Source organism: Panthera leo, chromosome B4 (genome assembly GCF_018350215.1).
Source record: "Panthera leo isolate Ple1 chromosome B4, P.leo_Ple1_pat1.1, whole genome shotgun sequence".
Classification (NCBI taxonomy): domain Eukaryota; kingdom Metazoa; phylum Chordata; class Mammalia; order Carnivora; family Felidae; genus Panthera; species Panthera leo.
The window spans coordinates 70,145,468-70,407,804 of NC_056685.1; the positions used below are offsets into that span (position 1 = coordinate 70,145,468).

The window sequence follows — 262,337 nt, forward strand, 5'->3', positions numbered from 1 at the left end:
AGATCTATCTGTATCAAAATTTAAAATGTTTTTGTTAGATAAATGGTCTCGTGACATGGGGAATAGGTGAAGAGTTTTCCGCTAAAGAAACTGCTTTTTTCAGATGAATGGAATATTTCATTTCATTTAAAACAAATTTTCAATACTTACTATGTTTCAGGAATTGGGATTTTGCTGGGATCACAGAAATGAACCTGATAGATGTACCATCAGTGACTTGAACTCCTATTCCAATGAAGGTAAGAAACTAAAAATAAGTGGACAAATATTTATGAATTGTAACATCAAGGGAGGAAGTTTTTTTAAAGTAACCCAGGTAGAAAAAGTCTGTTTGGAGTCAGGGTATTGGGGGGGGGGGGGGGGGGGGGGGGGGGGGCGCTGCTTTCAGACAGTGGAACACCGTGGGATAAAGCCCTGAGGTGGTGAAGGGTTTATTTTAAAAAACTGGGAGTGGAAAAAAATAAAAAAATAAAAAACTGGGAGTGGGGAGGGGGACCCTCAGATAATGAGCAGAGGGTAAATGGCATGAGATGAGATTGAAGCGATAGCATGAGATTGAGGGACTGGATAATGTTGGACTTGTCAGCTGGGATTAGTAATGTGTGCTTTGTTCTGGGTGTAATGTGAAGCCTTTGCATGATTAATCAATGTAGTCACATTGCCCAACTTCCATATTAATTTCACACAGTGTAGAAGATGGATTGGGGGAAGGGGAAAACAACGGCAAAGGAAACCATGTTGGAGTCAGTTGCACCTGTCCAGGTCAGACATGTTGGCATTGTGGAGTGGAGTGATAACAAACAGAAAATGGAGAAGAGTGTACAAAACAAGATGTGTCCTTCGGGTAGAAACAATGGCATATGGTGATATTTGGGATGTCAGGAGTAAAAGAAAGGAGAAATCGAGAATGATTAAATATCTGACTTAAGCTACCATGTCACTGGTGGTGATGTCTACTGAGATGTGGGAAATGTGTGGGTTGGAGGGGTGGGTAGCTGGGGTGGTGTTGAGTAGTCGCCTATGGGGAATCTGGGGCTCGGCGGAAGGGCCTGGCTGGAGAGGCTGGTTGACTCGTTTGGTGATGGGGGAAGGCCCCATATCTAAGGCCCTCTGGCAATGTATTTGTCTTCATCTTAACTATGCCTTTAAACCTCAGGAAATGCATAAAATTATTTAGGGAGAGAGATGAGGGAAAGAAGAAAAGTCCTCTTGAGAGCAAGTTTGGGAACACCAACATTTAAAGGGTGCAGGGAGTTGGAGAAACTGGTGTCAGAGATTTGACAGGTGAAAGCCTGGCTGTACCTCTAATGTTTTGTCCCTAAAAAGTCCTGGGAAAAAAATGCATTGATAAGTCTGAATGATAGGTACATAGATGTCTGTTCTATTCTGCAGTTTAAAAAAGATGCTTAAAATACTACTTAATTTAAAACATTTAAACTTAAATTATGAAATGCTTTGCCAAAGTCATTCATAACATGGTAACATTAGATAGTAGAAACCTCACAAACTTATTTATTACTTAATGACATAGTAAACCACCGCTATAAATGTTGGAACTGACTAGAACATTGAGGTTCTTGTAATGATAAATGATGTAGACAATAAAGCATAATATATAGGGTCACCTACTAGAGAAGTTTTCAAGTGACCTTAAAGGCCGGTCTCGGAAATGCATCTATCTTTAATTCACATTCACTCTATCCTCTGTGAACCATAGGTTCCAAAGCAGGAAGGGATCGTAAAGCTATCTAACTTGTCACATCATTTTCTGAAGAAGAAATGGATTCTTTAGAGATGCTGGTGGTCTTGCTCAGTCTCACACAAGACTGCACATGGTTCCATGTAAAGACCCATTGGGGTGACGTGCATCCAGCGACGGCTTTATGCTGTATTAGAAATGTTCATGTTAAGACCATAGGTTTAGCTTACATGAAGTTTGGAAAGGCTCAGTTGGGTTGTTCTATAACATAAGCTTTGATTTTAACACATCTCTGTGCTTATTGTTACTACTGTAGGCTGTGAGAAACTTTTCTACACAACGAATAATAAAAGGCTGTGAGCAAGCTGATTAAGTAACAAAGTACAGTAAAACCTTGGATTGCAAGTAACTTATTCTGAGAGTATTCTGCAAGACAAGCATTCTAGTTTTTTAACTTGATAAACAAGTGAAGTCTTGCAATATGAGTAGTACGTGATACCAAACGTCACATGATCACACCTGAGCCAACGGTTCTTCTCTCTCTCTCTCCCTCCCTCCCTCTTTCTCTTTCTCTCTCTCGCTGCGGGATTGTGGGTGATTGTCTCCAATGCTCAGATGCTCCGTCTCAGGCTGTGGTGCGGTGTTTGGCAGAAATCAGTGGTTTTTCAGAATGTTGGAAGGTGCGCACAACTGGCACTAGGGTAGTTTTTGTCACTTCAAGGCACCTGTGGACAGCCCTTGGCTTTTCCCTACAAGAGTAAGCCTAGGTAAGCTTTGCTTCATTCTAGGTCAGGCTGCCTGCAGATATAGAACATTTCCTCTGCTGTCTTATTGTGAGTTCCATTAAATACAGTATATGACAAGAGTTTATTAATCCTGTACTGTAGTCAACATCTGTGAGAGCATATGCAATGGCCCCCTTGCAGAAAAAGATCCCATTGAGCCAATAGGTAGCAGTAATTCCATTAGTGATAGTGAAAATCATCTTATGCAATAATCTTCCTCCCTCTTGTCTCCCTCACACCAGCCAGGAAGTTTTTCAAAGGTAAGTGCAGGTTAATTTGTTCATTTTTCTTTATATTTTGTCTTTTCTTTATTATTTTGTATTATATTACAGTATTGTGATCATTTTTATATGAATAGTTTGGGGCTGTGGAATGAATTGTCTGAGTTTCCATTATTTCTTATGGGAAAATTTGCTTTGATATACAGATGCTTTGGATTATAGGTCTGTTTCCAGAACGAATTATGCTCATAAACTGAGGTTTTACCTAAAACCTTGTATACCTAAAAAACAAGGATGATTAAATATATTACAAGGGATTATTTTGCTTTTATACAAGAATTCCTTATACCGTTTTCTTAAATAGAAGGTCTGCTAATATAGAAATGGCAAACAGATTTAATTAGGTGTGTCATCTCTAATTGCTACCTAGAGCAAGTTTTGAGCAAAGACCAAGCCTGGACTCACTAGGAATATATAGTCAGAGTTCTCCAGGACCAATAGGATATTATTTTTAATATACATAGAAATTCATTTTAAGGGATGAACTCAAGTGATTGTGGGGGCTGGCTAAGTGAGGAATCTGTAGGAAAGGCCAGCAGATTGGAAATTCAGGTAAGAATTAATGTTGCAGTCTTGAAGCAGAACTGCTGCTTCCAGAAAGCTCAGTCTTTGCTCTTACTGTCTTCACCTCATTGAATGGTCCACCCATATTGAAGAGGCTAATCTGCTTCACTCAAAGTCTATTGATTATAAATGTTAATCACACTTAAATACTATCTTCACAGCAGCATCCAGACTGTTGTTCGACCCAACACCTGGGTATCATAGCTTAGCCAAGTTGACACTTAAAAGTACCCATCACACTAGGAAAGAGGGCAATGAACATGAACGCCTGCAGTGTTTTAAGGAGGGATGAGAGGCATCATTCCTGCCATGTGTTTGCCACCCTTATCCTGGTTGTATTTAGATGTTCCTTTAGCGTAAGAAAATCCATTTTATTGACAAAACTTCAAAAATATTATTGCATGAAATGAAAAAAAAATTAAGTCCTAAAGATTTTTAAATTTGGGAAGCAGGAAGATAAAGACTTTTTATCTCATAAAGAGAGTTTGCAATAGATGTACATTTTACTTTATTGTTGCATTATTTCTAAAGATGTTTTAAATCCTTCCCATCCCATTCCACCCCATTATGTAATCCAGAATTTCAGCCCACATTGATTGTGGATTTCTCACTCACCTGAGTATGCTGTAAAGAGGTCTACAGTAGTAATACTTTTAGAGAAATTACTGTCTGGAATTTTCAGAAACTAACCACTACTTACAGTCCCAAGATTAAAATGCAAACTGTCAAAAAATACTTAATAATCACTTGATGGATTCAGTCTACTATGTTGGCTTTAATCTTTTTAAGTGATATGACACATCATAAACTTCTGGTAACTTCATCAGTGTCTCATCTAATCTAAAGTGATGTGCTACAGCCCAAACAATTGTACTATTGTATCTAATAATGCCCACAGTTTGGGAAAATGGTGGGGGGAAAGTCTCATTTGAAAAGTGGCTTCAGTTAGAGAAGATTTGAAATAGGACTTAAAATAGTAACCTTTGTTATCAAAGCATCTTAATATAAGAGCATTAAAAAATCTCGGGGAAAAATAAATCCTTAGAAGTAAAACAACAGTTACCGAAGGAATGATACTTGGACAATATTTGAGCAAAACCAAATCCAATAAGGATTTTCATTAGAGAGTTCCTTTTGTTCCCCTTGAAAATGTTTTACATTATTGAATATCACATGTCTCCCTGAATTTCTGTTTTCAGGCACGTTTCCTGCTAGGAACATATGGAAAGGGTAAATGTCTGGAGTAAAATTTAAATGATATTATAAACTATGAGAGAGGATCTTGAAGGATTAATGCAGTCGAAAGAGCTAAAACTATGTCTGCAGTTAGATTTAGACAACCATTTTGCTTATCCTATACTTTTTTTTATGTAGAATATGGAAAAGAAAATGTAAAAAGCAGACCTTATAAAATGCCATTACTTTATGTGTTTACGTTTTGATGTAGGTATCAATTTACTCTCCTGCAGATGCTTAGTATTATGTTTTGAACACAGAAATTTCATGTGTATAAAACTGTAGAAAATTCTACTGGTGGACATTTATGAATAGGAAAATGATTTCCATGGAGAACTTTCACTCAGAACCTCAGTGCTGATTTGTGACACCCCCTACACCTGGGACTTATATCTCAGGAACAAACCGAAGCATATGATTCTTAGACGTTAGAGGTGAATTTAAGAGTCAGGCCCAAAGTCAGGGTAGATGTGGGCAATTACCTCAGTCAATCAGGCGTAAAATGTGCTGTTAGTGTTTGGCTCATTTAGTCTTCAATTCTGTACTTCGCTGTGGTTGTGAAGACATGGCCTTTCTTTCCCTTCATGATGTAAAACTTAGACCTCCAGAGAACCAAAGGCACTAACCCGTTGCCTTCCTGTGCCTACTCTTGGTTCAGAATCATCACTGAGGCACAAGGAAGCAGCCAGTGTAGGACTTGGAGGCCAGGACAGATTGCATACTGGGGTGTGGCTGGCCAACCGGGGAGATGCTGATAATGACTCTGCATTTCGTCCCATGCCACACTGTAGGATACACAGGCTTTCAGCAGACCTCCCAAGAAACCTGGAAGATAGGCGTATGAATCCTATTTTACAAATAAGACAGCTCGTTTGAGTTACTTGCTGGGGATTTCAGGAGTTTAGACCTAGGCTTGGAATTCAGCCATGTCTCCAAGCCCTGCTTTGTTTTCCTTATACTTTTGTTATTATTTTCTTTACTGAACCCAGTCTTACACATTTTGAGTTTATTTACCCAACTTGATAGTGACTTGCTCCATTAAAAAAAATATGACAAATTATATCCATCAGTGCTAGGAGACATTTAATATATCTCTGGCTTTCAAAACAAGTCATCAAAACATTAGAATTCTTGTCATAGCATCAGCTCACAAAGCTGAAACAGACAGGGTATGCTTGACAGTGGAGATGAGGGTCCTTTAAGTGAGAACCTGGAATACTCGGGATTGATTTGGTTGTACCACAGGCCTGAAATTGGTAGTCATTCAAAATTCAGGGCATATGGTCTGTAGGGCTTTTGCATACTCCTGGGTATTTATCAATTAGGATTCAGTGGCATTTTGCCTGTTCTCATTATGTAATTACATAAAAAATATTCCTTATCACAGGAAAGAAAAACCTAATTACTAAATCTTGATTAAACCTTGTGCTAGAGACTAACCTCTTGACCAGTGACATGTGACCATAACAAAAGAAAGGCAAGCCGGAAAATTCATCAAGGGGGCTGACAATGACCAGCAAGCACTCAGCAACTGATCTTGGAAAAGTGTTTGTTCTCTCAGTGTTTTATTCTTTTCTAGCAAAAATGATTACAAATAATATTAGCACCGAAACCACATACATTGTTGACAACCACAATGTCTTTTCCTACATGTATATCTTGATTTTGCTATAAATCCAAAGCTCCTCAAAACATATTCTTGAAGAAAAGCTTTGGTGGCCAACAAATGGGTACCAACACTTTTCCTTTCCTTTTGCTTCCTCTCTGTAGGGAGAAAGCGTAAGATTGCATTGGTATACAATTAGAGCATAAAGCACATTTCCATTCTTATTGAATCATATGTAACAATAAGCTAAAACTTGTTTTTGGATACTTTTATATTTAATCAAGCTAATATCACCAGACTAGATATCTCACAAAATAGTTTAAAAGTTTATTAGACATTTTTGCTGATATGCCATGGTTATATTTATAATGAAAACTTCAGGTCTTGATGTGGTAGATATTTTTTATTGTCTTTATTACTTTTAGAAGGATTTGAGGCCCAGAAAGGTAAAGGGAATTTTCCAATTTTTTAACCAAGCAGTATTGAAAACTGTCCCTTTTCACCATTTGGAATGTATACTTTCAGCAATCAAGTTTGCGAACTCATAATTTTCTTAACGATTTGTTACCTTTTTTGCATATTCAAATAAATCCAGGAACAAGTTGATTACAAGAAACTGTGATCCCCATGCTTCTAAAATATTTTATTTCTACATGAAGGTGTGTACTTTACTTTCCTGTGGTTGTACTAAAGTGGAAAGTTTCTTTGTAGTTTCAGCTCTTCTAAAGGTATGTAGGATTAAGACTTTCCTGAAAGAGTTTTTTCTTGACCATCTTATGGAAATTAGTCTTTCCCCTCCCTGCTCTGGCAATTATTTTGTTTATTCTGACTTCTGGTTCACTGCACAAGAATGAAAGCTCCACAAAGAGGGATCGTGTCTGCTTTACTAACTATGGTTTCCTCAGTGATTGTGGTTCAATACTTGGCACATAGTGGGTGCTTAAGAAATACCTGGAGATGGAATGAATGCATAAGTGAGTGGATGTATACAGGCATCCCAGGATCTTGAACGTGGAATTCTGTTCCCATTGGCAGCTGGAGGCTGAGTGACAAATAACAAATAACAACAGAAATCCAACAGGCAGTTGCTATTATTATAGCCACTTTCATTTATTAAACTTGTACTATATGCCAGATCCTGTACTATATGTTTTACTTTTCATTCCTCTCTATAGTACTAAGGAGATGATGTCTGAGTAGGAGAGAAGGCAGAGAGGAAAGAGAGGAACAGAGCTATTAGGTAGGTATTTCAGGCATAAATTATGCTATTGGCATTTGGTATATTTAGACTTTCATTGTGTTTCTTTGATGATGGAGAAATAGTCTTCTTTATCTTTTTTAGTATTTGAAAAAAATTTTAATGTTTATTTTTGAGAGAAAGAGAGCGAACGTGATTGTTGGGGGTGGGGGTTCAGAGAGAGAGGGAGACACAGAATCCAAAGCAGGATCCAGGCTCTGAGCTGTCAGCATAGAGCCTGACACAGGACTTGAACTCATGAACCATGAGATCATGACCTGAGCTGCAGTCGGATGCTTAACCGACTGAGCAACCCAGGTGCCCCATCTTTTTTACTATTTTAAATTTGGGCCCTAAGAGAATGAAAGTCACAAACTCATTGTCCTATGGACTATCTTTCCACAGAGCTAACTGGGTGCCAATCGCCCATGTCAGTAGTATTGGGTAATTATACCCAAGCTCATAGTTCAGTTGGCAGAGGGAAGAGGCAGGTCAATGACAGCCCATGTGTGTCTACCAGATGGGCCATGCAAATTGCAACTTCTGCTAATCAGCCGGCAGTCCTGTGTGGTGTATAGAATTAGCGTGATAAGAATCTTTGCTCAGAGAGGCCGTATAAGAGGGTGAAATGTATGCAACTTACAACCAAAAGCCATTACAGAGTCATGCCAGAGAGAGCTTTGCCACTCCCTTCCCCATTCTACCCCCAGTCCCCACTCTGGCATATAGGGGCAGGAGAAAATTCAGAGACAAATTGCTTGTGATGAGAAGTGACTGCACATAGATGGGATTTGAATGTCAGGATGACTCTATCCTTTTGATCATATAAGGAACCATAAAACCAGTTGGGCCTTAGCATGGAATTCTGACACTTGAAGTACATTAATACTTTTATTTTTTAATCAAGCAATCTAAAGACCAGACACATATATACATTGTACTGTGTTTCTTGGCTAGTCCCCTTTGTCTTAAATCAGAAGATTAACAGTCACTTTCTGTATACTGAACTAACTTACCTATAATTCTCTGCACTTGTTAGTTTGAAAAAAGGTAGATAATAAGATCAAGGCTAAGAGACACATAATATTTCATCTTACTGTCAAAATCTATTATTTAAATAATTGGAAACTTCTGAAACATTGAAATAAAAGTAGTCCCCAGGGGAATAGAAAGGATTTTTTTTTACAGGAAGAAAAGATAGAAAAAGAAGGAAATTGGATTTTGTGTGATAATGACGTGTCACCGTACATTCATCTCATGTAACAAATGTAGCACTGTGGGGAATGGTAATAGCAGAGGGTATATGGGTGTACTTTCTCCTTACTTTTGCCATAAATCTAAAACTGTTCTAAAAGATATAGTCTATTTAAAAATATAAATGGATAAGTTTAAAAGAAAATCTGTACATGCAGCTAGGATATTGCAATGTTTAGGTTTTGGGTATTCATATCGATTACCACATCCATATTAATAACCACACAGAGTGGGGAAACCTGACTATTCAGGCTACAGCTACTCCTTCCATGTATGCCCCTTCCTCACAAGGCACTTACCTTACCACTTCTCTGAGCTACACTCCCATATCAAAATTTCATTTTGCTCTTATATATGAAAATATACTTTTGAGAGGAGTCCAACGGGATTATGCTTGAGAGTTCTGAAAGAATTTCTTTCTGTTTTAAAAAAAATTCACTATGAAGATGAAAAGGTCTAAAGATAATGGTGAATCTAAAACGAATCAAGCTGAGTCTCCATACACAGGGAACCCCAGTAGAAGCCTTGGGAAGTTCAGTTCCCAAGTTCCCATAATTGGTGGGATATTCTCATCAATTATGGTGGTTCTGTCTGTACAACCCAGAAGAGACTTTCAAGGCCTGATTAACCTGGTTCCATGGAATTTGTAGATTAGAGCTATGTTTGTTGTGTTAACTTGTGAACTTCTTGCATTGCCTGACGTTTCTCCAAATAAGAGTGGATTTGGTAAGGTGAGAAAATGTATGGTCTCTTTTTCAACTGATTTTAATGCTGGTTTTCAACTCTATGTCTTACAAATAGTGATCCCTTTCCCTGTAAATTCTTCATTCCAAATTGATTGTTACCATAAGAAACCCTCATGTTCATTGGGCAGAGTTTGGAATGAGGTTCATGGGCTGTTAAAGTTGTAAATCAGGAAGTACAATATTTTACCCTTTTAAATTGGCCAACGTTCTGGGAAAGGACATACCAAATGGCTAGGGCACATTACAACTGAAACAGGAGATTTGGAACACAGGCAGACCTCATTTTATTGAACTTGCTTTGTTGTGTTTCACAAATATTGTGTGTGTGTGTGTGTGTGTGTGTGTGTGTGTGTGTGCGTGTGTGTGTGTTGTTTTGACAAATGGAAGGTTTGTGGCAACCTTGCATTGAGTCTATCAGTGCCATTTTTTAACAGTACTTCCTCACTTTGTGTCTCTAGCATATTTTAATAACTCTAGCAATGTTTCAGTATTTTTCATTACTATATTTGTTATGGTGATCTGTGATCAGTGACCTTTGATGTTACTATTGTCGTTGTTTCGGGGCACATAAATTGTGTCCATATAAGATGGTAACCACCACTTTGATCATTCAGCAGCCATCAACATCGAGGCAAGACGCTCCACCAGCAACAAGATTATGAATTGCTGAAAGCTCAGATGGTGGTTAGCATTTGTTAGCAATAAAGTATTTTTAAATTAAGTTATATACATGTTTTAAGACAATGCAAAATTAATAGCCTATAGTATGGTGCTAACGTAACTTTTATATGCACTGGGAATCCAAAAAAATTCATTTGACACACTTTTTTGTGGTGGTCTGGAACTGAACCCACGGTATCTCCCAGGTATGCCTATATTACCAACAGAAGGAAAGGTGAATACTACCCTTTGGAAACTCTATATTTTTTTCTTTGTGAATTATGATGTGCAGCTCTTGAGGTGAATTCAGAAATCCAAGTTATTGTACATATTGTTAAATAATTTTATTCCTTGTGTATTAAGAACGCTAAACATTTAACAATGAATAGTTTCAGACATATTAGAATGTCTTTCTCAATTATCTGTTCTAAAATAAATGTCCACTTTCCCTTTAAGAATTTCAAAAGCACACTTTAGCCTATTGACTACATATATAACCATTTGTGAGATACATTAAAATTGCTTTGGGAACACTTTGAAACATCAGTGCCATAATAAAAACTCAACTCTGTATAAAAGGCACTGATTAATATAGCTTTTCCCCCCTTAGCTACTGAATGATTTATCAACTATTTATTGGGCCTCAGAAAGAAGTACATAAAAATGGAAAATAATAATTACCCCCCACTGAGGGTTATTAGTTACCAGCTGACTTTCTTGAACCCATTACCTTACATAATAAAAATTATTCCTACACCGTGTGTCTCTCTATAATCTGTTTGAAAGCATATACTTACACAGTTATCTTTTCTAAGTAATGGTCTCATGTTTTTACTGTTATTCTCAAAAATAGAGCATAGAGCAGGAAATTTGTATTTCTGAATGTTATTACATAAAACCATTTTTTAAATTTTATTTTTTTTAAAAAAATTTAAATCCAAGTTAGTTAATGTATAGTGTAATAACAGTTTCAGGAGTAGACCATTTATAAACCTCTTTCAGTTGATGCTGTTTTTATTTAATCGTTACTAAGAAAACATTTCATCTAAGATCAGGAACAAGACAAGAAAGCCCACTCTCATCACTCCTATTCAATATAGTACTGGAAGGCCTAGCTAGAGAAATTAGGCAAGACAAATAAAAGGCATCCAAACTGGAAAAGAAAAAATGTTTCTATTTGCTGATGACATGACTTTACATAAAGAAAATTTCAAAGAGTCAATAAGAAAAACTATTGGGATTAATCAATGATCTCAGTGAAGTGGCAGGTTAGAAAATCAACAGAGAAGTCAATTTCATTCCCTTTCAACTAATGATAAAACATTGGAAAAAGAAATAAAGAAAACTATCCCATTCACAATAGCACCAAAAATAACAAAATACTTAGGAATAAATTTAACCAAGGAATGAAAAATCTGTTCAATGAAAACAATAAGACTTTGCTGAGAGAAATCAAAGACACAAATAAAGGGGAAGACTTCCTGTGTTCATGGATCAACAGAATAAATTCTGTTAAAATGACCATACTACCCAAAGCCATCGACAGAGTCAATGTAATCTCCATCAAAATACCAAAGACATTCCTCACAGAAACAACACCAAAAAATTCTAAAACTTCTGTGGTACCACAAAAGATCTTAAATAGACAAAGAAGTCCTGAGGGAAAAAAATAACAAAGCCAGATATATCACACTCTCTGATTCCAAACTATATTACAAAGCTGGAGTAATGATGACAGTATGTTAATGGCACAGAAGTAGACACATAGACAAATGGAACAAAATAGAGAGCCCAGAATTAAATTCTGGCATATATAGTCAACTAATATTTGACAAGGGAGCCAAGAGCAGCCAATAGGGAAAGAATAGTCTCTTCAACAAATGGTTCAGGGAAAACTTCAACAACTGGTGCTACAGAACAATAAAATTGGACCCCTGTCTCACACCACTCCTAAAAATTAACTTGAAGTGGACCAAAGACTTAAACACCTAATACCATATAAAACTTCCAGAAGAAAACAGAAGACTTGTAGAAGAAAGGAAGCTCATTGATATTGGTCTTGGCAATGAGTTTTTGGATATGATGCCAAAAGCACAAACAACAAAAGCAAAAATCAACAAATGGGACTACATGAAACCCAAAAGCTTCTGCACAGGAAAAGAAACAATTAACAAAATGAGAAGATAGCCTACAGAATGGCAGAAAAATTTTGCAAAGCATATAGTAGATAAGGAGCTAATATCCAAAATACCAAAGAACTTATACAACTTAATAACAAAAAACAATTGATTAAAAAATAGGCAGGGGCGCCTGGGTGGTGCAGTCGGTTGAGTGTCCGACTTCAGCCAGGTCACGATCTCGCGGTCCGTGAGTTCGAGCCCCGCATCAGGCTCTGGGCTGATGGCTCAGAGCCTGGAGCCTGTTTCCGATTCTGTGTCTCCCTCTCTCTCTGCCCCTCCCCGGTTCATGCTCTGTCTCTCTCTGTCCCAAAAATAAATAAAAAACGTTGAAAAAAAAAAAAATAGGCAAAAGAACTAAATGAACATTTTTCCAAAGAAGACATCAAAATGGCCAATGGGGACATGAAAAGATGTTCAACATCACTAATCATCAGGGAAATGCAAATCAAAAAGCACTGAGATATAATTTCACACCTGTTAGAATGGCTATCATCAGGAAGACAAGGGACACAAGTGCTGGTGATGATGTGGTAAAAAGGGAACCCTTATATACTATTGGAAATATAAATAAGCCCAACCACTATAGAAAAAATGTGGCAGTTCCTTAAAAATCTATGATCTATTCAGCATTATTTCTAGTGGGAAATATAGGAAAGATGAACTTTTGTAAACTTCCTGGAAAAGGTGGGAGTTGAGTTAGGCACTGATAGATGGGTCATGTTTTAGTCAGGGGAGCTATAGATCTAGCTTCTGCTTTACAACTAGGGAGTTATTATGGCAAATTTAATCTCAGGTCTTGGATTCAGTCTAGAAGTTAGTGCTGTATTATATTTTAATTTACAACTATTAGTAACTAGGCAAGATTAGGTTTAGAGAGTACACTGAACTTAGGAACTTAGATGTAAATGGCTTTCAAAGGGGTTCCTGTTCATGAGTAAAATTTATTTAAAGTTAACAATTTAGGAAAGTAAAAAGTTCTAAAAAAAATTGAAAATGCTATCAAGGCAAAGGCAAGCAGCAAACCATTAGGGAAGCCATTAAAAATTTAACAAAAGGGAAATAGGGATTTCACCCACTAAAGAGAATAAAGTATCACAGATATGACTGACATGTTATGAAGCTATCCCAGCAAAGGAGGTTGGAAGGCTCCATAGAGCTATTTCTGATTCTTTAATCCTATTACATTAATCACAAATAATGTGTGTTTATAAAGTAGTTCATGTTGCATTTTATTATACTTATGGTGGCCATGTCTACGGTGTACTCGTACAAGGGAGAAAACTGAATGAGAATACAGAAAAAAATAGGGGAGAAAATTATGGAGCACAAAAAAGTTTGGTTGGCATAAACGCCATCAACCATCTTTTGAGGAAACAACCATCACTTCAGTAAATAATCTTGGGCTGAGAAGATTTGTTATAACATTTATGCAGAAAAACATTTCTAACCATCTATTGTATATACAGAAGGTAAGCACTTTAGCATTCCAAAGACCCTTTGTAGATGCCAATATAAATTCGACCTAGACTCTGCCTCAAGAATCTTATGGTCTACTAGGGGAAATTTGTCAAGAATATGGGTACTTATGCCATCATCATGATCCAGTTAAATACCACGGGGTTTCAGAGGAGGGAAGTTAAATTCTTAATAGCTGGTTTTATATTGGCATGACATAGTGTTCTTTTAATCGTGGTTAAATGTCTTCCATCTCAAAATACAATGTTATTTTGCAACAAAAACTTAAGTCTTTTTGTAATAAAACTTTTTACAACAGACCCCAAAATAAACCCCTTCCTTTAACCTTGTGTCACCTTCTAGGTATTTTTCTAGATTTCTTTTCTTCTGCTAACAAAGTTCTTGAAAGGAACAGTGTTTAGTTCCTTTTTCCACAAACTTATCTAAAACCAGTCCACTCCACATCATCTATAAATGGACTTCCACATCCACCGCTTTATCTGTGATCAGCGTCAAATACGTCAAACTATTTTGAGTCCCTTTATTACCTTCCATGTCTTCTGCATTTAGTTCCTGATTTCTTTTTCCTTGAAACTGTTTCCTCCCCTAGGATACTAGATTTTTCATTCTGGTTAACGATTTCTTTTAAGTCTTCATCCCACGTTTCTTTTCCTCAGCCAGTCCCTTAAATGTTGATGTGCTCTACAGATTAATCTTTGGATCTTTCAATTCTTTCTCTCATCACATTCCTCCTGGCTGAAATCCATTCTTAGAGCTTTTTTTTCTACAGATAACTATGTCTCCTACAAATTGTTCATGTTCTCCCTTCCAACAATGTAGAAAGACTTCCTGACAAAGGACTATATTTTTCAGACCAAGCCCCCTTGAATCCAAGAGAGAGCACAAGACCAGTGTGTGACAATAGAATATGAGGAGAAAGGATAAGTCATTTCTGGGCCATGGAATTAAAAAAAAAGACAACTCTTCTGACTTTTCCCATTTTTTCCTGGGAGAAATGGACCTAGACAGTGAAAGTAATGGAACCCATAATAAGCATGTGACTAACTACCTGCCAGGAACATTTACGATTAACATTTATGTGAATCAAAAAAAGTTCTATTGTATTAAGCCACTGAAATTTGGGGATTTATTTATTGCAGTAGCTAACATTAATATAGAAATTGGTGACTTGAAGTGTGATGCTATGATTTGAAAACTCGAAATATGTGAAATTGGATGAGTATTTAGGTAGTGGGCAATAAGGAAACCAATATAAGAGTATGGAAAGATGATGGTAAAGTCCCACAGTAGTAAAATATTTGGTAAAACTGTTGCCTGTAATAATTGGGAAAACATCTAAGACCCCTATCTATAGTTGTAGGAGAAAAGATTGGGAAACAGAATATTAGTACTGTTTGTTGATTGTCACTGGTTGAGTTTAATAAAGTCTGAGAAGAAAAAAATTAGGTCAGACAAATAAGAATCATACGATCAATAAATAAAAGAAGTAGGGAGAGTTCTGAAATATGGAACATCTCAAAGTGATAAACCATTACTACATTTAGACCCAAATAAAAAAGAAATAAAACTTTGAAATGTTTTGAGAAGATACAACACTGAACACAAATCCATGAAAGAAATTGATAAATCTGGACTTCATTAAAGTTAAAAACTTATGCTCTTTGGAAGACATGGTCAAGAGAATGAGAAGACAAACTGCAGACGGGGAGAAAACATTGGCAAAAGATATACCTGATGACAGACTATTGTCCAAAATATATAAAGAACTCCTAAAAATTCAACAATAAGAAAGTGAACAACCCAATTAAACAGTGGGCAAAATATTTGAACATACATCTCACCAAAGAAAATATACAGATGGAAAATAAGCACATGAAAGGTGCTCAACATCATACATCATTAGGGAATTCTAATTAAAATGGTGAGATACCACCTCATACCTATTAAAATGTTGAAAATCCATAGTACTAACAAAACCAAATGCAGGTGAGGATGTGGAGAAATAGGAACTCTCATTGATTGCTGATGGAAATGAAAAATGGTATAGACACTTTGGAAAAGAGTTTGGCAGTCTCTTACAAAACTAAACATATTTCTACCACAAAATCCAGTAGTATTGCTCCTTAGTATTTACCAAAATGAATTGAAAATTGACATCCATAAAAATTCCTGCACATGGATGTTTATAGCAGTTTTATTTATACATACCAAAAATTGGAAACAACCAAGATGGATTTCATTAGATGGATGGGTAAATAAATGGTGGTGTGGATGGTGGAACATTATTCAATGCTAAAAAGGAATGAGCTATGTAACCTTAAAAAGGTATGGAAGTGAAAGTGTAGATATTACAACTGATACCACAGAAATACAAAGAATCAAACAGACTATCAACAATTGTATGCTAACAAATTGGAGAGTCTAGAAGTAATCGGTACATTCCTAAAAACATACAACCTACTAAGACTGAATCACAAAGATATAGAAAATATGAACAGACTATTAACAAGGAGACTGAAGTATTAATAAAAAAAACTCTCAAAAAATATATACCCAATGCCAGATGGCTTCATTGGTGAATTCTGCCAAATTTCAAGAAGCATTAACACTAATCCTTTTCAAACTCTTTCAAAAAATTGAAAAGGAGGGCACACTTCCAAACTTATTTTATAAGTCCAATATTATCTTCATACCAAGGCCAGATAAAGGCACTACAAGAAAAGAAAATTACAAGCTACATCCCCAATGAACATAGATGCCAAAATCCTCAACAAAACATTAGCAAACTGAATTCAATAACACATCAGAAGGATTATATACACTTGTGAGCATAGCAAAATGTAAAGACTGGTCAAATCGCTATGTTGCACAGCTGAAACTAACATAACTTTGTGTGTCAATGATACTTTAGTATAAAAAAGGGGTCATTTACCATGGTTAAGTGGGATCTATCCCTGCAATTTGGTGCAGGCTAAAAAATTAATATACAAAAGTAAGTTATGTTTCTATACACTAAAAACAAGCTATCTGAGAAAGAAACTAAAGAGAACAATATCATTTATGAAAGAATGAAAGGAGTAAAATATTTAAAATTCAATCTAACAAAGGACGTAAAAAAGCAGTACACTGAAAATTATAAGACCTTGATAAACTGAAGACACAAATAAATGGAAAGATATGTCACATTTATGATTGCAAGATTTAATCTTTGTTAAAAATGTCCATATACCCAAAGTGGTATACAATTTCAGTGCAGTCTATCAAAATTCCAGTGACATTTTTCAGAGGAATAGAAAAACACAGTCCTAAGATTCATATGGAACCACAAAAGACCCTGAATATCCAAAGCAATCTTGAGAAGAACGAACAAAGCCGGTGGCATCACAGTTTCTAACTTTGGGCTATATTGCAAAGCTATAGTAATCAAAACTGGATGGTACAGGCATGAAAAAGACATATCAAGCAAAGGAACAAAATCAAGAGCCCAGAAATAAAATCATACATACATGATCAACTATCTTTGGCAAGGGTGCCAAGAATACATAATGGTGGAAAAGATAGTCTCTTCAATAAATGGTGTTGGGAAAACTAGATATCCACATGCAAAAAATGAAATTGGACCCTTATGTTACACCATACATAAAAATTAACTCTAAATGAATTAAAAACTTAATGTAAGACCTGAAACCACAAAACTCTTAGAAGAAAACATAGAAAAAGCTACTTGACATTTTTCTTGGAAATGACTTTTTGGATAGGACCCCAAAAGCACAGGCAACAAAAATAAAATAAACAAGTGGGACTGTATGAAACCAAAAGCTTCTGTACAGCAAGACAAACAAGAAAATTAAAAGACGACCTACAGAATGGGAGAAAATATTTGCAAACCATGTATCTGATATGGGGGTAATATCCAAAATATATAGGGACCTCCTGCAACTCAATAGCAACAAACAAAAACTCTGAAATAACCCAATTAAAAAGATAGGCAAATTACCTGACTAGACATTTTCCAAAGAAGACAAACAAATGGCCAACAGATACATGAAAGGTGCTCAATATCACTAATCAGGGAAATGCAAATCAAAACCATTGTGAGATGTTACCTCACACCTGTTAGAATGGCTATTATTAAAAGACAGAGATGACAAGTGTGGAGAAAAAGGAACCCTTGTGCACTGTTAGTGGGAATGTAAATTGGTGCGTATGCTAAACAGAAGGAAGGCTCCTCAAAACAACCCTATTTTGGGGTATATATTTAAAGGAAATAAAATCAATATCTCAAAGATATCTGCATTTCTGTTCATTGCAGCATTATTCACGTTAGCCAAGATTGGAAACAACCTATGTGTCCATTGACAGATGAGTACATAAAATGTGGTATGTATTCTGCAATTTTATTCAATATACTGCAGTATTATTCAGTCATAAAAAGGAAGAAGATTTGCCACTTATGACAACAAAGAGGGCATTATGCTAGGCAGAGTACATTAAACACAGAAAGACAAAATACTGTATGCTCTTACTTATATGTGGAATCTGAAAAAGTCAAACTCTTAAAACCAGAGAGAAAAATGGTAGTTGCCAGGGGGGCTGGGTTATGGGAGATATGGGGAGAAGTTGTTTAAGGGTATAGACTTTCAGTTATAAGACGAATAAGTTCTGGAGAGCTAATGTATAGCATGGTGATTATAATTAATAATACTGTACTGTACACTTGAAATTTTCTTATGTTCTCACCACACACACACACACACACACACGTAATTATGTGAGGTGATGGATGTGTTAATTAACTTGATTGTGGTAATCACTTCACAATATATACATATCTTAAGTCATTACATTTTACACCTTAACAGTCATGTTGTACAACCTAAATGTATACAATTTTCTACTTATCAGTCATACCTCAGCAAAGCCGTGGAAAAAAAAGAAAAGATAGGGAAGAAATTTATGTGCATATTGCTAAGTGAAAGAAGCCAATCTGAAGAAGCTCATACTGTATGATTCCAATTATAAGACATCCTTAAAAAGGCAAAACTATGGAAACAGTAAAAAGTTCAGTGGTTCCCAGGGGTTAGGGATGAGGGAGGAATGAATAAATGGTCAGAGTACAGAGGATCCTTAGGGCAATGAAACTATTCTGTATGATAATATGATGGTGGATACATGTCCTTATACCTTTGTCAAAACTCACAGAATTTACAACACCAAGAAAGAACTATGGACTTGTAGTGATAATAATGTGCCAATGTATATTCACCCATTATTACGTTGGTGCCACTCTGTTGGGGATGTTGATAGTGGATGAGGTTGTATGAGTGTGGGACAGGGATATATAGGAATTCTCTGTACTTTCAGTTTTGCCATGAACACTGCCCCAAAAGAATAAAGTCTATTAAAAATGATAATAAATAAAAAAATTGAGTCATAATTTGTTAAAGAGAGGCTATCACGATAATAGTCCCATTAAAATTTCTTGTAAAACGAAAGAGCCCATGATGGTGGTCATTGTCCTATCCATGACTATTGCTTTAGGTGGCCTCAAAGTACCTGTGTCTAAGTTGAGGGAAAGGAAGGATGGTAATAAAAAGGCTGAGTAGGATATACCTAGGAAAAAATCTTTGGGTATTTTTGCTTCCATGATTAAACTGACTACCTAAATATGGGGAAGTCTTAGTATCATGACAAACATAATATTTAAATGGATGGTACTTGCTGGAACCACACTAACATCTCTGCTAATACCTCAGTTTCTTCCAACTTACTCTTCCCCTACATCCTACATCCTTTTCCTAGCCTTTTGTCTAGAGTATACAACCTAAAATAAAAATGTTGGTATCTCCAAAAAAGAGAGGACTTGAAACGGATAAGTAAGATGCATATTTAGTTTGGGCAGGCAAATTTAGTTTGGCCAAAATAATCAAATCCTGTGACTCTAAAACTACCATTGCATTCTCAAAAAGAAACCAGCAGGAAGGAGCTGTAAAAGCTGTGCAGGCACTAAAAGGCCCCAAAATCCATTTCAAATGTGACCATGGGGGACAAAGGGCAAAAAAACAATCTCCCAGAGATGGAGCCAGGAAATCATTGCTATAGAGTGATGAATGCTGTGTGTCTCTGATCCGTTTTTGTTTGTTTTTTGTTTTTTCCTGAGTGGAAGCGTTCATTATAGTCTTTCTGTCCCTGTGCCAACATTATCTATTGGGTTAGGGCAAGGGAGAAGGGAGATAACTTGTCTTCAAGTACATTAGTTGCTGGATGATAAGGGATGATATTTGAACTTGCTGGAGAAGACTATGTGTCACTCAGAGATCCTGAAACTGGAGCTCGAGGAAGTGACAATATTGGGCCATGTGGTGTCTTCTTTGGAGACAGAAAGTGTGTTTGTAGTATGCTCATGAATTTGGTGGCTGGAAATTTGGGCTTTGGCTCTCTATCAAAGATTCATGCTCCACTTCCATAATTGTATTAGGGCTTTCCAGAGAAACAGAATCAATAGGAGGGTGTGCATGTGTTTGTGTATAAAATAGATTTATTATGAGGAACTGGCTCATGCAACTATGGAGTCCTATTTACCTCAGATACCATGACCTAATATGATAGATCATCTCCCTCTGACTATCCTCATAGTTTCCTAACTGGTATGCTTGCTCCTGTTCTCGTTTTGTTTGTTTTAAATACTTCCTCCACAAAGTTGCTGTAATGATTCATTGAAAACATGGGTCAGACCACAGCACTCTACTGCCTAACAACTTTTAATGTTCATCAACGATTTCATGATTAAATCCAAACTCCTTAACATGCATACAATGCTCCCTCTAATGTGCTCCCTTTAAAACAATTCAGCTTTTCCTACAGTCACTTCTTACCTAAAACATGACATTGAATCAATAGTTCCACTGCTCGCCGTTCTGCGTTTCACCTTAGATCTTCTTTGACTTTGCCCTCTTTCTCCTTCCTTCAAATAATCAGCTCAGTAAATTATTATTATTGCTTAGCTTAGGTAATGCTTTTTCTCAGTCTACTATCCTCCCCACTTTCCCCCTCCACTCACCTGTATTAGGTATCTTTTTCTTTGGCCTGGTAGCATCCCAAATCTACCTCTATCACTGCACACAATTTATGGTTTTATGAGTATCTGTTGCTGTGTCCGTCTGCCCTCATTAAGTACAGTGTCTAGAGGTAAGGGACTACATTTATGTTCAATATTTTTTACCTACCTTTTGTGGCACACAAAAACTGATTTAAGTGCTAGAGTCTCTGACTGACATGATTCCTTCCATCAAGGAGTTTACCCTATAGAAACGAGATTTTAAAATAAGAAACATAAATAAAGAAGGTATTTTAGAGATTAATAAAGACTGAAGAAATTAAAGCAATATGATAAATGACAGGGAGGGGTATGCTTTAGATAGAATGGTCAGCAAGGGCATTTGTGAAGAATGAAGTTTGAGCTAAGCCTAAAAGTATGAGGATTGTGACGTGTTAAGAAGTGGGTGAAAGTTCTAGGCAAGACAGAGATTGCTACAAGTTGGTTTTAGAGAAGAGATTGAAACTTTTTCTAACTGAAGGATCTGAAATCCTTTATACTGAGTTGTAAATGACAAATATTCAGCTTCAAAAATTATTGCTCTTAAGTAAAACTAAAATACTTGCTCCTCTTTTTGTAAATATTTCATTATCCTCCCCTGCACAGTTAGATCCCCTCATGCTGAGGACTTGGGAAGGAATATGGCACTTCACTGTGTCTTGAGGAGCCCTAAAGTCAATGGTTGTGTGGTCATTTCTCCAGAGGGAGGCGGCAGAATAGACAAGAGAGGGATAGGATGAGAGAAGATACTGTGGTTGGCTGAGCACTAGGCTGTAATGGCCAAAGAGATGTTTAATAGTCAATTTTGATTTGACTGCACTTCTGCAAGGCAAAGGCCCTCTGTCACCAAGGTCATTAAAAACTTCCATTCTGCTCACAAGAAGTTCTCATGGAAGTGTCTCCTGTTGATTTGCGAACTTATATGTGTGTCCCGTTTTGGTAAAAATCAAGTAAAGGGGCTGAGTTTTGGGAATGTCTGCAAGTCATAGAACAGGAAATAAGAATTCATTGGAAGCCACCAGAGTCAGCTGGAAGGTATGAGATTCCTCAGTCCATGACTAGAATTTACAGAAATGTAGAGAGAGACTTGAGACAAGTCTCAAACTTTGAGGAAAGTTTGGAGCTTGAGCTTATCTTATTTGGATCTTAAAGAAGTGAGCGATTCTGTGTGATGTCTTAATTACATAAAGCGTGTGTTTTCTAACACAAATTAAAATGTTAAGGGATGGCATTCCTTGTTTGAAATTTGAAGCACACAGTTGAGCCAGACATAATGTAGGGTGCATTTCAAAGGACTGAGAGAAAGAATACGAAAAAAACTAAAAGGAATGTCTAGATAGAAGGTCACTGGAAGGAAATGGGGAGAAAAAAAAAGTCAAAAACCTATTTCCCCAAGATGCCCTTAAAACTTTCCCCTTCCTTGTTCCTTTGCTCTCTTCTTTCTCTCTTTGGCTGTGCCAAGCCTGCCCAGCCCTGGTGGAGACTGTCACTGCTTACTGGTATCCACTCCTCTTTTCCTTTCTGGGCATACAGCTGCACCACCTTTCCTAGTGCCCTTGCACTAGGTCAGATCATGGTATTCAAACTAGTGGAATGTGGGTAGTCTTGGCCTGGCCATACACTATGTCCTCTCTCTTCTTCCAACTTCATGGCTAGAAAAGAAAGTTGAGGGGATACTGTCTTGCAGAGCTACTGATTGGGGACATCTGCCTTAGATTTTATGTGAATGATGAGCTTTTGTGTCAAGCCACTGATACCTTGTTTTTGCTTTTACAGTAGCAATTGCTGCTCTGACTTGATGTAACAGCCAGTGCTGACTCTCTCCACCTCCTTCTCCCTCTCCCTCTTTATTTTCCATCTGGTTGAAATATCCATTTGGCTCATATGACTTTTGGGGGAGGTGGAAGGGGACAGGAAAAGGGGCTGAGTTTAGAGAATGGCTGTATGTAGAAGAGAAAAGAATTCAGTGGATACTGGAAGAGGCATCTGGAAGTTACCACGAGACTCCCCAGTCTCTCTGTTGCACTTGATAAATCTGAGTTCCGTGCTATTGCTGCTACCACCATTCATTACCTTTTAGCTATGTGCAAAGTTGCATCATCACCATCACGGCGCTTGAAGATTTGGAAGGTTTGATTTTAAGCTAATTGAGGGCAGGGACTACAGGTCTTTGCAGCTTTATATTTAATTAAAAGTTTTTTCAAAAGAAGATATAACTTGACAGGCTTAATGAAATTTAGGAAAGCATTAGATCTGCCTCCAAGATACTGATAAAAAATATTTAATTTGAATCATTGAATAAAACCTAATAAATTTTTATCCTATTATGAGTACACTGTTAAAATATGCTTATATTTTGCAAGGTCAAAACCACCCATTTTCTGCAAAGGTCCTGATGTCAGCAGTCCCTGCCAAGGTCACAGATGCATTGCCTCAAAGAACTTATGTACTGTCTCTGTTATTACACACTGTGGGCTGCTTACAACATATTTTAAGTTCTGTAGTTATTTTTCAGGGCATCCATATAGACAAGATTCATTTGAAATCCTTTAACACATTTTCCTCATACGGATGTTACTGTTACAGTCCCTTGTGAGAACATGTGTTGGTTATGTTAGAATGAGACTTCAAGTAACAAATTGACTTCCTTTCAAATGCTTTAGAAAATTTTAACCCTCAGGAATAAAGCCCTAATTAGGTGGTTAAGTCTCAGCGATTAAGTGAAAATAGACGAGGGGAAATTTTCCAGCAGAGGTCTCCCCTTCTGGAGACCATCCTGGGGGAGTTGTCAGGAAACCACTATACTCCCCTTACAGTCCTCCCAGATCCCTGCCACTGTCTGGTGGTAGTGTTAGGTAAAGCGATCCTTAGACTCCTTAGATGGGGAATGAAGGGAAGTGGGCAGTGGGCCAGTAATTCTGGGAAGCAAAGTATGGGAATGAATGTAGGATTGGCTGTTTACTAAAGGGAGAGATTTAGAGGAGATAAACTCAATGGCTATTGTGACCAAGGGCAAAGAATTAGCTCGTTCACAGTAAATGTTCTATTTTAGACCCAAAAGATCACATTAAATCAGATGACATCTTTTGTTTTGTCCCTCTGTAAACTGGTCTCTCTGACCTACCCCAGCGCATGCTTCTATGTTCATAATATCCTTTTATATCTGTAATTCCTCACACAGTATCTCATTTTATCTTTATAATAGCCACCTGAAATGGTGGGACAGAATCGGTATCAACAGTTTATAAATCAGCAAAGTAAATCTCAGAAAGCTTACGGGTATATTTTGGAAGGTATAAGACTAGGAAGTCTCAAGTTTGGGTCATTTGCTTCTAAACCTCATGATTAATTCATAATATGCTCTTCATAGCCTACAAATCTCTTCATGATCTTGTTCTTTCCTTCTCAGGTGTTGTATTTTATCACTTTCTCATTTTGTAATCTGTAATTCAGTCATGCTGAACATCTTTCAGTTCCTCCCTTTTGCCACAGTCTCTCTCACCTACTTTTTAAATGTCTATTTTGAGAGAGAGAGAGAGCGAGAGAGCGAGCGCTGATCACTCCGTTCTCTGCTTCTGCCTTTAACATACTGGCCATCATTTTGTCCAATTAACTCTTAGTCAACCTTCACATTTCACCATGTATGTCATCACTTCCTGGGAACCTTTACTGACCAGTCCCCTCCATAACAGCCCCCACAGTGCCTTGTTTGCCCTCCATCTTCATATGTGTCATGCTTAATGTATTGTAATTTTATCACCCACTGGCCTATGAACTATGTGAGAACAGTGGACCACATCTGTTTTATTTAGTGTCTGGCTTACGGTATAGTAAGTGCTCAATATTTATTCTTTGACTGACTGAAAAGGTGAATGAGTGAATGAATGGGTGCGTGTTCCCTGTTCCTTACTCAAATGTACCTTTTCTTCCAGCTAGTTTCCAAGTCTCCCTTATTATTTTCTCAAATGTTTTAGCAAGCTAAGAATAACAGTTAATATGAGTTAAGGGTGTGTTGTACATTTATAAATACAAAGTCTGTCTAGTCACTCTGTGGCCTTCTGAAAGTAGATCTTCTGGGAAGACCAGACGTCACTTTGAGTGAGGAGAAAGAATACAAAGATCCCACTTTGCTACTTTTCTGGGTTTATTTTTTTCTCACCACCTATTTTTCAGCCTTGGATTCCAGTCACTTCCATTTTTAGCCCATTCATCAAGATTTGCAAAGATTTTCTGTGAACCATTTGTTACCTATACAGAACTAACTCATAGGTCAAAATAACAATAAAAATGCAAATTTATAGGAGTATCACATTATGCAGAAAAGGTTATTTGAATTCTTGGTCTGAACATAATATAATTTTAGGCTTTGCTGAAATCAATTCCCTTGAGATTTTTCCATCCAAAAGTTCTAGAAATTCTTTGTTAGATTTCTCAGTCCTGATGTGCAACTTTGAAAGCTTGGGCATACTCTGGCAGGGATTTTTTAATCCAAAGGAATAAAAGCTTCTTAAAGGTTATCTATTTTGAAATATGTCCAAGTTTTCCATGAACGAGCTACATAAAATCTTGCCATATGCTCCTCTTCATACTGGTACATCTGAATAGAGTAAGATATTTATAAAATAATCTAGGTTATTCACAGATTGATGAAAGTCATTAGTTTCTGAATATTTGGATAACTCAATATCTAGAATTGTTTGATTTACTTAGAAAAGCGAAATGTGGTTAAAACAAACCTATATGGTCTTATATCATGGGGCCTTTTTTTTTTTTTTTTTGGCTTGGAAAAGGTCTGGAGAGCAGCTGGCTACCAGCTGGAGCCTCATACTGTTTTATTGAAGTGGAATTGGGGCTTTAACAAGCTTAATTATAACAAGACTTCACCTGCATCACAGAACCCGTTAACCACCACCCCCCCCCACCCTTTTTAACACATTGCTGGTTGTTTTGAAGGCTGTTTTCAATATTTCCATGCAGACCATATTTGATCTGAAAGCTTTATAGTGATACTCTTGATTTAGTTACAATGGCATAAAAGGGTAAATTAAATCTAGCTACTTTTGTGTAGGTAAGATCAGGACTTGGAGATAATGGTGTTATCTATAAACTTTATTTAAGTGATAGATTTGGTTTGGTTAGATCTTCTGTTTCAATGAGTTGATGAGGGAACCATGTGTTCGTATCATTGGTCCATGTGTCCTGAGGGTTTACCTTTCTTTCACTTCATGATTCTCTTAAGCATATTATACAGTGTGAGCCTCACATTGGATTGTAAGCACTTCTAAGTACTTCCTAATGTAGCTGATATAGATCCCAGCATGAAACTGACACTTAGGAAATACCATTGATAGCTTAATTTACTGGAAGTTGATACAGATTTGCAAAAAAGATTACTAGTCACATATTTAAATGTTATATTCTGAAGTCATGGGGTTTTTTTTTTAGCATGGACTGCTAAATGATGATTAACCACTGCTACTTCCTTTGTGTTGTGTTTTTAGTGTATAAGCAAATGATATTTATAACCTCTTTAAGATGATGACCTAGGGGAGAGTTTAGACAGAGATTTAAATTACCTTTGAAACATTAAGAGAAAAAAGTGATGAAAATCTTTGGTTGGTGACAATAGTAATAATATAATGTGAAAATGTTGGTAAAAAGTAATAATCCCCTGTTGCTTTTTGTGCTAAAAGATTTCAGGATCCTAGGTAGCCTGGAAAGGCACAAGGCTACTGGATAAATTAGATGTTAGCATAAAATCAGCGGGTTGACCTTTTTAGATTTATGTTTATAGCTTTCTTGTCAATAAGATAATTGTATTTCTATTTTTGAGCAACACTTGGGATTAGAGATACTTATGCCTTGGAAAAGGAATTGGGGACAGTTGGCTTAGTCCAATAGCAATATTGCAATAACAAGGTTTTCTAAACTGACAATTGGATGAAAGATTCATCTCTGATATTTATTTTGTACCTTATTTTGGGAGGGTTAGCTGCCAAGCGACATTCAGTGAGAGACAGGGAAATGTCATATTGCTTTGGACAGTCTTATGAGGGAAGGATCATCGTCTGTAATAGAAGAAAGGAAACTCTGTTTCTTTTAATTATTATATGTTTTAGTTAGTCTTTTTTTTCAAATATTTTAGTCTGTAAATTCAGTTTCTCTCAAGCTCTAAGATTCAGGGTCACACGTCTTTTCTTTGTAGCTCTCTCTGACCTTCCTTTTTGCCCAGCCCTTTGCTCCCCCTCCGACAGGATTACCATCTCCTTCATCTCTGCTAACATCTCTGCTGACAGTGCATTCCTTTTCTCTTATAGCTCTTCTCAAATTGCATTGTAATTATTTGTTTACATGTCTGTCTCCCTCACCAGACTGCGAGTTCTTCAAGGACTGAGACAAGATTTTACTTAATTCATTCGGTATACCCACAGCCTGTCAGTGTCTCGCACATGATAGGCACATAATAAATGCTGCAAGATAAAAAGGGGGGCATTAATGAACAAACGTAAGTTATTGTCATCTCTGATTTATTTGGCAATCATAGCGTGCAAAAAAGAAACACCCATTTTATTATTCTTTCACTGTCATGTAGTCTTTTCTAGAAAACTGCAGAGTGCTTAACAGTCTTCTGAGCTTATATTGCATCATTCCACAATAGTGATAAAAGCACTGTAACTAAAACGTAAGCACTGCCAAATCATTGTAAATCATACTGAGTTGCAATCCTGGAATCTATGAGTGTAGTTTTTGTTTTAATTATTTTTTTTAAATGAGATGATGTCTCATTGGGTATATAAAACTTGATAACTAATAATTAGACTTCAAAACTTCATTTGCATTTACAAATAGTTGAAGTTAGAATTTATTCGTAGCAAGAAAAAATAGAGGGTTAAGTAGAGTCATCAAAGTGATCGAGTAAGCTTGTTGGTAAATGGTTCACTTGCTCAAAGACCAAGATTAACCCTCAAAGTTGGTGAGTAAGTGAGGTGGCAGCTGAAAAGCCTGATGGGTATTAAGTTTATCTTTTGAATAAGTGTTTTGGTTTCATTAAAAATGAAAATGCATTCCACCCAGATTTTCCTATTATTATGTAAATTTATGTGTATTTAAGAGACATTTAATTATTCTATTTCACTCATTTACACTTGAGTCATTAAAAAGATATTTGGTAATGGATAAGAGGGGCCTCTTTCTTGGCTTTACTCTTTATTATTACAAACCCCCAAGACATTTTTTTTTTCCCTGACAGCCAACAAACTTAACCAATTAGATGGTCTGACAGTGGCACAATCACCTCCAATACCAATTTTGGCATCGTTAGTAAATGATGTCTGATAGGTTATGTTGTTTTTATAAATAAATATGTGAAATTAAAGACATAAAATTACAACAGGAACATTTATAGGTCTTTAAGAATGGGGCCATGATTTCTTATTCATGATTATATTATCAGGTTCTAGCAGAATGCCTAGAACAAAACAGAAGCTCAATAAATATTGAATATGGATTAATTGATGAATGCACCAACAAATGTCATAGGATAATATAAAATTTTTTGTTTAGTGATTAAATCAGCAGAGGGGAATGCAAAGGTCATTTTTGTATTTGAGGCATGTCAGGAATTTCAATTACAGTGAGAGGCCTGCAGAGAGAGAAACCTTGATTTATATGCAATGCATATTTTGTACCCTGGAGAGAAAATAGGAGGGTTGGTCTTAAACAAAACAAAGCAAAGATTTAATTCAAATGACAGAATTTCTGATTAGCCAATACTGGGACTAGGAAAAGGTTGGGATGGAACCAGAAATGCCTGTTGTTTTCCCATTCCCCATATTCTTAAATTGACCAAATTAATTGTGGTCTCCAGGCATGGGCAACAGCCAGTTTCTCTACTCCCTGAATATGCATTTCTCCCTTCCCCCGCTGGACTAGACTTTTTGAACTCTCCAGAACTATTGTCTGGGAGGAAATCTGTTCTACTCAGTATGCTCTGGCTCCAGAATAGTGGTGTCCAAAAGGTTGTGCATGTTCCAGGATAACTCACTGAATCATTGAGTAGGGTGTGAAAAGAAACAATTAAAACTGTCACTTATTTTTATTTTTATCTTATTCATCTTATTTATTTTATTATAAATTATTTTATATATTACTTATATATAATATACACATTATTTATATATTATAAAATTATTTTGTTATAAAATTATATTTCTTATTTTCTTAAAAAATTAAGAAAATGAATTAAGCTTTACTCATTGTGTTTTTTTAAATTTGTTAAGTATAACATACATAAAGAAAAGTAAATGATAAAACACATACATTTAGATTAGCTTTCATAAAGTGAACACACCCGTGTAACCAACATGATCAAGAAACAGGCCTTATCAGTACCACAGAAGACCCCTCCCACACCCGGCAATATCTCCTTCCTATGACTACCCCTCAGAGAAAATCAGTATCTTGACTTCTAATATCATATACTAGTTTTTCCTTTTTAAAAATTTTATATAAATGGAATTTTTGTGTATTTTTAATCTGGCATTTTTCTACTCATCAGTATGTTTATGAGATTTACTTTTATTGTTACATATAATTGTCGTTCATTCATTTTCAGTGTTGTATATGACTCCATTGTACAGATGTACTATGATTTATCCATTCTACTGTTGATGAGCATTTGGGTTGTTTCCTTGTTGCCAGTTTTTGGCTTAGTAATGAAATGAATACTATTATCTATCAATATTTTTGTTGGATGAATACCTAGGAGTGGAATTCCTGGATTTTAGGGTATGCAAATATTAAGCTTCAGTAGATAGTGCTAAGCAGTTTTTCAAAGTGGTTGTACCAACTGATACTCCCAACAGCCATTTTATGAGAGTTCTAGTACGCCATATCTTCACCAACACATGATATAGTTAATTTTTTATAGCAAATCTTTTGTGTGTGTAGTGACATTGCACTCTAGTTTTAAGTTCTATCTCTCTCATGATTAAAGACTTAGAATTTTTCTTTTTCTTTTTTTTAATGTTTATTATTTATTTATTTTTTTTTTTAACATTTATTCATTTATGAGAAACAGAGAGCACAAGCAGGGTAGGGACAGAGAGAGAGAGGGAGGCACAGAATTGAAGCAGGCTCCAGGCTCCAAGCGGCCAGCACAGAGCCTGATGCGGGGCTCAACCCCACAAGCTGTGAGATCATGACCTGAGCCGAAGTCAGACGCTCAATCAACTGAGCCACCCAGGCGCCCCTAATGTTTATTTTTGAAAGACAGATAGAGTGTGAGTGAGGGAGGGGCAGAGAGAGAGGGACACACAGAATCCCAAGCAAGCTCCAGGCTCTGAGCTGTCAGCATAGAGCCCAATGCAGAGCTTGAACCCACCAACTGTGAGATCATGACCTGAGCAGAAGTCTGACACTCAACTGACTGAGCCACCCGCGCATTCTGACTTAGCATTTTTTCTAATGCTTAGTGACCATTTGGATATTCTTTTCTTGTTCATGTCTTTGCCCATTTTTTTTTTGGTAGGTTGTTGGCCTCTCTCCTTACTGATTTGTAAAAATTCTTTACACCAATCTTTTGATGATATATGCATTACAAATATCCTCTCCACCTCTGTGACCTTTCTTTTCACCATCTTCATAAGGAAACATTACTAATTTGCTTTATGGAATGACATTGGCATCCCCACTGCACATAAATGTAAGATGGTCACCACATACGGAATGCCCATATGGAGCAAGGTTGGGAGGGGAAGCTGGATGGTGAGCTTAACTGTGGTGCCCTCACTTGAACCTTTTTTTTTTCCTCAAGATATTATTATGTACTGTAGTTTAATATGTGCATAATTTTGCATTAAATGACTTGCATCCAGTTTTTACTAGACTAACCTTTACAAAATGGATAAATGGCTTTAAAATATTCCTGCAAAGCAAACTTAAATTGAAGACAATGTTAATAGAGCAAGCATTTAGGCACTACAAGAAAATGGTTGTTCTGATACCTTTTCCCCAAATAAGAGCTGTTCTTGGGGTAAATAAAGAAAATGACAACCTGATAATATCTGGAAAACTAGTCAAAAAATAAATTTACCAGAAAAGCTATTTAAAATGAAGGTATGTCTACTCTAGTTCACAATGAGCCTTGTCCTAATATAGTTTCCCTTGATACCTTAAAGTATAAAGCCACCACGGTTAACAAAACATTAAATATGTTTAGTTCATCTTTATCTCATCCTTTAAAATGTTCTAGTTTTTTTTATTACATGTATAATTTATAAACACACTAATATACATCTATTAGGGTCATAATCAAAATAGTCTGGAGCACTGCTCTAGAAAATCTAAAACTCTTGAGGTACCGTCTCAAGGAAACTTGAAATGGAAAGGTACAAAGCACCTTTTCCATTTTAGTTTATACCTGGCTATTTGAAAAGCATGGCAGAGCGTTAAATAGTGCATGTGGGGGAGTGGAGGCAGCTGGAAAAGAATTCTGATAGGTTTACAAATAATAGAAGCGACTGTTCTCCATTTTTCTAAATCAAAGCTGTCCTGAATATCCCCATATTCTCAGGAAAGGACTGATTCCTGAGAATGGAATATGCCTACCAAGGATGGTAGATTTCACTTTGGAATGTAGGATTCAGAGCCTGAGCCTGGATGCCTGGGAGTATCTAACTGTGTCTTTAACTATGGCAACAAATCAACTAGTAGAGGCAGTTGGCTACATGGTGGCAGGTGGCGCATTTTGAGGAGAAGCCAGCTTGAATGTCACCTTAACGGCTTCAGTAAGCTTAAATAGATAAGTATTTCGTTCCTACTAAAGAGTCTAAATCTAAATCTAAATAACGTAAAGAGGAAAAGACAATGGACACGCATATTTTTTCTTCGTATTCAAGAGATTTTGTAAGATTTGGTGACACTATTTGGCAGTTTGTTTGTTGGGTATTCGTTACAAATGCCTCCTTCCATCTGATGAATTAAAATGGCCTCAGGGGTCACCTAATACATCCTGTGTGTTGCTGGCAGACCCCAGAGGCCACCCTGGGTGGATGAGTCTTCAGGCTCTCCAGGAGAGGAGTTTCCAGATCCTGTCAACAACCCGTTGCAGTTGTTTTTGGCTGCACACTTAGTGGACACTTTTCTTTCGGCCGAACCTCACATCATTCACTTGGAATGATCTGCCCTCCCCTCACTCCCATCCCAAATGCTGTGAACACTTGGAAGAAAATGCCGTGGAAATGTGAGGCATTATTTTAAGAACTAAATCTCTGTAGCCGCAAAGCTTTTGCAAAGCACTGCGTCTATAAGCGACGTATCTGCCACATCTGTTTTTGTGTGTGGGAGGCACACTATATTTATCATCCAAGATGAGTCACCTCATAAAGGAGCATAATCTACTTGAGCTTTTGTGTTTAAACTGCTCTCTGGTAGAGTGAGCTGTAGTATTTAAGCTTTAAGTGGTACATATCTAGGCCTCCTGGTAGCACCCTGCCAAGAGCAACAATAGCTACAGAGGAGAAAATCTCCTTCCTTCCATTTCCTCTAAGTCTGTCCTTTTAATGATATTACTGCTGAGACAAAGGCAGTGAGGATCCTCAAGGGGCATCGCCCTGAAAGACCAAGCCATCCCACACCTGTTCTGGAATTAGAGCAGCTGAATTTGGCGATGCAAAAAGACACAGAAACAAAAGATAGAAAGAAATATTATAAAACACCAGTTAAATATCTGTAACCAATCATTAAGCATCTATAGAGGTTTATACCAGATCATCTGAAGTGTGGTTTCTCAGACAGGGTCTTTAGTATGCAACCCTTGGTCTCTCTGATCCATTCTCTAAAGATTTTTCTTTAGTTTCTCGAAGTCTAAACAAAAAGAGTGGCTTTAACCTTCTTTGCAATTCTGTCTTGGGGGATCTAAAAAAAACTTTTTCATTATAGGTCATTCATTTGTAGAGAGAACATTATTTTCTTTGACTCCAAAATGTTTGTAAGGTATTTCGGTTAACTACTGGTAAGTGGTATCCATGAAGTAAGCATGCCTTTCAAAACAAAATGTGTAGCTTGGCAACTTTATGAAGTGGAAATTAACATCCACTAGTTCTCCTTCTATCGAGTGGGTCTTAGGTTTGTCTTCTATACCCCAATACTTGAATAAGAATCCTCACTTGGACCAACATAGCTCTATGACTTAAGTCATGAATCAAGTAGTGCTGGGTCTGTGAGTGAAACACAGCCCATAATATTGTCCCACATATTAACTCATTGTTTTCCCCTCGCTCCTACCCGCATATCCTGTTCAAAAAGAGAAGGCGATAACAATCCAATTGATAATCATGTATGCTTCTCTACAGAGTTATGCAGTCTATCGAGTTATAGAGTTATATAGACATAGGATTTAGCTGACACCTCGCTATCGTTATTTTGATCATTAAAATTGAGTGCTAAAGAAGTCTGGGTCATAAGTTCAGTCCCCACTGATATCTAGTTACCTTTAACAATGTGGAGCCTAACTGGCTCTCTGATCAAGTAATTGTGTGACACTGGTTCATTCCTCAATAGAGGAATGTTCTCTCTGTTCGATCCTAAGAAATACATAAGCAACATTTCTTTATTCTTGTTCCTGTCAGTCTCATCTTACTCTTTCCTATGAATTTAAATAACACAGTTTTTCTTGAACATAAACATAGTTTGGGGTGCCTGAGTGACTCACTTGGTTAAGTGTCTGAATCTTGATTTTGGCTCAGGTCGTGATCTCACAGTTTGTGAAATGGAGCCCCACATCCAGCTCTGCACGGATAGTGCAGAGCCTGTTTGGGATTCTCTCTCTCCCTCTCTCTCTGCCCCTTCTTCCCTTGTGTTCTCTCTTTTCATCAAAATAAATAAATAAACATTTTTTAAAAAAACATAAACATAGTTTGGAAGGGATCACATATTAGGGTACCACCAACCCTCAAATTTTTCTACAGGGTTTTTCCGTCCGTCATACAGAAATGTTGAGGAATGTGACTGCGGTCGTGGTAATGGGAGAAGATGAGAAGCAGAGAAATAGAGTACAGCCTCCAAGGAGAGAAACAGTGATTGTTCTAGGAGGCCCAGGGAAGCAAGTGGGAAATTGGTCTGTGTTTGCAGGGGTGTACAAATAATGAAAGAGCACAGAAGTGTGCTAGGGAGAACGATGTCTATTTCCCTATTTGCTCACCCTTCCTTCTGTTTGATATTCTTGTGAATGAGTGAACGAGTGGCACTGATTGTAAAGAGGCTGGTGAGGAAATTATGGATGCCTCAAAGAATAGCACCACTCATGGAAAAAGGCTGGAAGAAATCTGACTATGGGTGAAGAAATGATAGAAGTGTTCAGAGCGTCATATACATTTTTCAATTATATAATGCACTCAGCATTGTTCCTAGAGCATAATAAACATTCAGTCCATGTAAATTCTACTCCTCCTCCTCTGCCTCCTTCTTGTTTTAATTGCTGTTTTGGTTACTTATTCTCATTACTTCCTCCTGCCTTTACTTGCCATCCCAACTATACATGTGTTACCCAAGCATTAAGATCATATCTCTAGTATTTAAGTTCTATCTTTTTCATTAAGCTTTCTCCAACTCTAACCTACACTGACCTTCCATTTTGGAATTAATGCTTTAGTTGCACACTATCTTAAACTGTTCCTTGTTATTTCAAGTATTATTAAATCTTGTTAGCTGAACAAGATACTAAATACTTTGAAGGCTGAAGCCATATCCTATTTATTTCTCTGTATTTGTCACAATAATTAAAGCAATGTTGAGCATATAGAATGTCCTATGTAACTGTGTATCAAATAAATTATAGGTATTTAAGAATCATTGTTTAATTGATGGACTTCCCTCTGCATGCTTAGAAAAGTATACACGTTACTGTACTGTGAAGAAAAGAGTGAACAAAATCTATTAGTGTTTGTGATTTACTTGGCATACTCATATTTCCATCTTGCCAGGTTAAAAAACTCAATTCGTGACTCACTACTCTGTCCAAAGCAAACAAAAACAAATGAACAAAGAGAAGCCCCCAAAGGAAAAAAGGTTAAACAACAACAAAAAACAAAGCCAAAAACCCCACAACAAAAACCACAAAAAACAAAAAAATCCAAACAGTCGTGAAATGAACAAAAATAATACATTTATAAGGTCAACACAGATAATCAGTATACAGATTATAACTGGGAAAGAATTACTCAGTCAAGGTTATGTTTATTATCCTGGAATTGAAGCAAATATTTGAAATGAATTAATAGTGGGTAGAGCAGCATCTGATTTTTTCCACATAGATCAAGAGTATTTTGTAAAAAGAACATGAAATCAGTTGAGACCAGCTGACCTTTGCAGAGAATTGTGGCTGGTTAACTTCATAGTTCATTTTGTATTATACTTGCAACATGAAAGAAAAATCTCCCAGTCGCCATCTGCTGAATTATCCCCCTCCCCTCTTTCAAAGCCCAAACAGGAAACTACCAAAACTACCTCTCCCACAAAACCTTCACATGGAAACTGCATGTGAATATCCTGCTCTGTCATATTAGAACAGTAAACCAGCCATTTTCACTCTTAATTCAAGCAAACAAGAAGACAATTCAGTTAAATATGATTAAATATGCAGCAGGATTTTTATTTTCTTTTTTCTTTTTTTTTTCTTTATTTCTTTTCCCCTTGTTTTTGTTTTTGTTTTTTGTTTTTGTTTTTTGCTTTTTGTTTTTGTTTTTGTTTTTTGCTGTGATTGCTCTTAGGGTTTGTCAAATCAGCTTGGAAGTAAGTATATGACAAAGAGAGACTGATTTTTTTGGTCCTATTTAATTTTCTGGGTAAAGGACCTAAACTCCACACAGTGTCTGCTAAGAGTACAGCAAATCTAGCCAGTGTCTTTTGTAGTTATTTAGCTTCTCTTTGGCTAAAACTAACACTTTTTCTAAATGCTTGATAACAGAATGCTTCCAAGCACTGTTATAGCCATAACTCTTGTGCAAGTTGAGTAGTACAGACTTCTCCAGAGCTGAAAAAAAGTGCTGTTAAGAGAGTCATTTCTGTCTCCACCAGGTCCTATTTCTTGATGCTTCCCAGGCAGGCCACAGCTGGATGAACACCAACCCTAGTATACTCCAAATACTAGACTAAATGAGATCGTTTGTGGAAACTCCACCATGAAGACATTCCATTCTCATGGTGGAGTCTGGGGTTGGCAGTGTGCTTTCCTGGCTGTGTTCCTATCTACTTCTTTGCATCTGTGAATATGAGTTGTTCTTTCTGTAACTGTTCTGCTCCATTGTACCTAGTGGAATACTACCTCCTCTCTAAGAAAAATCATGTCTCTCTTTTTTAGAAACTATTTCTCATCTAATGGAAATGTTGCTCTCTCACTAAGAATCCAAATTCCCATTATCTTTTTCATGGAAGTCTCACTTCCCGCTGGCCCTGATTAAGTGGGGTTGTAGTGAGAATTGGGTTTTTTTTGTATGTGATTTCTTGATCAGTGAACCAGCTGTGTGAGCAAGTATGGTATAAAACAAAGAGAGGGACATTATTTTATTTTACTTTAGGTTCACATGATAACAGTTGGAGTGCAGGAACCCTGCCTTCTGAAGAACCTCTCATTTTTATCACCTCAGGGCTATTACTTTCCTCTGTGTGGCCTTTCTTAAAACACCATTGCTATTTGCTACCACACCCTGGAATTTATTTCAGGTTATATAAATTATTTGGTGCAAAACTTTCCTTTCTGAGTGTTCCCTGCAACCTTCCTTAATAACTTCAATACTTATACTTTTGACCCTGAAGATTCCTTGATCTGATTCCTTTCCACTCCTGACCCTATGGACCTGTAGCACATTGCTTTCTGAGCCACACAGAATGAAATTTGTCATCATAAGTCAATATTTTTCTTTCTGAAATCTTTAATTCAGCACTTCCCTGCCTCACTCACATTTTTTTTTTTACCTTCGTCTTTCCCCATTCAACTCAGCATTTATTCTCCATTCTCTTTGGAACCTTTACATGCTCAAATAGCATCTCTCCTTTCTGACCCAGGCTTGTACACATGGCCAACTTCTCAGTTCATCTTTCTGATCCTTCTCCCTACCTAATTCATCAAATCTCTACCCTGGATAACCTCCACCAGTTGCTTTCCTGCCACTTTTTTTTTTTTTCCTTTGAGATGACAGAATGTTTGGAGAAGGAGGAAACAAAATCTGAAGGCTCTCCTGACGACTGAAGACACTCTGTTTTCACTGTCAGTTCTCCCTAACATGGAAAATTCATGTCTCCATTCAGCTTTCGCATCAAATTTAGTAATGTTGTTTTCTTTCATCTCTCAACACCATCAGGTTACCCCACTATTTTAGGGAGAAAAGAGCACGGGGTTTGCCCCCCTTTTGCATACTCTAATCTTCATTCCCCTGTGTTCCTTTCTCTCTGACTCTTCCCTAGTTGAGACTTCACTCCTCTCTCAATATTCTGGACTCCAAACATTACCAGAGTTTTCAGGATATTGTTACCACAAGTATCCACTTTTTCTCTAACATCTTCACTGGATCCCAATCTGTGGACACGCACATTTTAAATAAAAACAAAAGCAAAACCAGAGCTCACTCATTCAACAAATATCGGTTGAACCTGCTCTGTATAGGCGCTTTGAGAGATATACAGGATGCGAGGAAGTAAGACTCCATAAACACAGACTTCTGGGTCCTTTGCTACCTTTTCTGTTTACCAACTGAATTCTTTACCTTCTTCAAAACCCTTCCAAATGTGGTCCAAAATTTACTTCCTCTACTTTTCCCCTATTATCTTCAGAATTTCTTAAAGTCTGGCTTTGCCTCTGTTGAAGCTGTTCCCTCAAAGATGAGGATAAAATGGTGGCTTAGATCTTTTCTGTGTCCTTATTCTCTTTGCTCACTTCACTTTGGCTTATATTCTGTTTTCCATTTTCCAGGTCTCATATGTCTCAGACTTCTTCTTTATCTCATCTCACACCTTCAGTCTGGTTGTCTTTTAAAATGTTATCATAAACCCAGGGCACCTGGGTGGTTCAGTCAGTTGAGCATCTGACTTCAGCTTAGGTCATGATCTCATGGCTAGTGAGACCCTGTGTCAGGCTCTGTGCTGACAGCTCAGAGCCTAGAACCTGTTTTGGATTCTGTGTCTCCCTCTCTCTCTCTGCCCCTCCCCCAATCATTCTCTGTCTCTCAAAAATAAATAAACATTAAAAAAATTAACAATAACATTATCATAAACCTGATTACATCTTCTCTTTAATCACTCTATCAAGAAGCAATTGAATTAATTTTTTTTTTCTTGTTTGTTTATTTTTGAGAGAGTGAGAGAAACCATGAGTGGGGAAGGGGCAGAGAGGGAGACACAGAATTCGAAGCAGGCTCCAGGCTCCAAGCTGTCAGCACAGAGCCAGACACGGGGCTTGAACTCATGAACCATGAGATCATGACCTGAGCTGAAGTTTGACGCTTAACCAACTGAGCCACCCAGGTGCCCCAAGAAGCAATCGTATTTTAAATTTCTCACTATCAGCCTTAGGTCCCTCTCTCAAAATTATATATCAACTCTGGCCTCCTCTGCAGCCCATATTTCAAATGGCCTATCCAGTACCTCTATTTCAATACCCTGCCACACCTCAAATTCAACATGATCATAGCTATGAGACAGGTCTGTCACATGTTAAGTTATACAAGGACAGGAGTCCTAACTGGGATGAGGGCATACAGAGAGTTAATTCCTCCATAGAGTCAGCCCCAGCAACATCAACTGGAAATGTTCCAAGACGTGAGTCCGATGGATATGGTCATTTTACGTACATTTCAGGGAATGCCAAACCAGTAGATCCAAAACATAATTAGGGACACAGTGCTGGGGATTTCAGGAAAAGGGTAGAAATGTAAGAAGCTGTTTATATTTAGCAAGTTCTCAATTCACGGTTGTATAAATGGAAAATATAAAACAAATTTAGAGGAATGGATGAGCAAGAGGCATGGAAGGCATTTTAGGTGCAGTTATTAGGTGAAATTCATGACGGTGACCTAGAATGGTAAACAAAGTTATAGAACAGATTGCATATAGTTGATCAAGGCAAAAGCCTAGTTATATGGATGGTGGCAATCAGAGTATATGGTGCTGGGAAGACAGATAAGGCATCTGTGGAAAGTATCTTTCAGCTAAATGACAACATGGCCTGCCAGGATATCTATATGGTAAGGGCCAAAATATCTATATGGTAAGAGCTGATAAATTTTCTTTGCTATTTCAATTCCTATCTTATTGGACATCTCTTCAATACTGACACTATCAGGCATTGGACTTTGAAAATCTCTATTGTGCTAACATCTATGAGGTTATTCTTTTTTTGACTCTTATTTTCTTGAATATTTCTTCTTAATCTTCCTTATGTGCTCTACGTCTTCTTTCAAATATTGGTGGTTCCCTTGGATTCTGTCTTTGGCTCTTGGCCATTCTATCTTCATTTTCTTTGAGCAAACACATTCACTTTCTTGATTTTAACTACCACCATGTCCTGTTGCTTTGGAATCCAAGTCTACAGTTCTGGTATCTCCCTGGAGATAACCTTCTAGTTAAATCCATTTAAATGTCTTACTCTCATGTTGAAATATAACATGTTCAAAGCAGACCTAAAATTTCTCTCTCTCCAAACCCACTCTTCCTTCTTATGTTTCCTATGTTGGTTAATTGCAACATTATTCACATAGTTACTCCAGCCAGAAATTGGGAGTCCTCCTAAGCCACTTCCTCTTTTCCATTCCCCACATACAATCAACCAGCCAATCCTACAAATTGTACTTTATGATTATTTCTCAATCTCTTAAACTTTTCTGGTTTGGTCCGTCAACATTGCACACCTGAAATGCTTCACTAACCCAGTCCTTGCTCTCCCTTCATTGTTGACTGGCTTCTCCATGTTACCTTACCCTCCAGACAGTCTGGGTGCTGTATTTGAAATACATATCTGGCAGTGTGTCACTTTCCTGCTTTTCACCTTGTCATGGTTTGTTTATTGAATCAACCTAAGCTGCTTAGTCCAACTTAAAGACCCTTCATGATCCGTATGCTCTAGCATCATCTATCATACCTTACCTTAAACTTCTTGCCTAAAACTGAAGTCATGATTTATTTTATTTTATTTTTTAAAAAATTTTTTTTAACGTTTTTATTTTTGAGACAGAGACAGAGCATGAATGGGGGAGGGGCAGAGAGAGAGGGAGACACAGAATTGGAAGCAGGTTCCAGGCTCTGAGCCATCAGCCCAGGGCCCCACGTGGGGCTCGAACTCACAGACTGCGAGATCGTGACCTGAGCTGAAGTCCGCCGCTCAACCGACTGAGCCACCCAGACGCCCCAGTCATGATTTATTTTTATCTGCTTCTCATCCCCTAAATACATACTTCCTTCTATATATGTATCCATTTTTTTCCAATCTTCTAAACTAGAAAAGAAGTAAACAAGTACTCCTTTACATCTCTCACCAATCGTAGCTCAAAACAATTTCTCACCAGATTTGATTAATTTTACCCCAGAGAGTAGGTCTCAAATCAGGATCCTTCATTCTATTAGTCTTTTAATATTTCCTACCTGAACAACAAAAGCATCCTGATGCTACAAAATTTAGCTTTCTTAGCATTTGATGGCCCCATTCTGTGTTACAGCTTTTGGTGTTCCCAAAAGCGCTCCTAAAATTATTGAACGTTTCTGGAGGAAAAGCACATATTATAGATATTTATTACTACTAAGTCCAAAGTAGATACTTAATATAAAGTTTGGAAAAAAATGCATGGATTGATAGATAGAAATACATTAAATATGTGGTCAAAATTACTCAGCCATTACTCATGGATATAAGTTAGTATTTATTTCCCAGTGTTTTTGTAGCATAAGGGACTAGTGTATTTTTTTCCCTACTAACAGCGAACCATGGTGAATTTATTAAAAACTGAAGGGACATTACAAAATATTCATCACCTAAATAATCTCAGTGTTGGGGTGCCTGGGTGGGTCAGTTGGTTGAGTGGCCAGCTTTGGTTCAGGTCATGATCTTGTGGTTCATGAGTTCAAGCCCCATGTTGGGCTTTATGCTGACAACTCAGATTCGGATTCTGTGTCTCCTCTCTTTTGGTCCCTCCCCCAGTCATGCTCTGTCTCTCTGGCTCTCTGTCTCAAAAATAAGTAAACATTAAAAATTAAAAAAAATCTCAGTGTCACCCCTACTTGCCTTCTTGCCCATACAGTGGTGTGCATAGACACAAAATGTTTTGAAATTATCTAGGCTTTTTTGAAAAATATAAGCAGCCACCTCCAAAAACTTGAGAGAAAATGTTTTCAAGAGAATTTTCCTTTCTGGAGATTTGGTACTCCCTATTTTTGATTTGACCAAAACTGCTGTTCAAAACGAGACTTCTGGGAAGTAACGTCCATGAGAGGTCTCTAACTTGCATTTTTCCTCCTGCCAATTCAGATAAACAGCTCCAAATTCAAGCCTTAAATTAAGGCCCAATGAAAAACTATGTGCTTTTAATAATTCAATAGCTTCAGAAAGGTCCTTCAACACATGAACCTAACAGCAGTATATACTGCTAATGAGAACGGGAAACTTGAAAAGAGAGTGGAGAAGTGAATCTGTTTAGGAAGTAAGATGGTGTAAAGTTAGCCCTGTTTCATATTTTAAGTAGCAATTATAAAAAGGGACTGCTGAAAATGCTCAGAAGAAATGTTTGGTTGTTTTTTTTGGAAGGTGCAAATAATTCACCATCCACCAGTTCATTTGGCTGGGGGTGGGGGGGTGGGGAATCCTGCTTTTCTGGACATTCAATCATGAAGACTCACCTTTCACTTTTCACCAACCATAGCTACTAATTTTGGCGGCTTCCCCTTATAGCTGACAGCACCCCCATGATTGGGATGGAGTAGGAGACCAGGCAGGTCTGGCCTTGAAGTAATCTTCTTGAAGTTGCATTTGCATCAAACATTGTGTCTAAAAGTGAGGACTGCCTTTAATGTTGGGAAGTTGATGACTAGGAAGAAAAAAGTGTCTGAGTTCCCTGAGAGGTTAACCTTATCTTGAGTGTGAGTTTGTTTGGAATATCAGCAGCCAGTCTGAAACAAAGACTTCCTTGTATGGTGAAGATGTCTTTTGAGTTTATTTTTCCATTGGAGAACTGAGTTGAAGACAATAGTCTCTGGGGGAGAAAACAGAGTACAGTATACTTTGGGTCACCGGCATTTACAATTAATATGATTTTTCTTTTTTCCCGGCGACCCAAAGTGGCAGGTATATGCCATTTTGATGCAATTATCTACTTTCCACATGTCCCCCATACCGTCAATTTAGGCAGTCTAGACGTTACGGTTGCTCTCTGGTAAGTGGACTTCTTTCTGGGAATCGCTTCTTCTGGATCATTGAGGATGTCTCAGCAGACCTGGATAACTCTTCCCACACATTTCTTTTGCCAATATATTTCAATATCTGTGACTCCATAATAAATTAATACATCTGTATCATATTAATACTACATTAGAGCAATGCAATAGTAACATGATACAATAGAAACATTGCTCACCCCCTAAGACTTTCACATGGGTCTGCTGGATGAAAACCATTACTGTCAATTCCAGCTCACAGACCTTATATCTGTGAAAAGGCAAAATAGACAGTGTCCTGGGTGTCTCTGAGTAGTATAAACTGTCTTGTTATCAACACCAACACTGCTGTCCAAAGATAAGGAAAGCAGACACTCCGACTGGCTATTCTGTAAGCTCTGCATTTTTTATAACCCTCGGCACTTTTGTCTTTAGCATTATTGGTTTGTCATTCTCTAGATAATTGTTCACAAATCATTGCTTAAATTGCTCATGACTCCATAATGTTTCTTGCCAAAAAGGATTTAATTGAATATTTAATAGATTTTCCAAAATAATTTATTCATAAGATACTTGGATTTCAAATTTTCAAAATGATAGGGAAAAAAAAAAAACCAGAAAAAAATTAAGACTTTTCCTAAAAGCCAAACTTGCTGGATATAATTTTTATTTCCAAAGTGAGCAATACAGATGCATGAATCTTAGCTAGACCTTTTCTAACCACATTACCAAATATCTCTTCTTTCTAGCTGGATCTGGGCACAGTGCATTGCTTTTCTAGGGAAGTTGACTCCATGAAAGTTTTCAAAGAAATAAATATCATAACCTTTTGGGTTAATTGAGTCTATTGTTTTGTAAGGACTTTATAAGGACTGACCTAAACCTTTATGGCGCATTCGAAGTCACTGTCCTGTGCTTGCCTTTACCATTATAAATAAAAATTAAAAACAGCTGCTTACCTCTGCCTATTCCTTTTCACATCCTTGAAATATATTGGGAGGTTTTCCCCTTCATATTTCTACACTAAATAGGCCTAGTTCCCGTGACCTTTCCTTAGAGAGACAATTTTCCAACCATTTAATCATTTTCATTGCTCTTCTTTGGACATACTCCAAAGTCTCTATCCCTGGGTGGGCCCCCAGTGGTCATCGTGTTGGGGGATAGACCCCTAAGCAATGCTGACTAACTTGGAAGTTACTTCATTAGAGGCACATAGCATGAGCCTGATGTCATTCTACCCATGTGGCTATACCTCATTTTATGTAACTTCACTATGTAAAAATTCAGAGATAGCTTAAAAATATACTCTGCAAGATGATTCATCAGAGAACTTCTAGAAAAATAATATGTCTAAAATGGGATTTGTTTTTCAAAATCTATGTATTATGTACAACTTCTCAGAGAATATTTATCATGTGAGATGAAATACACAATAGCCATCTATTCATTCACTCATTCCCTCTTCTGATTATTCAAGAATGTTTGTCAAATGTCCAGTGATTTCTGATAACCACTGGGAATATAAAAATGAATACCTCACTTACCGTGGCTCCTTAGCTTGAGGAGTATGCAGCCCAGAGAGACAACATGTAAATTGTTTGACTTTTGTGGGTTTTTTTTGATGTTTATTTATTTATTATTTTTTATATTTTAACTTTATTTTTTATTTTTAAAATTTACATCCAAATTAGTATATAGTGAAGCAATGATTTCAGGAGTAGATTCCTTAATGCCCCTTACCTATTTAGCCCATCCCCTCCTCCCACAACCCCTCCAGCAACCCTCAGTTTGTTCTCCATAATTATGTCTCTTTTGTTTTGTCCCCCTCCCTGTTTTTTATATTTTTTTTTGTTTCCCTTCCCTTATGTTCATCTGTTTTGTCTCTTAAAGTCCTCATATGAGTGAAGTCATATGATTTTTGTCTTTCTCTGACTAATTTCACTTAGCATAATACCCTCCACTTCCATCCATGTAGTTGCAAATGGCAAGATTTCATTCTTTTTGATTGCTGAGTAATACTCCATTGTATATATATACCACACCTTCTTTATCCATTCCTCCGTCGATGGACATTTGGGCTCTTTCCATACTTTGGCTATTGTTGATAGTGCTGCTATAAACATGGGGGGGTGTGTGTCCCTTCGAAACAGCACACTTGTCCCTGTGGATAAATGCCTAGTAGTGCAATTGCTGGGTCATAGGATAGTTCTATTTTTAGTTTTTTGAGAAACCTCCTTACTGCTTTCCAGAGTGGCTGCACCAGCTTGCATTCCCACCAACAATGCAAAAGAGATCCTCTTTCTCCGCATCCTCGCCAACATCTGTTGTTGCCTGAGTTGTTCATGTTAGCCATTCTGACAGGTGTGAGGTGGTATCTCATCGTGGTTTTGATTTGTATTTCCCTGATGATGAGTGATGTTGAGCATTTTTTCATGTGTCAGTTGGCCATCTGAATGTCTTCTTTGGAGAAGTGTCTATTCATGTCTTTTGCCCATTTCTTCACTGGATTATTTGTTTTTTGGGTGTTGAGTTTGATAAATTCTTTATAGATTTTGGATACTAACCCTTTATCTGATATGTCATTTGCAAATATCTTCTCCCATTTGTCGGTTGCCTTTTAGTTTTGCTGATTTTTTCCTTCACTGTGCAAAAGCTTTTTATTTTGATGAGATCCCAGTAGTTCATTTTTGCTTTTGTTTCCCTTGCCTCCAGGGACGTGTTGAGTAAGAAACTGCTGCGGGCAAGATCAAAGAGGTTTTTGCCTCCTTTCTCCTCGAGGATTTTGATGACTTCCTGTGTTACATTGAGGTCTTTCATCCATTTTGAGTTTATTTTGGTGTATGGTGTAAGAAAGTGGTCCAGGTTCATTCTTCTGCATGTTGCTGTCCAGTTTTCCCAGCACGACTTGCTGAAGAGACTATCTTTATTCCATTGGATATTCTTTCCTGCTTTGTCAAAGATTAGTTGCCCATACGTTTGTGGGTCCATTTCTGGGTTCTCTATTCTGTTCCATTGATCTGAGTATCTGTTCTTGTGCCAGTACCATACTGTCTTGATGATTACAACTTTGTAGTACAGCTTGAAGTCTGGGATTGTGATGCCTCCTGCTTTCGTTTTCTTTCTCCAGATCACTTTGGCTATTCGGGGTCTTTTCTGGTTCCATACAAATTTTAAGATTACTTGTTCTAGCTCTGTGAAGAATGCTGGTGTTACTTTGATAGGGATCACATTGAATATGTAGATTGCTTTGGGTAGTATTGACATTTTAATAATATTTGCTCTTCCTATCCAGGAGCATGGAATCTTTTTCCATTTCTTTGTGTCTTCTTCAATTTCTTTCATCAGCTTTCAATAGTTTTCAGTGTATAGATTTTTCACCTCTTTGGTTAGATTTATTCCTAGGTATTTTATGGTTTTTTTTGTGCAACTGTAAATGGGATCAATTCCTTGATTTCTCTTTCTGTTGCTTCATTGTTGGTGTATAGGAATGCAACCAATTTCTGTGCATTGATTTTATATCCTGAAACTTTGCTGAATTTATGAATCAATTCTAGCAGTTTTTTGGTGGAATCTTTTGGGTTTTCCATATAGAGTATCATGTCATCTGCAAAGAGTGAAAGTTTGATCTCCTCCTGGCTGATTTGGATGCCTTTTATTTCTTTGTGTTGTCTGATTGCAGAGGCTAAGACTTTCAGTACTGTGTTGAGTAACAGTGGTGAGAGTGGACATCCCTGTCTCGTTCCTGACCTTAGGCGGAAAGCTCTCAGTTTTTCCCCATTGAGGATGATATTAGCGTCGGGTCGCTCATATATGGCTTTTATCATCTCGAGGTATGATCCTTCTATCCCTACTTTCTTGAGCGTTTTTATAAAGAAAGGATGCTGTATTTTGTCAAATGTATTCTCTGCATCTATTGAGAGGATCATATGGTTCTTGTCATTTCTTTGATTGATGTGATGAATCACGTTGATTGTTTTGTGGATATTGAACCAGCCCTGCATCCCAGGTATAAATCCTGCTTGGTCGTGGTGAATAATTTTTTTAATGTATTGTTGGAGCCAGTTGGCTAATATCTTGTTGAGTATTATTGCATCCATGTTCATCAGGGAAATTAGTCTGTAGTTCTTCTTTTTAGTGGGGCCTCTGTCTGGTTTTGGAATCAGGGTAATGCTGGCTTCATAGAAAGAGTTTGGAAGTTTTCCTTCCATTTCCATTTTTTGGAACAGTTTCAAGAGAATAGGTGTTAACTCTTCCTTAAATGTTTGGTAGAATTCCCCTGGAAAGCCATCTGGCCCTGGAGTCTTGTTTTTTTGGCAGATTTTTTATTACTAATTCGATTCTTTACTGTTATGGGTCTGTTCAAATTTTCTATTTCTTCCTGTTTCAGTTTTGGTAGTGTATATGTTTCTAGGGATTTGTCCATTTCTTCCAGATTGCTTATTTTGTTGGCATATAATTGCTCATAATATTCTCTTATTATTGTTTTTATTTCTGTTGTGTTGGTTGTGATCTCTTTCATGCTTGATTTTACTTATTTGGGTCCTTTCCTTTTTCTTCTTGATCAAACTGGCTTATCAATTTTGTTAATTCTTTCCAAGAACCAGCTTCTGGTTTCATTGATCTGTTCTACTGTTTTTTTGTTGTTGTTGTTTTTATAGCATTAATTTCTGCTCTAATCTTTATTATTTCCTGTCTTCTGCTGTTTTTGGGTTTTATTTTCTGTTCTTTTTCCAGTTCCTTAAGGCCTAAGGTTAGGTTGTATATCTGAGATCTTTCTTCCTTCTTTAGGAAGGCCTGGATTGCTATATACTTTCCTCTTATGACTGTCTTTGCTGCATCCCAGAGGTTTTGGGTTGTGGTGCTATCATTTTCATTAACTTCAAATTTCCTCATTTTAAAAATGAATTTATACAATGACAATTTCTGTTTCGTAGAACATTAAATAAGAGATGCATGTGGATAGTATGACAGAACATCTTATTCTCTTTCAGAGCCTTCCCTATAGCAGACAATTATATTGGCTGAATTAAGAAACATGAGTAAATAAGTGAAACATGCAGGAAAACTGATTTTTACAATAGATTATAATAGGCAATATAATGAGATTATGAACAAAGTCTTATGGAGGAACAGAAGAGCAAAACACTAAGCCTATATGTGGAGATTCTAGGAAACATGTAGAAAGTAATATGTAACTGTGTAATTAAGGACAAGGAAATGTATACTAGGTGAAAAATGTGAGGGAGGGCATTCCAGACAGAAGGGAGAACAGGTGTAAAGGCATTGAAATACAAGTAGGTATAGCAAGTTAAGAAACTATGAGAGGTTATGGGACTCCTGGGTGGCTCAGTTCGGTTGAATTTCTGACTTGGGCTCAGGTCATGATCTTGTGGTTCTTGAGTACAAACCCTGCATCAGGCTCTGTGCTGACAGCTCAGAGCTGGAGCCTGCTTCCAGATTCTGTGTTTCCTTCTGTCTCAGCACCTCCCCCACTTGCCCTCTGTCTCAGTCTCTGTCTCTCTCTCAAAAATAAATAAACATTAAGAAATTGTGAGAAGTGAGGTGCATTTTAAATAGGGGGGCTGGATGGAGGAGAATTATGAGTGATAGGGCTGGAGAATTAGGCTGGGGTCGAGTTGAAGGGTCACAGGAGCAGTCTTAGAATTTATCCTTCATGCAATGGAGAGAAGGTGAGATTTTAAGCAAGAGGATGAGGTTCCAAAAGAAATTGGGAAAAAAATTAGTAGTATAATTGACAAAAATAAAATAGGATGAAATGGGAAGAAAAGAGAGTGGTGGCATAGAGCAGTTATGATATGATATGAAGCCTACTGAGGTGATCCAGGGAGAAGATGAGGAAGATCTGAACTAATACTGGCAGTGGAAATAGAGCGGAGAGCTCAGATTTGGGAGAGATTTTCATGAGTGAAATTAATCGAATTTGGTGCACAGTTGTTTAGGGCTTCAGATGAGGGAGGTAGAGGAGTATATGTTGACCTGTTTAGAAGATTGCATACAATAGAAACAATTATAGGAGGATGAGAAGTGGATGAAAATAAATTATGAGTTCAGCTTTGGTCAAGTAGTTTAAGTCTTGCTCTACAGAGTTGGAAATTAGAATCTGTGGCTTGGAAGAGAGATTTGGAACAGAAATGTGGACTTGGGAATCGTTAATCTAGACAGTCATTGAAGGCTGAGAATAGAAGTCTCACATGGAGTTTGAGATCCTTTTTGGTGCCTATCTATTGACCATTTTGTATCATACTTACAAAAAGTGTTCTTCTTTCAAATATAGATCACCTTAGAATAGTTTCTTTGGTATAATTTAGTCAAATTTCTTTGTGCATCTGTCATTAATTTATTTAAAGCTTCATTCTGTTTGTAAGAGACTAGACCTTTTACCCAAAATGCATCTCTGTCTCCAAAATCATTTGCCAAAAGGGATCTGGCCCAAAAGCATGGGACCGCATCAAGTGCACTTCTTCTCTTGAAGCCCAAATGACAGGAATATGCAGGAATACTGGGTTGCATTACATAAACAGGGGACTTTACTAAAGTGGGAAGAAATGATAGCTGCTTGTGATGCCACTGTAAAGAAAAACATTGATCAAAGATCCATTTGGAACGATTTAGAGCAAACTATCCCTCCATCAGTTCTGCTGTTCCTGAAATCCAGATCTCTTGCACACATGCCTTCTCTGTCTTCCAAGCCACAGTAAAGTTCTCATATCTGACTTGTGACTATTGGGTTGCTTTGTGAACATTGCCCCACTCAACATCAAATACTTTTGTTAAGCAGTTATATGACTGAGCAGCCAAATAAATCCTGAGCCATTATAAGCTGTTGGCTTCTGTTAACTAGCTAAAATTATGCATAAGATTCTTTCAAATGACATCACTTCTAAATTATCAATACTGACATCACTTCTAAATTATCAATACAGAATGTTTGAGAGTGTTAATTTTAAAAATTTATAAATGCTCTTGCCTTTCTCTAAATAAACCTATGTTCTAAGACCTTCTGGAATTAAAAAAAGCATTTCAATTGTGATTAGAATCGTTGTGTAAAATAAGAGACTCTCTTGTGCATGTCTCATTTTTATTTTTTCTAGCCCTGGGGTAGAGAACAAGGGAAAGAATTCTACTGCATTTAAAAGATAGAGCTCTCAGGATGTGTCTAAAAATTATCATTAAAAAAATAAATGCTAAAGAGGTGGTCTGATCGGAGGAGACTCTGAAGAAGGAATGTTTTTACACTGTTAAACTGTTTCTTCACGATGTCATGTTACCCCCATGCTCTAAACATTCACAGTACTCTCACAGCAAGGGATGGGCATTTGTTTGTACCTTTTTCTAATTAGAAACAAACCCCTGATCTCTATAATGATAATCCATTTCAGAGCTAATAGTCTGTGAGTTGTTCACTTCGTGAATGAAACTTGTTTGGAAATCATTTTGCATTACAAAATATATTTCGCTGGATTTTCATTTTCGAACTGCCCTGTGACTCATTTCTCCTAGCCCTATTAATAGCAGGTAAGAACCAGCTAAAATTATAAACAAATTCATGTGGATGTGTGTATGGATGCCAGTGCACATGCATCGGAAAGAAAATGGCTTCACACAAAAGAGGGATTTAAAAGGTGAGAGTTTTAGGCCCTTTGGATAATTTTCAAAAAGCTAATTCATGAGGTGAAGGATCACTGACTACGTCTTTAATCAGACCACAGTGGTATGCACTGATAGAATTGTTTATAGAGCAATGCTACGTGCCTGTAACAAAAGCATACTGGGGCTTCCAGACTTTTCTCTCTCTCTTTTTAAATGTTGGTTTGTTTTTGGGAGAGAGAGAGAGACAGAATGCAAGTGAGGGAGGGCCAGAGAGAGAGGGAGAAACAAAATCCGAAGCAGGCTCCAGGCTCTGAGCTGTCAGCGCAGAGACTGATGTGGGGCTTCAACTCACAGACCACAAGATCATGACCTCAGCTAAAATTGGACGCTTAACCAACTAAGCCACCAGGCAACCCGCTTCTAGTCTTCTCTCTTAACTGCCTTTCAGTTTATGCTTCTCTACCTTTTTTTTTTTTCTATAGTAAGTCAATTTAGGCAGTTTTTATGGAAGGATACTTTTTGTATGATATTTTGAGACATACGTGTATAATAACCAATAAAATTTAGAAACCCCCCAATTTTTTTCTACCACAGGTAAGAGGCTGTCATTTCTCTTTTACTATATTAATCTTCATTACAAAAAACAAATTCTATGACAATTTAGATATTCCAAATAAAGCTACAGACATGTTAAGGTTTTAAATAAACCTTACTATATAAAAAAGATTCCATCATTTTTAGTAACTACACATTTATTTCTCATTGCAAGTCTTCTTCAATCCCTAACAAAAATCTTTGCATAATTATTTGTTTTTTTTTAACTTTACGTTCTTTGTGGGGAACGGAGACGCCACGTAGTCATTTAAATTTTATGTTTGCAATTTCTTACTTTTTCTCTAAGAACTTTAGTAACCAAATGATTTAGCTCATGATGCTTCCGTGGATTAACCCACATCTGTTCCATAAATCTAGAAAGATTTCTGACAATTGCCAGTATTTTTTTATGGGAATGATAGACTAAGATCAAGCCTTTTCTTGTATTTATGTGTCTGATTTATATATATTCCTTCCTGGAGGGATCTGCTGTACCCAGCAAAATGGTTATAATGTGGAATCTAAAAAGGGTTATCAGAGAAATCAACAGTTAAATTTTTATTAATACCCTATTCAGGCCTGCATCCGTGTCATATTTGGAAAGAAAATTAGGGATCTTAAGTTAAAAGATTTGGGTTAAATATTCCAGATATGATAATGCCTTTATTCATTCATCCACTAACAGATATTTATTGAACATTTATTATGTTTTAGGCACTGTATTAAATCATGATGTAGGCTTACTCTATGTGTCTTTGAGCAAGTTACTTAACTAAGACCTTCAGCATTTGAATCTGCAAAAGAGTGAAAATTAGGCCTTCGTAACTGAGTAGATGCTGTAATACAAACCCTGCCATAGAGTGCTTATACGTATCCCCGCTGGTTCCCAATTCAGGAGCCTGGGTGATCTTCTGAAGTAGGGAATGTTCTATGAAAATGTTCTAGGCCAGACATAAAGGGAAAGTAGTTGATATTACACTTTGGCATCACGGTCATCTGTATTTTCACAATAAAGAAAAAGAAGGTGGCATGAGGAACGATGGGAACCCAGCAGGATTGTCCCAAGGAACTTTGGACAGATCTGTCTTCAAATCCTAGACCCACCTAATTGTTATGTGAGTGACTGTGCTAGTTACTGGGCCTCTGTGAGACTGTTACCTCATCTGTTAAATGGGATAACAATATTGCGCCCGCAAGATTGTTGAGTTAAATGTGATAATCCTTGCAAGAAACCTAGCACAGTAGATGGCGGTAATTATTGTTGTTGTTAGTGTTGCTATAATCAAGGATCCCTTGGAAACTCTACTGATTTGTCAGTTATGTTGCTATCTGTCCTTTTAAACATGCTTTTCCTGAGTTAACAGTACAATGACAAGTGGAGTCATAAAATTCCATGGCAATTTGAGAAGTCCATCTGTACTTTTAAAGGAAAAACGACTGTGAGAACAATCCCTGAATGGAACTACTATTCATTTGGACAGATATGCAGGTGAGGTCATACATAGACTTAATGTTGGGCCTCTAGGTAGAAAAATAACCAGCTCTTTTCTACTTAAAATTTCATAGGCTTTCTTTGAACAAATCCATGGCATCTCATAAACTAAGGAAAACGTTATTTCCTCTGAGTTAAAGAAAACCCCAATATGTTCTTCAGTATTATCTTCGTAATTGTTACTTGTTCATCTATTCATATTGTAAACAGTTTAGAAATGGTCTATTTATTTCCCTATGTCAGCATTCTGCTCTTTCTCATGTGTGCATTGCTTATCCATAGAAAATGATAGAAAATCCTCCATGTGAAAGGTTTAGTGAAAGTAACAGCACCAACATTCTTTTATCTGTGATGATGGAAAGATAATCCACATGTGAAAGCACTTGGTGCTTCAGCTTATTTTGAGTGACGGAAGCATAATAGAATCTCCTAAGCATTAACATTCTACAATAACACAGCATTGTCATCCTTTGTGTGATCCTGGCTCATACAAATCTCACTCAGTGTTTCAAATTCCTAACAAAAACTAGAGAAATACACCTCAAAGCTATTATGTAAAAATGGTTTAGAGATAGCTCTAAATCTTTAAACAAACCCTTCATGATATAAAAGTCCTATTTATATACTTCTCAAGGGATGTTTACGAACAGGATGAAAATTATGAATCTGGATCTCACAAGCATTTTGCATGCCTAAATCCTGAATACATTTTTTTTTTTCTGAAAGTATTAGCCTTTTATGTTCTTTCTCTGCATTTGATAATTTGGCTTGCTGTTATGCAAACAGCTTTAAGAATGCTGTGAGAAAAATTCTATATCTATTTCAATTTAGAATTAAGGACATCATATAACCTTCCATTATCTCCTGACTTTTAATTTTAAAGAACAAAAGCTATTACCTTTTGTTACTATCAGGTATGGTGAATCTTTGGCAATTCTGGAAATGGGAAGAATTTGTCAGCCATTTCCTCCCACATCTCTTTCGGTGCTCACCTTCTAGGAGGTGAGCTCTTCTGTGTTGCTCCCTGGCTGTCCTGAACTCTTGTCATATGCACTAAATCCAGACCTTCCTTTCCAGGCAGTGCTCTTGCTTCCAGTTATCCTTTCTTTGCACCCACTGGACCTTAACCGTCTTTGTTCTCATGCTCTTAGCTTTCTACTCCTAACCAGTGTTCAGGGAGGCAGCATGGTAGGGGTAGAAAGAGAATTAAGCTGGAAATACAGACTTGAGTCAAAGTTCTGGTCAATACTTGTGGTATGGTCACCTATACATGGCCCTGCTTTAAGTGCCTGCTATGTGATAACTCATTCATTTATCAAAAACAGTCATGAAAGCAGGTACCATTAGGTTAAATCACTTGCTTAAAGTCACACAGCTAGCAAGGGGGGGGAAAGATTATAGTCCAAGTGGTCTAGCTCCAGAGTCTGTGTGTTTAATTGTCTACCCTACTGCCAATAATTCATCCTGTGGACTTCTCTTGGCCTCAGTTTCTTCTATCAAATGCGAGAGTTGACCTAAAATCTCAAGGATCACTTGCCATCATAAAAGTACAGGTCTAAGTACTAGCTCAACAGAATCAACCAAGTTACATTTAAAGCTAGACCTACAGCAGCACCTGGGGGGCCCAGTCAGTCAAGCATCCGACTTCAGCTCAGGTCATGATCTCACAGTTCATGAGTTTGAGCCCTGCATTGGGCTCCGTGCTGACAGCTCAGAGCCTGGAGTCTGTTTCAGATTCTGCGTCTCCCTCTCTATCTCTTCCCCTTCCCCCTTGATCTCTGTCTCTCTGTCTCTGTCTCTCTCTCTCTTTCAAGAGTAAATAAATATTAAAAAATAAATAAATAAAAGCTAGACCTACAATTGCTTTTTGACTAGAGATAGAAGACACCAAATAAAATTTTGTTTGCTTAACATCAAATACTGGTGATATTGGGAATGGTCTTCTCTTATGTCACCATAAGTGGGGATGCAATTGACAGCTGATGTCTGGGTATATAAATAAATATCTACACACCTGTGATTATGCAATGTAACTTAACATGTTGTATCAGTTAGAATTTGATTTTTCTATATATAAAGAAAACACAAAATATCAATGGCTTTCTCAAGACAGAAGTTTATTTCTCCATGTAGAAGAAGTCAGGAGATAAGAGTTCCAGAACCTGAGGTAAATTAATCATCTTGATTCTTTCTCTAGTCCCACTCTACCCTCTTAGCTCATGTCTTCCACCCTTCAGATCAGCTCATGGTCTAAAATGGCTGTATTCTATACAGAAGGAAATAGAAGGGAGCAAGGACCAAACGCCTTCCTCCCATATGAGTCAGCCATCTTTAAACACATTTCACTGAAGACTCATCAAGCACTTCTACTCAACATTTCCACTTATATATCTCTGGCCAGAATTTAAAGTTAATCTTATCCTCAAAGTAGGCTGGAACATGTTCTCTCTTAGCTGGGTGCTTTAAAGAAGAAAATCGCCATTCAATGATGAATAAAGAAGAAAAGAATGAGTATTGAGTGACAAAAGGGAATTTTGATAACCATTGATGAGATAGCTATAGAAATCTACAAAAGAATAATAGCAGTGATATGAAGAAGTCCCATTTAGGAGGTATTTAAGGTAGAGTCAATAGGACTTAATGATTAATTGGATGTGAGGGATTAAAAAAAAACCATGGAAGAGTCAAAGTCAGTGACTAAATTGAAGTGACAAAGTAGATGGAAGCACCATTCTCAGATAAAGAACATGAGGATAAACTGATTACATGCAGAAGATGACCCAATAAATTTTACCTTTGTTAAAATTCAGGTATGTAGAGAGGAATCAAAAAGGAAATTCAGAAGGAAGTTGAACATTAAGGACTGAAGCTCAGTAAATTAATCTGGGCTAGAAATATGTAGATGTGTGAGCAGCTGGCATTATAGAGAGTAACTGAAATAATTGGAATTGGCAAGTTCACCTGGGAAGAGTTTGAAGAATAAGAAGAGAATATAGACTAGGACTCTGCTCCTGAGAAACAACTACCGTTAAAGATGGGGAGAGAGGGACACCTGAGTGGCTCAGTTACATGTCTGACTTTGGCTAAGGTCATGATCTCGCGGTTGGTGAGTTCAAACCCCACATTGGGCTAGCTGCTGTCACCAAAGAGCCCGCTTCAGACCCTCTGTCCCACTCTTTCTGCCCCTCTCCAGCTTGTGCACTCTCAAAAATAATAAATAAATAGATGTTTTAGAAAAAAGTTGGGGAGAGAAAGAAGAGTGAATACAAATACAGGGAGATAGGAGGAAAGCCCGGAGAGCTTGGGATCATTCAAGCCAGAATAAGAGTTTCAAGTTGAAAAGAACACCTAATGGTATTAGATGCTACAGAAGAGCTGAGCGAAATAAGAACTAAAAAGATATTTTAAAGATCATTTAATCCCAATGAAGTTCTCAATGGCTTTGAATGGAAGTTTTGTGGACTCAGTGAAGAAACAAGAAAACAGTGAAATAAGAAGTACACAAAAGGTGAGGAATGGAGATAATATGTGCAGACCACTTTTTTAAAAGGTTTGTTGTGAAGAGAGTAAAAGAGGATGATAATTGGGGAAAGATATGGAATCAAGGGAGAAGAAAATCAATACAGTGAGTTTTGCCAAGGCTATTGCAAAGTTAGATTACTTTTAGGTAGGAGTAAAGATATTTAATTCACTGTGATAGGAAGGAAGAAGAGAAGATTTAGAACCAGCTCCACCTATTTGTTGAAAATAAGAATTTAAAAGAGTTTCAGTATGATGCCTTTCTTTTCTCTGCAAAGTAACGGTCAAGTCCTCAGCTGAGAGAAAGGGTGGAGGGTTAAAAATTGTAGAGCAGTTTGAAATGACTCTGGACAATGAGAATGTGGACCAACAAATTTTAAGGGATGCTGGTAATGGTCAAGGACATGATTAAGGTCAAAGACTTCAGAAGGCTTGTAATCCTCTTCCTCTTCTCCTCCTCCTCCTTTTGTTTCTTAACTTATACACATTTCCATATTTCTTGTTAGTTTTTTCCTAGGTACTCTATTTCATATTTTGATTTCTATTAGGATATTTTCCATAATATTTTCTAACTAGTTATTGCCACATAAATCTATTTCAACTTACTGTATTAGTGTCTGGCCTCCATGATAAAATTTGTTATCCAGAGTTGTTTTATCAGATACAAAATATATCTGATATATATTTTATCAGATATATATATATCTATATATATATCTATATCTATCTATATATATAGATAGATATAGATATAGATATATCAGATATATCCGATATAAAATACCTATGCAACTAATAACCATTTCATCCCTCATTGCTAAAATATATTTCCCAGTCTTGTCCCTCTTCTATTTAGTGACTACAACTTCTGAATAATTATGAATAACAAAGGTTACAGAAATAATCCTTTTCTTTTTCTGGACTTTAATAGGAATGTCTTCGGTGTTTCACCACTTATTAAGATTCATTTATCTCATAAATATTTATTGAGTACCTATCATGTGTTGTGATTGTATTAGGTGCTGGTTATACTGTGGTAAACTAATTTGACACTCTTTTTTTTTTTTAATTTTTTTTTTTTAACGTTTATTTTATTTTTGAGACAGAGAGAGCAAAGCATGAATGGGGGAGGGTCAGAGAGAGGGAGACACAGAATCGGAAACAGGCTCCAGGCTCTGAGCTGTCAGCACAGAGACGGATGCGGGGCTCGAACTCACGGACCGCGAGATCATGACCTGGGCCGAAGTCGGCCGCTTAACCGACTGAGCCACCCAGGCGCCCCGACACCCTTTTCAATGTTACATAATTTAAAGTCTGGTAGAGAAAAAAATTTTAAGGTTATAAAGATATGGTCTCATAATTTGTGATAAGGGTTATGAATGAAGAAAGGGGAGACTCTATGAGACAAAAAACATGTGAGCCCTAATTTAGAATGGAGGATCAAGTAATTCCTCTCTGAAGAAGTGACATTTAAGTTAAAACATAAAAATGGAGTCTGAATTATTAAAAAAAATCAGGTCAAGGTGCCAAGGTAGGGATAAGTAAGAGGAATTGGGGGTTTAATTAATGCAAGAACATTAGTGGGATCACAGATTGAGATTACTGTTTAGTTTGGAAGGCATATGAGAGCATATACTGAGTGCTTAATGAATGTTGACACTATATATAATTTTAGATGATAACTTGAATCCTTTCTTATACCAAGAAAGTTAAATTTTAGACTTTGCTAAGATGAGTGTTTAAAAATAGGAACAATTTAAAATGTTATTAATAGGCCCTACAGTTGTATCCTGAGAGATGATCGATCATATGGTTTTTCTTCTTTTACCTATGAGTATGATAAATTATGTGAACTCTCCTTTCATTCCAAGAATCTCACTGGGCCATGATATGTTTTTTAAATATAATTTTTCATTTCATTGGCCTGTAACTTAGAGATTTTATAAATATATCAACAAATAAGTTTTTGAGAGAGTTTTTGGTTATTATTTATTTGTTTGGGCTTCTTTGATATAAGTAACTGTCAAACATATAGTTACCAAATTTATTTTAACTTTATGAAATCAAGTGGAATTTTTCTAGTTTTCTGTTTAATGTTTGAAAACAGGTTTAGCAGCATAGGAACTTTCAAATAACACTGCTGTGAAACCATTTGACTTTTGTGATTGTGAGGAGCACACATTTCTTTGACAATTTTATCAATTATTTCTGGTTACATATCTACTAAGGTTTTATGTCTCTTTTTAAGTCAGTTTTGGTAATTTATATTTTCCTACTTTCAGTGACTCCTGAAGCTGGACTGTTTACACTGTTTACACTGATTTCTAACTGGTCTCACTCAATTCCAGTTCATTCTTTTCATTGTACAGTCTGTGTGATCTCTCAAAATTGTCATTCTAATTAATTTATTTCTCCTCTGAAAACCCTTCAACAACTCTCTATTTCCCTCAAGATAAAATACAAACTCCTGACACAAGATAGGAGTTGTGAGTCTCTTCATTACTCTAAGACGACATCAATTATCTTGCTCTCCTTTCACTTCGATTCCCAGAATATTCTAGGTTCACCTTTCCCCTGGGCATTCACTTCTGTTATTTCTGCTAGTTGAAATTCCTTTTTCCTCCTACTTCCCAAACACTGGGTAACTTTTCATATCCTTCAGGTTTCTGCTCAGATGTAACTTTCTCCAGAAGTCTTCCTTAACTTCCAAAACTGTATACTATGTGTCCTCCCATATGGGACCTGTACCTATAGAAGGACAATAAGAGAGTGTTTGGTCACCTGTCTCTGTCTCACACAAGGGACTATAAAAGCAAGTTGAGAGGAGAAACATTGTGTTATTCATCTTTGTATTTTCAATATTTGGAATAAAGGCTGGCACTTAGAAAGTACTCAATAAATATTCATTGAGTGTTGAATGAATGACAGGTTTGAATGACTTCCAATTACACTGAAATTTTTAGCAACTCACATTTCTTTCCAAAGAATATTGATTATTTTCCAAAATATTCAACTTAGTTATCAGAGAAATAACATATTTTTCCCATTCACATATCATCAGGCTATATAATATTTAATTTAATTATGCAATTATAAAAACAAGCACAACTTGCATAGGGAAGCTTAGGACTAAAACCTTGACTCTTGCAAGGCACATAGCTAAACCCAAGAGAACAGAAAAAATTTGCTAGCTAGAAGCACAGAAATGGGCAGCATGTGTTCATTTGTCAGTTGGTTAAGTGAAAGTTTCTTAGAGTTTTCACTAGGTACAGAGAGAGCTCACAATCTAGAAATAGTTGTTGAAGTTTATTGGTGAATTTGATTAGTTGGTTTCAAAAAACATATTTTGTCATGCAAGATAAGAAATGGTTAAGGCTAAAAGATTGCGCAAAATGTCCTCATTAACATGGAAGTTTAACTAAGACTACATCATTACAGTCTGATATTTAGGTCCAAGGAGCTGGAGACTGAACAGTACAGAAGGGAGGAGAATAAATCATATAAAGAGAACTTTTCTTTTTCTTGGTACTAGAAATACTCTGGGAAAAATTCCATAGTACATAAAAGAAAATTTTATATGTGAGCCCCGATGCTTCTGTACATTTCTCCTATCTCCTATTCAATTTCTGCCTCAGGTATTCCAAAATATTCTATTTTCTAAAATTTTTTGGAACGTCTTGATTTTTAGACTTGATTTTTTTTTGTTTCTTATTAGCAAAGCACCACTTAACCATTCCACTGATATATGTCAAACAAACAAATATTTATACCTAAGCTGGATATAAGTATAAAACTTCTGCTTTGAAAAACATTTAGCCTACGCTATTTCGGATGTATCTTTTGAATCATTTATCCTATTGCTGCCACTGGGGTAGTGTGCATTTTATTTGGAGGACTCAGAACTCAAGTCACCTGCCGAAGGAGTGAAGAAACTCGGCTGGAGCTGATTTACATGGTTTTATTAGTCCCCTTTTGTCCATCTATCCCTGCAATATTAATTTATTAGAAATGTCTAGTCAATGTCTCCATTCTCACGTAGCACTAAGAAAATTTATCTTCCACTAAATGTCTGCTGAAAATCTTAACCCTGGAATGCAGATATCTGCTAGGGAACTCAGTGCTGGCCAGCTGTAGGATAGAGGTAGAAACCTCATTCAAGTTGGGGTATTTCTTTCTCCCCCTCCATCTCCCTCTCTCCCCTAGGAATTGGCAATTAGCGTACTGAGTCAGTTCATTGAGCATATTGTACTAGACAATTACCTAGAGCTGGACTTTGAGTTGGTGCCAAAGCCAATAAAAGGTACATTTATGGAAGAGCCAAAACTAAAGAGGCTTTTAAGAAAACAGGTTAAAAACAAAACAGATGTACAGAGAAAAGCAGAGAAGGGATGTGGCTACAGAGACAGAGAGGCAAAGTGGCTGCCTGATGACTTTTAGATCTACTGAAATCCAGCTAAACCTCAAGCACTTTATTTCCTTGAGTTTTTCTAATATCTCTTCAATAAACTTGCTAATTTTCATAGTTTAAGTGGGTGTATGTGTCTTGGAACCAAATGATTCCTGGCTCGTTCTTTGTACCATATTGAGAATTTGAAAACAAGTAAACTTTCAGATGGAAAATGTGACTCATTGAAGAGTCAGGGTGAAGCTCAAGGAAAACATCGCCCCCTCCACCCCCACTCATGCTTTTGATATCTTTTTCCTTATAAATTGTAATGCCCAAGCTCCATACTGGTAGATATCAAAGTCAGAAACTTGCCTTTGATGCTCACATTCTCTTCTTTAATCCATTTGCTAGCTTATAGTTGTACTACCTTCTCTTTTTGGTACCTAGGGACTCATGCTTTCATCATTCTCCCTCTTACGACCAATTTCAGAAAAGTATCTGATACATTTACTTACACAAAGGGAAAATAATTTTAATGCTCTCTCTCTCTCTCTCTCTCTCTCTCTCTCTCTCTCCATGCACATGTGTCAGAGAGTTTCCCTTTTAACAGTATTACACGTGTTGAGATGCAAAATAACTCTTGAACTGGGAAATTCCAGCTGGAAATGGGACTTGTGTTTCAGGGGCAACCTGAACATGTTTGAAATAACTGCAGAGATGGTTGTCTCCTGTGTTTCCTCCATGTGAAGGCTTGTTCTGATTTGCGTTTGTCTGTGACAGTGTGTGGAATGTGAATATTTGAGAAGAGACCACCCTGCCTGTTTGGATTAGTGTCTGTATCTATTTTAACAAGTATGGTGCCTGGGAGTTCAGTTATTATGAGTTCAACTCTAGTTTGGGGTTCTGCATACATTTCAAGGGTAAAGGGCAAAGTACTTGTAGTCTTTTCTCTATGCTTCATAAGACTCTTTGAAATATAATATTTTCTTGTAAGTGGACGTGTCTTCAAAATGAGCCAGCTAGTTGACAGATAGCTTGCATATGCTTATGGATAAGTACATTCATAACATACAACTATTCAAAAATGCCAGAATTGTTTTCTCAAAATTCAATTTTGCATAGTTCTGGTAATTAACTCACTGTCAAACTCTGCATAAATTTGAATTGCTTCAGTCTGCAATTTCCAAGCTTCTAAGAAGCTTGAATGGAGATCAAACAAAAACTCTCAACCTCACTAATGCCAGTGACAATATAAAACCAACTCCAAATTTTTTCCATCATGTAATCAATAAAATCATATGAATTTGTAAACAGTCCTGTCAAATCTCTGGAAGTATATATCCCCAGACTTGAGGTAGCCTGCAAGTTCACCGAAAAAAGCCTGAGGAAATTGGTTTTCTGTTAAACTCATCCAGGCTCAACTTAAACCTGATGTACTTAGATTCGTTTACTTTAAGGTATCATATCACAATTTCCTGCTACTGAATAATGATGCTGAAGAAGTTTTATTAGAGTCTTTATTAGGGAAGAGAGTACACAGCAGAATCACAGAAACCCAAGTGGGATAATTAGAGACGTGGACTTTATCTCAAGCCAGGTTCTTGATTCATGATAGAATTGGACATTTTATACCTAAATCTTTCCATTTCAGGATAATGCATTAGCTCTGTCTCCAACTCTCCAAGGAATTGCAATGTTAGGTGATTGGATGTGCACAGATTTTAACCCAAAGTTAGGGACCTTGTTTTTGTCCCTAATGCTACTTGGTTTTTTATGGCTGCTGTAACAAAATGTCATAGACTGACTGGCTTATAAACAACAGAAATTTATTGTTCATAGTTTGAAGCCCGGGAAAGCCAAGATCACAGTGCCAGCTGATTCAGTGTCTGGTAAAGACGTGCTTTCTGCTTCATAGATGGTCATCTTTTCTCTGTATCCACACATGGTAGAAGGGGTGAGAGATCTCTCTGGGGCCTCTTTTATAGGGACTAATTTCATTCATGACAGGTCTATTCTTATGACCTAATCACCTCCCAAAGGTCTCAACCCAAACACCCTCACATTGATGATTAAGTTTCAACACATGAAACTTGGGGAAACACACTCAATATATGGCAACGATTATTAAATTTTCTAACATGAGGTCATTGATCCATTCATTCATCCCACTAATCTTTTTTGAGTTTCTATTAGATAACAGGCTCTATGTGAGGAGGAAGAAATGCAGACATAAATAAGTTACAGTTTAAAGAGTTTATGGTTGCCAAATAATGTAGAATTACAGGAATAGGTATGTGCACATGTATTATGTGACCCGAAAGAGTGGCACTTAGCCCATTTTAGTGTGAGTAGGAGATCATGGGATGGGAGGGGAGGAAAAGAGAAGATGAACCAAGGAGGGTAATGATGCTTGGATTGAATCTTCAAGGATATCTAGGTGGAAACCAGATTAAGAAGACTGCTTGAGCAGAGGAACCCATAAAAACAAATAGCAGAGAACATGCTCTGGTGTGTGAGTTAACGGTAAGGCAAGAGCACTGAGGGGTTGGTGAGGCTGGAGAGAGAGGTAGGGGCCTGATGATGGAGGACTGGAGGTGCCATCAAGGCCCATAAAATTCCGAATCCAAATATCTTGGATTATGGGAAAATGAACCATTTCCTAATTATCTGTGTAGCACCCAGATACAGCACATGTCTACCACTGAGTAAATGCTTAATAAATATTACCTGATTTGATTCTCCACCTCTGGCTCTTTGTATTTACTTATTTTTTTTTTGTTTGTTCTCAAAAAGAGAGGCATTTTTACTTTTTAGATGATATTACAGGTTTTAATTAATCAGGTAAAACTGGCTGAACATGTTGAGTATATAAAATAATGTCAAACATAGCTTCATCCATTGTTTGATGTCTTACAGAGTACAAAATGGTTAGGACAACACAAATTGATTAACAAAAAATGAAGCACTCCCGTTTGATTGAGCAGTATCTAGGTGCTAAGCCTTGTGCTACCACTTGACATGTGAATTATTAACGTATACAACAACTTCACCCACTAGGTTCTACTATCCTCACTTTACATATGGGAAAGTGAGTGTCAGAGATGTGAAATGGGTTGCCCACACTCAGTTGATATGTACAGAGGCACAGTTAGCACCTCAGTTTGCTGGATCGAAACTTCTGGCACCACGGCACTTGCAACACTAGGTACACAAAATACACAGGAAGAACCTCTGTTTAGATTAATGCAAAAAGTTCACACACAGAAAAAGTTGACTTTTTTTCTGCATTTGCTGATAGTTGAGTTTATATTGCTAAATCATTTTATGAGATGTTTGACCAAAGCATTTAATAAACTCTGTGTTTTATATCACATTAATAGATCAGGTCCTTCTGACTTGGGATTGCTGAAAAAACCTCAAAACATCACTCCAAAATCTTTTGAAAATACCTCTTGGCTGAAGCTGCTTTAAATTGAGTTGAGAGAGGGAACCTTGTTTTTCCTCCTGTAGTTCTTGGAAGCCTTCTACTCTCTTTGTGGTTAGACATGCCCTTGGCATTTTTTCCTTCCAGGGAGACTGTCTGAATAGCAGCATTCAGGTTTTCAGAACTTCCCCCCTGCCTGGGACTGTAAAGTGAGGGCTTATAATGTACAGTTTGTTATTGGGCTCAAGTGATACAGCAACACACCCAATGCCCATTCTAAACAAAAATGAATGGAAGAATAAATGCAGGACATCCCATCAAGACAGGAAAATAATGGTAGCCAGACAAGATTTATATTTGGAGGAAAAAGTATGTAGGGCAATTATATTCACACCTTGAGTTGTTTATAATGTCTGCTTTGTTTTTGCTAAAAAAGATAAAAACATCTCTAACCTCGTTGCATGGGGCTCAGTATATTTCCAATTTTAAAAAATCCTTCCATTAAAGTATGTGAATAAACGGAGTAAAGAAAATATTTTTTAACTGCCAGTTAAAACCTTTCTTTCTCTTTAAGTGATTTTCCCTGGTATTTTAGCTAAAGAATAATTTATTCCCAATTACCTACCCCTAACTTTCCCAAAGTCTTTATTTTCTCTTTGTCTTTTTTCATACTTGGACTTCTCAACATACTTCTGCTGAGAAAACAGCCCCAAGTTTCAGAGCCTCAGACTCATTGGAAAACTCATTGGAAGATGGAGAATGTGATTGGTTCGTTTTCATGTCAACTTGACTGGGACACCAAGGGGTGGAAGCAGGGGTGGGGTGAAGACCAAACATTATTTCTGGGTATACGTGTGAAAGTGTCTCCAGAAGAGATTAGTGTTAGAAATGGTGGACTGCACGGCACCTACGTGGCTCAGTTGATTAAAAGTTTGACTTTGGCTCGGGTCATGGTCTCATGGTCCGTAAGTCCAAGCCCTGCATCCGGCTCTGTGCTGACAGCTCAGAGCTTGGAGCCTGCTTCAGGTTCTGTGTCTCCCTCTCTCTCAGCCCCTCCCCTGCTAGTGCTCGCTTGCTCTCTCTCTCTCTCTCTCTCTCTTTCTCTCTCTCTCTTAAAAATAAATAGTAAAAAAAAAAAAAGAAATGGTGGACTGAAAAGGCCTTTTGCCCTCCCCAGTGTGAGCAGGCTTCATCCAATCCATGGAACAAAAACATGAAAGGAGTATTTATTCTCCCTGCATGACTGTATGAGCTGTGCCCTCAGTCTTCTCCTATCCTTCGACTAGGACTTAAACCATTGCCATTCCTGGTTCTCAGGCCTTTGGACTGGTTTGGAATTTACCTCACTGTCTTTCTTGGGTCTTTGTTTGCATATGGAAGATTGTGGGATTTCTCAGCCTCCGTAATGGCATGAGTCAATGCCTTGCAATAAATCTCATTATGTATATAATATATCCTATAGAATATATTGTATTTTTTCTGTTTCTCTGGAGAACTCTAACATAGGGAGTATGTGCATCTTTAGAGACCTCCCAAGTCTATAGAAGTCTATTCAGACTTCTCTTTCTGCCAATATTTGGGTTTATGTCTTTAGTACACAGGTCCAAGATGGCACACAATCTGACAGTCCTCTATAGTCTTGAAGCCTTTAGCATTTCTTCTCCTGTCTGTCTTTTTCTTCAAAAGTTCAGACATGACTAGAAAGTAAACCAAATCTGCTGCCACCTCTCTTCCTTTCTTCCTTAACCTTTCTTTCTTCAAAATGTCCCCACTCTGCAAACCTTCTGGGACTTTAAACCTTTCTTTCCCCATCATAATTATCAGATCAGCATGGCTAGCAATCTCATTTTCTCAAGTTCAAGATAAATTCATTTGTAAATCATTTAAAATGCATTATTGATAGCTGATAATAATGTATTAAAATTGCTTTATCTTCCTAAAGGCATGAGCGATATGACATTTTAACACCCTCTCACAAGTAAAAGAGAAAGACCTTCTAAGAAGAAGCAGTCATTTTGTACTACAAACAATCATTTCCTTGCTCCAGGAGGTGGCCCTCTCTGGACCTTCATGGATTCAGTCCTGACATTTAATCACCTCAGCCCTCAAATGATTTCTATCTGTCTCTCCATGGACAGAAAAGTGGTTTTCAACTCTTCATGTTGATGAAAAGTATTCATCAATATGTTTCTGCATTGGAGTTTTGTTCTTTTTCTTTTAGACTTAGGAAAGATCAAATCAATTTTAAAGAACCTATTATCAGAGAGCATCTGGTAATGTTCCATACATTTTTTTTCACAAACACGGAGACATTTCAATGAAAAGTATAACCCCTAAAGTAACTGTAGAGGAATATGTTGTTCTTACATTAAGGAAAGAATGAGGGATTCAGATTTAAATATGGTATTTTATCACATAACACGTAAGATCCTAGCATAAAGTTTTTGTCCAAGTGGCCCTTGTCCAATGTGTGTGTTTATATTGGCATCTCTTTTTGAATTTTTAAATAAACACTTGCCCTCTTACCATTGCATTTCCCTTAACATCTTCTAAAAGAGCTATGAGCCATATTAACATTGCTTATGATACATATAAAAAAACATTCTTTTTCCTGAAATTTGGTAAGAGTCTTAGATTTACAAAAAATCTTATAATTTCAAAAACATTATATATATATTATATATATATGTAACATATATATATAATATATATATATATAGCTACATATATATATAGCTATATATATTATATATAGCTATATATATGCAGCTATATATATATATATATATATATATATATATATATATAGCTATATATATGCAGCTATATATATATATATATATATATATATATATATGTAGCTAATGGTAAAAGCTACACCAAACATTAAAACACTTGTATTTTCTCTCTTGAAAAAGGGTACAGTTTTATAAAATGTTGTTAGAATGCCTTAAATATCATGGCCCCTTAGATTTAAATTTATTCAGCAAACTGCTCAGTTTCCAATTTCTATTTTATTTTGTTTTGGGTGAGTCATTGAAAAAAGATAGTTTAGTACTTAACAGTAACAGGAAAGCTCCAAGCTTGGTCAAACAGTTTCAGGGTTGCTGATAGCAATTTCAAGTGATAGCATAGTCATGCATGAAATCATTCAGGGCACAGAAACTGAGAAACTAATTTATACACCACAGCAACAATTTACTATGCACCAAATAAGGATCAGACCAGGTTAGACACATTGTTGTCTCTAATCTTCACAACAATCCTGGAGGGTAGGAATTCTTGCTGTGATTTTACAGAAGAAGGGAAAACAGAAAATTAAAGCAACTGGCTTAAGGATACATAGTTGCCAAGTTTCAGAGTAGTGACTTCTAACTTAGTCCGCTGGCTCCCAAACCCATGTTCTTGCCACTACACCATCCTGCCTCCTTATGATTAAGAAAAATGTGCCTCTGAAACAGTTTTTTGTTTTTCCAAAAAATGTAATCTGCTTTAATTTTTATATGATATAATTTCTGGGATACATTAAAAAATAATGGTATCTGGGATAATGTTCTACAGTGCCAGTGAAACATTTTTAGGTCTTTTTTTGGTGAAAATAGTTTTCATATAGTATATAAAGGTTTATACAAAAGGTATCATACTATATGTATTGCTTTGCAACTTGACTTTTTTGTTGAAAATTGTTTTTGAGGGTCACCCTGGGTGGCTCAGTTGGTTAAGCTTCCAACTGTGGCTCAGGTCCTGATCTCACAGTTTGGTTCATGAGTTCAGCCCCACATCGGGCTCTCTGCTGTCATCATCAGAGCCTGCTTCAGATCCTCTGTCTCCCTCTGCCCCTCCACCCCCTGAAAAATAATCATTTAAAAATTTTTTTTAAATAAAACTGTTTTCAGACTTGTCCATGTTGGTATCAGTAGCCCTAGTTCATTCATTCTTCAAATTTGTACCTATACCTAGATTATTTTTCTTTTTTTTTAATGTTTATTTATTTATTTTTTTTTTTGAGACAGAGAGAGACAGAGCATGAATGGGGGAGGGTCAGAGAGAGAGGGAGACACAGAATCCGAAGCAGGCTCCAGGCTCTGAGCCATCAGCACAGAGCCCGATGCAGGGCTCGAACCCAGGGACCGTGAGATCATGACTTGAGCCAAAGTCGGACGCCCAACCGACTGAACCACCCAGGCGCCCCTAGATTATTTTTCAATGTCATTGTACCAAATCATACTCCTGGCAGCAGTGTATGGGTACCCCCCCTTTTTAACACGGTGTATGGGTACCCCCATTTTTCAACAGCCTTGCTGCCATTCTTTTCTTACTAAGAGAAGCCTGATCTTTTTAGCAGTAACATGTCCAGTTTCCAAAAGTATATTTTCCAGTCTCCTTTGGTAATAGAGATGGTTATGGGATATAGTTCTGGCCAATGAGATAAAACCAGAATCTGTTGGATATTTCAAAAACATTTTTCATTGGTCAGAGAGGTCTCAGTCCTTTTTTTTTTTTTTTTTTGCTGCTTCCTTGTTTTCAAATTGTCCTAGGGTACAGGCATGAGGTTAGAGGTGGAACAGTTATCTTGACCCCATGAGATGTTAGTATGAGGGGGGAAAACGTACAATAAGGATGATGTAACAGAAAGATTGAAGGAACCAGGGACACTGATGAAGCTGCTCTATTGACAATGGACTTCCAATCTCTATGTCTGGTTAATGATCAAAGTATACCCTTATCTGGTGAAAATCATTGTATAGAAAAATGTATCACTCTATTTCTATTACAATCTTGGCAGGTTATTAATGTGTTTCAAAAGATGGTTTTTACATTTCACCCAGTATTTTTAAAGTTTTGTACTTAAAAATGTCAGAGTATTTAATCACCATTTTTTTGCCAAAAAATGAAGCCTCTTTAACTCTTCAAACTTTGAACTTTTAATGAATTCAATGTTCTGCATGCTGGTTGGGAAAAAAAAAATGTTAAAAGTCCATAGTAACTCAAATAATAATTCATTCAGTTCTTTCCATTTCTTCGTTTCATTTAATCTGCTTTTCAGTCCATTTTGTGGGGATACAATACTAAAATCTTCTGTGATTATAGCAATTAAAAAAATCAAGGAGGAGAAGCACTTCTGGAGTGATACCAGAAGGAGCTCTGCTGACCCTCTCCCCAGCGAAACAACCATAACGGGTGAAAATCATTAAAAAAAATCATTTTAAGTATCTGGAATTTTTTTCTAAGGATACACAGCAAGTGGAGAAATATGTGGGAAAACATAGTAACCTCAGAAGACTGAGAGTCTGTCATTTCAGTTATACCCAACTCCCCTTCCACCCCCAGCTCAAGGTGAAGGAAGGTCTATTCTGGGCTTGGATAACCAAGAAGATGGGGGCTCCCTCTGCCCCTCAGCTTGTGGTCTATGATTACTTTTCCTCTCAGTGAGAGACAGGCCGCAAGTTTTTCTCATCCTCCCCAGTTCAGTGTTACAGAAACTTAATTCAGGCAAGCACTGATGTCTGAGACCCACTCATTCCACCAAATTCCCAATTGATGATTGCCTTCATCCTGGTTTGTTCATTTAGGAGAGATTCCACATGAGGAAAGGAAAGCCAAGACCAAGTGCTACCATCCCCACTTAGTACTCTCCTCACAGAGAAGGGATGTCTTTGGGAGATAAGCAGACAATTACATAGGTTCTGCAAAGGGCTGGAGGCAATCTGTCATCACAGAGAGCTTCATAGCTCACCCCAAGGCAACTGGTGTTATTTGGAACAGAGTATGGAGAAGTTCAAGCCTAAAGATTTTGTTGGGGGAGAAAAAGAATATTTTGGTGGTGAGTTTAGGGAAGGCTGGTAGCTTCATGATAGCAACAAGTGAAATGGTAGATTAACTAGAAGTTTAGTAAAGAGAAGCAGGGGAAAATATGCTAAGAAGTTCTATCCTGGGGCATGACCAAAACCCAAAGACTGGTCTCAAAGACTGACTTTGCAAAAAAGCTGACCTTGATGGATTTGTGGAGGGATTTATGTGCTAAAGCATGATTCAAGGAAAAGAAAAGCTATCAGCTATCATTTATTAAAGTTTAACAACTGGGAAAATATAAGACTAGAGGCAGATCAGTTAGAATCTTAGTCTAAAGATCAATGAAAAACAGCCCAGCTAAAACCACAGTCATCTCTAAGCAAGATGGATATCAGGATGATTGCACATGTCTAAGGCTGTGCCTTCTGAGGGTTGACATTAGAGCCTGCACACTAAAGTGGAAGTAGAATTCACTGAAATAGTCTAGCCAAGTCACTAAGCAACTAAACAAGCAACAACTATAGTAAGCCCTCAGTTTGCAGGAAGATCAATACCCACAGTTGTTATGTCAAGTTTTCCACAAATAAAAATTGCAAAACATACAAAGAAACAGGAAAGTGTGAACAATACATAGGAAAGACAAAAATAAAAGAAAAGCAACAGAAACTACATTTGAAAGGGCATAAATGTTGGATTCAGTAAAGGTTTCAAAGCAGCTATTACAAATATGTTCAAGAACTAAAGGAAACCATCTTTAAAGAATTAAAGCCATGATGATGATGTCTTATCAAATAGACAATGTCAATAAAGAGAGAAATTATAAAAAAGAACTAAATAGAGTTTTTGATAGTAAAAGTAGAGTAAACAATGTGAAAAATGAAAACTAACTAAGGGGCTAAATGGCAGGTTTAAATTGACATAAGAATCAATGAACTTGAAGACAGATCAATAGAGATTTTGTAATTTGAAGAACAAATAGAAAAAAGAATGTAGAAAAATCAACAGCACTTGAGAGAAATGTGGGATGCCATAAAGTAGAACAGAAGTACCAGACAACATTTTAAAGAGAAAGGAGGAAAGAATTCTTTTAAAAATGGCTGAAATATCCCAAATTTGATTAAAAAAACATCATCTATCCAAGAAGCTTAATGAACTCCAATCAGGATGAATACAAGGAGATCAACATCCAGACACATTATAGTCAAAAGTTTGAAAAACAAAGGTAGAGGGAAAATCGTGAAAACAGAAAGAAAAAAATGACTTCTCAAGGACTTGGGATTTCCTAAAAGACTAAAAGCTGACTTATTGTCCAAAACAAAGGAGATTGAAGACAGTGGGATGACATATTCAAAGTGCTGAAAGAAAATATTACAAATCAAAATTCTTATGTCAAGCAAAAGTGTCTTTCAAAAAGTGAGGATAAAATAAAGACATTGCCATGTACACAAAGCTGACCTAATTTTTTAACCTGTCTTACCAGGCATGCTAAAGGAAGTTGTTCAGACTGAAGGCAAGTGATCTTAGTAATTCAGATCCACATAAAAAAAAAAAAAAGTATTGGTAAAAGTATATAGGTAATTATAAAAGATACTATAATTGGAACTTTTCTTCAATTTCTTGTTTTTTAGAGCTTATTTAAAAAGTTGTGTAAAACAATATGTATGTAATAATTTTGTTGCACTTATATTTACAAAGGAAGTGAGTGGAAGCAAAGCTGCATTAAAGTGATAAAATGACATGAGACCATAAATCTACAGGAAGGAGAAGAGAACAGAAAATGGTAAATGAGAAGGTTAATATAACAAACCCTATAAATATGTCATTATTTTCCTCTCTTTTCTTAGCTTCTTTAAAGATATAAAATTATGCAAAGTGATAATTACAGTAATGTATTGTTGTATACATAATATGTACACCAGTGTAAAAGATTGGTAGTGCAAAAAAGAAGATGGAATATAGATACCATTTACAGAAGTCACATTTCTATATCTCACTGGAACTAAGTACTATAAATCTATAGTATACGCTGATCAATTAAGATGTATATTGCGTCTTAGAACAACCACTAGGGAAGCAACTCAGAAGTATAGTGAAAAAATAATCACAGAAATTAAAATAATAAACATTCTTATTTCTTCTCTCAGCTTCTTAGAAGACATACAATTATATAAAGTAATAATTAGAACCCTGCATTGTTGGGTTTGTAACATGACCATACTACATATAACAATAAGATCATGGGAAGAGGGAAAAGGGAAGAGTGCTATAAAGGAGTACATTTCTATATCTCATTAGAATCAAGTTAGTATTCATCTGACATGGATTCTGTTAATATGTCTACTGTAAGCCTAGAAACCACTAAGAAAATAACTTAAAAACATGGTGAAATAATGAATAAAGAAATTAAAATGACCCACCAAAATTATTAATGAAATATTAATAAAATCAATGAAAAAAATAAGGAACAGAAGAACAAAAAGACATGAAACATATGTAAAAGAAAAAATAAAGTAACAAATATAAACTCAAACATCAATACTAAGTATGAATGAATTAAACAATCCGATCAAAGGATAAAAATTGTGAAGCTGGATTTAATATTTTAATTTTTAATTTTTTAATTTTTTAATGCTTATTTATCTTTGAGAGAGAGAGAGAGGACCAGCAGAGGAGGCTCAGAAAGAGAGGGAGACACAGAATTCAAACCAGGCTCCAGGCTGCAGGCTCTGAGCTGTCAGCACAGAGCCCAATGCGGGTCTTGAACTCATGAGCTGTGAGATCATGACCTGAGCCAAAGTCGGATGCTTAACTGACTGAGCCACCCAGGAGTCCCATGTGAGGTTGGATTTTAAATGAAAGATCCAATTAGATGTTGTCTACAAGAGACACATCTTATATTTAAAGATCTAATAATAGTTTGAAAGTAGAAGTTTGAAAAAAGTTCTCTACAAACAGCAACAATAAAAGAAGTGGAGTAGCCATGCTGTCATTGGGCAAATAGACTTATACACACACAAAAAATAGTACTAGAGATAAAAGAAAGACATTTTATAATGATAGAATTGTCAGTGCCACGTATTATATAGTAATTACAACATTTATAACATGTATGCCCCTAACAACAGTATCCTAAAACACATGAAATCTGACAGAGTTAAAGAGAGAAATAGAATATTAAACAATAGTAATTTAAGCCTTCAATACTCCTCTTCTGATAGTGGATAGAATAACTAGGCAGAAGATCAACAAAAATATAGAAGACTTACACAACACTATAAATCAACTAGAGCTAATAGAAGTCTCTGGAACATTCCATCCAAAAACAGCAGAATAAACATTCTTCTCAAACACACATGAAAATTTCCCAGGACAGATCATAGCTTGTCATGAAATAGACTCAATAAATTTAAAAGGTTTACAACCATATACAGTATGTCTCCAACCGAAATTGAATAAAATTACAAACCAATAATAGAAGGTAATTTGGAAAATTTATAATTGTGTTGAAATTAAACAGTATATTCCTAAATAACCAACGGGTCAAAGAAAAAAAAATGACAAGAAACATTAGAAAATACTATAAAATGAATGAAAATGAAAATACAAAATTATGGGATGCAGCTAAAGCAGTTTTTACAGGGAAATTTGTAACTATAAATGCCTATAATTAAAAAAGAAAGATCTCAAATCAGTAATCTAACTTCCACTTTAAGATACTGGAAAAGAGGGGTGCCTGGGTGGCTCAGTGGGTTAAGTGTCGGACTTCGCTCAGGTCATGATCTCACGGTCTGTGAGTTTGAGCCCTGTGTCGGGCTCTGTGCTGACAGCTCAGAGCCTGGAGCCTGCTTCAGATTCTGTGTCTCCCTCTCTCTCTGACCCTCCCCCATTCATGCTCTGTTTCTCTCTGTCTCAAAAATAAATAAAGATTAAAAGAAAAAATTAAAAAAAAAAAAGATACTGGAAAAGAACAAACTAAACCTAATGCCAGCTGAAGGAGGAAAATAATAAATATTAGAGCATAAATTAATAAAGAATTAAAATACAATTGAAAAAATACAAGTGAAACAAAAAATTATCAATTTTGCCCATATTTTCAAAGAACCAAACCTTTAGTTTATTTTTTTTAATTTTTTTTCATGTTTACTTATTTTTGAGAGAGACAGAGTGCAAGCAGGGGAAAGGCAGAGAGAGAGGAAAACACAGAATCTGAAGCAGGCTCCAGGCTCCAGGCTCTGAGCTGTCAGCACGGAGCCTGATGTGGGGCTCAAACCCACAAGCCATGAGATCATGACCTGAACCGAAGTCAGACACGCAACTGACTGAGCCACCCATGTGCCCCAAAGAACCAAACCTTTCGGTAGACCAAGAAAAAAAGAGAGAAGATTCAAATCACTAAAATCTAGAATGAAAGAGGACACATCATGACTGACTTTACAGAAATAAAATGGTTCATAAGGGAATACTTATAAAGAACTGCATGCCAGTGAATTAGATAAAGGAAATAGACAAATTCCTAGAAAGACAGAAACTATCCATATGACTCAAGAAGAAATAGAAAATCTGAATAGACTTATAACAAAGAGGTTGGACTAGTAATTTGAAACCTTTCCACAAAGAAAAGCACAGGTCTAATGGCTTTATTGGTGAATACTACTAAACATTTAAATAAGAAATACCAATTCTTCATAAACTTTTCTTAAAAACATAAAGGAGGGAATAAATTGCAACACATTCTATGTGGTCAGAATTTTGTAATATATCTATGAGGGATTTTTATTCAGAATATATTAAAAAAAAAAAAAACTCTGACAACTTAATGAAGATATACATACCCAATTAAAAAATGAGAAAAGGATCTGAATACACATTTCTCCCAAGAAGTTATACAAATGGCCCATAAATGCATGGACAAGTGTTCAACATCATTAGCCTTTAGGCAAATCAATCTCAAAAGATATCACCTTACATCCACTATGATGACTAAAATAAAAAAAGACAGTTAAAAAGTGGTAGCAAGGGTGTTGAGAAATTGGAACTCTTATATATTGCTGGTAGAGATGTAAAATGGTGCAGCCACTTTGAAAAATAGTCTAGCACTTTCTCAAAGGTTAAACATAAAGTTAACATATGACCCAGCATTTTCACTCCTAGGTACGTACTCAAGGGAAATGAAAACATATGTCCATACAAAATCTTTCACATGAATGTTCATAGAAGCATTATTCATAATAGCCAATTGATAAATCCATTCAGTTGATGAATGGATAATGTTGTTTGTTCACACAATGGGATATTATTTTCCAAGAAAAAGTACTGGAGCTACAACATGGATGAAGCTTGAAAACATTATGCTCAGTGAAAGAACTTAAGTCACAAAAGACCACATATTGTATGATTCCACTTATATAAAACATCCAGAATTGGCAAATCTACGAATACAGAAAACTGATTGATATTGCCTAAGTCTGGGTGAGGCAGGAAGAAGTGGAGTAGGTAGGAGATTGAGTACTAAGAGTACAGGCTTTTGGGGGGGAGGAGTTGTGAAATTTTCTGAAACGGATTGTGATGATCGTTGCACAGCCGTAGAATTTATTAAAAAGTGTTGCATTATATCTTTTAATGGGTGAGTTGCATGGCACATGAAATATCTCTCAAAGCTGTTATAAAATTCTTAGGAAAGCGAGTGCTAAGGTGTACATTTGAAAAATTGCATGACTTTTTTTTTCTGTTTAGCATATATTGCTAGAAGTTAATCTCATGACTTACACACTATAATGCACTAGAAACTAGAAAAAAACAAGGATCAGAAGAACCACTTTTATATTACTTAGTCTGGCGTTTACATGTTGAATTGTGGAATATTGATGGCTTCTTTCTCTTGTAGAAGATTCAGACACAGTGAAATGCTCATGATTCAGAGGACCTTAGTGATCCTCTAGTGTAGCACCGCTCCCACACCCACTTTTTAAAGGAGATATGGAAAAGAATGAAGCCTTCCTAGATAAAGTGGCTTACCTAAAGTCCAGGGGCATTAGAGATTGAACTATAACCCAGGTCTTCTGCTTCCTAGACTGGGATTTCTTCATTAGTTCAGATTATACTGCAGTTGCGAAACATCATATTTTGACTCTTCATTATTTATTTGTGCTTGGCTTCATCCATATTCAAAATACCTATGTCCAAGGTCATAGCTTAACCCCTGATGGCAGGACTTGGTTTTACTCCTTTATTTTCTTATGCAAGATTTCCTATTTGTGAAACCACAACATTCATTTATGCACACATTCGTTTCATTTATGAAGCATTGTGGAGCCCATATTATCTACCAATTTCTGTGCCCTCAAATTGCTGTCTTTGCACGGGACCACAAATATTAATAAAATAAATACTTTACATATAACCTGTGCTACTAAGGTGAAAAAAAACACACACACAATAACAAATAATAACAGTTTAGTGATATGGGAACATAGAACAGGAAGCAGCTAACACTATTTAAAAGTAAGACTATTCCCAACAGAGTTAGAAGGTGGAGAAGGAAGTATGTTCTAAGGAAAGGAAACAGCATGTCCTAAAGGGCACAGTCATGTTAGAAATGTAGCCAAAAAGACAGTACAGGGGAGGAGAATGAGCAAGTACTTCAAGAGGAGCTATCAGTCTTAACTTTGTAATTAAAATATAACATGCAAATAGAAAAAGGCACATATCTAAAGGTAGCTAGCCCTCAGTGAATTTTCACAAAGAGAGCAGGCCTATGTAGTCAACAGACAGAATAAGAAACTGAATGTTATCAACAACCCAGAAATCCTCCTCCACCTCTCCAGATACTACCTCCCTGCAAAAGTAGCCACAATCCTATTAAAAGGCTTAAAAAGAGAATGAGACAATTAGCATAGAAGATCAACCAAAATAGAAAGGGATTAATAGAGTAGAGAAAAAAAAATTAGCAAGCTATTGGAATAGTCTAGGTAGGAGATAAGAATGACAAGTAATTCCAATAGGGATGAAGAGAATAAAAGAAATCAGAAATTTAAGGGCATATTTCTCAAACTTGACTATACGTCAGCGTTATCTGGGAGCTTTAAACAGAATATAAATCCAACACCCCCTGAATCTCTGGGTTTAAGTACCAGGAATAAACATTTACAAAGCCCTCTTCATATGTTTTCTCATGTGCAAGCGAATTTAGGAACTGCTGACTTCAGAGACAGAATTCACAGCTTAGGGAGACTAATTAACTTCAGGAAATGAGAAAGAGGGACCAGTCAATGGGACCATGGAATTTCTGTCTTCGGCAGGTGGGAGAATAAAAACAAGAAATGTGTTGAGTTTGGGGTGACTCTGGAGCATCAGAAGTAAACAGATGATAGGATACTGAAATTATTAGTCTTGAATTAAGAATGGACTGATGAAAATTTGGGAAATTTTAAATGTATGTGTTAGTTAATCCAATTGTATTAGATTGTTTACTTATTTGAAGCATTCTTCAATTTCTTTGTAGTGGTTGATGGAGAAGTGACTACACTTTAGTTATCTTGAACTAAGTGTCTACTCCTCTTTTCCAAATGGGGTGTTAAGTGATTTAGAATAGTTTAGTAAATATGGATGTCTATGACATCTTTGAATATAATTAATAGCCATGGGTAATCTGAATTGATTTCCTTCTGCTGTAGCTGTCACTAGTATTTTGAATGAAGGGAGAGGTAATTGGAGAAAAATATCAGTGTCACAGCAATATTATACACACAGATACCTTTTAACTTGAACCATTGGTGACCCTATGTAATTAAGCAGTAGAATAAAAGAGACAACAGGTGTAACTACTGCTCCTTTGTATGTTATGGATGGACAGTAACAACTCACTTTAAGAAAAAAAATTTAAAGGGCACTTGCTTTCCTTAAAATATGAAAGACAAGAATTTCTTGGTCTCTTTGGTATGTGACTTGAAGGGTTCTTTCAAATTTGCAAGTACGCTTTGTTTAGCCATTTAGAATGAAACTAATGGCAATGAATACAGTCATCAGAAAAAATATGGCAGTCCATTTCCAAATACTTTTTTAATCTGTGTTATTTGAAGAAGCTTATAGACTTAGTCCTAGAGCTCTACAAGTGTTGATTTATAACAATACACTAAACATTGGATTAGAGAATCCAATTCTGCTTCACATGTCTTGGTAACACAATAAAAAATTGAAAATAAGACCAGAGGCACCTGGGTGGCTTAGTCAGTTGAGCATACCAACTCTTGATTTCAGCTCAGATCATGATCTTGCAGTTCGTGGCATGGAGCCCTAAGTCGGGCTCTGCGCGGACCTTGTGGAGCCTGCTTGGCATGCTCGCTCTCTCTCCCTCTCCCTCTCCCTCTCCCTCTCCCTCTCCCTCTCCCTCTCCCTCTCCCTCTCCCTCTCCCTCTCCCTCTCCCTCTCCCTCTCCTTCCCCACTTGTGATCTCTGTTTCTCTCTCAAAATATACAAATTTTTAAAAAAGAAAATAAGAAAACCTGCTCTATCAGAGAATCATAAATCAGATAGTGTGGGTCTGTGCTTTGTCTACTTAGTGGATTCTCCGATTTATGATGTCCTCAGGTACTGAAGGGTGTGAAGGGCACCTTGCTTTTTTTTCCACTCTTTCCCCCTCCCCTGGTATTGATTGAGAGCAAAAATAAATAAGTAAAGGAGTAATATATAAACTGAGTGAAAATATCTAGGCTCTGACCAACCAGGTATTAATCTTGCTCCCTTATTGAGTCTGTTGAGTTATGTTACTTTCATCTATTGGAATTCAAACTGGTATCATTCTCTTTAACTTTTAGTGAGTTTTCTTCACACTTTAGCATGCTATAAATTTGGTCTGTGGTCAAAACAGTTTTAACTAAGAACGATCACCTGAAATTACAATACAATCCCTATGAAAGTATGATTTGAATTTTTTCAAGATTTTTCTTTAAAGAAAAATGTATGTTTTTATTTTATTACTTGATAGAGATTTTCCATGTGTGTTAACATGAGTATGAAATGTGTGGTTAGTAATAATTTGCTTAAGCCCAGTGGTGTTATACATATTTAGCATAAATGTCACCACTCCTAAACTACATTATCAATATCAGTGTATTTCACTGGGCTTATTCATTCTCTATGTCTTATTAGTGAAACTAAAAAACTCCAGGTAAAATCTATCACTTTTTGTCTCTCTTCTCTAGCACTCTGTGCATACTTCCAGCCTGATGCTTACCACCAGGGCCTCTGTCCTACCCAACTTTAGGGGGACATTCACACTGTGGCCTTTTGAATAGCTGTGTGTGTTCAAATCCAGAGGGCATCGTTTACATAGGCCGCAATGTGAATTTACCCCTGGAGTTGTGCAACATGGGGGCTCTGCTTATGTTGTTAAACCATAACTATTAACTTATTAATAGTTAATATTAACTGATTAGTTATCTGTTTGCCCCACTAGAGAGAAAGGTACTTGAGGACAAGAATAATGTCATGTTCAACATCGCATACCTGTTTCTAGCAGACTGCCTGGCACATTGGTAGTGCTGAATAAGCGTTTATTGTGCAAGTAAATAGGCAAACACATTTGATTCATGGAATAGTTCTCTAGAAAGCAGTCATGTCATAAGTGCACCATGTGATTCAGATGTCCTTCCACCATCTTTTGTTGCTAGACTAAAACTTAGCAGCTTAACAGAAGAACCATTTTATTATATCATGTGATTTTCATGAGCTATGGAATTCAGGCAGGGTTCAGCTGGTTGGCTTTTTTGGTTCCACATGGCATCAACGAGGGGCTGGGGATAGCTGGTCTGGTCTGGAGCATCCCAGATAAGTTCATTTACATGCCTGACTCCTGCAGTGAGGTGGCTGGAACAGCTGGTGGTCAGGATTGCTTTCCTTTTAGCTGGTGGTCAGGATTGCTTTCTTTTTCCTCGTGGCTGGTTTGGGCTTCTTCACAGCAGGGTGGTCTCAGGGTAGCTGGACTTCTCACATGGCAGCTCAGGGCTTTAAAAGCAAGTGCTACCAAAGATCAAGTCAGAAGATGCAAGGTTCACTTCTATGGCCTTTTGTTGGTCAAGTAAGTAGCTAAGGCTGGCTTAGATTCCAAGGGAAGGAGATTAAACTTTACCTATGAGGGGAGGAAAGGCAAAGGATTTTTGACCATCTTTAATGTGCCACCGATATTTGTATCCAACCTTTATTTTTTACACTTGATCTTAGCCAAAAGGCCAAGAAGCAATGTATCCAACCTTTATTTTTTAAGAAAGAGGTTAAGTAAATTGAGAAGTAACTGACACTAGTAAGGTGTATATGTTTCGTGACTTCTATTAGGAGTGGCATCTTTTCCACTCAATCTCCCAAATCATCTGCATCTATAGCTGTGCATGTGTCAAGTTGACAGTATAAGTAAGGAAAGGAATCTTAGTAAACTTTTGAGGCCAATTTCACCATTATAAAGTGTCTTTACAAGGTTCCTGAAAATTAACTTGAAAGTTTAGAATATGTTTTATGCATTCTGTTGAATAATGCTGGAGACAGCACATTTCATAAATATTATCATTAAACTTCAGGGGAAAATGTCAAAGATAATCTCCCACTGTCTATACCTAGGAATTTTAAGGTGTATGTTAGAGATATCTGATTTTTACATACTTCCGGGCTAAAAGTATTGTGGCCATTCCTTCATGGAGTTGTGTGTGCTCTGGTTAGCTCATCTGTCTCTGTTTGAAGGGTTCAAATATGACTTTCTGAGGGGTAACCTTGCCCCTGCCTATTTAATCTCTTGACTCACCATAAAGTAGTTCTCTGGTGGTCTTCTACGCAGGGGCTTATACTTGTTTGTTTTCTTAGTCTTCAGCGGAGAATATCAATCCTACTCACAGCTCAGCTGCTAAAACCTAAACTCAACTGGCAACAGAATACAGCTGTTGTCCAGCTACTTGGAAGGAAGTATATATAATCCCTTGCCACTGAATACCTTTAAAAGCTCAATGGAAAGAAATAATATTTGTGGAGGACATCCTGGAAAGCACCATCCTATCTCTAAAAACTCACCCCTCTCCCCTTTGGTTAAGTCAGACAAGTTAGGATTGCCTGTCTTAGAATGTATCACTTTGAATCTGATAGATTTGCCTATCATAAAAGACAGTCTTACAAACTCCCTGCAACAAAGTAAGAATGCTGAGTACATCATACAAAGTTCTCACTACACATATGAAATGAAATATTATTCTTCAGTTTTAGTATCAAGATTACTTGTTTACTCCTATGTGACTGGTTTGTTTTTGTGGACACCATGAATCATATGATCGGTCAGATTTCCTTTTTCTGCTAGCTGATAGCAAGTCTGTAGACAGTGGCTGGACTCTGCCAAGCGTAAGTGACTTCTTGGCATTAGATGATCTGCATTAGGGTAACTCCTGGTCCCACTGAACTCTTCTAACCTTATTTTCCCTTTGTCCACTTTTTCTTAATTTTAAAAACATAAATTATCTTGCTATGTTTTAAGTGAATCCATGACTTGCTTTAAACCATTTTAAGAACAATAATGGGGTACAAATTAATAAAAATTCAAATGAGCAGGTGCTGGGGACCTGCTGGTCTGTTTTTCACCTATGCTGGGATAAGGTAGCTCCTTCTAGAGTTGAATTTAAAACCTCTGTAGAATAGCATTAATATTAATATACTGTTTTTAATTATTGTAAATAGATATAGCTAAGCCTATGGAAGACTCATGGAAAGAGATACCTAATTCTATTGTGCAATTATGTAGTCAGAGAGAGTTAGCAACTTGGGGAGCAGGGAGGACTCAAACCACAAACCTTACTATGCAAATGCTGGTCTTGCAGAGGGAGTGTCTCATTCTGATGCCTGAGCCTGGGGCAAGGGATTCTTGGCATCTCAGCCTGGCACAAGGACTTTAACTCCCACAAAAACAATCTTCTAACTTGTGTTTATATGTAGTAAAAATATTACTGCCATTATATATGGTATAAAAGTGCATATAAATACCTATTTTAGACACATAAGTATAATTTTTGAGTTTATGTGAATATCTACATAATTTTGCAACACTGTTTCTATGAAAAAAATGTATTCCAAATTTTAAATAGCCTTATTAGTCAACCTACTGAGCCAGGGGCGCCTGGGTGGCTCAATCAGTTAAGCCTTCGACTTCGATTTGGTTCATGATCTCATCTGGGCTTGAGCCCCACGTCAGGCTATACATTGGAGCCCACTTCGGATTCTCTGTTCCTTCTCTCTCTGCCACTCCTCCGCTTGTGCTCTCTCTTTCTCTCAAAAATAAATAGATAAACATTAACAAAAAATTCTGACCAAGATTTACTTGTGAGCTGGGACTTCTTTTGCCTGTATTTGTGCTTATATTGAACAGATCTGGAGGAGGTTAGAAAATGAATTTAGGTCACCTCTTCCAAATTTCCACCAAATTTCCAGAGAATGGCTCTTAGCTATGTTTATTTTGAACAGATAATGAAATCAAATTAACTTTTCTTCTTCATATGATAACCCTATTTATCTTGTGACAACATCTTTGCCACCCAAGTGATGAGAGTGGGTGTTTAGAAAGGTTCATAATAGCGCCCTAAATGTGAAACTCTGAAGAAAAAGAGGCGGCAGGGCATTTCAGTGAGCTTCTGGATACATTTGAGGAAATATTTGAGGAAGGTGTGTGTGTGTGTGTGTGTGTGTGTGTGTGTGTGTGAGAGAGAGAGAGAGAGAGAGAGAGAGAGAGAGAGAGAGAGAGAGCGCACACGTGCGGGGGTCGGGGGGTGGGGGGAGAGCAAAGGGAACTGAACAAACATTTATCTGTTAATCCTATACTGGCAAGGCATTATTCCAAGAAATCCAGAGTGAGAGAAAAGGCAAAGTGAGATAAAGAAGGAGAGAAAACAAAAACCAAGAGGTCCATTACCAGGCCGACCACAGTGTCGCAGAAGGCACAGCTGACTGCTTTGTCTGATGGGACATCTGAGAGGCCATATGCTGCATCTGAAAACAATCCATTATAGGAGGACTAGGGGTAAACCATTTATCTGCTGGTTCTTTCCAGCATCATATCTCTCATTGGTCGGCCCCACAGAGCATTCTCAGCCCTGAAACTTTGCCTTGTATGACTGGGCGGCTCTTGCTGTCCTGGTGACAGCTGTGTGTGAGGGGCTTCTCACTGGGTGGCAGTGGACAGAGCAGGGCCTTTGTGACTGGGGGGGGATGCGCTGAGCTGTCTCTAGGGTTACGATCCTGAGTGAAGTGGGCAGGGCTGAGCCTACACTGAGGTCAGCACGTACACTTCAGATAATCTCTACTCTTAAATTTTGCAGAGCCACCAACAACTATACTAACATTTGTTTGCTGCTTACTATACTCCAGGTTTTATTCTAAGCATTTGATTTACATTATCTCTTCTCATACTCAAACACATGTAAAAAAGACACTACTATTATTTCTATTTGATAGGCAAGTGAACTGAGACAGAGAGGGTATCGAGGAGCTGCCTAATAAATCTTGATCACAAAACATCTAAGCCTTACTCTGTCAAAGCTGGGCAGAGCCAATTAATCCACTGAATGAGGAATATACTTTAATTTTATGTCTTTCCAAATAGTTGACTTCAATAGTTTCAGATTTCATAACAATTTTATGGATAACAATTAATTTATAAGAACAACTCCAGTCGAGTAGCTTTTTAAGAAGTGTTACAACCAGTGTCTCCATGATCAGAGCCTTTTAGATTTCCTCTTCGCTTCAAAATGTCTTCCTTTTGATGATTTCATTGCAATGTAGTATCTCTTTCAGAGGGAAAAAGGAAAAGAGAAGAAATTCAGTGAGTATTCATGGGTGATCAGATCTCCAAAATGGTTGGATGTAAAGACTGGTCGAAATAAAATCCTTAGGAAATCTAGAGTCTTTGTTTAGTGACCACCTTCTATCGCCCCACATAGTGTGGATGGCATGAAAGAGTCCTTCAGTAGGCTGAGCTTCAACTACTGAATTGAAAATTATTGCACTCTGATCACTCATGAGTAACTTTCCGAAGGATGGACAATTGTGGATAACTTAGCAGCCAACCGACAAAAGAAATGCCATGAGCAGAGCCGATTATTTTATTGTCATTCAATTGATGAATAAAGTGGATGTGGGCTCGGTGTTATGATTAATAATAAGTCACTTGGTTATGTGTTATGTGCACAAAGAAAATTCCACATCTTGACCTTGAGAGAAAATAGTCTTGTAATTTGGGGGATAGTCTTAATGTAATTATTACCATCTGGGTCTTTTGTTGAATTTCCCCCCATTTCTAATGCTGTTAGCAGCAATATCCTTGATTCTGTTATCGAGGATCCCTTGGAATAATGGTGACCTCACAGGAATGATTAATGACTCTTAATCAGAGAATGGGGACAGGCGTCCAAGCCGATTCAAACACTGAATATAATTAGCATATTCACTTTTCAGAAGCCAGTCACTTTTTGTTATGGTTTGTGCTGGAGTTCTTGGACTGAAACTTGTAAGTAATTATTTCACATCCCTTTATTTATTGCAGTGACCTCTAATGCTAAGCATGCTTTTAATTTTGGGAGAAGACTGCCTGTTGCGTGACTTCTTAGGGTCTATGCTTTTGATGTTGGATAGTTTGTCCTCAGTAATAGTCTAATTATCCCTCTGGAGGAGATGTTTTGTTTTCAAAGGAGATTATTCATGGCTTAAATCGGATACCCCAAAGCTGCCAAGTAATAAAAAAGATGGTTACGATTCTAAATCTTCTTGCCTAACTACTAAGTAAAAGCCAGAAATGTTGGTGTTATTTTGGTGACCACACTATTGCATTCTTCTTGCAAAACTGCATAATTGAAGGGGTGGGGTCTGGTTTGCATTCCATCTAAACTGACTTTTATAGCCCTTAGAAAGCTGGAAATCTGCTTCATGTTTAATATCTCTTTCCACAACACATTAGGTTCATCCTTTTTTCACTTAAATCACTGAAAAGCATCAATGTTCAGGTTTTTTTCCAAATCCAAGTGATGGATACCCTTAATATCTTTTTATGCTGAAATATGTTCCAATACAATCCTCTATTGTTGATCTCTTACTTTTATGTGCAGTCTTAATGTGCCAAATGATTTAGTCCCAACTTTATTTCTTAATAAGTAATAAATAATATTTCAGAGATAGCGCTAAAATAGTTCCAGTTATGGAATGATGAATTAAAGAGATATGGCAAACATGATAAATGCAAATGCATATGTAACATCTGTTTTGGTAAGCTGGAAATTTCCTACCTTGTGGGAAGCATTTCAGAGCATATCTCTTCCCTATTTTGCACTTAGCCTGGAAGGAAGTTCTTGATGCTTGGATGCAGTGTCTGTGCCCACCCTCCACCCCCCATCCCTGATTCCCCCACCTAGGGTTAACATAAGATGGGAACCAAAGAAAAATCAAACAATGAATCTCAAAGAAAGACCAGAAGTAAATATCTGAGCCAAAAAATCTGAGTCAGAGATAGCGCTAAAATAGTTCCAGTTATGGAATGATGAATTAAAGAGATATGGCAAACATGATAAAGTCCCCTAGCCTGTCTGCCATAGCACCATGCCTGAGAGTCCCGCCTAAATCTCTCCCCTAAACCATTCCACATGGATGTCTAGCTTGTTCTCAAAGGAGGCAGCTTTTCATACCTGCCTTACTCAATGTTTCTGGACACCACTGAACTTTAGTTATTTTTTTTCTTTCTCCAGGTAAAATAAATAATCACTATTTATGACATACTATATTTATACAACCCAGGATAGTGACTTGGTTACCTCTCAAATACTTTCCAATCATGGTTCTGTAACTTTCAAATATAATACTATTAGGACATATGGGCTAGGTCTCTGAACAGCCAACATAACTGCTATTGTACAGGAAGTTATACTGTAAAATAAATGTGACTTCAAATCTTAGTCAAATACAGATAAAAATCCTTCAGGTTTTATATCGTCTTCCCCATTAGCAACATCTTTTAATTTTTCTCCTTTATTCATAAAGTGTAGGCAAATTCTTTCTTGTAGTTGTATTGGTTTAGATATCCGTGCCTGAATGAGTAACTCTAGACTTTTTTTGCTACAAATTCCCCCTCTTTAGTGCCCACTTACTTCATATTTTACCTTGTTTCAGCTCATTTTTCACTGCCTTTTTCCTTAAAACTATTTTCAAAAACTTGAATTTTCTTTTAGGGCTTTTAAAAAAAATATCTTATTAAGGTCTAAATTGACTATAGTCTCTTTCATGCCACTAGCCAGTGAGTACTCCCTGAATTCTAAAAACAAAATCATTTTCCACTTGTAAATTCATATTTCATTCAAGTTTTTGGACATTTTTCTTTGCCTTCTATTAATAAGTAGATAACTATCAATTCTTGGCCAAAAAAACAAATAGGAAATTTCATCTACATTTTTAAAAAAGATCTATACAATGTAGTATTTTTCTTTTAGTCTTACAAGTTACAGTGAAGTTAACCTTCCTGTGTAATAATTGCCTCATACTGAAAAATGTCACACATCAGTCATCTGTCTTTTCAGAAGGGACCACTGCCCAACTGCCATGCCCAAGAGTGAGTATGGATTTAAAAACAGTTGACAGAGTGTTGAAGGAATGAACAGGATAGGTATAAATGCTTGTCTCCTAGGAGTTAACTCAAGGTCCACATGTCCTATCACCTTCCCATAGTATGAAGGTATTTTGTAAGTAATAAAAGTATAAATTCTTCTCCTTCTCTTTTTTGGTAATATTTACAATGATAATTATAATTGCTATTATTACTGTTAACAGTTGGTGTAATAGAAGAGGTTTTGGAGCCAGGCAGACTTGGGTTTGAATTCCAACTCCACCATTGTGTGGCCTTGGACAAGCCTTGGACTCAGACTCTTCCTCTGAGTCCTAGTGGCTTTATCTATAAAACAGCAGATAAGAACACCTACTTATTGTGAGGCTATAGTTGTACACCTAAAGTATTTTTCTACTGTCTGACATATGATATTTCAAAGTTCTTTTATAAAAAGTATTATCAATACCTCAGCCGCTTCAAAAACTGTTTTAAGACATAAAAGAAGTTATTTAGCTATATCAAATCAGAGTTTCAGAACTAGAAGAACCTAGAAATCACTGATTTATAAAGGTTTCTCCAGTTTTATGAGCACAGAAATTAACTTTGATATCTTCAGAACCTTCAGATTGCCAGGAAGTCAAGGTCTCTGAGATACTTCTGGAAGTATCTGTGAAGAAGACACATTCTTCTTCTGTGAAGAAGGTAGCTCTCAGGGAGGGCTATGAGTGCTCTATAAGATTAATATCAACCTAGTTGGAAAATCCTACCCATCCAATCTCCTTACTTTAGAGATGAGGAATCTGGATCTCAGAGAGTTCATGACAGTGAATCGGTGGTATTGCTGAGAACTAAAAAATGGTTTGCTTCCCAGTTGAATGCTCTTTCCATATGAAGTTATTTTGAGTCAACTAGAAAATCTGCAAGAACATCAAAACAATGTTCTTTCTTCCTCCGACCCAGTAATAACTGGTTAAGGATTTAGAATGCTTTGGAGAAAATCCTCAAAGCAGCTGCAGGTCCTCAATGTTCCAGAATAGATATTTTAAGTTCTCTAAGCAAAAAATCCTGATAAAGATCTTCTATTCACAGTAGCTAAAAAGACTTCCAGCTCTCTTTCTACAAAGTGGCTATTGAGACCTCAAATACAAGATGATCTCCTTTGAAGTAGCAGGAGGGAATGAACAGAACTCTAGAATGGACATCAAAAAAGTCCTTGATCCTAGTTATAACTCAGTTCTACCTTTTATGTGGCATGAGGTAAGCTTTAGATATCTCTGAATTTGAAGTTATTTTTGACTCTTCTTTTTTTTCACACACCCTGTATCTAGTCCAGCAGCAAAGCTTGATGGTGCTATCTTTAAAATATATCTAGAATGTACAAAACAGATGAACATAAGGGAATGGAAGCAAAAATAATATAAAAACAAGGAGAGGGACAAAACATAAGAGACTCTTAAATACAGAGGACAAACAGGGTTGCTGGAAGGGTTGTAGGTGGGGGGGGGATGGGCTAAATGGGTAAGGGGCATTAAGGAAGACACTTGTTGGGATGAGCACTGGGTGTTATAAGTAGGGGATGAATCACTGGAATCTACTCCTGAAATCATTTTTGCACTATATGTTAAATAACTTGGATGCAAATTAAAAAATAAATTAAAAAATAAATTAAAAAAATATATATATATATAATCTGACCACTACTCACCACTTCTGCTGCTACCTCCTTCATTCAAGCTGCCATCATTTCTTCTCTGGACATTTAAATAAATCTTCTAATGGGTCTGCCTGCTTCTACCCTTTCACCTTAACATTTTAATTAGTAAGGGTAATCTTGGAGTTTGTTAGCCAAGTTCTCATAATAGATCTGTCCCTTGTTTAGCAACCTTAATTTGTTCTTAAAAACCCTGCTGCTAAGCGAAACCCTTCTGTATTATACAAGAAAGTATTTTCATTAATTTCAATAGAAAAATTATGAAGAATTTCACTGCAACCCAAGGTATAAGAAATGTTCACAGATAGGAAACTATTTTAATTGAACATAAGTATATTCAGTTGTCATAGCATTGTGTAAGCAATTAACATAAAATTGAAAATAAATCAAATTGTGTATAAAATGTAATGACATGAGGGTTTATTGTATTCAACAAAGGAGGAAAAGACTTGATGGCAGATGCTGGTTGGTAGAGAAGTGTTGTGGCAGATGTCCATTGTAGAGTACATTCTTCCTTCGGAACAATTTTCTTTATCAATGCTTTAACAATTTGAAGGGTCATGGTTATTTTGCACTCAAAGTATACTTAAAGTTATAGCATAGAAACAGGTCTTTAGTCAAGGTAATAGCTAAAGATGAGAGCACTTGGAATGATGAAATAGTCTATTTGGTACATGGAGAATGAGAAGTCATAAAAAATTCACCTCTTCATTCTTCTGACTAGGCATACCTAAGCAAAATAAAATATTTTTAGTTTATCCAAAGAAGGTACACAGTTCAAATTTATTCCGACTGATGTTTGATGAATAATAACTGTTGAGTCACCTAAAATAACACATTCTCCTCAAAGACTGCAATGTCCAAATATCATTTCTTATGCTTAGTTGCTTTCTGTGCTTTAGGAAATAAATACCGCTATATCAAAAAAAGAACAAGTTGTTTTAAAAGTGGGACAACTTTTGAAGAGTCATTATGGCAAAGAGTGGTTAACTGAATAGAAATATTGTTTATGGTAAATCTGTGTTTACTGGTCTTTTATTAAGGTTCTTAATACTTTGTATGGCAGTGTAGAATATTGCTGACTTATTTATAACCCAGGAATCAGAACACAGGGAAGGGTGTTCACCTAACATATCTCACAATCAATTAATTCAACATGCATTTTTAAGTACCTTATATAACAGGTACCCTGATAAGATATGTATGTCAAAAGGAAAAGGGTTATCCCCATTCTCAAGGAGTCCTCAGACTAGTTGGGGAAGAGGAGGGAAGATGTATAAACTCTATTATAATATTAAGTGCTATAGTGTGGAGTGCTATGCACATTCTTGTCGAAACCTGTTATGTTTTGTCTTTTTTTATTTTAGCCATTCTGGCACGTGTGAGGTGATATCTCATTTAAGTTTTGATGTGCAATTCCTGATGATGAGTGATGTTGAGCATCTTTTCATGTATCTGTTGGCCATTTTTAGGTCTCCTTTGGGAAAATGTCTATTCATGTCCTCTGCCCATTCTTCAGTGAGTTGTTGTTGGTTTTGTTTGTTTGTTTGTTTGTTTTTGGTGTTGAGTTGTATAAGTTCTTTATACATTTTGGAGACTAATCCCTTATTGTATAGATCATTTATTATTTTTTTAAAGTTTATTTATTTATCTTGGGGGGGGCAGGGGAGGGGCAGAGAGAGAAGAAAAGAGAGAATCCCAAACAGGTTCTGCGCTGCCAGAGCAGAGCCTGACACAGGGATTGAACTCATAAGCCATGAGATCATGAACTGAGCTAAATGGATGCTTAACTAGATGTTTAACTGACTGAGCCCACCCAGGTGACCCCTGGATACATCATTTATAAATACCTTCTTGCATTCAGTAGTTTGCCTTGTTGTTTTGTTGATAATTTCTTTCATGGTGCAAAAGCTTTTTATTTTGGTATAGTCCCAATAGTTTAATTTTGCTTTTGTTTCCCTTGCCTGAGGGGACATATCTAGAAAAATGTTACTATGGCTCATGTTAAAGAAATTACTACCTATGTTTTCTTCTAGGGGTTTTATGACTTCATGTCCTACATTTAGGTCTTTAATCTATTTTGTGTTTATTTTTGTGTATAGTGTGAGAAAGTGGTTCAGTCTCATTTTTTTGCATGTAGCTGTCCAGTTTTCCCAGCACCATTTGTTGAAGAGATTGTTTTCTCCCCTTGTATATTCTTGCTTCTTTTGTAATAGATTAATTGAACATATATTCATGTGCTGTTTCTGGGCTTTCTGTTCTGTTCCATTGATCTATATGTTTATTTTTGTGCCAGTACTATTCTGTTTGGATTACTACAGCTTTGGAGTATACATTGAAATCTAGTATTGTGATACCTCCATATTTGTTCTTGTTTCTCAAGGTTGCTTTAGGGCTATTCAGGGTCGTTTATGGTTCCATACAATTTTAGTATTATATGTTCTAATTCTGTGAAAAATGTTGGTGTTTGGATAGTGATTGCATTAAATCTAGAGGTTGCTTTGGTAGTTTGGACGTTTTAATAATATTGGTGCTCCAAGGCCATGAGCGTGGACTATCTTTCCATTTGTTAGTGTTATGTTCTATTTCTTTCATCAGCATTTTATAGATTTTGGGGTCCACATTTTTAACCTTGTTGGTTAAGTTCGTTCCTATGTATTTTATTCTTTTTGGTGAAACTGTAAATGGGATTGCTGTACTAATTTTTCTTTCTGCTACTTCATTATTAGTGAAATAAATGCAACATATTTCTGTATGTTAATTTTATATCCTGTGACTTTACTGAATTCATTTGCTAGTTTTAGTAGTTTTTAGGTGGAATCTTTAGGGTTTTCTACATATTATGCCATCTGCAAATAGTAAACATTTTATTCCTTTGTTACCAATTTGGTTGACTTTTATTTCTTTTTCTTGTCTGATTGCTGTGTCTAGGACTTGTAGTTCTATGTTGAATAGAAGTGATAAGAGTGGACATCTTATCTTTTTTCCTGATCTTCAAGGGAAAGCTCTCAGTTTTTCACCATTGAGTATGATGTCAGCTGTGGGTTTTTCATGTATGGACTTTAATATATTGAGGTATGTTCCCTGTAAACCTACTTTTTGAAAATCCTTATCATGAATAGATGTTGTACCTTGTTAAATGCTTTTTTAGCATCTATTGAGATGATCATAGTGTTTTTATCCTTTCTCGTTAATGTGACATTGATTGATTTGTGAATATTGAATCACCCTTGCATTCCTGAAATATAAATCCCACTTGATCATGATGAATATTTTTAATGCATTGTTGGATTTAGTTTGCTAATATTTTATTGAGGATTTTTGTATTTATATTCATCAAAGATATTGGCCTATAGTTGTCTTTTTTTTGTAATGTCTTTATTTGGTTTTGGTATCAGGGTAATGCTGGTCTCATAGAATAAATTTTGAAGTTTCTTTCCTCTTCTATCTTTTGGAACAGTTTCCAATATTTTGGAAAAAGGAGCTCTTGTGCACTTTTGGTGGGAATGCAAATTGGTAGGCACTGTATGTGGAAAACAATATGGAAGTTCCTTGACAAATTGAAAATATAATTACCATATGATCCAGGGATTCCACTACTGGGTATTTACCCAAAGAAAACAAAAACAGTAATCTGAAAATATATATACACTATGTTTATTGCAGAATTATTTATAATAACCAAGATGTGGAAGCAACCCAAACATCCAGCATTCATCCATAAATGAATGAATTGAATGAGTAAAGAATATGTGGCATACACACACACACACACACACACACACACACACACACACAAGAATATTACTCAACCATAAAATCATGAGATCTTACCATTAGAAACAACATGGACTTAGAGGGTATAATTCTAAGTGAAATATGACAGAGAAAAACAAATACCATATGATTTCACTCATGTGGAATTTAGGAAACAAAACAAATGAACAGATAAAAAAGACAAATAAATAAACAAAAAAACCCTCATAAATACAGAAAACAAACTGGTGGTTACCAGAAGGTAAGTGGGTAAGGAGATGGGTGAAATAAAGGGGATTACGAGTACACATATGGCGATGAGCACTGAGTAATGAATAGACTTGTTGAATTATTATACTGTACACCTGAAACTAATATAGCACTGTATGTTAATTACACCTCAATTAAAAAATAATAATAAATAAATAAAGAGTGCTCCAGCAGACAGATAGGAGAGAACCACTAATTCTGCTGGGGTAGGGTTGAGTTTTCAAGGAGTAACTCAGAAAAAGAAACATCTTAAGATCAACCTTGAAAGGGCCTAAAAATAGAGGTGGATATGGGATTGTGGGTAGCCCAGGCAGAAAGATAGTATCTGAAATGGCATAGAGTCATTAAAATGAATCTTTTCCTCAAGAAGTAGCACCTCTCCATTTATGAGCTTTCATCAGTGTTGATTGTGCTTTGTTTCATATTTAGGCAACAAAATCTACTGAAAGGTTTAATAAGGGGAAAAATGATCACCATCATCTCGATCCACAAAATGTGAAAATATCATTTACTGCTCGAGTTATCTGTTGCAACAAAACAATGCACCCAAAACTTGAAGGCATAAAGTGACAAGCATTTTATTACACTTATGAATTATATAGGGCAGGAAGTTGAAGAATAGCAGGGAGGGCTTGATTCAGCTTCATGATATCTGGCTGCTCAACTGGGATATCAGAAAGCTGGGAAAGCTGGGATGACTTAAATGGCTAGGAGTTGGAATCATTTGGAGAATCCTTCACTCTGATGTATAGCACCAAGGCTGAGATGACTTAAAAGCAGTGTTGAACAAGACTATCTATACATGAATTCTCTATGTTGTTTAGGTTTCTCCCAGCATAGAGGCTGGGTTCAAAGATGAAGTGCCCTAAGAAGAAATATCCCCAAAATAAGCATTCCAAAGAACCAGATAGAAGCTGTGTGGTTTTTACTGAGTGAGCCTCAACTGTCACAAAATATCACTTTCTCTGTATTTTATTGGTTGATACAGCCCCAACAGAAATAAAAAGTTCATCTTTCTATGGCAGGAGTGTTAAAGAATTTGTAACCATTTATTTAAATCCTACATTTGGCGCATTATAAAATGTTTAATAATTACACTATAGTATTTTCTCTATAGGTTATAGAGGGAGGAATTGCTTTCTGGTATAACTTCTTTTGAGTAATTGGTGTATTTTTACTTTATGGTTACTTGAATTATATAATTGTATTTCCTTCTTAAGTTTGGTGACTTGGAATACTTTAATGTTGTCATTTAAAATATTTTTAAGGAAGACACAAAGTAAACTGAAATATGTTTGTAGGCGACTATATTTGAGTTTTATATGCATATGGAGTAAGGACAGGGGAGATGTGAAGATAGTCAGGGGCCAGGTCAGAAAGGCCATGCATGTCCTGCTAAGGACTGATTTACTTTATGTTATCTAATTTAATCTTTATATTTATCCTATGGTGCAGGCATTAACAGTTAAATTTTATAAAGACAATAAGCAGGATAAATTACTTTTTTGACTTTAAAGTTCAAGAGCAGCATGGAATTATAACTACATAAAATTTATTTGTCTTTCCTTTCATTATAACACTAATTTAAGCACTGGCTTTTACAAAAGTTTCTGTTGAACTAAATTAGAGCAGTGTTTCTAGAACTATATGTGGTAAAGAATCCATTTTATTTTTTTATTTTCAATTTGCCAATCACTGACATTCCATAAAAAGAAATTAAACGAAAATGAAAAAAAGACCTATAAAATACAAGCCCATTTTTTGTTATTAGATTTAATAGGTATAAAATTCCTTTGTCAAATTGATGGGGAGTTTCTAAACGCTTGCCTTCACTTTCTGTGCTTCGACTGGCAACAATTTTTGGACAATTGTCTACAGACAAATTTTGAGTAACATTGACCATTAGGATTAAATTTAGGCAGAAAAAAAATTTTCATGCCTTGATCTCTCACCCCAAACATAGTCTGCCCTGGGTGCCCATCTCAGTTAGCTTTTTTAGCTTGTTGGTTTTTTTTTTTTAAGAGCTGCATACAACTTACTTTCAGTGATTTATGCAGAAGAGTCAGCTTACTCCAAATTCCATGGAGAATTGTTAGTGCTCAGCCCATTGTTTAGCCTCAGCAGGTTTCTGAAGACCAGAGAAAGTCTTCTGGTGATTAAGCAATGGCATATGCATGCTATGCTTATAATTTACAGACAGCTGTGTCCTTCCCACAGAATTCTTCCTTTCACTGGAAGGTAAAGAGAGAATGGCTCTATCTGAATGCTGTCTGTATATGGGATGGAAAGTAGAAGGTGGCTGTATATTGATGCTGTATTTGTGTTTGCCAAAAAAGTACTCTAAAAATATCATATGTCTCTAGAAAATGTGTGTAGATTAAGAATTTTTCTTTGCATAGCTTGGCTGAAATTTTGTCAGAGTTTGTGGTAGACTGTGTGCTACATGAGTACTTTCTAAGCTTCTTTTCCAAGAAATAGAAAGAAATGCAGTTTCAATTTAATATCAGAGGAATTTGCCAATCTTGGATGCCTCATGAGGTTTGGCAACATCAGATTGGCATAACATTTTCCAAAGTGAATTTAAAGGGATTAGAGTTTGCTTTTCCTGATTCTTATACTTCAGCAGATGATTTCTCAGAATAAGGCCTTGTAGAGAAAACTATGGTAGATCAGCCTAGCTAACACAAGTAGTTGTCAACCTTTATTGTTGACATTGAAACAACCTTTATTGTTGTTATTGAAAACACCAGGAGAGGGGTGCCTGGGTGGCTCAGTCGGTTAAGCCTCCGACTTCGGCTCAGGTCATGATCTCGTGGTCCTTGAGTTTGAGCCCCGCGTCAGGCTCTGTGCTGACAGCTCAGAGCCTGGAGCCTGTTTCGGATTCTTTGTCTCCCTCTCTCTCTGCCCCTCCCCTATTCACGCTCTGTCTTTCTCTGTCTCAAAAATAAATAAACGTTAAAAAAAATTAAAAAAAAAAAAAAGAAAACACCAGGAGAGCTTTTTAAAAATGCTGATTCCTGGGGTACCTGGGTGGCTCAGTCATTTAAGCATCCAACTCTTGATTTCAACTCAGGCCATGATGTCATGTTTCATGGGTTTGAGTCCCATGTCAGGCTTTGTGATAACAGTGCAGAGCCTGCTTGGGATTCTCTCTCCATCTCTTTCTCTCTGCCCCTCCCCAGCTCTCGCTCTCTTTCTCTCAAAATAAACTAAAAATGCTGATTCCTGGGCCTCATCTAGATCTAAATTCATTATTCTGGATTAGCACCTGGACATGGATACTTTTTAAAAGCTCACATAATAATTCAAGTTTGAATAATAATCAAGGTTAGGAACCATTGCCCTGAAGGATACCATGATGGATGAGTCAATATTATTGGGGTCAAATTCTATTCTCATTATGTTACAGAAACATTTTGCTTCAATAATTGATGAAAATAATATATGTGCTTACTACCTTTATTGTTGTATGTAAAATCCCAATCAGGTTGAGAGATAAAAATATGCCAAATAAATAACTAACAATAATTTGTTGAGTGCCATTATGAACTAAATTATATTATCCCAGTTTATCCTCACAATGTTAAAGAAGTCACCTTTTTATTTTGGTTTTGGAATTACAGACATTGAGGTACAAATAGCTTATGAAAATTGTCTACGGTCCTAATTTTAAAAAGGGAGAGCCCTGGACTTTTTGGTTTGAGGTCCAGTATCTATTGATTTATTGAAAACTTAGCTTCTTAAAGTCAATGCCTTCTCCCCACTGATAATTTTGGCCCCAATATATGTCTCCGTTCTTCCACAGGCCACCTTCTCCACCAACACCTCTAGGCTCTAAATTAAAATTTAAGCTCAATTCCTTGCCAGGTTTTGGATTATCCATAATTTATTCTGGGTCTATTCTCTAACATTAGCTCCTTCTCCCACTGTTTCCCTCTTGAATTTGTCACCTTTGAGTTATCCTTTGCTTTGAAACACAGCTGCAGGGCTGAAATTCTTGGTTCTTAAATTTGATTTGTGTTTGGCCTGACCTCTTGCTTGGGAGATCTAGTCTATGACATACCTACAACACATCAATCCCACCCATGACCTCATTTGCTCCCCAAGTAAAAACAGAGATAAAACAGCTAAAATCTTAGCATTTAAATGACCTCATTTCATATTCTAAATGGGATTTCCATTTCATACAAGCACAAATTCAAATCAAATGGAATGAGGTAACGATTGATGATGAAGCTGAGATGACAATTTTCTGTGTTATGTTTCCATTCCATTTCTTATACATGCAAATACTGAAAACAGAACAGGTTGCCTCTGTCTTACATAATTAATAGCGTATGGGGATTCATGTGTTCATTAATTCATTTGTGAATGTGATGCTTATGTGGGTCACATACCAGGTTAAAACTGCAGTAAGAACCTGCTAGTATCTCAAGAAGCAAACACACTTCTACGGCTACTAACTAGGACAATAACTCTGCCTCACAAACACACACCACTGGTCACCAAGGAAATGTGGTTACATTAGCACAACCAATTGACATTACTAGGAAAACCTGACCATAACCAACACACCACCCCTTGCCAACACACTTTACCAAAAGACAGAGATTATATAGTTAGCTTTTGGCAAGAAGCCTGCCTGCCTTCCTTTCTTCCACAGTATGTATCAAAATTTATTTATTTTTCTGTTATTTATTTTTTCAATTTGAGTATATCAGACACCCAATGTTAGATTAGCTGTAGGTGTACAACTTAGTGATTTGAAAAGCCTATACATTATGCTATATCCATCACAAGTATAGCTATCCTCTGTTCTGTTACATTGCTGTTATAATATCACTGTATTCCTTATGCTGTGCCTTCTTTTTTCATGACACTCATTCCATAACTAGAAGCCTGTATCTCTCACCTCTTCTTCGCATTTTGCCCAACCCCTGACTCCTCCACCCTCTGGCAACCATCCTTTGGTCTTTGTATTTATAGGTCTGATTCTGCTTCGTGTTTGGTTATTCATTTGGTTTATCTTTTTTAGATTCCACTCATGAGTGGTTTTCTTTCTCAGCCTGACTTATTCCACTTAACATAATACCCTCTAGGTCCATCCATGTTGTCTCAAATGGCACAATCTCATTCTTTCTATGGCTGTGCAACATTCCATTTTATATATGTACCACATTTTCCTTTATCCATTCATCTATTGATGGACACTTAGGATGATTCTATATCTTGGCTATTGTAAATAATGCTGCAATAAACAAAGATGCATACACCTTTTCAAATTAGCGTTTCTATTTTCTTTAGGTAAATACCCAAAAGTATAATTATTGGATCATATGGTATTTCTATTTTTAATTTTTTGAAGAACCTCCATACTGTTTTCCACAGTAGCCGTACCTATTTGCATTCCCATCAACAGAACATGAGGGTTTCTTTTTCTTCATATACTGGCTATTTCTTGTCACTTTGATTTTAGCCATTCTAACAGGTGTGAGGCGATATCTCATTGCGGTTTTGATTTGCATGTGACTATTGGCCACTCTGTATGTCTTCCTTGGAAAAAATGTCTATTCATGTCCTCTGCCCATTTTTAAATTGGATTATCTTTTTTTGGTGTTGTCTAAGCTCTTTATATATTTTGCATATTAATCCTTTATCAGATATATCATTTGCAAATATCTTCTCCCATTCAGTACATTGGTCTTTTTATTTTGCTGATGGTTTCCTTTTCTGTGCAAAGCTTTTTGTTTTGATGTAGTCTCAATAGTTTGATTTTGCTTTTGGTTACCTTGCCTCAGGAGACATATTCAGAAAAATGTTGCTATTCTGACGTCAGAAAAATGCCTGTATTCTCTTCTGGGATTTATATGGTTTCAGGTCTCATATTTAGGTCTTTAATTCATTTTTAGTTTATCCTGTGTATGTTGTTAGAAAGTGGTTCAGTTTTCCTGGCACCATTTTTTGAAAAGACTGTCTTTTCTCCATTGTATATTTTTGTCTTCTTCATCATAGATTAATTGACTATATAAATGTGAGTTTATTTTGGGGCCTCTATTCTATTCTCTTGATATATATGTCTATTTTTGTGCCAGTACTATACTGTTTTTATTGCTACAGGTTTGTAGTGTATCTTGAAATTTGTTATTGTGATACGTCCATTTTAGTTCTTTGTCAAAATCGCTTTGGTTATTTGGAGTCTTATGTGATTCCACATAAATTTTAGTATTACTTGTTCTAGTTTTACGAAAAATACTGTCCATATTTTGACAGGGCTTGCATTGACTCTGTAGATTACTTTGGGCAATACAAACCTTTTTACAATATAATTCTTCTAATCCAGAAGCATAGAATATCTTTCCATTTGTGTGATCTTCAGTTTCTTTCATCAGTGCTTGATAGTTTTCAAAGTACAAGTCTTTCAACTCTTTGATTAAGTTTATTTCTAGGCATTTTATTCTTTTTGGTGCATTTGTAAATGGTGGTGTTTTAAAAATTTTTTTCTGCTACTTAATTATTAGTGTATAAAAATGCTACCAATTTCTGAGTATTAATTTTGTTTCCTACCACTGTTCTAAATTCATGTATTACTTCTAGTTTTTAGTGGAGTCTTCTGTATAGTATCATGTCATCTGCAAATAGTGTTTAACTCCTTCTTTACCAATATGGATGCCTCATTTCTTTTTCTTGTCAGATTGCTGTGGTCAGGACTTCTAGTATTATGTTGAATTATGTTGAAAGTGATGAGTGGGCATCCTTGTCTTATTTCTGACCTTAGAGGGAAAGCTCTCATTTTTCACCAATGAGTATGATGTTAGCTGTCGGTGTTTTATATATGACCTTTATTATATTGAGGTTTTGATGGGAGAATATATATCTTGCAAGTTAAACTTAAAATCTTCCACTGCTAATAATTTTGCACAAAGTCACAAATAGTGTATTATTTTTTTTTAATTATGTGTATTACTCTGAAGTCAAGTCTTTATGATGCCAAATGTTGTGGTTATCTGAAAATAATTTCTCTTTGTTTTATTTTTCTAATGTTTATTTTTGAGAGAGGGAGAGAGAGCATGAGTGAAGGAGGATCAGAGAGAGAGAGAGAGAGAGACAGAGAGACAGAGAGACAGAGAAAGAGAGACAGAGGATTCGAAGAGGGCTCTGTACACAAAAAGCCCAATGTGGGGCTTGAACTCACTAATGTGAGATCATGACCTGAGCTGAAGTCAGATGCTTAACCGACTGAGTCACCCAAGCGCACCTCTGAAAATATTTTCAATTACTTGATCAATCTATATAAATAACCTGGACCAGGGATATAGTATAGATTTTTGAGTTTCAGCAATCTTCTACAGGTTCTCAATTCAAAGGATAATTTCATACTTACACATTAAACAGTGTCACAAGTTTGTAGACAGTGTACAAAACCACTTCCCTAAAGCTGTAATGATACTGTTTAGACATTCAGATCATTTTGATCCCAGTTGTTATGAAAAGAACAGCTTCTACAAATTGTGTAGTTTGAGTAAAAGTAAAAAAATAGGGTGTACAGATTTCACTAAGTTGTGTTGCTACTAACAACATCAGAGCTGAGTCTCATAAGTAATTAATACAATATATTGATCCAGCAGAAGTAGCCAGTTCTGTGACTACCAACCAATATGTTGGTAAAAATGAATTAAAGACCTAAATATGAGACCTGAAACCATATAAATCCCAGAAGAGAATGATTAGTCAATTTGTTAATAAATCAAGCTCACTATTGTTTGTGAAACAGAAGAGATTGTCTTTTCATTTTCAACTAGATGTTGTTGGCAGGGATTAAACACAGATAAAAGTGAATCGATGCAGACAAAAATCAAGGAGATACAATTAGAAAAAATTTCTTTGAAATTAATACCCCATTTAGAGAAGGGCTAATTTGACATTTTTATAGTGTTGAATTTTCCAGGAGAGAATATTTTTGTTTTAATTTTAACAGACTATATGATACAGTAACAAAATTAATTTCAAAATCATTAGAAATATATATTTTTGATTTTGCATTTTCTAATCCATGTTCTCATAATCCCATCATAAAATATTGTTTTCTAAAAGTTGATTTTAGTTATGAAAAAATTTTTATTTTTTTTTATTTTTTATTTTTTTAAAACAGATCTTTTTAGAAAGGTATTCTTTTTTTTTATTTTTTTTTATTTTTTAATATATGAAATTTACTGTCAAATTGGTTTCCATACAACACCCAGTGCTCATCCCAAAAGGTTCCCTCCTCAATACCCATCACCCACCCTGCCCTCCCTCCCACCCCCCATCAACCCTCAGTTTGTTCTCAGTTTTTAACAGTCTCTTATGCTTTGGCTCTCTCCCACTCTAACCTCTTTTTTTTTTGTTTGTTTTTTTGTTTTTCCTTCCCCTCCCCCATGGGTTTCTGTTATGTTTCTCAGGATCCACATAAGAGTGAAGCCATATGGTATCTGTCTTTCTCTGTATGGCTTATTTCACTTAGCATCACACTCTCCAGTTCCATCCATGTTGCTACAAAAGGCCATATTTCATTTTTTCTCATTGCCACGTAGTATTCCATTGTGTATATAAACCACAATTTCTTTATCCATTCATCAGTTGATGGACATTTAGGCTCTTTCCATAATTTGGCTATTGTTGAGAGTGCCGCTATAAACATTGGGGTACAGGTGCCCCTATGCATCAGTACTCCTGTATCCCTTGGATAAATTCCTAGCAGTGCTATTGCTGGGTCATAGGGTAGGTCTATTTTTAATTTTCTGAGGAACCACACTGCTATGAAAAAATTTTTAAATATCCTTCATCTTCAATGTTCATCGTATAAATTATCATCATACCAGACAATATTTAGTTTAAGAAACATACATTTCCTTGTTAGTATTCTGAAGTAAGTTGTTTAGGCTCATTGTTCAATAAAATATAGCTCATTATATAGTGCATTATTTAGCAATTTGTTAATAATATTTGAGTCCAGATACTACCTCAATGTATTTTCCTAGCAATGGGTTCATTCACTTAAAACCAGACAGATTCTAGTTTTTTACATCCATTCATCACAAAACTGCCTATTTTAGGTTTACCACAAAACAGACAGCAGTAATATTTTAAAGGCAGAGAAGTACAACCAGGAATACAGAGGCCTCAAAATGTCTCTTACAGAAGATGCTGGCAGTATGGAAAATTAAGTTAACCAGATACTCAGCTTTCTTCCACAAACACATAAAGAAAACCATGAGTAGAAGATTTAAATTACAAACAATTTAATTACATAGGTTTACTCAAAAGAAAGAAGCCAAATAAAAAAATCTAAGCCAAAAAGGTTAAGTACATTTATATTTTAGCTGCTTCCAGGAGACCTGAGACCTACTCTAGGTCTTGGGCACTAGAGTTTTGGTATTACTAATATAAAATTTAATATTTTAATCTGACTCTCATAGTATGTGGAGGCAGAAGCTGGAACTGAGTTTCCTACAGAAAACCTAGAGCCTTAACAGAGCTGTCCTGGCCTGAATAGGAGAATAGGAAAAATGCCAGACGCCATTCTGGGTAAGAAGAAATACAGTTTTTTGTAAAAAGAGAAAAACTAAGGTTCCTAGGAGAAATCAACATCCCAGTTAAGATGTGAGCCTAGGGTTGGCTTATTCCAAAGCTCTTGTTCTTTGCTTTGGTTTATGCTGACTCTCCTTTCTCTGAATTGTCTCAATATTTATGTAGACTAATATAGAGTTTTTCTCTTGAATCCAGAACCAAAACTTAGGATTCTCTAATTACAGACTATTTTTATAACATATTTATACATGTCACCCTACCAGCCTTGTTAAATTCTCATTTATTTCTTTTTCTTTTCTTTCTTTTCTTTTTTTTTCTTTTGATAAAGATAGGGTACATTTCCTATTTTTTTGTGTAATTATTTTCTAGCATAGATCTCAAAGTTCTGCAAACTAGTGAACATCATACTAAAGCTGCAAACACTTCAGCCCCTGCCTCAAAGCTAAACTAAGCCAGAAACTGAATCCCATTATGTCACAGTGTATGCTCCAGAGCAGAATTTCATTGATTGTCCCCAAAACTGCACTTGAGCTAAAAGGCATCATTGTAATCACAAAGCTTCCCAACCTGAAGAAAGCTACAACTTGAGAAAGGATGCAGGTAGATATGAATATTGGATTTTGGTATTGAAGTTACCTTAAGAACAGTCTAGATGTTACACTTGTGTTTTTAAAAATGGGCAGGTGGAGACCAACTTGTTGCTCATGGAACTCTGACATACATCTTGATTGACCAATATCGTACCGCATAGGCAGCGTCATCTGCAAAAGTATACATTCAAATCTGTATTAAAAGTATTGAGATTAGTCATTCTTTTATTGTGCACATATTTTCATGAACTGCAAACCTGAGAATGTGATGAATGTCATAATACGGCCGCCAAATTTGTGGGTGAAGGGGTAAAGTTCATTGGAGGTGGGCACTGGAACGGACTCGAGGCTGGAATCTATAAGTTGATATAAACTTTGTGGACATCTTATTTCATCTCTACTGATGAGCATCGCTTCCCACCAGAGTTTATCATGAAGTTAATGAATGAAATATGTATCTCCAAGTGCAACATAAATATTAAATAAATTTATCTGATAGACTGAGATATAACAGAGTTTATGGGAATTAACTCTGGAGTCATTCACAAGCTAGGGAACCTTAAAGTAGGGACATTTCTCAGAAAGAAGTGTGAAATAGAAGAGCGTATTCTAACTTGTAGTCATTAGAGCCACATTTTCATGATTTTCCATATTTAAGTAACTCCTGAACTATTATTTTTTTCCTTTAAATCTATGCATTAAAACTCATTCAATGCATTTTTTCCTCAAAATTGTATCTGAAGCCAAAGAAAAAAGGGGGGAAGGAGAAAAATGGCACATTAATGGTTCAAGTGGGAGAAACAAGAGGAACATGGAGCTGAGGCTCCAAGCCTCTCCAGGAAAAGTCCTCATGCTTGAAGTGTCCTCTTTGAGGATGACAGCAGAGTCACCGATGGTCCCCCAGCCCCAAAGCCCAGCTTCTTTTTGGAGAAGAGGGCAGAATCACAGTGGCCTGAGGCCAGAGGAATTGGAGGGGGAGAGGGGTCAAAAGGTTACAGGAAGTAGTTATCCACGAGCTTCTTGGAGTGGATGCCACATGTCTCTTGGGGGGCAGCCTGGAAGATAATGAAATCTTCCCAGAGATGTGTTCATCCAGTTCCCGGATGGCTGCCACATTCCTAGAATGGTAGAAACAGCACAGTGAGCACAGTTTTATTGAAGTGCCGCCTGTAACTTTCCCTCACCATTTGGTGGGCACAGCAGATCAGGCCAACATCCTTGGCTGCATGTTACTGTGAAATAGGTAGGCAGCACCAGAAGCTCTCTTCAGGGTCTGATGGCCCCCTCATGAGGCACCTCTTGCTTTCAGTCAGTCATCTGAATCTGGTCTAGAGTCTGGAGGGAGGGAGAAAGTACCCGTGCACGCAAAAGATTGCCATTAATGATGGCTGACAGACTGATGTAGTCAAAAGAGCTCAGGGCAGTAGCACCATGTGGTCACCAAATCAGATAGAACAGGCACTCAGCAAAGAAGCCATAGACTTGGGGGATCTGGCAACTCTAGTGGTTCCCCAGGACCTTGGTGATGCGGTCATTATATTAAACATTAAGTACCAGCAGCAGGAGGAATGTTTCAATGCCTAGAAATCATGTTCCATAAAGTCTCTCATGAAAAGGTAGTTGGTCTCAGGGTCTTACCACCCACACTGAACAGCTCCTTGAAGTCATAGAGTTGTCCATGGATGTCGCCACATATTGTGACCCGCGACTCCACCCTCTGTACATTGGTCTCCTTTACCAAGATCTCTCCTGCCTGAGCGTGCAGGACACCTTGACTTCACTCTCCTGGATGATTTCACAGCATGGCAGTTGCTCCCACTGCGCATTAAGGTAGCTGACCTAACACCCTGGCCCCAGAGCTCTGAACCCCTCCCCTGCATGGGTCAGCGCCAGCGGGCTCCACTACGTGGAACTCGCGCTGGCTCTCCAGCTCCCTCCCTTCTGCTTCCTTCTTCTTGGCTCCTTGCCCTGCTGCTTAGCCTTCCATCTTCTATCTTTTTGTAGTTTTTCTCCCTCCTTACCTCTAGTCTTCCTTACCCTGCTTCTCTTGATTTCTATTCATTTCTTCTTCAGATTTTAACTATTTCTTCTTTCAATCTTTTTTTGGGAGGGTTCTGTTATTAGTCCACATTCATTATTCTACATTCTGCATCTTGTTTGTCAAGTTATTTCCCCCACCAAAAATAGTTAACCCTCTAAAAAGTGTTAATAGATTTCTACCTACATAGGAATATTATATTTAATGAAAATATTTTTAGTAATATATAACATAGTAATAATAAGTGATAGGAACACATTATGCATTCTATCAAAGCCAATACTATGCAGAATTATATTCCTTGAAAAATGGCTTCATGTAAGTAACCAGAAAAGAAAAAAATGTGTAGACAATCCTAAGTGGGTAATAAGGCAATAAAATTATATTAAGAAATACTAATATAAAGGATGAAACTCTGTTCTATATTATTGTCTTTTTTTAATGTTTATTTATTTTTGAAGGAGAGAAAGAGTGTGAGCAGGGGAGGGCAGAGAGAGAGGGGTACACAGAATCCTCAGCAGGCTCCAGGCTTTGAGCTGTCAGCACAGAGCCCGACGTGGGGCTCGAACTCACGAGCCGTGAGGCCATCACCTGAGCTGAAGTTGGATGCCCAACTGACTGAGCCACTCAGGCACCCACATATTATTGTCTTTTGAATTTAAATGTAGATATTGAGTTCTTCTGAAAATAAATAATGGCATGGAAATTTTCCTTTCATTTGAGTTAATGAACTTGGCCATATTTTTCAATGAATGTTAAAAATAGAAAGTAAGACACATTGTATATACATTCTTCTTTTCATTAATTACTATTTGCGAAGGAAGAGTGTTTAATAGGTAATTCAAAATTTCAGAGCACTGAAATTGATTCTGAAAAGTTACTTTGTAACTATTATGATTAACTTTTCAACAGGGTATATGTGTACATGTATGTGTGTCTATCATTTTCAATCCTCTGGACCAGAGAGGGCACCTACCATTTGTCTAGGATGGTCTACATTCAGTGCCAAAAAAATGTGGACAAAATTTATGGTAGTCAAATACAAAACAATTCTATAAATTCTGATAGTAACACGTTTCAGGTACTTTAACTTGCAAATTGGATAGACAGCGTCCTGAAAGAGTATTTTTAAAATGACAAAATCATTTATGCAGACTCTAGAAAAGGTGTTAAAAAGCTGAGTTAAGGGAAGGAAAAGGTGAGAACAATTATCTGACTTTAGAGCATAACAAATAATCATGATGTAAATTAGGTTCTTTAGGGAATAAATTAGCACCCAACTTTACAAAATAGCTTAAAAGCAAACTACCCTCATAACATCAGAAGTAAGAGAAGATGAACACATCTCTTTGCATTGCTGTCTTGGCCAGATCTGAGTGTGCAATGATGAAAGATTGATTGGTTAGATCCTAAGTTTGTTTTGCCATCAAAGTGTCAGTATGGATTGATCTTTTTTCACTAGTGTGTTTTCTCTTTACTGCCCTGCCTGGAAAAGACTTCATTCTTTGATACACTATCCCACTCCAACAAAAGAACAATCTAACCAAAGTCTAATAATTCTGCAGTATATAGGAACGCATGTTTGTTTTGAAGGATTCTTCCTACCCTGCCAGAAAACATTTCTCACGAAAGACAATGTTGTTTCTACCAGGATGAGTATATGTGTTTTTCTAGACAGTTAATACAAATTTAAGGAGCTTTCTGTAGTTTGGAATTCCCTGAGTATGTGTGATTTGGGCAAATAAACAAGGTTTGTCTGGTTCAAATGTGAAGATGTGGTTAATTTCAGAGGACTTGGTGACATTTTCAATGTGCACATCAAGGACTTGGAGATACGGAAGATAGGAAGCAAATGTCAAAGAGAGAACAATTATGGTTTGCCAAACACTGCATAAGACATAGGTTTTTATGCTGTTTATATATCTCTAACTGCTAGGATATGGAGCTCACGTAAAGTCATAAGATGTCCTGTGATGAAGTAATAACAAGTGTGTTGTGTGAGTGTAAGAAGTCATTTAAAAGTATCATCTTGCAAGAAGTTAAGTTTTTAATTATCAGTGATGAGGAAGAATAGTGACAAAGTTACCACATTCACCATTAGGCAAACGTTCATTTTAACAAATTTGAAATATTTGCATTTGACATCTAAAGCCAGACTAAGTGGCAGACATATATATAGGGGGATTGGAGTCAAAGGCAGGGACATCTATATTTTCAGCACTGGGATGTTAGAGTCCCCAAATTTAAGCTGATTTTATAATATTGAATATGTATTACATACGCGGCAGTGAACACTGCAGTAATTTGATAAAGTGCCATTTCATTATAGATACCTATTACTAGAGTTAAATTTCTCATGGAATTCTGAACAAACACCTTTCTCTAACGTCACTTCATATTGTAATATGTAATATGATTCTGTCGGAGTACATGAGCCTACTCTCATTTGTTTCAAACTTTGATGCAGTAGTTTAAACTTTTTTACTGTAATATTATGCTCATAATAGATTCACAGTTGAATTTCTATGTAGCAAAAATTTCCATTATTCTTTGACACTAGCTTCCTGCTCAGTGTTCTACCTGATAATCCATATACTTTATTTTTTTTTTACAGTTTTTTTACAGTTTTTACAGTTTTTTTTTCTTTTTGAATGGGTGTATGATCTGCCAGTACAGGAATATATCACATATTACTTATCTATCTATTTGTATTTAGGTATTCCTATTTTTCTCCAGCTTTACTGAGATATAACTGAAACGTAGCATTGTATAGGTTGAAGGTATACAATGTGTTGATGTGATATATCTATATATTGTAAAATGATTATCACCACAACGTTAGCTAACAACTCCATCATGTTTCATAATTACCATTTCTTTTTGTGGTGATAACATTTTAGATGTATTCTCTTAAGTACATAATACAATATTGTGAATTATGGTTCTCATGCTGTACATTAAATGCCCAGAACTTATTCACCTTATAACTAGAAGTTTATACCCTTTTATCAACATCTTTCCATTTCCGTCTACCCTTCTATAACAACCTTCTACTTACCCTGTTTCTATGAGTTCACGTTCTTAGATTCCACATATAAGTAATATCATAACAGTATTTGTCTTTCTCTGATTTATTTCATTTAGCATAATTCCCATCCACACTGTTACACATGATCTTTTCTCATGGGCTGAATAATATTCCATTATATCTCTATTTGTACACAGATAGACATTTTTATCTATCTGTTGAAGGTGAATGGTAGGGAAGTTTCAGAGAGAATACAGTAAAAATTACAAGGCCCTCTGCGTCTGAACATTTAAAAGTATGCTAGAAATGTGGGGGGGGGGGGTATAAATATTTCCATTCTCAGTAGGAAATCTTCATTTAGATTTAGGATTTGTAAGCTCTGTTTTTCCTTGTGCATTTTATTTTTTAAGTAATCTCCACATCCAACATGGGGCTCGAACTCACAACCCCAAGATCAAGAGTCACGTGCTCCACTGACTGAGCCAGCCATGTGCCCCTCATTGTGCATTTTATTGATTTTTAGTGGTTCACAGTTAAACTTTCTTTAAGCATTTGGAATATTCTTAGGACTTCTTACCTAATTAGTGGGCTGCCTACTATTGAGACATGTAGTAGCTTCAGAATTTTCTAAAAAAGGGTATGAAAGTATGGGTTTTGAGGACAAATGATATAATTAAATATATGGGAATCTCAGGATATTGCCATATTGGTTGAAGGATTTCAGGATTTCTTTAAACTGTGTTTGAAACTATACCTACTATCTAATTTTACCACCAAATAATTAATGTCAACTTTTTGTTGTAATTGTTAATGGGGAAGATGGTAGTAAAAAGGGTGGATGGGAGGAGCGTAGCAAGTGTAGACATTTAGATAAGGATAGATCTGGGCCTGAAAAAGTAAGAATGCCTTGTATGGTACATACTATTTCATACTTAACAGTACATTTTATAAATATGAATAACCCTTCTTCATAAGCAGATACATCACAGTTAAATCCCTTCCTTCCTTCCTTCCACCCTTTTTTTTCATGTTTCTATGCATCACTTTTGTTTTTTGTTTATTATTTTCTCCAAGTTTTTATTTAAATTCCAGTTAACATATAATAATATTAACTTCAGGAGTAGAATCTAGTGATTCATCACTTATGTACAACACCTACTGCTCATCACAATAAATACCCTCCTTAGTCCCCATCACCCATTTAGCTAATCCCCCCACCCAGCTCCCCTCCAGTAACCCATAGTTTATTTTCTATACTTAAGGGTCTACTTCCTGGTTTGCCTCTCTTTTTCTCCCTGTGTTCATCTGTTTTATTTCTTAAATTCCACATATGAGTGAAATTATATGTATTTTCCTTTCTCTGACTGACATATTTCACTTAGCATAATACACTCTAGCTCTACCCACATCATTGCAAATGGCAAGATTTCATTCTTTTTTTGATGGCCGAGTAATATTCCATTGTGTATGTCTATATGACACATCTTCTTTATTCATATCCTCCTACCATTTTTTATCTCCATCTCTCTCTTTTCCTCTCCCCACCATAAACAAAAATTTTTAAGTGTTCAATATATTTCCTTTTGTTTTGTGGGTCTTTTATAAAATGTATGTTACTTTTTAAATTGTAATTGAACAAATGTGTTGCCAGTCTCCAGATGAAGAAATATAAATAATCAGCACCCCAACTGCCTCTAGTTCTCCCTCCCAGTCACTTCCTCCCACAAAGGGAACCATCATTATGACTGCTATCCCTAAATTAGTGGTGCCTATTTGAACTTTATATAGTTAGAACCATATGATACATACTCATTTGTTACTGCTAAACATTATGTCTCTAAGAGTCATCCAGATGGTTATGTTTAGCAGCCTTTCCTTCACTTTCTGTACAGTTTTCTGTATTATGAATATGCCATACTTTACCCACTCTATTTTTTTGGATTTTGAGATTTTCCAGAAGAGGCTATTATGAGTAGTCTTACTCATGCACATGTAATCTTGTAGACATATACACTTATTTCTCCTGGCTATCCACTTCGTAGCATAATTATTGGTGGACAGTGTATGCTGCAAGTTCAACTTTAGATACACTGTCAAAGAATTTTTCAAAGTGGTTTATTGATTATGCTGTCATAACAGTGTATGAACATTTCACTTTTGCTAATAATACCTGGTACTATTTTTTTAATTTTATCTATTTTAGTGGCTGTGTAGTAGTTTCTCATTATGAAGCTATTAATAGCTTTATTGAGATATAATTGATATACAATAAGCTGCATGTTTAAAATGTACAGTTTGATAAGTTTTGACGAAGGTATACACCTGTGAAACCATCACCACAATCAAGGTAATGAATATATTTATCACCCCTAAAAGTTTCCTTGTGCCCCTTTGTAATTATTTAATCCTATTCCTCCTTTTCTCCCCTCTCCCAGGGCAATCACTGATACCTGTGCTCCCATGTACATAATGTTTCTATTTTTTTCTTCTAGCTGTTGGTTTAAGATTTTTCTGGTTTTCAGTCACTTGATTGTGATGTATCTTGGTATCAGCTTCTTCATATTTCTTGGAGTGGCTTTGTTGTACTTCTATGAAGTATAAGTTTATTATTTTTATCTAATTTGAAAAAATAATTGGCCAGCGTTTAAATTTTTTTCTCTGGCTTCTATCTCTCTCCTCTCCTTCAAGGACTTTAATTATAAATATGGTAAGCAGTTTGAAGTTGCCTTATAGCTCACTTTTTTTAAACCATATTTTTCCTGTGTTTAATATTATTGCAAAGTTTATTGTTACATCTTCAAGTCTACTGTTTTTGTCTGCAACATCTAACCTCCTATTAATCCCATTTGGTTCACTTTTCTCTCCTGAAATTTTCTTTCTTTCTCTCTGGAATTTTAGAATTTCTATTTTGCTCATTTTTATCTTCCAATCTGTCATTAACATATTCATGTTTTCTTCTACCTTCTTACATACACATATGGAATACAGTTATAAAAGTTGTTTTCATATTGTTTTTTACTATTACTTGAGTAATTTCTGGGTCTTGTCTTATTGAGTTTTCTCTGCATTCTAGATATTTTTCTGTGTTTTTTTTTTTTTTTTTGCACACCTGGTAATTTTTCATTAAATGCTAGATAGTGTGAATTTTCACTTGTCAAGTGCTGGATATTTTTGTCTTTCTATGATTATTTTGGAGGTTTGTTTTGGGACTCAGTGATTGACTTGGAAACAAGTTTAATCTTTTTGAGGGTTTCCTATTAAGCAATGATAGGCATGACCAGAACACCCTGTATTGTAAATGCTTATTCAAGCCATTTGCCTATTTTTCTGTTGGGTTATCTACCTTTCTTTAAATATGTTTAGCATATTCATTCTATCTATGAGCCATTTATTGAGAATATATAGGAAATATCCTTTCCCACTCAGTGGCATGTTTTTGAACTTTCCTTCAGTGAAAATGTTCCCTGAAAAAGAACATAATAAATATTTCCCCCCCAGAACAGGGTTGTCTACATTGTAACAGGGAGATAAATAGCTTGTCAAAACAATACAGGTTTAATGGTTGGATTTTTATTACCAGTTCATTATGCCAAGAAGTTCAATGTTACAGAACAATTCCTGTTATACCACAATTATGCCATCTTCTTTGCCTGCTGCTAGGATTGATTAGTCCTGTGTGTAGAAGGCAAAGAACAAGTTTTTCCTATGACACAGGCATGTCTAGGGTGAGCCCTATAGACCTAGTTAGTTAGTTAGTTAGTTAGTTAGTTAGTTAGTTAATGTGTATTTATTTATTTTGAGAGAGGCAGAGTGAGTGCGGGAGGGGCAGAGAGAGACAGGGAGAGAGAGAGAATCCCAATGTGTACTGCCAGTGCAGAACCCAATGTGGGACTCGAACCCACAAAGTTATGAGATCATGACCTAAATCAAAACCAAGAGTCGGATACTTAACCTACTGCCACTCAGGCACCCTTACCCTTTTTCCCTACAGACCTTTTAAAAAAAAAATCTCTGGAGCGCATTCACCATGAAATGTCATAAAATAAATGCACAAGCCTTCCTTTTTATTAAAAACATACTTTTGAAGATGAATGTTTATTCAGAGATGAAAATGCCTATAAGAATATTTTCCTAGAAATATGAATCATCCAGTGCTTTGGCTCTTCATAAAAAAAAAAAAAAGAAAAGAAAATGAATCTTTCTGCTTAAATGCATCTAAATGGGAACTTGTTATATCATCTATTTATGTTTCAAAGGGAAAAGGGTCAATTAAATAGCTTTAATCACTGTCAATTAAGTAATTATCATTTCTTTGTCCAAATAATTTCCAAATATTCATTATCCCCAAATCATAGCGGCTGGGGAATTGACCTTATTTTTTCCTATCTCCCATCCCAGATAACATTAATTCATTTATTCTTTCAGAAATAATTGCCTACTATGATGTAAGACACACTGAACTAGCCACTGACTCTCCTCCAAAGATTATAGGGAAGAGATATGAGTGAATAGAGGAGAGAGACCAACACAGCCTTTGGATGCCAGTTGCTGATGGCCTATCTTCTTGTTGCCTAAAGGAAGAGCTATGTCTAAGTTGACTTTTGTGTAAGACAGTTAAATGCTACATCTTAGCATGTAATGAAGTCAGTGAAATCGAAGTCAGGACATAGTTGTCTTTTCAAAATAAGTGAATATTATAGGCATTTGAGTAAGGTCGTGTCTGATTTGTATGTAAAGGGGAAGGATGGGGGAAAGAAATAGGAGAAAGGAAGAAATCTGTAGATAATTAAGTAAGTTCTTTTAGAGAAAACTATATAAAACAGAGGAGTGTATCACCACTAGTTGTCGTCGTCATCATCATCATCATCATCATCATCAAAACTACACCATTCATCATTTATTGAGCCTCAACTCTGGCCTAGGTGACATACAAGAATTGAAATTTGGTGTCCATAATGGTTCTGCTTAAAGAACCATTGCTGCCAGTATCTAGCAGAACAGGGACTAGATTCAAAATCTGTCTCCCTGAAGATATACTTTTTGCACTTCACTAGGGTTTCTGAGAGATCAGCCTGTGTAGTACATTCTAGTCCAGGAAACCAGGAGTAAGGGAACTGTTTGATCATGGAACTTGAGGGCATAGGTCCATAAGAGATGCACAAAAGGCTCAGACAAGTAGACTCTTTTCCATCTAGAAACTGAAAGAATTAAAAATATTAGATAATTTACAGATGACTAGTAAAGCTGGAATGTAGAAACTTTAAGTGGCAGGGCCTAGAAAGAACACCCAGAGATTAAGTGGGGGGTGATGGTGGGCAGATGGCTTGTGAATGTGGCTGGAAGGATTGCTTAGTGCCTTCACTAAGTCAGCTAAGAAACATGAAGCCATAGTGGCTATATATCCTCACTCTCCATAGTTTAAAAAGGATCGGACTGTGCTACCCCAAAAGATGTATAATATGCAAAAGATGCACTTTGGCATAATGATTACTTTAAGCTGAAGGCAACTGAGAATTAACACGTGCAAGAAGAGTTCTCTGCCCTCCCCTCAGATGTCTAAAATCAGGGCATAAATTCTGCTTTGTTGAAGGACTCCAGGAAGAGAAAACCAACTCTTACAACCAAAGACAGAGGGTCACACTGAGAGGAATCAGTATAAACAAACCTTACCGGGGCGCCTGGGTGGTTCAGTCAGTTAAGTGTCCGACTTCGGCTCAGGTCACAATCTCGCGGTCTGCGAGTTCGAGCCCCGCGTCGGGCTCTGGGCTGATGGCTCAGAGCCTGGAGCCTGCTTCCCATTCTGTGTCTCCCTCTCTCTCTGCCCCTCCCCTGTTCATGCTGTGTCTCTCTCTGTCTCAAAAATAAATGTTAAAAATTAAAAAAATAAAAAAAAAAAACAAAACAAACCTTACCAAAATAACCCTTGTCTTCCATTATATTTATTCCTTGTACATCTACTCACCTTCCCACAACTTATCACCACTAGAAGCCCAAATCTCCTTTCCCCTTTCTAGTCACTTCTCCACAATGTATTGCCGTTTGTTACAATGGTATATAATCTCTTTTGCTAACTAGTTCTTTGCGTTTTCACATCTTTTCTGTCACTTCTCCTATGCACATAAAAAAAATATTCACATCAGTAAAAACTGCAACTTTTTATCCTGTTCATCTGTTTTATGCCAGTTTAATTCGTAGACCCTAGCTACTTAACGTAATAAGGTGGAGGAAAGTTCTGTTTCCTCCCCATCAGTCTGTGCCATAGGTTTTTTTCATTCAGGAGGTAACATAATGTGATGGGAAAATATCTGGCTAGGAGTTGAGATATTTATTAGTCTTATCCTGGACATTAGTTACTTCTGTGACTGAGTTAAAGGGTTCTACAAAACGTCTCTGTGGCTTAAGTTCCTTATGAGCATAGTAAAAGAGTTAGAAACAAAGAGGATGGCAGACAAGTTTCACTTCCTGGCTGGAGGGCTTTGTCCAAGAAGACTAAGAAGCCACATGGGCCATGATTACTAACGGCTACCGCAGGCACTGGAGCAAAGCAGTTCTAGTGGATGTACAGAATATATATCATCTCTGAAATAAAAGGTGCATAAAACTTCTTCCACTTCTGCATTCGGTGAATTAGTTTGTACCCTTTTATGGATTCTACCTGAGGAAAAAGCGGGCACATGCAGCAAGTGATGATACAATGTTTAAGGGAGAAATGACATCCCCTTTGAGCCTTGGGTGGTAAAGAAGCAATCCAAGATCTACCAAGAATTCAACATTCTATTTATCCCATGTTGTCCATAATGGTTTGGGTGCTACAGATGCCTGTAATAATGTACAATTAACATATAGAGATAGGACCCCCATCCCAGTTCTAATGTCCAGATTAATTGGCTGTCCTAGAAGGAAAATCAGCAGATCTATGAAGAACATATCTAATATTATCAAAGACTTGATTTCAGGAAACTAAAAATGGATATTAGTTTCTTCCAGTGAGAAACAAATTGTATTATTTAAATGCAACCGTCTCTATAACGTGTTGCATTCAAAGTTTCAGAAACTTATTCCCGCACAATTTTACTCCCACCTCTTTCTCCCAGATGCAGATGTAACTCATGTAGAAGCAGACATTAAAATAAGTCACTCAGGGCAGACTTGCTTTCATTTACATAATGTTCTTTGAGGGGGGAAAGTATTAAATCAATTTTAACCTGTTTGGGCCTGTATCCAAATAATGCGCAGGCCTGTTTAAGGAGAATCAGTTTTGATATTTGTAAAAGAGATCATATGAAATGCATTACTCAATTAAGTAAAGGAATTTATACTTTATTATAGAATATTGTACCATCTGCCGGATGAATATAACTAATTAAATTTGACTTGGTATGTGGTTTTAACAAACAGTTGAAAAATGAAAATTCGACAATGAATTCTTCAGCAGCACCTGAAACGATAGATACCCACTGGGAAAGACTGCATCCAGCCCTGCTCAGGTTGCAAACAGACTTCCCATTGTCTGGTTGCAGTCTGCATAATGTTTGCATTAAAAAACAGGTCAGATTCAGTAACTACTCACAAGCAACACGGAAAAGAATGCAATGTGTGTCTGCTGTTGCCGAAGAACTAACAAGGTAACATCATGGAATAAAAAATGGCTGCAAAGCTTCCCTGGCCACAGAAAAGAGACGACTGCTCTGCTCTGAAGTGTACTGCCAAAATCCCTGCTTAAAAAGAGGCTACCGAAGCAAGGCTGGCCAATACCCATTGTTAGTAATACTGCAGTCCAGCTGAAATGCTACCGCGACAAATCGGGCTAGAGCCATGCTACTCTCCGGTCTTGGCCATGAGGCAGTCAAACCTAGCTGACTCTGTAGGTATCAGTTGTTATCTATCAAATGGCAATAATATTATGCCACCTTGTCAGGAGGGCTATTAGGGGAACCAAAGAGCTTAGAAATTGCTTTATACCAAATGCTGTGTAAGTTTATTGATGGAGACGCTAAAATAACAAAATGATTAGTTAAAAGGGAAACATTTCTATCTGAAATGTGACCTCTCACTGTCAACTACGGCATCATGATATTTGACTTTTTCACCCAGATGTTCTCATTCTTTGTTGACAAAGCCTTGGTATTCCTGTATCACTCAAACGCTTCATTAATTAAGCACCACAAGAGTGCTAGTGTTATATCTTGTATGGGAACTAAGTCTTTTGAATATTTAGTCATCATTTCTCTGGTAAAATTAATACTTTCTCATATGAAAAAAATTTTTTTAATGTTTATTTATTTTAGAGAGAGAGAGCACGAGTAGGGGAGGAGCAGACACACACACACACACACACACACACACACAGAATCCAAAGCAGGATCCAGGCTCTGAGCTGTCAGCACAGAGCCCCACGTGGGGCTTGAACTCACGAACAGCAAGATCATGACCTGAGCTGAAGCTGAATGCTTAACTGACTGAGCCACCCAGGTGCCCCAATACAATCTCATATTTAAATGGTGTTGTGTCTTTTAAAAAAATAAAATAGCTATAGCATTTTCTTAAAGGAACATTTCAAAGCATTCCATTTGTTCAAACAGTTGAACAGTAGTCCTTACGAAGAAGAAGGAGATGGATGAGAACAGCTGACTCTGGGAGCCATCCACGTGAGACAATTGTGTCGAGAAGCTGATCTACAGAATTTGGGGATAAAAGCATCTGAGTAGCATATGCTTCCACTTTGGGCTGAGGGTGTTTACGAAGCACTCAGCGTCATCACTCTTCAGAAGAGAGTTGGGGTCGCACGGAAAAGAAAACAGAAGATTTGTCTGAGAAGCAGAAGGAGTTGACACCATTAGGGCCTCTGTGAGGAGACAGGTTTCTCAAGTTTCATTTGTGCAGGAGTTAAGGATCCGTGGGAAATGAACACTTTGGAATTAACTAGCAGACGCAAATACTGAACTTATTTTTCTGTAACTGTTTTCCCTGGTATGAAAATCATGGTCTTCTTGGGGCCCTATATAAGACAGCTGAATTTCAAGTAACCTGTTGACATATGGGAATGATAGGAACAAATGCCAAGTTGAAATAAGCAGAAGGAACATATGAAATAAATCACTGGAAAGCTGAGCACGTGTAGGTAGAGGTGGCCCAATTAGACTTTAGAAAACCAAGAAAACACAGAATGAGATAAACGTTTGTGGTAGCAGTTGGGGAATACAGTTATTCTCCTGAGGTCAGAAGAAGCTTCAACCAACAAGCCTGAGCTATTGGATTTGAAGGTAGCTGTAACATGAATTCCATCCAGAAAAGCCATCAAGCCCTATTCCTTAATTACATATTTATTAAAGACATTTTGCAGGATATCCCCAGTAAGCTGACCTGCCCATTTACAATATGTGTCCACTTAAGAATGGATTTATAAACATATATCATTTGCCAAGGTTCAAAATCTCCAACATCTTTTATAAATACATTATCCAGGCATTATTCACAAACTGGAACTATTGTCCTGGTGAGATGATTTCTGGCAGGTTTCTGTGGGATTTCCTGTTCTAATATTGTCTGAGGAGGTGCTGACCGCACATCAGTCAGGAAGCATGGTGACGTGCACCTGTACTCATGGGAAAAAGCATCCTATCAACCCAGGGCACTGCGTCTACCTTTCGGTAGCCTGTCGCAGGTGGTGCTGGCCAGAGGAGAATCTTGTCTTCCTTCTGAAGTTTCCTTTTAAAATTGTTTTGAGCCAATCCGTCAACAGGTGTATGATTTTTCTGCCAGATACAGCAATTAAGATATCAACTGCTATTTCCTTGACTGCAAAGGGGGAACAGGAGGCTAAGATGTACTCGCTGAGCTCAGTTTAGGTTAGAGGCAGCATCTGGGTTTCTGTAAGGAACTGCTTTTATCCAGTTTGGCAGTTGATTGGAATGAGAAATCGGCATCCAGTGACATTTTCAGGTCACAAGAAGGTAATGTGGAACAGAACCTTAGAAAGGGCTGTCATTAAGTCCCACTCTCCCTCAATGACTGGATATAGCCACTCCTCTCTCTGCTTAAGAAGTGGTTTTGAATTTAAATATTACACACTTCAGATTTTTTATTAGATTTTCAAAACTAGTTTCTCAGAGACAGAGTTTTGGTGTACATATTTAATTTCAGAAAAATATACACTGCTGTAGAGTTGATAGAATTTTGCTTTTTCATTTCTTAAGTTCATGTGATACACCCATTGCCATCTCAGGAAGCTGAGGCATGAAAGTGTATTTAATTTTACAGTATCCCTACTCATCTTTCTAACTCCAGCTACAAGGTTTCTTAGTGCAGAATGGTTATGTGGTAGGATTATGTTGTAATCTCCTTCTGGTGTCCCTACTCTCATTCCCGTCTTGGGTCCTAACTCACTGATTTCAAAAACCTATTCTGAATCAATTGTTTTAAGACTCGATGCTGCCTTTAACCCCTGGCAACAGTAACATGTATTACTCAAATCTAATAAAAAAAAGTATGATATTAGCATATTTTCAACATTCACTCCCCATATTCACCAAGTATGTTTTCATTTTAAAATGAAACAGCACTGATGGATCACTTCACTCATTTGTTCATAAACTCAACTCTTCATTGAGTGGCAAAAAAAAAAGAAAGAAAAAGAAAAATGTGGTAGTCAAGACCTCACTTTAAATCTCATTTCTGCCTTTTACCAGTTATGTGATCTGAGGCAGGATCCTCTAGCCAAAAGGATCTTTTGGAATCAGACATACCCTGGTTCTTAAAATTAATTGCATGGCCCTGGATAAATTACTTTAACTTCTCTGAGCCTCAGTTTCTTTACCTGTTAAAAAACAGAAGAATAAGCTGAGTACTTGGCACTGGGCTGAGCACAGAATGTACACATTACGTTGTGCTTATTATTAATATATAACTGTCATATGTTAATATATAACAGAAAGTATCTGTTGTGTCAAGGTAGATGCAAGTTGGTTCCCAAGGAAAGGCAGGAGCAGAGTGACCAGGATTCCAGGATCTGCACCACCCCCCACTGCCTGCTCTGTGCTTCTGCGGGAAGCCACTCTATCTCCTAAGTCCAGACTCAGGAGGGAGGAAGCCCTGGGAAAGGCATGGCAGAGAAGGAACCTGCCCAGTGCTCCTCCTGACTGGCCTGTCTTCACGTCCCTTTTCAGTTTCAAAATAGCACATATTTCTTCCCCCCTAAGCAGCTGTGTGGGGCACTCTGGATTGTGCAATCCAAGTTCTGTGTAAAGTAGGCCCTGCAGTCCCCAAAGATCATTCCCGTGGATTTGGCTGATTCTGAGGATTATTATCAGCTTGTACAGATGTAAAAATTATTGGTGCTTCTTACTTGAAGGGAGCCAGGTGTCTGAAAAGCCAGCCACAAATAGTCATATGTAGACATACAAAATGAGAAGTTTGAAAGAAAAAAAGAAATGAGATTCTGATTTTTTTCCCCCTTTCTAAATGCTCTCTGCTTTGGAAGGTATTTAATCAAAAAGGAAGCTTTTTGTATATGTATGTTATACGCGATACTTTCTTCTTAGTATTCAGTATTCTCCAGAAGGGGTGCTTTCTTTTTTCCCATTGTTTGTTTCTGGACCTTGGGTGTAGAGGCTTGAACTAACACACTCCTTGGTTTATGACTTTTACTATCAATTGACAAGAAAAGGTACTGATTTAACTGACTGATTGCCTTCTATCTCCTTTTCCAACATTCACTTGCTTCCCTCCACCCAGAGGCTACTATTCTGATATCATTCATATAAATTTCTTTAGTTATATGCGTTCTTACAAAATATTGGCCTGCATTATTCATTTAAATTAATGAAATTTTCTCCACTTATTATCTTTTATGTTACATGATAGAGATTACATGACGGAGGTTTCTGTGTTCTTTGTTAGATTAATGCCTATATATTTTATATCTGCCTATTTGTTATCTAGAAATATAGTTTTTGGTTGTTACGAAGTTTAGAATCTCATTTTTTATTATATTTTCAATGTGTTGATATTTTATTCAGCCATTACCACAGTAACACTAAGTAACAACCTAAGTACCAACAAGATCAGTGACCATAATAAAGATTTTTTATTTTTGATTATATTTCAAATTACTTCTTGCTGGTTATATTAGCTATTACTCCAGCAATGCAGTAAAGCAAGCCAATCCAAAACGCAGTGTTTTACAAAACATGTCTATTTCCCCTTGTCTGGTCTCTCTCACGTGTCTTCAGGTTAGTTAGAGCCGTGCAGGACTAGACTAAGAGGAGCTGATCTTGCCTGTGGGCTACAGATTGGATGCGGATCCACTATATATGTCTGTTCATTCTCCTTGGAACAGTGGCTACCCAAGGAATATTCTTCTCTTGATGACTAGCAGGAATGCAAGAGAACCAAACTGAACCATGCAAGCAAGTTGAAAGCTTTTGTTCTCATTCAGTCCACTAACAGGCCATTGGCCAAAGCAAATCCCAGAGCCAATGCCAACATCACTTTGGAAGCAAGTATATTCTGCCATAATGGGGGCTGGAGGATGGTAGTGTCTAGTTATATGACAGAGGCTATGGATATACAATTGTTGCATAATCTCTGTTGATGTAAATTATATCAATTTTTGTGAATTAAAAAAAAAATCCTTGCTGGATTCCCTTACCACTATTAGTTGTTGAAACTTGTGGGTTAAGGAAGGTAACTGTATTGTTTGTAAATGATGAAAGTTTAACGTCCTCCCTTTCAATGCTTACACCTGTTCTTTCTTTTCCTATACTATTAGCCAGGATCTACTCTGTGGAAGACTAGTGGTGATGGTGGGCAACCCTGTCATAATCCACATCTAACAGGGAATAAATATGTTTTCTCTATTAAGTATGTTTACTGCAGGTTTTTTTGTCTGTAAGATTATCCAGTTAAGGAAGTCCCCCTCCATTCTTAGTTTTCTGAGTTTTAATCACGGTTCTTGAATTTTATCAATATTTTCTATGCATTGATTGACATATGGGTTTTGTCACTTGGTTGTTAATATGGTGAGTTACGTTGGTAGTATTTCTGATGAACTCTCTTTGATTCCTATTTGAACTGCATTTATAAATACCTGAAAGATTCAGTTAATATTTTAAGGATTTTTTAATTGAGTACAATTGATACACAATGTTACATTAGTTTCAGGTGTACAACTTAGTGATTTGAAAACTTGATACATTATGCTCTTCACCATATAGCTACTATTTGTCCCATTACATTGCTATTAGAGTATCATTGACTGTATTGTTTATGCTCTGCTTATTCATATGACTTATTCCATAACTGAAGGTTTGTATCTCTCTCTCCCCTTCTACTATTTTGCTCAACCCCCATCCCTCTGGCAACCATCGGTTCTCTGTATTTATATTTCTGATCCTGCTTTTTGTTTTTTCACTTTTTTAAGATTCAATTTTTTAATGGAATCATATGGTATTTGTCTCTGATTTGTTTCACTTAGCATAATACCCTCTCTAGGTTCATCCATGTTGTCTCAAATGTCATGATCTCATACTTTTTATGGCTGTGTAATATTCCAACATGTGTATATATGTATGTACCACATTTTTCTTCTCTGTTCATCTATTGATGGAAACTTGTTACTTCTTTCTTTGCTATTGTAAATAATGCTGCAGTAAACATAGGAGTACAGATATCTGTTTGAGTTAGTGTTTTTGTTTTCTCTGGGTGAATACCCAATTCATCTGGGTGAATCTCCAGTAAAATGGGGATTCCTCCCATCAACAGTTTGCCTTCCTATCAACAGTGCAAGAGGGTTCCTTTTCCTCCACATCCTCATCAATACCTGTTGTTCCTTGTGTTTTTGATTTTAGCCATTCTGAGAGGTATGAAGTGATATCTCATTGTGGTTTTGATTTGCATCTCCTGATGATGAGTGATGTTGAACATGTTTTCATGTGTCAGCCATCTGTATGTCTTCTTTGGAAAAATGTCTATTTAAGTCCTTTGCCCATTTTTTAATCAGATTTTTTTTTTGGTGTTGAGTTACAGAAGTGCTTTATATATTTTGGATATTAGTCCCTTATCAGGTATATCATTTGCAAACAACTTCTTCCATTCAGTAGGTTGTCTTTTATGTTGTTGACAGTTGCCTTTGCTGTGCAAAGGCTTTTTATTTTGATGTAGTCCCAATAGTTTGAGTTTGTTTTTGTTTCCTTTACCTTAGGAGACTTATTTAGAAAAATGCTGCTACATCTAACATCAAATAAATTACTGCCTGTGTACTCTCCTAGGATTTTTACAGTTTTAGGTCTCATGTTTAGGTCTGTTATCCATTTTGAGCTTATTTTTGTATTTTGTGTTAGAAAGTAAGCCAGTTTCATTCTTTTACATGTAGCTGCCCAGTTTTCCCACCACCATCTGCTGAAAAGTCCCTTTTCCCCATTGTATATTCTTGCCTCCTTTGTCATAGATTAACCATATGAGTTTATTTCTGGGGGTTCTTTTCTGTTCTCTTGATCTATGTATCTGTTTTTTTAATGCCAGTACCACATACTGTTTTGATTACTACAGCTTTGTAGTATATGTTGAAATCTGGAATTGTGATACCTCCAGCTTTGTTCTTCTTTGTCAGGACTGCTGTGGAGTCTTCTGAGGTTCCATATAAATTTTAGTATTATTTAAAGCTGCCCTCTCCAGTGCAGCCAGCAGTGCATCAGTCTCATAATCTGAAGGTCCTGAGAGTATTATTTGTTCTAATTCTGTGAAAAATGCTGTTGGTATTTTGTTAGGGATTGCATTGAGTCTGTAGAGCGCTTTGAGTAATGTGGACATTTGCCAATATCAGTTTTTCCACTCCATGAGCATGGAATATCTTTTCACTTGTTAGTGTCATCTCCAACTTCTTCCGTCAGTGTTTTATAGTTTTCAGAGTACAGATCTTTTACCTCTTTGGTCAAGTTTATTCCTAAGTCATTTATGTTCATAAATGAAATTACCCTTCATTTTCTATTACTTTTATTGTTTTTATCCCATTGTATAGGATTATTCTAATCTGATCAAATGAGCTAGATAGGCTTCACTCTTTTCTTCTGAAATAACTTTTACAAAATAGGACAAAGTCGTCTTTACAAGTTTTGCTGGAAAATACCTACAAAACTATCTGGGACTGAGGCTTTTTAGAAGTAGGTTTTTGACTGTGTTTCAGTGCCTTTGCACTTTGCCCTTTCCTCTGCCTTGTCTTCTTCTTTCTCCTCCTTTTGCTATAAACTCACATCAGCTTTACTTAAAGATCAGTTCTTCTTTATAGCAACTTCCACCAATTCTTCTGAACAGCAAATATACTTCCTAGGGAAATATGTTCCACACATGCTTTTGTCAATGTTAATTAGAGTGAAGTTCATGGCTTGGTTTGGAATATGATGCTTGTGAGATTATGGAGTGGTTGCAGTTATCAGTGATGACAAGGTCTAGAGAAAGCCTCCAACAATGAGGGTAGAGGTAGAGGGAGGACACCCTCCTCATCCAAACAGAAGAGTTCTTGGTTCTAGAAGGCCAACTGTCATAAACAGCATCTATATGCATATTGCAGGGGTGGCATTGGATAGAAGACCAGGAGCTAGAATTTCAGGGCATGACAAGCACAATAGATGACTACAGCAGAAAAGGGATAATGGGTTGACCTGAGAGTCAAAGCTGAAAGTATTTGGGGAAAGGGAAAGCACTGGTAACTAGAAGCAAAGATGAAATGTTAGGAAGGCACCTACAGTTATCTTCAGGTTCAGAAGAAGTAAGAGGGGTATGAGAGAGGAGAGCCACTGAGTGAAAAGACTTGGGGAAACAGTATCCTCAGGGCTTACCCAGATTTTAGAGCATGTAGGTGAAGGAAAGGTATGGCAAAAAGGTCAAGGATATGAGTAATTTGCTGATGACTGATCATGACATCTGCAGGCCCCAGGGGAAGTGTTTCAGGACTTTAGAAAAGGGTGGGAGATGAGTCAGAGGAGGGAGTAGAAGGAGATAAAAGCTATGGGAGATGTGGAATGAACTGGGAATCATAGGCTTCTTATAGTGACCAAATATAAGCCAGATAAAAAGCATAAGGAGATCATATCAGCCCTGTACCTTAAGAACTTAGGGACTAAGTAGTGGTGGCCGGTGAGTAGCCATATAAAGGTGGGCAAGTCTATAACGAACATACAGAATTCAAGGGCTTTTTCAGATTGCTAATGAAAAAGCATATTATACTTATTTATAATTTTTTTATATTATTATAAAATTGTGCATATTATACTTATTTAAAAATTTTGAGCTATTTCAATAATTTTGCTTCAGGCGTCACATACTGCTCTCAGTTACTGTTGTTGAAATAAGATTTGTTCTTATTAGGCAAGGGCTAAAGTTCATGTCTTTTCTGGTGTGTTTTGGGTGGAGAGCTCAGGCTGTCTCAGGCACAGGGCAACTCAACTTGTCTCACCCCAACCAGAAATTTCCTTGTCATGGATTCAGCCTTAAACTAAATAGCAGCAGCCACAGCATTGGCAAGACACTCTCCTTTGGCTGTAATCCACTAGCCCTGGGGCTCTGGAGAGGAGGAAGTAGAGGAATGGCTTTGGGCTTCCTCTGGTCACATGGCTCTTACACACTGGCTGTTTCTTCTGGAATGCTCCTCCTTCTGACTTCCAGTTAACTGCAGCTCCAGAGTCACTTTACCAGAGAAACCCCCCTTTCCTCACCAGTCTAGACCTCCTTATGTTCTCCTAGAACCTGTTCCTTTCCTTCAGAGCATTTATCTCAGTTTGTAATTACATGCTCATTATCCTGATTATTTGATTTATGACTGTGTTCCCACAAGCCTGTAAACTTCATTAGAGTGGAAATGGTGTCTCTTTATACTTATCATATTATCTCTAGCATTCTGAATAGTGCCGGTACACAGTGAGTGAATGAATGAATGAATGACTCAGAAGAAGAATGGATGATATGGAGGACAGTTTCCACTGGAGCCAAGCAATTGATAAGCTTTAAAAAAAAAGGACGGGGGTGGTCTTGAGAATAGCTTATTAGAATTAACACTGCCTCTATTGGGTGTCATTCTAAGATAAAGCACTCGTAAATTTCTTTCAATTGATATCTATAATTTTTACTTCCATATCAATTTTCTAACCTGATACTTCAGAGTGGGAAAATGTAAACCAATAAGTTAAAAGCTGTTACAGATAAATTATTTATATACATATATAGGTATATATATAATTTCAAAGTTTCATATGGAAAAATAACAGGGTTTTAACTCAGCAAAAATATTTTGGAAACTGTGGAATTAACCTCATTGATATGATTGATTACAGATGGTGACATGGACAAATGCAAGGCATAGTATTTCCAGGTTAAGTACTACTGTGTTTCAATTAAACTGTGGATCAAAAGAACAGAACATCTTCCTTTGAATTCTCTGGAGTATCACATCTCATCTACCCTAAACAGCTTCTTCTATGAGGGAGTCTTGCTGAGAGAATGCTTTCAAGGGTCAAGGTAAATGGCTTATGATTAGATGGTAGTGAAAACATGAAATACATTGATTAGTCTGTAGTGTATAATGACTAATTTTACTTAAACTGATTCCTTGACCCTGTCAGTGCTATCGTTTGCATACCACTTTGGCTTTATAAACACACTTCTCCCATCCCCTTCCACTCTCTTAATCTGACACTCTGGAATGCAATTTTTATTAGCTTGTTAGCAGTACAACATTATTAACTAAATGGCACTTTTGCCAATTCTGTCAGGGTCCAATCAACATAGGTAGGCTGATGTTTAGGGATAGTAATGATATGTTAACAGTGAATAATTTTAACATATTAATTGTTTATTCCTCTAGTTGTGACACTCTGGAAATACTAATGACAGTAGCCTTGGTTGATTTTACATTTCTTTTAGCTGAGATGATTAGTATACTGAAATGTTGAAATGTCACTTCTGACATTTTTTGTTGCAATCAAAGTCAGTTTATCATACATTTGTAATTTTTTTTCAAAAGAAAATAATTAGGAAGTGAGCACTTTTGTTTAACTTTTCCCCATTAGGAAACATTCTTTTTTATGTTAAAAAAAATACCTATTATTATATACCAACTTCAGCGAAATCAACTGGTGTATCAAATGAATATATATATACACCACATATCATATATATAGTAACATAAACCCTAAATGTTATCATGTCATCTTAATACCTTCGCAGATAAATTTTAAGTGAACATTTAAACAGTTCAGTTTATAGAACTCTAAAATCCTTTCAAAACAGTCTGTGACCTGAGAAAAGGAATTCATCCATTTCTAGATATTCCACAGTAATAAGGTATACAGACACACATATACTTAAATACACATATTTTTAATATATGTGGATATGGGTGATGTAATGCAAAGAAAGAATAAAATACAAATTAAAAAATACAACTGAAGACATAACCAAGCAAATATCTGGGGGAAATCATTCAAATATGATAGATAAGGGTTTATTATATTTAATATATAAATAGTGTATATTTATTCATGAGAAAGAAAAATATCAAGATGCTAATAAAAAAAAAAATAGAGTGAGGAGAGGGGACAAAGAACCTGAGCAGATAGGTCAAAGAAGTCATACATACAAGACAGAAATTACTCACCTTCAGTAATAAATCAAGGAAACACAAATTATAGTCTCACAAAAACATTTCCCTACCAAGAATAAAGACATATAATTTTTTTTTTAAAAAAAGTAAGTTCAGGTCAAAATGGACCATTAAGTTTAAACTTGAAGGTACTGCTCCCGATACAGGGCAGTGTTAGATTAAAGCTAAAAAGAAAAAGACCTATCAGGATTCAAAAGGAAGATTAAACTCATGTATATTTTAAAAAGTTACAACAAACCACTATAAACTTTATGCTAATATATCCTTTAAATAGATATACAATTTTCCAAAAAAATTAAAAGACACAAGGGGCGCCTGCATAGCTTAGTCAGTTGAGCATCTGATATCTGACTCTTAATTTCAGTTCCGGTCTTGATCTCAGGGTTGTAAGTTCAAGCCCCATGTTGGGTTCTGGGCTGGATGTGAAGCATACTTAAAAAAAATTTTTTTTAATTAAAAGGAACAAAATTAATGTAATAAGAAATTTAAAAAACCTTGAAAGATGACCATTACATACATTTAGTCATTAATCAAATTCTGGTCTCTAATAAAAATGTACATATATATAAAAACTTCCATGACCCAATGAGGAAATGATGAACTATTAAATAAGTGGTGCTTGGTAATTGGTTATGTATATGGAAAGATAATATGCTTACCTCATTTCATACACAGTAGTCAGTTCCAATTGGAAGATCTAAATAAAAAAAATCTTTCAACATTTATATGACAATATATATAAAATTTCTTTATAACTCGTGATAGGGAATTAGTTTTCTTTTTTTTTTTTTTTTTTTTTTTTTCAACGTTTTTTATTTATTTTTGGGACAGAGAGAGACAGAGCATGAACGGGGGAGGGTCAGAGAGAGAGGGAGACACAGAATCGGAAACAGGCTCCAGGCTCCGAGCCATCGGCCCAGAGCCTGACGCGGGGCTCGAACTCACGGACCGCGAGATCGTGACCTGGCTGAAGTCGGACGCTTAACCGACTGCGCCACCCAGGCGCCCCGGGAATTAGTTTTCAATCATGATTCAAAATCTTATTTAAAAAATAAAACTTTGAATACATTAAAATTATTATAAAGCAAAATGGTAATCTTGGAGAGAAGTTAAATAAAATACTAAAACTGACCAATATATTGTATCTATAATATGGAGAGTATTCTTCAGTTTAGATGTCTGTTACTGGCAATATGGCAAACCAGAGACACTGAAAGCCTCCTGCTATAAACATATAAAAGTGTCTGATTAAATCCATGCTTTCAAGTAAATAAACAACCCTGTGAGATAATAAAAATGTGCCAGTTCCAGGATCAAAACAAGAACAAAACTGCAGAGAGATAAGGAGGCTCTAAAACTTCTGGCCATATTGGTCTTGTAGAGCAAAGCATTCTGGGGATAAAGCTTTGGATTTGCAGTGCCAGGAGTCACACTGGAAACAGTCCTGAGATGCTACACCTTCAATGAGGTGGGTAAGCTAAAACACAAAACTGCAAGGAAAATTGGCCCTCTCATCCTTCACACTTTAGGTAGTGATTAATAAAAGTCTTCTGATCAATTACAGGACCACTGGCTAGACTTGTATGGGTATAATGCCTGAATCAATATAAGTTGCATAATTTTAAATTCTTGAATCCAAAAAACAATGTAGATCTAGGTCTGTAATGCTCTTCAGTACCTAGCAAAAATGAATGCAGTTTAACTGTGGAGGAAGTATTATCCAATTCATGTTTCAAAAAATTCTTGCAAAAAAACAATATCTAAAACAGGTCTCCTAGTACTGAAATTATCAGCTACAATATACAAAATAATTATGCCTTGTACACTTAATAAAAGATGGAAATTAAATATATGAGCAGTGAAAAATTAAATAAGCAGGAAAATTTATAAAAGAACCTAAGAAAAGCCCTAGAAATGAAAAATATAGTTCAAGTCAAAAACATAGATGATGGGTTAAGCATAACTGAAGAGAAAATTAGTCAATCATACCATCACAAAAAATTTCTCAGAATATAGCACAGAATTAAAATAAGGGAAATATTAAACATTTATCAACCTGGAAGATGAAGAGAGAGATGGAAGAGGGGAAAATATTTAAAAGAAAATGGTGCAAATTTTATTCAGAATTGATAAAAGTCATGAATCCTTAGATTCAAAAAGCCCTAAGAAATTCAAACACAATGTATAAATAAAAATTCACACCTGGAAATATCATAGTGAAAGTACAATGCATCAAAAATATTACTCTAAAGAAGAAAAAGAGAAAAGAGGGTCCTTAAAAAAAAAAAATCCTAATGAGATTGGCAGCTGATTTCCTAATAGCAAAGATGGAAGCCATAGAACTCTGGACTGATATGTTTAAAGCCTGGAAATAAAAGTGAAAACCTAGAGTTCAAAGCTTAGCAACTCTATATTTTAATAGTAAGTGAAATAGTAAAACATTTTCAAGTATATGAAAAAAAGTGTCAGTGAAAAAAATATAGACCTAAATGATTTCTTCTGTCTCACAAAAAATGTCTGAGGATTAAGAAAATGTTAAAAACATGGATAAATGTAAACAAAAATGAATATATAAACCAATTATAATTGTAGCATTAAATTAGTTGTAACATTAAAAATAAGCAAAAGTATTAGATAATGAGTCTATTAAACCAGGAAGGAAATCATGGCACTAGAGTATTCTAAAGACCTTGGGGTAAATAGACTAACTTTTTAGTCTTTAACTATGCATGTCAATGTTTCTACAGTGAGATCAAAGGAAAAGAAAAAGATATACTTTTTTAAAGAAAATATACATTTTAAATGAGTGGAGGCTAGTAGAATGAGAAAGAAATAAAATGAAAAAATATCCTCAATCTATTTAATTGAAGGAAAGAGAGAGACAGGACAAGGAAAATTTAAATTTTCTCATAAGTACATACATATTCAGCACATTTCTTAGTGATTTACTTGTTTAGTTCTCATAACAATCCACAATCCTAAGAGACAGGTAGTATTATTATCCTCATCTACATTTTACAACTGAATAATAAAAATGTCACATATATATATATTTTTTAATTCAACTAAGGTACTTACAAGAAATATGATAACCTTAAATGTACTTTTTTAATTGTGATGAAAAACACATACTATAAAATTTATCATTTTTACTTGTTACTATTAAATACTACATTTGTTGTTTAACTTTTATAGGGCAAAATAAGGAAATAAAAAGTATAGATTTTGGAATGAAGAAGACTGTGAGGTATTGGCATAAGATACACAAATAATAGCTCAAGGGAACACAAAAAGAATATAGAAATAGAACCACATGTATATCTTTTCTTGATCGTCATCAAAAGCACAAAGGCAATTCAATAAAGAAAAGTCATTTCAATAAATAATGCTGGAGCAACTTGCTGACTTTATAGGAGGTTGTGGGGGGAGTGGGTGGAAATGAACCTTAGGCCCTACCTCACTTTATATGGCAAGAGTTGGCATGGCTCATCGACCTAAATGTCAAAACTAAAATCTCAAAGTTTCTAAAAGAAAATAAATGCAAATATCTTTGCAACCTTTAGGATAGCAAAAATTTCTTACACTGTACACACATACACACAAATAAAAAGAGTAACCATAAAAATAATTGATAAATTGAATTTCATTGAGTTTAGAAGAAATTATTTCCAAAATATTTGATAATGGTTTTTATACAAAATATACAAAGAACTCATAAATCAGTTATGAAGATACAAAAAACCCAACTTAAAAAATGGGCAGAAATCTTGAAATGATATTTTACAAAAAAAAAAAAAAGAATGCCCAATAAACCTATGAAAAGGTACCTAACATCATTAGCCATTAGGGAAATGCAAATTAAAACTACAACATTACAGTATCACATCTACTACAATTGGTAAAATCAAAAGACTGATGAAGGTTTATGCTTCTGCAAAATTCTTACGTGATGGAATTTGAAGTGGAGCCTTTGGGAAGTAATTAGGCGTAGATGAAGTCATTGAAGTAAGGCCCCCATAAGGGAATTGATGTCCTTGTAAGAAGAGGAAGAGAGGGGCGCCTAGGTGGCTCAGTTGATTAAGTGTCAACTTCAGCTCAGTTCATGATCTCATGGTTTGTGAGTTTGAGTCCAGCATCAGGCTCACTGTTGTCAGTGCAGAGCCCACTTTGGATCCTCTGTCCCCTCTCTCTTCACTCTTTCCCCTACTTTCCTTCCTTTCTGTCTCATCTTCTCCCTTTCCCTTACCACCATGTGATGACACAGGGAGAAAGTGGCCATCTGCAAGTCAGGAAGAGAGCTCTCATCAAGAACTGGAGCATGCCAGAACCTGCTCCTGACCTTGGACCAGCCCGATCTAGCCTCCAGAATTGTAAGCCCCTGAGTCTATGGGTTTTGTTTTTTTGTTTTTTGTTTTGGTAATAAAAGCAGTTTGAGCTGACTGACAACCAACAATAAATGTTTTTGAGGACTTGGAACATCTGAAAACTCATATATTGCTAGTGGAATATGCAGTGGTACAACCACTTTGGAATCCTATTTAACAGTTTCTTGTAAAGTTAAACACTATGACCCAGGAATTCCGCATCTAGGTATTAATCCAGTGCGAATCAAGAATATTCACAGAGGGGTGCCTGGGCTGCTGAGTCGGTTAAGCCTCTGACTTCGGCTCAGGTCATGATCTCACAGTTCGTGAGTTCGAGCCCCGCGTTAGGGTTCGGTGCTGACAGCTCAGAGCCTGGAGTCTGCTTCAGATTCTGTGTCTCCCTCTCTCTGCTCCTCCCCTGGCTCAAGCTAGCTCTCTCTCCCTCGAAAATAAACATTAAAAATTAAAAAAAAAAAAAGAATATTCACAGAAGCCTATTCACAGTAACCAAAAACTTGAAACAGTTTATTGATCAGCAGGAGATGGATAAGCAATTGTGATATACAACTCAGTCACTATAAATACAATTTTGAAAACTACAGCTGCCTCCAGTAAAATGGATGAATCTCAAAAACATTCAGAATCCAGACAAAAAAGAATGCAAACTGTGTGATTCTATTTATGTTGAGCCCAAGAATAAGGAAAATTTATCTATACTGATAAAAATCAGAAAGTGGTGGTGGTGGTCTGAACTGACTAAAAGGAACACACAAGAATTTTCTGTAGTGAAAGAAACTCGTCTACATTTTTATATATCGGCAGTTACATGGGGCTATAAACTGATTGACCTACATAATACTTAAAGGTCTGTGCATTTTATTGTATTCAGCTTAGACTTCAATTATATAAAAATTATTAAGCAAATGGATAACTAAAAATTCAGGCTGCTGACTCATTTTGAACAAATCCACCTTCGGGGTTTAATTCCTAAGCAGTGTTCCTCCCAGTGAGTAATTCAGACCACCTGCATAGAAATAACCCAAGAGCTGTGTTAAATATTAGATTCCAGTACCTTACCCACATCATATCAATCAGAGTAAAATGCATTAATATTGCATGTTACATTTTCTATTTAGATAAATGGTCACCATTCTTATGTACCATTATTATGCTGGATATAAATTGATAAGAAAAATGTTACCCTAGAATGGTTTCTTTCTCTCCAATATTTTTCATTTCCTCTCTGAGTGCTGTATGAATGATGTTCCTGTGTTTGTCTCTTTCTGTAAGAATAGAAAAGTCCTAGGCCCTAATGTGTTGGTGGAAAGAGCACCTTACAGGTTGAATCATTCTCCATTGGTCAGAAATAGTCAACACATTAACAGCCTGCTTAGAGTCAGCCTGTCAATGAAACCCATCAGAACATTTGGGGACCCTGGTTCTGGTAAGTCATAAATTACTGTTTCCAGTTTTACTTTATCTGCATTCGTTAGTTCAATTTAAATCACTACCCAAACTGTATTGCACTGGCACCTCATTAGATTCCAAAATCCTTGAGGACAAGGATTCTTTCTCCAATGCCATTTCAATCTCAACATCTAGTGAGTCTTAGGTGCTTAGTAAATAATGGTAGATTCAATGTAAGAATTAATAAAGCAACAAAAACTGTCCTGTAGCATATCCCCATCTAATTCCTTATCCTTGCCACTAATCAGCATCTATGGACAGAAATTTTCTACGGGTTACTAATTCATTCTATTTTACTCACTTGTAGCCTATGTATTTCATTTTGATTTCAGAATATTAGGAAAGAAGTAAGCCCTTTCCTGCCCCCAAGATGTGACCTTCCCTGATAGGAACTGTGGACCCCAAGAACACTAAATTGTTTGCAGTTCATTTGCACACATCAGAATGTTGCTTGCCTTATTGCTTTTGGTCATGGTCTCCCCCCAACCAAAAAGTCTTCTCTGATCCTTTGGTCTCAGCAGATTCAACTGCTCCTCTCCCAGGTGCCTGCAATATCACATGCCCATCCCTGAAACTCTTTGTATCATTTTATATTAATCTGTACCATATTCCACATTTGTAGCTTTCTCTTTCATTAGAGTATGAGTATATTATGTATTGTGAATATAAGTATTGACCTCTATATAACTCTAACACATGCCTGTGCTTAACTCACATGATTTGAGAGAATGCATGCTGTCAAATGTTGAGTTCACACACAAAGTACCCACAGCATGTCACATATTGCTGCCTAATAATGCTAGGAATCAAATAAGATCATATCTCCTTCCGATGGTTACTAATTTTTTAAGTTTCAAAACTTTGGGGATGGGTTTGACATTAAAATCACCAAACTATTGTTAATGAATCTTTCTACTTCTTGTTTGGAGGGTGTGGGGGAGGGAGACATTTACCTGTGTCCAATCCTCTGGCATCTCTCCCATTCTCTATATGGAGTAACAAGAGCTTGGAGTAAGATAGTGACTATGAACATGGAAAGGAAAAAATGGCCATGAAACAATACTCACATGGTCATCAGCCCTGCTCATGCAGGAGGATGAAGAAAAGGCAAGAAGGATGCACAGATGGTTGCAAAGTATTGAGCCTGACAGCTTTCTGGGGTACGAAGGATGATCTATTTATTTGACAGAAACCTGCTGATAGCTTTGGCCTGTGGAGACAAAGGGATGTTATTCCAAGCAGAGGCCAGAGCAGCATGAACATCAGACAGTGACTTAGCCCTGAAAGAACTGGCCAGGAAACGCTAAGGCCTGAGAGCTGAGATTGGCCACTTCCCTCTCTTTTATGTGTTGCCCAGATTTTCCTCCTCCTCTCCAAAGCTTTCATCTAGCTGAGTGCTACTCACCCTTCCAGGATGAGCCAAATATTTTTGTAGGGCTTTATAGTTCATGAAGCCCTGTCACATCACGGTCTCATCAACCCTATGCAATAGAAACACATTCCCATTTCATAGTCAAGGAATCTGAATGGTAGTAAGAGGCGGGATTAGGAGTTGAGCAGAGGGATTGTGAAGTTTTTTTCAATTTCTACTATTTAACAATATATCAGTTTCTCTAGGAGACAGAGACAGGCCTTTTGACCCAAGGGGTCCATCTTTTGGGAGACAGCAAACATTAAATACATCAGATAATTAGAGAATAAGTTAAGTGTGTGCATTGATAACTATATATTAGTAAGTGTATAACAGTACGCCAACATAGATTTCTGTAAAAAACCTGCCACGTTAAAATCCAGCATGCCATTTGTGTAAAGAATCTTTTAAATATTTATTCAATCTTAGTGGCCAAAGACAGAATAATACAAAACTAGAGATTTTATGGAGATTTTATAGGACCTCTAGCCTATTTGACTATATAGGACCTCTATCTTGAGAAGCGGAATTTCTCCACTTATAAAAATGCAATTTTTTTGCCTTTTTCCAAATAAAATAAAGAACACACATAAAAGAAAAGCTCCATAAATTCAACACACGTTGTAAGAAAAAAAAGAAAAATAAGCGTATTTTAAAAATAATACATCTATTTTAACATTTTAATCTGAAATAGGAAGATGGAGTGCTTGATGTGTCAGAAATATAATTTAATATGTGAGTTTCATGTTTATTGACTTTCTTATATTAAAAATGCTGTACTTAGGGGGGCTCCTGAGTGGCTCAGTCGGTTAAGTGTCGGACTTCGGCTCGGGTCATGATCTCACAGTTTGTGAGTTTGAGCCCAGCGTCAGGCTCTGTGCTGACAGCTCGGAGCCTGGAGCCTGTTTCAGATTCTGTGTCTCCCTCTCTCTCTGCCCCTCCCCTACTCATGCTCTGTCTCTCTGTGTCTCAAAAATAAATAAAAACATTAAAAAAAATAAAAATAAAAAAAATAAAAATGCTCTACTTAGTAAAGCAGAAGAAACTAAGAATTGATTTCAAAAGGTAGTAATTTAGTTCTCCTAGAGGAAATCACTTTTGACCCTGATTTAAAATAATTTACAGAACATGGATCCTTTTAAGGATCCATGTTCTGCTTTTTGAGGATTATTTTTTTCCAAGCAGGTGTTAATTACAGTTTTTAGTCTAGTGTGTGTGGCAATGACAGGGGGTGCAGTTTTGAGATTCTTCTCTAAACTTACCCCAGTACCTCAGTTCTCAATGAAGCTGGAGTAAAATAGGCTTCAGTCTTAAAGACTTTTTACCAAATTCCATGGTGTTTACAAACAAAGCATTTTTTTTATCTTATCCTTGAAAAAATGAAAAACAGCTTCAAATCACTCTTCCTGGATTATTCATTCAACATCTTCCTTCAGCTTATTGCCATCCAGGAGAGGAGTTCTCTGTTCAGTTGAATAACAGACTCTGGATTAAAAGAGTTCGAACAAGAACAAAGGAGGGAAGGTTCTATGTAAGAAGGGCTTGTGTTAGAGAGGGAGCAGATAATGCATTTGATTTTATTTATTAAATGAAGCTATTATCCTCTTCCTCCACCAAGGCTGTAGTGCAGAATATAGGAAACAGAAATGTCTAGAGGCCTATCTTGAAGAGGAGAAGACTGAGTCATCAAAGACACCCAGTTGTGTGTGGGAGTCATCACTGGGGGTTGAATTATCAGGCCAAAAACAACTAGGCATGGCTCAGTTTCTGGAGCTGTTTCATGTCAGGGTTAACTCCCACTTCAAAGAAACCCAGCAGACGGGAAATGAAAGTTCAGGACATCTTCCTTTGAATCTGTTTTCAAAATGGCTCATGCAGTTTGCTGGCTGGTATCTTGCAAAGGCGTATTTCAATGTTCATCATTACTATTTGCCTTTTATCAAGAGCCAATAATATGAACTGAAGATGCACATGTACGTATAAATTACTATCCTTCACTTATGAGGTTGGTGATGATAACATTGCAATTCTTTTGGGAGAATATAGCTAGAAAACTCTATGAGTGACCCCCACACACCCTCAATAAGAAAACCAGGTCCAAATCAAGTAGTTGGAAAAGTTATTAATAAGAGATGAGAAGACTTTCAAGGGAAGACAGAACACCAGGAGCCGGATACAAGTTTCATGGAAGGGAGCAAAGAAGCATTTGAAGGAAAAAAGGAGAAAAGTAAAGACACCCCTTCCTCCCTCCTTCCTGTTCTGTTTAGTCAAATAGAAATAAGCAAATTTTCCCAAATGAATCATCCGTACCTTCTTGGTGAATAGATCTTCATCTTGTAAGGAAAATGAAATCTCTCTGAGCAGTTTCGGACTCTGATTCTTGGGCTTCTGATCCTTAAGCGTATGATGGTTTAAGGTTGATGTGTTCTCTCTTGCAGTGCCCCAGATCCTGTCTGTACCTGGTAATTCATGTGAGCACTAGCATGAAAGCAGGGACCATGATAATCGTCAAGAAGTCGGTTTAGGCTAGGGCCAGACAAAACTAACAAATTTAGAAGTTGCCAGGAGAGATCTCCTAGCACAGTAAAACAAACACATAAAAGAGCTCTCCTTGCTCTTTCTGGGAGCAGAGACCCTCTTATTCTTTTCTTGCAGGTATTCTGATCCTATAGCACTTCTTTCTCTTTCCGACTCTGTTCACAAACAGCATCTTCATTCTGGGCTCCCACAGCCACTGAACCAAAATGGGGAAAATCGTGGTGAAGGAGATTCTAGCACTAACAAAATCCCTGCAGGCTCCTTGATGTTACCACTTTGACTCCTTCAAGGGGTTTTGCTGTTATTATTTTGCATACCTGAGTTAACATTTTCTTTCCTTGTCACATTCTTTCATGTTAAATATTTTATAGTATGAATTTTTCATCTAAATTTCTAAATAGTTAATGTACATGGTTCAAAAATTTAAAACATACTAAAAAGTACTTAAAAATTCTCACTTATAAAAACAATCACTCTTATCCAAGGCTCCCAGTTTCACCTAGTTCATACCTCATTATACATCCCACTGTCTGAATGACAGCCTTGCTGGATAAAGGATTTGGGGGGGCATATTTTTTCTCTTCAGCACATTGAATATTTCCTACTACTCCCTTCTGGTCTGCCAAGTGTCAGTGGACAGGTCGGTTACTACCTTTATATGTCTACCCTTGTAGGTTAAGGCCTGTTTGTCCCTAGCTGCTTTCAGAATTCTGTTTATCTTTGTATTTTGCAAGGTTCGCAGCACAGATTCACTGTGATATGCTGTGGAGAAGACCTATTCCTGTTACATCTGAAGGGAGTTCTCTGTGCCTCCTGGATTTGGATGTCTGCTTCCTTCCCAAAATTAGCGAAGTTCTCAGCTATAGTTTGTTCAAGTAAACCTTCTTCCCCTTTCTCTCTCCTCCTCCTCCTCTTCTTCTTCTTCTTCTTCTTCTTCTTCTTCTTCTTCTTCTTCTTCTGGAACTCCTATGATACAGATATTATTACATTTCATTGAATCACTTAGTTCTCCAATTCTCCCCTCATGGTCTAGTATTTTCTTCTTTTTCTCTCAACTTCATCATTTTCCATAATTTTATCTTCTATTTCACTTATTGTCCCCTCTGCTTCCTCCATTCTTCCTGTCACTACATCTAGTTTATTTTGCACCTCATTAACAGCATTTCTTAATTTGTTGTAACTGTTTCTTAGCTCCTTGATCTTTGCAACAATAGATTCTCAGCTGTCTTCTATGTTTTTTTTTTCTAGCCCAGCTATTAATCTTATCACTATTATCCTAATTTTTTAAAATCAGATGTATTGTTTATATCTGTTTTGAGCTATTCTCTAGCTGTCATTTCTTCCTTGAATTTCTTTTGAGGAGAATTCTTCTACTTAGTCATTTTGGCGAGTTTTCTGTCCTTTAATAGCTTGTCATATGTCCTGCACCTGCGAGCACTACTATATTAAAAACAAGTCATACATTGTCCAGGGCCTGGCCCTTCAAGAGATGTGTTTGGAATGTGTTGCGTGCTCTCTGTTGTGACTCTGGTTGCTTTATATCCCTAGTCATAGTGGTGATTTGGACCTTCCACCAGGTGTGTTTTGATTTGTTCATCGAAGTAATCCTGGAAAAAATTTAAATAAGGGTGTGGTGGAAGAAGCCTTGTCCCATATAAAGAGAGAAATGACAGGGGTGGGGAAAAAGAAGAGAAAAAAAATTGACCAGGCAGAGAATCAGAGAAACTATATGGCTTAATCCAGAGAGAGAGGAAAATAAAGAGATACAGAAGAGGTGTAAAAAGAATAGGTTTAAAAACATCTGCTTAAACAAACCAACAACCAGAATAGAGAAGAAATAAGAGGAAGAAAGAAAAAAAATAATATGTGTAAATATGTAAAATAAGAATTGATCAAGAATCAAATCATAAAATGCAAAACCTCTGGACCAATATCTGATGATGCCTTGGAACCAGTGGGTGTGCTGATCTGAAGGAGGAGCTGTCTGGTTAGATCAGTGTCAAACTTGTTCTGTTAGATACACAGTTACCAGGCATAGAGGGGTGTGGTTTGGTGTAGGCGGGTTCCACCTACACTGTGGACCAGCTGTCACTTTCCCTGAAGCCCTACCTTGTTGGTGATGGGGAGAAAAATGGCGACACCCCAGTTTCTTCTCCCCAGACTGGACATCCCAGACCACTCTGTTCAGGCTGTCCTCACAGTGCCAAGCCAGCTAGTTTGTCCTGCTCCACAATCTTCCATGCCTCCCAGGTGCTCTGGTGGGATTAAAACCCCGACATCTTAAAGGATCCTGCTTCATGTGCACTGGTTCCAGGGTAGTGCCACTCTGCCCCACCGACAAAGGGCCTCTGGCTGGCTGGTGCCTGCAGGGTCTTTTGTCCTTGGAGAGCCTTTATATCTTCTTCCCACCTTCTTCAAGAGAAGAGACTGTGCTCTCTGACTGCACCTCTGAGCTCGCTATTGAGCCTGGGACTGGCTCCCCCTTCCCCCAGGTGCATGTACAGGACAGCTGGTCCCAGTCCAGAGGAAGTCCCACAACCCTGGGTTGTCACCCCTAAGGCTGTTTCCAAGTTAGAAATTGGTTCTTTGTGTTTTTCATTCCCTGGTCAGTGATCTGGAGAGGTTTCTTCTCTTGTCCAAATACAATCCTACACTTCCACAGCCTCTCTCTTCTTTTTGTCTCTCCACAGAAGGGGATCCCTCTCCTCCAGGCCTATAGTTCCCATTTTATCTCTCCCAGTTTGCAATCACACACCTATGGCCCACCAAGCTGTCCGCGAGGGCCCTTGGAGATGTTTCTGTCACTCTGCAGCCTGGATTCCTGGAATTCCAAGTCTTCTGGCCTCAATACTGCTGTTTTTGAGGGATGAGGGAACTTCAGGCCCCCCTAATTCTCCACCATATTGACTCCTTCCATGCCAATCTTTTATGATATCTGGATTTTGATTCAGAGGTAGGAAGGCTATCTCCATTATAGGATTATAAAGGAATTCTCAGATATTTCTACTACTCTTATTATATAATGTAATTTGCCCTTTTTCCTATTGTGTAATGTGATATATGGATCCAACTTTATTTTGTTCCATTTTTGGATCCATTGTGAAATGCTAAATTCACATATAAATGTCAGGGTTTTGTTTTCGTTTTTGACTATCAATTTTTTCCCATTGTCTTTCTAGTCACATTTTATATTTTAATATCTGGTAGAGCTAGTTCACATACATTGCCCCTTTTTAAAAAGTGTGCCTGCTATTTATCTTTCCAGTGAGTTAGATTGTATTATTCCAAACAAAACAATAAATAAATCAATAATTCTTTTGTACTTGGATATCCAGTTTTCCCAGTACCATTTATTTTATTGATTTCAATTGAAGTATAGTTGACATACAATGTTACATTAGTTTTAGCTGTACCATAGTGATTCAGCAATTCTATAGGTTATGCTGTGCTCACCACAAGTCTAGCTACCATCTGCCACCATACAAGGATATTACAATACCATTGACTATATTCCCTATCCTATACCTTTCATCCTTATGACTTATTCATCCCCTAACTGGAAGTCAGTACCTCCCATTCCCCTTCACCCATTTGCCCAGGCCCCCACCACTTTCCCTGTGGCAACCACCAATTTGTTTTCTGTATTTATGAGTCTGTTTCTATTTTTTTGTTCATTTTTGTTTTTAGATTGTACATCTAAGAGAACTCATATGGTATCTGTCTTTAGCTATCTAATTTATTTCACTTAGCATTACAACCTCCATGTTGTCACAAATCACAAGATCTCATTTTTTATCACTGAGTAATATTCCACTGTATATTCCCAATACCATTTATTGAAGACCATCCTTTTCTCACTTGGTGCCCTTATCAAAGTTTAGTTCACTCTATATGTGTGGTTGTATTTCTGAACTCTAGATTCTTTTTCATTGGTCTATGCGTCTGGTTTTATGCCAGTACCATGATGTTTTGATAACTATAGCTTTGTAACACCATCTGAAATTAGGAAATGTGATACCATTGGCTTTGTTCTTTCTCAAGATTGCTTTAGCTATTCAAAAATGCTTTAGTCTTTTGAGGTTCCATGTGAATTTTAGGATTATTATTACTATTTCTATGAAAAATGCCTTCAGAGTTTTGATAGGGATTTTGTTGAATTTGTACACTGCTATGGGTAAACATTTTAACAATATTAATTCTTCCAATCCATGCAAATATAGGCTGGTTTTCCATTTACTTGTGTCATCTTCAATTTCCTTCATCAACATTTTACAGTTTTCAGTGTATAGGTCTTTTGCTTCCTTGGTTAAATTTATTCCTAAGTACACAATATTTGATAGTACTGTAAATGGTATGGTTTTCTCAATTCCTCTTCTGATAGTTCATTTTTAGTACATAGAAACACAACTAATTTTTTATATGATTTTGTATTCTGAAACTTCACTGAATTTATTTGTTCTAATATTTTTGGGTAGAGACTTTACGGTTTTCTCTTCTATATAGAGGGTCATGTCATCTGCAAACAGAGATGATTTTACTTATTTCCAATTAGGATGCTTTTTATATCTTTGTCTTACCTAAGTGTTCTGGTTAGAACTTCCAGTAGTATGTTGAATAAAAGTGCTTAAATGTGTCTTATTCCTGATCTTAGAGGAAAACTTTCAACTTTTCATCAATGAGTATGATGTTAGCTATAGACTAGCCATACATGGCCTTTATTATGTCAAGGTATGTTTCTTTTACACCTTAGTTGTTGACAGTTTTTTCTCATAAAAAGATGTTGATTTTTGTCAAATGCTTTTATTGCATCTATTGCAATGATCAGGTGATTGCTACCCTTTATTCTGCTAATATAATATATCACATTGACTGATTTCATATATTTAACCTCCTTGCATCCCAGAGATAAATCCCTCTTGATCATGGTATGATTGTTTTTAGGTACTGTTGAAAAAAAGTGAAACTGAACCCCTATATCACACCATTCACAAATCAACTCAAATTGGATTAAAGACTTAAATATAGAATCTAAAACTATAAAACTTCTAAAGTAAAATAGGAACAAAGCTCTTTGACATTGATCATGACAATACTCTTTTTCTTTTAATGTGACCTTAAATACAGACAACAAACACAAAAACAAATGGGACTATATCAAACTAAAAAGATCCTATGCAGCAATGGAAACAATCAACAGAATGAAAAGGCAAACTGTGACATAGGAGAAAATATTTCCAAACTATATATCTCACAGGGGTTAATATCTAAAATGTATAAGGCACTCCTACAACTCAATAGCCAAAAAATTAAAAATCTAATTGCAAATGGGCCAAGGACCTGAATAGACATCTTCCAAAGGAGACACACAAATGACCAGCAGGCATATGAAAAGGTACTCCACATCTCCAATGATCAAGAAAATGCAAACCAAAACCACAATTAGATATTGCCTTAGATCTCTTAAGATGAATATTATCCAAGACACAGAGATTACAAGTGCTGCTGAGGACATAGAGCAAAGGGAACTCTTCCACAATGTTGGTGGGATTGTAAATTGGTACAGCCTTTATACAAAACAGTATGGAGAGTCCTCAAAAATAAAAATAAAACTGGCATATGATCCAGCAATCCCACTTCTCAGGATATAGACAAAGGAAGTGGAATTAGTATCTTAAAGAGATATCTGCACTCCCATTTTTTTTATAGCATTATCAAATAGCCAAGATATGGAAATAACCTAAGTGTCTGTCAACAAATGAATGGGTGAAGAAAACATATATCTGTATATACAGATATAAATATATATCTGTATATTGTATATATATTTATATCTGTATATACAACAGAATATTATTCAGCCATAAAGAAGTAGGAAATCCTGGCATTTGTAACAACATGGATCCATCTGGAGAACACTATGCTAGCTGAAATAAATCAGAAAAAGACAAGTGCTGTATGATCTCACATATATGGAATCTTTAAAAAAAAAGTCAGTCATAGAAACAGTAGAATGGTGCTTGTCAGAGGCTAGGAAGTGGACAAAATAAGGAGGTGTTGGTCAAAGTGTATAAACTTTCGGTTGTAAGATGAATAAATTTTGGGGATCTAATGTACAGCATGGTGACTATAGTTAATACTATATTTTATGCTTGAAATTTGCTAAGAGTAGACCTTTAGTGTTCATACTACAAAAAAAAAGGTAACTATGTAAGTTAATGGATATATTAATTAACTAAATTGTGGTAATCATTTCAGTGTATATTATCATGTTGTACACTACATTTGTAATATATACAATTTGTCAATTATACCTCAATAAAACTGGAAAAAAATCAATACCTGCAGTGATTATTTAAATGTATAGAGTAATGTAGAGAGAAATGACAGGTATATCATATCCAAGTATGGTTTTTCCATTTTCCCAAGTCTTCTGTATTCTTAAATAGCATTTTAAAGTTATGTTCATATAGAAATATTTTTCTAAGGATGTCTTTTTAACATTTTTGTTGCTTTTATAAACAGGATATTAACTATTCTGTTAAATATATATTTTTATATATCCTATGAATGTAGTGTAGTGTTAAGCATGTTGACATTGTTGTGCATTAGACGTCTAGAACATTTTCATCTTGCAAAACTAAAATACTATACCCCTCCATTATAGTTTAAATTTTATATTGTGTATATGAACAATTAATATCTGCATTGTTTTATTTTCTGTTTCACCAGCTTTCTAAATCCTTTTATTGTTTTTAATGGTTTTAAAATGATCATCTTTGGTTTCTGTATATATCACATCTGCAAATAGAGTTTTATCTCTTCCATGAAAATTTGTTTACTTCTGATTTTTTTTCTCTTGTCTCTGTCTTGGCTATGATCTCCAGTAAAATGTTAAGTAACAGAGGTGATAGTGGACATCTTTATCTTGTTCCTGACTTTAGTGAAAAGTTCATTAAGATACATTTTATCATGTTTGCTGTATTTGGTTTAGTCTTATTTTTATTGGAGGTTTTAAAAAATTCTAATTAAGCAACATGTTGGGCTTTTTCAGTATTACAAGTTATTTCTTCTTAGATGTATTCATATGATGGATTATATTAATAGGTTTCTTATCATTAAGCCAGCCTTACTTTCCTGTAAAATTCATCATGGTCCCAAAGTATTGTTCTTTTAATGTGCTTAAGGGTTCTGTGCTTATTTTGGATACTTGTATCTATATTCAAAAATGAAATTGACTTGTAACAGTCTAAGTCAAACTTGGTCATTTTCCTTCTTTTTCTATGTTTGGAAACAGTTAAAAAAGCATTGAATTATGTGCTTTTTAAGGTTTAGCTGAATTACTCTATAAAATCTAGAAAGTCAGCTAAGTATGGTGCTTTAGGTGGGTTGCCCCATGAAAACTTCCTTTCTCTCACTCTCTTTTTTTCTCCTGGTTAAATTGAGTTTTTCAATTCTTTCTTTATTTCCCAGAGTCACTGTTGGTACCATATTGTCTTAGAAAACCATCCACTTCACCCAGTTTTTTTTCCATGTTTTTAGTGAAGAAACTGAATTTAGGGGACATGCACTGATACAGTGATGACATTATTATTCATTATGAATATTATTATCCATTAATAATAGGAATGTGAAAAGCTGGAAACTAGAAAAGATTCTACCTATAATTTAAACCATTTTTTCTGTTTTCAAAAGCTAAAAGAATTTTAGAAAAGAAAATTTAATTTTCAAGTTTCTTAAGTTTCAAGTTTCAAGTCATTTACATTTCTATTGAGAAATAAATACACTCAGTAACAAACTTACAAACCTCAGGAAGTCCTAATAGGGAAATATCCTTACACCAGGCTGCACACTAAGTTCTTCACGGGTCATATGTATTTTAAAGGACTCTAAAGCTTGTACATACCATAAATCTCAGAATTGAAGAAGAGTTCTCATACCTACAGAATGACTTAGCAGATACAGGAAGAGACGGAGTTTTCCTAAAGATAAAGGTGCTAAACACAACATAAGGACACATATGGTCCTGAGAGAAACATTTAAGGAATTCTTCACTGTATATCATGAAATAAAAAAATAATTATTCAAAGGAATGAGAAAATCAATTCCACACAAAACCAGAATAATTAAAATCTACATGAATTAGGCTTTTAGAAGAATTAGTAAGTTACCTAAGTTATCAAGTTTGGAAGTCCTAGTCTCATTTCTAATACTTTAGCATATTTATAAAGATTTTTTTTCCTTTTTTCCTTTATTCTGCTTTATCACATTTCTTTCTTTAGAGCACACATCATATTTTTTACCTTATAAGATTTAAACTTAAAAAGGACCCAAGAACATTGTCCCTTTTCAGCTATAGTTTAAAGTCATTTTTAAAGAACAATTTTCTAGAACCATGAATGCTTGGAAGAAAGCATTCTAGAAAGAAGCTCAAGAATTGCTTAGGCAATTCAAATACTAAAGCACAAAGCACAATGTAAAATATATAAAACAATGAGTTAATCTTCTACCAAGGAGGAAAATGGGTCATAAAGAATAAAGAGTACAACCAGATACAGACTAAGCACCTAACATTGAAATTAGATTACAAGTTCAATATTTCCTTTTCTCCATTTATCAAATCAAGTCAGTTCTATGTGTCTGATTCTAGGAAATTAATGAAATTCAAGACAAATTAGAATAATTTCCTTTGGGAGAGAAAATCATCTAGCAAGACTATAGGTAGAAAAGGGCGTATTTTCAGCTCCAATGTCTGGCACTTGAAACTATATACAATTCTAATCACATACATGCTAATAACAAGGAAGGGGTTCAATCATTCTATTTCTTAATAGAGGTGGTATAAGTTATTTATTGAATCCTGATGAAAGAGCCTACAATATTTTCCTTTCACTCCATTGGAAAGGACTGTAATTACATGGAAATCCATGATAATGTATTAAAGATCCCATGTCACTGCTCTGTAGAGCACTTAGAATGGAGTAACATTACGCCACACAGGGCAATTAGAATGCAACTAATTAGTGTCACTTACTGGGAAAAGCAACTGATTAATTATGTTTAGACATTGCTGCTGAGAGAGAACTCAGAGCCTATAGCTTCTAAATTGCATGCTCCGCCATTAAGCTAATCGAACACCTCTGCTAGCTCAATAGTTACCCCGTATTTAATTCAGCCTCACTATCCAGCTAATACAGGCACCCCTGAAGTTCTGCACTAATGCTATGTTCATGAAACTACTGTACATCAGAATTACAGTGTACTTTTCCCTCTATCACATTAGGAGAGTAATTAGTAAGGCAGCTGTGCAGCTACAGCCTTCTAGACTCAACTCGGCGGGTAATAATATATTTCATCGTCATAGAAACAATATCCTAGCACCTTCAGCACATCAGTTAGGAAAATGAGAATCGCTCAGGGAGTCAAAGGAGGAGATGTGAGTATCTTTGTCAGCCTCTTGAAGCTACTGTGTCAAGAAGGCATTTTTAAAAGGGCCCCATACTCATGCCCAAATTTTGCCAAGTACCCATTTGCCCTCAAATGTCTCATTTTGCTTTCCTGAAATGATTCTGATAATTGCCTCTCCTCTGTCATCTCCGTGTTTATGCCACACCAGGGTGGGAGGTGAGGCCAGATGGTTATTTGAAAGCGTCTCAGCCTGGCTTGCAGAATTTCTTTAAAGAAAAAGCTGCTCAACACCAGAATCAAAATAACCGCAACAGAAGGACAAATAGGCTCCTAAGAGACACAACTAAGGACTTCTTCAACACAAATCATATAATTAAAAAATAATTATTCAAAAGAATAAGTCTACTCCATTACATTTCTACTTAAATCTGAAATTTGTTCTTAAGGCTGCTAGGGAGGATATTCAACTACACTTCTGCTGTGTGCAGGAACAGCAGAGGCCCATCCAAGGTGAGCATTCACTCCTTCTACAGATCCACTGAGTTCTGTCCACAATGCAGGTGGTGAGTCCCAGACCGTGTTGTAAAAAACGATCTCCATTATGAACTGAGCCTGACCCAAAGAAGGGGACCTTGGCGGGCTGAATTTTTAAGTTGACAATTTATAATGTCAACTAGGACATCTCCTCTCCTTTTAAATTCTTTCTTCTCCCTCTGCCCCTGCCCAATTCCAGGCTTCTATTGGTTTCCATCTGTGCTATCAATTATCATAGGTTCATCATTTCATATTTAACATGTAGAAGATTTATGTATGAATCTTATTAAAATGCAATATGCCTATGGTTAGCAGTACTGTATTGTATACTTGAAATTTGCTAAGAGGGTATATCTTAAGTGTTCTCATTGAAGGAGGAAGAAGGTGAGGAGGAAGAAGGTGAGGAGGAAGAGAAAAAAACGGTAACTGTGTGAGATTATGGATAGATGGATGTGTTAATTAGCTTGATTGTGAGGATTATTTCACCATGTATATCAAACACCAAACTGTACACTCTAAGTAGAAATAATTTTTATTTATCAGTTATACTTCAATAAAGCTGAAACAAAATGCAGATTCCAACTTGGTAGGCTTTGTATTTGGCACAAGGTTTGACATTTCTACCAAGTGCCCATGTCCTCTTAACGCAACAGGCCAGCCAAACATGCCTTGAGTAGCAAGCTTCTAAGTGACCTGCTTGTGTCTAGTTTCTCCTTTTCCAAAGCACCCTTAAATATTGCATTTGGGTTAATTTCTCTAAAGTTACACTTTATGAAATGTGACTCCAGGGTTTTCTGTAATAGAATCAGATCCCATTTGAGACCTGATTAGTCATAACTTCTTGGGGTGATGTCCCCAAAACTCCAATTTTAACAATCATACCCCAATGGTTCTCACGTGCCCTAAAATTTGAGAATTGCTATCATAAGGCAAGTATAATAGCCTTATCAAGTTATTTGCTCTTTCTAAAACATTTTTAATGAAGACTTCAACGTTTTATTTATTTTTTGAGAGAGAGAGAGAGAGTGATTGGGGAGGATCAAAAGCGGGCTCTGCGCTGACAGGGTGACAGCAATGAGCTCAATGGGGCTTGAACTCCTGAACGCCAAAATCCAAGATTGTGACAGGAGTTGAAGTCAGTCGCACAACCAACTGAGCCACACAGGTGCCCCCTAAAACAATTTTTAATGGTCTCTTACTAGTGAATAAAATTCCAAGTTTCTCACCTGATCTTTAACTTTTTGCATTTTCTATTCTCCATGCCTTTGTTATGCTGGTTCTACATATTTAGGGGGAGAGAAGCTGACATAATAAAAATGGTAATAACTGTCCTTACTGAGCATCTCATTCATCTCATTTTACCCATTGAAATCTCACCATTCGTGTGTGAGAATTTATTTCATTTCACTATCTTAACCCTTTGAGGTACATAACATTTCCTCAATTTTACAGATGACAAATGTGAATGTCAGAGAGAGAGGCAGGTTTATTGGTGTGATGGATTCAGAAGCTCATGCTATTTTCAACCATATTACATAACCTGGAAAGTCACCTGAATTGCTTTATAAATGTTTCCCTCTCAAATCATTATTTGTATGGCAAACAACTGGCAAAAAATTATGGCCATTTCTGGTGCACGCAACGAATGTTGGACCTATGTGCTAGACAAAATCACAGAGTTTTGCTGTACTGATGAAGCAAAGTGCTTCTAGTCCCCCTTTCTTTCTAAAGTTCTATTAAATTTTGCTTGTAATAGTCTAGCTCTCAGAATGACTCTCCAGACTAGTTGCAATAAAGAGTCTTTATAAAATATACAGGCCACGAATCCGTCTTAAAAATTTAAAACCATCTGTGCATTGTTCGTCTAACACAGAACATATTTATTTGCACAATTCATGTACGTTCTGTTGTCACAGAATATCAACGAATCACCAAGAGCTGTTGATGAATTTAAAGTAATATTTAGTATTGTTTATAAAAGACATTCCTGTAAAAATGTAAAAACTACTTTAACAGGAGACTGAATTTTGCCATTTTTTACATTAGCACTTTATAAATGGAGTGTATAAATCAATCATCAAATGGCATGTATTAAGAACTCTCAAGCATATGGTGCTATCTGAGACAATGCATGAATAAAGCAGACACATCTCTGTGATCTCCATTCCTAAAATAGAAAACGTGACATGGCAGAAAGTGAACAAGAATAGTTTTGTATCTCTTAACGTAATTGTCCCATTTGTCACTGGATTAAGGAAAAGAGGGCAATTTAGCACAAACCATTACTTTCTGTGGGTTACAGGGATTGGGACATTCAAAGAAAATTTTTCTACTGGTAAAATATCTCTAGGAATCTTGGAAAATATGTATGACCTCATATTAAGCGGGTATCATCAGTATCAAGCTAAGGATTTTCAATGGTCAGTTAGTGCTGTTTTGATTTTCAAAATAAATTAGGAAAGCAAATCAGTCACTAAGAAGATCTTAAATGATTTCTTTAACACCACCACATAAGTAAAACCAAATCATCTTGTATGAGCCAAAAGGAAAGGATCCTCACAAATATTTTTTTAAATTTTTAATTGAAGTGTAGTTGACACAGAATATTAGTGTCAGGTGTATGACACAGTGATTCAACAATTGTATACATTATGAAATGCTCACCATGATAAATGTTGTTACCATCTGTCACCACATAAACTTTTACAATATTATTGACTATATCCCCTATGCTGTGCTTTTCATCCCTTGTGACTTATTTTATAACTGGAAGTTTGTACCTCTTAGTCCTTGTCACTTATTTCACCCATTCCTCCACCTCCCCTTTCTTCTGTCAACCACTAGTTCTCTAGGAGTCTGTTTCTGTCTGATTTGTTTTTTAGGTTCCATGTGTAAGTGAAGTCATATATTATTTGTCTTTCTCTAAGAATAATATACTCTAGGTTCATCTTAGTTGTCATAAATGGCAAGATCGCATTCTTTTTAGAGCAGAGTAATATCACACACACACACACACACACACACACACCACACAATCTTTATCCATTCATCCATAGATGGACACAGGTTGCTTCCATACCTTGACTATTACACATAATTCTGCAATAAACATAGGGGTGCATCCTCCCAAGTCTTTTAATGGGAAGTCTGGTCAACTAAGTCAGAGCCCCAATTCTGAATTTCAATACATCAAAAAATACAAGTTATATGTAACATGATAAAATGTATGGGGCACAGACATAAATTAAAAGTAACAAAAATAACAATGATAAAGACTAAAGGAGTAGTTACTATACTACTGCTATAATACTGGATTAAATTATATTCCGCCTTCTTATTAGGCATATTGCATAGCACAAGGAATGCTGAGAGGTAAAATGCTGATTTCTTAAAATATTCTATTGCTCCTTATAGTTCTAATATCCCATACTTCTGTTTTTCCATAGAATCTTCCTATGAGTCTTTAACCCTAATGAAAAAAAGTAAATGGGGTTAAGCTGCTACTTTAATGGCTGAGACATAGGTCATTACTTTAAAACTGCAGAGTAAAACTTTCCATGTAAAATATTTTTTCGATGTTTGACTGATGCTTTAGACTTAGGGTTTTTTAAATTCAGAAACAAATACCACATCCCTGTGTGCCTATCCCTTCTACAATAGAACTCATTTACTCTAGAAACAGAGACATTTATTAGCATCTAAATTTTTAGTCACTGAAATCAAAAGTTCAAATATGTATGTTAACACAGCATTAAATATTATAGGTCCAATTTTATTAAGGTTTTTTGTTGCCTAAGGATGGGCTATTGAAACAGGTTATCTAAACATGAATAGTAACCTTCCTTAGAGGATAACCACTCTCCCTTCTTCTGTTCCAGATCTAGCTATTTTTGTAACTCATTCCTGATAATTAGGAATGTGTCTGTCAAGTCACAGGCAAAGACAATCCAGCCCCGTCATTCCTTCTTATTCATAGTGAGTTTTCTCTGGCCATAGATATTAAACTTCGTAAACCAATAAAAAAATTTCATAAACCAAAAAAAAAAATATTGAAAACAATATCCCCAACAATATCTGTTTTTCTAACTGTATGTGCCCTATTGAAGCCAGGTACTTCCTGTGCCCCCCACCCCCAATTCAGACATTCATCAGTTCTCTAAATCTTTGATCTTGCTGTCTTCCCTCCCTTTTCTTTCTCTCTCCCTTTCTTCTTCTTTTCTTTCTCCCTCATATCAATTCATATTTCTTTTAGATTTTAAATACTTTATGACATCTTTCTGTGGAAACTATACCATTAATAATTTAATAGCTTATTGTAATTTTCTCATAACTGTACATGGACCTATTAATAAGAAAGCCTATTGTAATAAATTGACTTTTCACATCTCTGGGCCATCAAAATTTATTTTTGGTCTGAGGTATCATTCTTCAGAGTAAGACCATTCAGGAATTTGCCATTAAAAAAAAAAAAACAGAATAGGGAAATCATGTTAACATGTGAAAAGCAACCAGAAAACTGTTCTCTTTGCAATTCTCTCCACTTTACTATAGATGTATGTGTATGTTATACATGAATATAATGACATGGAGAGGGACCTGCCTGACAATAGTCATGAAAGTAATAGTCAATCTAAGATATCAGAACCTTGGTGGCCATTTAATAGAGTCTGCCAGGAAGTATAATGGTATCCACACCTGCACTCAGTTCTTGTTCAGCTTGGACCCCATTGGAGTTCTTCTTTCCCAACAAAATAGAGTATTACTATGGCAGCTTGCAAAGTAGCAGGACAGGACCATCCTGTTGCTCATGAGCAGCTTGGAACAGTCGTTTTGCACTATGAACATCTTTAGGACTAGCTCTGAAAAACTCTTGACAATTTTTGTAATTATAAACAATAAAAGACCTGAAATAAAGAAATCGCTCCTCTGCTATAGAACAGAGTGGGGCACAAATAGATAAGTAATTTGGGGGTAGCGGAGGGGAAGGCCAGAAATTTGCACTGGACCAGCATAGAAGATGCAAATTCATATCAAAATCTTACTATGTATTATTTGTAAGTTGTTTTATTTATTTATAGTTCCAATAAGAGCATGGATTCTAAACTCAAATGGCTTTCCTTTAAATCAATTCTCTACCAGTTACAGTTCTATGACCTTGGGCAAATTTCTTAACTTCTCCGAGCCACCACGTCCTCAGTATTAAAATGGAGATAATAGTATGCAGTACCCATAAAATGCAGAGGCATAGACTCTCTTATGTTATTGTGTTTTATTTTTAAATTTTGAATCCCTCCGACTTACTTCTGGAGTTTATTAAAAGTACAGATTTATTCAGTGGAAAACAGATCATCTGAGGCAACACATCGCAGATGCACACGCAGGATTGATGGGAATGAATCAACATGCCACATCCACTGCAGCTTTGCACAGCACATTGAACATATATACTGTAATGCAAGCTCTGTAAGGCATTTATAATGTCTTTTCCAGACATTAAGGATAATTTCTCCCTCTCATAGCATTTGTGTAAGGGTTAAATGGGTTCAGGTATTGAAAGTACGTACATATCAAGGCCACGGGGATCATTATGAAAGTGCTAGATGTTACTGTTATTTACATAGAAAGGTGGACTTAGTTTTTATTTTCATTGTGGTTTTATTTTTATTTCTCTTAATTTTTTTAATGCTTGTTTATTTTTGAAGGAGAGAGAGAGAGAGACAGAGTGTGAGTGGGGGGTGGGGCAGAGAGAGAGGGAGACACAGAATCTGAAGCAGGCTCCAGGCTCTGGGCTGTCAGCACAGAGCCCGACGCAGGGTTCAAACTCGCAAACCGAGAGATCATGACCTGAGCCAAAGTCGGACACTCAACCGACTGAGCCACCCAGGCGCCCCATCTTCATTGTGTTTTTTTTTTCTAATTGTTTTTTTAATGTTTATTCACTTTTGAGAGACAGAGAGAGACAGAGGATGAGCAGGGAAGGGGCAGAGAGAGAAAGAGACACAGAATCCAAAGCAGGCTCCAGGCTCCAAGCTGAGCCGAAGTCAGATGCTCAACCAACTGAGCCACCCAGGCGCCCTTTTATTAGGGTTTTAATGATTGTCGTATAATCCTTTTTTTTTTTTCTTTTTATATGCAGTCATACATTAGAGACCCCTCCAGGACCTATTATATGAGGATACCTGTACTGGTATATCCACCTGACTTTTGCACTTGTCATTCTAGGGACCAGAATGGGAAGATCGTATGAGTGGTTCATCTTCTAGAATGTTACCCTAACCAAGTATATTTTTCTCTGAGTGTCAAATATATTACCATTGTATACAATACCATTTTCCGTTAGGATGGTAACAAACCAGAAGTTCTGTTCATTTCAGTAGTACTCTTCCAAAAGGCATTTAGTTGTTTATTCAAGGAAAGCAACTTTAAAGTCCTGAACTAGAGGACCAGATGAAGTATCCATCATTTGTGGACTCTTCCCATTAATGGTAGAAAGTGTTATTAAACTAGTTATGTGTAGGTTAACACATAATTTTGAAATTGCTTTAAGTCACACTTTTAGCAGTTTCCTTAAACAGTAGGACAGGTAAAGAATGACCAGGTCTTTAATGAGTGACCTTTTTAGCTGCAAAAACCACTCCACCTTGGATCAAAGAAGGCAAAGAGGGCTGGAAGGCAAAATAGACGAAAGTATGACAGAACTACAGGGCAACCTGGCATATGTAAGACTCTATCTTAACTAACATGGTGTTTAATTGTCAGGGTGGGCAGTTTGTGGTGAGTTTTATAGTGTGGGAGAATAACTTTGCTTACTTTACTTTGTGTCCCCAGAGACTTGTCAGAAAATATAGTGAAAAGGTAAAGACCAGATAAATCTAAAGCTTTTCTTCCAAAGCATCTGCTGTGGATTACCTCATTAGCCCTTATTAAGAAATAGCCACATAAATTCAAAGTTTGAAAATCTAAATACCCTGCATTCTAAACACCTGTCTTGGAGATTTGCAGGGCATATCCATATAGTAAAGGGTCTGATAAATTTTATTGTGAAGAAACCTAATTTTGTTTTACCCAGAATTTTCCAATAATATTTGACAATGGAAGCTCCTTAACAGAGATTTAACAGAGATTTTTATTCATTCATCAGTGTTCCGTGGAATAGGTTTGGAAAATGCTGCTCTAGAAGAGAGCTTCCAGAATTCCCCTTTAATCACTGATGGAACACCAATATTCCCAGCAGTGGAAACTAAATTAATTCTGTCTTAATTGCCTTCCCTTCAGTTCAGACATGATCCCAAAATCGTTGTTCACCTCAAATCCTCCCTCCTTTCAACTGTTACCTTTCATGCAAGACTAATTTAGCTTTGTGCCTAGATGCTACTACTTATGCTCAGTTGTCTTGAGGTTGTAAACTTGCCTTCAGACTTTCAGTTTCCCATTCCACATGGAAGGAGCTTAGATATTGTTACTTCATCTTAACAACAACAAAAACCTGAACACACTGAAAAATGAACTCTTCCTGGATACATAAGAAGTGGAAATGCTAGGCAAACTGCTGCCCCCATGGTTGGAGAATCAGACAGACAAATAGAGTGTCACAACTTAGAAGAGCAGAGACTCAGGAGCAGAAACCTTCACCAGAACCAGTGGTGGGGTGAGAAAAACTGGACTGTAATTGGTGAATTGCTGGAGGCTCAGTGTGGACAAGTTTGAGAATTAAAAACTTCGGGGGGACCCAGAGGCCCCCTCAATGTTGTGAGATTTACTTCCAGGAGCTGGACTAGATTCCCTCAGTAAAAATCAGAGAAAACTCACCTCCTGCTTTTGGGGGGGGGGGGGGGGCAGTGGGGGGGAGGAAAAGGAACCATCCTGAAATTTGCCAGAGCACTCTGTTCTTCACAAGGCCTGCCCTCAGGGGAACTAGTTAACCAGAGCTTAATCTGCTGGGGTATTATCACAGCCTAACTAACCTGGAGAAAAGAAATACCTACCCAACTTCAGCTTCAGCTAGCTCTAGCCTTTCAAGGGGGAACAACTTCAGTCCACACTATCCATCTTGTCCCAGCTAAGGTTGGGGGTGGTGGTGGTGGGGGGGGATGATAGAGAGAAACATTTGTGAAGCTCACAGTCCAGAGGCATACGCTCACCAGAAGACTGAGACCTACCTAATCATAGGACTATAGAATGCTTCCCCTCCCCCACACCTCATCACCACATTGCTAAAGGCCTATTTATGGCCATTCCTTTTACCACCACATCTTGTCTGGCTATCAAATAAAAATAAAAATAAAAATAAAAATTAAAATAAAATAAAATAAAATAAAATAAAATAAAATAAATAAAATAAAATAAAATAAAATAAAATAAAATAAAATAAAATATAAAATATAAAATATATGAAATAAAACAAAATATAAAATAAAAATAAAATAAAACAAAATAAAATAAAATAAATAAATAATAAAAAAAATAAAATACCACAAAGCATACCAAAAGGCGAAAAACACAATTTGAAGAGGCAAAACAAGTGTCAGAAACAGACATGTCAGGAATGTTGGAATTATCAGGGCATTTAAAGCAACTATGATTAATATGCTAAGGGCTCTAATGGATAGACAGTATGCAAGAACATATGGGCAATGTAAGCAGAGAGATGAAAATTCCAAGAAAAAAAAATAAATGCTAGAGATCAAAAAGATTGTAACAGAAATGACAAATGCTTTTGGTGGGCTTATTAACCTGGACATGGCTGAGGAAAGAATCTGAACTAGAGGATTTATCAATAGAATCCTTGAAAACCAAAAAGCAAAAAGAAGAAAGATGGAAAAAACAGAATACCCAAGGACTGTGGGGCAACTATGTAACATGTAACATACATGTAATAGGAACACCAGAAGGAGAAGAAAGACAGAAAGGAACAGAAGGAAAGTTTGAAATAATAATGATTGAGAACTTCCCCAAATTAATGTCAGACACAAAGCCACACATTGGGGAAGCTCAGAGAACATGATCAGAGTAAATGCCAAACAAAACAAAACAAAAACCCCGTACCTTGACATATCATTTTCAATTTATAGAAAATCAAAGATAAAGGAAAAGGTCTTGAAGCCAAAGGGGGGTGGGTAAAACACCTTAGAAAGGAATAAAGATGAGAATTACATCTGCTTCTCCTCAGAAACCATACAAGCAAGTAGAGAGTGGAGTGAAATACTGAAAGTGTTGAAAGAAAAAAACCATCAACCTAGAACTCTGTACTCTGCATAATTTTCCTTCAAAAGTGAAGGGGAAATAAAGACTTTCTCAGACAAACAAAAATTGATGGAATTTGTTGCCAGTAGACAAACCTTGCAAGAAATATTAAAAGAAGTTCTTTAGGGAGAAGAAAAATAAAATAGGTCAGAAATTTGTACCTACATAAAGAAGAGCATTGAAGAAAGAATAAGTGAGGTAAAATAAAACTTTTATTTTTCTTATTCTTAACTGACCTAACAGGCAATTGTTTGTGTGTGTGAGAGCACCCATGTATGTGCATACACATATATACATTCTATGTATGCTTATATATAAGTGAAATGAATTATAGCAATGATACAAGGGACAGAAAGAAGGAATTAGGATTATTTTGTTATTATAAGCTTCTCACACTACCCATAAAGTAGTATGTTTTTATTTTAAACTGGACTTGGATTAGTTTTATGTTACAAATTCTAGGGAAACCACTAAAAAACATAAAACAAAGTAGTATAAGCAATTTGCTAAGAAAGGAGAGAAAATGGATTCACATAAAATGCTTAATTAAAACCACAAAAGGCAGAAAAAGAATGGGGAAAAATGGGAACAACAAGTAAGACAACAAAAAAAAAGAGTAAATAAGGTAGGTATTAATCCAACTATATTAGTAATCTCTTTGAATGCCAATCATCTTAATGCATTAATTAAAAGACATATTATTAAAGTGCATCAAAAAAAATTTACCCAACTATGTTGTAAGAAATCTACCTTATGGACACATACAAAGTAAAAGTAAGTGGAAAAAATATATCATGCTAACACTAATCAAAAGAAAACAGGAATAGCTTTCAGGAACAGATAGAGCAGTTCTTAAACTAAGGAAAGTTGTCAAGCATGAAAGAAGGACATTGCATATTGACAAAGAAGTTAGTTCTCAAAGAAGACATAACAGTTCTTAATGTGTGTGTGCCTAATGGAACAACAAAATATGTGACACAAAAACTAATAGAACTGCAAGGAGAAATAGAGGACTACATTATCACAGTTGGAGACTTCAACACCGCTCTTTCAGAAATAAGCAGATCCAGCAAGAAGAAAATCAGTAAGGACATAGGTGAATTCAACAATACTATCAATCAACGGTAGATAAGTAACATCTGTAGATAAACAGATCCAACAGCAGCAGCAGCATACATATTCTCAAGCTCACATAAACATTCACCTAGATATATCACACTCTGAGCCATGAAAATTGCTTTAAGAAATTTAAAAGAATAGAAGTCACATGTCTGCTCAGTGTGGAATTAAAGCACAAAGTGGAATTAAAGCACAAATCAATAACAGAAGGATAACTGAAAAATTCTAAAATACATAGATACTAAACCACACATGTCTAAATAACACATAGGTTAAAGACGAAATAAAAAATTTTTGAACTAAATGAAAATGAAAACACAACTTATCAAAATTTGTATGATGCTGTGAAAGCAGTGCTTGGAAGAAAATTTATAACACTGAATGCATGTATTAGAAAAGAAGAAAGATAAAATTAATAATCTGTATTTCCCTTATGATAAGTGATGTTGAGCATTTTTTCATGTGTCGTTTGGCCATCTGGATGTCTTCTTTGGAGAAGTGTCTATTCATGTCTTTTGCCCATTTCTTCACTGGATTATTTGTTTTTTGGGTGTTGAGTTTGATAAGTTCTTTATAGATTTTTGGATACTAACCCTTTATCTGATATGTCATTTGTAAATGTCTTCTCCCATTCTGTCGGTTGCTTTTTAGTTTTGCTGATTGTTCCCTTCACTGTGCAGAAGCTTTTTATTTTGATGAGATCCCAATAGTTCATTTTTGCTTTGGTTTTCCTTGCCCCTGGAGATATGTTGGGTAAGAAGTGAGATACCACCTCACACCTGTCAGAATGGCTAACATAACAACTCAGGCAACAACAGATGTTGGCGAGGATGTGGAGAAAGATGTTCTTCCCACACTGCTGGTAGGAATGCAAACTAGTGCAGCCACTCTGGAAAACAGTATGGAGGTTCCTCAAAAAGTTAAAAATAGAACTACCCCATGACCCAGCAATTGCTCTACTAGGTATTTATCCAAGAGATACAGGTATGCTGTTTTGAAGGGGCACATGCACCCCAATGCTTATAGCAGCACTATCAACAATAGCCAAAGTATGCAAAGAGTGCAAATGTCCATCGAGGGATGAATGGATAAAGAAGATGTGGTATATATGTATACAATGGAGTATTACTTGGCAATCAAAAAGAATGAAATCTTGGTCTTATGCTAAGCGAAACTAGTGAGAGAAAAACAAATATCACATGACTTCACTCATATGATGACTTTAAGACACAGAACAGATGAACACAAGGGAAGGGAAGCAAAAATAATACAAAAACAGGGAGGGGGACAAAACATAAGAGATCCTTAAATATGGAGAACAAACAGAGGGGTTACTGGAGGGGTTGTGGAAGGGAAAATGGGCCAAACAGGTAAGGTACATTATGGAATCTACTCCTAAAATCATTGTTGCACTATATGCTAACTAATTTGGATGTAAATTTAAAAAAATAAAAAATAAAATTAATAATCTAAGTTTTCACATATGAAAACTAGAAAATAGCAAATTAAGTCCAAAGTAAGCAGAAGAAAAGAAATAAGAATTAAAGAAGAAATCAATGAAATTAAAAACAGGAAATCAATAAGGAAAATCAACAAAACCAAAATGTTCTTTGAAAAGATCAATAAAATTGATAAGCCATACTAAGAGAAAAAATAGAAAAGAAAGGACAAAAATTACTAATGTCAGAAATGGAAGAAGGGACATCACTACAGACCCCCTGGATATCAAAAGGTCAATAAAGGAACACTATGAACAACTCTCTGCCCACAAATTTGATAACCTAGATGAAATGGATTAATTTCTTAAAAGATAATCCTTAAAATATAAAAATTCACACAAGAAGAAATATCTGAATAGGCCTATATCTATTAAAACTGAATCAACAATTAAAAATCTTTCAAAACAGAAAGTACCAGGTTTAGATGGGTTCACTGGTGAATTCTACCAAACATTTAAGGAAGAAATTATATCAATTCTCTTCAATCTCTTTCAAAAGTAAAAGGAGATAGGATACTTCCTAACATATTCTATGAGGTCAGCATCATCCTAAATCAAAACCAAAGACATTACAAGAAAACTACAGACCAATATATCTCAAGAACATAGATATGAAAAATTCTTTAAAAAAATGTTGGCAAATTTAATTTTTAAAAAGTATGAAAACAATTATTTATCACAACCAAATGGGATTTATCCCAAGTATGCCAGGCTGAATCAACATTCATAGTCAATCAATATAATCCATCACACTACAGACCAAAAAGGGGAAAATCACATGATCTTACCAATAGAGAAAGAAAAAGTCTTTGAAAAATCCAACACCCATTCATGATTAAAAAATTAAAAAAAAAAAAAAACACCTCTCAGTTGAGTAGGAATAAAGTGAATAGAGAGGGTACCTTCTCAACTTGATAAAGATTATCCGAAAAAGAAAACAAAACAAAACAAAACCCTATAGCTAATAACATACCTAATAGTAGGAAACTTGATGCTTTCCCACTAAGATCAAGAAGAAGGCAAAGATGCCTCCTCTCACCCCTCTATTTTAAACACTGTACTGGAAATCCTTGCTACTATAGGAATAGAAGGTATACATATTGAGAAGGAAGACATAAAACTGTTTTTGTTGACATATGGCATGATCATCTATGTATAAAATACAAAGAATCTACAAAAAAACAAAAACCCCTCCCCACCCCGAACTAAAAAATGATTATAGTAAGGTTGCAAGATACAAGTTTAATGTACAAAAATTACTCCTGCAGTGCCTGGGTGGCTCAGTCTGGTAAGCATCCAACTTTTGGTTTCTGCTCAGGTTGTGATCTCACGGTTTCATGGGTTTGAACCCCACATTAGGCTCCACACTGACAGTGCAGAGCCTACTTGGGATTCTCTGTCTCCCTCTCTCTCTGCCTCATCCCCCCCACTCATGCGGTCTCTGTCTCCCTCATAATAAATAAATAAACTTAAAAAAATTATTTATTCACCTGTGTATCAACAATGAATACATGGAATTTGAAATTAAAAATATAAAAATAGAATTATAATATGATCCAGCAATCTCACTTCTAGGTATATATCCAAAGTGAATGAAAATAGGATCTTGAAGAAATGCATTCACACCCACATTGCAGCAATATTCACTACAGTCAAGGTATGAGAACAACCTAAAGATCCATCAACAGATGAATGGATAAAGGAGATCCTGCCATTTGCAACTAACTTCGATGAATCTTGAAGCCATTATGCTAAGTGAAATAAGTCAGACACAGGTAGATACTGTATGATATCACTTATATGTGGAATCCAAAAAAGACAGACTCAGAGAAACAGAGAGTAGTGTGGTGGTTACCAGGGACAAGGGGGTGGGAAAAATAGGGAGATGCTGGTCAAAGGATATAAACTTCTAATGATAAGATTAACAAGTTCTGGGGATCTAATGTACAACATAGTTATTATAACTAACAATATTGTAATATACACTTGAAATTTGCTAAAAGGACAGATTTTTAAAAAAAATTTAGTGTTTATTTTATTTTTGAGAGAAAGAGACAGAGTGTGAGAGGGGGAGGGGCAGAGAGAGAGAGTGAGACACAGAATCTGAAGTGGGCTCAAGGTTCTGAACTGCCAGCACCAGAGCCCAACGCGGGGCTTAAACCCATGAGACATGAGATCCTGACGGCAACTGAAGTTGGACGCTTAACTGACTGAGCACCCAGGCGCCCTTAAAAGGACAGATCTTAGGGGCGCCTGGGTGGTGCGGTCGGTTAAGCGTCTGACTTCAGCTCAGGTCACCATCTCGTGGTCTGTGAGTTTGAGCCCCGCGTAGGGCTCTGGGCTGATGGCTCAGAGTTTGGAGCTTGCTTCCGAATCTGTGTCTCCTTCTCTCTCTGCCCCTCCCCCCTTCATGCTCTGTCTCTCTCTGTCTCAAAAATAAAATAAACGTTAAAAAAAAAATTAAAGTAAATAAATAAATAAAAGGACAGATCTTAAATGTTATCACAAAAAAAGAAATAGTAATTACGTGACAGGATGGAGGTGTTATCTAATGCTCTGCGGTAATCATTTTGCAATATATAGGTGTATCAAATCAACACATTGTAGACCTTAAACTTACATAATGTTGTATGTCAATTCTATCTCAATAAAGCTGGAAAAACCCATAATACTATTTATATTAGCTCCCAAAGAAATTAAACACTTAGGCATAATCCTAACAAAATATGTAGCCAACCTATATGAGGAAAACTGAAAAACTCAGATAAATGAAATCAACTAAAGGAAGAGAGATTCCATGTTCATAGACAAAAAAAAAAAATACTGTCAAGATGTCAGTTCTTTCCACCTCAATCTATAGAGTCAATTCAATCTCAGTAAAAATCTCAGCAAGTTATAGGTATCAGTAAACAGATTCTAAAGTTTATAAGGAAAGGAAAAAGACCCGGAATAGCAAACTCAATATTGAAAGTGAAAAACAAAGTTAGGACTCAAACTATCTGACTTCAAAACTTATGCTAAATCTACAGTCATCAAAACAGTGTAGTATTTGGAATATAAAAGACAAATAGATACATATAATGATATGGAGAGCCCAGAAATATACCCACAAACATATAGTCAACTTATCTTTCTTTGACACAGAAACAAAGGCAATACAATTGAACAAAGCTTCTTTAACAAATGGTGCTGGAACAATGGGACATCCCAAAGTGGGGGAAAAAAATCCTAGGCAAAGACCTTACACTCTTCACAAAAATTAACTCAAAATAGCTCTTAGAAATAAATGTAAGATGCAAAAACTAAAACTTCCAGAAGATAACATAGGAGAAAATCTAGATGACTCAGTGTATGGTGGGGCCTTTTTAGACACAACACTAAAGACATGATCCATGAAAGAAGTGATTTATGAGTTGGATCTCATAAAATTAAAAATGTCTGTTATGTGAAAGACAATACCAGCTGAATGAACAGACTAGCCAAGACTTGGAGAAAATATTTACAAAAGACACATCTGATAAAGGGTTCTTGTTCAAAATATACAAAGAACTCCTAAAACAGTAATAACTGAATTTTTTTAAATGGGCCAAAGACCTTAGTAGACACCTCACTAAAAATGATAAGCAACTGACAAATAAGCATCTGAAAAGATGTTTCACATCATATATAATCATAAAAATACAAATTAGGGGCACCTGGGTAGCTCAGTCAATTAAGCATCTGACTTTGGCTCACGTCATGATCTCGAGGTCCATGAGTTGAAGCCCAGCGTAGGACTCTGTGCTGACAGCTTAGAGCCTGGAGACTGCTTTGAATTCTGTCTCCCTCTCTCTCTCTCTGTCCCTACCCCATTCATGCTCTCTGTCTCAAAAGTAAATAAACATTAAGAAAAAAAAACTTAAAAAAAAGAAATACAAATCAAAGCAACAAGATACCAATATGCACCCATTAGAATAGCCTAAATCTTGAACACTAACACCACCAAATGCTGGCAGGGATATGGAGCAATAGGAATTCAAAATGGTTCAGTCACTTGAAAGGAAGTTTGATAGTTTCTTGTAAAATGTAACATACTCTTACCATATGATCTCACAATTACATTCCTTGATATTTGCCCAAAGGAACTGAAAACTTATGGTCACACAAAAATCTTCACGCCAATATATTTATATCAGCTTCATTCATAATTATTGAAAGTTGGAAACAACCAAGGTGTCATCAGTAGGTGAATGGAGAATTGAACTGTGGTACATCCAGACAATGGAATATTACCCACTTCTAAAAAGAAATTAAATATGAAACCATGAAAAGACAGGGAGAAACTTAAATACATCCTAAGTGAAGCCACCCTAAGGTAAAAAATGGGTATTGGTTAATTATGATGGGTCAATGTAGGTTCATCCTTGGTTAAAAAAAATGTACAATTCTGGTGAGTGAAGTTGATAATGGTGCAAGCTATGCATATGTAGGGGCAAAGGGGTAAATGGGAAGTTTCTATACTTTCTTCTCGATGTTGTTGTAAACCTCAACTGTTCTTTAAAAAATTAAGTCACTAATAATAATAATAACAACAACAACAACAACAACACTTTTACTTCAGGCTACTTTTGAAATATATTTTGGCTGGTAAGAAATCTGTCAGTCTAGTTGTTGACCCTTTACAGGCCACCTGTCTCATCTCTCTGGTAACTTTCAAGATTATCTCTTTAGGCTTGATGTTCTGCAATTTCATTATGATGTATCCCATGGATGTAGATTTTATTTATTCTGCCCTACTCTTTTTGTACTATTTCAGCCTAAGAAGTTCTGAGTTTTTTCTTGCAGTTCTGGAAATTCTCAGCCATTATCTCTTTGACAGTTTCTTCATAATTTCCCATATTCTCTATTACTAGAACTATTACTAGAAATACATTGGAGCTTTTCTATCTAACTATCATTCCTTAGATTTTCTTGTTTTTCTCATCTCTCTGTGCTTCATTAGGCTGAATTTTAGGTACTATCACATTGTTTCCGTGATTGGATCCAATCTAGAATTCCTATCTGATGAATTCTTCAATCCAGTGGCTGTATTTTTCATTTCAAGGATTGTTAGCTGGTTATTTTTCATATTGGTTTGAACTTAATTTATAGCTATTTGTATTCTATCATTATTTTTATGGTTAATTTCCTATCCTTACCAGTTTTAGGATTGTTAACATACAGTTAAGTCATTTTAAGATTCTATATTATTTGCATTTTGTCAGTAGTGAATACAACTTCTTTTTGCTGATTTTGTTGCTTCTCTTTCTTAATGTTACATTTTCTGTATGTGATTGGAAGATTCATGTTGAGGCTCATAATAGTGGAAATGACTTACCATTCCCTTTCTCCACATCCCCCACTCTGTTTCCACAGGTGGATTTTTGTTCCAGGGTGACATTGGAGAAATTGCAATGTTAGTCACTGAATCAGCAGGTGGTTTGGCCCAAGTGCTGCTTGTTTAGTTGCTTCTGCTCACTCTAGCAGCTTTCAAAAGCCACAGCCCCAGGCAGCAGTCACAGACTTCTTCCATCTCTTCAAGGGCAGAAAAGTCCTACACAGCCCCAGTTTTGTTGGAGTTGTTGTTGTTGTTGTTGCTTTCATGAACTTGGATCCAGGTCACCAATCTGTATGTGGTGATTTTTGTCCTTGTTACCCTTAGGAATCCAACGACCAGGCTCCTAAGACCTAAGGTCCAGCAGAGGCCCATGGCTTCATCCTCCATGCAGCTTGTTACTGATCTTTTTCTGGTTCACAAAGACTTTAGCTTAAATACAGATATATCTTCTTGTTTTGGGTCTCATATTTTATTTACCATTGCCATATGTTTGTTTTGGGATGGGGAGCATAAATTCATAGTACCACCAGGACCAGATATCTTTGAAAAATTCTTTACATTCAATTTAAGTAAATGCATGACTATTTCCCCAAATAAGGTTGTTTGATAACCTACGTGTTCTATATAATTAGTATACAGCTGTGGTTGTTACTGTCAGGTTTACAACAAACAATAGAAGGTATCTACAATAATAATAGTTTGTCCTTTAGAACAACCTAGGAAAAGTCAAAGTTGTTGACCAGTATTCCTTGATTCAGGGTCTTCATGTGGCATATATTACAAACATTTACATCACTTTTAAAATAACTTATTCTGTGTCCTCAGACTTAATTGTTACTGCTTTAATGGAAAGAGTTTCTAAATATGTTGTTTGCACATATCCAAACTAATTTCTTACAGTGGAAAAAAAGGCTTCCCAAGAAACAGTCAATTATGAGCAGAAAAATCAGATTGAAAAATTATAACAGCCTTGATTTCTTGGGTAGATGTTCCACTGGTCACTTCTGCATCATGAAGTGGTGTGAAAAGGTTAGATCTTCTACCAAATGATGGAAGAAAGACAACATAATCAGAAGCCAATAGCTGGTGACTTAATAAGGGAGCTTTTGAAATTATAGTCTTCTAAGCTGGGATGTGGGTGGGAGAAAAGTTCAAAGATGCATTCATGGTTACATAATTAAGCATGTATGATTATCCTTAGAGAAGAATCTCCAAAGAATATTCCAAGGCGTCTGTACTCCATTAATTGTAAGAGCCTGACAAAAGTGATTGGAGGGATTTTTGGCTCTCTTGATAGCTGCTGGAACTTTGTCAGTTTATGTGTAATGTATATGTCATTGTTCTTGCATAGTGAGCAATTGGTTTCTCAATGCCATCTGGCATTTTTTGGCTAAACACAGATGCAACACCATAAGGTGAAATACCAGCAGTGAGAAATAATAGTTTATATTTATCATAACGTACTAGCACAAAACCAGAAGCCAGTAACTGCTTAATGTTCCCAAAAATCTGTCTTAATGTTTATTGTTTTTGTTTTGCTTTTGCTTTGTCTTCTTTTTGGTGTCAGTAGGCAATGAAATGGTTCAGTAGTTAATGGATTTTGAGAAGAAAAACAGACTTTCAATGGGCCCATCTTTGTTTTTATAATTAGCACACTTTCTTAAATTGGGTTAATGTACTGATGCAGTTGTCTAAAAAACGTTTTTGGAAACGTTTAGATCTCTTTTATATCACAGAGCCAAGAATTGATTATTGGTTTCAGAGATACAATGATGAACAACATGGTCATGAAAACCCTCGGCATCCAGTCAAATATTCTAAAGTCTTTTTTGAAGGTGACTCTCATTTGATAGCATTATCAAGATCAAGATATTTTTAAAATATGGCATCATAATTGTAGTTTAGAAGAAGCAGAAACTCATTTTCATTTTCTAGAGTCAATTGAAATTCTGCACTGAAAGAACTTGGCCTATTACTTTTTTAATGGAAGATAATGAGTAGATATAATTATATATTAAAAACCGATTTTAAAAACACTTAGCCTTTTTCTCCCCCCAAAATGGCAACACATTGATTGATGTTTGACACATATGAAAGATGAAGCTTTTTGAGTGTCTTACTCACTTGACATTTGTGTTTCAAAGTTACGCCATTTCAGGGGGCTTTTGTGTTGACAGCAGTGGCGCAACCCTTCAGAGAGGTGGAAATGCTTAGAGACTATTTTTAAAAATTAAAAGTTAAAGTTTCTCTGTAATGTTTTCCTTACAACAAAAGGTAAATTTATAACTTTGAAGTAGTTAGACCTAGGTGAAATGACAGTTGTCAGCTTTAGTTCCCAAAAGAACACCTTAAAAAACCTGTAGAAAATTCCCTGTATGTTCTCATACTCCTCTATGGATATAAATGTCTTGAAAATAAATGATACAGGTAGAAAGAAAGTCCTTTTTCAACAATCCTCTAAATGACAGGAGGTATACCTAACTTTTCTCATCTTCTCCTTTCTTTCAGATTATCAAAATCTTTGCCATTTGATTCAATCTTCTTGCGTGATACCTAAATCCCATCAAGATTCAGGAAGATTTTGGCAACCATGTGGTGAACATATCTCATCCCCAAACTTCACCATTCCTTGACTTCCTTAGTTCTAGTGGTAGCCACTAGTCACAAATGGCTATTTATCATTAGAAACATGGCTAGCTCAAATTGAGGTGTGCTAAGTGTAAAATGCACTCCTGATTGCAAAGGAAGGCAAAATGCCTCATTATGGTTATATATGGTATATATTGTTATATGTTGAATATATATGAAATATTTTGGATATATTGGGTTACATAAAGTATACTGGAAATTTTCATCTGTTTATTTTTAAAATGTGGTAGTAGAAAATTAAAATTAGATATGTGACTCATATCACATTTCTTATGGATGGTGCTATTCTATAGAGTTTCACCTTCATTCTTCTCTCCAAGCCATCCTCTGGATCTTGCCATGTGGATTAGGGTAATCATTTCTCTAGAGAAAGATTAAACTCAAGTGATCCAAGTTGTGGGCAAGAACAACTATACAATAAAACTGTGTGTGTGTGCGTACACATATTTCACATTTCTTTTATTCTCCCAATCCTATTCTGCTCTCATAGTCTTAGAGAAATAAAGGTAAGTTAATAAAAACTATTTCCCCTTTATCAATCATTTTGATATTTCCTTCCCATTCTGCTTAGACCTAAGAATGATGACCTGACATCTACTTTGTCCAGCACCTGTTATTCTCATGTGCTATTATCTTTCCACTACATGCACTTTACAAAATCTAACTTCAAATCAATGCTACATTCCTTGTTATTTCATTTTATTTTACAGAGAGAGAGAGAGAGAGAGAGAGAGAGAGAGAGAGAGAGTGAGTGTGGGGGAGGGTCAGAGAGAGAGAAAATCCCAAGCAGGCTCCACACTCAGCACAGAACCTGATGCAGGACTCAATCTCACAACCCTAGGATCATGACCTGAGCTGAAATTAAGAGTCAGACACTCAGAGCCACTCAGGCACCCCCTTTGTTATTTTTCCCTATGCTTAGACATAGAGATCAGAATGTAACTATGCAAAGTGGAACCTTCTATAAATTCAGAGCACCAACATGACTGGACCCTCATTGCTGGCTACCATGTGTCTGATCAGCAACATTTTTCATTCTTCTCAATAACTGTCTACATTCATTGTATTTATTTACTGATTCTTTTTTTTTCTTCTCACTAGTCATTATTGAAAGTCCTTTATATGCAAAGAGCAGTAGGTAGATGAAAAACATAGTTCCTTGTTTCAATAAATATACAGTCTTGTACAATATTTGTAATGTGTTTGGAACAGTTTCAGGCACATAGTAAGAATAAAAGTGTTAAAAATAAAATAGTGCATACGATATAATAATTACTGTAATTCAATAGAAGGAGAAACTTAAGGATGAAGTAAATAAGTAATTCAGTTTGTATCTACTTAGAGTGTGGTGCTTGTGAACTTTCCAGGCTATTTCTAGGTAGTTAAAAAAAATAGTTCTAGAGCTTAGGATAGAGCAATGGATTTAAGATAAAAATACTAGAATACTAAAAGGGCTAAGTCATAGTTAAATCTTTGATAAAATCATCAAAAAAGAATGCAATGAGAAGAGAATCAAGGTAAAGGCTCAGAGATATAAACAAGTCAGTTCAAAGAAAGGGTCTTCCAAGGAGAACAAACAAAAAAACCCAACAGCACGAGAAAAGATGGGTCAGAAAGTTAGAAGGACTTTATAGGACTGGCTCCTTTTCATCACTGAAGGCTTTGGTCAAATTTCCCCTTTTCAAGGAGGTCTTATCACATCATCGAAAATGATACCCAGACCTCCCAAATCACCCTATATTCCATGTCCTGATTTCAATTTCTTTATAGAACTTTCCATGTTTGAAATGATCACAGGACTAATTTATTCATTTAAAGCCTGTCTTTTCTAGCTGAAAAGTAAGCTCTTCAAAGGCAGGAATGTTACCTGTTCATTAACCAATGTCTCCTTGAAGCCCAGGATCGTGTCTTTGCTCCTAGCAGACACTATGTTGGTATGTGTGGAATTAATGAAAGGACAAGGAAGAAGGGAGGAAGGGAAAGGAAACTAAATGGAGCACCCACTACTTGACAGAAGCTATTGTTACCACATGGATTCACAGAGCTAGTGTGATCAAATATTTTAATTTGCTGAAAGAAGCCAGAAGTCCAGATATTTACCATATTTCACTGTTTCTAAAATATTTTTTCCACATTTCAACAACTCTGAAATCAGGATGTGTCTTAAGTTCCATGAAATTAGGGATATGAAATTTTTCTGTTTTAAAAAGTCAAACACTGCTTGGGTCAAGCAAAACACTGTTGTCTTGATTAACATATTCCCAGTGGGAATCTTTGACTCAGAAGTTTTCTTATTCCACTTCCTCGTATCCCTCCATTCTCCATTTTTCTTTTTTATTCCCACCAGCGATGAAAGTGTTAAAACATGAACATTGGGCAGAGAGGCAATCATTATCATGGTAGCTTACTTAAGGGTAGTATTAAACAGAGAACCAAATAACATCTCATTCTTTGAAAGCATATAGTATGTGCCAAATGTTATATATTGCACCTATGCAGATGCTTGGTCTTTGACTTTGGTTCTAATCAAGGGGAAAAGTTGAAGAAAAAAAAAAAAAAGGAGAAGAAGAAAGGGAAAATATCACCAAGCTACCTTTGTCTGGCATTCACATCTTTGAATAAACTAGGACTATATTTACCAGCCAATCTATTTTTCCTTAAGGATTATATAAACTGTCTTTATAGCCTTTACCAGACGTTTAAAAAACTCATAAATGAAAAAAAAATAGTCTATGCTAAGAAAGTGAGTAATTGGGAGAAAGAGTTAAAGTGTACGTTAGATATTGCAAGATTTAAGGAGTATAAAATCTACTTGATTCTCATTTTATTTAGGACAAGGAAGTCCAAGAAATGTAATTTACTACCTTGTTTCTTGCCTCTTCATATTGAGGTCTTTTTTTTAGTAGGAAATACTAGTTGAGCTCTAGCTGATGTATTGTGCTTTGAAAAGAAATGCAAAATGACTGTTATTACCTTTTTAAATACAGGCAACAGCTTCATACCTCCACTTAATATGAAAGAATATGCTGTTCTAACTGCCATTTTGATCTCATGATGTGTTTAATAAAAAGCATGTTACAGTAAATGGTAGTGTTTAGTTCGTGTGTTGACATAAATCAATTTATAAACTCTGGGTTACATTTAATGAGTATTTTACATTTTGCAAATAGCACACTGAGAACAGTTCAAACATTACCGCTTTTTATTTCATCGCATTAATGTCAACAATGAACTTTGATGTTCTGTGATGTTAAATCACCTATAAGGCCTTAACTCATCATAGAACCATCTAGAAACTCATTTATGTATAGAAGTTAGGCAAAGAAATCTGAGAATGATTTATTGTCTGGGAACTTTTGCTTTCTAAAAAAAAAAACGTACAAGAAAATAACAAGTAAAGATTAACATTAAGTGATTAATATATACATTTTAAACATAAATTTCTTTAGGAAGTAGAATTTTTAAGGAATGACATTTTATGTTTTAGAGAAGAGTGCACCTTTCCAAATAATTTTAAGCAATATTTTTAATATAAATATGGAAGATGATATTGGATTAAGCATTTTAAGTTCATGAATTCATGTGTGCTCCCTAAATATGGTATCTAGACAATCGAAGGAGAATTTAGGGGATAAATGGGAACTATATTACATGGTAAAAAGAAAATTAGACAAGACTAAGACTTTAGATAATTGATCATAGAATCTATATTTAATGTAGCATGAAGTTCAGATTATCCAATTTGAAGTATAACATGTCTGAACTGAGTCTACCTTTGCTATACACTTGGTGTGTGACCTTCAACAAGGCACTCACATACCTCTGACTCAATCTTTCTCATCTAAAAAAGGAAGATAATACTATTTGATTTGCAGGGTTATTTTGAGGATAAATGAAATAAGAGTATGATCTATTGGTACTTGGTTAGCACACAGTAAAAACTAATTGCTATGACTTGGTAATTTATTCAACAAGTACATACTGCCTTCTTTTTAGAAGGATGAATAGAATACAGGCTTTTATTTTGAGGAGTTCAGGATTAAAGGGGAGAAGATGTAAATAAATAATTATAACAAAACACATAGAAATATGGACAAGGTGAGGGGCCACAAAGGACACCAACCAGGCTTGAGTCATCAAAGCTGTTTGAGGAAGTGGATTTATACCAGAGTCTTAAAAGAAATGAAGAGTTTGTCAAATACCTAATGAAAGATGAGGACACTCATCGGGATCAAGGGGAGGTAATGGGGGTAATTTCCAATGGGACAGTATGTAGAGGCTTAAACTCATAAGCCCTATGTAAAAGGTGAATAATTCAGAAAGATAAGAGCCTCTTGAGGTCAATCACTCCCAGACCCTATTATTAAGTAGTGTATTCCTTTTACAAAGTAGTAGAATAGAAATCACTATTTCCTTTGTCAAGTTGGTATTCATCAAGCACCTACTATCTGGAGGCTATCATCTCAGAATACAGTGATGGGCAAAATGTATAGTAACCACCCTTGGGAACCTTAAAATATGGTAGGGGAAAGTGGCAGTAATTTGATTCAAACAATTCTAACACGTCCAAAGAAGTGCTTGGTGCTAGAAGGATCTGACTTACATTGATATGACCTAGTTGAAATGCTGTAGAAAGGGTCATGGACCTGAGATCTGAAGTGTGAGTAGCTCTCAGCTAGGCATGGAGGGGAGTCTATCTGCTGATAGACTGAGGTATAGAGGCCCTTTTGAAGAAAGAACAGATGCTGTAGGAACTGTATGGAGGAGAAATTATGACAGAACACGTGGAAATAAACAAAGACCAACCAAATGAGACTAAGCAATGGCTATTTATTCCAAGCTTGCCATAGCAAGAGAGTTAGCTACTGTCATTGAAGTCTTGGCAGAGTCTGAAAGGCAGGCACAGAGAAAACTTTATCATGAAAAAAAGGGAAGGCTTCAGGGGTGCCCTCACTGGGTTTGATGACATAGGGAAGCTGGAGGCCGGTTATTTAGAAATGGGATATCCTATGTGATGGGTTAGCAATGTATATTTGGCTTTTTCAAGTTGGTCCTAAGTTTGGAGTAGGGACAAAAATTATGGAAATTAAGGCAGTTATTAATCAAGTCCTGGCCATTTGGGGATGATTGTTACAGGGGTTATTGTTCAGCTTTGTGCTCTAGTAGCTATAGATAGCAATCCAATATTCTACAAGTCTGACTTATAGTTGGGCTGGTTACCATAGATAATGGATTAGTTTCCTGGGCTGATTACTGAAGGTTGTGGGTCATAGCTCTATTTTTGTATGTGATTTGGCCATTTGCTGTATATTAAGTCTCTTACATCTATGCTTTTTCCCAACTATAAATAAATCAAAACGAATATCATCAATGAACCAAATGAAGTAAATGAACATGATACAATTAGCCTTGCTTGAGTATGGAATTTTACTGATATTGAGCAACTCAAAAACTCAAAACATCAGGAAGCAAGGATATCCTTTGTGTCCTACTAGTTCTATATTGACAAGGTAGATCAAAAGTATAAGAACATATGGTACTTAGTACCCAGGAAGAGCCAAAAAGTTTAGAACAAAAAGATTTTATTTCTTCTCATTATTCTTTTCTTCATAAATCAGTTTATTAATAAAAAATTATAGGAAAACTTTTAAAAATATAGCATATAAAGACCTGAGAAAAACATATACTTTCTCCTACCTTAAATTTAATCCAATAATTTATAAAGTTTACTCCCATACAGAGTGATAATTTCTGAAATATTGTGTGCATATTTTAAAGCATACAATTTTGTTCCACACTCATACTCCAGACCCAGCAACACAAAGATTTTCAAATTGTTGCTGAGTTCTAACACCTCTGGAATGAAAAAAATTAAACAGTAATTTTAGACATTTCTTTTGGATGGATTTGTACTTTGAATTATCTCTTTCCCTGAGGGTAGGCTTTTGTAGATGTCTCTCCTTTAACCTTCCTCCTACTTTTTCTCCTTAGGGCTCTTCCATACTTGTTTTCCAAGGTTGGGGAGGGGCTCTCTAATCTCTCAGCTGTGGAGTTACATTCATGAGGAACTATCTGTCCCATAAATGGCTTCTTTCAAAAACCTCTTTTCTAAAAAAAACTTGGGAGCTTCTACAAATTAAATCACTTACTTTTTTTTTTATTTTTTTAAACACCTGAACGATTATGTTTGAAATGTTTAACAAGAACCTTACTTGGATTTTAGCCAGCTAAAATCTAAATTCCATCTAAAAAAAATGAAATGATTAGCATGAAAGATCATTATGATGATAAAATCTTCAAATTTCAAAACTCATTCAAACATATCATCAAAGACAAAAATAGATTTTCTAACATTCATTATGAGTTTTGTCTTACTGGGTGGTAATTGAAGAAATCCAGAGTTTTTTAAGACTGAGCTATTTGAGGTACACACTTGATAATGACATTCTTGCTGTTTCTGTGGATGACACATCATCACTACCATGGGAAGAATGAGTTCCAGACCAACTCTCGGTTGGCACAAGCATAATTAGTTTTGACTTCCCCAAGGAACAAATTCTCAGCACCAGGTAGATGAATTAGCTCACACACTATTCTTTCCTAGACTCTAGAGAATGATTTTTCATTTTCTCCTGTTGGAAAGACTCCTGAAAGAAACATGTTTTGGGTGTTTTGTTTTGTTTTATTTTGTTTTTTTGCTTGTTTTGTTTTGTTTTGTTTGTTTCTTCTTTCTGAAGTAGTTTACAAAATTTACTTGAGGGCTACAAATAGGCATTAAACTAAGCTCCACCATGTAAATATTATATTTTCAGAATACAATTGGCAATTTCTCCCTTCTCCTTCCTGCCCTTCAATATCACAGCAGTTAAATCTATATACCTTCATGTATCTTCACATTTGTTTTCTTCTCTTAAATCAAAGGTAGTTTCCCTTCTCTATTCAAAGACCAACTCTTTCCCGTGTGAGCAAGGTCCCACCACATCTGTCATCTCAGGGACCTCACTTCATTACTAATCTCTAATTCATGCTTCTTCACCCTCTCCCTGAAGAGGATCCTTCCCATGAGCACTTAAGAATCAGTGTTTCCCATATTTATTTAAAAAAAAAAAAACAGTCCTGGACCTCTATCATTCTTACTCACCCTACTCTACTTCATAACCAAATTTTAGAAGGCATTTTTCCATTCACTCAAAAACAAGTTGAATGGTTGCTTTGTACAAAGTACTATTTATTGTCTATTATGTGTCAGGTACTATTCAAGGCTCTCAGTGAGAAAAACTCACAACGACAACAGGAAATGATGGGAAATGGAATAAGGTGAATAGAGGACAGCAGCTGATAGAGGATTTAAACTGCCGTTTAAGTAGGGTGGTCTAGTAAGTCCTCATTGAAACGGAAATTTCTAAAATTCTTATTTCTTTCTGTTTTGAGTTTTTGGTTTCCTTATGTTTTGCTGAATCACAGGGATTGAGGGTTCAGTTACGCATATTCCTCGCTTTATGACATAATATCATTAGTGGGCCCTGCTTCCACTGCTTGTGGTTTAATTTCATTTTATTTTCTTCTCAGCTCCACTGAAAACAGATACTCTGATGTGTTTGGGATGTTTCCTTGGACATGCGTTTGTGTGTATAAATGGGGGGAAGGAGGCAGAGAATAGAAGGAGGGAGAAAGGCAGAATTAGTATATACAGCTGCTTTGTATACTTGTTTCAAATTTCCATCCCTGATTTTCTTCTGTGAGTTCTATCTATAAAATGTGTTAGAAATTATTGAATATGTAGACATATATGTACAGTTCAAAGAATAATATAATGAATATCCATGAATCTATTATTTGGTTTAAGAAATAGAGAATTAGTAGGAATCAGAAGTCCCTATGTACCTAAATTCTTCAATTCTCCTAAATTCTTCAATTTGTCCATTTTCCCTGCAACAAGGGAACCATTACTCTGAGGTTTATACTAATAATTCCCTTACTTTTATTTATATACTTGGGCAAACATATTTATACAGTATATTGTGTATCTTTGCCTGTTTTTGAAATTTAAGTGGAAACAAGGATATTATTCTTGTATCACTTGCTGCTTTTGTGGTTTACGTGTTTAAGGTAGTAAACTTCTCTTTATCAATATTTTTACTAGGTTCTGCCACATAAAATTCTTACTTTCATTTAGTTATAATGTATCTTAACTTCCCTTGTTTATAAGTATGTTTTAAAAATATCCAAATGTTTAGAATTTTTCTAATTTTGCTTTTTGATTTCTGTGGTCATTTATTTCTAAATTGTACTGAGATTAGAAAATAAGTGCTATGTCATATTAATCTTAAATTTTGGTGATGCTATCTTAATGACTAAACGCAATTTTCAAAAGTTCCATGTATATTTGAAAATAATGAGCAAACTGGAACAATAAAGCAAATGTTAATGGGCATAAAGAAATTGATAGTAATACAATAATAGAAGGGGACTTTAACACTCACATAAATCGATAGATCATCCAAACAGAATATCAATAAGGAAACAATGTCTTGGAATGACACATTAGACCAGATAAACATGACAGATATATACAGAACATTCTATCCCAAAACAACAGACTACACATTTTTTTCATGAGCACATGGAACATTCTTGAGAATAGATCATATGTTAGGCCATAAAAAGCCTTAATAAATTTAAGACTGAAATCATACCATGATTTTTTTTCTATCCTAACAGTATGAAACTAGAAATAAATCACAAGAAAAAAAAGCTGGAAAAATACAAACATATGGAGACTAAACAACATGACACTAAACAACCAATGTGTCAATAGAGCAAAGAAGAAACTAAAAAATACAAGGAGATAAGTCAAAATGAAAAAGTCTCAAAATCTTTGGGACACAGCAAAAGCAGCTCTAAGAGGGAAGGATATAGTGATACAGGCCTACCTCAAGAAACAAGAAAAATCTCAAATAAATAATCTAACCTCACACCTAAAGGAAATAGAAAATGAAGAAGAAACAAAGCCCAGATAAGTAGAGGAAAGAAAATAATAAAGCTCAGAGCAGAAATAAATGACATAGAGACTTAAAAAATAGAGAAAAATCAATGAAAACAAGAGCTGGTTCTTTGAAAAAATAAAGTTAATAAACCCTTACACGAACTCATCAAGAAAAAAGAGAAACAAGAGAGAAGAACTAACACCACAGAAATACAAATGACTATAAGAGAATACTGCGAAAAACCATATGCCAACAAACTGGACAACCTAGAAGAAATTGATAAATTCCTAGAAACATACAATCTTCTAAAACTGAACCAGAAAGAAATACAAAATCTGAACAGACTGATTACAAATAAAGAAATTTAATCAGTAATTTAAAAACTACCAAAAAATAAAAGTCCAGGAACAGATGGATTCACAGGGGAATTTTATCAGACATTTACACAAGAGTCAATATCTATTCTTCTCAAACTATTCCATAAAAGTAGAAGAGGAAGGAAAGCTTCCACATATATTCTACAATGTCAACATTACTCTGATATCAAAACCAGACAAAGACACACCAACAAAAAACTACAGGCCAATCTCCCTGGTGAACATAGATACAAAAATCTTCAATAAGATATTAGCAAACCACATACAACAATACATTAAAAGATCATTCACCACAATCAGGGAGGATATATTGCTGGAATGCAAGGATGGATCAATATTCACAAATCAATGTCATATACATTAACAAAAGAAGGATAAAAATCATACCATTTCAATAAATGCAAAAACAAAAACAAAAAAAACCCCACTTTTGACAAGATTCAATATCCATTCATGATAAAAACTCTCAACAAAATGGGGTTAGACAGCAATAGCACTGCTAGGAATTTACCCAAGGGATACAGGATACATAGGGGCACTTATACTCCAATGTTTATATCAGCACTTTCAACAATAGCCAAATTATTGAAAAAGCCTAAATGTCCATCAACTGACAAATGGATAAAGAAGATGTGGTTTATATATACAATGGACTACTACTTGGCAATAAGAATGAAATCTGGCCATTTGCAGCAACATGGATGGAACTGCAGAGTGTTATGCTAAGTGAAATAAGTCAGGCAGACAAAGACAGATACCCTATGTTTTCACTCATATGTGGATCCTGAGAAACTTAACAGAAGACCAGGGGAGAGGGGACAGGGGGGGAAAAAAAAGGTACAGAGAGGGAAGGAGGCAAACCATAAGAGACTCTTAAATACTGAGAACAAACTAAGAGTTGATGGGGGTGGGGGAGAGGGGAAAGTGGGTGATTGGCATTGAGGAGGGCACCTGTTGGGATGAGCACTGGGTGTTGTATGGAAACCAATTTGACAATAAATTACATATTAAAAAATTAAAAAATAAAATGTTTATGTCTATGTTAGAAAAAAAATGGGGTTAGAGGGAATACTTCAACATAATAAAGGCCATACATGAAAACCCACAGTGAACATCATCCTCAATGATGAAAACTGAGACAAAGATGTCTACTCTTGTTACTTTTATTCAACATATTACTAAAAGTCCTAGCCACAGCAGTAAGAAAAAGAAATAAGAGGCATCCATATTGGTACAGAAAAAAATGAAACTGTCACTATTTGCAGATGACGATCTATACATAGAAAATCCTAAAGACTCCACCAAAAAACTATTAGAACCGATAAACAAATTCAGCAAAGTGGCAAGATACAAAATTAATACCCAGAAATCAGAAGTGTTTCTATAGATTAACAAAATGGTAACAAAGAGAAATTAAAAACCTTACCATTTATAATTGTACCAAAAATAATAAAATATTTAAGAATAAACTATAGTCAAAGACTATACACTCCAAAAACTATAAAACACTTACGAAAGTGAAGGGTGATAGTAAGAAATGGAAAGATATTCCATGCTCATGGATTGGAAACAATATTGTCAAAATGTCATAAAAAACAGTATTGTACTGGTACAAAAATAGACACATAAATCAAGAGAACAGAATAGAGACTCCCAAAATAATTATACTGTCAACTAATCTATGACAAAGGAGGCAAGAATAAACAATAGGGAAAAGATAGTATTTTCAATAAAGTAGTATTACTATTATTTTATTATTTACCCACATATTTATCAATATCTTTACAATCTTTTTTTTCTCTTCATTCCAATATACAATTTGGGATTTTTTTTTTCATGCTTGAACATCTCATTTACAATTGCTTTAGTGAGAATCTTTTGGCTTTCATTAGTGCTATTAAGAAGTTGGTCACCTGGGTGGCACCCGGGTGGCTCAGTTGGTTAAGTGTCTGACTTCAGCTTAGGTCATGATCTCGTGGTTTGTGGGTTTGAGCCCTGCATCAGGGTCTGTACTGACAGCTCAGAGCTGGGAGCCTGCTTCGGATTCTGTGTCTCCCTCTCTCTCTCTGCCCCTCACCTGCTCACACTGTCTCTCAAAAATAAACATATATTGAACAAAAATTTTTTTAAAAAGTCATTCTTCAATGCAATTGCCATTCTTGTTAAGAACTTGCCTTATTTGTTTCAATTTTGTTATAATTTTTTAGGAATAAACTTATTTTTATTTTTATTACCTAAGTTTCACTCAACTTTGTGTCTGTTAGAGTTGATGACTTTTAACAAAATCTTCAACCGATGCCTGTTTAAATACAGCTGCTGCTTCATGTTATCTCATTCTGGATCTTCAATAAACTGTATATTAGACCTTGTTATTTTATCATCTTTAACTCTTAAGTTCTTATGGTTTTATATCACCATTTCTACTTTGTTTTATGAACAATTTCTGCAAGCATAACTTCCAGTTTTCTCTAAATTTAACTAGCTCTTCATTAGTTATTTTACTTTACCAGTATGTTTTCTCAAATTTCTAGAATATTGTTTTTTTTTCAAATTGTCTTTGCATTTTTGAGTCTTCCTATCTTGCTTATATTTGCATACTTCTCAATTTCTTTGAACAGTCTAGGTAAGTTTCTCTCTCATGATTTCAATATTTTATATTTGAGAGTCAGATATTCTTTGCTCTTTTTCATTGTTTTTCACTCAATGACTTATTCATGTGTTTTATGATTTTTGAATGTAAACTGTTCATTTTCTTTAGAACGTCCTAAACTTTTGAAACCGCATTCCTCTAAATAGATTTCACCTTTACTTTTGCAAATTGGCTTTCAACTAAACCAAAATGACGCTGAAGTGAATTTTAATCCTAACCTTTCACAGACCACACAGGTAGTATTAATTGAGGTTATAAACTTATTTGAGGGCTGCCTTCTGGGCATGAATACTCAAGGAAATTTTTTGTTATCCTTTTGATAGCATTTAAATCTGAAAAAAATGATTTTTTCACATCTTCTGCATAATTGGTTTATTTTTGATACTTAATATATTGTCCATTTAGGCCCTAGTTTTATGATGAGGTCTCCAGGTAGAATCCTAATCCCAGAAGCACCTCAAATCCATATCATTGGTCTTTTTTCCTTTTCAGCTATCAGGGTAGAAATTCAAGATTCCTTGAGCTGAGCTGAAGTGCTTAGGGCAAAATTAATCCTTGGTGTTTAGTTATCTTACTGAATGTCTGCTTTTGATTTTTGGCTTAAAATTTTTCTGCATGCTAATTCTGCATGCTAATGTGTTTAAACTAAAACATTTAAAAATCTATTTTTATTCAGCATTTTTCCCACTGGGAAATTTATTCAGACAACTTATCCTGTCATATACTAAAAACTAAAAGTATTATTTTGATTTTTTTCTTATTTGAGTTAGTCATACATTTTAAGGTCAATCCATGTTATCTCTCTCTTAAATGTCTTCTAATTGGAATGTTTTCCACAGTGGGATGGAACATCTGGATATCCATATGGGGAAAAAAATGAATGTCTTTCATTATACACAAAAATTCACTAAAAATTGGCTATAGGTCTAGATGTAAAATCTAATAATATAAAGTTTCAAGAATATAGGATATTATCTGTTACCTTGGGGTACATTAAGATTTCTTAGGACACATAAAACACAAACCATAAAATTGAAAAAAAAATAGATTTAATTAAAATCAAGACCTTCTGCTATTTAAAGATACTAAGAAGATATTAATGGCATTTTACCCTATTCTTATTCCTCCCCATGGAAATGAGCTAAGTTACCTGGGTAGTTGATGACAACCATGGGTCATCATTTCTCACATAAGTGGTGCTAATTTTTCTGAAGTCCTAGCACAGGAATTTGGTCGTTTTTTCTGTCTTTCAATTATTCTCCCCAAGCAGGGCAGGTCCAAGAACTGAGTCCATTTGTGCTTTACAGATTCACATGTGCCTTCAGATCAGAAAGAGAATTAGCAGGACCATTTGATCCTCACATTAGGCTTTGTCTTTATAATTCAGTTTTTATCAGTAATAAAGATGATATTTTGATCTTCCCTGTGCCTCATAAATTATTTATTTTCGTTATTAAATTATTAGAGTGGGGCAGAGGATGCATTTGGGGAGCTTCCTTTAAAGATGCACATATATAGGGGCGCCTGGGTGGCTCAGCCGGTTTAGGCGTCCGACTTCGGCTCAGGTCATGATCTCGAAGTTGGTGGGTTCGAGCCTGCGCTCTGTGCTGACAGCTCAGAGCCTGAAGCCTGCCTCAAATTCTGTGCCTCCTCCTCTCTCTGCCCCTCCCATGCTCATGCTCTGTCTCGCTCTCTCAATAAGTAAATGTAAAAAAAATTTTTTTAATAAAAATGCATATAATAGATTCTTAAACAGCAATTCAAAAGCATGAACTTGAGATACGCACTAAAGTAAATTTCAAAAATGCAAGTTTGAAAAGAAGGAAAGGGTTGCAAAACATTACATTATGATACTATTATAAAGTTTTAAAGCATAAAACTACTGCTATAGATTTTTCGTACATAATCATGTTGTAAAATTATGAAACTATACATGATAATGATAAACATTAACTTCGTAGTGGTTGTTTCTTCTGGGAGAGGAAAATAGGAGTACCCAGGAACTTCCATTTCATCAAGAGTGGTCTGTTTATTAACGGTGGTTCTGATCTATCAAGATTTGACCAAAAAAAAAAGTTGCTGCATACATGATTTCATATTCTTGTATGTTTAAAATATTTCAGAGTAAAAAATAAAGTTAAAAAAAAACATAAATAGTATCAACTAATTCCCTTGCTCAAAATTTTGCAATACCTGCTCATTCTACTCCAGATAAAATCTAACACCAATGTTCAACTGGATAGAATAATCAGACATATCAAATAGGATGGCAATATAATAAGTACATTCTAGAATATCAGAGTGAGTAATAGAAACCATCAGAGTCAACATTTTTCCTATCTAAATAATTACCTAAATCAGAATCTCCAGGCATATAGCCCCAGGAAACTGTTCTTTTTTGGTGTTGTTGTTGTTGTTGTTGTTGTTGTTACTGATGTTTTGTTTTGCTTTGTTTTGTCTTTAATTCCCCTAGAAGTTTCTGATAATTTGCCAGGTTATAACTACTGATTTCTTCCATTTTACAGAAAAGAAAGCTGAAGCTGAAAGTAAGAAACGTACAGAGAAGAGGAGCAAAGCAAATTGATTCTTACTGAGCACGTGTAATGAATTGAATGCTGTACTAGGGTCCTACATTTCATTAAACACACACTTCACCTAGCAACCATGAGAAGTAAATGTTTTAGCTTTACTTTTTTACTTTTGAAAATAATTATACTGAATTTTTAAAATATAATGCATGCTGTTTATAAAAACTTTTTTAATGTAGAAAAATACAAATTAGAATAGTTTGTATTGATTACTTTCTATTCCCACCCTGGATAAACACTTAGAATTTTGAGTAAACACCTTTTTGCCATGTGTTTATACATATACAAATTGTGTATATGTGTACATATATATGTATATGTAAATATAAAAATTGTGTAAATAAATTTGTACAATTATTTTCACTTGGGATCAAACGATGAATGCAGTATTCTAACATTTTTTTGCTAAAAGAAAAATGTGTCAAATGTGTCCATAAACATCTATCATGAAATTAAATATAAGTATCTTTATCCTAGTGAATGAAAATTTGAAGTATTGGTGATTTTTTTTTTTGTTTTAAAATATATGACCATCACCTTTGTGCATCATCTATAATTCAAAGATCAACAGGTGTCGACTTTCATCTTAAAATCTATACATAATTGATTCAACTTATATTCCACAAATCGTGGATAATTTAGTGCCTCTCCAAGGATTTCTATATATTCAGAAGGGGTGCTTACTTTCATCATTACTGGTGGGTTGAGTTCCTGCTTCCACTGACTTGGTTTAATGATCATTTCATCACTCTGCTTATATTTTTTCTCTTCGGAGTCAAACTCATCTTCCTGAATATCTTCCAAAAATATCCTAACACACAAGTTGTCTTTGTGTGAGGCATCGAAGATTTGGGGAGATCAAAGGAAGTGTATCATAACGAGGCAAACAAGTCCACATTTTACATTATGTTTTCATGTTGTTAAAAATGCTCCTGCCATTTTAAACTCAGGTTCCAACTTCCATCATGCCACTCCTTCAAATGTTTTGAGTTTTATCCCTCACCCTCATATTACTGTCGGTTCCTGTTAACAGATGACTTTCTCATTGTGACCTTACCCCTAACCCCAACTTGAAAAAATTATACTATTTTCTATCAGTTCTTTTTCTTAAAGGATAGGGGATCACTGGGGCGCCTGGATAGCTCAGTTGGTTGGGCATCTGACTTCAGCTCCAGTCGTGATCTCACAGTCTGTGAGTTTGAGCTCAGTGTTGGGCTCTGTGCTGACAGCTCAGAGCCTGGAGCCTGCTTGGGATTCTGTGTCTCCCTCTGTCTCTGACCCTCCCCAGCTCGCTCACACTCTCAAAAATAAGTAAACATTAAAAAATTAAAAAAAAAAAAAAAGAATAGGGGATTACTTTCAAAATTGGTAGGACTATGTCCTTTGGGTTAATTTTCACCCTGATACCTATTTTATTTTGGCTCTTGAATGCTTAACTTCTTAGGGAAATTTCTTAGGAATTTCTTGTATCAATGGTATTCATCTTTTACATTTTGATACACATTACCAGACTACCATTCTGAAAATTTGAACCAAGCCTTATAATATTTTTTTCAGGTGAGCTTCAAAGAAGTAGATTCTATTGAACTAGCTACAAAGCTGATAATATAGTAGATGGGATATTCAAAATCAGCCTTTTCTCTTACTTTTACATTCATAAATATTATTGATATTTATGACCACCTTAGATATAAGGATTAATTAGGGTAACATGTGAATGTAGAAGACCTCAATGTATCTAAATACTAAATAAGAAATTACACATTTTCCACATCATTACTACAGGTGTTGTGACTGCACTAGAGTATTCCTATTTCTCTACTTTGGTCTCATAACGCATAACTTTACCATTCTTATGCCGCCTATCACATTGAAACAAAACAGTTCTAGACACATGGATAAAATCTACCACATACCCTATAAGCTTGTTTTGGTCCTTTCCTAAAATCTATACATTGTCCCATAACATCTTGAAGATATCTTTGCAAGGAAGTTACTTCACTTTTCTACACACTGGTTCTATATCAGTTCCTGCACAAAATTATTCATCTTGCATTTGAAAAATCAGTTGAAAACAGTACCTCATTAGTGGAAAGAGCTCGGTCTTTCTAGTTCAAACACATAAGGTTCAAGTTTTATTACTTTTAATGTTTTATTTATTTTTGAGACAGACAGAGACAGAGCATGGGCAGGGAGGGGCAGAGAGAGAGCAAGACACAGAATCTGAAGCAGGCTCCAGGCTCTGAGCTGTCAGCACAGAGCCCAACGCAAGGCTTGAACTCACAGACTGCGAGATTATGACCTGAGCTGAAGTCGGATGCTCAACCGACTGAGCCACCCAGGCACCCCCATAAGGTTCAAGTTTTGAGTCTCTAACTTATTAGCTATGTACTATTGTGAAATTAACTCTCTGAACCGGTTTCTTGGTCTATAAAATAAGGTAATGGTATCAGTAAGATTTTTGTAAAGATTAGGCAACAATAGGTCAAAACCAATGTGAATGTCTTTGCCATTCAATACACATCAATTTCCTGTCTTATCTTACCCTTTATGTTTACTATTAACTGCTTCTTTTAACAATGAATAAGTCCATTAAACATGGAACAAAATACTTTTTAGGGAGTTAATAGGGTGATAGAATAGAAATAGCATATGACTGAAGTCAAATACATCTAGGTTTGAATAGTGAGTCTGCCACTTCTTAGCTCTGTAACTTTGAATAAATTATTTAACCTTTTGTAAGTCTGCTTCTGACAGAGCTAATAAAACCTCACTCCTAAGGTTGTCATCAGGCTTTAACCTAAAATTTGCCCAGAGAAAACTATACAGAGTTGCCTACTTATTCCAATTGAATGGACGATGTAGATTCGCCTCTGTTGTGTTTAGAGTGGTTGTCAACTGAGACCTAAAAATATCAAGTTACTATGGTTTAACAAAATATCAAGTCCATAAAATATGTACTTGCAATTTTCATGTGATTGTCTATGTATCTCAGGAACAAAAAACAAATTTTTTTATTTCACAGTGAAGACACTTCTATGCAGTTACAGATGAGCCAATAAATCAGGAACTAAGCAGTTGACATCAACATTTTATTTTGGGGACCTGTCCTCTGACACATTGGTCAAAACATTATGCAATCCCTTACCTAAGATACTAAAGTAGTCAAGACAACTGATTTGCAACCTGATTAAAAACAGTAAAGAATGGGGCGCCTGGGTGGCTCAGTCGGTTGAGCAGCCGACTTCGGCTCAGGTCATGATCTCGCAGTCTGTGACTTCAAGTCCCGCATCGGGCTCTGTGCTGGCAGCTCAGAGCCTGGAGCCTGTTTCAGATTCTGTGTCTCCCTCTCTCTGACCCTCCCCCATTCATGCTCTGTCTCTCTCTGTCTCAAAAATAAATAAACATTAAAAAAAAAATTTAAAAAAAAACAGGAAAGAATAAAGTAAAATAAGATGTTTGAAAAGGAAATTGGTAGTATAAATGTCTTTCCCCTTTTTGTTGAAATAAAGCAAATTATCTCTAGTGGTGCCACATACGGAGTTCTCATCACCATCTGCTCACTTGGGAGTCACATTCTCATGGGACTAACAGAACTTTGCTTTTCATTTTTGTTAAGAGAGGCATAATCTATTAAATGAACAAGATTAAAAATGATTAGTATATAGGGAGCATACCTTCATTGCTGAGCTGTTTTAAGAGGGGATGTGTGCGTGTGTTTCATCTTTCTCCTGAACCTCCACTATCAAATACCATCCGCTATGAAAACCAACAATGTCTTCGTCTCTGCCTTAGCCTTTGGGACTTGGTCTTGAATCCCCAAAGAGCCTATAAAGAGTGCCCGTTGTCTAGACGGATGGTGAGCAGGTGTGCAAGTGCTATTCTCACGGGTACTTTATTCTCCAGCTGAAAAGTGTTCAATCTGGTCTTGTGTCACTGGTGCAAACCCATAAAATCTGAGAGTGTAGGTTCCGTGTTCATGGAAAATGATTTAAGCCAAGCAATTAAGTCTGGAATGATGACAATAGCCTGGATCTCAAAATTGGTATGCTGTCAACTTTGAGGTCCTCACAAAGCTGATAGTCATTAATATCAACGATAGGTTTATGTTGACTAGTTCCTCCCTTACAATGACAAACTAGTTAGGGCCTCAATGAAAACAACAAAGTGACCCTAGAAACAAGATCGTTAAAGCAGATGACAGGAAGAGCTACTATTTATTTCTAAGCAGTAGTCAAAGAAAAACTGCCAAGAATTTTCAGAAATGAGTAGCTTGTTTTGCCTAATCTCAGACCACCTACTGAAACAATGTTTTTTAATTGCTAAATTGTATAATTTATTCTTATTTTTTGTTTCTTTAATGAGGAATCCAAGACTTCTAGAAACCAGAAAATGACTAATGATATAATATTTGTGAAATATAATTTAATGATTTTACTTTGAGTGGATTTATATCTTATCAGATATACTAAGATTATTTGACTTCAAAATTTACATTTCTTGTTTGTGACTCAGAAAAGTTAAAGTTGAACTACATAAACCCCTCCCTCTCTGAAGAATTTTTACCGTGAAGTACATCAGTACAGTCAGGCAGAAAATAATTGTCTCTAACTAGAAAACTGGAAAACAATCCAAATACATTATTTTGTGACTTAATTTTTAGAACATAACAGGTAACAAAAAATCTTTTGAATAAGGAGTTGTTATATTAGGGTCCTAAGACAACCATCAAAAATTGAGTTAGCAGTAAAAACAATTTAGAAGGTTTTGAAAGATATCCAGAACCATGTGGAAGGCCAGAGAACAGGTCACCCAAATCAAAGGGAGGCTGGGTGGCTAGAACTTCAGGCAAATCATGCCACACCAGTAGGCCAAGAGGATCACACGTTTGCCCCAAGGAGCACTGGATGCACAACTTGCCTCACTAGCACAACTCCTGCTGAGCTCTGGACATCACTCTTGCAACTCTGAACACTCTGGTTACTTCACTCCTAGAAACTGAAGTAGTGAAACTTTACTACTTCCAATACCACTGCCCCCAAAGGAATTTGCCACGGTCTCTGCATAGGGTGCTGAGAAAGTAAGTATGCAGTTTTTTGTTTTTTGTTTTTTTTAGATTCTATAGCAGGAGACAATGAACTCTTCTTTCCCCATAAAAACCAATATCCACTTCATCATCCTTGCACATATTAAGGTCATGGTTTTTTTTAAACTTTAAGAATTACTCCTTTGTAACAAAATGCAACCATTGTTCATAGAAATCCAAGCATGCTTACCCTCTCAACAAATGAAGCACCTCAATTCTTTGTTAGGTGGCACCCAATTCCAAGTTTGGAATTTGAGGGTGATGTCTATTCCTCCTCTAGTTCCATCAAGACACTGATTCAATATCATACCAACTATGGAAAAAATTATGAAGTTAATCACTATCCCAATACGTACCTTTATACAATAATGACACAGGAAAAAAATATGAAGGTATGCATATGCACACATACACATATATGTTGTGCATAAACTTAAGTGCACAGCCAGGCACATGAATACATAGATACATCTCCATATATGTATACATATAAACATACACATGTAAACACAGAGGCAGTAATCTTTATTTCCACAGTTTGTCAGGGGTCTTAGCTGCATATATGAGTTCGCTTGTCTACTTTACATTCTAAGTTCCTTTAATTCTGATGTACATTTCAGTTGGCTGGGATCTAACCCTCTTGTACTATTTATTCTTCAAAATTTATTAGCAGACATAGCAATAAAAGGAAGCATCCACAAAGATTTCCTGTGTCCACTCATAGCCCTCTTCATCCTCACTAAATAGCAGCAATCCCATCTTTCCCTAATAGTAAGGATCAATTACCCAACCAACATCCCAAATCTGCTTTTGTTTATTCAGCCAATGGTGTGAAAAATCCCCAAATGATAGCTGGCAGTTTTATTTTCCAATTCAGTAGAAACATGGTATGCCATTTGGTTAAAAGGAAAACAATAGAGCCAAGAATCTTGGGAACAGAAAACAAAAAATATTTTGCGAGTGGGTTGATAGGAGAAATTCCCCATGTCCACCTTTTTATTCTCTGACTCCTAGATCATGTCTACAAAAGAAATAGTATAATTATATTGGTCATTGGTTTAGAACATATACCGTTGCCCGCCGGACAGCATCCCAACCTCACAAAGCATTGTTCCCAGATGGTGAAATACAGGAGTCTTTCACAAAGCATTCAGCCATTTCATAAGGCCAGATGCTTATAGGAAATGGAGTCTTTGTAAGAACAGCAGATTTACGGGCATCTGCTCTAGGCCTTGAATCTTTAATTATAAAATGAGGAGAATACATGTGGTATGAAATATGATAATGGTATATAAAGCATTAAGGAGTCCACTGATAATAGTGCTGGAAACAAACTCACATTTAGAATAAGTATCTTCAAAGGAGAACAAATTGGAATAAATGCTTCCACCCATGAAGAAAGCATTCCATTTTAATCAACCAGCCATCAAGTAACTAGCTAGTTGCCCTGAGAACACGGAAACTCCTGGTAGGTTGTACTGCTTGCGAAGGGAAAAGTCAGCGATGGCAGTAGCTGAGTCAGTCTTAGTGAAAGCAAGTCATTTTGTGGAGTCCTTGCAAATAATTTACCCTTAAGAACATGACCCTTTTCATCAAGACCCTCTTCTACTAGGAGACACAATAATAGAGGAGTTTCTTTGCATTTGGAGGCAAAGTCTATTACATGGAGGTATAAATACAATACTTTATCTTTGACCTGAAAGGCTATCACTTTTGATTAGGTCCAGAGCAAGAGAAGGAGTTCTACCTACTTAGTCCACACTGCTATGCCTGACGTCGTTCAACTCAGAATTTCTGCTACTCTGCCATGAACCCATTGGCACAGACTGAGAAATAAGACTGACGGACATCTATAGAACTTGTCAATAAGTGTGGGCATTTTGGTGGACACTCACATGGGACATATTCTAGGAGTTTTACCTCTATATCCCTTCCTAAAAATTCAGGAGTCACAAACTTAAGATTTGTATGTATTCTTGATTTAGACCATCATCTCTCCTTTGTCTGAAAAAGAAAAATGATGGTTACCAGAGTGGGAGTGGGCAGGGGAATGGGTTAAATAGGTGATGGGGAACCAGGTATGGAAATGTTAAATCACTAAATTGTAAGCCTGAAACTAATATTATACTTATGTTACTAACTGGAATTTAAATTAAGACTTTAAAAAAAGAAAGAAGAAAAAAAAAAAAAAAGATATTTTACTTTTTTTTTTTTTTTTTTTTTTTTTTTTTTTTTAACACTAGCCAAATATCCCTTCTTCATAATCTATTATGGTCACAATTCCATGGGCTCTAATGCATCCATGGGCCATTTCCCACTGGTGTCAGAATACCATGAAGATAACATTTACAAAAAGTGAAATTAATTATTCCTTCTCAGTTGTTTCATCATGGAGAATACCTCCATGAAATCATAAGTGAATAAGCTGAATAAGAACTGGCAAGGCAGCATATATAGGAAGGCAAGAAATAGTAAGTAACTGGTTTACGCAACTTATTTGTTTCTACAGGACCGATTCAGATCTAGTCTTTTTTTCCCTCCTCACTTTTACTTGTTGGTGAAGTACTGCTTAGAATGAGTTTATGTCCATGTAGATCATAGAGCATTCAGTTCATGTTGGGAACCTTAGATTGCATGTCCACTTAGTGTTCAACGTTTGCCAGATTAACACTGTTCAAAAGTAAATGGTTGCCACAGAATTTAAGGCTGTGCTCTGAAATCCTGGGCCCTCCACTACCATTTTTCTCCTAGTTCATGCCAAATGTTTCACATGGTCTTTTAATCGGACAGATACGGAGAACCACTGAAATTACTAGGTCGGGTGAGTGACAGAACTCCATTCATTAAAGCCTGAACCAACTGGAGCACTTTTTCTATGGGCCCAGTCAAACTGGCTTTTTAGGCCAAATGTAAATAGGTTATATTTATACCTCAGTGCAATATACCTTGCTTCCAAAATGCAAAGAAACTCACTGATTGTATGACTTTCTTAGTAGCAACTTCTTAACTTTAAAAGGGACGTTTTTGCATGCTCTAGTCATATCGATTAGGGGAACTATCTATAGGCAAACTAAAATCTACAGGTCAGATCTAGCATGACACCATTTTTTTTTTTCTTTAACAGACTGTGAGCACAGCTTGAAGGCCTAGTACTGTGAGACACCGGTACCTACATAACACTTGGTTCTCTAGTGAATCTCTTGTAGACAGCATATAGTTGGATCATGTGGGTTTTTGTGTTTTAATTTTTAAATGTTTTATTTTTGAGAGAGAGAGAGCATGAGTGCGGGAAGGGCGGAGAGGGAGAGGGGGAGGGAGAGAGAGAGCATGAGTGCGGGAAGGGCGGAGAGGGGGAGGGGGAGGGAGAGAGAGAGCATGAGTGCGGGAAGGGCGGAGAGGGGGAGGGGGAGGGAGAGAGAGAGCATGAGTGCGGGAAGGGCGGAGAGGGGGAGGGGGAGGGAGAGAGAGAGCATGAGTGCGGGAAGGGCGGAGAGGGGGAGGGGGAGGGAGAGAGAGAGCATGAGTGCGGGAAGGGCGGAGAGGGGGAGGGGGAGGGAGAGAGAGAGCATGAGTGCGGGAAGGGCGGAGAGGGGGAGGGGGAGGGAGAGAGAGAGCATGAGTGCGGGAAGGGCGGAGAGGGGGAGGGGGAGGGAGAGAGAGAGCATGAGTGCGGGAAGGGCGGAGAGGGGGAGGGGGAGGGAGAGAGAGAGCATGAGTGCGGGAAGGGCGGAGAGGGGGAGGGGGAGGGAGAGAGAGAGCATGAGTGCGGGAAGGGCGGAGAGGGGGAGGGGGAGGGAGAGAGAGAGCATGAGTGCGGGAAGGGCGGAGAGGGGGAGGGGGAGGGAGAGAGAGAGCATGAGTGCGGGAAGGGCGGAGAGGGGGAGGGGGAGGGAGAGAGCATGAGTGCGGGAAGGGCGGGGAGGGGGAGGGGGAGGGGGAGGGGGAGGGGGAGGGGGAGGGGGAGGGGGAGGGGGAGGGGGAGGGGGAGGGGGAGGGGGAGGGGAGAGGGAGAGGGAGAGGGAGAGGGAGAGGGAGAGGGAGAGGGAGAGGGAGAGGGAGAGGGAGAGGGAGAGGGAGAGGGAGAGGGAGAGGGAGAGGGAGAGGGAGAGGGAATCTAAAGCAGGCTCCAGGCTCCGAGCTGTCAAGCACAGAGCCTGACATGGAGCTTGAAGTCATGAACTGAGAGATCATGACCTAAGTCGGATTCTCAACTGACTGAGCCACCCAGACACCCTGTATCATGTGTTTTTATACATTCTGCCAATTTCTGTGTTTTGATTGGGGAAGTTAATCCATTTATATGGATATAAATTATATATATGGAAAATGTCTGCACTGTCATCGTGCTGTTTTTTTATATGCTTTATAGTTTTGTCCTTCATTTCTCACAATATTGTCTTTTGTGGATAGTGGATTTTTTTGTAGTAAATGTTTTAATTTTTTCTCATTTCTTCTATAGCTATTTTCTTTGTGGTTACCATGGGGACTTCATTGAACATCCTAAAGTTAGGATACTCTAATTTGAATTTTTACCAACTTAACTTCAGTAATATATAAGAAGTCTGCTTCTCAGTAGCTCCATCCCACCTCTTTTGGTTGTTTAGGTCACAAAATTACATCATTATACATGGTGCACCCCATTACATAAAGTAATAATTTTAAAAAAATGTATCCAGATGGGGGTGCCTGGGTGGTTCAGTAGGTTGAGCATAGGACTTTGGCTCAGTTCATGATCTTGCTGTCCCTGAGTTTGAGCTCTGTGCTCAGAACTGCTCAGAGTCTGGAGCCTGCTTCAGATTCTGTGTCTCCCTCTCTCTGCCCCTCCCCCACTCACACTTTTTCTCTCTCAAAAAAAATCAACATTAGAAAAAAAGTTTAAAAAATGCATCAGGATCTTCAATTAAGAACTACATTAGGAAATACAAACCAAAGTTACAATAATACTAGCTTTTATAATTGCCAATGTATATTTGCCTTTATTAAAATCTGTATTCTCCATAGAGTTTTGAGTCCTTGTCTCATGTCCTTTCATTTCACTTTGCAGGAATCCCTACAGCATTTCTTGCAGGGAAGGTCAGGGGGTCTTGAACTCCCTCAGCTTTTGTCCATCTGAGAAGGTCTTAATTTATTGTTCACTTTTGAAGGACAGTTTTGCTAGGTTTAGGATTCTTGGCTGATAGCCTGGTTTTTTTGTTTTGTTTTTAGCATTTTGAATATGTTGTCCTACTATCGGCTGTTCTCCAAAGTTTCTGACGAGAAATCTGCTGATAATTTGTTGGATAGTTTATATGTAATGACTCACCTGTCCTGCTGCTTTTAAGATTCTTTGTATTTGGCTTTTGAAATATGATTACGTGTCATGATGTGGGTGTCTTAGCTCATCTTGGAGTTCATTGACCTTCTTGGATGTTGGTATTCATGTCTTTCATCAAATTTGGGGAGTTTTCATCCATTATTTCTCCAAATATTCTCTGTGCCCTTCTTGCCCTCTTCTCTTTGTGGGACTCCCACAATGCATTTTTGGACTACTTTGTCCCACAGGTCCCTTAGGCTCTGTTGGCTTTTCTCAATCTTTTTTCTGTTTCTCAGTCTTGATAATTTCCACTGTCCTATTTTCAAGCTGATGGATTCTTTTATCTGCTCAAATCTGTCTTTGAATCCCTGTAGCAAATTCTTTTATTTCAGTTATTGTACTTTTAAGCTTTTCAGAATTTTTTTAGGTTTTCTGCCTCTTTGATATTTCTATTTTGTTCACACATTATTTCGATTTTCTCTATATCTCTTTAGTTTTTTTCATGTATTTAAATATTTTTAATAGTCTTTTTCTAGTATATCTGCCATCAAGTATTTTTCAGGGAGAGTTACTGTTGATTTTTTCCCTTTTGAGTGAGTTTTTGTTCCTGTTTTTATGTATGCCTTGTGATTTTTTTGTTGACCACTGGACATCTGAATGTAATAATTTGGTATCCTTGGAAATTAGATTCTCTCCTTTCCCCAGGGTTTGTTGGTTATTGTTTTTGTTTGTTTTTTTATTGTTGTTGCAGGGAATCTCCACACCAAGGACCAGCTGGAGGTATAAACTTAAGGTCTCTTCAAGTCTTTTCTGAGCCTTCCCCGGAGTATGTATGGTCACTTTTGAATTTTCCTTATACATGCAGTTATTTTTGAATGTTCTAATTCTTTATATCTGGCTCTTGAAAGGGACAAAAGTAAAAAATAGAGGGAAAGAAAAAGAGTGCTGGCCTTTTAAGTCCCCAAGTAGTCACTTCAGCTGGAAGAGGTGGTGTAACAATAATTGATGCCTCTTTGTCTACACCTCTGTGATCAGAGGCAGCAAACATCAGTCAGAGAATAGCTCCCTATTTGGAGGATGGGATCCTTTTTACCCTTGTTGGATCCCAGACACTATATGCAATCTACTCCAGGACATGTGCACAGCTGCCAGCCATGTGGCTGATGGGTAGCTGCCACTGTGCTAAGAGTCAAAACTGACCAAAATTAACTACAACTTGCCATCCAAGTCTTCCCTTGGAAGTTGAAAGCTTTCAACAGACTCCAAAGTTCCAAAATAGTTACATCACACAGGTTCTGCCAGTGAGATTTTTGTCAAGGTGGGGAGACCAATTCCTGTGCTTTCTATTGTCATCTTCATCTGGTCACAGTTTTGTCAACCAACAAATTACAACTGCTTTTACATGTTTAAAATAGTACATGGAATTTCTGATAAGTTCTCACGTATGTATGAACTCACCCTGAACCAAAAAAATGTTTTCTCTTATTTGTCCAGCACACTTTTAATTCATTTTCACAAATAGGCTCCAGGTATTTACTGATACAAATTACTATTCTTTGCAGTTCTTTTTCAGCCCCATTTATAATTTGTCTCCTTTAATTAATTGCCCCCCCCTTTTTTTTTTTTTTTTTTACAAGAGCCATACTAGGAAGTCATGGTAAGAAGACAGTCCACACCCTCAAGGAGTTTCTAGTTTGGTGGTATTGTAATTTTTTGATCCACTTAAATAAAATCCATACTTAATGATTGAAATACATTAGTCTAGAGCTGTGGTTTTTAAGTGAGGAAGATTTTGTACCTAGGAGATATTCGCTAAAGCCTGGGGATATTTTTGGCTGTCACAATTGGAGGATGTTAACTGCATCCAGTGGGAAAAAACCAGGGATGCTGCTAAATATCCAAAAATGCACAGGGCAGCTATTCTCTCCCTGACAACAAAGAGTTACCCAGCTGAATCAACAGTGCTGAATAAGAGATCTTGATATTATGATTGAAGTTGGCTGTCTTCACTCCCCATATCAAGAATATTTTACTGATTGCTTTTTTAAATTTTCATTCAAAATATATCTGAGGAAATCTGACTTATCCGATTTTTAATGACAAAAGTACAAATGAAAACTTTCCTAAACTATACTTTATGTGAGGCCCTCAGCAAATTTCTTCTCGTTAGATTCCATTGGATAGAAGTTAGTTTAAAAATAATCTATTCCACCACAACAGTATGTTTGATTTCAGGTGAGACAAACATATTTTAAACTCTTAAGGGCAGACTGATAAATAACCTAATAATTAGTCTTCTGTTGAAACAAAACTTCTCCTGAAGAGCTAATAGTATTCACTTATTATTTGTAGAGCTTAGAATTTTGCATTATTTTCTTACAGCCATATAGAACATCTACCTAGTGTGTTATTTAACTCACCTAAGTGAACAAAAATTATATTGTCGTTACTATTATTCTATCTCCATGTAAGGTGTTTAACACCATAAGTTAATTACCCTTGCACTTAGACTATACTCGTCATCCTTACCATCTGACTTTCAAACTCATACCTGTTTAATATTTTTGTAGATATACACCAATCAGATATAAAGTTTCATTAAACTGTTAGGTTCAAGTTATATACTTCTATTTTAAACCAGGTTTTAAGTCCTCATTTCTTCATAAGATCTGTTAAGTCTTATAATGAAAAAGATGATACTATTTCAACCTAAGGAATTTTTACATTAATTTCTAGTCCTATCCTTCTTAAAAGATTTATTTCCTCAAATAAATAAAGACAGACATTAAAAATATGACGCTCTTTGGGAAAACTTAGTGGTGAAAATGTGTTAATGGATTAATCGTTGCTCCAGGGGAAGGTGTAATTCACATTCTGAGAGAAGCAGCTGTGCCATGATAAATGTACTAGGGGTTACGCTTCTGGTTTTGGAGAGAACATAACACCTGATCGACATGTAGCAAGAGTTGATCACACCAAGTTTTGGTTTTTTTTTTGTTTCTCATTATCCCCTAGAATATGGCTAGTAATATTAGACTAAAGAGACTGATCATTATGCCCTTCACATAGCAGTGTTATTTCAGCTGGTATTAATTTTGTTGTCAAAGATACAGTTGTTGTAGGAAATATTTTGAATTTTTAGTACCATCTGGTGTGCTGAAGGAAGAAGTAGTGCTCTGAGCATTGGCATCAATCCACCCTCTAAATGGGTAATACTAGTGCTTTGAAAAAGGGGCTATCAGAAAGGGAGATGAGAGAATCATTCATTTCAACCGTTTTCATCCTTGTATTGCACTACAAATACGGCAGTATACCAATTAAAATTTGTATGTGTGCATGTTCAAAATCCTTCAGAATAGTTTATCGTTTGTATGTAACATTGACATTATTCATAGTTCATGTCCAGAAACTTAGATATCACAGTAACATAAAACTAAAATGGTTGTCACCAATGAGAAAAGAAAGATATGTCAAGGTTGGGCTACCCCTTGTTAAGGGAAGCAATAATCTGGTATTCAGAGTTAAATTGGTTTTCCCTTCCATCACTCTTTAGCATCAGATACTTTTTTTTTGGTAATGTTTATTTTGAGAGAGACAGATATATTTTGTATGTTTATTTTGTGTGCACACAAGCAGAGGAGAGGCAGAGAAAGAAGGAGAGAAAGAATCCCAAGCAGGCTCCACACTGTCAGTGCAGATCCTGATGCGGGGCTCAATCCCACGAACTGGGAGATCATGACCTGAGCCGAAATCAAGGGTCCGACACTTAACCGACTGAGCCACCCATGTGCCCCTATTATCAGATATCTTATTAAGATGTTCACTGAACTCCTATTTTCCTCCCAAATAGGTATAAACTAAAAACATGCAATTACTTATGACATAATTTCTTTTGCTTCAAAAAGTTGGGATCGTTTTTGTGTTTTTTCAGCACCTGAAAGTTTCCCAGAGATCAAAATATAGAAATAAGGTACTTGCTTAAAACACAAGTACATAGGGTACTAAAACATCATTGGGGACTCAAACATTTAATAAAATAAAGAAAATGTGTATACCAGAATCTTTACACAGAGAAGTATATGTAGTAGCAGGGATTCTTGACAGGACAGTTTGGGTATAGGGTAAGGAACACCATCATGGGACATGCTTATATAATAGATTCCTATTAAAGTGATTTTTATGATAAGTGTATCAGGTTTGGTTTATAGAGTGACATATGATTTGAGTCCTATCAAAAATTCATGGCTGAATCTTTAGTTTGAATGGTGGTGGCTTACTTCTGTCCATTCTTCATGCAACATTCATACTGTTCTCCAAATAAATGGTGAAAATTTACCTAAAGAGTATCTTTTTGAGCAAGCACAGAATGATTAGCTTCACAGAACACTTGTAGGTTTTGGGATAACCGTGGATTGGAAAGCTATTATATGGATTGCTAAGTTATCATGCAAATCCCTCTAGGTTAAGGGGTACATCTGAGGCTTAAAGTGCTATGAAGTTTCAGAGGAAAGCAGACTTTTTATTCTGTTGGTCAAATGGGCTGAATTAAGGAAAAATCATGGAAGAACAGACATTTTAGCTAAACCTTGAGAAAGAAATAGTATTTAGATCATGAGAAGAGATCTCTAAGCAAAAGCAAAATAGGAGTTAAGACTCAAGAAAATTCAGAAGTGTTTTTGAAGCAGCTGGTAGACTAATGTTGTTGGGCTCTGAAGTCTTTGTAGGAGAATAATGGGAAATCAATTCATACCAGTTGGATATACACAGGACATGGAAGAGCTTAAGTAGTGACTTTTGACTATTTATTGGGAAACTTCGAAAACTTTTGAGACAGCAAATAGCAATATGTCCGCAAGTGGAAGGACAGATGCTGGCAAGGGATAGGGATAAAAGTGGGTAACTCGTAAAGTGGCTACTGCAATGATTTAAAGTTCCTGATGGTTAAAGAGTTGATAACTTAAATAAAAATAAATAAAAATGGAAATGCAGAGACCAATGTAAGCAATACTTTGGAGATAGTGGCAGTAAGGCTTAGCAACAGAGCAGATGTTAGGATTCTAGTGGGATGGGGGAAATCAAAGAATGATGTCAAGTCCACAGTGGTAACTAGAACAAAGCAACTAGGAAATGAAGTGGTCATGGAAAAATGTTGAGGTAGTGATAGGATGAGTAGAGTTTGGTACATATTAAGTTGGCTTTCATAGGATTTAACATCATTCCCTTCTTTGGAGGACATGATGATAGAGGGGCATCGTGGTGAAATAATAACTACCATTATTGAGCAGCTATAGTTCATTACTTTTACTGTAAGATGTTTTACAAATGCATCCTTCCAAACACCAAAACAACTCTAGAATATAAAAGTCCACCAATCTCAATTTTAAGGTGATGAAATTAAAATTCTGGTGGGTTATACTATCTGATCAAGGTGATGTTAACTAATAAGAAGGAAATGTGGTATTTGAATCTATGTCTACCCAACTTTATTGTACAGAAAAATTAAAATATGATGAGAAGAAGATAGTATTGGGAGACTACGGGAGGAAAATTTATTTAACTTTAGACAGGGGATTTTATCTCTAAACTGGAAAAAAGATAAGCAAGAGAGACTGAAAAATTCTCCTGAAAGACAGATTTGTTCTATACAGTTAAGATAGCACATGACAGTCATCTGATTGATGGCTAGTAAGTTGTTAAAGTTTTCCGGTAATTGTAGGACACACCTGATTTCAGAAACATTAAATTCAGAAATAGGAATCCTAGAATTGAAACTATAGTGTATTAAACTATGTTTTATGAAACTATATCATGAGGTTGGCTATTATTTTAAGACTAATACTATTACTAGGAGGAAGATTCCTTCTATTCCTGGCTTTAATTTTTTTTTCTATTTTTGTTGTTTTTAAATAGGAAAGTAAATTGTTTTTAAATTGGATTAAATCATTGTGTTACAGCTTTTATATAAACATAGGTTAATCATTTTCTTTTACTTCCCCTATTCTGCCACCACTTGCAGTCAGTCAATCTACATGGGTTCTCCATTTTACCTCCTAGATTACATCTGAAAGCTCTCCATTTGTCCATCTCCAATACTATTGTCCTCCCCCATCTACCACTGGTCTTGAACACATTCTTTAGTTGTTTTAAAAGCCACTCTCTCCACTGCAGCCCTTGTGATTATTGAAAAGTGTAAATAACTCTCTTGCTTAAAACCCTTCAACAGAATCTCACAGCATTTTATATAAAGATAAAAATCCACAAAACGACCCAAATTAAGGTCTGTGTGACCTAAGTTCTCCCAGGCAGACTGTGGTTATGTCAAAGAGTAATGCTGCCTTCTGGGGCTGTCTTTTCTACTCAGGATCATGAAGGTTGGGCACATTCGTGGGTTGCAAAAAGGATATAATTACTGTCAATTTCACCTGGACTTTTGACACATCATTTTTTCTTTACTTCTTGAGATTGATGCCAGTTTTTGTCTTTAATGTATTCATCCATGGACATTTTAACTGAAACTCAAGGGAAAAGTGGGTTGACAGTTGGAGTTATGAACTAGCATTTTTTATTTTCCATATGAAGCTAGCAATGCTAATTGCTATTTCAATGGTCTGAGGTAGTAGGTTTCAAAGGTCTTGGTTAAGCATGTGTTAAGTAGCAGTCAGAGACAAATAGTTGAGGTAATGGTTCCAGTGGAGCTAACTTCCTTCTCTCACCACATTTCTCTCTTTAGAGTCTGAGAGTGAGATTCAGACCCTCAGGGTCCACAGACTGGAGGGAATCCTATTCTAGAAACAAGTCGACATAAAGGCTTTGCTCGGCTAAGATCTAACTGTGTTTTTCTATACATCAAACTCCAGAGCTTGATTGTATAAGCAAAGATGTTATATGTTCAGTTATTATATTTTATTACACAGCCTACATCTAACTTGAACTCAAAACATGAAACGTCTCATTTTTTATTGGAAATATTTACAATCTGTCCAACCAAAGACCTTTGTTTCATGTTCACACTATTTTCTGAGGTTTAAAATCACTGGAACATAAAAATAAACTATAGTATAGGAATATACTGAAAAACGAAAAGGAAGGTGGCAGGAGAATGGGATTGGAACAACCTGACCAAACTTTAACCTCATTTTGGACATCGACACAACCCCGAATGGAATGCACCAGAAGATGACTAGTAAAACATTGAATAAGTTAATTAGGCACTGGAGCACCTGAGTGGCTCAGTCAGTTGAGCATCCAACTTCGGCTTAGGTTATAATCTCCAGTTTGTGAGTTTGGCCCCACGTCAGGCTCTGTGCTGACAGCTCAGAGCCTGGAGCCTGCTTTGGATTCTGTGTCTCCCTCTCTCTCTTTTCCCCTCCCCCAGTCACACTTTGTCTCAAAAATAAACACTTAAAAAAATTAATTATGTACCAATCTCTCAAGAAAGAATGAGCATGGCTTCTCCTTAGAACACCCCTTCTTTGATCAAAACCCTTGCCATATACCAGGTATGTGCCCTTGGGTGAGTAAAAGTACTGGAAATAAAGAGTAGTGTTCCAGAGGGTCCACTAGCAAAATATTTCCCTACCCAGATGCAAAAGAATTGGCTACTAATGACCTTGCATGATTTAAGGAAGGCCATGCAAATTTCCCCTCCTCCTGGCCCCAAGTACACCAATTCAGCCCTATCCTCCTTCCCCAACTTATTTGTGACTAATCTCAAATTCTAGAACTGAAGTTTCATTGAATAGGCCTTCTTTGCAAGGAAAATTCAATTTTTAAATTTGTAAACACCTCGGAAAAAACAACAAATTAGGTTGCTAACAACACAGTAATATTGTGAGGGAATTAGGTATGTAGAAAAGGGTTTGGAATATGTGGGATACATCCTTCTTTTTCCTCTCTGAAGTATTTTTCCTCAGCCTGAACTTTGAGCCCAATAGAGAATGAAATGTCCTTAGATCCTTGGATTCATCAGAGACTCTTAGAGAACGAACAAGGTATAGGTGTATGGGGGAATGGGAGAAGGGCATGCATAAGGAGGAAGAGGAAAAATGTCAGAGCCTACACATTTGAATTTCTGCTACACACCAAGCTAGGTCACTTTGCCTTTTAATACCACAGAAATAAGAGACACCTGTAGACAGTCCACAAAGAAGATCCTTGTAACAATATCTTAGGAAGCCTCAGACAGAACTCAGGAACAGAAAAATAAATAGAGGAGTTTAAGCACAGTTTCATGCAGGAACATCAATTCAGCAGGGACAAGACATGAAACACACCTATGGTTCAAACATACCACTGAGTATCTAGACTATTTCCTGAAATGAGCTTCTTGGATATAAATAGCAAAGTAATACAAATATACATACTTTTTACTTACCTAACTTAAATGGTTCCTGGACTCTGCTTTAAACTGAATCTGAAAATACAATGCACTTGGTTGAGCAAGGGTTGCTTTTTGAACCTTAATGAACATTATGGCTAATGGAAGTATGCCTTAAAATTCTATGTAGAGACAAAATAGTGAAAAGGAGTGTTTTCTTATTGATAATCTCTTCTGTTGTTATTTGTATTTTACATGTAGACAAATATTTCACAGGTTAATAAGAAAACATACAGCAACAGTTAATAACTTGGTTACCATTCTTAACCAGATTAAAAGGGATTTCATTTAACAAGTGCATCATTAGTTTATTTATGATAATGAATGACTGCAATGTTCTCTTGGGTATTAGAAAATTTAGAAAATTTTCACATGGTATAAAAAGATAATTTTAAAAGCTTTTATTTCACCACATAGAAATAAATATTTTAGCATTTTGATGTACTTTCTTCTACAATTTTTCCCGGGAGTTTGAGTGTAAAGCTGGTTTTCCGAAGATAGCGGTTATTTTCTTTTAGATGTGCCATCATCCTGATTTGACCAAGTAAATGTTCAAATAATCATAATCACTGAAAAGATATTTGATCAGGTTTAGGAATAATTGTTAAGTTTTAAGTGTAATATTAGTAAAGTTATGTTTTAAAGATTAGAAAGTAAATTTCAATAGTTGGAATGGTATGAGCTCTTGGATTCGCTTTACAATAATGCAGAGCGGGATGAAGTGATACAGTCTAGGAGTTAACAAGTGAAGATGAGTAAGGGATACATGGCCTTTCATATACCATTTTTTAATGAAAAGTTTACAATATTTTAAGTTATAGTCTATGATTGCTGGTATGTTATATATCCATTTATGGACACCTTTAACTTCACTACTTATAACTTAACTTCTATACTTATTTATGTTTATGCCAGTTTTACTTGTTAAGAGCAGAAATAGGTTTGTAATGTCACTCAAACCATTATGTTTGGCTAAATTTTTTCCAAGGTCCAAGGTTTTTTGTTTGTTTGTTTTTGTTTTGTTTTGCTTTATCCTGCAATTAGGTTATTTATTCTAATAATATATGTCCTTTCTCTTTCTTCATTTACATGCATGTAATATTTTATTGACATGTTTCTGGTCCCACTTAATTTTTTGCCTCAGGTTTTAACTCCAACACTTACTTTTTCTTTTTGTTTTTGCTGGATAATTCTTGAGAATCGTTTTGTTGTTCTGGTTGTTGTTTAAATTCTCTGGCACTTTGTCTTTAGATTTTCTGCTTAAGAAACTTTTTAAAATAACCATGATTTTTATTAAATTGAGGAGTAAAACTGACAACTGTTTTCTTTCATAAATTCCATGTTTAAAATTGTAGTTCTCATCTTGAACTTTTTATTTTTTTACAAACAATATGTGATGGATTCACATGTATATACATACATGTATAAACATAGGGACTTATTTTCTTTTAAACTCTGCAGAAATATGGTAGTTATGTAAACTCCTTTTAATTCTATTAGTAATAGAATTTAAGTACTGTAAAACATTCCTTAAACATTAACATTGTATCCATAAAATTGAAATCAAGAAATGAAAGGTTTAGCTTAACTTTATCCTATATAAAATGAAAAATTCAATAGATTTTTATTTCTCTCACCACACCCTAGTCATTACTATTTTTGGATGATGTAATATAGGGTGTGGTTTCAAAATGCTATTATTAAATTATTTACAAAGGAATCTTACCTTCTAGGTTGTTTTGATTTACAATTCATTTCTGTAGAATGCATAACAAAAATCTAGATAACATGTTTTATTAACTTTGATCCTTATCTATAATTTTACATTATGGCATATCTTTTATATGAAACTTTAGTGTTTATATTGTAAAGTATTATAAGACACAGAATTCCAATCTCACTTTGTATCCTTAATTTCTAAAACTATATTACTAATAGAATTTGTTATCTTCAAAAGATTCTATATGAAACTGTAAGAGGGAACACTGCCCTACTCATTCTATGAGGCCAGAAATACTCAAATACCAAAACCAAAGACATTACAAGAAAAAAAAGCTACATAAAAAAATAAAATAAAGTAAAAGAAATTTAAAAAAAAAGCTGCAGACTAATTTGTAAACTTAAGAATTTTGCATTTAAGACAATTTAGCAAATGGAATCCAGAAATAAGTTTTATCAGATAATATACCATCACTAAGTAGGATTCATCTCAGAGATACAAGGCAGTTGTATCATTTGATAATAAATCAATGAAATTTACCATATTAACAAACTGGAGGGGAAAAGCATGTTTTCTCAGTAGATACAGAAAACCATTTGTAAAAACTTAACAGTCATTCATCATAAAAAATAGTAAACTAGGAATACAAGGGAACTTCCTCAACCTGATAAAGGCCATTCAATATAAACCTACAGCAACATATTTAATGATTTTCTACTGTAAAACAAGGAAGTTGGCTTTCATCCTTAGATGGATTGGGAAGGTAGAAATAATACTATTTTTATTCATAAACGATATAATCATCTATGTGTAAAATCCTAAGGAACTCACAAAGAAACTAGAAATGAGAGTCTAGCAAGTTTATAGAATATAATTATGAGGTCAATTATCTCTCTTGATCTATAATTTCAAAGCAATTCCAACCAAACTCCCAGAAAGTTGCATCTACAATAAATGGGTGAAGGATCCTGGGAAGATGGCGGGGTAGGAGGACGCTGGGCTCACTGCGCGTCCTGCTGATCACTTAGATTCCACCTACACCTGCCTAAATAACCCAGAAAACCGCCATAAGACTAGCAGAACGGAGACTCCGGAGCCAAGCGCAGACAAGAGGCCCACAGAAGAGGGTAGGTAGGGCCGAGAGGCGGTGCGCGCTGCACAGACTGGCCGGAGGGAGCCGGGACAGAGGGGCAGCCCACCGGCCAAGCAGAGCCCCGGAGTCTGGCTGGCAAAAGCGGAGGGGCAAGCGGGACTGGACATCTGGAAGGTTATAAGCTAACAGCTCTGCTCGGAGAACGGGAGGGCTGGAGGACAACGGGAGGGAGAGTTGCTGAGCCCCTGACTGACAACAGAGCTCAGCTTGGCGGGGAACAAAGGCGCTCACCAGCGCCATCTCCCTCGCCCATCCCCCAGCCAAAATACCAAAGGGAACCAGTTCCTGCCAGGGAACTTGCTTGCACCACGCAAACACCCAACGCTGTGCTTCTGCGGATCCATCCCTCCAGCAGGTCTGACTCCCTCCGGGTGCCGCAGGGCCCCTCCAGAAGCAGATCTCTGATGGAAAAGCAAACTGAGCCTGCCCCTCCCGCCCCTGTGCACCCTGCCGATCCACCCCAGCTAATACGCCAGATCCCCAGCACCACAAGCCTGGCAGTGTGCAAGTAGCCCAAGCGGGCCACGCCACCCCACAGTGAATCCTGCCCCTAGGAGAGGGGAAGAGAAGGCACACACCAGTCTGACTGTGGCCCCAGCAGTGGGCTGGGGGCAGACATCAGGTCGGACTGCGGCCCCGCCCACCAATGCAAGTTATTCAAGACAGCACAGGGGAAGTGCCCTGCAGTCCCACACCACTCCAAGGACTATCCAAAATGACGAAACGGAAGAATTCCTCTCAGAAAAACGTCCAGGAAATAACAACAGCTAAAGAACTGATCAAAAATGATTTAAACAATATAACAGAAAGTGAATTTAGAATAATAGTCATAAAATTAATCGCTGGGCTTGAAAACAGTATAAAGGACAGCAGAGAATCTCTTGCTACAGAGATCAAGGGACTAAGGAACAGCCAGGAGGAGCTAAAAAAGGCTATCAACGAGTTGCAACATAAAATGGAGACAACTACGGCTCGGATTAAAGAGGCAGAGGAGAGAATAGGTGAATTAGAAGATAAAATTATGGAAAAAGAAGAATCTGAGAAAAAGAGAGATAAAAAAAATCCAGGAGTATGAGGGGAAAATTAAAGAACTAAGTGATGCACTAAAGAGAAATAATACACGCATAATTGGTATTCCAGAGGAGGAAGAGAGAGGGAAAGGTGCTGAAGGGGTATTTGAAGAAATAATAGCTGAGAACTTCCCGGATCTGGGGAAGGAAAAAGGCATTGAAATCCAAGAGGCACAGAGAACTCCCTTCAGACGTAACTTGAATCGATCTTCTGCACAACATATCATAGTGAAACTGGCAAAATATAAGGATAAAGAGAAAATTCTGAAAGCAGCTAGAGATAAACGTGCTCTAACATATAAAGGGAGACCTATAAGACTCATGACCGATCTCTCTACTGAAACTTGGCAGGCCAGAAAGGAATGGCAGGACATCTTCCATGTGATGAACAGAAAAAATATGCAGCCGAGAATCCTTTATCCAGCAAGTCTGTCATTTAGAATAGAAGGAGAGATAAAGGTCTTCCCAAACAAACAAAAACTGAAGGAATTTGTCACCACGAAACCAGCCCTACAAGAGATCCTAAGGGGGATCCTGTGAGACAAAGTACCAGAGACATCGCTACAAGCATGAAACCTACAGACATCACAATGACTCTAAACCCATATCTTTCTATAGTAACACTGAATGTAAATGGACTAAATGCGCCAACCAAAAGACATAGGGTATCAGAATGGATAAAAAAACAAGACCCATCTATTTGCTGTCTACAAGAGACTCATTTTAGACCTCAGGACACCTTCAGATTGAGAGTGAGGGGATGGAGAACTATTTATCATGCTACTGGAAGCCAAAAGAAAGCTGGAGTAGCCATACTTATATCAGACAAACTAGACTTTAAATTAAAGGCTGTAACAAAAGATGAAGAAGGGCATTATATAATAATCACGGGGTCTATCCATCAGGAAGAGCTAACAATTATAAATGTCTATGCGCCAAATACAGGAGCCCCCAAATATATAAAACAATTACTCACAAACATAAGCAACCTTATTGATAAGAATGTGGTCATTGCAGAGGACTTTAACACCCCACTTACAGAAATGGATTGATCATCTAGACACACGGTCAATAAAGAAACAAGGGCCCTGAATGATACATTGGATCAGATGGACTTGACAGATATATTTGGAACTCTGCATCCCAAAGCAACAGACTATGCTTTCTTCTCGAGACCACATGGAACATTCTCCAAGATAGATCACATACTGGGTCACAAAACAGCCCTTCATAAGTATACAAGAATTGAAATCATACCATGCATACTTTCAGACCACAATGCTATGAAGCTTGAAATCAACCACAGGAAAAAGTCTGGAAAACCTTCAAAAGCACGGAGGTTAAAGAACACCCTGCTAAAGAATGAATGGGTCAACCAGGCAATTAGAGAAGAAATTAAAAAACATATGGAAACAAATGAATATGAAAATACAACAATCCAAACACTTTGGGATGCAGCGAAGGCAGTCCTGAGAGGAAAATACATTGCAATCCAGGCCTATCTCAAGAAACAAGAAAAATCCCAAATACAAAATCTAACAGCACACCTAAAGGAAATAGAAGCAAAACAGCAAAGACAGCCTAAATCCAGCAGAAGAGAAATAATAAAGATCAGAGCAGAAATAAGCAATATAGAATCTAAAAAAAACTGTAGAGCAGATCAACGAAACCAAGAGCTGGTTATTTTTTTGACAAAATAAACAAAATTGATAAACCTCTAGCCAGGCTTCTCAAAAAGAAAAGGGAGATGACCCAAATAGATAAAATCATGATGAAAATGGAATTATTACAACCAATCCCTCAGAGTACAAGATATTATCAGGGAATACTATGAAAAATTATATGCCAACAAACTGGACAACTTGGAAGAAATGGACAAATTCCTAAACACCCACACGCTTCCAAAACTCAATCAGGAGGAAATAGAAAGCTTGAACAGACCCATAACCCGCGAAGAAATTGAATCAGTCATCAAAAAACTCCCAACAAATAAGAGTCCAGGACCAGATGGCTTCCCAGGGGAGTTCTACCAGACGTTTAAAGCAGAGATAATACCTATCCTTCTCAAGCTATTCCAAAAAATAGAAAGGGAAGGAAAACTTCCAGACTCATTCTATGAAGCCAATATTACTTTGATTCCTAAACCAGACAGAGACCCAGCAAAAAAAGAGAACTACAGGCCAATATCCCTGATGAATATGGATACAAAAATTCTCAATAAGATACTAGCAAATCGAATTCAACAGCATATAAAAAGAATTATTCACCATGATCAAGTGGGATTCATCCCTGGGATGCAGGGCTGGTTCAACATTCGCAAATCAGTCAACGTGATACATCACATTAATAAAAGAAAAGATAAGAACCATATGATCCTGTCAATCGATGCAGAAAAGGCCTTTGACAAAATTCAGCAATGTTTCTTAATAAAAACCCTCGAGAAAGTCGGGATAGAAGGAACATACTTGAACATCATAAAAGCCATTTATGAAAAGCCCACAGCTAACATCATCCTCAACGGGGAAAAACTGAGAGCTTTTTCCCTGAGATCAGGACAAGACAGGGATGTCCACTCTCACCGCTGTTGTTTAACGTAGTGTTGGAAGTGCTAGCATCAACAATCAGACAACAAAAGGAAATCAAAGGCATCAAAATTGGCAAATATGAAGTCAACCTTTCACTTTTTGCAGATGACATAATATTATACATAGAAAATCCGATAGACTCCACCAGAAGTCTGCTAGAACTGATACATGAATTTAGCAAAGTTGCAGGATACAAAATCAATGTACAGAAATCACTTGCATTCTTATACACTAACAATGAAGCAACAGAAAGACAAATGAAGAAACTGATCCCATTCACAATTGCACCAAGAAGCATAAAATACCTCGGAATAAATCTGACCAAAGATGTAAAAGATCTGTATGCTGAAAAGTATAGAAAGCTTATGAAGGAAATTGAAGAAATATAAAGAAATGGAAAAACATTCCATGCTCATGGATTGGAAGAATAAATATTGTCAAAATGTCAATACTACCCAAAGCTATCTACACATTCAATGCAATCCCAATCAAAATTGCACCAGCAATCTTCTCGAAACTAGAACAAGCAATCCTAAAATCCATATGGAACCACAAAAGGCCCCGAATAGCCAAAGTAATTTTGAAAAGAAGACCAAAGCAGGAGGCATCACAATCCCAGACTTTAGCCTCTACTACAAAGCTGTCATCATCAAGACAGCATGGTATTGGCACAAAAAGACACATAGACCAATGGAATGGAATAGAAACCCCAGAACTAGACCCACAAAAGGATGGCCAACTAATCTTTGATAAAGCAGGAAAGAACATCTAATGGAAAAAAGACAGTCTCTTTAACAAATGGTGCTGGGAGAACTGGACAGCAACATGCAGAAGGTTGAAACTAGACCACTTTCTCACACCATTCACAAAAATAAACTCAAAATGGATAAAGGACCTGAATGTGAGACAGGAAACCATCAAAACCCTAGAGGAGAAAACAGGAAAAGACCTCTCTGACCTCAGCCATAGCAATCTCTTACTCGACACATCCCCAAAGGCAAGGGAATTAAAGGCAAAAATGAACTGCTGGGACCTTATGAAGATAAAAACTTCTGCACAGCAAAGGAAACAACCAACAAAACTAAAAGGCAACCAACGGAATGGGAAAAGATATTTGCAAATGACATATCAGACAAAGGGCTAGTATCCAAAAATCAATAAAGAGCTCACCAAACTCCACACCCGAAAAACAAATAACCCAGTGAAGAAATGGGCAGAAAACATGAATAGATACTTCTCTAAAGAAGACATCCGGATGGACAACAGGCACATGAAAAGATCCTCAATGTCACTCCTCATCAGGGAAATACAAATCAAAACCACACTCAGATATCAACTCACGCCAGTCAGAGTGGTCAAAATGAACAAATCAGGAGACTATAGATGCTGGAGAGGATGTGGAGAAACGGGAACCCTCTTGCACTGTTGGTGGGAATGCAAATTGGTGCAGCCGCTCTGGAAAACAGTGTGGAGGTTCCTCAAAAAACTAAAAATAGACCTACCCTATGACCCAGCAATAGCACTGCTAGGAATTTATCCAAGGGATACAGGAGTACTGATGCATAGGGTCACTTGTACCCCAATGTTTATAGCAGCACTCTCAACAATAGCCAAATTATGGAAAGAGCCTAAATGTCCATCAACTGATGAATGGATAAAGAAATTGTGGTTGGGGCACCTGGGTGGCTCAGTCGGTTGGGCATCCGACTTCGGCTCAGGTCATGATCTCACGGTCCGTGAGTTCGAGCCCCGTGTCGGGCTCTGTGCTGGCAGCTCAGAGCCTGGAGCCTGCTTCGGATTCTGTGTCTCCCTCTCTCTCTGGCCCTCCCCCGTTCATGCTCTGTCTCTCTCTGTCTCAAAAATAAATAAACATTTAAAAAAATTTAAAAAAAAAGAAAGAAATTGTGGTTTATATACACAATGGAGTACTACGTGGCAATGAGAAAGAATGAAATATGGCCCTTTGTAGCAACGTGGATGGAACTGGAGAGTGTTATGCTAAGTGAAATAAGCCATACAGAGAAAGACAGATACCATATGGTTTCACTCTTATGTGGATCCTGCTAAATCTAACAGAAACCCATGGGGGAAGGGAAGGAAAAAAAAAAAAAAAAAAAAAAAGAGGTTAGAGTGGAAGAGAGCCAAAGCATAAGAGACTCTTAAAAACTGAGAACTGAGGGTTGATGGAGGGTGGGAGGGAGGGGAGGGTGGGTGATGGGTATTGAGGAGGGCACCTTTTGGGATGAGCACTGAGTGTTGTATGGAAACCAATTTGCCAATAAACTTCATATATTGAAAAAAATAAAAAATAAATAAATAAAATAAATGGTGAAGTGTGAGGAATAGTCCAAACAATTTAAGAAAAACAAGGTTGGAGAATGCATCCTTCCCGAGTTCAATATTTACTGTAAAGTTAGTAACTGAGATAACATGTGATTGGCAGGAGAATAGATGTACAAATTGGAACAAAGATCCACAAGTATTTGATAAATTTTCAATACATGTTCTAAGGTAATGAGGAAGGGATAGTCCTTTCATCAAATGATGCACAGACAATGGATATCAATGTGAATAAATGAAGAAAGGTAGAGATAGAGACAAGGGGAGGAGGAAGTTTTTATCTTTACCTAACAACATACTAAACACTAAAATGGATCATAAGTTTCAGTGGAAAAACTAAAAATATTAAGTTTCTAGAAAAAATTATGGAGGAAATCTTAACTTTAGAGTAGGCAAAAATTTCTTAGATTATAAAAAGTATAAGACATAAGGAAGAAAATTGATAAATAGAACTTCATAAAAATTCACACCTTTTGCTCTTCAAATAGCACATTATGAAAGACAGGCCACCAACTGGAAGAAAATGTTTTCAAAATATATAATAAAAGACCTATTCCAGAATTCATACAGAATCTCAAAACTCAGTAATACAAAGGCAAGCAACTCAATTTAAAAATTGCATTTGAACACTTTGCCAAAGATATATAAATGGCAAAATGAATGGCAAGTAAACATATGAAAAGATGCTTAGTATTCTTAGTTATTAGGAAAATGCAAATTAAATACAATGTGAGATACAATTTCATGTGCACTAGAATAGCTGGAATGAAAAAGACTGACAATACCAAATGCCGACAAGGATAAGCATTCCAGGAACTCTCACACATTGCTGGGGGAAACACAAAACAGTATGTATATAGTCTATTTGGAAAACAGATTGGCAGTTTCTTGTAACATTGGATATTCACCTACAATATGACCTGTTAATCCAACTCCTAGGTATTTGTCAAAGACAGATGAAAACCTATGCTTACACTAAAATAAACTCCAATGTTTATAACAGGTTACTCTTAATAGCCAAAATGAAAAATGTCCATCAACTCTTGGATAAACAAATCATGGTATATCCATAAAATCAAATAGTCAGCAATAAAGAACTGCTGATACATGCAACAATAAATCTCAAGAGAATTGTACTAAATGGAAGTATATACTGTATGATTTTACTTACATCACATTCTAGTGACAGAAGTAGAGAAGAGTTTCCAGAGCCAAGAACTGGGGGAAGGAGTTAACTACCAAGGGGCATAAGGGAACTTTACAGTGCTAGAAATGCTTTATATCATGACTGTGGCACTGGCTATATACCTGTATGTATTTGTCAAAATGTACTGAAATGTAGATTTTTTAAGTGTTTCATTTTATTGTATATGAGTTACAGCTCAATGAAACTGATTTTTTTTTCCACGAAGGCTTCTAACATAAAGACATTTTCAGACAAAAAAATAAATAAATCCTGCAAGTCACTATTACTCTAAATACATCAAACTTGAGTCACTTTACATCATCCCACAGCAACGGAGGCAAAACTAGGAGACAGGAATAAACAATTTATTAATCTTAATAAACTCAAGTATTTATTGCATAGCTATTATGTAACTGTAACATTGTGCAAGGTAACAGATATATAATAATCATAGCATTGATCTTTATCTGCCTTAGATTTTGGTTGAAAGACAAAAACAAGTACTTTTTTACCATGAGGGTGAAGGATGAAAATATTTTGGAAGTGCATGGTCCGTACAGTGGGCAGAGCTGGGATTTGACCTTAGCTCATTCTTCATTTTATTAGGTAACTCAATATTTAGTCATCTGTTGGTTCAATTCAAATGCTCTTGACTGAGTGTATGCCCTGTGCCTAGGACTGCCACTGTGTGGCTTAGAGGGATACGCCCCAGTAAGCACTCCGTTTTTGTAAATAATTCATCTTCTCTGAAATTATTTGGAACCTGTTATTGAACATGGTCCCCCTTAGGTCTCCTTTCGCAAGACAGAATTGAAGAGTGAAAATGGGGACAAGTCACAAGAATGTTTTACTCCTGGATGTAAACCTCTCTGTCTGCCTTGGCTGTTCCTAGGCAACAGTTGCCCATTGTGATAATGTTCTATTCTGTTGACAGTATCCCCCAGTTCCTTCCTTTGGGGTGAGTATCAAGGGTATTTGCTGCCCCTGTCCTGCCTCAGACCCCTCCCTCCAGGCTCCTGGGCTCCGGCAGTGACCTGAGTGCTCCTCTTTGACCACTGTTCCCCATTCTCCCCATTTGCTCCCTGTCGCTGTGCAGGTGCCTTTCATCCATAGAGCATTTACTGTTGATCCTGACAACTTTTCTTTCCCTCAAAGTATTAGTGCTTTCCCTTTTATAAAAAAAAAAAAAAAACTTTCATAGATTAATTGCTTCCTCTTTTGTTATAAGACTTCTTGGAACGTCAAATGTATTGAGGAGTACAAACTCCTTAACTCCCTTCTGTTCCAGGGAATGAAGAGTCCCAGCAGACTACAGGCTTCCTCCCTAATACACTGTCTGCTTTGACAATAAATAAATAAATAAATAAATAAATAAATAAATAAATAACAAGTGGTTGAATGATGAGTCAGTAATTCTTATAGAAGGGAAGACTCCAATATTTTAAAAAAATCCCTATTTTAGCCATCCATAAAGTGTTTTTTTTTACAAATGTGACAGCTTTACAACTACCCTTCTCTTCAAGTGAAATTCTCAGTCATGCAGTAGAGTTTTTATATATTTCTGACTATTGGTAGCTAAATACACACACACTTATCCACAATATGAATAGCTTCATACCTTTAGTTACAAACATAATCACAGATCTTTTATTTGTAAATTTCTTTGATCCTTACACATCATATTAGCAGAAAGTCCAATTTCCTACCCACTTCTTGTCTAAAAATTCTAGGGACTATTGAAAGGGCTCACTCCATTGTATCTTTTCTTAGTGCCATGGGCTTTTTATTCTTCTAAATATCCTGAGAGATAGTACTTGTCCACTAGCGTGAAGGAAGATTCCATTTCCTTGGTAATCTGGTAAAGGGTGCCCTACCCATTCATGAGCTTCTATGGGTGCAGCTTTAGGCATTCATCTCTTTTACTTCAAGTTTCCCAGCAGCTACCACTGCATAAACCTAGAATCCTGATACATCATTTCTTTCTGGCAACCACATGCTTTCCACTGGGGCCACTCCTCATAGCCGGAGCTATTAGAAATCTCCTTCAAAAGGACACTGCCCTCAGCAATCCCAAAGGGACTTCCTGTTCTCCTGCACACCTTGATATTGCTGGCAATTTTTCTTGTTAAAAAAGGAACCCACACACACTTCTGGTGGGACAATGCCTTCAATGGGAAAACTCATTTGTGACTGGGATGGCATTATATACTTATGTGTATAATGGACTTATATACACACTTATATATACATGTGTATATATAAGGGTGTGTTAGTTTGAGCTCCTCAATTAAAAAAAAACCCTGCTGAGTTAGCCACTGGTATATAATATATACCCAGCCACTGGCATAGAAGATGGTTCTCTCTCAAGAACTGTAGGAAACCAAGCAAATAAGCAACCATGATCCTGTGTGCTAAGTACTGTTTCAGAGTTTTGCATGGAATACAGATACTGGGAACAACATTCAGGAATAAATTTTACAATGGGGTAGCAAATTCAGTTGAACCATGTCACTATTGGCAGTTTTTATTCCATAATTAGGCCATGGATGCATCGCTTGATTTCTTTCTTTTGTCTTGGATTCGTGATATACTGAGAGTTGTTTTGTCTTAGAAATAAAACTTAATAAGAAAAAAACTAACAGCACATATATTCTAGTTTAATGCTTGCATCTGTATTTCTGGTGTAGAGAAAAAGCATACATTAAAATCTCAACGAATAAAGATTTTATAAAGCTTAAATGGACACATTGCATTGTGGGTAGTGTTGGTATATGGAATATATACATTGTAAAAGTTTTTTTGTAATTTTTTAATTTTTATTTTTGAGAGACAGAGACACGCGCACAGAGACACGTGCACAGAGACAGAGAGAGACATACACACAGAGACAGAGAGAGACACACAGAGACACACACAGAGACACACAGAGAGACAACGAGCAGGAGAGAGGCAGAGAGAGAGGGAGACACAGAATCCGAAGCAGGCTCCAGGCTCTGAGCTGTCAGCACAGGGCCCAGTGCAGGCCTTGGGCCCACAAACCGTGAGGCCATGACCTGAGCCCAAGTCAGTCGCTTATCCAACTGAGCCATCCAGCTGCTCCATCTATAAAAGGATTTTTATCTGAGTGTATTCAATTTAATTAAAACTTCTGGCACAATCAATTTGGTACACTCAACAAGATCATTCGTCAATACATGAGCTGACCACACTTCAAACACATGAATTGTTGGGGGCCCCTGGGTGGCTCAGTCAGTTAAGCATCCGATTTCAGCACCGGTCAAGATCTCTAGGGTTTGTGAGCCCGGGTCGCGCCTGGGGTGAGCCCAACTTCTCCCCACCCCCCACTCTCTGCCCCTCTGGGATTCTCTCTCTCCCTCTCTCTCTCTGTCCGTCACTTGCGCCCTCTCTCAAAAAAAAAAGAAAGAAAAAAAGGGGGGGTGCTCACAGCTTTGTAATAACAAGCCCTGAGAAGTAGCAAGCTTATTCTACTCTTTTTCATACTGGCATCTAATTCCATATAAAACACTGACAGTGGCAACTACAGCAGAAGATCCAAATTGTGTCAAACCCCCTGCACACACGGACATGCCAGTCGTTTAACCGTTTTCATTATTATTGTTCTATTTTGACATGAAACTTTGACAGAAGTTAGAAATCTTGGTAGGTTCTAATTTTTTTTTTTTTTAGTAATAAAGGAATTATTTTTAAAGGTTTTATCGATTCGGGACTTATTATGAATGTTTACATCAAAAGCGGAGAAGAGAAAAAAAACTAAAAAACCTTGACAATTTATTAGTATATAAGGATTTTAATCCATTTTTTTGTAACCAAAAATTACTGGCCTATTTATTAGGTACTTCTGGGGACTTTATCAGCCACTGAGCAAGACCAGAAACACCCTGGAAGTGGTTTAACTCTACTCTACTTGTGAGCAAATGTGTGTGAGTAGGTCTGGAACACTACATAAACAGGTCTTTACATAAAACTTCAATGACTACATGTTCACTTAGCAGACTGTGAAACATTTTGAATGGAATAAATAACTTCATGAACTTCAGTGATTGCATGACGTCATCTGCGGTGGGGTCAGGGAAGAGTTTGGAAAGAGATCAGGCTAATATTTACCTCTATAATCCGTAACCTAATGTCTGAGGTTACTAACAATTTTCCAAACAGGAGAAGAAGATGCCCTACGTTGCCTATTGTGATTCCACTTGAAAACTTCAGCTTGATGGCTACCTCGTTTGCAAGCAGGAACATTGCTGGGGAAACAAGCAGTGCTCCAGTCACAAGCACTTATAAACCACTTAGGTCAGAATGGACGTGTGTAGGCAGTCTTGGGGGCATGTGTATGCACCTTGTTGGAAAAGGGGTTTTGGCAAGATGAGCAAGTGTTGGGCAACATGTTTATAGGATTTGCAACACAGCCTCCAGGAAAACACCGACAGCAATATTTACTCAACATTACTTTTCATTCTTTTAATGTTCTTTCTTCTAAGAAGTAAATACAAGGCGTTTGGCATTTGTTTTGTTTGGTTTTAAAGTAACAGCTACCTTGTTAAACCTCAATTTTGATAGTGCGTGCTCGTACCTCAGGTTCTACTAGTTCAGCTTCGTCAACTTGTAAATGGGAATAATTCAGAGAAACTCCCTGAAGTTAAAGCTCAAAGTGAAACCAACTTCCCAAAGTACCAGGAAATATTATTCAGAAAAAACCAAACTGCAACATTTGGTAAAACTTATTTTTCCCATCTTCTTAAACCACATTTGTTTTATTAGTATTAAAAACTACAGTGGTGTGAGGTCTGCAGCTGATAGTGGTTTGGTTCCAACCAGAGTCAGGGGCAGCTGCAAAAATACAGAAACATCTCGTCTGCTGCCATGCAAAGATTCGAGCATAACTCCTAGCAAGCCAGCTTTATTCAGACTATCTCGGGCTTATCATATAAGAATCAAAGTCACATGTCTCTGCAGGAGCCATGTTAGCTGAAAACTCTCCAGCCTAATAAGTAGAGAAACGTAACCACAAGAACCATGAGGCTTTCTACATTCGAAGGACAAATGAGTGAGGCAATCTCTTCTTACAGAGCAGTTTCTATCCCAGAAGCCTGCCCCATCCCATTCCTACAGCTCTTAATTGCCCCCTCACCTCCCTTCAAAGATTCTCCAACAAGAAATCGGTTAGGTAGTTGGTTCCAATAATACAGGGCTCTCCTCCAAGAGAGTTACCGTCTGGTCTTTGGCCTGTAGTGCTAATTCATAATCCCTAGACTAGCTTTCAAATGCTTTTGAACCCATAAGCACAACGAGAAATCCACTTTCATCCAGATCCAGTATACATATAAAACTGTAGCAAGAGCTTCTTGAAAAATATATACCTTTACTACATGTGATGCACTCTGATAGTTTCCATTTTATATTGTTTAATTTTATATGGTTTTTGCACACCACCAAACTGACTTCATTACATACAAGTACATCATGACCCACAGTTTATAAAATACTGCCAAATTTCATTACTTTTCATGTCCAGCTGTGCATCAAAATCACCTGGGGAGTGTTCTCCAAATAAGCCAAGGCTGGCAAGGGGAGAATGGGGCGTGACTGCAGACAGTTTTAAAAGGCAGACAGTTTCTCCCAATAATTTGCTGTGTGACCTTAGATAGGTTACTTAACCTCTCAAAGTTTTAATTTCCTCACTTCCAAATGACGATAGAATCTTCCATACAGATTTGTTCTGGGTATGAAATGACATTTCTAGGACAATGCTTGGTTTTGGTATGGTAAAAATGCATTATTATTTTTAATAATCTTGTGACCATACTATTTTTATAGTTAAGTTGCATTACTGATATCTAATGGGGATTTTTCACAACATGTCCTAATCTGCCTTCCACGCTGTGCCTTTCCTAGAGCCAAAAGTGGATTAGAACTCAGCCACCTCATTAATACCTTGCTTGGCTACTAAATTGGAGGTGCCTCAACAAGGTAATAATGAGGTGACCAAGTCCTAACCTGATCTTGGCCCCCCCCAAATGTATTAATGAGGTGACCAGGTTTTAACCTGTTCTCGGCCTCATGGATATATTGGTTTTCAAAGCAAGTGAGAACCTGTTTTTAAAAGGCTATTAAAAACATCAAATCATGAACCTAGGTGTTTTTTTTTTTAAGAGAACATGAATAAGAGATACAAAGGAAAAAACTAGACAGAGTTCATTAGAAACTCCTAGTATTAGTCTCTCACGTTGCCCTGTACCAATTTTCCTGAAGAACTAACATGGATTGCAATTCACGTTAAGTAAATATTTGGGCTTTTCCAGTGAACACTTTTCAATTTAACACAATATTCTATATCCATAGGTCCTAAATTGAATCCTGTAACAAAGATTTATCGAAAAGCCAACACTAACCACACTCAATTCAGAACTATGAGAACACTAAGAAAATGTGAAATGTAGTCCCTTCCCTCAAAGTGCTTGCAGTCCACTTGACAGAAAGAACTTACAAAGATGGGGATTAATAGAAACTTGGCTGCATAGTAAGACCACCAGATCGGGAGGCGATTGCCATTGAAAAGAGCGTGTTACTCACGTTCCCAAGCAGCGGGGAGGGCACACACGTCAAGAAACCCCACACCAGGAAGCGTCCGTGAGGAGGCAGGGAGGTAGAGACACTGTGGGCGAGAGGCTTTATTGCAGTTCCTCCAGGAAGAAACAGGTGAGGCTGGGTAAGCAGGTTTAGGATTGACTAGTTTGAATAATTTTAGCATATTTAAGACATAGGTGCTCTCCGTAGTTGTCTGGTACCTGGCCCTGGGGTGTAGGTAGATAGTGGTCAGAGTGTGAAAGCCCAACAAAGGAAGTGATTGGAGGGCTGGGCTCTGAATTGGTTGGTTTGTTTTTGAAAAGCACTCTTGCAGGGCAATTGTTTACCATTTCTAGGAACTGGCTACACCTGGGGGAGGTGGTCTCTCCAACAAAGCCCCAGATTTCAAAGCACCAGAATACATAAAACAAAAGACATGGTTAATACAGAAACAACCCAAAACTTGGAAAATGTTAACAACATAATTTACCACTAACGTGTGTATCAAATGCCAAAAGAATTGAGGAATTCAGAGAGTTGTCAACTTTGACTATACATTGGAATCACCCAGAGGATTATAAAAGTACTGCTCGAGTCCCTATCTTAGACTCTGACTTAGGTTAGGGTGCAGCTGGGCATCAGGAGCTTTAAGAGCTTTCCAGGTGACTCTAATGTATAACCTAAGGTGACAACCACTAATTTAGAGCAAGTGTGAACAGGACAGGTGGTGACAAGTGTATTTGGACCTTGAATGCTCCAAAGCTGGTCACTTTTGCCTCATCCTTTGCAGTAGAGAGGAGGGGAAAGAGAGAAGGAAAATAATAAAGAATAATGGAATGAACATGTATCAAGGAACCACTACATAGCAGGTCCATTTTAGGTACTTCAAATACATTATCTAACTTTCTCCCTCAAAGCATAAAACAAAAATATAAAATTCTTTCATTTAACTGAAAGGAAACTGAAACTCAGAAAGGGTAAATGATTTGGGGTGCCTGAGGGACTCAGTGGATTAAGCGTCCAACTCTTGATTTTGGCTCAGGTCATGACCTCATGAACCGTGAGATCAAGTCCCACATTGGGCTCTGCTCTTACAGCGTAGAGGATCCCTGCTTGGGATTTTCTTTCTCTTTCTCTGCCTCTCCCTCACTCTCTTTCCCTCAAAATAAATAAACATTTCAAAAAAAAGGGTAAATGATTTGCCTACAATCCACAGCTAATATGTTGATAAGTTCATATCTCTTCTCTTCCAAATTTGAATCTAGTTATTTTTTTAAAGATGAAATACTGCTTTCTCTCCAAGTAACCAATATTTTTCCTATTTGATAAACCAAACATTGTTTTTCTGTGTATCCAATTTTAAATACTTCTTGTCTTGCCCAAACAACAATTTATTATTATTACAGAGAAATCTTTGAACCTTGACATAAATGATAATCTTTCTTTGGTCTAGCATCTCAGTTTCCCTTATGCTTTACCCCACTCTTATCCCATCTGGTTAGGGCTGGCCGGGGAGTGAAGGTAGGGGACATAGGATCGGGGTTTATCTAACCATGGCACTCTACTATTTGATCTATAACGATTAGGCTAAGGGATGGTCACATAACATAAGCTGAGTCAATCGGTGTGCTTGCACTGAGACTGCAAAGGTAGATGCTGGAGAGAGTGTGTTTATTTCTTGAGGCTTGTAGGCTCTAAGCACAGAGGCCAGACCTTCCTTGAGATCCTAAGGCATGAGAGAATGAGGCCAACAGGAAGAGAGATGAAAAAACAAATAGATGTTTAGTAGATCCTAGAGATGGATAAGCTGCTATTATTGTTTGAGCTTCTGGATTTAATCAGGCTTAAATGCAAACATCTCCACCCATGGGCTTAACAACTGTATGAGCCAATAAATTTCCTTTTTACTTAAGATGTTTTGAATTGCTTTTCTGTTATTTGCAACTGTTACTTGCACAATGAGATGTTTCCAGAAAAAACACATTATTTGGGGCACAGGCCTATTCAATTTGATGAAGGTACTCAGTGAATGAAATCAAGAACAGTTTGAACAAGGGTGTGCTTTTCTTCTTATATGGACAACTATTGCCTTGCAGTTTGCAGGTTCTCCAGACCAAAGTGTAATAGAAGACCATACTGCAAGTTCAAAGTCAGTGATACATTATTTTGGAATGGTCCTTTAGGAAAGAAGACTGAGATCACAATGACAAATCAGCCAGTCAGTTAAAATTAATTACTAATCATCTGCTGTGTGTCAGGAAATGTGAATTTTATGGGGAGGCTCCAAAGATAAAGAGGACGTTTCAAGAAGCTCACTGCTTGTGGGGGAAATATGGACCCAAAAAAACCACTGCTAAAAGGTAGCGCTGGTAAGTTGCCAAATCTACAGCATGAAAATATGTTAGGGCTATGTATGTTCAAAGGAGTGAGCAAGAGCTGTAAGAGGGAAGTGGTCAGGAGCACTTTTTCTTTTTTTTGAAAAAAGACTGTGTAGGCTGACCTGTGCCTTGCAGAATGGGAGGATTTAGCAGAGAGATTATCTTTGCCTGCAAAGAGAAAATTCCGTATAACATACTTGAGCTATATCTGAAGAATCTAATACTAGATTCTAGTAGTTTAAGAATCTAATACTAGACCAAAGGAAATAGAATCTAAGGTAGCATAAAAAAACATCTCTTTACCTCTACCCCATACCATTATTTCCTGGTTTTTATTCCTTAAAATGGAAAAGAAAAAACCCAGCTTTATTAATGTTACATAATGATCAAGACAAGCCATAATCCTTGCCTGCTAGGGGTTTCAATCTATTTAGAAACTTCAGGAAAGTAGACAAATCATGTTTTGAGTAATACCTGTAGGAAAGGGCACCTAATTCAGATTAAAGAAGGTCAAAGTAGAATGCTTAGAAAAAGCAGCATCTGAACTAAAACTTCAGGGGTGCTTCGGTGGCTCCGTTGGTTAAGCATCTGACTCCTGATTTTGGCTCAGGTCATGATCTCACAGCTCATGAGATCCAGCCCCATGTCGGGCTCTGTGCTGGTAAGCGTGAAGCCTGCTTTGGCATCTTTCTCCTCCTTCCCCTTCCCTCCCCCCCACCCCTTGCCTTCTCTCTCTCTCTCTCAAAAACAAATAAACTTAAAAAAAGTAATAAACTAAAATTTTACTGAAAGTCAAGAAGTTAGCAAAGATTCTAAAATGAGAAAAAAAGTGTGACATATGTATTATATATCAAAAGAAGTTCAAAGAGGTGATAGCAAGGTACCTGTAGGAGTAGAAGGAAGAGGTTTATACTCTGTAGATGAAAAAAAGGCAGAGAGCAGCTGTTTTCCAAGAACCTGGGCCTTTGGGGTCCCCTGACATACCTTCAGGGAATCTGTGAAGTCATATAATTTTTATAATAATGCTAGTATATTATTTGCCTACAAAAGCTCATTTTCTCATGAGTATACACTCATAGTGGAGATTTCTACTGTACATTTGGCAGATCTGCATAAAAGAATGAACCACTATGTTCCAAATAACAAGTCATGATGTTATAAAAATCATGCATGGATAAAAACACATATATTCAAGGTGCAAGATAGGCCAATGTAACAGAGTGCAAAAAAAATCATGAATATAGTGTCAGATTCTATATGGTAACTAATCTTTAAGAAACTTCCAGTTTTTGAATAGTATGATAGGATAGTCATAATTATTTAAAATGGCTATCAAAATACTCCTTCCTTTTCCAACTCTGTATGTGTGAGACCAGATTTTCTTCATATACTTCAACCAAAATAACACATCACAACAGATTGAATGAAGAAGCAGATATGACAATCTAGCTAACTTTTGTTAAGCCAGACCTTGCGAAGATGTTCAAAGTATAAAACAATTCTACTCTTACAAGTAATTTGTGTGTGTGTATGGCGCGGGGGGGAGGGATATAAGAAAATGTTTATTACTGTTCCTTAAATTGAACATTTCAATCTTTTTTTTGTTTTAACTTCTACTATAGTAAATATAGATAGATATAACCCACTTAAGCTCTTTAGGGTCCTCATAATTTTTAAAAGTTATAAAGGGATTCTGAGACCAAAGTTTGAGAATGGTGGCCACAAAGCATGTCAAAGGGATTCTGTTTCATATCTCCCCGAGATCTCTTCTTTGTGTGTGTGTGTGATTGACGCACACTCAGTAAGCTCATCAATAAATGTTGAGTCAGTTCACTCCCACCCATTCACTGTTTCCAACTGCCCATTGTTGTAAGCCTGAATGAATAAATAGATGTAGCTTTCACATCACTACCAGGTTCTATTTGTCCTGAATCCTCATTTCCCATTGATAATGCGTCAGAAGTAATCGCTGCTATTATGACAATTTAGGAGAATCATGTAAGGATCAATAAACAAGATCAAATTCACAAATGCGTCTATATCTCCGCAGAGCACTCTGTCTTGCTAAAAACTGAAATTAATGGGGGAGACAGCACTGTTTCTCTGTGCTTTTGAGTGTTTTACATTATAAGAGGCAAGACCTTAAGAATTTAAAAACATTAGAATATTTAAAGGTAGCAAAAGTTATGACTTGTTCTCCAACTCTGAACCAAATACTTGTGGAAAAGATTATAATGAATAATCCCTTATCTTTGGGGTGGGGGGGGAATGCCTGATTTCTTTCTCGGCTTTGAAGTCTCTGATGATTTCTGGCTGTTTGCCCTACATTTTGATCTTTGGATAAGGATGCTGTCCTCGGGGCTCCTTCCCTTCTGAGGTCCACCAGGAATGTCTGTCTGAAGGCTTTGGCTGGGATTTTATATTTAACACTTGGCAGGTAAATGATGCTGGGAAAAGTGTAAGCATCCACCCACATGCAGGCTCTGTGACCTTCTGCAGAAAGATGGTTTGGATGTGGAATAGAGTGGCGCAGGGGCAAGAAGTGACATTTACAGCAAGGACTCAGAGCAGGCTCTGCCTCTCACCTCCCTCCTGGCCTGTGCTAGGAGGCCCCGGCTTCCGCTCAGTGGGCTGGTTCAAAGAAGGCATTAGACTGCCCTTTGGAAAAGGTACAGTCCTCTCCTTACAACTGAGTTGAGATGACCTCATTCTTTTCAGTTATAAATTTTGGCAATTCCCTGTTATCAGCCAAAGGACATCATTCTTTTTAAGTAACAATCTAGCTTCTGCCAAATTTTGATTAAACAGAAGTCTTCTCATTCTTTTCAAATAGTACTTTTTAAGGCATGCTCATTTCAGAGTGCATTAAAATCAAGCTTAGTAGCAAAAAATGTTTGTTTGTTTGTCAAAATCCCCTTAAAGAGACGTATACGGTTATCTTCCAAAAATTCTCTTTTCCTTCTCCCTTTTATTGATAAACAATAGTATATTTGTATCAATGTTATATATTAATTTTGTATTTTTCCCAATCCTTTTTAAAATGTATTTTTAAAAATGCAATAAGGATTGTGAGTCAATCCTTTAATAGCTGGAAAAAAAATTATGCACAATTATATATGAAATACATGAGTGCCCTCTCTTGTCCACTTCAAAGTAAAACAGTTTAGCAGTCAAAGAATTCTCTGTAGTGGCAGGAAACAAAATCAGCCACCTCTAATATAAGCTAAGTTTTTGTCTTCCTTCTTTGAAAATCAGATATATAAATGCACGCTGTATTTCGTTAAGAAGAAACTGATTGGAAGAAAATCAATTTTAAAGTAAACACAACAGTTTTTATAAGAAGCTAAACACAACAGTGGTACCAGTTTTAATTCTTATTTTTTAAGTCTTGGAGGGTATGTTGAATTCAGGTAAACCTGGCTTTGAAAATGAGTTTAATTTTCATTTTGACTGACATGATTGCACTGAAAGCAAGTTAATTTCCCGGATGCTAAACCTATAAACAATCATATTCTTATTTTCACTATTTTTCTTTCACTTTTTTTTTTTTAACAACTGAAGGAAAAGCAACAAATAAGCCTGTTGTTAGGAGCCAGTAATTTCTTATGTTGCTTCTCAGTAATGAAGCTACACAAGAAGACATTCTATGGTGCTATAAATTTTATTTCATTTTTTATTATTTTTTAGAGAGAGAGAAAAAGAGCATGAGCAAGGGAGGGGCAGAGGTAGGAAGAGAGAGAGAGAGAGAGACAGAGAGAGAGAGAGAATCGTAAGCAGGCTCCATGCTCAGTACACGACCCTGGGATCGTGACCTGTGCCAAAATCAAGAGTCAGACGCTCAACTGACCGAGCCACCTAGGTGCCCCAATGTGCTATTAATGTTAAAGAATATTTACTTACTATTTCTATAGCTCTACTGTCTTCCCCAAAAAGTTAGTAAATTGGACGGAGTAAATATATACAGGTCTTTATGCCTGGTATGGAAGGCCGACTTGGGGGTAGAGATTTCTGGATAAAAGATTTCCAATCAGAAGAAATTCAATGACCAGGACTAACATTCATTCTACACTCAATGAGGGTGATGAGGAATGCTCTGCCATGGTCTCAGGAATCAAGCCATTGCAACTGCAGTTCCTGGTAAGTTATGAGTAAGTAAAGAATGTTGGGGCTTAGCTGCCTCCTAGATTCTCAGATGAAGTTGTTTTCACCGTAAATTCTTCACATCCTATGAAAAACATTCCCTGAAGGCATGAAGGGAAGTTGTATTTATCAGAGAGGTTTTTTGAATGAGCAACACGGGTTTGTAAATCTAAGAATCGAGACCCTCCCTTCTCAGCTCCCATCCACCCTCCCACCCATGGCTTTACGCTCTGGTCAAGTGTGCTGGCGGCCAGATGAAGTATCAACGTGCTAGTTCCACTGCAAATGTTGTGAGGACTTCCAGCAGGTTATAGAAATGCTGCTGAGGATCAGATCTACCCACACTGCATTGAAGAAGAGACTTCCTCAGCAGCTGGCTGTAGTAGCTATTGGCAGAGTCCAGGATTACATGTCCCAAGGTGATCTGACATTCATTTCCTTCTAGAATATGCTGTTAGTGGTGACAACTGAATAATTTCAACATTCTAACATTTGGAAAGAAGGCCTGCCTAGTATGGTAAGAACGAGATCACCAGTAGTAGAGGTGAGCCTGCTACTGTGCCTTTATCAGGTTAATCCATATAGGGACTGGGGTAATCTTCACAACTACTCTGTAAAGCAGAATCTATTATTATCACCATTTTACCCAGAGTGGCCAAGTAACTTCACCAGTGTACATGGCCAACTTTGCCGGATTGTACTAGGGTTTGATCTCAGCTGTCTAGCTCCAGGGTCTATGCCTACTTTATGCTAGCTCTTCTCACCACACTGAGATATTCTTTTTGGGGTGGTACAACCACAGCTGAGCATCATTTCTCTCTTCTGAGTTCTCATAACACCATCTTTTGTCTTCCTCTAATGCCAGACTTGCTGCTGGTGGTTTTATTGTTTCATCGAGTTATGTTTTTTCCGTCCACTTAAATTGTAAGGTCGTCAGGGCAGTATCCATATATTCTTCATTTTTGTAGGAAAGGGCACTTACAAATTGGGTGGTAATTCACAAAACAGCATTTTGAATAAAGCTATTAGACTCATAAACTCCCATCAATGTATTCATTCATTCCACTAATACTTATTAAGATCCAATTGTATGGCAGACCAGCTTCTAAGGGGTTACGGTGTTAAATCAAACTGCAGATGAGGTTTTATGATATAACGAATGGATTAACTGTTCCAAGATTTTAGTCACAAGTCTTCCACTAATGCACCTTTTTATTAATGGTTAATTATTAATAGAAAAGTAGTTTGCTAATCTACTTTACATTATTATTGACAGAGCAACTCAGAGATTGTCCATTGTATGTAAGAAGCTTCCTGGGGAGCATTTTAGTATAAAATTTAGAGGCATTATAGACAGAAAAACAAATCATTTCTACAGTAGCAATGGATCAACAGTGCAAATAATATAGAATTTTCTAATCTTTGGATATGGATAACCACCTGGAATGTGTTTCCAATAATATTGTAAAAACCTGGCAGAAAGTATGCAGACATGGAGTTCTTAAGAAAAAATGAACCAGAATCCAGTTCTGTTTTATTCATCCAGTAGATCAACTATCTTCCACCATGAGTTCAATTTGACTTGGAAAGGTAAAATTTATCTAACATTATTCCTTTCTGGGTGAAGCTTTTTTGCCCCCCAAAGAACTTTCTTTAAGGTGCTGTCCAGACCTGATCCTGTTTATCAGATAATATTAAATCAAATAGTCTCAACTTGTTTTGACCCCTGATGGATGATATTTGGGAAATGACAGTCTGGGCTCCATGGGAAATTGCAGTTATGTTGAGTTGATTATGATTGTGTGTGGTACACACTTTCATTTTTTCTGCTTGGCCCATCTCAGTGGATAACTTCTAGCAAATCCAAATTTGCAAAACAAAATAATCTGACAACTTGTAAGAGTGGGAAAGGATGTTGGTTCATTTCCCTAAAGACTTATCTCATTGAAAAGCCATATATTATATGAAAAAGGAATATAATTCAACATTTCTCTGCCAGAAAAGGCAGCCAAAATTTTTATATTGTTCCAGGAAGAAAATGATCTTTATGCAATTTCCATTTACTCCTTCCTTAGCAAGCCTAGAACTTTAGTCTTTTGGAGATAGCAATGGTATTGCAACATTTTCAGGAAGCGAAGCTTTAAAGTACAAAGAAATTTTATTGCACAACCCCCCAGCCTCCCTCCTTTTTCTCAGTGGAGACCCATTGTTGTCTTTAACTTCTGTGCTCTGAGTTCTGGCTTCCTGGTTACCTACATCCTCTGTTCCTGTCTTGTCTGACCCTTCACCACAACACTGTGGTGTTCACTGTAATAACAGGTGGGCCAAAATGAGCTCACGCTTATTAACCTAGAGCATGTAACGTCATAGGAATTTTATTATAATTGAGCAATAATTCTTGCAGAGCTATTTTTTAAATGTATCTGTAGAGCAAATTATAATAGAGTATTTCCCCAAGGCTCATAACATTATCTGTTTTTAGGAATTCTTTTTCATGCTGGTACTTTAAAGTAATGAGCTCAATAGTCTTGACAAGAGAAAAGATGAAAGAGGTAGAACTGTTTAAAAGTTATTCTTAGTCCAAACCTGGGCTTATTACTGTAGCAATGTGTCCCCTTAGTGCTACCCTAGGGCATCCAGCCAAAATAATCAGAGTGAAATAGATAGGAATCTAAATTGAAAACCAATAATCTGCTGAACACCTATTTCTCCATTATTTTATCCTACCCAACCGTCATTATATATTCAGGTACAGGGAGGATAAGCATTTAGTTCTCACATTCAGTAGCTTACTGTGGGTTATCTTCTTGTTTGTTCTGTCCTGGATAGGTTGCAAAAGGGGGTGGTTATCAGGATAGATCTTGGGGTGGAGAGGTGAAAAAGGAATGTTTATTTGTTCCTATATAGATATTAAAGTATGCTTTACACGTATACTATTACTCAATGCTTGTAACTAAGCTGTGAGTCGGTTAGTATTGCCTCCCATAAATGAGCAAACTGAGTTTTCTTTTTTTTTCTTTTTTTTATAATGCAAGGCAGTTTTTTATTTTTTTTTAAAGTTTTTTTTTTTTTTTTTTTAACGTTTATCTATTTTTGAGACAGGGAGAGACAGAGCATGAATGGGGGAGGGTCAGAGAGAGAGGGAGACACAGAATCTGAAACAGGCTCCAGGCTCTGAGTTGTCAGCACAGAGCCCGACGCGGGGCTCGAACTCACAGATGGCGAGATCATGACCTGAGCCGAAGTCGGCCGCTTAACCGACTGAGCCACCCAGGCACCCCGCAAACTGAGTTTTCAAGACGACAGTGTATCCCAATCTACTGGTAACAGTTTTTTATCTGTTTAAATGCTACAATTCGAAGCAGAGATGTATGCAATGGAAACGGCTTTCTTCTCCATTCTTCCTTCTCTTCAATCTCTCCTGCACACATGCAATGACACATGGGTGTGTGTGTACACACTTAGAAAATCATAGACCTATCCCACAAGACTCAGGAAAGCCTACCATCCTGAAACAGAAATGCAGTTAAACTTCTCAATTTGTAACCCCTAACAGAGTAGTTTAACTATCAATGCGATTAACACTTAACTGCCCCTAAATGTTATTTCTTCACCCTCTCACCCCAGGTGTCGCCTCTTATCATTCCTCATGTTCCATGGAACCATCCCTACTCCTCTCACATCACCAGTTCTTAGAACGTGTTGTCCCAGCCAAGTCTGATGATTTTCCTACGGACTCTAATAACAAGTCAAGTAGAGCAGGCCTGGCCTTGGGGAAATGACTGTTAACTCCCTCCATGCGGTGTAAGCCTGGTCGATGACAGAACAGAACATTTGCTTTCTTTCCTTTGTTCACTTTGTTATTTTTCCAGCAATCCAATGAACTCTTTCTTTCCTAATTCGTTTTCTGCTCAGCGGCTTATCAACGTTGTCTCTTTCAAACTGCATAGATCAAACAACGCTAGATCGTTGTCAAGAGACAAGAAAGTTAAATCATTGGGGAGAAGGTAAAAATAGCTCTGACTAAATCTCTACTGGGCTTTGGAGAAAACTATAATATGTTCGTTTTTCTTTCATATCGGCTGGCTGGCTTCATTCTTCATTTCTAGAATGACAGTAAAGTGCATTATTACTATTATTATTATTATCATCATCATCATCATCATCATCAACAGCATGGCAGTGTTTAGATAAAGCTGGATAGCCCTAGTCAAACTTCTCCTCTCCTGGATGGAGACAAACAAAACATCATGTTGTGTCAGTATGGACAGTATGGATTTTTCTCCACCAAGATAGCTCAGTTCTATATAAATGTTATTAAACTCCACATTAAACAGCATGTTTGTGTGGGTACCAAGCCCAGAAGTGCTTGACAGCTAATGAATAAACATATACTTTATTTCTAGCAAGTCTTTTTTAAGGATACAGTGCCTGAATACTTTTGGCAAAAAGACACATTTATTTTGTTTAAAAAACACATATGCTCACATGGGAATGCAAGTAAATCAGGCAGTGTCACTCCAATTCTTGAGTATATAAATAAGTAAATGTCTGATTATTTTGCCTGAAGAATGTCAAAGGGACTAAATCCCAGTCAGTTCAGAGAAAATGCTGCTGCCACATTTCCTGCTCCGACCCCACCCACTCAAGAGCCTGGTGTCACTTACCCAACTCAGGCGCTCTCTGGAGCACGTATCTCTTTTTCAAAACACAAGGACTTGTGAACACAAAGTTCAAAGGGCTTTCCAGAGCACAGCCAAATTAGCCCTTATTTAGAAAGAGAAACATGGCTTTTTTAAAAGAAAAACCTAACAAAGACAGCAGGTAAAACCTAATAATAGAGTTTAGAGCTGGAATTTCATCCCTTCTCTCTAAGTATTTTCATTCATATTTGTTGGCTTTCATTACTTTACTACTTCTTGAAACACATATGTGCCTAAATTAAAGAGTTTACCTTCTTTTGGCATCATCGTTAAATAAAGGATTACTTGTTTTTTCTATCTCACTATCACTGAATTTATTATCCACATTTCCCTAATTTCTCTGGGGGATCTCGGGTCGTTGATAGCCAAAGATGTTAATGCAGAAAGCTACTTACTCTAAATGTACAGCATGAAGTTCATACATTCAAATGGTGTATGGGGAACTAATAAAACCAGAACAGCAAGTGTGATAGAAATATTACATCTACGTGGAATTTTCAAAGACCAAGGCTACCAACCACATGATATGCTCTCCTGGTTTACCAAAATGAGAGGAACTCTTCTGGTAACAGTTACTTTTATGGATGGCTAAAACTTACATCACCCACCAAGTACAATGAAGCACTTAAGAGCTGGATCCCTGAGACGACGTGGACCTGCTCCGAAGGAAATCCAGGGCAGTTATGGCTGGTGACTGCTCCGTGGACAGTGTCACGGACACACCTTTGCATCGTCACCTGGGCCCTGGAACTGTGATTAACAACCGGTCAGCCTGGGACTGAGAGCCTCTTAATAAACTCCGAGCTTCGGAACAAAGCTATCATTCTAAGGAGTAGTTTAGTGTGTTATAATGAACTGAAAGAAGGCAGAAAGTAAAGGCAGGGAGACACAGGCACTCTGCTGGAAAGCACAGTCATTAAAAATAATGAGCAGTCTTTCACTTCCTTCTTTTTATTAACTTTCTGTAAAGGACAACCCGACACTTTATTATTTAGCACAGTCTCCACTTTTACTAATATCCGTTAGCAGATGGCTAAGAATTTTTCCACAACATGCTCCATAATACTTAGAACCACCCTGGAAAACACTCAGGGTCTTTTCCTTTCCCTTTTTTGTTTTGTACATCTTAGAACTGGCTTTTCCAATAACTGCCTCTAAGCTAAACAAAACTTTGCCATCCCTCTCTACTTCTAAAATACACAAAGGTAGCATTTTAGGGGGAGAGTTGAACACAGAGAGCAAGGACAAAGAAAAAGACTTCAAGCGCTCATCCTAAAGTACTATTCAGTCCAAATTTCTCCCTCCAATTGCCCCTGCGGTGCTAATTTATGTCTAGGAATCTGTAGGAATGGTGTCGACACTTAATTGCTGGCACCGTTTGCATTAAGAATTCTGATAGGAGAAGAGAAGGCTGAATGAACCGGATGGTTGGTAAAAGGCCAGAATTTTAGTCTGGAAGAGATTTCTAGAATGAATTATGAAGCTAACTGCTCTGAGTTAGTACTTTGTTCCCTTGGAGAACTGCTGCATTAGTGCCAAATAGCAGAACTGAACTCTGATCTCTTTCCCTTGTAGTTAATAACTTAAGCCAAGCTTTTGATCAAAGGGAAGGAAACACAACAGCTGAGACCCAGGGAAATTACTGGCTTGACCAGAAGTCCCTCTGACCTGTGGATCCAGGAGACCCAGGCTTCTATTAATCAAAGAGTGAGAGAGGAAGTGGTATTTGAACACCTATTAAGTGTCAGGCACGTGCCAGGTACTTTATTTATGCTATTTCATTTAGTCCTCACACTAACCCCAAGGAATTGGCATTTTATCCATGAGTGATATATACAAGGAAGGTTAGGATTCACTCATTCATTCATTCAACAAATATTTATTGCACAATAACTATGTTCTAGGCATCATGCTAGATGTTAGGGATACAATGATAAACTAGACGGACATAGCGCTTGCCTTCAGAGAGCTCGAAGTTTAATGGAGATATTGCATGAGTAGTTAGAAGCCTGATTAGCATCACAGAAGGGGCAGCAGGTGCTTGAGCAGGTGTAGAAAATCGATGAATTACTCAACTATTCAACAAAGGATTATTGGAAGCCCGCAAGAAGCACTAACTTTGAAGTTTACCCCAAACTTTGGTCTTGCTCTTATGGAAATGGTCTACATCTGTGTTAATACATAGACATGTGACTATTGTAGTCTATGTAACTGAGGGACTAAATTTTTTATTTTATCTAACTTTAATTAATTTAAAATGTAATTCTAATAGAGATTGAGGGTTAGTAGCTACCATATTTGACAGCATAGTTATAGATGATTCTCATGGGGCCGAAAGTATTCTGAAACTTACCCCCTACCATTGTCTTTGGAGGGATTTGGTATGAATTGCTCTAGGAAGCCTAAGGAATTTGTTTCTGCTGTAGTTATACTGAGACCCCTTCAATCTGTAGGTGTCTTATATTTCTGGGGTGGTTCCAAGGAAGATATAAAGTAGCTCTAAGAAACCAACTTCAATATTGACTCCGATTGGATTCAACCACAAATAGAGCTGGGTGAGTTCTTATATAAAAGTATTCTACTGGGGTTAGTCAATATAGAACTAATGCAGCATTGGGCCCTTTCACACAACAGCAGAGTCCCAGGTTCCCCTGCAACCCCTCAAACATGGTGGGTTCCAAGCTCTGCTTTAGTCCCAGTTAGAGCAAGAGATGAAGAGGCAGATTAACCTCTGGTTATCTCAGTTACGTAAAAGGGAAGAGGATTCAAGGTCTCCCCCAGGGTCAGAGCAGTAGTTGCAGGAAACACCGTATGTGTGCATGAAAACATAAACGCAGGCACGTATATACTCCCACGCAAGCACATATACACACTTGCCTTCAGGTGTTGGCATCTCCAGCGGAGCTGGTGATATATATACCAGACACGGTAATTTCGTTGAGAGTTCTAATCAAGAATTGAAGTAAAGGAGAGGGTGATTTAAGCCTAAAATAGAAGTGGAACTGAAAGTGTTTTAGATCCTTTTGCCAAAGCACCTAACTTATTATATGAGCTTGTTTTAGATTAAAAAGATACTATCTATCGAGCAATAAATAAAATTAGTCCTGTCGGATATTTAATTGTTTATGATAAAATTTATTTCTTTGCTGCTGACTTAAGTTCCCATAGTTGGTCCGTCTTTTCGCCTCTGAGACATATTCTCTTAGCTCCAGAGTATTTTTTGAAATAACATACAGTCAGATATACTTCATATTGCCTCCTGGATGGAAAGAACTATTTTTCTTTCTCTCTGCTTTGAATCTACAGAATGCTACCTTCTTAGCCAGCCACTTGACCTCACACCGCCCAACTATGAGATGATGCTCTGTGCTTCTGACATGACTGCACCTTATTACTCACTTGGACCATTACTGACAGACTCCCGCCTACGGGCTTGCCATGCAATCTGGCAGCCACATCAAGAAACAACAGGAATCAGAGTCACAATTATCTCTTGCTTTATTCTTAAAGAAAGGAAAGGAGTCAGACCATTAAAAATATGATACGTATTGTATTTTAGTATGCTTGCTAGTTGCCAATTACCTGCTCAGAAATTGGGCTTATGCAAGCACTATTCAAAAGTAAATTGGCTTGGTGCATGACTGACCTCAGATCATTTCATGAGATAGTAGCAATAAAAGCTTCCATTTATTGAAAGCCAATAATGTGCTAAGATATTTATTACACACATTCATCATTATATTCAGTTTTCACAACAACCACTAAAATAGAAACAATTATTTCTGTTTTTCAAGGGAGGAAACACAGCATCTATGAGTCAAATCAACTGGTGTAAGATCACACAGTTTGGAAGTCACAAACTCCTATCTAACTCCATGCTATTCCATTTCACCATTCTCTCTTCCTGTGAGTAAGGTCCCTGAGAGGAGAGATGGAAACAGAAGGGGTGGAGGCACAGGGAAGAATGCCAAGTTATCTAATTTTTTTCAAGTTAGTAGAAAGTGATAAAATGTTTGTCTTTCAATTTATGTCCTAGCACAATACTAGGCACAAATGAGGTACTTATTGAATGAGAGAACTTTTACTTTCTTTCAATGTTTATTCATTTTTGACAGGGAAGAGGGGCAGAGAGAGAGGTGGGGACAGAAGATCCGAAGCAGGCTGTGTACTGACAGCAGACAGCCCGATGCGGGGCTCAAACTCACGAACTGCAAGAGCATGACCTGGGCTGAAGTCAGATGCCTAACCCACTGAGCCACGCAGCCATCCCGGATGAGATAAATTTTTAAAAATCTGTTTTCAAATATTCATTTGAAATACAGTTTTGAGTGTGTATTATATGCAACCATTTTGTTAGGTACAAAGGCAAGAAAGAAAATGCCCTTACCTTTGAGGGCTTATGTTCTGGTAGAGAAAACAGTACAAGTAAGCACAGCAGTGAGCAATATACCAGGTGTTGCGGAAAGATGTGAAGAAAGTAGAACAGAGTGACTTGATCTGACGCCCCACGGGGCTGTGAGGGGCAAGAGCGCTAATTCAGATTGAATGCTTGGTAATTACTCACTGGGGGGGATGGCTTTTGAGCTAGGAGCTGAACGCCAGCAAAAAACCATCAGGATCCTCAGAGATCTTGATGTGCCAAGGAGAGTAGACCGACAAAAGGGAGTATCCTACTGCATGGACAGTAGGGGAGGGGAGGAATCAAAGATGCTGCCTAGAGTTTGGTTTCAGCAACTGGGTAAGACATTGGCCAATTCACCAACACTGGAAAACTTGGAGGAAGCAAATGGTGTGGGGGAAAACAAGGGTTCTATTTAATTTCCAGAAGACATTATTGTATTGCTTACTTTTACCAGGTAGACTGAATAAAATATCTTAATACCGGTGGTTTTATATGAAGATTTTAGACATTTAGTGAACCCATCAGATATTTCCACTTGAAACAAAAAAACACAAGTGTTTATGATTATTCTTTTATAAGTTCTATTTTGAAGTTTGTCAAAAGTTATAAATTGGAAACCAATTTGACAATAAATTTCACAGATTGAAAAAAAAGTTATAAATAAGTCATTGGGATGTAAGGTACACCATTGTGTCTATAGTTAATAATACTGTTTTGCACATTTAAAAATTGCTAAGAGAGTAAATTTTAGAAGTCTGCTCAAGAAAAAATTTTGAAACTATGTAAAGCGATAGATGTTAACTAGACTTACTGCGGTGATCTTTCACAATATATAGAATATCTAATCATGATGTTGTACACCTGAAACTAATAAATTGTTACCTGCCAATTATAACTCAATTAAAAAATTAGCTCTACTTTATCAATTTTAATAAAGGAAAACAGGTGGGGCGTCTGGGTGGCTCAGTCAGTTAAGCATCCAACTTCAGCTCAGGTCATGATCTCACAGTCCATGAGTTCAAGCCCCACATCAGGCTCTGGGTGTGGCTCTGGGAACCCAGAGCCTGCTTCTGATTCCGTGTCTCCCTCTCTCTCTGCCCCTCCCCTGCTCACACTCTGTCTCTCTCAAAATAAAATAAAACATTACAAAATTTTTTTTAAATAAAGGAAAACAGGAACCTTTGAAAACGTCATTTTCACTTTTTCAGACTGCCCAGAGTATTTTTAACTAGTCAATAGTATTCCTGAACATGTTTTTAAAAGAAAGTTTGTGTTCAATCAAAATTCAGTTTTTTATTGGAACTACTCAAAAAGGTACATAAAATTTTGTGAGAAAATTCTTTTTTCATGCACCTACATTCCTTTGACTTAAAGAAGATTACTAATTAGTAAAAATTTTCAAAGTACAACGATTTAAGGGGTGCCTGGGTGGCTCAGTCGGTTAAGCCTCCGACTTCGGCTCAGGTCATGATCTCACAGCTTGTGGGTTCTTGCCCTACGTTGGGCTTTGTGCTGACAGCTCAGAGCCTGGAGGCTGCTTGGAATTCTGTGTCTCCCTCTCTCTCTGCCCCTCCCCCACTCATACTCTATCTGTCTCTCAAAAATAAACATTAAGAAAAATTTTTATTTAAATACAGTGATTTATAAAGTCAGTTCTGGAAGACACAATATCATAGTTACATTATTATAATGCGATAATTGCAACCCAGCTGGCAAACGAGAATCATCTACCTGTTGTGGGGAAACAAGTCAAATCTCTTAACCCAGTCTTGGAAGAAAGTTCTTCCTTATAAGGCAGTCAAATGTTGGGGTTGTGGGAAAGGCATTCCGGGCCAACACAGTCACAGATGCTTGAATCTGGCGGGGGGAACACAATGTGTCACATGACTGGACAATTGAGTTTTCTCTAGGCATATGCACCCTAAAAGAAAAAGAAAAATCATGTGGAAGCCTTGGGATCTGATCTGTCTTGATGTTTTGTTGAGTTTTATCAAAGTACCTTTTATTTCCTATATTTAAAAGTATTTCAGAACATCAGAAATGAAAGCAGAATTTTAAAGGTGGACTGACTTTTCATGCCATTACTTATTCCTTTAAAACTATTTCAAAAACATTATTTGATAATTATAAACTTAATTATATACATATATGGAAGGATATTCACTTGTGTGTCAGCATTCTGATATTTGTATAGACAGAATAACTGGCAATTGGCTGAAATTTTTATTTTTTAATTAGATATTTTAGATTTATGCAATACTGTCCTCCATATCATTTTAATGTAAATGCCTTCTTATAACTTTTCACATACTTGGAGATTCTACAAGTAAAAAGCACATTCAGATACAAACTGAATTTGAATATAAAGTATACCTTAACTAATTTCTTGACCTAATGATTCAATCGCCCTAAGTTACTCGGAATAAGACTCTATTTAAAGATCATTATACAGGGGCGCCTGGGTGGCTCAGTCGGTTAAGCATCCAACTTCATCTCAGGTCATGATCTCGCGGTCCGTGAGTTCGAGCCCCGTGTCAGGCTCTGTGCTGACATCTCGGAGCCTGGAGCCTGTTTCAGATTCTGTGTCTCCCTCTCTCTCTGGCCCTCCCCCGTTCATGCTCTGTCTCTGTCTCTGTCAAAAATAAAGATTTAAAAAAAATAAAATAAAAAAAAAAAATAAAAAAAAAAATAAAGATCATTATACAATCTAAATAATTTATTTAGATGTATTTATTTAAAGATAATTATAAAATCTATTTAAAGATAATTATAAAGTCCAAATAATTTAATGTGTGAAGCCTGTATGACTTGGTCAATTTCTGCTGAGTAGCAATTATAATAATTAAAAATATATATTTGTTAACGTCAGTGGTCTAGATAAATTCTAATTTCCCCTTCTGTGTTTAGATTTAGCCGGTGGCCATTGTTTATAGAGTTTGATGGTTTCTCATCGTTATCCTAATTGTGAAAGCAGTAGAGTATGCAAATTATCAGAAAAAAATCTCCTACTGATAAACTATGCAAATGAAACATTAGGTGAGTGGATATATTCTTCTGTGTCATTAATCAGTTGATTAAGCTCTCCTAAAATGCAAATGACATGGCTGACCCTACCTCTCAAGCCTCCAAAGAATCCTTTATGTTGCCAATAATGCAGCCAAGACAATAAATGCAAATTCCCCGTGTTTCCTTTTAAAAGCCTGGAGGCGTTTAGTTATCCTTGTGAAGGCCCAGTGCTATAGCCTATCTATAATACTATTTATAATAATAGCATTAGAATCCCAAGCAAAACTCAGGGTGAGTGAGCTGCTCAGTATGCAGTGCGACAGTAGATGAGTTTTCCAGACAACAGTTCTGAGGAAGAAAACCTGTAGGAAAAGAAAAGGAAGGATTTCAAGCATTGTTTGTTTTCTTTTTTAACTTGGCTTTTCTACACTCCTTCTTCTAAGATGCCATTTGTACATACAAATCACTTCAGTTTATTTTTAAAACCCACACAGAGAGATATTGTTTTGTTGTGGTTACATCCTAGTCAGTAGAGACCCAAAGCCTCCCATCGTGAGAGGAAATGAAGCCTGGCTGGGTCTTTAAAAGGCCTCCGTGTACATGTGGCTCCTTTCATCTCAGGCTTGTAATTGCTGTGATTCAGCCCCGAGCTTATTTCCAAAGGTAGCCTACTGAGAAAATTCTCAGTATCCAACCCAAGATACATTAAAGAACGTTGGTCCCACAAATGAAGCAAAGGTTACATTTATGTTAACAAGCAAAAGGACAAAGTCACTCTCCTCCCTCGTCCGAAGCTCCTTCAGCTGTAACCAATAAGCTGCCTTTCTGAAGTCATCCTGCTTCTAGGAGAACCAAGGCACTTGGATAAAACACAATAAAATATCAAGACAAATCAGATCCGAAGGCTTCCGAGTGAATTTTTTTTCAAGGTGCATAGACCTGGAGAATGTTGAGTTGTCCAGGCATGGGGTAGATTATGTTCCCTCGGTAGTTCCTGTTTGTGTGCCTGTGTTGGCCCAGAATGTCCTTCCCATAATCCTAACACCTGCCTGCTAAGGAAATGCTTTTCTTCAAAAACTTTGCTAAGAGTATCCTCAGATTTGATTCCCTTCTCCAAAGGGTAGAGGATCATCTTCCTTCTTACCACCTCTGTAGCAAGCAATTGTGATGGTATGTTACCGTTTAGCAACCTGGCCTCCAGATTAGATTAGACCGTAAAGCCCCTGAGGCGGCGGCCTTCGCATCCTGTTTGCACCCTGTGTGCACGGCACATGGTAGACCCGACTAGATATTTCATGCCGTGAGGAAGCATGGTCTGACCATGGGTCCAGATTTAGATTCCGAAAACTGGCCCACGCCCATGCTGATTCTAATGTCTTTTGATGATGATACATTTTCTGACAATACTGTCAGGTGAATACAAACTTGTGGACCCTGAATGGGGGCATTTAACCACTTCAGAACTGCAAATGCTCCTCAGAGAGAGAAAAGGAAACGAACAGCTAAAGAAAGCGAACAGAAACAGGAGGCAATAATATTGCCGGACAAAAACAAGTAATCGAAAAGGTTCATTTTTAGAATACTTGACAAGGCTAGCAGGTTCCCCCACTTTCCTTTATTCCTTTCTTGTGTACTGCACCTGCAGACTACCTAGAAAACAAAGTTTTGGGTTATTTGGGAGAGATTATTCCATCCTTCCTTGTAGAAATATATTTTACGCACCTATGTGGTATATTGCTACTCTCGTACCGTGGTCTCTCTAATGCCTGTAATTGCCTGTAATTAAACATATTTAACAACCAGAAATAAAAATATAATATAGAGTCAATTGTTAAATCAAGATAAATTTTAAGGGTGCCTGGATGGCTCAGTCAGTTAAGCATCTGACTCTTGATTTTGGCTCAGGTCACGATCTCACTGTCTCAGAGAAGGAGCTCCACATCAGGCTCTGTGCTCACAGTATGGAACCTGCTTGGGATTCTGTCTCTCCTCTCTTCTCTCTCCTCTCTCTCTGACCCTCCCCAGTTTGGGCGTTCTCTCTCAAAATAAATAAAAATTTTTTAAACATTTTTAATCTTTCTTATTTTCTAAATAAACCAAGATACAGATAACATAGAATTGCTTACAAAGTGATATGAGTCATTGTGCCCGTAGATCACCAAATCGTTCTAATAATTTAAAGTCATTTGTTGAATTTTAGGAATTATTGGTGTGCTCTTTTGCTTGATGTTACTGTTACTGGTTCAAAGATGCCCCTATCTGAACTGCACAACTGCACAATGGGGAAGGTTTCTCCCCATTAAATTAGTAGTATTAGATGCCTGCTGGTACTTAATTGCTGCCTGCGAGAGGCTGGGCACTGAGCCTACATCCAGACACCTGACCCAACCAGCATCACTGTTATCCCCACCATCTGCCCTGTTATGTGCCTTGTCGCCCTCATCAACTTTGGGCCACTCCAGAGCAGGATATGAGTGACGTGGATGTTTCTGTCATTGGCCATCTCAGTCCACTCTGCAGCTGCTGAGAGTGACCCTCACCTGCAGGCACTGAACACCTGGGCTCAATATCCTAAATCATTTACCATCTGGTATGGAAGGCCTGTGTTTCAATAATTGAATGGCCAGTATGTTTTCGGCAGTGCTTACCAGCTAACTGTCGGCCTGCCTAGAATGTTCTGAGCTCTATAGGTAATTAAATGATGAGAGTCTAATTTTCTCAAATTAGCCAAGTAATCATCTAGAGCCTGCATAATAATTTCTAGAAACTTGGCTTTGACACTTGTGAACACGAAATGGGAAGTTGAAAGACAATCACATACACTGTCTAATTTCCATGAATCAAATAAAAATGAGTACTTAGTACAACTCACGAACTTATTTCATTTAATCTTTATATCATCTCTGTTTCGAGATATTATTATGATCATTTTAATTTTTTTTTTCAACGTTTTTTGTTTATTTTTGGGACAGAGAGAGACAGAGCATGAACGGGGGAGGGGCAGAGAGAGAGGGAGACACAGAATCGGAAACAGGCTCCAGGCTCCGAGCCATCAGCCCAGAGCCTGACGCGGGGCTCGAACTCACGGACCGCGAGATCGTGACCTGGCTGAAGTCGGACGCTTAACCGACTGCGCCACCCAGGCGCCCCTATTATGATCATTTTATAGGCGGGAAAGTTGAAGCACAGAAAAGTTGCCCACGGACCCGTTCTCTGGAGTTGGAAAAGACAGAATTAAAACCCTCATGATGTGTCTTCAGATGTGCTTTAAACCACTGTGCTCTACTGTCTTCCTAGTAAGTAAAGCCATTTTATGTAAATCATCAGCTGTGTGTGGTGAAATGCATAGAACTCTGGTTTGAATTCTGGTTTTGGCACTTACTGGTTGAACCTTTAGCAAAGTTATTTTATCACTGTAAACTTCAATATTCTCACCTCTAAACTGAAAAGCATAAAACCTTCCTTGAAATAGTTATAAGAGGGGCGCCTGGGTGGCTCAGTCGGTTAAGCGGCCGACTTCAGCTCAGGTCATGATCTCGTGGTCCGTGAGTTCAAGCCCCGCATCAGGCTCTGTGCTGACAGCTCAGAGCCTGGAGCCTGTTTCGGATTCTGTATCTCCTTCTCTCTGACCCTCCCCCGTTCATGCTCTGTCTCTCTCTGTCTCAAAAATAAATAAACGTTAAAAAAAATTAAAAAAAAAAATAGTTATAAGAATTAAATAATATAACAAATAACATAATTCTATTGTACCTAGAATATAATAAGCCTGTGATGAATATCAGTTCTGCGCTCTACATACCATGCCTCTCAGCCCTGTGAAGGCAATGGCTGTATCTGGTTCATTGTCACAATTATAGTGATAATCATTCTTTAACTACTACATATGCAAACTACATAAGGTGGCAGGTAGTGTTCTTAATCTTTCACTTACATTGATTCATTTAATCTCAATTGCCTCCAATATCCATGAGATGTTGTTATTATTATCATCATCCCCATTATAAAGGTGAGGAAATGGGAGTAAGAAAATTAGGAAACTCGCTCCAAGCCACCCACAGAGAGTGAGTGGTAGGGCCTGGATTTTCCCACAGACAGCCTGGCTCCAGAGTCTGTGCTCTTAGCCACTATGTTCATTCTTAGCATTTACTAGGGTTTCAATAAATATTTGTAGAAAGAATGTATAATTCCTGAAGTTGCACAATTATTATTTCTCTTGTTAGCTTTAAGCCTTCCAATCCCTAAGTAACATGAATCCTACTGGTAGACTGCTATGATTTTTTGACTTGAAGTCATGAATTTGTTTACTGGTCCCATAAGGATAACAGATTTTGATAGAAGAAGAGAGAGAAAATTATAAACAACAACAAATATGACCAAAAGAGACCCATTTAAGAAGCTATATTAAAACATGAGACTCTAAATTTGGGTTCCAAATTTTGAGCAAATGGGTAAAATAAGATACAGATCAGAAAGTAATTCAATTGTCATTCATATTTTGGTCTGGATGATTTCAAGAATGAATCAAATTATTGTAAATAATTTTGAAAATCTTATGTGCATTTTACAAGAGGAAAATCTTTGATAAAAAAAATATTTTTGATTACTTCACCTAGGTTGTCCTTCAATGTACTGGCAGTTTAGAATTCGTTCATATATCACTGTCCAAGTAAGCTGAGAACTATTAGACATAAATACTAATAAACCTAGTTCTTCCTAAATATAAAAACCCATTGTTTAGTATGGTTATTTAACCTCTGTTACTGCTTTTGAGGGTTTACACAAAAACTGTAAGTCCAAAACAAACTTCTAAATATCTTCAATGATTTTTAAGGGATATAGCTTCTCTGATTAGATTTATTTTCTCTCCTTAATTGATATTAGTGAAATCATTCCATGCATTGAATTTGCTACTAAATTTTCTCACATTTACTGTGTTGAAAAACCATAAATCTGACAAATGAGAAAAGATTTCATATTATCCCTTATGGTGGTAAGAATCCTTTCAGACCTGAGAGGTTTTCTAGTTGGCCAAATATAATTTCTGAAGCTAAGAGTCATCTCAAGGCCATTTCAACCTGATGCTGCAGTATTGAGTATTCCACATGTGTCCAAATGTCAGACCATCCAAAACGTGTTCTGTGGAAAAGGAAATCTGAAGACTAAGCCTTAACATACTAATAACCTAGAAGTTTGGCACACATCAGTTTTTGAAGCAAAAGTTCTTCCAGAGAGATGTAGGCAGTGCTCATTTCTTTAGGTCCAGTTTTTTTTTGTTTGTTTGTTTCTTTTGTTTAACATTTGTTCATTATTGAGAGACAGAGACAGACAGAGCATGAGCATGGGATGGGCAAAGAGAGGAGGAGACACAAAATCTGAAGCAGGCTCCAGGCTCTGATCTGTCAGCACAGAGCCTGACATGGGGCTTGAACTCACAAACCGTGAGATCATGACCTGAGCCAAAGTCAGACGCTTTACCGACTGAGCCACCCAGGTGCCCATAGGTCCAGTTTTGAATTCTTGGGTGAAAACTAACCATTTGGACTTGTTTGGGAATTAAATGAGAAACCAAGTACAACCCATTTTGAGCTTTAGCAATGCTTTCAAGTAGAAAATTCAGAAGTCTTTTATTTTATGTTTATTTATTTTTGAGAGAGAGAATGAGAGAGAGAGAGAGAGAGAGCAGGGGAGGGGCAGAGAGAAGAGAGAGACACAGAACCCAAAATAGGCTCCAGGCTCTGAGCTGTCAGCACAGAGCCTGACGTGGGGTTTGAACCCATGAACTGAACCATGAGATCATGACCTGAGCTGAAGTCAGACGCGTAACCGACTGAGCCACCCAGGTGTCCCCAGAAGTCATTTAGAAAAACAAACTATATACTGGTATGATCAGGGGTTCTGGAGTCAGGCTAACCCAGATAAGTCTTGCCTCTATCTTTATTGAATCTCCTTTTAAATATCCTCACCTTTAATGGACTGTTGTAAAACTTAAATGAAGTAACACCTGTAAAGTACTGAATACAGTGCCTGGCCAAAAAAAAAATCTCCACCAAACCTCCCATCTGCCAGCTGTTTGACATTGTGCAATTCACATACTTCTCTATGCCTCAGTTTCAATTCTTATGTAAAAATAGGAAATATAATACAAATTTTAAGGGTTTGTTATAAGAATTGGAAACGTGAAATTTCTGACATTCATAAGGTACTTAATAAATGGTCATTATGCTTGGCATAAAGTAAGTCTCAATTCTGCAACATATATTGTGTATGTATATAGTTATGTGTAAATCTTACTCTACTATTTTTTTAAGTTTATTTATTTTGAGAGAGAGAGAGAGTGAGCATGAGCAGGGGTGGGGCAGAGAAAGAGAGGGAGAGGGAGGATCCCAAGCAGGCTCCCCACTGCCATCACAGAGCCCCACTGGGGACTGAAGTCAGGAAGCCAGGAGATTGTGACCTGAGTTGAGATCAAGACTCAGATGCTCAACTGACTGAGCCACCCAGGTGCCGCTACTGTATTGTTTTTAAAAGGCTAAAACGCAGCAGGGAGAAAAGAACTTGTACCTCTGCGATGTTGATGTGCACTTGAATGAGGAAAATAGTTAAATAAATCCTGTTATCTTAGCTTAAATTTGTTCAGATACAGTCCAACTATAGACCTAGGCTAGGAGCTGTTTTTGAAGGTCGGACATCCAAATGATTTCTTTAAAAGTATCTTCAAATCTCCACATTATAGAAAAAGGCACAAACTCCTCCTTTTGGGTTCTGAGTTAGTCAAGCGGAATACTTTATAATTTGAAAAGTAATTTTCCAGGGCGCCTGGGTGGCTCAGTCGGTTAAGTGGCCGACTTTGGCTCAGGTCATGATCTCACGGTCCATGAGTTCGAGCCCCGTGTTGGGCTCTGGGCTGACAGCTCAGAACCTGGAGCCTGTTTCAGATTCTGTGCCTCCCTCTCTCTGACCCTCCCCAATTCATGCTCTGTCTCTGTCTCAAAAACAAATAAACATTAAAAAAAAAAAGAAAAAAAGAAAAGTAATTTTCCTATCTGTGTATTCTGGATGTTCCTTTTGATCCTTTTGAATTCCTTCCTTAATTTTTGTCCCTTTGAGCTATGGCCTGTATTGAAATGATTCATGATTTTTTTTCCCAATAAGGAAGGACTTCTTAAAGTCTTTCTTGGCTTTCCTTGGCTTTACTCCTGCTCAACACAATACTGTTTAGCAAGGAGCACCACCTAAGCATGAGAAACCATCTTTTAAAAGCTTGCTATTTTGTTAACTACTGTAGAAAAATACTAAAAATTTGGCTTATAAAAACAAAAGTGTTATCTATGTTCTTCCCACACTTAAGCAAATAAAACATATGTAAACTGCAAGCTGATGTCGTTTCATTGTCAGTCCCTATGTAGACACAAGATGGCTACACGGATACAGATCCGTCACCTTCATCTCAGAAGAGTGATGCCAATGTACAAAGTCCCCAGATCCAGTTGGATTGGGGCTTCATTGATGGGTTTGAGTCACTTACTCATCCCTGAACTCATGCCAGAGGGATGGCCTTTGTTGATTGGTTCTTGTGCATCCTATTGTCTTTCTAGTTCACGCCAAGTAAAAGCCCAACTTACTGCAAATGACCCAAGGGGCACCACACTCTGGTCTCCCCATTATGTCTCTGCGCTCACCTCCTATCTCTAGCTCTGCTCTGCTCCAGCCAGTCTGGCCCTGCCACTGCTTCTCCAAAATCACAGGCCAGCTACTAGTGTCCCTAGGCCCGGATCATTCTTCCCTCAGATAGGCATGAGGCTCACTCCTTCTCCTCAAATTCCCTTCATTAAAACATTCCCTGGCCAGCCTAGCTCTGTCCTATCTGCCCCATAAACTCCCATTCCTTCTTCCCTGCTGGAATTTTCTCCATAGCCTTTATCACCACCTGAAACACCTATGTTATTTGTGATGTTTATTGTTGTTCCCATCACTGGAACGTAAGGGCCATGAGGTCAGGGGCATCAGATGTTTTGTTTCATGAGTCTATATCCCCAGCACCAGAATAGCATTGAGCACATATGGATGCTAAGGAAATATCCACTGAATGAATGGATAATGTTCCACTTCTTTCATTCATGCCCCAGGCCTTAGTGTGGGAAATGTCCCCTGGCATTGCATGCCCTAGGAAAAGTGAGGCACTCCTATCCTGTACTTCATCAGCACTTTCTCCATCACTCTGGTCTCTACAACATAGATGCTGTTACCCTCCCTCACTTGTATTTCCCTAATGCCTAGCACAGAAGACATGCTCAATAGATACATAAAGTTGAATGAATAAAGAATGTTCTGAGTATGGCATTAACTGTGAATGCGCAGAAAAATTTCAGGAACTCTTATACCATACCAAATTGTCAGTTATCCCAGAGAGAATAGTAAATTCACATGAAAGTAAATTTTGTCAGTGTACTGTTTTGGCTACTGTATCATCCCACTTACGAGAAGTTAAGAATATGCCCTGATGAACCTATTCTAAATCAAACCAAAGACTTAAACTTTTTCTAGCCAACCATGTTTTCTATTTTTCCTTCAACGCCCTTGCCCCAACGCGCGCACGTGCACACACACACACGTGCACACACACACACCCGAGACAGTGTATCATCTAATACAGCATATTACAGCAATATATTCATTAACACGAACATAGTAGGAGGAACTATTAAACTTCTAAGTCTCTGTGGCTTTCACGTAGTGTTCCGAGGAGTGGAATAAGAGGCAGAAGTCTGATCTAACACAAGGGGGAGTGGGAGGGAAGAGGGAAAGGCCCAGAGGTGATGCAGCTATGTAGACTCCCACTTTGGCCGAGTAAACCAGGCAGGCCTCCAGCATGACTCACATTGAAGCCCCCTCAGAAGACTTGGCTAACATTACTTCCTGCCCCAGTCAGACTTGGCTCAAGAACTGGAACAGGCCAAAACCTGCTAAAAAGCCCATTAGTAGATTCAACAGTCAGGAACTGGGGGAAGGGGAAGCGGAAATAAGGCAAGAACTGAAACCTTCTGTTAAAACAATATTAATTCCCCATTAATGTCATCTTTTATCAACAGAGCTCACATAGAAGGCTTGTGAAAGGTCTGAAATTCTAAAAAGGATTTTTTTTTTGTGCTGGACACTCTTCCAGACCCAATATAAGGTCCAGAATAATGTTAAGTTTCTCACAATTATAAATCTGAAAGTGTCAGAACATCAAAACTTCCCAAAAAATAGAGTCCAAAATAATCTGACACAATTATTCTAGTCCACCAAGACTATATGTGAGTAGTCTGAAGATATCTTGTTTGGATATTGGACTACATTTTTAGAGAAAAAAATACATTTATAAATGTCAAATGAATTGAGACAGAAGACAGTTACTTATGGAATTGCACAGAGACATAAATGTAGGTAGTTCAGAAAGTCAGCTTCCAATACTGTTTTTAAGACCTTCTAGGTAAACACTGACTTTAAAAATCACAGTGCTACATCTCTTGGGTATTGTGGAACTTCTTGATTTTCTTGGATGATAATAATATTACAATACTGATACTATACATCAAAGAAGACATTCTGAGATACTGAAGATAACTCATTTAATCCTCATGACAGCTCTGTAATGAAGGCATGTTAACATTATCCCCATGTATACAGCTGAGCAAACAGAGGCACAGGGAATTTAAGTAGTTGCCCTCACACAGCAAGCAACCTAAAGAGCCAGGATTTAAACCCACACTGTCTGGCTTCTAAGATCACGACATCAACCATCTCACTGTGCATCTTCTGTGTGAATAACAGCCATTTTAGTAATCGCTGAATCCTTCTAGTCTATGGATTAAGAGATTCTCAAATTGGAAACCAACGATGCTGCTTAGGCATTCAAGGTATATCCTCCACCCTTTAAAAGGAGCTAAATCTCAGTAAGTTACTGCCTCCCAGAAGCATGTTGGGTCGTCTATATGTCCTTCTCAAATTCCCATTCTGTGATAATGAGCTACTTTTTGGCTGTTCTTGGCCTTGGCTCTTATTCATACTTCACACTATTACATTTGTTCTAGTTGGCTCTTGGATCTTCCTATCATATCAGAAAAAATGACTTTGCTTCACATTTCTACATGACTTATCTCCCAGAATAGGATAAGGATCTGCTTTTCTCTGTCCTGCAGCTGGGATAAAACAATCTGGAGGCCTAGAATCAAACTGAACATTAACAATTCCATAAACAAATACACAATATGCTAGAGTGTCTTATAGACATATTTTCCCCCATGGGCCATGACCAAGATCATTTATCTTTAGGAACATTCCAAATGAAGATTTTATAACAATTTCTCAAAATGACTAAACTCATCCTTAGGCTTCTCTCAAATCTTCTAAAAAAGTTACAATTCTGTACCCAGTGTTTGCAATATACAACGTGGCAAAAGCTATCCTTTGGCTATATAAGCTTTGTTGAACTGGAGACTAGAGATTTATCCAGATGCTACTGTCCTACACCATTCTAAACCAGTCAGTGGATTGTTGGGGAGATTAAGTAGCCACTGTTGTCAGCTTTCTTTATGTCCCAGCTATGAGTTTATGAGTAGCAGTACGAAGAGTTTCAGTAAGGGAGGGTGTATGTCTCACTCACTGGCCTCTATCCAGACTTAGCTGAAACTTAAAAGACAACTATGATTTTGATTTTGGAATTAACTCAACAAATATCTGTTAAATATAAATTGTAGGCTAAGTAGTATGATAGACTGTGGAGATATAAGAACTAAAAATAATAAATAATAGTAGTGGTTACTAATAAATATAGTAATGGTTAAGCTCTGTGCTAAGTACTAAAAATTTATTTATTTCATTTGATCCTCATAGCGTTATGATAATTCTATTGTGATGATCCTATTACCTCATTCTATAATGAGGAAACTGAGGCACAGGAAAGTAACTTGTCCAAAGTCACACAGCCAATAAGTGAAGGAGCTGTCTGGCTTCTAACTTCAGTCTGAATCCAGGGTCCTCACTTTGACTACTCTATATACACAGACATTTATAGAATAGAGACCAAACAGATGTGCAAATAAACAATGTTAACACTGTTCCTGCTTTCCTTGGCCCATGAATTTAAAAATCCTTCTCTGGTAGACACTCATAGCTCTAGCGGTGTGCATGGGGCTCGAGGGCTCTCCTGCACAATGTCCAGAGCTCAGCCAAGCTAGTGTGGTAGCTCCATGCTAAGCAGTATTTTAGACATTGCTCCCAGGTTGTTAAAAGGCAGCAGAACCGATAGGAGTGTCTTATCCATGACTATGTGACCTTGAGTTTTTGTTATAACTTGTGTTGGCTGAGGTCACAGAGTGAAAGAAACAATGGCTGTTGTTTGTTGTTTACCTACCACTGCAGGTGCTACAGCATATTGTCACATAGTATTTCCCCTCCCACCAGGGTTGTACCATTGGAGCTTCACACTGGAGTGCCACCTAAGAGACTGGTGGCTATGGACTACCAGGCAATTCTGTCCTTCGTTGGTAATGTTTTTATTTCTTTTCAGCTATTGGGGCTGTTGGCTAGTGAGTTAAAGCTTAGAATTATGGCCAGATAATAAAGAACCTTGCAGGCCAGGCTAAAAAGTTTAGAATCTATATTGTATATCATTTTTTTCCAAATGCTTGACACCCTAACATGGTTTCTTCCTCAGGTCTAGCCACACATGTATACTAACATTTGGTAAAGTCTCTCTCCCTGACCAAACTTGAGTCAGATTCCTGAGTCTCCTTTGATTAGGTCCCAATCTTGGGTTCTCTCCTTGGCCTCCTTAGACCAGTCTGAGCAAGAATCCTACTGGGTCAGTTTAATGATATCTTATCACTCCAGCCTACCTTCAGCAAGAATTCTGTACTGTCAGATTACAGAATCTCCTTAGCTTTGGTATTTCCTCTTAGTAATTCCATCCACTGCCCCCCACCCTGCACTTTGGTTATAAATCTCCACTTTTCTCTTTTGTATTCAGAGTTAAACCCAATCTCTCTTCCCTAATGCAAAACTCCCATTATGGTAGCTTCTCTTGAAAACAATCATTTCTTACCATCTTTAACAAGTATCATGAAAAAATTTTCTTGAACACTTTTTAATGCTTTCCTTCTGTTTCATTAAAAAATACATATCTTTTGGAATCAACTGCTTTTTGTGAATTTCTGATTAATCACAACAGATGTGCCATGTGTTTCTGCAGAATTTTAAACTTCATATCATTACCTTTTCAAGTGTTCACAGAACCCAAACGATACTGATTTTTAAAAATACAGAATTGTATCTAGTAAAGCTGCTTAGAATGTTTTTATAAATATATGCTCTGAACTCTGTCAAGTCCCAGAATTAAGCTCATAATTAAAGTCATAAATTTAGTTAAGTCCCAGACTTTAAACTCTTAATGATTTTCAGTTGTTTTTGATAGAGAAATAATACTGGACAGTATAGAAAAAAATTGGTCTGTAAGTAAAGTCCAAGTCAAGTAAAAGAGGTGAGCATCTTTAATTTGAAAAAGACACAATAAATAAGTGACCAATAACCCTAGGGCTCAGATCACCTTATAAACTTACTATTTTTCCTAAACAGAAAGTAGTTTAAAAATCTTTTTAATTGAAGAATTTTTCACATAAGGATATTGTTTTGAAAGCTACATTTCAAACCAGAAAGGGAGACTTACTACAATTATATCAAAAATACTATTTCCTTTTACTAGAATGGATTTTCACATTTTCTGACTTCCTGAAAATACACGTCGGTAACTAATAACTGGACGGACCACGCCCAGAAAATGAAGAAGACCAGCTGAAATGTTAACATTCCACTTTCCTGCCTTAATCTCCTTAATCTATTGGTTAGGTTCACTCTTACAAGGGTCCTAAACCACATTAAAATTTCTACCTGGGGGGCATTTCTAACTACTAATGAGATAAACAGGATGTGTTGGCTGTAATTCTAAAAGGCTTGCATCTCAACTAGCACCTCTGGCAGTTACCTACCAAACTATTTTTAGACTTCAGGATCTTCTTCCTCCTGCTTTTTCTTCAAGAGCTTCAAGCATAGAAGCAGACTCATTCTATATAAATTCTACCTAAAACCTACTTTGAATGCTGGCATAAGGTTGACAGACCCCTCTTGCAAGGATATTATTTTATGGGTGATTCTAACTTTCACTATAGGGAGCTATGAGTAGACTTTCTCCAGGTAGGTAGAGGATGAAGAAGAAAAATTCCAAAAGATTTTGGTGTGTAAGTTCTGAAACTATGATGTAATTTCCTATAATGAAAAAAATTAAGCATTAAATATAAAGAATAATAAATAACCACCCATGTATTCACAACTGAAATTTATCAGAGTTGGCATTTTTGCCTTAATATTTAAAAATATTTTTTTAAATAAAGTATTTCAGATTGTTGAAGCTTACAGTGTACCCTTTCTAAGTTTACTTTCTTTCTATCCCAAATGTAACCACTATCTTAAAGTTGTAGCTTTCTATGCCCATAAATATTTTATACTTTCATCACAAATAATATATTCATTAACAATATGTTGTTGTATCTTTTGTATGGTTTTAAAAATTCTTGGGTGCCTGGGTAACTCAGTCAGTTAAGTGCCCAACTTTGGCTCAGGTCATGATCTCACAGTTCGTGGGTTCGAACCCCATATCGGGCTCTGTGCTGACAGCTCAGAGCCTGGAGCCTGCTTTGGATTCTGTGTCTCCATCTCTGCCAATCCCTGCTCTCTCTATCTTGCTCTCTCAAAAAATAACCATTAAAAAAATTAAAAATTCTTTTCTGCAATATAATTTTTGTATACTTAAGATTATATGGCATATATACAATTTGGTTGGTATGTGTTTTTTTTAACATTTATTTATTTATTTTTGAGAGAGAGAGAGAGAGAGAGAGTGTAAGCACAAGCAGTGGAGGGGCAGAGAGAGAGAGAGAGAGAGAGAGAGAAAGAGGAAGACACAGGATCCAAAGCAGGCTCCAGGCTCCAAGATGTCAGCACAGAGCCTGATGTGGGGCTCAAACCCACGAACCGTGAAGTCATGACCTGAGCTGAAGTCAGACGCTCAACCGACTGAACCACCCAGGTGCCCCTGGTTGGTATGTTTTTTAAGGTTCCATATTGTTTTTTACCCATTTTCTCCTGCTGATGGACATTTAAGTAGTTTCCAACTTTTTCCTATTATCATAATTCAACTTTGATGCTTTCACAATGAACGCAAACAATTTCAGAGAACATCAACATCAAACATGGCCATTCTGTGGTGGTGATGGATCAGAACAAAAACTAGCAATGATTACTTTGTGACCATGCCTGAATATATACAAAGACATGAATGCTGTTCAACAAAAATGACCAAACATCCCTCTCTAGCTAATATGACGGACAGCTTCTTCTTTACCAATTATGGCTTTAGATTCATTCTAGACGTCTCTCCTTCTAAATTAGACTTAATGCAATACTTGATTATCCCCTTATCCCACTCCTGTACAATTCAGAGCAAAGCCACACTTTGTAAGCCTTCTCTCGAACCACCTCACACAAGGTTAAATCCATAAGTTCTTTCTAGCCCCTCTCACTTGGGTGCCTTCCACTTCTCCATAGTGAGCATCACCCTTCATGCAACAACAAGAAATCCAAATTGTTCAAATTTAGGTATGGTGCTCGTGGCCTGTGGCTGGAAAGCAAGGACACTAATGAGCCTGAACATCTTTTCACACCTACGTTGGTCAGAATAACCATCAGAGGTGCGAGTTTATTTTGTCTCTAAGATAATTAGAGGGGCCAAAGCTGTCTATAGTCTCCTTTTGTTTTTTTTCTGCATTGTCTGTTTGTGCCCTTTGACCATTTTTTTTATTGCATTGTTTTTTTTTTTTTCATTTTGTTATATATTTATAGTCTTTCACATTTTTTAGATATAAAAACTTCACAGGTTGTACTGAAAATTTATGTTTTCATTTAGTCATCCTTATTGATTTTTTTAATGGTGTGTGATCTTTGTGACCCAAAAAATTCTTCCTTATATAAAGGTCAAGAATATATCCTATTTTCCTTCTATTTCTAATATTGAAGTTCCGCTTTTTTAAAGTTTGACTATTAATCTCCGAGAATTTATTTTGTGTATGGTGAGTGGTATTAATATGGTTTTATTTTTCCCAGAGTAACAAACTATTCTGATAAAATATATTGGATGGTCTTTCCTTTCCCCATCCCTATACCTAACATTTACCAAGCTTCTAAAGATGTGCGAATCTGATTCTTGATTCTATCCTGTCCTAATGTTTAGTCTATTAATATACATTGATATACACTGTTTTCATCACCACTATGCCCTAGTCTTTTCCTTCAAAATACCTATAATTTGTAATTAAATGTATTTTTTTGTGATGTCTAACTTTCTCAGAAGTCTATGTGTTCCACATGGTAGACTCAGCATTCAGCACCATGCCTAACACACAATAGAGACTCAATATATACTTGTTGAATGAATGAATAAATGAGTGGAAGAATAAATTAATGTTAGAATAGAGTCATAGTAATAAGTCAAATGATCTGACCTTTAGATCTCTGTGGCCTTCTGCGTGTCCAGTTCTCAACTCTTCTACTTTGGGCAGATTATTGGGGTTCAGTAAATGTCTTCTCAATTTATTGCTTCCTGTTCTTGCTGTTGCTCAGAAAGAAGAGTTCCCAGCTAGTTCTTATTGTTTCATTTTTATTTCATCCCTGTGTTTTATCAAACAGAGATACTTAAATTTTCATGCAGGTGAAGATTTTATTTTCTCTTTCATACTCTTCAAAGCTTCCCCCAATATTTGCAACAACTTTTTCCTTTATTATTATTATTTTTTTAATTTTTGAGAGAGAGAGAGAGCACACTGTGAGTGGGGGAGGGGCAGAAAGAGAAAGACAATCTTAAGCAGTGTGGAGCCTGATGCGGGGCTTGATTCCAAGACTGTGAGATCATGACCTGAGCCAAAATCAAGAGTCAGATGCTCAACCTATTGAGCCACCCAGGCACCCCTTCCTTTATTTCATAATAACAACCTTAATACTAAATGCTCATATAGTAAGTACTATGGGCCAGGGTCTACTCTATATATACTGTAAATATATCAGCTCATCTAATCTTCACAAATATCCCACGGGCATGTGCTCTTATCATAGCTGTCTATAGATGAAGGAACTAAGGCACAGAGAATTTCTTGCCTGAGGTAATTCAACTAAAGCATGCTTAAAACAGGATGTGAACCCAGGCAGTTTGGGTTTGGGGGAAGGAGAGAATTTAAAGTCTATATTTATAGCTTATTTTATGTAGACATTACTGATTCTATATTTTGAAATGTATGTCTAATCATATTACTTTCATAAAGTAATTTATTAATTATGTAAGGGGGATATTCAGGGATGGGTCTTGCTTCATTCCTAGAAACTGTGGAGCCGGCCTCTTTAAGCCTGCACAGTTATATGGCTTAAAATCCTAAAGAAAGACCCGCCCTCTTTCAGAATCTCTGTGTTAAAAAGTATCACACATACATATGCACAGATACACATTACATTTTCTTCTCTGAATTACCTATCTCCTCTGGAGTCAGATGTTCTCTAGTGTTAGACTGGCAAGCTTCTTTTTAGCTGGCAGGTGAAATCAAGAGAAGAGTCAGAACCACCACTAACCCCTCTCTCTAGCTAACTTGCCCTCCCCCTGCATAGCTTTTCATCTCTTTTAAAAGCCATCTGTTTAGCCTGCTTTTATGGTCTTTGTATGCATTAGAGTTGGGGCTGATGTTCGAAGATTTGGTTGCATTTAATAATTTAGAAGGTTTGGTTGCATTTAATAATTTTGTGTTTTCAAGCATGCAGTCCCTTGATCAATTCATAGCCTTCCCTTTCCTCCCATCACTGCCCCAGAGGTATTGGAGGCTCTATCAGCAAGAGTGAGTTCCCAGTGATTTGTCCTTTAGAAAGGTTTAAATCTCACATCTATCTTTCAGTCGGGATTCTTCATAATCTCTGGACCACTGATATCCCTGTGCTGTTATGGACTTATTTTCTTCAGTGCACCTTTACTGTAATAAGGTTGAGGAGGGTGGTAAATTAAACGCATGTTCTCTGTCTGCCATCTTGAACTGGCAATCAGAATAGAAATAACTTATGAATTCTTGAGAAAGATTTCAAGTTTCCCTAGATGTGTCACTTGACTTTTACAAGTTTGAAAAAATTAATTTATAAATGAATGCCCTAAACAAAATAGATCAACTGATTATAACTTAACTAGAGGTATGCCAAAGATCACGAATTAGGTAATATTTTGCAGGAAGTTATTGTGACTTCTCATTTGCTTGTAATACATTCTGCCACCTGCTTTCATTTGCTTGTTTCATTTTGGAATGAATTCTCCAGGGTAATGTGAATTTTTTTGCCAGAAAAGATGAAACAAAGAACAAAACATTTTGCTAAAAATATACTAAGATAGTAATATATACTTAAAAAATCTGTCCATAGCATTTAATAGAGCTAGTTTGATCTATCAACCTCAAGGCAAAATATGGGAAATAATTTTTAATAAATTTTTTCTTACTGATTATAGAAGTAGTTCATGTTCATTCTAGAAAATTATGGAACACATACGGGCATAATGAATGAAATAAAAATAAACATATCTCCTAATCCTATCATTAGAATGAAGAATTAGTTTAATCTCTGCTTGGCCTGTGACTTCTCAGACTGTTTAATAATGATACGAAGAAATGTGTCAAACATTTTGCTTACCTGGTCTTCCTAATGATCAGTCAGTTAAGTTACTTTCTTAGCATCATGCAGCAAGCTGCCCTAATGAAGACTTTAGAATTACTTTTCAAAGGCATAAATTAGGCTCTAAAAGATTTGACAAATAATACTTTTTTTTATACATTCTCTCTCAGTCAAAATAGGGATTCTTTAGCCATTCGGTACTGACTCTAAAAGTCAGCAATTCCAAGCCTGGTTTGTCTGTATTTTTCCTTTTTTTGTTTGTGCAAGTAAGATTTGAAAAATGCATGTGGGTTTTGAAACTCCTGCTGCGCCAGCCACGATTTCCCATAAAAGGGGGAACATTTATTTGTGTATATGAAGTCCTGGACAGCAGTGCTTGGTCAGACGTGAGACAGATGTATGTGTGCACAGCTGTTTGTGTTTAAGGACAGAATACAGACATAAATAAGGTTAGATATCCTTGGTTTGATGCTAGAATATTTTCATACACCATATTCAAAGGAATATCTGTCATAACTGAAAACAAGGGGAAATTTATCAGAAACAGAGCACAGACCCTTTCCCCAGAGCCAGGATAAACAAAACCAATATGGGCCTATCAGGCTATGGTCTTGTAAAATAAACTTCATTGTACAAAAGAAAACCACCTTACTTATTCATAAAAATATTGTCAGATATTAAAGTCAGATAGTACTGTCTTCTATGAAATTAAAGAGTAGAGCAAGATTTTTCTGGCTTGTCTGTCAGTATCAAAATTGCCATTGTGTTTAAAGCAAATAACTCTAGAAAAGAATGCTTCGTGAGAGAGTACTGTTGCTGTTTTTGCCAGGAGGCCTCCTTTCCTTAGCCAAACTTTTTCTTTTCTGTGAAAAAGTTATATCGAAACAAAACTGCCGCTTCTATAGTATATTTCAGTGTAAAATGATTCCCAGAAAGATGTTTTTCTCTGCATGATACAAAACTCACAGGATAAAAATGACAAATCTGAGATCTAAGGTCACAGATATTTTTAGAGAGATCTTAGAATTTGTTTTATGGCTATGATAACCCAGAAGTTTGAGGAGTGCCTCAGAAAAAAGGCTAATGGGGAATTTTGCTAATTCTTTTATTTATTTATTTATTTATTTATTTATTTATTTATTTATTTAAATTCTAATTCTTTAGTCCAATCCAGTTAAGAGAAATCATTTATATTACATGCTAACTGGATAAAATAATTTATTGGTAAAGCAAAATTCACCCAAATGAATTTTTCTAATGCATGCTCTAAATAATACTCATTTTCATATTATAACTGCCAAGATTTTCACATCTCAAACCCTCTCCCTTTCCTCTCCCCAGGTCTTCCCTCCAAAAAAATCCCATTAAAAGTTCAGAGCAGGCCTTCAAAGTAACTGCACACTTTGTTTAGAAGGTACCCTTGTTTTGATGAAAATCCTAAAACAATTCCTTTAAAGGGTTTGTTTAAAAGAATCTGAGACACAGAGATATCCATAAGACTGAAATGCTATACTTTATTTACATAAGTTTGGACTTTGAAGAAGTGTTTTGTTTTGTTTTCTTGTCAACCCAATAAATCATATTGAAAATCATGGGTGACTTACAATGTTCAAGACCCAGAGAAGGCAACTTAGTCTGTCCTTTTAACCTCTACTCTGGTAACTTGGCCATTATTAGTTTAAGTCATATGATGAAAACAGAAGACTAAAAAATAGAATTTTTAGTAGACTAAAATAGAAGACTAAAAATAGAATTCCATACTTCAAAAATTGTAAAATCTCTTTGATATGTATATATAGCACTTGTGTAACATAATTTTTAGAAGTACATATTTTGTGTCATCATATGTACAGAGAAATATAACAGGAAAACAATGGAAAGGAACAAAATTATGGAGCAGTGTAAAGTCCTTTTTCCCCCCATAAACTTGAATACATGAAGCAGTGTTACAAAAAAGTTTATACCATAAAATAAAATGTGCTTTTTACTGCCATAGATAAATGATAGCATCATCATTTGGAAGGGGAAAAATTACCCTAAAGACTTATATATTTCCAAGAGGAAGCTTTTAAATTATATTTTGTATGAACTTTCTTTAGAGTGTTCATTTTCTGATTTGATTATTTTATTCTCAATTTATTCTTTCTCAGCGTATCATGTTAGTAATAAAGACTGAAAGCGGCTAGCAGAGATTTGCAAATTTACAAGGTAAAACACTATTTCAAGTCAAAGAAAAAAAACAGCATGCAATCTTTGGTGATGCAAAGGTTTTCTCCTGATTAGTGCCACACCTACTAGCATAACACCTACAACACTGGATGACAATGGCTTGTTTGCTTGTCTGTCCTTACCCCACTTCCTTTGTACTTGAGCCCCATGAAGCAAGATAAGACCATATCTTAAGTCATTCTTTTCTTCCACACACTTGGACAATGTCAGTTTTGCAGGTGAAAGAGCCAGTTCTCCCACATGGAAAATAAGTAAAATATGTCACATTCCATCTGCTAATGTCACCAATCCCAAGTGTTCCATGTGGAGCTTCAACTCCTTAATATCACAGGAGCATCATCACTCCATCCTGCTTCCACAAACATGTGTCATAAATAGACCCTCTTTGGTCCGTGCCCCTATGATCCCATGCCAACACACACACACACACACACACACACACCATTTACTCTAAGATTCCTGAATCACCAAGCAGAGTTACTAGATTAAGCTCTGCCTTCTCCCCACTGGGTTTGAGCAGTCTCTCTGAAGCCCACCCATTGGTGTATTTAACTCTAGAGTCTTGTCAGCTGCCTCCTTTCCTGCCATGACCCACCAGTCTTGTTTATCTAGTTGCTGTGCCCACCTCATTTTATTATTTTTTAAAGCAATCTCTACCCATAATGTGGGGCTCGAACTCATGACCTCGAGATCATGAGTCACATGCTCTACTGATTAAGCCAGTCAGGCACCCCTCCACCTCATTTTAAATGAAATATCCCAAATATACAGAAAATTATGATATAATGAATATGTGTGTAATCACCACCAACCTTATTAATCCTCAATATTTTGCCACTTTCTTCAGATCTCTCTCTTCTTTAATGCATAGAATAGATATGGTTAAGCTTATCATGCCACCCACCTAGAACCTACTTCATACCCCCTCCCATGACATATGTAAAGGTCAACACTAATCCACATTTGGTGTGTATTATTCCCTTGCATGGCTTTGTACATTTACTACAAATGAATACATCTAAACATTGTATAGTACTGACTTACTTCTTATATATAAATATATACGTTTCATATTTTACATTTAACTCTACAAATTTTCTTTCAACATGATACATTCGCAATTTATAGATGTTGGTTTTGAGTCATCTCTATGTTTGTACTCAGAAGTATATAAATAATTCAGAACCTAAAATGTCCTCTTTATAATGTTTATGCATTCTGGAAGGAATACATTCATTGTAAATATCTAAAATCTTTTTCTAAAGTATTGCATATAACTACAACAGCACTTCAAAAGTATGTCTTATTGCAAAACTGCCAAATTAAACTTCATGTTTGCCCATTTTACTAGTAGACAAGCAATTACTTTATAGGAGATTTCCTCAAGAATGAACAAATAAGTTGAGATATGACACTGAATGGCATATTCATTCCTTATTTGTAAGATACCAAGATTCTGGATAACTGCCAATATTCATCAGAATAATTTAGAAAAAAGAGTTTTCTTCAGCAAAAATAAAATTTTTAAGCAAACAGGAAAAAGAGAATTTAAAAAGATGCATGTGCATTTTGCTATTAATATTTAGGAGTGAAATACATTGACAATGTTAATTTTAATTATTGAAATGCTATCCGGTCCTCAAAAGCATATGATAATCTCTCCTCAATTTGTGTGAAACAGTATGTTTAATATTATCTTTTTTTAAACCAGGAGCACACTGCTTAGATTTCCTAAATCAGTTGTAAAATATTTAACAATAAGAGAGAGCCTTGAATGAAAAAATCCATGGATTCACATTTTTGTTCTTAAATTAGTGATGCAATGATAGTAAGGAACCAAACATAAGAAGGACATGGTGGACAGAAGATTGAATATTGAATCACCTGTTTTATATGTTCCATTAATGTGCTGTCTGAAAGCTTACATGTTGTCGATTTTCAACAAATACTATTTGTTAACTAGGTTTAAAAGATTCCATTGACTTGTAAGATATTATTAGCATTGGCAATAACAATAAAAGCTGCATCTTATTGAGCTTTCAATATATTCCAGACACTCTATATAATGTACACAGTATACACATAATATATTATACATAAAAAGATTACATTATATAATAAATATTTCATAATTTTCTTGATAATCCAGTAAGAAAGTTTTTGTAGGATTTTTTTGTTTGTTTGTATTTTTTGTTTGCTTTGTTGTTGTTGTTGCTGCTGCTGCTGCTGCTACATTTTATGGTATGGGAAACTGAAATTTAGAAAGGTGAAGAAAATTTTCCAAGGTCACCCAACCAATAAGTGGAAGATCCAAACCCAGATCTGTATGTTGCCAAATTTAACAAATACAGGTATAGAACAACCAGTTATTCTGAATTTCTGATAAACAGTGACTTTTTAGTATAAGTATGTCCCATGTAAGATTAAGGATGTAGATATACTAATTACTTATGGTTTATCTGAAATTCATATTTATCTGGAACTTTTGTGTTTTAACTGGCAATTCTACTCTGAAGTTGATCCAGTCTTAACTCTGTTATTGTGACTCTCAAGAACTAGGAAGTTTGCCCTGGATGAAGAAGGAGACAGCCATTATTTTGCTTTTCTAGACAAGTGAAGATCAATTATAACTGTCTAGTTTCCCCTTCAGCATTACACCATAGTTCAATGGTTCTCAAATTATAATAGCTGTAAATATCATCTAAAGTGCTTATTGAAATACGCATTCTCCACCGAGACTTTGGCTAAGCCTAGAAGTGTATATTTTTAACAAACACTCCAGATGTTTCTGATGTAGGCAGTCCTTGGCCTGTTCTTTAAGAAATAGTGAAATAGTTGGCCCACTCAAAAGAGATGTAATGTCATTGGAAAATGTGCTAGGAAAAGTAAAAATCATCTTAGTAGGCCATGTGGGTTTCCCTGTGAAGTCTGACTAAAATTATTAGAAATGCAATCTGGAAAAACATAAGCTGAGAAAAGATCCAATAGACCTCCATGTTGCCATGACACCTAATGGTCAATGATATTTTTTAAAATGGGGCAACCAATTAAATCAATGCACATTTGATAGTCTCTTATTGTCCTTCTGGACACTGGCCATGGGAATTAAGGATGATGTCCTTGAACATGCTATAATATATCATATTTTAATAATTCTTTTTCTTCACTGCTAAGTAACTCCTTCACATGCAAAGCCTGTTCTAGCTATCAATGTTGGTCATTCAGGGCAGAGACAATTCAATCATTCTGACCTTTCAGATTTTGAATTACTTACTGATCTTTAGAACCATCATACAGATGAAGGAAATATGAATCAATTTAAATAAATCAGTATAACTAAATGTTTTTCTGCTAAATGCTATAAAGGAGTTCAAATCCCAAGAAATCTTAGAAAGATATAATTAACTTACTTTGAGATTTCACCTCTCCACATTCTTTCCAATGTTGTCTGTAGACATTTTATTACCCACATTCTTTTTTTCTTCAAACTGAGTTGAATCCTCAGCAGCTTTTTTTTTTTTTTAAGTTTATTTATTTTTGAGACAGAGAGAGACAGAGCATGAACGGGGGAGGGGCAGAGAGAGAGGGAGACACAGAATCGGAAGCAGGCTCCAGGCTCTGAGCCATCAGCCCAGAGCCCGACGCGGGGCTTGAACTCACGGACAGTGAGATCCTGACCTGAGCTGAAGTCGGACGCTTAACCAACTGAGCCACCCAGGCGCCCCTTATTTCCCACGTTCTTAACCACTGCCATATACTTCCTCACTTTAAATGTACACGGTATTAAAAAAAAATCTTATCTCAGTAATTTGGTAACAATGAGAGCCAGAATTGGGAAAGTGGTATTATAAACATGGAGAGAAGAGAACAAATACTAAAGAAATTTTGATAGCAGAATCAATACAATGTGGTAGTTTATTAAATACGTAGGATGAGTATCTTATCAATTTGTCTCTATTGTCATTATGATCATTTTATTATTAATTCTATCTTTCCAAGTAGTATGACATGCATGTTTTGGCTAGATGTTATTAGATGTGAAGGATTAATATTCTTTTTTCAATTAATTAGATAATGGCTGGTGATGGCTATTCTTTTAAATATTCACTTGTAGCCATAATCCCAGTGCCCCTGATTTATTGTTTTATCCCTCCTAGGAAGAGCTGAATGCCACCAGGAGACAATAGTTGACCAAGACTTCTAAATAAATGTTAATTTTATATGCTATCCAAATTATTTTCTCAAGCTATATATACTGAAAGACAATGTGAAATAGGTTTGAACCTGCAGTAAATCTTTTAGCCATGGATCCAGTAAACTGTCACAGTGAATCTCCAGAGACATTATTAGGTATGAATTATTTCCCAACTATATTAGACTCTGAAACCCTATTTTTCTGAGGATCCTGTCTTGGGTATGATATTCCATTAATGTACATGCACATACATACTCACTTAGAAGCACTTTATGCTGGGGTGCCTGGGTGGCTCAGTCAGTTAAGCAGACTTCATCTCAGGTCATAATCTCACGGTTCGTGAGTTAGAGCCCCGCATTGGGACTCTCTGCTGTCAGCACAGAGCCCACTTTGGACCCTCTCCCTCTCTCTCTCCTCCCCTGCTTATGCCCCCCACCTCTCAAAATAAATAAATAAACATTTAAAAAAAGAAGTACTTTATGTTAACATGTTCTGAACTAATGGTGGGGAAAGGTTTCTCATTCCTCTTACATAACTTAAAGCAGGAGCATCATGTAGCCATTTTCTTCCTCCATGAAAACACTTTGTTATATCATCGGTTTTTTTCTTAACAGCTGAGTTGCTGGGTAAATGAGATGGTGCTATTCTGTTCTTGCTAGGAATTATGTATTCCCACCAATAGATAGCATATGTAATTCCACCTACCTGATGAATTTTGGGTCCTTTTCCTTTCCCCATGAGTTCTTTAATAAGCTTATCAGTTTCTTCAAAACTGCCTGTTAAGATTTTGAATAGGATTGCACTGATTATTTTAGAGAAGATTGCCAGGTTAACAAAATTGACTCATCCATTTCATAAAAATGGTCTTGTAATTTGTGACATTATCCCTCCATTTGTTTAAGTCATCTTTATTTCATAAAGTTTATTTTTCAGTTTAGAGTTACCATTTGGTTCTTTCTATGGTTTCCTTTTTTTTTTTTTTTTTTTTTGCTCAATTTCCAGTTCTCCATTGAGACTTCCATCCATTGAAATTATGCTTCTTTGCTTCTTTGTTTGTTGTTGTTTACTTTATTGAGGGCAGTTATATCACTTGAAAAACCTTGTCCAGTGGTTCTAACATGTAGTTAGTCTTCACTCTAGTTTTTTTTTTTTTCTCTTGAAAATTTCTTGGGAGGGCTGGGAGGCTTAGTTGGTTAAAGGGCCAACTCTTGATATTGGCTCAGGTAGTGAACCCCCGGTGGTGAGATCAAGCCCCACATCAGTCTTCACACTGAACGTGAGACCTGCTTGGGATTCTCTCTCCCTCTCTCCCTCTCCTCCCTCTTTCTCTCCCCTACTTGTTCATGCTCTCTCTCTCTCAAAACAAGTAAATGAAATTGTGTTTCTTTTTCTTTTCTTTTTTTTTATACTTTGGATATTCTTGGATATTATAGATTTTAATACATAAAATGTATATAATGTGTCTGGATAGTATACATTTTAAGTTGTGGAGATTCTGGATTCTGTTCTCTCTGATGAGCATTGCTACTGGTTTAGCAAGTAATTTTCTCTACTGGGGTTGAATTTCAAACTCTTCTGGATTTCTTGAGTGGCTTCTCCAGTCTAGTTCAGGCCTTCTGCCTTTAGCTGGGCTGCTTTTAGTCTACTTCATGTATGCATGGTTCAGGGGGCAGGGATTTGGGAAGACAGAATTTGGAGATTCCATTTTTGACTCTTACCCATGTGAGGTTTACCCACTCTCCCCTGGATCAGGTTTTGTGGATACATGCTTCTAATTCAGCTGGCCAGGTCTGGGTCTTTCCACGTGGATCCCCACCCCTCTGTCTGTATCCCCTGGATGGCACTTAGTCCTGGATAAGAGCTATAAAGAGGGGAATTTGCTTAAAGAGAGCTTCCTGTATTCCCTCCTCTGAGTGAACATGGAGTCCCCATCAGGTCCGTCTTCTGTTCACTGCCCAGTACCTTCAGGTAATTATGTTATGTGTTACCTCCAGATTTTATAATTACTTTCTATATATTTTTTTTTCTGGTAGAGGCTTAGTCTGTCATTTCAAGAAATAGAACTCCCTACCTAAAAACTGATCTTCCAAACTACAAAGATATTATGGAATCTATAATTTCAACTTGGATTTGTTTGAAATACTGTCTTTACACCACTAGAAACAACACTTTTAATTGCTGGTGAGCCCAACATGACTAAACACTCTCAATTATTCTGTGTTGATCATTTGTGAACATCTAGATTCCAAGAGTTCTTTACGTGGTCGTTATACCATAGCCTTTCCTTGTCAGTATGGCCATTGACCTACAACCTCAAATAGCAAAGTTGGAAGTAATAAACTCCTGGTCATTGCTTTCAATAAAAACAAATAGGAGAGAAACTGGGCAGTTTTGACTCTAGTGAGATTTAAGAAATTCCACAGGATCTGTTTTCCCAAGCTAACCTTCATCCCTGTCCTTATTTTAGGTGTACAGCCTGCTGTTCCACATTTCTGCTTGGAACTAATTTTAATGACTTTTTATTGGGTGGGTTCATCAAATTACTCATTGCTATTTATTTTCTCAACTTTTACAACTTCCCAATTGTATTTTTTTCTTTATTTATCTCTATCTTCCACGTTTACTTCACTTTTAGTGGACCATTCCCCACACCTGTAGCCTCCCCCGATAAAGCTTTTTAATTGAGTAGTCTTTGTATTCTTCTTGCATTCTCAAATCTTTATACGTTTATGGCACAGACCTAATACAAGGTCGAGATTTGTCTCCTGCTTTGACATCATCCATTTTGTCCCTACTAACTAACTAAGAGTTCTTCTTGCAATTGTGTAAATATGTGCTTAGGATTTTGTCCTAATACCCCCACTCAGTGAGACATCAGTAGTAATAAAACAGCAGGAACATGTCACAGGGAATTTTCTACATTCTACAACTTAATGACTAAAGGGAATCTTTATTTAATTAAAATTTTATATCTGTCTTATTTCCGCTCATAAACAACAATGAATTTCTCAGGGCCCTTATTTGCATTTTCCATTTCCTTTACATTAATGATGTTTTGAATTCTTGGCTAGACCTCATCAGAAAAGTCATTTTCCCTTGAGTATGAGTAGCAAATGAAGTATACCTCTTAGACATACTTTACATTTCCCAAAAGCTTCAGAATAAAGCGGGTCACTGCCAAGGCCATCATCAGGGGTGTCCCAAATTCCACAGGTCTAGACACTTAATCAGAGAGGTCAGACAAGACACAAATAAACTGTCAATAATTATGTTTTTTAATGTTTTTAACTGTAGGTTAAAAGAAAGATAATTTGCAGTTCTATACGGATACAAAATAGTTCTGCAGTCATACTCTGTGCGAGACACTGTTTGAGCACTTTACCAACATTAGCCCAACCATGGTGGGTTCTATTATTATCCTCATTCTGTTAAAGTTCAAAAATATGTATAATGTCATACAGGAAGATTTGGCAGAGCTGGGGTTTGATTCTCTGTGCTATCTTAGTATGTGTCATTTATGTCTTAATAGAGAAGAGTACTCTCCAAGAGAGGATCAAATCCAACAGTAACTGAAATAGAGATGCCAAGATAAAATAAGGTGCTCATAAAATCTTGGAATATATAAATATAAATGAGTGGTAATAAAGTGAATGGGAATGCATAATGTAAGTATCAAGTTACACCATATGAAATTGCCATTTTTGTGTATTGAAATGTCTGAATATCAACAATTTCAAATGGTTCAATCAAACATTAACTCAAGATACTTGAAGTAGGTATTCAAAGAAAAAAATCTACTAGTAGGTTGAAATCTAAAGTATTAGCTGTTTTAGTAAGATCTGGGAATTAGTGAGATGGCAGATGTGAGGAAGTATGGGGAAGGAAACTGTGCTCAAAGTTTTATCTTAGTGAGGAGACACACAGCTGGGAACAAGAATGTGTTAGTGTAGCAGGCAGTGGGTTGGGATCTTATTTTTGTAGAAGAGTAGAGAAATATGTGTTTGATTACAAGCATCAGAAAAGGAGAGATGTTTCTGGGGAACTGACCTCCACTGAAGGCATGTAACCAGAGTCTGCAGAAAAGGCAGGTCAGGAAGGATGGTTGGTGTTCAGGACCCCACCCTTTACAAAGCCCATTGGGAATGGCAAAAAGGAATTTCTCACACCTGGTCAGAGCTTCGCTCTCTGTGGGTGGTATCATCCACAGCTGTACATAATCTAAATATGCTAGTCTTTTATGAGCTGCCTCTGGTGGAACACAACAATGTAAAAATATTGTGACCTAAAGAAATTGCCCTACTTTGAACTCTAGGCAAACTTGTAAACACTGCTGACATTTCTTGATGTCAATTTGATTGTGTTTTCTAGCATTCTTTCTTAATTGGTTTTGACTGGACTGAGAGATACTGATGACCACAGTATTCTTAATAATTACATCTATAACTTTCCAAATTTTTTTTTAAAAACTAGAGCACACTAGTTTCACACTATTTCAACTGCTTGAGATAAAAATTTAAATATGACTTTAGTGCTTATGAGCATGAATAGTTAGAAGAGAGTTTGAGGTGAAATCTGAAGAACTGGATTTGTCTCTAATGTCCATTTCATTTTGCTTATCTATTGAACAGAATGCTCCCTGAGCTATCATGATTT

The 262,337-nt window shown here is 36.7% G+C and overlaps 1 long non-coding RNA gene and 1 pseudogene across 1 annotated transcript; both read right to left on the reverse strand.

Moving 5' to 3' along the window:
- Nucleotides 1-78,735: 78,735 nt before the first annotated feature.
- Nucleotides 78,736-82,229, reverse strand: LOC122225614. The gene is made up of 2 exons (XR_006205259.1): nt 81,983-82,229; nt 78,736-79,177 (listed from the first exon to the last, which is right to left on the reverse strand). It is a non-coding gene; the product is annotated as an uncharacterized LOC122225614 (long non-coding RNA).
- Nucleotides 82,230-102,540: 20,311 nt separating this feature from the next.
- On the reverse strand, nt 102,541-226,799 carry LOC122225377 (annotated as a pseudogene).
- Nucleotides 226,800-262,337: the final 35,538 nt, after the last annotated feature.